This window comes from Acomys russatus, chromosome 17, assembly GCF_903995435.1.
Source record: "Acomys russatus chromosome 17, mAcoRus1.1, whole genome shotgun sequence".
NCBI classification, from domain to species: domain Eukaryota; kingdom Metazoa; phylum Chordata; class Mammalia; order Rodentia; family Muridae; genus Acomys; species Acomys russatus.
This window is the reverse complement of record NC_067153.1, coordinates 58272847-58561204: the sequence shown is the minus strand read 5'-3', so window position 1 is coordinate 58561204 and position 288358 is coordinate 58272847. Positions and strand designations below refer to the sequence as shown.

The window sequence follows — 288358 nt, the reverse complement described above, 5'->3', positions numbered from 1 at the left end:
CAACATCAACGTTGGGTCTACACACTTACTTAAAATCTGAAGCGCTGGAACTAAGGAAAGTAGAGGAAAAGCGCCTCAAGATGCAGACACAAGCAAGAAAGTTCTCAATAGGACTCCAATAGCCTGGGACACACCCACGAGATAACAATGAGATCGCATGAAACTAAGAGGCACGGCAAGAGAAGGGAGTGGACAGGGCAACCTAAGAGGGAGAGAACATCTTTGCCATCTGTACTTCAGACCGGGCTTAGTGACTAGAACTTAGGGCCAGTAGGCTTGCTCAGCAGGGAAAGGGGCTTGCTGCCAAGTCTGAGAGCCCTGCCCGCCTGAGTTCGATACCAGTGACCACCATGTTAGAAGGTGAGCACCAACTCCTGCAGCTTGTCTTCTCTTTCATTTATTTGAACTTGCTTTGTGGGGGGGGGGATGCGGAGAGGGGCTGGAGAGGTGGCTCAGGGGTTAAGAGCAAATATTGTTCTTGCAGAGGACCTCAGCTCAAGTCTCGGTGCCCACATGGCAGCTCACAACTACCTGCAACTCCAGCTCCAGGGGGGATCTGATGCCTCTGGGCTCCACAGGCAACTGCATTCACATGCCTGCACTCTGCTGTAGATATAACGAAATGCCATTAGCCAATTAGCCAATATTTGGAAGGAGCCAAGTATTGTGTGTGTGTGTGTGTTTTTTTTTTTTTTTTTTTTTTTTTTTTTTTTTTTTTTTTTTGGTACCAGGTTTTTAGTGTTTTGTATGTATCTTATAAGTGGAGGACACAGGGACAAGCCAGCCACATTTCAGAGGCTCAGTGGTCACATAGAGCTGATGTCTGTGGATCCTGGAGAAATCCTGACACCTATATCATAGGAGAGACACGTGCAAGGGATTTGCTGACAGGGTTTCTCTGTATAGCCCTGGCTGTCCTGGAACTCGCTTTGTAAACCAGACTGACCTCAAACTCACAAAGATTTGCCTGCCTCTGTCTCCCAAGTGCTGGGATTAAAGGCATCTGCCACTACCGCCTGTAGGCATAGTTTTTAAATCTATTTTTATTTTGATTTCTTGTATCTCTTTCTTCCTTCTCCACCTCAATCCCACCAGGTAGGAGAGAAAGATGGTTAGTGGGGAGAAGGGGCATAGTTTTTTGTTTGTTTTTGTGGGGTTTTGTTTGTTTGTTTGTTTGTTTGGGGGTTTTTTGTTGTTATTGTTGTTGTTGGGTTTTTTTTTTTTTTTTTTTTTTTTTTTTTTTTTTTTTTTTGAGACAGGGTTTCTCTGTGTTAGCCTTGGCTGTCCTGGACTTGCTTTGTAGACCAGGCTGGCCTTGAACTCACAGCTATCTGCCTGCCTCTGCCTCCCGAGTGCTGGGATTAAAGATGTGCACCACCATGCCCTGCTGGGGTGTAGTTTTATTTGGCTACTTCCTGATGTTTGGGGTCATAATTCCTTGGGGCAAATCCAATTCTCATCTCAGATCTCCGACGTCTTCTTCTCACACTGCATCAACAGCAACCAGAGCAGCAGGGAGGAGCACCAGCTGCCTTCTTTCTCAGAGCCTCCAGTCTCTCTCTCTGGGTCTAGCATTTATTCCCACTGGCAAAGACCACACCCCCGCATGAGGCAGCTCTCAGCTGACAAAGATGGCGTGCCCTCTCATGATGCAGTTATCAGCTGTGGACAAACTGGAGCAGCCCCCATATCCCACACCTGGCATTAAAACAAAAATCATGTTTACATATCATAACTGAGAAACCAAAACTTCTATAGCAACCGCCCAGCTACGAAACATTTTTCTAATAAAGAGAAAGTGCCCGATGTTAAAAGGAACAGAAAAGCAAACGATGTCTTATTTGTACAAAGTAATACTAACCAAACATCAAAATAGCCACAGGTACAGATAAGTATGTTCAGTGTGAGCTTCAAATTGTCATGTGTATGGATTTAAAACATACGAAGCGATAACCCGTGCCATCTAAAACATACGAAGTGATAACCCGTGCCATCTGTGGCTGGGTGATTTCGGCAGTAATCAATGGGATTGTGATGGCAGAAAGTTCAAGAAGATCTTTACACCGGAGAAGAGAAGCCAAGAGCAGGGAAGTGCGTTGGAGGGAGGAGCACCTCTCGTTCCAGGCTGCTTGTGGGCCACTCAGTGAGACCACATCCACAACAGAGCATAAAAGAAAAGGTCTTGTTGAGCTCAGGATAGAATCATCCCGTGCCTCTAACCCAGCCCTCGATAATTGACTGAGACTCCCCGCCCCCTGCACCTTTACCCATAACATTTTTGCCTGCACTTGTGGCAGATGAGAGAAGGAAAATGCTGGAGGAACCTTCTGTGTTTCAAGAGCTTGCTTCAAGCCAGTGTGCCAGGCAAAAAATAACAGGCGATGATGTTGGGCAGTGGTGGCCCACGGGCTTTAATCTCAGCACTCAGGAGGTAGAGGCAGGTGGATCTCTGTGAGTTCGAGGCCAGCCTGGACTACAAAGTGAGTTCCAGGACAGCCAGGGCTACACAGAGAAACCCTGTCTAAAAAAGAACAAGCACACTTTTCTGTGAGTGGCCAGGAGAACAGAGCTTATACTGAATTACAGATGATACAATTGAGCTGGGTTTTTTTTTTTTTCTTTTCTTTTCTTTTCCTTCCCTTTTTAATAGTTAGTCATTTGGTTACTTTTTTTGTTTGTTTGTTTTGTTTTGTTTTTCGAGACAGGGTTTCTCTGTGTAGCCTTGGCCATCCTGGACTCACTTTGTAGACCAGGCTGGTACTTGTGTGTAGAGTGCATGCTGGGATGCACATTTGGAAGGCAGAGGACAACTTACTTGCAGGAGTTTTCGCCTACTACTGTGGATTCAGATTTAACTCAGCCTGCCTTGCCAACAAGTGCCTTAACCACTGAGCCATTTTGCCCATCTAGATTTGTGCAGTATTCAAAAAAATTTCAAAGCCAGGTACTCTCTTTTTCTTAAAAAAATGTGTCAGGTGTGATGGTGCACACCTTTAATCCTAGCACGCGGGAGGCAGAGACAGGTGGATCACTATGAGTTCGAGGCCAGCCTGGTCTACAAAGCGAGTCCAGGACAACCAAGGCTACACAGAGAAACCCTGTCTCGAAAAACAACAACAACAGCAAAAAAATCTATCAAACAATTCCACTTGAAGGTAATTGCTTATTGGCCAATGCAAAGGACATCCATGCCCTTCTCCAAAGCCACAAACTGCTGCTTTTTAACAGGAGAAAAGGAGGAGAGCTTGGGAGCCGAGACAAGTGCCATTTTGTAGAAACTGTGAGTTGGGACAATAATTCTATCCCCAAATGCAAATTTCATGGAGAACAAAACAAGGCCCCTTGTGTTGCTGGTGCTTTAGACACACTGCCTCACCAGCTCACCCCCACTGTTCGCCTTCAGGGCTCCAAAGAGTGTCATCCCAGCCATCCCCTGCCCAGGAGAGAAAAAGTCAGTTTTCCAGTTGCTCAATTATTTATGAGTTCAGCTGCTGTTCCGGTATTTTATGGAATATTTTCTAAATAAATATTTTATGAGCAGCCAGAGGCTATTGGTATTTGACTTTCAGAAAAATTACAAAAATTAAATTTAAACTGCCGAGTATAAAGACAAAAAGAACATGGGTCCTTGTTGACGGGACAGGCATCGTACAGCCTGGATAATTTAGACATTGTTTAAGCAGGCTGCTTAGCGAGCCATGGGTTTTGAATTTAGATGCATTTCCTTTAGCAGAGAGGGTGGGGGGATGGTGGCATTTTCCACTCTGATACTCAGCTTTGAGTTAGACAGAGATGGTCCTGTGCTTTCATAGGCAGAAGTACATCCTGAGTATTAATATGCATCTCGTAGTTTTGTTAGTTTGCATTTTTAAAAGATTTTTAAAATTTTTCTTTCTTGTGTATAGGAGTTTTGCCCACGTATGTCTGTGCAGCACGTGCATCCAGTGCTGAGGAGGCCAGAGGAAGGTGTCAGACTCCCTGGAATGGCTTATATATAGAGATGGCTGGGAGCCCCGTGGGCCCTGGGAACTGAACTGTGATCCTATGCTAGAACGCGGTGCTCTGAACCACTGAGCCACCTCCCCAGCCCCTCGTTTGCATTGTTTCAAAAGCATCAGTGTAGTCATAATTTTTAGCAGTAATAATCTGGATATTGCTTTCCAAGTTCCCTCTACTGTAGTCCGAACTTCAAGTTTCAATTGTTTTCTGGATATGAATGTAATGCTTTCTCTCCAAAAAGTTGGAGGTTCCGAACTTCAGCGCCTTTTCTGAAAATGACCGAAGAGTGGAACACAGAGATTCAAAGCCTAGAGTTCCCTAGCTCTGTGCCTGGGAGAGTATTGATGTCCCAGCACAGGCAGAGGTGCCAGGACAGGAGTGAAAGAGAGAGCGGCAGCTGGAACTTGTGCTGTTCCGCGGTGCCTATTGTCACCCAGGATTTAAGGTCCCTTTGATGACCACTGAATGCCCTACTTGTATTAGTTTATTACCCTGACCTTTAGCCTACTGCCTGGGGTATGCACAGATACCAGTCTCCACGCTCTGGCCTGTTTCCTTTCTGTGGACCCCAAGATGACTCTGACCTACAAAGCTCACAGAAAGTGCCCTGTAAATGTGGAATGAAACCACTTTGTTTCTGAGATGAGTTCTGTGTGCCCGAGCTGAGGTCAAATGGTTGGCCTCTGGTGGTTCCCCAGATTCAGCCTTCAGGACAGCTGAGGACACCCGTGAGCACCACTGTGCGTGATTCGAAAGATTTTACTAGTCACAGCCCTGGTTCTCTAATACTAACTAGTTATAGCTGCGGTTCCCTAGCACTGACTAGTCACAGCTATGGTTCCCTAATGCTAACTAGTCACAGCCATGGTTCCCTAGCACCGACTAGTCACAGCCATGGTCCCCTAGCACCGACTAGTCACAGCCGCGGTCCCCTAGCACAGACTAGTCACAGCCACAGTTCTCTAGCACTGACTAGTCACAGCCGCGGTCCCCTAGCACCGACTAGGCACAGCCGCGGTCCCCTAGCACTGACTGGGCACAGCCGCGGTCCCCTAGCACCGACTAGGCACAGCCGCGGTCCCCTAGCACTGACTAGGCACAGCCGCGGTCCCCTAGCACTGACTAGGCACAGCCTCTGCCCTCCAGCACAATCAGCTCTCTCCTGATGTCTCTAGGAGTTCCTTCTATAAGTAGGATCTGCCTACGTTTTCCAACTCTAATACCTCACCTGAGTACATCGTGTCTAGAAAAGTAAGCTGCTGTGCACAATTCTGGCCAGTTATGGAGAACCTCTCACCAGCTGCTGGGAGATGCTAAGAAACAGCCTTGTAACCTCTCTGCTTAGGTGGCATCATGCACAAAGGATTTAAAATTTTTGAGTTACTTATAAAGCCAGGAGGTAAGTCTCCACCTGTCTCATTGTTACTGTGACGCTAAAGAAAATAATTTATATGATGCAGATACATGACACTGTCGCTAACAATCCAGCCAGGGGCTCATACTTCTGAAAGTGCCCGAAATGGAGATTAGATGGCGTGATCCAGGATAAAGTCATACACATAATCTGCAGAGAAGAAGATTGTCACATCTAGGTCAGAAACCTCTTCATTGAGGTTGTGTTGGGGCTGTGCATCACAAAAAGAAAAACAAGCAAACAAAAGCCAAGCGTATCATATGTGCCACAGGGTTGCTATGCACCTGTAAGGAAATGAGGTCAGAAGAGCTGAACTTTGACTGAAGTCTCTTAATTAACTCACTACAGGGAAGCAAATGGAATCTGCTCTCCCCAGGACCTCCCAGTGTGGCAGAAGTCTATCTATTTTTATTACGTGAATTGCTTTACCAGTGGACACAGTGTGAAGCCTTGGTGCTTTGTAAACCTGCACTAATGCAACAATTTATTTGGAAGCCAAGAAGAGGAAGAGTGAGGCTGGGGATGGTGAAATGGGCCCAGCTGGAACTTCTTTTAGCCAACATCATTGAACACCTGTTAGCAATCATAAAGAAGTCAGAGGCGCTGGAACGCAATGCGCTGTAGTCCACGCCCAGCTGCCATGATTTACCTAATGCTTTGCCTCCTATGGCTACACATCCTCAACAAGTTAGCCTAGGGAAAGTAGACCTTCCCCCACAGGACTCCTAACGACGACGTTCAGAGTGGGCCAAAAATTGAAAGCACCTAGGTTCAATAAGTCAGGGGAGAGATTGAGAGAAAAAAAAAAAATGGTTAAGTAGGAATAAAGAAATATTTTGTGGGCCAGCATGATGGCTGAGCAGGTGAAGGTGCTTGATGCCAAGTCGAAGGACCTGAGTTCAATCCTCAAGACCTACATGGAAGGAGCGTAGCAACTATCACAAGTTGTTCTCTGACCTCCACATTCATACTGTGGTACACGTGTGTCCAACCAACACCCCAGTCAATGCATGCATATACTAAAAACATTTTGCTTGGGAAGAGATGCACTGTGCAACGTGAGAATAAAATAAACAGGGAGAAAAACATTAGCATCATTTATCACATGAAAAAGTTGATACATAAAGAGCTTTGATACATAAAGAACTTCTAACAATAGGAAGCAAATGTTTTGCTAGCTGTCTAGAAAAAAAATGGGCTAGGACAATTAGGGAATGCAAATAAAATGCCATCCATAGGCCACATCTCACCCCTAGAAAGGCAACTGTGCGAACATCTGGCAAAGAGAATAAGAAGAAATGGCAGAATTTAGCAAAATGATGCAAAATAGATGAATTTTTCCTTTACTCTGTAACAGCCCTACCAGAGATGAACCCTGAGAGAAACACTGGAAAAGCAGACACACACACACACACACACACACACACACACACACACACACAAAATGGCTTCTTTATATGGCTGTTTGGGGTAAAGAATGGCTGAGCCCAGCCTGGTGTGTTCATCTGCGAAGTGTGGAGTAAGCCGTAGCCCAATGAGTCTCAAATGGTCAGTCCATTACCACCACCGAAAACCTTGTTAACACAGGTGGTGGCTGGGTCCCACTGCAGCCCAGGATGGCCGGCCTCGGTCTCCCGACTGATAGGATGGCAGGTGCACACCCAGCTGGCCCCTTATTTTATAGGTTTACTTTGGAAGAACACAAACATCTAACTTAACTGTAAGGAAGGACATATCCCTTAAAAAAAAAAAAAAAAAACCCCGGCGTGAAGGAAATTAACTAAAGTGGCGGAGCTACACAGAGCAATGGCGGCACTCCAAACGACCTTCAAGCCCATTTGACTGTGTAGTCCCAGCTGGAAAGAGGAACAGAATCCAATCAGCCTCAAGCTCTTTCTGTGCTCCTGTGGTTGGCAGTACTGTGGCTGTGATTCTGAAACAATCATGGGAGATGAAGCAATTAAGTGACTACCAGATAATGCTAATGATTTTCATTTGATCATTTTCACCATCATTGGAAAAGAAGGAACGGAAAAAAAAAAAAAAAAAAGGAAAAGAAAGAAAGAAAGAAAGAAAGAAATGTTTAAGTGCAGATACTGTAATCTTGAATTTGAAATATTAGGATGAAGTCAGTCATTTACTTTTCTCTTTTTCAGATTGTTCTGGAGCATGGACAGAGGTTAGCAGGGTGTCACCGCGGCCTCTGTGACAGACTGGAGTGAGCACCAGAGGGGAAGGTGGCCTGCCACATACTATGTGCCACCCTAGGCAATCTCCAAACCTTCAGTCTCAGTTGCTGTCTACAAAATGTAGGTCCCTTTTGTTTTCCCACTTTGAACTTTCCAAAAAAAAATTATTTACTTGTGTTTTATGTGCATTGGTGTTTTGCCTGCATGTATGTCTGTGTGAGAGTGTCAGGTCCCATAGAACAGGGATCGCAGACATTTGCGAGCTGTCATGCAGGGACTGGGAACTGAACCCGGGTCCCCTGAGAGAGCAGCCAGTGTTCTTAACCACTGAGCCATCTCTCTGGCCCTCTACTTAGAATCTTTAACCTGATAATGACTTTGAGAAGGGATGATGATCTGGCTCACAACTTTATTCTAGGCCACCAGATTTGTCAACTTGTCTAATGTTTATAGAACCAGGCACCTCAGAAGCCACCCGGGTCACCTGGCCCCTGTTTTTAATTACATTTCACTTTTCTGCTGCCAGTTCTTCTCCAAAACACGCTTCTTCAACCACACAGCTTTCATGTTTATTTTCATATTGCTATCACAATGGATATTTGGGGCTAGGGTGGGGTGCAGAGATGGTTCAGTGGGGGAAAGCACTTTCTGTACAAGCATTAGGACCTCAGCTGGAATCCCCAAAACCTTTGTAAAAGTGGCGTGTGGCCTCCTGCATGCTCACAAGACCAGCACTGCAGGGCAGAGAGAGAAGGACTGTTGAGGCTCACTGGCTGTCAGCCTAGCTCCAGGTTCAGTAACTCTGCCTCAAGGGAACAAGATGAGGGTGACAAGGTAGGACCATCTACTGGAACATGGGTACACCCTCAGGGTCCACATCACCAAAGGAAGCTGAATGGACCTCTTCCAGCAGTGACCACCTGCCAATCACTCCTCAGATGGGGTGGAACTTCACAAGGCCCGCCCCATTCACGCTGGGGGTTTTATCTGGCTTGACTTTGTGCAGATCTTACGCACTTAGGCACAGCTGCTGTGTGTTTGTGTATGTATGCAGTGTCCCCGCCATGTCCAGGAAACACCATTACTCTGCAGTCAACCACTACCTCTGGCTCTAACAATCTGTCTGCCCCTTCTTCCTGAACAATCCCATTGCCTCTGCAGGGAGGGTAGTGTTGACATGGGCATCACCTGATGGCTCAGCCCCATGGGGCCTCGCAATGCCATCCCTGTATGGGTCAGGCTTGGAAAAGCCAAGCCTTCCCCTGGTGCAAGTGTGAATGCAGGTGGTGTGTGCAAACTCACAACCACAGCTTGCTCCTTTATTATGTTTGAAGCTTGAGACTGCTTACCTAGAGACACCTCCTGCCAAGAGTAACTAACGCAGCCAGGTGGTGGTGGCGCACGCCTTTAATCCCAGCACTTGGGAGGCGGAGGCAGAGGCAGGCGGATCACTGTGAGTTTGAGGCCAGGCTGGTCTACAAAGCGAGTCCAGGACAGCCAAGGCTACACAGAGAAACCCTGTCTCGAAAAACAAAAAACAAAAACCAAACAAACAAAGAGCAGCTAACGTCTTCCCTCCATGCGGTACATGAGAAGAAGCTCACTGAGGTTCTGGGTCATTTCACAGTTGGCGAGGCTCCCTCAGGCTGTGCACAGGCCACCTGTAAATGTGTCTGTTTTTACCTTCATTTGTCTTCATCCCTTGCCACTTCCAGTCAGGTCAAGTCCCAACCATCCTGGAGGAAGCATATATTAATCGCCATCTATTGCAAACAGAAGCTTCTGGTGAGGGTCGAGACGTGCTCTGGTCTGTAGGTCTGGTGGGAAGTCAATAAGAGTTAGTTTAATACTATGTATATTTAGCTGAAAGGTGACCGTAGATTCTCCCTCCAGGGCACATGACATAGGCAGCCATGGATTTTTTGGCCTAGTTAATCAGGTGTGATTTCCATCTTGTAAATTCTATCAGAAAGTGGTTGGCTAGTGTCATAACACTCCTGCCACTAGTGTACCAATGGGAATATCTTGCCAGGACAGTCACTGTTGTTCTCATTGTTCTCCAGGCTTATAGCTGGATAAGACTGCTGATTTCTTTTATTCCCTGGTAACATGCATAGAAACTTTGAGCATCATGAAAGCTAGCCAGTAGGGATGAAACTCCTCTATCCATATCAGCTTGGCTTCTCCATGTCCCATGACTCATGTATATGTGCTCTTCAGCAATAGGGTCTTATTGTCCACCAATTTCTGAAAGATAATCAAGAACAAGATCTACCATATGATCCAGCTATACCACTCCCAGACAAATGTGGTAAATTTGCCGAGTGGAATATTATACTGCTTTGAAAAAGACAAAATTTATGAAATTCACAGGTAAATGTACAGAGTTGAAAATAATCATTCTGAGTGAGGTAACACAGATTCAGAAGGACAAATGTGACATATTTTCTCTCAAATGTGGATGTTAGCTTCAAATCCTTAGATATGTATGTATAAATTGGAGTTCCCATCTAATGCACTGGCTAGTTCTATGTCAAACTGGAGCTTTCAGAGATTAGAGAGCCTCCGTGAGAGCTGGCCTTCAGGCAAGCCTGTAGGTAATTTTCTTAATTAGTGATTGACAGGAGCGGGCCCAGCCCATATGGGTAGTGCCAACCCTGGGTTCTATAAGAACACAAACTGGCCAGGCATGGTGGTGTACACCTGTGATCTCAGCACTCTGGGTGTCAGAGGCAGAGGGATGGCTGTGAATTCAAGGCCAGCCTGGTCTACAAAGTGAGTCCAGGACAGCCAAGGCTACACAGAGAAACCATGTCTCAGAAAAGAAGAAGGAGGAGAAGAAGAAGGAGGAGGAGGAGGAGGAGGAGAAAGACGGAAAGAAAGAAAGAGAAAAGAAAGGAAAGAAAACAGATGGAGCAATTCATGAAGAGAAAGCCGTTAAGCAGCATCAGCTCCTGCCTCCGGGCTCCTGCCCTGCTTGAGTTCTTGCCCTGACTTCCTTTGGGGATAAGCTGTTATGTAGAAGTGTAAGCAGGATAAAGCCCTTCCCTCCCCGAGTTTCTTTAGCTGTGGTGTTTCATCACAGCCATGGTGACCCCAACTAAGGCAACATGGGAAACTGGTCGGTCTCTGTCTGATGTTTGAGGTAAGAACACAAGTGGATAAAGGCATAGAACAATGTGGGAAAGGAAGAAATAACGGAACCGGAAGGGTTAAGTAGGGTGGGGGGATGGGAAGGCAGAGTAGGGGAGTTAGTAAGGAGAGAGAGAACTAACAGTTGAGACAGACGTTTGAAAAGCTGAAAGGAGCCAAGTATAGTGGTTCACGCCTTTAGCCCCAGCACTCGGGAGGCAGAGGCAGGAGAATATCTGTGAGTTCGAGCTTAGCTTGGTCTACACAATGAGTTCCAGGACAGCCAGGGCTGCACAATGATACCCTGTCTCAGAAGAAGAAAAAGGAGAAGATTGAAAGAAAGAGCAAAATGGAAATCTTCTATTATAAAAGTTTGCGCGCGCGTGCACACACACACACACACACACACACACACACACACACACACACACACACGGAGTGTAAACAGAATCTCCCTACAACAAGGAGACAATGTGTCTCCTAGACACCACAGACTATCAAATAAAAAGCCCAAGGCCAGGTATGGGAGACCTGTTTTTGAGTTGTTGGTTGGAGGGGGTCCCATAGGCCCCCAAATTGTCATTTTGTCCTTTTATAGTCTACCTCACCATCAACTGTATTAGAATAATGAGGATTTTGAAGGTGGGGAGCAGCCTGGTCAAGCTGTCCACGGAGCTTGTGAACAGCGGGTCCTCTTTATCCCCAGACCCTCAGCCCGTTTTCACTGAATTGTTTTGTGCCGGCTGGCACTTACGTTCCATCTGAATTACTTAACGTTGCATGAAAAGTTGCCAACTAATTTGATCACGTTCAAATCTAACTGCCACCCCCCCCCATAAGGGAGTGATTTAATAATTCTATGAAAAAATGAAATTGGTTTTGCCGAAAGTGATTTCTTTTATAGACACATTGCTTCTTTCGGATTACAATTCCCTAGGCTCTTTGATCTTGGCGTCCTCCATGCTTCTGGCACTGTGATGGCACTGAAGCTGGATGACGGGTTGTGGCTGCCCATCACATCTTTGTACAACGGCCACCCTGCTGCTCCATGCATGAGAACAGCTGAGAGACTGAAGGTGCCTGTTCGGCACCCCACTGCATCTGCATGGCCCCTCCTAGCTGGTGCCCTCAGTACACGCTGGCATAGCTTTCCTTATTTCTGTTTGCTCTTGAGGTCTCGCTAACTGACAATTGACTTTTTTGTTTTGGTTTTTGAGACAGGGTTTCTCTGTGTAGCCTTGGCTGCCCTGGACTCACTTTGTAGACCAGGCTGGCCTCGAACTCACAGAGATCCACCTGCCTCTGCCTCCCAAGTGTTGGGATTACAGGCATGCCCCACCATGCCTGGCTGACAGTTGCCTTTTTAAAAACTTAACTCTAAGTATCTGTATTTTAATAAGGAGCATCTAACTTATCTATCCTGGCGGTGACTTATCCCTGACACTTTCTTTTCTGTTCTCCTTGCTTCCCACTATTTATTCCCTCTTCCTCTCTGTCTCCCTCCCCATCTTCCTTACACTCCCACACCACCATCCTCTCACCCCCACCTTTCTCCTCTTCTCTCTTGCCTTCGATGAATTATTTGAAGGTTTTTTTTTTTTTTTTTTTTTTTTTTTAATCTTTTTTTCCTGGACACAATCGAAAACTGTGCACTTTGTTTTTATTTGTAATCACTTATATTATTATTTTAATATTAATTTTTTAAAACTAGCATCTCAGTATGTAACCCTGGCTACTCTGGCACTCACTAAGTAGACCAAACTGGCCTCAGAATCACAGAGATGTACCTGCCTCTGTTTCCTGAGTCTAAGGCTAAGTCTGAGGCTAATGATTTGAGTTCACCAACCTCGTGCTCTGGTACCCTCTAGTGGCCACTGCCAGCATTGAGTTCTACGACCTGACCTTTGGGCTGGTCTCCTTGAAAAGCATCACGTTCTCCTGGTAACAAATCAGCTGCAGAAGCAAAAGTGGGAACCCTGCTGGGGACCTCTACCCACACACAGGCCGGCCAGATCACCTAAATGTTCAGAGGCAACTAAGGTTTAAGACTTGGGACTCCCCCAGGGCTTAGAGTAGGCAACATACATTGCCTTTAGTGAGGACTCGCCCTTCCTCCCTAAAGGATCTAGTCGGACGTTCAGACGTGCAGCGCTGCCACCCGGAGACCCTTCTGCATAGGTCATCGCAGACTCAGATATGGAATCCGGCAGGAGATGAGTCTGCACCTCATCGGAAACACTGACGAGTGTTGAGAATGGGTAGCAGAGGTTTAATCATCTCCAACACTGTCTGTCCCCTCTCTCCTTAAAGATATTTTCACACAGCTTAAAGACACTGTTAGCTTCCTTTCCGTTACTGTAACAAAGTACGGGAGACATCAACTTACAAAGAGCAAAGCTGGTTAGCTGACCCTTCGCTTTGGAGACACACATGCCATGGTAGGAAAACCACCTGGACCCAGTGAATGGCAGACAGAGAGACAGAGACAGAAACAGAGAGACAGACACACAGAGAGAAAAAGAGACAGAGACAGAAACAGAGAGAGACAGACAGACAGACAGACACAGACACACAGAGAGAAAAAGAGACAGAGACAGAAACAGAGAGAGAGAGAGAGACAGGCAGACAGACAGAGAGACAGACAGACACAGACAGACAGAGACAGACACACAGAGAGAAAAAGAGACAGAGAGAGAGAGACAGAGAGAGAGAGAGAGAGAGACCCTGCCCACATTTTGTACCATCCAACGGTTCAGCTGAGCTTTCTTGCAGAGGGTCATCGCAGCTGGGCTTGTTGACTGTTGACATTGCCCAACTGAGGAAGGGGCAAAGAGGGTCATGAGACTCTCATGGGATTATCCAGCCACTCTTCTCAACTGCATGCCCTAATTGCACTTGGCTTTGGGGTCTTGGGGAGAGACTAGAGCAAATATAGGCTGGGGAAGTCTGAGGGAATGGGGCTTCATCTTTGCGGGTGAGGGAAGCCATCAGTCCTGCAGGCCAAGAGCTTTCTACTGAGGCTGTTTTAGGGGGTCACCCACATTCCTGTCAATAACCCCTCATCTATACTCTGTGAGTAAACCCAATACATTCATTGGTTTTCTAGGAGGAACTTTGTTGGAATCAAACTTTTGTTGTCACTGTAACATTAAAAGAAGATGGTAACCACTGCCTGGTCCCCCAAAACCCAAGAGGAAATTCTCCCAATAGCATCACACCCTCCACCTGAGACCAACCAGCAGGAATTGGGGACTCTGCAATGCCCTTCCCCTAGACCAGCTATCTTAGTTTGGGTTTCTGTTGCTGTGAAGAGACGCTATGGCCGTGGCAACTCTTATAAAGGAACTATTTCATTGGGGCTGGCTTACAGTTCAGAGGTTTAGACCATTGTCACCATGGCAGGAAGCATGGCGGCATGCAGGCAGACATGGTGCTGGAAAGCTAGCTAAGCCTTCTACGTCTGTGCCTGCAGGGGCAGCAAGGAAGTGACTACCACACAGACATGGCTTGAGCATCTGAGACCTCAAAGCCCGCCCCCAGTGACCACTTCCTTCATAAAGGCCACACCCACTCCAACAAGACCACACCTTAATAATGCCACTCCCTATGGGCCTATGTGGACCACTTCTACCACACCCGGTGAGGCATCCCCCAGGGCCTGATCTTGTCATTCTGGTTCATCTGTTTTGCTGAGAGTATGTCTGGGTTCTTAGCATGCCTTCTTCCTCTGGCTTACACATCTTTAGGATTGAGAGGTGGCCATGGAGTAGCTGTTGGGCAGTGGGAGAAAAGAAGCCCAGAGAAGGGAGCTGGGGTGTTCCTAAGACTGTGTGTCACCCCTTGAGCCAAGGAGTCTCCATCTGAGGAATTGCAACTGGGAAGGTTCTAGGGAGAGGTTATTATTGTAGATCAGGGAAGTGAAAATTACGTAATATTTTAAGCTACCCAGAGAGCATTGTAGAGACCCAATTCAATGGCAGAGATGTGGGGTAGGAGAGTCTGTTATTTCTAACATGTAAGTCTGAGCCGCTGCACTTGCTAACTATCTGAGTGGACAAAGATGCAGGAAGCTACAGGAAGTGTGAAATGGGAGAGAGAAAAAGAATGGTGGGGAGAGGGGCAGGAAGAGGGGGAAACAGGCAGCAAAGACAAGGACTTTAAAAGCCACAGAAAGTGAGGCAGAGGGTGTGCTGGAGTGATGGCTCAGAGGTTAAAAGCACTGACTGCTCTTCCAAAGGTGACAACCATCTATGAGATCTGGTGCCCTCTTCTGGTATACATGCATGCCAGAACAATGTAAATTAAATCTAAAAAAAAAAAAAAATCCACAGAAAGGCAGGAGTGAGGGAGTGGGGCATCTTGTGAAGATCTAAGAGAAGTCCAGAGAGAAAACTATAGAGGGCTGAATGGCTTGTGAGCAAGCCATGCAAATGCCTTTGGGCACCGATGGTCGCAGCTGTTTCCTGTTTGTGTCTCTAAACCTAAAGCCCTGTGTGCACAAGCCTCTCACCCAGTGGCCAGCAGCTCACTTGAACCTTAGCCCAGGTTCACAGAGGCGGCAAAAGGCTCTATCTTCCTTACCTATGCTGCCACGAACGTGCCTATGAGGTAAGTAAGTTATATCTTCAAAAACAGCCTTATTTAGCACAGTTTTAGATTTTTAGAACGCTTGCAAATCAGTACGTTTCCACACTTTTTTTTGTCACCAGCTTCCCCTTTCACTAACATTCTATATTTGCATAGTGCATTTTGTAGTAACTAGTGGTCAAGTATTGATATAATTTTATAGTTAGTGCATATAATAGTTTATTATAATAATGTATTATATAAAACATAATATGTATTATATAAAACAATATATTAACTAACATAATTATTATATAATAGTTTATAACATACATATATATTAAATTCTGCATATGAGAGGAATCATTTGATACTTGTCTCAGTGTAGCATATTTCACTTAACATGATGATATTCTACTTTCCTGCAAATGATATAATTTCATTCTTCTTTGTGGCTGACTGAAACTTCATTGTGTGTACATGCCCCGTTTTCTTTATCCATTCATCAGGTGATAGACATGTCATACCTTGGCTATCCTGAACAATGTTGCATTAATATCGGTGTGCAAGTGTCTCTGTGGTGTGGACTTAGATTGCTTCGTGGATTTTTCATATGTCTTGCCTGTAAGACCACACTGTATCCACAGAAGGACCCATTGCTCGCTGTAGTTTCACTTCTGAAGCAGTGGGGCATCTGTGTAAATTATGATAGTGCTTTTGCACAAGAAATGTGTATATTCTCCCCTAGTTACCTAACTATCCGCCTTTTAATATTGGCATGAATTCATGGACATTTGTTCACCCTTTGGGTGATAATCCAATACTATGCTACTTATTTCACTCTGCCTGTATCTCCACCTCCACGGGATCTAAAAGCTTCTTCTGGCCTCCATGGCCCACCCTGACCATCACCACCACATTCAGACACATAAAAACAGTTCTTAAAGACGGCACAAAGAGTGAATGTTAGAGCCGGGCGGTGGTGGCACACACCTTTAATCCCAGCACTCGGGAGGCAGAGACAGGTGGATCTCTGTGAGTTCGAGGCCAGCCTGGTCTACAAAGCGAGTCCAGGATAGGCAAGGCTGCACAGAGAAACCCTGTCTCAAACAAACAAACAAACAAAAAAAAAAAAAAAAAAAAAGAAAGAAAAAGAAAAAAAGAGTGAATGTTAGTGTAGTAATTAAAAAATAATAATAATATATTCTTCCCCAGAGAAGAACACACCAATTAGTTATCCAATATGAAGTGCTCAGAAGTGAAAACATACATACAGTGACATAATACAGAGTAATCAGGTTATATTTAGGAACATACAGATATATGCACACATATGCATATGTAACAACAGTTAATGGAAAAAACAAAGGCCATGAATTTGAAAGAGCAAAGAGGGGTATATGGGAATTTGGATAGAGAAAAGGGAAGGGGAAATAATTATTATCTCAAAAACTAAAGGAAATAATTTTTAAGATCAGTTAAGGGCGTTGTAGGGAAGAAAGGCCTGTGTCAGAAGGCAGCCTGTAAGAAAAGAATGAAGTGGATTTGGGGAACCAGCGAGAAAGGAAGTGTTGACCTGACTTTGAAAGGAGTGAAGACCGAGACTATAGATAACCAAGTTGGTAACTTTGTCTCACGGTGGTATATCAGCAACCCCGATATTGATACAAATGTATACTGAAACTAAGCAAATGCGTTTTGGGCACTGGAAAGCAGGTTTCTGACTGCTGAAGATGACGGTTCAGGCAGCAAAGAAACAAGACTAGGCGGTCCACACCATCAACAATTAGAGTTAGGGGCACCTGTACCGGCTCACGCTTCAACTAATGCATACACAGTGGATGTCTATGGAAATATTCCTAAATGTGTTCACAGAAACAGGTTGGGACACACCCGTATCTTCCCTTACCCAGTCAACAGAGAAGGCCTAGAAGGGAAGAAAACTAGCAGCAGCAAGCTGACAGCGGATCTCAGTTCTAATATCTTCTCTGGTAAAAGGAGCCAGGATTCCCTGTAGAAATGGTTGATTCTAGAACTGAGGTCAGGGCCACATGCATTGTTCCTGCAGCATCTTGTGGTACCAGAAGGTAAGGTGGTCCTTCAATAACAGAAGGTAAGGTGGTCCTTCAATAATAGAAGGTAAGGTGGTCGTTCAATTAAAAAAAAAAAAACTCAATGGAATATGGCAAGGAATAGTGGATCCACGAGGAAGAGTTTCCAATAGTCCAAACTGGAACTCTGGTCTCTGAACGAGCAGCATGCATTTCGAGCCTCTCTGCTGTAGCTCCAGCCCCAAGGTCTGTTCATCTTACCAAGGACACAAAATCATATATTCAGCTATTGCTGCACATATAGTCATTACCACTTTTTCCCCTCTGAGACAGGGTTGCTCTGTGTAGCCTTGGCTGTCCTGGACTCACTTTGGAGACCAGGCTGGCCTCAAACTTACAGAGATCTGCCTGCCTCTGCCTCCTGAGTGCTGGTCTTAAAGACATGCGCCACCACCGCCTGACATCATTACCACTTTTAAAACCCCTTAGTTTCCACCTATTCAGCCCTAACTCCTCTAAAACCGGTGGCAACCACTGACATCTGTACAGATTTACTTTTTCAGAATGGCAGGCAGATGAATTACACATTATGTAGTAGTTTTAAAATTAGCTTCTTTTTCTTGGTAATAGACACTTAAATTTTGCCAGGTTTTGTTTTGTTTTGTTTTTGTGGTGGATAGCACATTCATTCTGTTGGCTAAAGACTTTTCCAGCACATGGATGTGCCATAAGTCTGCTTGTGCATCCATATGAAGGACATTTATTGATTACTGTGCTTGAAAGTTATGAATAAAAGTGCTATGAATTAGTTTTTAGGCCTTGTGTGGCTATAAGTTTTCAAATTAGGATGTTACGTACTTAGAAACACAGTTGCTGGATCACATGGTGAGGTTACACTCAGCGTTCTTTTTTATAACATTCTTTTCTTTTTAAGAAAGTATTAGCCGGGCGTGGTGGTGCACGCCTTTAATCCCAGCACTCAGGAGGCAGAGGCAGGTGGATCACTGTTAGTTAGAGGCCAACCTGGTCTACAAAGCAAGTCTAGAACAGCCAAGGCTAAACAGAGAAACCTTGTCTCGGGGGAAAAAAAGAAAAGAAAAGAAAATGTTAAACTTGGAACTTACAAGTAAAGTAGACTCCTGGAGGCTGCCATCTTGAAAGTCAGTGAAGAGAAGTCAGAGAAAGTAAAGTAAAAACAAACAACCAAACAAACAGAAAAACAAACGCTCTACTCCAAAGAGAGAAACAGAGGAAGTGATTCAAAACTCACAGGGGAAGTGAAAGGTCCCCTGAGAAGAGCAGAGCAAACACAGGGCAGTAGGAAAAAACACTTCTTCAACTTTGCTGTTAACCGGCAGCAAGGGAAGAGACAGCTGCTTGCCAACAGGAAGCCCTCGGGACAAGCCCACAAGCCTTGAGCCAATCTTGGTGTGGCGGTTTGAATAGGTGGCCCCATAGACTCACGTCTTTGAATGTTTGGCCCTAGGGAGTGGCACTATCATTAGGAGGTGTGGCCTTATTGGAGGAGGTGTGGAGGCCGCCCAGTGTGAAACACACAGTTCCCTTCTACTGCTTGTGGATCAAGACATAGGCTTCTCAGCTCCTCCTCCAGCACCATGTCTGCCTGCATAAGCCAGCCCCAATGAAATGTTGTCCTTTATAAGAGTTGCCATGGTCACGGTGCCTCTTCATGGCAGTGGAACCCAAACTAAGACACACGTTTTGTGGTGAGACAGTGATTCTTCTCACAGAGAGGTCAGCAGTAAAGATAAGCCCTTATGAGGCCCAGGCTTCATCCTGAGAGAGAAGCTACTGGTATATAGTCTTAGCTATCCTGGAGACCTGAAATTATGGAACCACCACAAGTCAGACTTCAGTTTAGCTCCCCACAGCTCCTGTGTGAGGAAAGGCGGAGGGCACCGGGGAGAGCCAAACACTGACAGGCCTAAGGTATGACCAGCAGAAGGCTCCAGTCACGCAAGGGTGTGAGGAGATACGGCGCTCTGCCAGCCGGAACATATCTGGCCAACTGACAATTACGTAGAGGCAGAGAGCCTCAACCCTAAGGCCAGTGGGTAAATCAACTCAGCATTGCTCACCGATAGAACCTAAGAATGCTGAAGCTCCATAAGTGTAGGTACGGGTTTATCATCCCTTCTCTAGGGAAACTTGGAAAAGAAAGGCATACCCCATCACAATAATGGCTATGTATGGGCCCTGGAGAGATGGCTCAGTGCTTAAGAGCTCTGGCTGCTCTTCCAGAGGTCCTGAGTTCAATTCCCAGCAACCACATGGTGGCTCACAGCCATCTGTAATGAGATCTGATGCCCTCTACTAGCATTCAGGTACAGTACTCATATAAATAGATAAATATTTAAAAGATAAAGGTTATGTATAAAGTATCTATAGCCAAAGGCCTTCTAGATGCTGAAATCCTGAGAGAATCGTCTTCCGAATCTAGAAGAAGGCAAGAGTGCCCAGTCTCTCCACTCCTATTCCATATTATACTCAAAGACTTAGCTAGAGCAACAAAACAAGAGAAAGAAAGAAAAAGAGTGGAAATATGAAGAGAAGTCACATTATCCCTGACTTACAGGCTGCGCCAAAAGACTAAACCAGAATGCTACTAGCCCTGATAAACACTCTCAGCATTAGAGTAGACTATTACATCAGAATTCATAAATATGCTGCAGCATTTCTGAATACCAATAATAAACTTGTCAAAACATCAGGGGTAGATAGAGATGCACCTGCCTCTGCCTCGAGTGCTGAGATTAAGCCTGTGCTCCACCAAAGTGTGTTGTACAGCCATCAGTTTTGGACAAGAGAATCATTGGAGAAAAGATGCCTCTTCAATAAAATGGTGGGAAAGTTGGATTTCCCCACACTTAGAAGACTGAAAGTAGATCTGTATCTTTCACCACAGACAAAATCAGTACCATGGGAGGCCTCCATGTTACGCCTTTTCACTTAGCGCAGTATTGTCAAGGTTCATCCTTGCCATAGCGTGTATCGCTACCTCATTCCTTCTTACTGAGAGTTTTTGCTTCATCTAAGCCGATCACAATGTCATCTCAATCCACTGTGATGGCTGGTCTTGGCTGTTAACCTGACTACATCTCAAATTAACTAAAACCCAAGTGGCTGGGCACACCTGTGCCTGATTTTTTTTTTTTTCTTAATTAAATCATTTTAAGTGGGAAGACCCACTTGTAATCTGAATCTTTGGTGTGTGAAGATGCACCTTTAATCTGGGCCACTGCTTCTGTTGGCAGCCTGTGTAAAGGGCACAGAATAAGGAAACTTGTCTATGCCTGCTCGCTCTCGCCCTCACTAGCTACTCCATTCCTTTACTGGCACTAAAGCCCACTTCTTCAGGACTCTGGCATGTCCTGAAGACCAGCTGAGACCTCCAGCCTTGTAGACTGAACAACTATTGGATTCTTATATATACTCTTAGAGACCTTCCATATATATAATATACATATTATACATATATATTTATATATTTCACTTATCACAGTAGTGTCAAGGTTCATCCATGCCATAACATGTATCACTACTTCATTCATTCTCACATCTGAGAGAGAGAGAGAGAGAGAGAGAGAGAGAGAGAGAGAGAGAGAGAGAGAGATTTCATTCTGTAAGTTTTGTTTCTAGAGAATCCTGTCATGTTAATGTCTGATTTTTTTTTTTAATTCTATTCTTTCTCCATTGAATTGACTTTGTATCTTTGTGAAAACTCAATTTGCTGCATTTGTGTTGGTCTCTCTCATTTCTCTGTCCTGTACCAATTTATCAGTGTGTCTATTCTTCCAAAAGTAACATCCTGCCTGGGGCCTGTAGCTTCAGAATTAGTCTACAAAAGGAGAATCGTCCTGTGAGGTTTGCTTTTTCAGTCTTGTGCAGGTTATTTCATGTCTTGCGCCCATATCTTCAACATCATCTTTTTCAGACACATCAGAATAGAGCAACTGCCAAGCATGGTAGATTCTAAACTATGAAAAATTAATTAAATGTGTTTCAGAAAGAAAACTAAAGATGCACAGGGTGACGGAACATGAAAAGCAACTGTTACAGGCTGATTTGTACAAATATTACCCAGACTTCTTACTATGCCCTCACGTGACAGGGTTCTAACATCCCTAAAATTAATACACAAAGACCTCCAGATGAGCACATTCCTTACAAATAGAATAACTTAAAATATGGGATTTCACCTTAACAACAGTCTGTGAAGGATTAATCACACACAGTCTACTGCATTCTGAATTAGCTTCACCAAGTGAAACACACAATAACATTTTACTTAATTGTAAAAAAAGAAAAGAAAAGAAACCATGCAGTTTTCAGGAAAATGAATTGATCTAGAAAGTGAATAAAAATTAAAAGGCACTTGTTTTTGTTTGTTTGTTTGATTGGTTTTGTTTTTGTGGTGTGTCTTTGCTACTTTGTAGGTTCTTTTTTCCACCCTTTATCCTCACCCTAACCCTAAACAGGAGAGAAACAAGGATAGAGGGGAAAGAGGAAATAGGAAAATCCCTGAATCTAATTTCTTTCCTTTTGTTTCTTCTGTGACCACGGCTACTAACAAACTGCAAACGACCTCCCTAAACCACCACCAACCACTGACCCCGCCTCTCGGGCCCTCACATTTATGTACCTTCTGAAAAGTTCCCAAAATTTCAAGTCACACAATTGCGGAAATTCTTTCCAGGGGGCAAAACCTTGCTTTTGCCAGAGCACAAGGCAAATCATAGTCAGCGGCTGTGGACAGTCTCAAGCAGCCCCACATCTCCATACCTGGGATTAAAATGAAAATATATTCTCAAAATATATGTCTGGTTTTTTTGTTTTTGTTTTTGTTTTTGTTTTTTTTTCCGAGACAGGGTTTCTCAAAAATGTCACTACAGTTTTTAAGAAGAGTAGATGTTAAAGTTACTGAGTGTCTTAATCATGGTTCCATTGCTGTGAAGAGACACCATGATCATGGCAACTCTTATAAAGGAAAACATTTCATTGGGGCTGGCTTACAGTTCAGAGCTTTAGTCCATTATCATGATGGCGGGAAGCATGGCAGCACGCGGGCAGCCATGGTGCTGGAGAAGGAGCTGAGAGTGCTGCATCTCTATCTCCAGGCAGCAGAAGGAGACTGTGTGTCACACTGGGTCTAGCAGGAACATATATGATCTCAAGCACACCCCCATAGTGACACACTTCCTCCAACAAGGCCACACGTCCTAATAGTGCCACTTCTGATGGGCTAACCGTTCAAGTACATTAGTCTATGGGGGCCATATCTATTCCAATCATCACACTGAGGGAATGTTACTTCATCCTGATCCCGCCCTGACTCCATTTGTGTCTTCTCAGGTGCTTTTCCACCTTGGCAACAAATTCAGGACTTTCCGTGACCCTGAGTGGACACAAAGACAAAACACCTGCTGACTGTATAGTTGGAGCAAATGTTACCAGGTTCCCCTCCCCTACACGTGGCACTGTGGTTTTGTGGTTCTTGCCTTTATATGCACTGTAACCATCAACTTGGTTGCCAACAGTTTTTGAAGTTTTTGAAGTGCTCTTAGTCACTGGCTTAAATAAGAGACCCTAGCTTGACCTTGTATGTGTGCTAGTCTGTAACTTTCTTACCTGGATACATTGAGGCCCCAGTGAGATTATCCTGTTGGGTTCAGGGTAGAAGCTGAGAAAACTCATTTCAGACACAGAAGCTTAAAAGGAAAGTTTTATTTTCTGAGCTCAGGGAGGTGGCCAGTCCAGGATCTAAACCATGTCCTTGAAGGGAAGTTGTATTGCACATTTAAAGCTAAGTACTTCAAATGGGTCATACAAGAGGGTGGAACAGGGTGGTCAGCTCTGACTCAAGTTATTTTGCTAACAAGAAGTCCTAGCTAACCTTGAAAGTGTGCCTGGCAGTGTTTAGGGTACATCCAAAGTGTAGCCAAGTATGTAGATAGCAAACTATGAATTATGACACCATTGCATCATAGAAAACAAGGGTGCAGACAGAGTATAGCTTAGTATAAGGTCAGTCACCAGAATTGGTGGTCTTTGGGATGGAGTTAGGCTGTTTCTAACAAAATGGAGTCTGACAGCTTTTAACATGATCTCTTCCATGCCACACATACATGGGGGGGGGGTTGCAAGGGAAATGCCCCCTGGAAATGTTCCAGGGCCCCATGCCTACCAGTGAGCCCAAAGAGGACTGGAATGACTGCCGTATCCTGAACACCAAAATGGATTGGATCCTTCTGACACTCCTAGGAGGTAAGTGTGTCTACTGAATTCATTTCTTGTTAAGAGGGACTGGCCTCTTGAGGAAGTACCTTCCTAAGGATTAAAGACAGGTGTAGAAGAATGTTCGTTCAGAACATGGCTGTTCTGGCAAGAGATCACATCCAAAGATCTGTGTGATCTGCCTGGAATGCAAACATGCCTTTAATCCGGAGACAGAGGCAAACAGATGTGAGTTCAAGGCCAGCCTGGTATAGAGCAAATTATCAGGTAAAGAAAAGCTTAGGTCCAGACATGATGGTACATGCCTTTAATCCCAAATGAAAGTAAAATTAGTTGGTAGAAGGAAGCACCCATGTTTGAAAGTGATATCTAAATGAGTGGCAGAAAAGATGATGAACCAGAGAAGATTTGGTTGAATAGGACACGCCCACTCTCCTGAGAAGAGAGAGGAAAAGGAAGCTACTTAAGAGGCAGTTTTACAGAGAGAAGAGGCAGTTTTATCAGGACAGTAATATAGAGATGGGTTCCAGAGAGAGAACTCAGGTGAAGAAGGAATGAGCCAGACAATGAGAAGGAGCCAGAAGATTAGAGCAGATTGCTGAGTTAGTTTGAGGCCAAGCAGAGCAATTCCAGGCTGAGAGAAAAGCCAGATTGAATAAACCAGCTGGGAGAAGAGTTTGAGCGAGAACAGCTGAGTTGAACCAGCCAAGCCCAGAGCTCAGAAAGAACAAGTAAGGGTGAGCTTATTCAGCAGTAAGTCTCAGAGGCTGAAAACATTCTAGACCTAGGTTAGATTGTACAGAGGCTAGAAGCTTCCAGGCCTAGGCCTAGGTTAGCAGAAGGAGGCAGTAAGCCTCCCAGACAACAATCAAGCCAGAAGAATAAAAGTTACTTTTACAGATAGGTGGCTTAAGAAGCCTGCTTAAGGTCTAGAATGGAAATGCTTGACAAGGAGGCTTCTCACAATACATTGGCATGTAACCAGCTGTGCCTCCTGTGCACGTGTAGGAGACCAAGGTTTTGAGTGGCTGGGCGGCCCAACTGTGTGAGTGATGAGTGCGTTCTGGACAGAGTCTGCCAGGAGAGTATTATGAATCTGTTTGTTTTGGGGGGGTTGTTGTTATTTAGTGTCTTGGTCTCATCTTGTTTCGAGGACAGAGATAGTCTGTTCTCCATGCTCTTTTTGACTTAGTATTCACCGGAAGCCAATTCAGAGTGTGTGCCTCACCGTTTAGGGAGAGACCCACTGACCTTGCTGCCTGTGTCCCATGAGTGGTGCTAATCCCTTTCTGGGATTATACTGACAATTCTAGTAAACCCCAACCACTGATTCTACCTGGCTTTCAGTTTGTCTTTCATCTACAGACTGACCAGCTGCCTCTTCCGTTTCCCTCCCAGGCTCCATGTCCCTCCTTCCCAGTTATTTCTTTGCTGATGCTTGTGATTAAACTCTATTTTATTTTGTGTATTGAAGCCTCCACCTTCCTTCCACTAATCCCTTAACCCTGGGGAAGAGAAAGGTGGTTAGTGGAGAGAGGGGGTGCAGATCCCTTTACTTCTCCTTGCTGTTTAGGGTCAATGGGGTCTTTTGGGGGGCAATACCCATCTCCATCAACAGCAAGCACAGCAAGCAGTCTCCTCTGAGCTTCTGAATTGAGATGTTTCTCTCCATCTATGTCCAAGCTGTCTCATGCTGCATGCCACACTTTCTCTCTCTCCAGGCTCTCCTATTTATCTCCCTCAGAGTCCTAGACCACGCCCCTCTCCATGTGGTTACCAGCTGGCAAAGACCATACCCCCACAAGAGACAGTTATCATCTGTAGACAAACTAAAGCCCAAACTAAAATCCCACACTTGCGATTAAAACAAAAACATATTTACATTAACATAACTAAGTTTACAAAGAAACTAAACTTCCATTACATTTCTTCCTCTGTTTCTCCTTAGCTCTCCACTCTTCAGAGTCTCATCTCAACCCCTTTCCTCCCTGCTGCTCAGCTCCTGCTACTGGTCTCTCACAGAGCCTGAACCTAGTCAATTCCTGACCCCCTTTTCCCAAAGGGCTCCTCCATCTGGTTGGGAGTGAGCCATAAAGGATTTTGTTGTTGTTGTTGTTTTGTTTAGAGACAGAGTTTTTCTGTGTACCCTCAGCTGTCCTGGAAAACACTCTATACACCAGGTTGGCTTTGAACTCAGAAATCCACCTGCTTCTGCCTCCCAAGTGCTGGGATTAAAGGAGTGTGCCACCACTACCCAGCTAATTCTCTGAAAGATACAGTTCCAGACAGGCAGGATAACCTGTGGTAAAGGGCACATGGTGGTTATGGGAGCCACCAGAGTAAGAGCTGCAATGTAGGCAGGAAGTGGAGCAGCTCCTCCCTCACCCCACCCCCCTTTTTTTTTAAATCTCCAGCAAGACCCCATGTAATCCAGCAGCCTTACCAACTGGTGAGTACAGAGACCCACCTCAGAGTGGCTGAAGGGTTTGTGTCCAATTTTTCTGTGCAGGAAAATCCCTTTGTTGCACAGCCTGGGCAGGAAACTGAAGATAAGAGGCATGCAGGGTCCTTTCTGTTGGTCTCCATGCCCACTTCCTCTGACTGAGATAGGGTACTCTTTCTATTCTTGGGACTACCTTGTGCTATGTCTGTGTCCTGCCTTTGTTTCTGCCAAACCAAGCCTTTGCTTCTACTTTTCAGTTATCGAGAAACAAATGCTGTTTGGGCACAAATAGTATTAAAAATATATTGTCATATACTGTTTTGGCTCAGTGAAAAGCTGTGTCTGGAGATGAGATTTGGCCTTCTCACTTTAGACCGAATCATGTTTACCTCAAAGTTTCCTTTGGATCCTCTATTCTGGTTAGAGTGTGGCCAGTTTTAGAGAAATTTCTATGGGCTGTTGCAAAAAGTGTTTATCCCATATTTGTTGACTAATCTGTATATATTTGTTAAGTCCATTTGACTTGAATGGTATAGTTTTAACATTGTAGTGTTGTTTTTTAGAAGGTACCAAAACTCAGTTGGATGACTTATGTACAGCATAGGTAGGTAAATCAGTTATCTTTCGGGCAAAAGCATTACCATTATCAAATCATGGCAAGAGAAATTTTAGGAAAACCAGGTTTATTTAGGAATATTGTTGAAAGAGGTTCAGTTCACAGTGGACAAATGGGGAGGCAGCTGGCACATTACATCAACAGATTGAGAGCAGAGACATGAAAACTGGCACTCTTCCTGTTTTCTCCTTTTTATTCAGTCTAGGACCGCAGCCCATGAAACGGTGCTTCATACCGTTAGGGAGACTCTTCCTGCCTCAGTTAGCCCACTTAGAAAATCCCTCATACACAATCCCAGGGTGTGTCTATACCTGTCAAGTTGAGAATCACAATGGGGCCTACCAAAACAAATCACCTACCATTATTACATCAGAATTTAGCTTTTATGTTCATTAGACTTTGTTTTATGAAATAGGGAGCTCCAATGTCTGGTCCATATATGTATTTAAGATCATCTTATTGATGAGTTATTACCTTTATTAATATGTGGCAGACATTCTTTTTCTGATTTTGGCTTGAGGTTTGCTTTAGCTGCTAACAGGATAACTTGGCCTGAAGTTTAAGATGGTGTGTTGGGGTGATGGAAGTGGTGGTAGTGGCTGTGATGGTTTGAACTTGTAGACTCTCACTTTCCCTTTGGTGTGTGGTGTGGCTAAGCTGTAGCAGATGTCTGCTAGGGCTGTTTGTTTGTTTACTTCTTTAGTAACCTCTGCCCTCCATATACAGAGGGCTCCTGCTGACCACATTAGCTTTGCAGTCTGTGGGCTGGGAAGGTTCTTGCTGTTCCTTGGTTTGTGTTCTGTTTTGAGTATTTTCTTGGTGTGCTGAGAATATGGGAAACAATTGTAGCACTGACATCTTCACGGCTGGAGGGCCCACCTTTGTGGCCCTCCACTGAGGCACTAATAATCCTACTGAAGGCATAGAACTATTGATGTCAAGTAGACCGCTCAAGATTTAGGGTCCCGGACTCTACAGCAGGCAACAACCTATTACCTTCAGCAGCTGAGAATTCTGCTACAGCATAGTCCGGTGCTTTGTATTTAATTGTTAATTATTTTGCTCCCTGAGGTCTGCTTGCTGTCTTTTACTCAAGTAATGCTGTGTAACCTTGTCTCCAAATTTATCCCTGATTGGCTAAATAAAAGGCCTATACCTGGGCAGGGCAAAGTGAGGCAGGTGTGGCCAAGGTTCATGGACTTAGAGGACAGAAGGATCATGGGAAGGGGAGAGCCAGGTCCAGAAGAGGAGAAGAAGGAAGCCGGACCAGCATGGATTAGTGTGGAGAGACGCACCTGGCTGGGAAGAGCATGCTCTGAGGATCAGTGAGCCTGGGGAGAAGCAGCCCAGAAGGAAAGCAAGTGCAAGTATTTCTATCATTTTGGACCGGAAGTAGCCCAGATAGAAACAATTAGAGCAAATGGCCTGGGATGTGGGACTGGACGATAATGAGGGAGCTTAGGGGGTTAATATCTGCTCATCCCAGTTGAAAGAAGGCTTGTTAAAAACAATGTATCCATTCTTAATTGGGTTATTTGGTTTGTTAGTGTTTAATTTCTTGAGGCTTCTCACCCCAGAGACAGGCCAAACTCAGGCTCTCTAACCTCTGATTGTTCCCTCTTCTAAGGCTCCCGGATTAGCTCAGTTTTAAGCAATATGTTCTCTTCCAAGATGGCGCCTGACTTCTTGCCTATCACTGATAGGAAGTGACAAAATGGGGTTCTTCCCCATTCTTAACCTGTTTACCAAAGAAGTCACAGTCTTACCAAAGCCTGCAACTAAGTTCGAGGCTGTGGGGACTGTGGCTTTTTCTGAGAGTGTGCATGAATGGTAGTCCTTTTCTCTAGCCTCCTGACTTACCTTTTAGATGGGGCTTCTTCTTCCTCAGTCCCAGTGCGGAGCCGTATGTCTGGAGCTGTGTTCAGGTTGGCTTCTTTTTCGTGTGTCAACCTGCTCTTGGCTCTGTATTTTTCGGTAGTTTATCACTACCCGTGTAAATGTCCAATGCATTTCCAGTCTACCTCTTTGGAGTACAGTTTTTGTTTGGCTTTGGTTTGAGGTTTTTCATCTTAATATTTCTGCATCACTGAATCTCATGCAGGCAACTTCTAGTCTGCTGTCTTACCCAGAAGTCCCTTAATATCTTTTATGACAATAGCTACCATGACCAAGGTAAAAAAGATGTTGAGGAAAATAAATAGTGCTTATGCACGGGTAATACCAGAATTTAGCAACTCTAACAAAAAAGGGATCCACACAGGAAGATCAGAAAAGTATGCTATTAACTCAACATAAAGACATGGAAAAGGCGAGGGAACATTGTAAAATTATTTGAAAAGAGTTCAACCACAGGAATTGTCTTGAAGATGCTGATTAAAACAGTGGTAATGGGGCTGGAGAGATGGCTCAGTTCTTAAGAACATGTGCTGCTCTTGCATGGCACCTGAGTTTGGTTCCCACACCCGTATCCCATGGTTCACAACCGTCTGGAACTCTCCTTCCAAGGGAAGCAATGCTCTCCTTTGGTCTCTGTGGGTACCTGCACTCATGTGCACATACTCACAGAGAGAACTCACTCATACACACACCTTTAAGAAAATCTCTAAAACAACCAGTAGATAACATGTAATGCCAATAAATCGACAAAAAATTGATATTTCTGCTTTAGTCTTGGCAACAGTGAGGGGAAACAGGCATGATTCCACATTCAGGTTAGGGTGCGCACAGCAGTAGTAATTCTAGAGGTGGTCTGGTGTGATACATTTAGTCACAAAAACCATAAGACGCAAACGAATGGCGAGAGCTACCTGTCGAGTCATCTAGCTGAATGACTAGGCACCATAGTGCTGTGCCTAGCTAAATGGTGTCATTAGTTATTTCCCTTCTGAGTGGAAACCATTCCCCATAAGGATGGCTCCTTGTGACGTCATCTTGTGTGAATGTCAGCAATGAGGTCTCTTCTGCTTGGCGTGAATGCGTCGTGAACGTCACTGAACTACAGAACATTCTAAGTAGTGGGACAAGAAGTGAACAAAGAAACATCGCAATCAAATGGCCTTGTACATGAAAGAGACCGACCTTCTATTTAGAGAACATTCCACCATGCGGGTTTTTTTTTTTTTTTCCTCTGAAGTCTACAGTGCTTACTCCAAAAGAAATCAAGCGCTGGAACACTCAACAAGCAGAGAAGGAATTTTATCTAACCACAATGGACTAACACTATATATCGGGCGGAGGCAGGCAGATCTCTCTGAGTTCAAGGCCAGCGTGGTCTACAAACCAGGTACTGGACAGCCAAGGCTACACAGAGAAACCCTATCTTGAAAAAAACAAAAACAAAACAAAACCAAAAACAAAATGAAACTATCATACAAACAAAAAGCAATGTCAGCAGCAAGAGAAACCACAGAAAATACACATAATCATGGAGATTAAACAATGCACTGTTGACTGATGAATGGACCTACTGAATAAGTAAAAAATATAAATAAAATTTTCTAGAATGAAATGAAAATGAAAACTTGACATACCAGACCCCAAGGGATGCAATAAAGACAAGTCGTTTTGTTTTTTGTTTTGTTGTTTTGTTTTTTGAGACAGCATTGCTCTGTAGTCCTGGACTCACTCTATAGACCAGGCTGGCCTTGAACTCACAGCGATCTGTCTGCCTCTGCCTCCCAAGTGCTGGGATTAAAGGCATGCGCCACCACACCCGGCTTATAAAGACATGTCTTAACCGGGAGATTTATAGCTGGAAGTGCCTACATTAAGAAATTACAGAGATCACCTTAAGGCATTAGAAAATGAGAATAACCCAAAGCCTATAGGGAGTGGCACTATTAGGAGGTGTGGCCTTGTGGGAGTGGGTGTGGCCTTGTGGGAGTGGGTGTGGCCTTGAAGGAAGTGTGTCACTGCAGGTGGGCTTTAGGACTTCAAATGCTCAAATCAAGCCCAGTGGTCATTCTCTCTTCCTGCCTCCTGCTCCTTCTCCAGCACCATGTCTGTCCGCATGCTGCCATGCTTCCCCTCATGATGATAATGGACTAAACCTCTGAACCTGAACACCAGCCTCAATTAAATTGCTTCCTTTATAAGAATTGCTGCGGTCATGGCGTCTCTTCACAGCAATAGAAACCCTAAGACAGCGGATTAATTCCAAATCACCAATAATGTATCAGTGTCATATTAAGGAAAGAAATAAAAGCACTTCCCTTTGGGGTCTGTGCTGGCTAATCTGAGGTCAACCAGAGTTGTCTGAAAGGAGAGAACCTCAACTGAGAAAATGTCTCTGTAAGATCCGGCTGTAGGGCATTTTCTTAATTAGTGATTGATGGGGGAGGGTCCAACCCTTTGTGGTTGGTTCCATCCTTGGGCTGCTGGTCCTGGGCTTTATAAGAAAACAGGCTGAGAAGCCAGGCATAGTGGGGCACACCTGTAATCCCAGCACTTGGGAGGCAGAGGCAGGTGGATCTCTCTGTGAGTTCAAGGCCAGCCTGGTCTACAAAGTGAGTCCAGGACAGCCAAGGCTACACAGAGAAACGCTGTCTCAAAACAAAACAAAAAAGAAAAAAGAAAGAAAGAAAGGAAGGAAGAAAGAAAGAAAAGCAAGCAGGCTGAGGAAGCCATGGAGAGCAAGCAAATAAGCAGCACCCATCCATGAGTTTCTGTCCTGATTTCCTTTAATAATGGACCACTATGTGGAAATGTAAGCCAAATAAACCTTTTCTTCCACAACTTGCTTTTGGTCATGGTGTTTCAGCACAGCAATACAAACCTGACTACAACAGTCATTCAACTAAGAGTGGGTCCAGATTTGAATTCTCTTTATATACCCTGTGCCTCCAGTCCTCCATGTGCCCGTTGCATGAAAATGTGCCTGCCTGAAGGCTATCTTGTGACTCTGTCCCTGTGTGTCTGTCTTTGCTCTGTCTTTATTGAATATTATTATTCAATATTGAATACCCAAAGTGAATATTCAGATAATGTTTCCAGGCAAGGCCTGTTGAATTATATACAGCTTGAACTTGGGTGAGCTTTGCTCATATGACCTTGCTTAATCCTCTAAATAAAGCCGGCTGTTGGACGAGACTTCAGTCCACTTCGTTTATAGGTCCCGCTCTCCTGGGTCCCGCCCCCTTTGGTGATGCATGGGTGGTCGTGGTGCTGAGATACCCATATCACCCCCTGAAAGGTTTAGTGAACACTGTGGGTGTGTGTGTGTGGGGGGGGTAGACAGAATGTAAGAGCCAGGTGCGAAGTGCTCACTTACGTACCCGGTATGATGGTGTCGTGCATGGATCCCCAACAGCTATGGGTGCTTGAATAAATCCTGCCCAAGACCGAGCCATGGAGCTTGTCCTCTCTCTCTGCCTCTCTGTAAACCTCTCCCAGTAAAGACTGCCTCTGAACTCCATGAACTGCACTGCCTCTCAGCTCACTGACTCAACTGAACTGCTTGAACAGAACTGACTAGAACTCAGAGATCTGTACGTCTCTGTCTCCAGAGTACTAGGATTAAAGCCGTGGACCACCAAGCCTGGACCTAAGCTTTTTTTTTTTTTTTTTTTTTTTTAACCTGAAACTTATTCTATACCAGGCTGGCCTTGAACTCAGTGATCTGCTTGCCTCTGTCTCCTGGAATTAAAGGCGTGTCTATATTCCAGCAGGATCACACAGACTTAGACGTTTGGATGTGATCACTTGTCAGAGCGGCCATGTTCTGAATTAAAATTCCTCTACAGTGTTTGTGTGTGTGCCACATGTGAAAAGTGGGTTGATAAGATCCAAGCCTTAGGAAGACTTATAAATGAAAATAAGAAAGATGCTCAGTGACAGACAGAGGAATTTAGATGAGAACCTACCACGCCACTGCATGATGAGACTGAAGAGGGGCGGCCCAAGGTGGTTAGAAAACCGACTTTAGTTTATCTAGTTACTATAACAAACTTAACAGCAGACGATAGGCACCCCCAAGGTTATGGAGAAACTAAATGGAACCCCGTAGAACTATTAAACTTGAGGAGAATTAAGGAAGTGATAGTTTCATATGATGTGCATTCACCCTATGCGAAGCTGATATTAAATCCATGGGCAACTCAGAACAGAATTTTTCCCCAAGACTGGAAAGATTTGGCAACAGCAATATTGGAAGCTGGTCCTCAGTTATAACGGAGACCATGGTGGAAAGAGGAAGCTAGGCACAAGGAACAACAAACTAGGGCTAGAGGTCTTTGTTGGCATATAAGCAGCCTGCCTCTAGGTTGCCTAGCAACCTCTGACACATCTGCCACCACTACCAGGTGTGTGAAGAGGCACCAGACATAAAGGGCCAACCTGCTACCCCCCCTTTCTATAAGAGATGCCCCTTCTCCCTTCTCTCCCTCTCTCTCTCTCTCTCTCTCTCTCTCTCTCTCTCTCTCTCTCTCTCTCTTCCTCTGCCTCTCTACCCTCACAGCCCACTCAGGCCCTAACTCCTCTCTTTTCTCTTCCTACGCCTCTATAATAAATCTCTCCATATCAGATCTGTCGAGTGTCACTCTATTTATTCCTAAATCCTAACAGTGTTACTATTTCTCAAGAACAGTTGCTGAGTGAAGGTCAGTATACTGAGTTACAAAGACAGTTTGAATTTGACGGCCACACCTTGGCACTATGTTGTTTAGCAACTTCAAATGCTTTTGACAAGGCTGAAGAGTCAGAAAAGCGGTCTGAGTCATTCATTATAATTATACAAGGCCCCAGAGAAGCCTTCACTATTTTTTTTTTCGTATTTTTTTTCTTCAAAAGATTGATTTCAGCCATAAATATAGATTAGTATTAGGTTCAGAAGTCAGATAAATATTAATCGAATCGTTGGCTTTTGAAAATGCTACTTCAGAATGCAAAAGGGTGATGAGGCCTCTACAGCAGAGGATGGGATGGACAGGGCAGACATACAAGTGATACGGGATCTCACGTTCATGAGGCTACTCAGAAGTAAGTTCTGAAAGTTTTCAGAAAAATTAAAATGTCAGATGTTTTAATTGTGGTAAGCCATTTGAAAAGGGATTGTAGGTAAGGTGTGCCTAGAAACAATGTTTCAAATGATGATTTACCAAAGGTACACTTGCCTTACTGGCATGAAATGAAAAGTGGGTTTTCTTAAACCATGGGTCTTAATTCCATGTTAGAATGTGAGGCTGTAGATTGCCACATGGCCCATGCCATCTTGGACATCAGCTTTTCAGTTTTCTTAAGTAAAAAAATGACATTTTTGTTGTTTGGTATTAAATACACAGTTAAGAGATTTAAGATATTTTAAGTAAATTCAAAGGGTTACTACAGTTCAAACCTCTAAATCTCTAAGAGTTGGAGTGATTTGAAGCTAACATAAAATATTTGAGCGGGGTGGTGGTAGACCAGGCCTTTAAATCCCACCTGAGACAGGCCAATCTCTATAAATGAGTTTTTTTTCTAAATTCTAGAGAACAAGGCGGTGGCACATGCTTTTAATCCCACCACCCAGGGACAAAACTCAGATACAGCTCCTAGTTGGTATGTTTGCACACTAGAGAAATCACACACCATATTTGCAGATTGCTATAAAACCCTCTACAGGGTTACTAGAGAGGCAGCTGATTTACAATGGGGACAGGAACAAAGAGCAGCTTTGGTGAATGCTGGTAAGCTCATCTCTGAGCGTGCTACCCTGACCAATGCTGAACCAGATGATGCTGGTAACTATGGATGTCATTTTTGTTGATGAACTGGCAACTGGGGACTCTTCATAAAAAAAAAAAAAAAAAAAAAAAAAAAAAAAGCCGGCGTGGTGGTGCACGCCTTTAATCCCAGCATTCGGGAGGCAGAGGCAGGCAGATCGCTGTGAGTTTGAGGTCAGCCTGGTTTACAAAGCAAGTCTAGGACAGCCAAGGCTACACAAAGAAACCCTGTCTCGAAAAGCCAAAAAAAAAAAAAAAAAAAAAAAAAAAAAAAAAAAAAAAAATGAAAAAAAGTCCACCAACATTTGCCTGTTGGCTTCTATTGGAAAAGCTTTCCATATATGGAGAATAAATATTCTTTCTTAGAGAAACATCTGGATATTTTGTGAGGCACAGAGGACTTTATGTTCAGTCACTGCCAACCACTGTATGGTCATAAGGGCCCCCCTTACAATGGTGGATTGGATCCATTCGAAGGCAGAGTCCTTCTCAGGCTTAGCCATGGGAGGAAAGGCTTTACACGGAGCTGCTACCTGTCTGAATTCCTTTGTGACCAGTACGCAGTAGCAAAGGGGTCTGTGCTTTCCAGCACTGAGGAAATAGGTCAGTTGCCTATAACCCGGCCCCTCACCCCCCACCACCAAAGAGGCACCTTTTGAACTGTGGGGACCAAGGGAATGGTCACATTTCACTAATGCACAGTTTACTGATGGGTCATCAACCACTGATGGAACCAAACTAATGAAAAATGGCAGCCTGTGGACTGGGGGATAGAACGGCCAATACTGAGGAAGGAACCACAAAATAAGAGCTCTCTCTCTCTCTCTCTCTCTCTCTCTTTTTCTGTTTTTTGAGACAGGGTTTCTCTGTGTAGCCTTGGCTGTCTTGGAACTCACTCTGTAGACCAGGCTGTCTTTGAACTCACAGAGATCTACCTGCCTCTGCCTCCCAAGTGCTGGGATTAAAGGCATGCGCCACCACCTCTGGTGAGCACGCTCTTGTTAGCATCTCTCCTCTCACTGAGGAACACTGGGATTACAGACACCTGCTGTGGTGCCCTGCTTTACATGGGTCCTGGGATGCGACCTCAGGTCCTCATTCTTGTGTGTAAGGACTTTTCTTACCTAGCCATCTCCCCAGTTCTTGCTTGTTTTTTATGATTATTATTATTAAGATTAAAACCTTAAGCAAGGCGTGATGGCACACGCCTTTAATCCCAGCACTCGGGAGGCAGAGGCAGGTGGATTGCTGTGAGTTTGAGGCCAGCCTGGTCTACAAAGCAAGTCTAGGACAGCCAGGGCTACACAGAGAGACCCTGTCTTCTCAAAAAACAAACAAACAAAAAGACTAAAACCTTAACAAGTATGCCTAGCACATCTACTTTATTTGTCTTTTTTATAGTTTATTTTTTAAAACGCTGACCCTCTCTTTTTTTTTTTTCTTTTTTTTTTTTTGGTTTTTCAAGATAGAATTTCTCTATGTAATCTTGGCCGTCGTGGACTCACTTTGTAGACCAGGCTGGCCTCGAACTGACAGTGATTTGTCTGCCTCTGCTTCCGAGTGCGTGCTCTGATTAAAGGCGTGGGCCACCACAGGGGCTCCTTACCCTTTTTTATAAATTTAAAAAATTGAAACAAAACATTTTTATCATTCAAACACAGTAAAGAGAATACTATGTATAGAAATAGACAGAATCTCTCTTCTGGGGAGCAAGAGAAAGTCTGTTACAATGTACCCTCTTTTCTATTAAGAGTGTTGTGTGGGTTGGAGGTGGATGGGAGAGGGGGGTGAATGGTCAAAGGACATTTTTAGTTAGGCAAGAGCTGTTGTTTCTGGTGCTCTGTTACACAACACGATGGTTACAAAGTAGATTTTAGATGTTCTCAACACATACGCACGTATAAATTTGAGGCAGGCTATCCGAAGTTTGAGATGGACTGGTCTATATAGTGAGATTCTGCCTAAAAAAAAAGCCATCGGCATGCTGGGCTATAATGTCTACTCGGTGTGAAAGGAGCTGGTGGCAGGAGTGACCAGCACTGATTAAAATATAGAAAACACATACAAAACAATATTTCATTGTACATCTTCACTAGGAGCTAATCTTAGTGAAAAGAGTCTCTATGGTGAATTCAAGAGCCTGACTACGCAGGAAAGCTAAAGTTCATCTCGGCTGGAGCCTTTGGTTTGGTTCTGTCACACAGCTGTTTCAACGGGTTTTTAGTCTCCTAATCAACCTCAATCGTCTTCATTACAAAGGAAAGATCCTTCAGGTGGTTTTGTTTCCTCACTGCAAAGTGTTTTTTTTTTTTTTTTTTTTAAATACCTCTAGATCATTGCAAAATACCAAAGCTGCCTGCCATTCATGCATTCCTAAAGCAGTTATTTACCCAGTTCCCTGTAGGAGCTCGGCTCTGACAAGAGCTTGGTGAGACATCATCCCCACCTTCAGCGTGACGCGACGGGCATTGAGCGGCCAAGCAGCACTGGGTGACGGTGTCTGGGAAGCGGCAAGATCGGAGAGCAGCAGGGGGACATGGTAGCCAGCATTCTGGGAGAACGCGGCGTGATCGGTGGCGCTCGAAGTGGGGAGGGAACAGCTCGGACTAGGGTAGATGGGCGACAGCAGCGCGCGTGGACAGCAAGAGGACCACGAGGAAAGGCGAGAGCGTGGGGCAGGGGGTGAAAGCCAGCAAGTGACCAAAAGCCTGCAAATTAACCTCCGAGGTGGCGGGAAAAAAAAAGATCCGAGAACGCTCCAGGACAGTATGTTGCGTTGTGACTGAAATCCACCACCATGAGTGGAAGCGCTTAAAGCCAGCCATGATGGTTTAGCTCCCGTGCCCTGCGCTTAGGACGCGGGAGGGTGCCCTGGGCTGGCGGGCCGCCGCGCACCTAGCATCCCGCCTCACGCTCCATCCGCGCCAACAGCGCGCGAGCTCTCCTCAGGATCTACTACCGCGATCTCTCAAACTCATCTTTATTGTCCCCCCCCCCCCCCCCACGCCACGGACCCAGCCTTGCAGGATGGCGCGGAGGAGAGCGCGGCCGAGGTGGCCCGCGGACGGCGCATGCGCACAGCGCAGCGACAGTGGCCAGGAGGGCGGGGCGGGAAGCAAGTTTCCCAGAAGCCTCGGCCTCTGGCAGCTGCCGGAGCTCCCGCTCTCCGGCGGCGGCGGCGCGGCGCGCCCCGCCCACCTGGTCCGTCGGTCCGTCCGTCCGTCGGTCCGTCGTCTCAGTAGTTTACCGGCGCCGCCTGGAGGCCCGGCTGGGCAGTGCGGCGCCCGCGTGCTGGCGGCGTGCGGAAGGTCCCGCCGCCCGTCCGCCCGCCCGCCCGCCGCGTCGTCACCACAGCGCGCCGACCTCTGGCGGCGCGGCTGAGCCCCGCGGTGGGAGGGAGAAAAGGAGGGAGGGAGGGACGGACGCCGCCAGACACGGCGGGGGAGGGGAGCGGCGGTGGCGCAAGCGGCGCGGAGCAGCGCTGCCTCGGCTCCTCTGCTGCGTTGGCTGCGTGCGCCCGACCCGGCCGTCCGAGCCCCGCCGCCCCGCGCGCGCGCGCTTCCGAGCGGCGGGAGGAGTCCATGGTGCGGACCTCAGCGGCGGCGGCGGCGGACTGACTGACGGGGCCCCCGGGGCCTCCTGCGCCGGCGCGGCCGCCCGAGCGACGCCTGGACCTCGGCCTCAGGTAAACACCGCCGGGCTGGCTGGCCCGCCGGCCGGCCGTGGGGAAGTGGACGGGTGGGGGCGCGGGCGGGGGCGCGGGCGCGGGCGCGGGCGGGCAAAGTTTGGGGGCTCGCGCGGCGTCCTGCGCTGCGAGCAAAGTTGGAGCCGCGGCCCCCCGGGCGGCGCGGGCTGGAGGTCCCGCTTCGGCGCAGGGGCCTAGGCGCGGGGCGGCGCGGGCTGCGGGGCCTCGGCCGAGGCAGGAAGGGGCTCCGGGCCAGGGCCGCGGCCGCTCTCCCCCCCCCCCCCCCCCCCCCCCCCCCCCCCCCCACCAGTGGAAACGTGTCGGCTGGGCTTCCGGGCGCTCCCAGGCTGGCCGCTTCACCCTGGAGTTCGCGTTTGTCGCTGAGCCTCCCAGCCCCGCTAGTGAAACCAAACTTCACTCCGCGCGGTGACCTCTCCGGTGCCTGAATGAGGAAGAGCCGGCGCCTAGACTCGGCCTTCCCCCTCGCCGCCTGCACCCTCCCCTCCCCTCCCCTCCCCCCCCCCCCCCCGCCTCATTTTTTAAACCGGCTCCCGGGGCTGACAACGGAGTAACCGGCCAGGAGGTCGAAACTAAGGCTACTCACTCACCCCGCCTTAGACCTAGGCGTTTTGTGCCGGTGAAAAGGTCGCGCACACACATAGGGCCGTCTTGCGGGTATCTCGAAAAATGGAAAGACACCTGGTTGTAATTGAGGGAAACATTCCCAGACTGAAATGGTGAATTACAGCGGTGAGTTCCGTGTCATGCCGTGTATTATTCCGTATAGTATATGATAACCATTTTCGTATGTTATAGTAAACAACACACGTTGTTAAGTTTTACATACTAACTGTATGACGTAAAACTACCGTCTTAGAGTGACTGGCCACAGCTTGTTTCATTCATTACAGTGAACTAAGATATTTAGGCATTAACTGATGAAAAAGTTTTTAGTATGCCTTCAGCAATAGATGCTACTATTAAATCCCACCCCCACCCCCCTCCCCATTTCCCTGAATTTTGGGGAAAGCATAATAAATGTCTTCTCACTTTGAAGGAAAGGATAGCTCATGTACGGCTAGTGTTTGCTGCAACAGCAGCACAGCGAAGGCAATAGATCCTTGCCCTTTGTATTTTACCAGTAATCTTAGTAAAATTTTAATCTAATCCTGCCTTCCCATGCCATACTTTCCCCGCCCCTTGCCTTGGCCCTTGGCTTTACCATTTTTCTAGTATTTAAAACTGGAAGGGGAACGTTGACAATCCTTTTGTTACTGTTTCACGTGATTAGACAGGAAAAGTGAAATTTTGAAAGTGCCTTTGGATTTGTTGTATACTAGCCTATCAAGAGATAACATGAGTTAATTTGCCTTTTGTTTATGCAGCCTTCCCCCCTACCCCATTTTTCGAGACAGGGTCTCTCTGTGTAGCCCTAGCTGTCCTGGAACTAGCTCTGTAGACCAGGCTGGCCTCTTAACTCAGCGATCCACCTGCCTCTCCTTCCCGCCTATGCCACCACTGCCCTGCTTGCAATCAACTTTTCAAAGATTAGCAGTTCTTACTGTAGCTTCACTTTAGCTGTGGGGCGTGCGCCACCCCCCCCCCCCGTAAATAACTAAACAATCATTCCTTTTCATTATAGTGGTCTTTCAAATTGAAGTACATATTAAGCTTTTGGTCGGGTAAAACTTGAATCTTGCCTTTCTGTAAATATGCTTATACTGAAAAGGCATTCTCCAGTACGACAAAGGAGAAAAAAAAATACAAAAGAAAATGTAAAATTACCATGTTACTAAAAAATGTAGTATGGAGAATATTTTTGGAGTTTTTCCCTCGATTCCTTCATGTAGTTATGGGCCTCCTATTCAGGTGTACTCAGGCTTTCCATCATCCTAGAGTGCTGATCAGCTTACAGGCAGTTTTCGAGAAAACCTGTTTTCTTAGCTAGGAAAATAAGACAAAGCACACCTAACATGCTGTTGCTGGCTGCTTACCAACAGTGCCTTTTGTAATGAAGTCTAATGGTAGCTACCCATCCGCCTAGCGTAGCGGGATTGTTAGAAAACCACCCAGCAGTACGCTAGTTATAAAATAATGTACGCGGTGCATCCCAGCATCTGCTCTTGTCTTTACGTGATATAAATTGTTTTGCCTTGCCTTGCCTGCTGACAATCAGGTAAGGTTTTATATGGCTCGTGTTGGCCTTGAACTGCTGATCCTCCTGCCTCTGCCTTCCAGAGTGCTGGGATTGCAGTTGTACCAGCTTTAAAACCCAGATCTTTTGCTTTTTTATTTTTTAATATGTTTACTTTATTTATGTATGTATATCCATGGAGGCCAGAGAAAGTGTGGGGTCTCCTGGAGCTAGAGTTACAGATGATGTGAACCACCAGATGTGAGTATTGGGAACTGAACTCTGATCCTCTGGAACTGCTGAGCCATCTTTCTGGTCCCCAAACCCAAATGATCAATATTCTCTTTCTCACTTTGCATTTTGTTTCACATCTGAGCAGTGGTGCCTGTTTGTAGTGAGATGTAGAGCTGGGAGTTAAAATAGCCAGAATGATGGCCTGGTGGTAGGGGCTTTCGTGGGCTCACTGGGTAGGCGCCACCTGAGTTCAATCCTTGGAATTCACATGAAGACGGAAGTTTTTCTCTGGCCTCAGCATGTGTGCTCCCCCTCAGCACAAATAGTAAATTGAAAAAACAAATCCAATATCACTTGAATTTTATTCCTAAGAATTACCTTTGAATTTTGTCTTTTTTTTTTTAATGTAACCGCACAGAAAAATTTCAGCAAAAGGATTTAAAAACACCATTATCTCTTGCTTGAGAAATAACTTAAAAAAAAAAAAAGGCACCACCACTACTTACCTTTGTTAGCTCACAGTCTTTAACAGTTAGCAGCCAGAATGAGCGGTTTGTATTGGGTTATGTTACTTACCTTCTCAAATGGCTTTCTTTCTTAGTCCCAGTAAATCCATTGTTCTCACTGTGGCCTTGACATAACTCTGAAGTTGCTTAGTTCTCTTCGCTAATTTCACCGTTTCACCTCTTCTCCAGTGCTGTTGAGGTATTCTCTTCCCTGACTGTTCCGTAGGAAGCAACTCCCCATGTTTCCCATCCCATTGTATGCCACTTCCCCATGGCATTTTATCTCTTTCTAATATACTGTTTTTAACTTACTAACAGATTTATTGTGTTTCTTCCGTCTACTGCAACTTCCATGAGAACAGGTTTTCCTTACTACATTTATTTATATTGCATGTGTATGTATATGTGCGCATACAGCCCATGAATGGGTATCAGAGGGCAGCTCGGGAGAGGGAGTTCTCTTAGGGACCTTCAGGATCAAACGAAATGACCAGACTTTGTATCCGGTGCCTTGACCTTCTGAGCCATCTCACTGGCCCATGTTTGTCATTTTGTCAGTTTTACTCCTAAAATGGGAACAGTGCTCAACATTGTAGTGGGAGAGTGATATTTAGTAGATTCATATGCTTTCTGCTTTAACTGTTAAACTTGTTTTATGGTTTTTAAACTTCTTTAAGTCTCAACTCTGGGATAATTTACCAAATTATTTATAGACCATGTTCAGAGTCAACTTTTTAAAAAATGTGTGTATATACATGTATGTGTCTCTGAGTGTTCACAAGTGTGTTTGTGTGCCTTCCGCGGCTCACACTGCAGTTACAGGTGTTTGCGAGCCTTTGACGTGGGCGCTGGGATCTGAACTCTGTTCCTCATTGAGCAGCCCGTGCTCTTTACTGCTGAGCTGTCTTTTACCCAGAAATGTTTCTAAAATGAAGAGTGGCAGTTTATGACCTTGAATCTGTCATTTGTCAAAACATAGAAACCTTTGAGTACTTAGCTAAAATCAAAGTGGTGTAACTGTCCTTTTGTTTTTAAAAAAATAAAAGTTTCTTTAGAAGCTGTGTTGGTCGTATTTTTGGTAGGTTGGTAAGATAGGCAGGACTGGTGTTAAGGTGATATGTCTTGAAAAGAAGGAGAGGCAGCAGTAGTGGATATGGGGAGATAAATCTGGAGGCTTTTTAGCAGTAGTGGGTAAGATAAAGAGCCTTGAATAGGTAATTGAAACAATAGATATGGGTGAAATTGCCCAGGGGAGGGACTATAACTAGGAAGAGAAGAGAGATACCCTAGAATGGAAACACCATGGCTTAAGAAGTTTACTGGAAGAATGTGACTCCCAGAGAACACTGTGAAGGTCGGAGAAGGGAGCTGACTGTGTTGTTTCGGAAGCCAGTGTCCAGGGGTGTGTAGTCAGTAAGCTCGATGCCATGAGCTTTGGATAACAGTTGCAATTTTGTTGGGTATAACAGTATGAAACTCACCGGCTTACTGAGCAAGTGGGACTTAAGTTTTTTTGTTTTTGTTTTTCCAAATTGGTGCTTATGTAGTTGCTCAACTAGTTCTAAAAATACTGAAGTCAATTTAAGAAATTATGTACAAGCGGGGAGGTGGCACACTCCTTTAATCCCAGCACTCAGAAGGCAGAAGCAGATAGATCTTTGTGAGTAGATCTTTGTGAGTTCCTTCCAGGCCAGCCTGGTCTGCAGAGCAAATAGAGAAACCCTGTCTTGGAAAAAAGAATTATTTACCCACACTATAGACGACAATCCGATGTAGATATTTTACCTTTTAGGTGTAAATTCCATTTGGCAGCTTTGTAAGTGTATTGGTCTGTCTTACAGAAATGACTTTGGAGTCTGTAGAGATGAAATGACTTGAGCACTAGAGTGTCTGCTTCATGTCCATGTGTAGGACCATCTAATGTAGGCATATAGGTAGTCATTGTATCAGCCATCCTTCCAGCCTGCGGGTCATTGCTCTCCAGAAGGCATTTCTGGGCTGTAAATACCGTGTGTCTCCATTGCCTGCTATAGTAGTTGATAGCAACAAGATTTCTGGCCAGTGTAATTGGGGAACTGGAGAGTGTGATTACCTGAGTGAATCTGGTGGTTATAGATTAGACATTGGGACTCTCCTAAATACGAAAACAGTCTTGTAAAAAATAGGATTTAGTGATTTAGTTCAGCGGTAGAACACCTGCTTAACAGGTACAAGGATTCTATCTCTAGGTCAAAACAAAACAAAACAAAAAAGTGAGAATGTTTACTCTAAAACAAACAATGGTTCTCAACCTTCCTAATGCTTTGACCCTTCAATTCCTCATGTTGTGATGACTCCCAACTATAAAATTATTTTTGTTGCCACCGTTACCTTTTTTGTTTTGAGATAGGGTTCACCAAAGGCGCACAACCTACAGGTTGAGAACCACTGCCCTAAACATACTGCTTGGATTACATATGACTTTGAGATGCTGTAAGTTTTGTAGGTTAAATAATCACAAACTTTCAGAAGAGTTGTTAAGTCTAGTTTAGGCTTTTTTTTTTTTAAACTCTGAACCACTTAAGATTCAGTTACAGATGAAGTCTTAATTATCTTAAGTCAATACAAGGACAAGGGGTTTCTGTTGAATTATTATTGTTATTGTTACTTTTTAAAAAAGACCATGTTCTCACTATGTAGCTCTGGCTATCCTGGAACCTAGAACTCACTGTGCAGACCAAGCTGCCTTCAAACTCACAGATACCCTACCTTACAAGCGTTAGGATTAAAGGCTTCCAGCTCTGTTACATAATTATAAACTAAATATCAAGGTCAAATAATCTTGGTAATTACCAGCATCTAACCTCAGACCTCATAGTTTTGCCAATTTCCTTACTAATTTTGTTATTTTTGCTTGTTTGTTTGGTTGGTTTTGTTTGTTTGTTTTATTGAGCCTGGGTTTCTCTGTGTAACAGCCCTGGCTATGCTAGACTCACTTTTTTAGACCAGGCTGGCCTCTGCCTCCCAAGTGCTGGAATTAAAGGGATGTGCCACTGAGCTTGGCTGTAATTAATTTTTGTAATGAAGACATTCTAGTTTACATTTCACTATAATGTCTTTTTAGACTCCTAACCCAGAAAAATCCTCAACTCTTTTTAGTAACTGATAGATACATTGTAGGAAAGTATTTTGAGACTAAAAGTCCATTTGTTATCAAACTTGATGTTTATTTATCTTCGATTGTTCAGATTTGGTCAGTGAAAGTCCTTTAGTGCAGTTTCTGATAGTCGTTCTTTTCAGTTGCTTTGAATATGTTGAAGGCTGTTGGCGGTGGGGTGGGGTGGGGTGGGTGGGGGAGTGTGAGAAAGAGAAGAAAAGAAAAAGCTGGGATCTTGCATACCAGGAACTAGCTCTACAACTACCCCCCCCACAGTGAGGTTATATACTTTTGTGTCATTTACTTAAAAAGGGCTTTGTTGTCTATGTTCTCAACATTCAGCTGTGAGCAAAGAAAACATAGGACTTAGAACATGGGGAAAGGTGTCGGGAGGAATCCTCAGAAACCCTCAAAACAGTTCTTGCTTAATGTAGTCACTCCCTCATCACACAGCTCTGAGATCGCACTCAGGTCCTGTGTTGTAAGGCAAACGCGGTGACAGGCCGTGTCCTGAGCCCTCCATGCAGCGCTTCTCAGCCTTGGGCAGTGACCCCTTTGGGGGGTCACAGGTACCCTGTATATCAGATGTTTACAGTACAATTCATAACAGTAGCAAAATTACGGAGTACAACAAAATAATTTTATGGGGGTTACCACATCATGAACTGTACCAAAGGGTCTCAGGAGTGTTTGAGAACCAACATAGTGAGAATTCTGGAACTTTGGTTTATATTTTAAAAATATAGATATACTAGAATATACTTTCATTTTAATCCCAGGTGTAGTGATGTGGGGCTGCTTTGGACTGTCCGCGGCAGCTGACTGTGGATTGCTTTGTGTTCTAGCAGAAGCATGGCTTTGCCAGAGGCAGATAGTTTCTTTGATTGTGTGACTTGGAATTCTGGGAATTTTTCAGAGCGTACATAAATGCTAGAGCCCAGATAGTCGTGGTTGGAGGTTGTTGGTTGTTTAGGGAGGCTGGTTGTGGTTTGTTAGTAGGGGTGATCAAAGAAGACACAAAAGGAATTAGATTCAGGGATTTTCCTATTTCCTCTTTCCCCTCTATCCTTGTTTCTCTCCTGTCTAGTGTTGGGGGGTGAAACCTGGGGGAGGGGTGGTGGTAAAGGGTGGGAAAAAGAACCCACAAAGTAGCAAAGGTCAGCTACAAACCACTGCATTAGTTTTTGTTGTTGTTTTGTTTGTTTGACAGGATTTGCCTGTCCTGGACTCGCTTTGTAGACCAGGCTAGCCTTGAAGTCACAGAGCTCTGCCTGCCTCTGCTTCCCTGAGTGCTGGGATTAAAGGCGTGCGCCACTTTGCCGGCCTTGCATTAGTCTTTTAATGATTACTGTTGATTATGTTTTTATTGACTGTTAGGTCTAGGATAAAGCATGATTCATACCGTTGAATACTTTTTCCTGTTTGCCGCTGCGTTAATCTCAAAGCCAGCACTTTCCCTTGTATCTCAATTGGTGGTGGTGGTGGTGGTGGGGAGCGCTGGACCTGCTGTTTTCTTAAGGACATTTGACTGAATTAGCCCTGAAAATGTTTAAATACTTTTTTTTCTTCACTATAATTAGTCAGTTTTTACTTCTGAATCTTAAAAACTCCTCACCTGTATCAAACATTTGGCACGTTGTATATGCAGTTTTGTTCATTTTCTATATCCTGTTTCTCTAATTCCATGTACAGGAAAAGGGTACAGTGCCTTAATCTACATTGTCCTTATATTCCAGTGTCAGGCTCAACAACCTGACTAACACAGTTGGTTGCTCAGTAGTACAAAGTAAATGAAAATATTAAAAAGTAATCGGGACAAACATGTTGTTTTGAAACTTCCCAGAGCAATAAATCTTACAAATTATATATGGCATTTTGTTGTGAATACAGTTGCAGCACTATTTTGTATGCCTGATAACCTTAAGAAAACATTTTTGTAGCACTAGTGTTCTAATGGAGAGTAAGTAACAATAATGTTAAGAAAATTTGTAAGCTATTATTTGAAAGCCTTATAGTGAAAGGACTTTTCAAGTAGGACTACTTCAATGCAATATACTGTTTCTGTAGAAAGTTATAGAAAACAAATAATTGTCCTTTTTGCTTTAAGACTGATACAGAGGGCAGGAGAGATGAGTGAGCTCTTAAGAGCACTGGCTGCTTTTTCAGAGGACCTGGGTTCAATTCCCAGCACCCACATGTTGGCTTACAACCAGCTGTAACTCCAATTTCAGAGGTGCTGCCTTTTGGCCTCTGGGCATCAGGCACATGAGGGGTACACAAACTTAAATGGGACAAAGCATCCATACATATAAAAAAAATCTTCCACAGAAGTAATAAAGTTAAAACTATTAGGGAAACCAATATAATTAACCAATATAAATTATGTTTAAAACACATTTCATATTAATTACATAGCTTTTCCAGCTTTCCTGATTTATTGTGTGGCATGTTTTTCTATATTATGGAGAAAGAGACCTGTACTTTTATGTCTTTGTACATAAAGTGAACTTCTTAGGAAGGTAGGTATACAGTTCAGCTCTTTTCTGCCTGTCCCTGTCCCTCTCTCTCCCTCTCTCCCTCTCTCCCTCTCTCTCTCTCTCTCTCTCTCTCTCTCTCTCTCTCTCTCTCTCTCCTCTGTCTCTCTCTCTGTCTCTCCCTCTCTCTTTGTCTCTCTGTCTCTCTGTTTCTCTCTCTCTGTCTCTCTCTCTGTCTCTGTTTCTCTCTCTCTCTCTGTCTCTCTGTCTCCCTCCCTCTCTCTGTCTCTCTCTCTCTCTCTGGCATTGGCATATATATTTCACAGTGTGCATATATAAGTTAGAGGACAATCTCAGGCTTTGTCCTCGTCTTTTTCTTGTTTGAGACAGATGGGGGAGTGGGGAGATGAGAGGAGCCTGATGCTGACATCTTCAGGGCCGTGGGCAGGAGAGAGCACTAGGGAGACTGCTAAGCTGATGTACTTCTTGAGGGGAGTAGTTTCTCTTTTAGGATGATAGAAATGCTTTTAAACTTGTGGAGACATCATCCTTTTTATTTTATGTAGTTATTACTGGGCGTGGAAACGATATTTAAAGCTTCTCGTGGCCCGTGTTTCTCTTATTCTTTGTTCTCACCAATCTCTCTTCCTAACTGCCCTCCCCATTTCCCCTTCTCCTTCATCTGCTTCCTTTGCTTCTCATGAGTTCTTTCTGTTTTCCTAGTGTATCTATTCCATTACCTTATTCCCTGCTTCCTTTGGATCTCTTCTTTTCATGTTTTGAGTACTTTTTAGTTTGATGACCTGTGACCACACATGCAGACAGACAGACACACACTTTCAGTCACTTAACTTTACGTTCCATGCTATTTGTCTAAGGCTAATTTATATTATTTAACATAATTTCCAGTTGCACCCATTTTCCTTCAGAAGTCATTTCATCTTTCTTAATGAATGGCCGCACACAATTCCACTCTATTTGTACTGTACTTTTTCAGTTGTGTTGAACAGTAATAGCTGTTCTGTTCTTCACTAATGTGAGAACTGTACCTGTGAACATGGACGAGTACGTCTCTATTTGGCATGTTGATTTAGGGGTCCTTGGGATGTACTTGAGAGTAGTGTTACTTGATTATATGGTGAGTCTATGTATGTGTATGGGTGGGTGGTTGGGTGGTTCTATTTTTGATGACCCTCCATACAGAGTTCCATAGTAGCTGTACATATTTACATTCCTAGCATTAACAAATAAGGATTCTGCTTTTTCTAAATTCTGGCCAGAGTTTGTTGTCATTTGTTTCCTGTTAGTTACTGTCTATTTAGTTCATTGTCCCATTAGGTACTTGGATGGCTTCAATGTTATGGTGTTAAACTTAGTGGTTCTTTATAGATCCTAGATATAATCCTCAATGTAGTTGGCAAAGATTTCCCCCCTATATTCTGGAGGCTTTCTTCTCATTCTATTGATTGTTTCCTGTGCTGTGCTTTTTACTTTCATGTGATCCTGCTTATCAACTTTTGGGATCGTTTCTAGTGCTGTTGGAGGCCTTTTCAGAGCAGTCCTTGCCCAACTAGCTCTTAACTGAAATAGCCTTGTTTGTACTACTCTGCATTCTGCCCTCTTTCCTTAGTCTCTCAGTCCTGGCACCTGTTTCTTCCTCCATGTCTGGCTGGCAACTCCTTGCACCTCTGATTCTTTCCCAGAGTTCCTGTCTCTGCCCGGGAAGTCCCACCTTCCTTTCTTGCTTTTGCTATATGTAAAAATAGTTTTTTCATTTTGTTAATTTATAAATCACTGAGCCAATGCTAGGGGAGAGGATTAAAGCATGGCAGACCTTATTAGACCTGCAGTACGCCTTCTAAATCAGAGCCTAAGACAACCTCCTTCACCACCCTTCCCTTCCCTTCCCCATCGCCTCTATTGGCCTTGCACTGGTCTCTCTCATTCTGTCTCCCAGTGCTGGCATTAGAGACACATTTCACCAAGTTTGGCTTTTTTTTTTTTTTTAATTAAAATTTTTTCTATGTCAAAGATTTCTATGCAAACTAAGCTTGTTTTGTTGTTTTGTCTTTCAAGACAGGGTTTCTCTGTGTAGCCTTTTCTGTCCTGGAACTTGATCCGTAGACTAAGCTGGCCTCTAACTCAGAGATTCACCTGCCTCTGCCTTCCAAGTGCTTGGATTAAAGGTGTGCACCACCACCGCCCAGCTGCAAACTAAGCTTTTTCTTTCTCACTTACCTCCCTCTGTGTTCTCTCTACATGCTAGGCAAATGCCTAGTAGAGTAGACCGCTTAACTGCATCCTAGCCGAGTAGCTGGTATCTTACCATTATTGGTTTAGTTTTTCTTGTTGTATTTTGAGGGACAAAAATAATTGAGGTATTCTAGAATTTGGCGGAAAAGGATTGTTTTGATTCAGTTACTGTGTTTTCAGATTATTTTTTAAAAGAGTTTAAGAGCCAACAATAACAAAAAGGGAATGGGTCAAGAGACTAGAGTTAGCTAATTATTATCATCATTGTATTAATTTTATTCAATGTACTTATGTAAAATGGTGGTTTAATATAGGTGCTTAAGGAGCTGTTATTCTGTGTTGTTGGATGTTTATTAGTCAATTTTTTGCTACATAATGAAATACCTGAGCTGGATACTTTTTTTTTTTCCTGAGCTGGATACTTAATGAAAGACATTTATTTAACTCACAACTTTGGTTGTTCAAAGACATGGTACCAGTGTCTGCTCTGTTAGTTACTTAATTTCATGTAAAATGGAGATGCCTTCTTGACAGGGTATTAAAGGGGGTCATTGAGATGATTTATGACTAGGTAGAAAGTGGCAGCTAAAAGTAATAGGAAAATCGTATCCAGAAATACAGATCAGAGACACTTGTATGTAACATTTTTAAAAAGAGTATACTGAGTTGAAAAATTTAGTATTTATATATGCCTAGTACTAATATATTAAGTTTTTTGTTTACATAGTATTCGATATATCTGGCTTAGAATAATTGTATTTCATAGCAGTACAATTGTCAAATACTTATTTAAGAAATGTGAGGTACTGATTTAAGGACACATTTATTTAATGAATATAATAAAATCTATTTTGAGATAACTAGGAAGAGGAATTTAAGGAATTAACATGGCCTACAAAGAAGAAGTCTTTTTTAAAAAAATATTTTTCTTTCCATTTGTGTCTGTTTTTCTTTTTCTCTTTTTTAGAGTTTATTTATTATGTATATAGTGTTCTGCCTGCATTTATGCTTGCATGCCAGAAGAAGGCAGCAGATCTCATTATAGATGGTTGTGAGCCACCATGTGGTTGCTGGGAATTGAACTCAGAACCTTTGGAAGAACAGCCAGTGCTCTTAACTTCTGAGCCATCTCTTCAGCCCAGGAAGTCTTATTTACAATGTAAAATGACTTTTTCTAAAGTTAATTCATTGTAGCAATGTGTACCACTATGTAAGGAATTGCTACAAAGAAGGTGATCATGTGTGAAGAAACCTTTTAAAAAGAACTATTTGCTTAAAATAAGAGACTAGTTCTGGAATTAAAACTCAAAAGATTTAAAAGTTTGGTTTAAAAAGAATAAAGTACAATTCAGAAACAACATTTTCTTTTTTCCCTTTATTGGAGATGAAGTCTATTCTCATCTTTTATAATAATCATTTGATTTGATCATTTGTTTTCATTAATTTTAATCTTGAACTCTTGGATTTACTTGTAGTTTAAGTACGTGTGTCCCCAACAGTTTTCATGTTGCATCTTTTGGTTCCTAGTGTAGTGGTGTAGAGTGGAGACTCGAGGGCGGTTAGGCCATGTGTGCCCTGGCCCCTTGGGTGGGATTAGTCACCTCTTCTTAAAGGCTGGGAGGGGCCTGGCTAGCTGGGCAACTTTTGTCCATCAGTCCATTATGCCATGCGAGGCCACTACAATAAAGCACCATTTTAGAAGCAGGAAATGGTCCTTTACCGAATACAACCCTGCCAGCACAGTACTGTGAGAAATAGATAGGGTTCAATTATTTATGGAGAACACAATGTCAAGTACTTTGGTGGAAAGTGAAATAAGACAGACGTGTATTATCCATTTTGTCTCTAATAGACATAATACTTAAACTGCTAAATGTAAATTCTTCACTATAATGTAGTATTTCTTTTTAGGTGACATAACAAACATTATGGAATTACTGATTTAAAAAGTAAAATTTACGGGCTTTAGGTTTGACTTTGTCATTTAAGTTAGTGGTGATAACAGAAAATGAAATTATGACATTTTCAGGAAAATGGATGAAACTGGAAATCATGTTAAGTGAGAAAAGCCAGGTTCAGGCAGGTGTCACATGTTTTCACTCATGTGGAGTTAGGAAAGGTGGGAGGAGGTTTAAACCAGAAGGGGACTGTTAAGAGGATGGGGATTAGTGAGACAATAAAGGACAGAATGGAGGGGGGTGAATATGATCATAATCACAGTGTGGAATAAGCATTTAGGAAAATACCGCATTGAAACTCACTATTTTATACAACTAATATATGCTGGGCAAGAAAGAACCTCAGTATTACTAAGAGAAACAGTTGAAGAAAGGATATAAGCTATGATTCTAGCCAGATAATATTCTAGCAAAAGCAGAACTATAGTTAAAAAGATGAATAGTTTCCAGGGGTTTAGAGTAGGAAGGAATGAATAGGCAGAACACAGATGAGCTGTAGGGCAGTGAACCTGCTTAGACACCACAGTTGTACACGTTGATAGCTGTCTTACGGTTGTCAACCCTTGGAGTGTGTGTATTCTATCGAAGCCATGGACTTTGAGTGATAATACAGTGCCAAGCAAGGTTTATTGATTTGAACAAATACACTACTCTGCTGTGGGATGATGATAGAGAGGTCGTCTGGTTATAGATGCTATATGGGGATTTTTTTGTGTAGATTTTCTGTGACCCTATTTTTAATCTCTTCATATTTTGGCTCTTGAATATCCTATGTTCCACATATAGCGTCAGTTTGCCAGATAATTCCATTTTAAGTTGGTCTCTTTTCCATAGGCTTAGGTTATACGTAGGTCTGTATTATGGGACTTATTTAACCCTTTGCTAATTAATTGTTATATAAAACTTCTTATGTTAGTTTTTTGTTTGTTTTTGTGAGAAGAAGGAATTGAAGGAAGGGCTTATTTTACCTTAGGATTTAAGAGGATAAATACCATCATGGTGGGGGAAGGTTAAGTGGCAGGAGGCCAGCTGGTCACATCGATGCCAAAGTCAGTGCATCATTTTTTATGCATCCAGAGGGTGCTGCTGCCCACATTTACTTAGGGTTATCGTCATCTAGATAATCCCTGTCAGGCATAGCTAGAGATTTGTCTGTAACCTGATCCCAGGTCCTGTCAGTTAACAACTCTTTGTTCTATAAAAGATTATTGAGCCAAGGCACTTGCAGCAGCACAGCCTGGCACCCTGAATTCCACCCCACCCACCTGACAGGTCAGAGGAGAAAACAGCTCTGTGCAGTTCTCCGCCAGCCGCACATGAACTGTGACATGTACCCCTCCACACATAATAATAGGCAAATCAGTAGTTTTAACAAGAGTACTGGGTTGTCCACAGATGATTGCTTTGGCTTGTTCTTTATGTGTAAAATGATTTCTTACAGTTAAACTTTTAAAATTGATAGGATTGGGAAATGGCAAACATAAACCATTTTCTTATGATTTATTTATCCTATAGGAAACTTCTTCACAAGAAGAGATGAAGAAGAAATCTGTATATAATCAGAGTGTGGGTGATCAGGAGTGTGAAGATGTGGAAGGTAACTTTGTTTTCCATAAAGCCTGTGTGTTGAAACTCAAATAGTGTCACTAGACTTTAAAATTAAGATCTGTTTTATATTCTGAAACAAACTACAGAAGAGTTACATACTTTTCCTTCTCATGTTTTCATTGAGTGAGCACTTTTAGTTGAATTGGAGTTTTTGTGTGTTTGTTCCTTTCCAGGCACATGTGTACATGTACATGTGTGTGCGGAGGCCTGAGGACAAGCTTGGGTGTTTGGGGTGTTTCTTGGGCACTGTTCACTTTTTTTGTTTTTGAGACAAGTCTCTCATTGGTCTGGGACTTTTCAAGTTGGCTGGCCAGCAAGCCCAGCAATTGGCTTGTCTCTGCCTCTCAGCACTGGGATTACAGGCATACTTTATTTACTTGGCCAGCAAAAGCTTTAAAAATGGGTTTTCTGGCCAAGTGTGGTGGCGCACGCCTTTAATCCTAACACTTGGAAGGCAGAGGCAGGTGGATGCTGTGAGTTCGAGACCAGCCTGGTCTACAAGGCAAGTCCAGGACAGCCACGGCTATACAGAGAAACTCTGTCTCAAAAACAAACAAACAAACAAACAAAAAAACAAAAAAAAATGTTTTCTGCGAATTGGCAAGCACATTATTGACTGAGCTATCTGATTAGTCTTCTTTTTTAAAGTTTTAATATTTAGCATCAATATTTTCTTTTCTTTCTGAAGTTAATCTATTTATTTGCTTATTTTATGTGTATAGGTATTTTTCCTCTATATCTGTGTACCATTTGTGTCCCTAATATTAGTTTGTATTTGTTAAGTTTAATCTGAAATCCTAAATGCCTAATTCAGGTATTCTTTATAGAATTTGTATTTCCTACATCTTGGAACCATGTGAGCTTCATTTGAGTGTCTTAGCTTAATACTAATCTTTCAGATTAGTGTGTTCTGCTGGCTGGGAAGGCTCTGGGTTGTATTGAATTGTACAGTTCCTATTGCCTGCTTTGACCCAGTGTACATGCCCTTTTTGTAAGTTGATTATTCTTAGGAACTTAAGTTCGTACAGATCCCACAGAGGCAGATTTGGCATATCTATAATGTACATGTTGACCCAGTAATTTCTTTTTTGTTGTTTTGGTTTGTTTTTCAAGATAGGGTTTCTCTGTCTAGTCCTGGCTGTCTTGCCTCTGCCTTCTCAGTGCTGGAATTAAAAAGGCATGTGCCATCATTGCCTGGCTAGTAATTCCATTTTATAAGAATTGATCTGTAGATAGAATTTTTGAAATGTGAAATGATTGTTGTGCTCATTGTAGAGTGCTTGCCTAACATGTGGCATTCTGGCGTCTATCCTCAGCATTGTGTATCATAACCAATGGCTGAAAACGAATGAATATCCATTAGTAAGTTGCTTTAAAAAGTAGATGAGTATGTATAGTGTTCTGGTGTTTGTGTGAAGAAAGAAGAGAAATAGAAAAAATGTATATTAAGGTGTTTATCCTGGCTTGTTGGCTCACCCCTGTGATGACAGTGCCTGGGAGGCTGAGATAGGAGCATCCTGAGTTTGAAGCCAGCCTACGTATTGAGGAACTTATTTATTTATTTATTTATTATTTTTAGGTTTTTGAAGACAAGGTTTCTCTGTGTAGCCTTGCCTGTCCAGGACTCGCTTTGTAGACCAGGCTGGCCTCGAACTCACAGCAATCCACCTGCCTCTGCCTCCCGAGTGCTGGGATTAAAGGTGTGTGCCACCACGCCTGGCTGAAACTTTTATTTTTTAATTTATTTATTATTATGTATACAGTGCTCTACCTGCATGTACACCTGCAGGCCAGAAGAGGGTATCAGATCACAGTATAGGTGGTTGCGAGACACCATGTGGTTGCTGGGAATTGAACTCAGGATCTCTGGAAGAGCAATCAATGTTCTTAACCTCTGAGCCATCTCTCCAGCCGAAACTTTGTGTAGCCCTGGCTGTTCTGGGTCGAACTCTATAGACTAGGCTGGTCTTGAACTGAGTGAATTCCATCTGCCTCTGTCTCCCAAATACTTTGCTGGTATTAAAGGCATGCACCATCATCACCTGGCTGAGAAACCCTGTTTAACTGAGAGAGGTTGAGGAAGGAAGTGCTTTTCTATGCATTAAAAATATTGGAGCTGGGCCCAGTGGCGCTTGTCTGTAATCTAGCACTTAAGGAAACAGAGGCAGGTGGATCTCTTGAGTTTGAGGCCAGCCTGGTCTATGAAGAGAGTCCAGGACAGCCAAGGCTACACAGAGAAACCATATCTTGAAACAAACAAACAAAAATGGAATAACAAAAGAAACTTAAGTTATTGTTGGATTTGGTGGAAGTTGATGGGTGTATGAGTAGGTTTGTCACTAGTAATTTGTAGGCTTTTTTTTAAAAAACTAAGCTGGGTGTGGTGGCGCACGCCTTTAATCCCAGCACTCCGGAGGCAGAGCCCAGTGGATCACTGTGAGTTCGAGGCCAGCCTGGTCTACAAAAATGAGTGGACAGCCAGGACTGTTACACAGAGAAACCCTGCCTCAAAAAACAAAAACAAAACATTTTATTTTATTTAGGTTCCTGTATCTCCAACTCCTTCCTCTACCCCAAATCCCTTCCAACACCCCAACATCTTGTAGGACAGAGAGAAGATTGGTGGGGAGAGGGGACACTGGAATTTTCTTAGACTACTTCCTACTATTAGGGGCGTTGAGTTCCTTGAGGCAAGTCCAGTCTTTGTCTTGCCAGGACATCTCCAATTTCTTCTTGTTGTCCCATTTCTCATGACCACTGACAAACCAGTGACAGCAGCAGCAGGAAACAGCAGGAGGAACAGTTGAGCGACCTCTCTCGGGGCTCTGGTCTTTTTATACCTTATCTTCACTGTCAGAGTTGCGCCCCTGTTGGAGCCTGCTGCCGTGGACAGTCTGAAGCAGCCCCATATCCCACACTTGGGACTAAAACCAAAACATATTTACATAGATAATTGTTTTATTTTTTAAGACACCAAAATTCTCACTACAGTCATTTTTACCTAAAAAATTTTTGAACCAAGGAAATAATACTTTAAAATTATGGTTCATTTATGTCCCCCTACCCTTACTGAAATACGTAAGAAGTTTATTGAGAATGTAATGAAGTGATGGGGCATGTGCTTAGTATATACAAGGTGAACATTAAATTTTCTAGAACCAACCTACCTACTACTACTACCACCACCACCACCCCTCCTCTTCTACACACACACACACACACACACACACACACACACACACACACACACACACTCACACCAAAAGAAAGTGAATGTTGTTTTTTAACTTAAAGAGTATATTTGTCATTTATCTAAAATTTTATTGCAAAGTAGCAGGGCTGGCCCTTTAATCATGCAAGCAACCATATTGCTTATAAGCATAAATTATTGGTCTTGGGGCTTTTGAAAACATGACTCCTTTTCTTTACAGGTGAAGAAAACAGAAATAATGCTGATACCTCTGGCTTACTGTACAGTGAAGTGGACAGGTGTCCAATATGTCTTAGTTGCCTATTAGGGAAGGAAGTTGGGTTTCCAGAAAATTGTAGTCATGTCTTCTGTATGGCCTGTATTCTTAAATGGGCAGAGGTAAGTCTGAGAATAAGCATTAACCATAGCTAATAAATTACTGCATTTAATTTATTATCATGATTTTATTTTACTTAAAACGTTGCTACTGCCTTTCATACATTATTTCATTCTGAGGTATTTCCCTACTACTTTAGACAAATTTCCCTATTTGTTTAAATTCTGTCTGTATATTTCCTTCTAATTGTTTCTTTACTCAGCCTTTTCATTCTTTTATAATTTAAGAATTTTAATGTAAACTTTGGAGAAAACTGAAGAGCAGGCTGAATAGCGTTCTGACTCTTAGCAGGTGTTACCTGCTTGCTACTAATCACAGCCCTGTCTGCTTCTTTTATGTTTTTCAGAGCATTTTCTCACATGTTATTTGATTTCTTTATGTCAGCCTTTGGAATAATCAGAACAGACAGTGTTTTTTCACCTTGGGATCTTGCATGTTATGCTCTACAGTTTGGCCCAGATCTCACAGCTTGAGTGGGCATTGGCTGTTAGCGTTACCTTTTACAGTTGTTTTTAATTTAGTGTAAAGTAATTTCAGAGTCTGTGCTAGAGATTTTACTTAAGATGCTCCCCCCTCCCCTCTCCTAGATTCTTTGTACATCAGGCTGCTTTGAACTCACAGCAATCCTCCCGTCTCTGCCTTCCTGAGTGCTGGGATTAAAGGCGTGCACAAACTTCCTTAAGATTCTGTATAAAAATAAGAAACAAGACATTTTGGGCTTTGATTATATTATAGTGAATCAATTTGGGCCAAATAAATTGAATTGTATATTAATATTAAGTGCTATTGTTATAATTTATAACATCAATATTCACTGCTTTTAATATCATGTTTTCTGATTTAGTGTTTTGTTAGTGTATAAAATTAGTAAAGATTTAGGTGTATCTCAAAATTGTTTTTTCTTGTACTATGTTCCTTTTTTCTTTTTCTTTTTTCTTAAACTGTGTTCCTTAATACTGTTGAAAGAACTGACTTTATAGTGAATGTTGTCTTTTCTGATTAACTTTTGCAAGAGATGTGTTATACTAGTTGAATTAATAAAGAAACTTTTAATTTAGATTTAATCTTTGACAAGAGACTAAGGATAGTTGAAAATGTGTTTTGAGAAAAATAGTAGGAATTTGGGCAGAATGTTTGTAAATCTTCATAATTAACTGCAGTACTTTTCTTTATGACTCAACAAAGATGTAAATTGTATTGAATTTAGTGCATCTGTGATATATATGTATTTGACTGGGTGGGAATTGAGAAACTTTGTTACTGCATGAATTTTTCCTGATTGTGTTCAGTGACTACATAATTATGAACTTCAAACAAAATGTTTGTTTTTCTTTAAGACAGTTAGAATGTATAGATGTAATTCTTCCTTTACCACCTCAAGGGGATCTTTCAATATAAGCTTTATCATGATGTACATGTTACAGTTTTCTCTGGGATATGTATTGAGAAGTTGTAATTGTTAGGTTGTAGACTGCCCATATTCAATACACTAAACAGTGATAAATCTAACTATATTTTAACTCCTATAGTTTGAATTTGAAAATACTTGGCAATACATACATAAATACACATACAAACACACACACAAATAGAAATCAACACCTTTTTTTTACATACGTATTCCTTGGTTTTTGCTACTTTGTAAAAAAATACTTATTTTTGTGTGTGTGTGTAGGGGGGAGGGGGGTAGAATATATGAGAATGAGAGAGAACGAGAATATGTGCCTACAAAGGTCAGAAGAGGATGCCTGAGCCCTTGTAGTTGGAGTAGCAGGTAGTCGTGAGCTGCCAACATGGGTGCTTGGAACCAAACGAGAGAGCAGAGACTTCTTCAAGAGAGCAGTACATGTTCCTAACTACGCAGCCATATCTCTAGCTCTTAGCGTTCTGAAAATACACAACTATTGAAGTGAAATTGCTTTTCAAAAGCAAGTTCTGTGTACTGCTGTCCTGTTGTCGTATGTTGTGACTACAGGGTATTGTGGACTTGTGCTGTTGTTTAACCTGAAAGGGGGAGAAGAGATAATGTTCTGAACTGTTTTATTTTTCCTAGTGGAGATTGCAGCTACCAGTAAGCCATTAAGCCAGTGGTTCTCAGCCCTATAGAGGGAGTGTCAACTCTATAGGTCACAATCCCTATAGGGGGGGGGGTCAAAGAACCTTTTCACAGGTGTTGCCTAAGACCATCAGAAAACAAAGATATTTACATTATGATTTAAAACAGGAGCAGAATTACAGTTATGAAGTAGCTTATGACCATGTATCGTATGGCCATGTGTCACTTCAACATGAAGAACTAATTGTATTAAAGGGTTAGGAAGGTTGAGAACCTCTGCATTAAGTTGGCCATTAACAATAGGACGATCATACTGTATATTGTTTATTATACATTATGAATAAGTAAATGCTTACTGAGTTACTTAGACATCCAAATTTTATTCAGTTTTGTGATAACAATTAGATATTTTTAAAGTATGTAAATGCTTTGGCAAATAGAATCAGATTTCAATTTTATCTTTTTCATTGTCATCATTAAAGGCCTTTCCTCTCATTTTTTCAACTTCCTGTTTAAATAGGTATGCAGATTGTTTCAGATTCAGTACTAGAAATAAATGCATATGTCTAGAGACCCTATGCAGGCCCATATACCATGATTCTGTGTTAAATAACAGAAAGGGGGAATAGAAGAAAGAGAATATTTAACAAAAATGTAATTGGCAAGAATGCCCTTGTTGACATTTTTATTAACCGTCACTATTGGAGCTAAGAATCTTGAAATTGAGAGAAGGCCTTTATACTGGTAAGTATGCCAGAGACAGTGTACTGAGGTTTACCACTCTACCTAAGGGACCTTTTAAAATCTCCGGTACTCTGCATCTCTGAGCTTGAGAGATGGCTCAGGGGTTGTGAACACTGGTTCTTGTTGCAGAGGACCTGTTTCAGGTGCCAGCATTCACATGGTGATTAGAATAGTCTGTAACTCCAGTTCCAGGGGATCTGACACCATTTTATGTCTTCTCTGGCCTCCTGCACTGACATGGTGCATAGATATACTCTCAGATACACACAAACACACACACACGTGAATGAATTTTTTTTTATGTAGATCTTTGAATACAGAATTTTAACCTTAGCTGAGATTGCACATTTAAAATACAAAGGTGAAGGCTAGAAAAGTCTGAGGCATCTGGTCTCAGCTTTGTGGTCATGTTTGTGATCCAATACAGAGAAGACTCTCCACCTGTGTACTGAGTAAGAAGATGGCTTTAGCACAGTCACCAGAAGGTAGTTAAGGTTTTGGTGTTTAGAGAGTTATGGCTTGACAGCGTAGACGCATTGCTTGTTTAAAAGATTAAATAGTTCCTACTGGCTGTGGCGCTGGTGTTTGAACCAAGACTTTGTATTGAGCACGCTAAATACGCTGTGCTCCAGCCAGACGTGCTACGTTACCAGGACATGAGATAGTTAGGGTGTGTAACTAGTATAGTCTCGACACTGCTCAGGCTCTTTTATGTCTTACATGCTCCTTTTAAGTAGTGTTTTTAAAAAATGTAATTAGTTTTTTTACGTAAGGGAATAGTTGAACTTACTGAACTCAGTCCTCTATTTCTGTGGAATACTGCCAGCTTCAGTCTGAGAGCGAAAGGTGAGTGAAGTCAGGCTGGATAGTTGGTAGGGCAGACACCTGAAGGGCAGTGTTGAGTACAAAGAGGTGTAAGTGTGTTTTTAGGCAGTTAAAACAGCAAAGGTCAAGATCTTAGAGCATCGACACTTGTTACCTAAATATAAGAATATTTGTGAGAATCTTTTTCTAATATTCTTTTCATCAGTTACATAAATTAATGTTTAGATTGTATTTCTACATAGGCTAGTTGTAAATGTCAGAATATTTAAAATTATTTATACAGGCAATTTTCTGAAAATTCTGTTCGTATGCTAGGAAAAGAGCCTTAATTATAAGATGTCAAAAGACACTAAGAGAAAGTATAATTCTACCCTAGTGTTACAGTGTATCTTGGAAAATGTGAAAAAAAAATTGCATTTGAGTGGGTATACTGAATGCATTTAGTGTTAATTTTATCACTGACAGCTGTTACTTTTGTGGATATGCTTCTGAAAGCTGCTGTAAAGAACCAAATGTGCACAGACAGAGGCTGTTTTGGATGAATGAATAGCTGTGACAGGGAACGTAGCTTGACTACAGGTGAGCCCGTTGGAGGTCCATAGCCAGCTGAGTGGGAGCTCTCACCGAGGCAGAAGCAATGGCCAGCTGCTAAAGTTATTTTTATAAAACTGTTTCTCAGTTTCTTTCTTAACCTGGCTATCACATCAGTCATTGAGTCTTTTATATTTAATAACAAGCTTCACAGCACAAGAACTGAGCAGTTATTACTTTATTCTTAACCCTCTAAGCTAATTTGGCTTCCTCCCAGTTTACAGCCCAGAGATACCTGCACTTTGTAGCTTTCCCTGTTTGAGCACTCTCTCTCTGTCTCCCCTGATGTTTCCTGATCCTCTCTCATGGCTGAATCCCCCACTCCTCCTCCCCTGGCTGGCAGGAAGTCCAGCTCTATTCTCTCCTCTGCTCAGTGATTGGCTGTAAGCTTCTTTATTGGCATATCAGGGATCAGTTGGGGGGCAGTGTTGATACAATATTGAGACAAGAGAGTCTCAGAAGAAAAATTGCAACCAGATGTGGGGGGAGAGGTACAGAAATCAACATTTGAATTACATAGTAACCTTATGTTACAGTCAACAGTTTAAAGTAAGCACCAACCTCCGATGGTATATATCCTGAAATCATCTTTGATTTTGAACTGTAATTTTGTATGTAATATGCTTTATTTCTTAGTGGCAGAGATAGGTGTTGTAGATACCCATGAACAGGAAAACCTACCTGTAAGCATAGGTGTTGAGACTTAGTCTTTAAGCACTTCCTTTAACACTTGCTTCTCTCTCTCTAGGAGGGGCTATCTATAGGCAGCCTATGTGATTGAGGATAGAGCAGCATCAGGAAGCAAGAAATATTAGAAACCAAGAATGCTGAATTCCCAAATAAGGAAAGTTTCCTGTGCTTACATTTAAATATGAGTTTGTCTGAGCTGAGAATTTACAACGCTTCAGAATACTAGGGTATGTTTTACTGAAATCATTAGGAAAGATTATTTTTTCCTATCAAAATTGCCTCTTTATATAATAGTACTACAGAGCATTTGCTGTAAGATATGTGCTCTGCTTTTAATATACATTACACTGTAAAACAGAAAGTTTCTGTTAACTTTGTAGTTGTATCATAAACTTGAATGGTATTTTTAGATACTTTGATTATGGAACTAATTCAGTATTTTAAAAATCATTTAAAGTCACATATTAAACAGGTAAATGATGACATTTCTCTTGTATGATAAGTAATCAGAATGGTGAACATTAAAAATTTTGGATATAAAATGTTTGATAGTCTTTAAAGTTAAACTCGTTTAAAATACTAATTTTTATCTACAATAGCCTTAAATAGGAGCTTTTAAAGCTTTGCAGCTTAAAAATTCAGTATTTCTAGCCAGGCAAATTTTACAATGAATACTATGCTTTGAAGACCAAAGTGTCTTCAGATTTTCTCACTATCTGCTAAATGTAGGAATGACAATCCCTTGAAAAATGCCTTAAAATAGCCAGTCTAAGCCATTTAAAAACAAAAATGTTTTGGACGTTTGAATTGAGGACTTGTACACATTAATGAGCTTTGATGAGTAAAGGGTACATTAAAGAAAATTACATTTCTTAATTCCTTTTTTTTTTTTTAAAGATTTATTTATTATGTACAGTGTTCTGCCTGCATGTATGCTTGCAGGCCAGAAGACGGCACCAGATCTCATTATAGATGAGTGAGCCATCATGTGGTCGCTGGGAATTGAACTCAGGACCTCTGGAAAAGCAGCTGATGCTCTTAACCTCTGAGCCACCTCTCCACCCCTACATTTCTTAATTTCAAAAACACGTTTTGAATTTTTTTCCATTGACTAATTGCTTTATTTATGTGTTCTGTGAAAACAGAGAATAAGTACTAGATTTCTGGTTCCTCTCTGAAATACTCTTCTATAACATACATATTTTTAAGATTACATATGGGCAGCATTGTTTCTTTTTCTTTTTTTTAAAGATTTATTTATTATGTATACAGTATGATCAGATCACGTTATAGATGGTTGTGAGCCACCATGTGGTTGCTGGGAATTGAACTCAGGACCTCTGGAAGAGCAGTCAGTGCTCTTAACCACTGAGCCATCTCTCCAGCCCCCGCAGCATTGTTTCTTAGCCCTGGCATTTTGTCTACCTTCCTAGGCTTACTTCCTGGAGAAAATAGTACAATTTTAAGGTATTTTTCTTCCCTATTTTCTAAGATTGGGGCAAAGTGAATTAGCTTATTTTCTAATGTTAATTAAATTATCTTTAGGAGAGTTAAATGTGTCCAGATTATAATACAAGGTGGAGTTTCTCATTACTGCTCCTTTTTTCCTGTGTTCCTTTGTTTGTGTGTTTTGTAGCAGTGGAGATCTTTATTCAGATGAATTTAGTCAGAATCAAAGCAGTTGGTCTTAGTGGAATAGAGAATGAAGAACTCACATATGTGGAACAGGTCAAAGTAGGATGGATCAGGGTAAAATCTTGATACTTTAAAAATTGCAAAGGAGGCTGGAGAGATGGCACAGCAGTTCAAAGAACTGGCTGCTCTTCTAAAGCACCCAGGTTCAATTCCGAGCACCCACATGGCAGCTGATAACTGTAATTCTAGTTCTAGGAGACCTGACACCCTACACAGACATATGTATAGGCAAAGCACCAGTGTACAGAAAATAAAAATAAATTAATTTTAAAAAAACTGCAAAGGAAAGGAGTAGTGGTTAGCTTATGTCAAGAGGAAATTTAATAAGGAAAACAATGAGGCTATAATTTTAGCTACTAGCTGACATGATATACAAATCTTTAGGCCATAAATTTAGTATAGATAGACCAATAAAATAAATAATTTAAGGACTCGTGTTTCTCATTTTTATATATATCACATTGCAAATTGTTGACGTAAGTTTTTGTTAGTGTGGTTAAACTAGATCTGATGTAGGAACCTAGTATATACCACATATAGTTGATGTTTGTTTTTAAAACTCTTATTTTATTTGGGGTATTGACACTTCTACCTCACTTCCACTAGCCCCTTAACCCTGGGATTAAGAAAGAATGTTAGGGACTGTAGAGATGGCTCAGAGGTTAAGAGCACTGACTCTTTATCCAGAGGTCTTTAGTTCAATTCCCAGCAATCACATGGTGGCTCACAACCATCTATAATGTGATCCGATGCTCTCTTCTGGCCTGTAGGTGTACATGCAGGCAGAGCACTGAATATGTAATAATACATAAATCTTTAAAAAAGAAAGAATGTTAGGGGGCACAGGCCCCTTAACTTCTCCTGGCTGTTTAGGGTCAGTTTTTTTGTTTTGTTTTGTTTTGTTTTGTTTGTTTTTGTTTTGTTTTGTCTTTGTTTTTGCCAATATAGTTCACCATCAACAGCAAATACAGCATGCAGTCTCCTCTGAGCTGCTCCGTTGAGACATTTCCCTCCATCTGCCATCCTGGCCTCTGATCTCTCCAAACTGCCACATGGCTTACGCCACCACCACATACCACTTTCTCAGAGTCCTAGACACCGTGCTGCATGAGGCAGGCCGATACCAGCTGGCAAAGGCGACACTCTGCAGGAGACAGATATCAGCTGTGGACAAACTAAAGCCCAAACTAAAACCCCACACTTGGAATTAAAATAGAAACATATTTACATAACATAACTGAGTTCACAAAGAAGCCAGAACTTCTATTACAATATACTTCTGTAAGAATTGTTAACAGTTAATTACCACTAAGAAAACTTAAAGTTCTTATTCTTGTTTTCACAAATTAGGTACTTGAAGCCCAAAGGACAGAAGATATGAAAGACAGTAAATATAGAGCTTCTATGCATCTTAGTTTCAGCAAACATTGAAAAACACATTTTTATTTACTGTTTAAAATTTTAAAAATTAATCTTGAAAAGGTTAATAAAAATATTAGAACACTTTGGAAAAATGGAAAGCACTGGACAGATTGTACTTTAGATATTTCAATATAAATGTAAGAATATAACCTCTGGGCTGGAGAGATCATCAGTGGTTAAGAGCACCACCAGCTCTTCGAGAGATCCTGAGTTCAGTTCCCAGCAACCACATGGTGGCTTACAACCATCCATAAATGTGATTGATGCCTTCTTCTGGCCTGCAGGTGTACATGCAGATAAAGCACTCATATATGTTAAATAAATACATAAATCTTTTAAAAAGCCTCTAACAAATTTTATAGTTCATGCTGTCTGACAAGCATTTGCATTGTTAGGCCATCCAATTCATTACATTAAAATTGCTATTTACAGTGCATTATTAGTAAGACACAGAGTAGGTTGTTGCTACCTTTAAGACACATTTTTGGTAACAAATTAATAGCATCCTAAATCCTGATAATTTGGAAGTACCAATGTGCTTAAGGTATCACCTTGTCAGGACTGATTCTAGCAAGGCCACGTTTTCTCTTTTCAGGGTGGTGAAAGTAGAATAGAGCTTACTTATTTACTAACAAAAAAAATTCATATTTTACTCGCAAGATAGGAAGTAACTCAGTTCATATCTTAATTGCTTTTTAGTAACTCCATGGCTTCTGTAGGAGTGTTGTTAGGACCCACACGTACTTCGTTCCACATGTACTCATGTAAGCCCATCTAAATGTGGACAGAAATTACATTTCCTTTAAGGAATAGTATGATATTAATTGCCTAAATTCCCAGACTCCTTTAATCTTTTAGACAATTGCTATTAAGTTGCTAGGACTCTTTTTTTTTTTAACTTGTGAAGCTATATGTATTAGTAATGTCATGGCCGGGCGTGGTGGCGCACGCCTTTAATCCTAACACTCGGGAGGCAGAGGCAGGTGGATCGCTGTGAGTTCGAGGCCAGCCTGGTCTACAAAGTGAATCTAGGACAGCCAAGGCTACACAGAGAAACCCTGTCTCAAAACGCAACAGTAAAAAAGTAATATCATCATTTGATTGTAGTTTTTACTCTTATACTAGTACAAAATAGTCCATCTTAAATTAATAATGTAATACAGCCTTCTACATATATTTAATAATAGAGAGAATTATAGTTGATGCATACAAACTTTTGAAAGCACAGGAATATATATATATATTCATCAAAATCAGGTTGATTTCTAATTATAAAATAATTGAAAGCCAAATTTCCCTAAAAACAAAGAATTCTTATAATTCATTTGAAAAAGAGAGAAACCTAATAAATTAGGTAAGGAGTATAGATAGATAAACTTTTGAATATGTTCTTAAGAGAATATGCTCACCTTCTTAAAGAAAATGAAACTAAAGCCAACGTGACAGACCAGCTGTTAAGTTACTGTAAACCAATGTGTGATCATTAATTTAGAAGAAAGAATGAGATGCAGTTCAGCAAATGAGCTGTAATATTAGGAAGCGCGTGTGTTGGGTCGTAGCTTTGAGCGTGTGTGAGGATGTCCCTCTGGAGGGCTTATTTAGGTACAAGGAGCCTGGGCGAATGCATCATGCTTCCATAGTTTGACATAGCATTGCTAGTACAAATATTTAGTTAAGGTAACTAATTTGACAATGCTAAATCATGTTAATGCTTTGCTCAAGGCACTCTATAGCTTAGAATTACACAAGCTTCGCATTACAGCCAGCTTTACATGACAGCATTAGGTTTGAAGTTCAGCCTTGATGTTACCAGTAGTTTTCACTGGAGCATCACATCTTAATGGGGTTGTAGTAGTGGATGTCACTGTATCCCAGCCAGTATTAGTTAACATTTGAATGAATGAAATTTAAGGTCTTTTGTGGTATGGCTCAGTCTGAGAGAATTTCCTCTTCTTCATTTTGAAATTAGAAAAATAATATTTCTGTGACAGTGGAAAATTATAATTGTATTTAGTATAATTTAGTTGTGACGTCTTGTAAAGACACAATTGTAAATAAATATCTTTTAATCATTTCTCAGATATTGGCTTCTTGTCCAATTGACCGGAAACCTTTTCAGGCGGTGTTTGAACTCAGTGCATTTGAAAGTTGTGCTGAGGTAAGGCTTAGATTTCATTTTCAGTGTATGAACTTCCTAATGTTAACTGGAGTTGCTTTGCTTTGATAGAGTGCTATTCAATACATTTTAAAAATTGTTCACCTTTAGTTTTAATGTGTTGTGTCATCATTTCTCTTTAGTATGGTAAGTTCACAGCGTTCAGTGCCATTAACTAATAAAATAGTAGATCTTTCTTTCTTTGCCTTCTAGAGTGGGCATACCACAGTGGTCACCTGATATTGTACAGATGTAGTCGATTAGAAGCTTTAAAAGAAGTCTTATATTTAATTATAGAATACTTACATTTCCAAAATATCGTCATTATGATTATTGTATTTCAAGACATCTTTTAGTTGGATAGCTTTTTGAGGTAAAAGTAATTTGTTTGCCTGAAGTAATTGTCACCTTGGAAACCTACTGCCTCCATCTGCTAACCTAGGCCTAGTCCTGGAAGCTTTTAGCTTCTGTACAGTCTAACCCAGGCCCAGAATGTTTTCAGCCTCTGAGACTTACTGTTGAATAAGCTCACCCTTGCTGCCTCTTTCTGAACCCTGGCTGGCTGGTCCAACTCAGCTGTTCTGGCTCAAACTCCTCTCCAAACCGATTCAATCTTGCTTCTCTCTCCACCTCTCACTGAATCACTCTGCCTGGCCTCAAGCTACCGTTAGCCATGTATTATATTATAGTCTTCTGGCTCCTTCTCATTCCCTGGCTCATCCTGTCTTCTCCTGTGTCTAGCTTGTTCTCTCCCTTCCTCTTTTCTCTTAAATCCTCTCCCAGTAAAGACTACCTCTGAATTCCATGAACTGCACTGCCTTTCAGCTCACTGACTGAACTGAACTGCCCGAACAGAACTGATTAGAACTCAGGATCTGCATGTCTCTGTCTCCTGAGTGCTGGGATTAAAGGCGTGGGCCGCTACTTGTCTGGACTTAAGCTTTTCTTTACTTGAAACTTGCTCTATACCAGGGTGGCCTTAGATTCAATGATCTGCTTGCCTCTGTCTCCTGGAATTAAAGGTTTGTCTACATTCCAGCCAGTGGTAGCCATGTTGCTGGATTAAAATTTCACTACATTTTGAATACATTTTTTTCATTAAAAATGTTTTAGAGTATTGGATTCAAAGATAAACTTCTATAACACATAAGTTCCAAATATCTAAAAGATGTTATTATAAAAAACATAATTTGGAATTAGCATAATTTATGTCTTTTGTCCTTAAATGGCATTAGTGTTGTTTAGTATGAATCATGCTTATAATTTTATTGTTTATTTATTTGTTTTTTTTTTCTTCAAGTTTTTCAAATTAAAATATAATTAGATAATTTTACTCTTTTTCTTCCTCCAGCTTCTCCCACATATTCGTCTTACTTTGCTAGCTTTCAAGTTTATAGCCCCTGGCCTATTATTTAAAAAAATGTTGTTACATAGCTACACACACACACACACACACACACACACACACACACACAGTCTACCTAGTCCATATGATGTTGGTTGTATGTATATTATTTCAGGGCTCACCCCTTAGGGTTCGATAACCAGTTGGGGTGCTGCTTCTTGGGGAACACAATTGCTTAGGTGGCTGTGGTTCTTTATTTCGGGTGAAGGCCTGTGAGATTTCCCATTTCCACATTAGCATGTTCATGGTGTCATCCTTGTTCAGGTCTTGTTTAGGCAGCCATGTTGATGGGTGTAGCTTCTCTGACATTTCTGCGAGACTTACTCTCAGAGCACATATCCTATTCCTCTGTCTCTTACAACCGATTAATATTTTTATTGTTGATTTTTGGCTTGCTCAAAAGAAGAAAATAGCTGGGCATGATGGCACACACCTTTAATCCCAGCACTCTTGGGAAACAGAGACAAACAGATCTCTGAGTTTGAGGCCAGCCTGGTCTACAGAGTAAGGCCCGGACAGCCAGGGCTCTGTTACACAGAGAAGCCCTGTCTTGGAAAAACCAAACCACACAACCAAACAAAAAAGAAAATAAATAGAAACATTCCTGAGTTTATGAGGAGAAGAGAAAGCTAGTATAGGACAGTGGTGAGTAAAGTATACGGAAACACAATAAATACATGAAAGTAAATGACAACTAGCTTAAGAAAAACCACAGACAACACATACAGGTGCATGTATGTGATACATTAAGGGAGGAACTCAGTGCAGTCTATGGTAGCTTGGTTACTAGAGGGGAGGGTCGAGGAAAAAACTATTTTAGCATTAGCTTTTAGTGTAGGCAGTTTTAACTTGTTTGATGTATTTTTACTTGTCAGTCTTGATTTAAAGTGTACATAATATTGCAATGCAAATAAAAAATGATAAAGGCTGGGAGCAGTCAGGAAAGTGTTTGCCATAGAAACACAAGTGCGTGCATTTTATCCCTAAATGTAAAACATAATTGGAGTGGCAGTGTGCACCTGTGACCCCTGCCCTGTCTCGTGCTGGCCAGCAGCGTAGCTTACGTAGTAACTAGCTGGAGGCCTATGAGCTTAAAGTTGACCTTGCGAACAAAATTGTGGTGGTGCCTGAGGAAAACACCTGAGGTTTTCTTCTGGTCTCCACAAGCATGGTCATACTTGGACAGAAACATACACACAAGGTGAAAGGGTCTGCTTGTTGTAATTGTTTATTTTCTTATCACCTATACAAATTACCATATATCAGAGAACAAATACTTAAGTGCTAATATAATCAAAGTCAAAAGCAATTCTCTGGAAGACACACTGTTTTTCAACCTTCTTTATAAAATTATGTTGCTGCTGCCCAGGCTGGTTATGAATTCTTGATTTTTGTCTACTTTAGTCTCTAGAGCTGGGATTAATGGTGTGCACCATAGTGTCAGGCTATGACTGCACTTTTCAGTGTGACAATTGTATTTCTTTAATTTTGTAATTACAAGGGAAAATTGAAAAGTTGTTTGCAATGTTGGTATACTTCTCTAACAGGTAGTTTTGCTTTTTTTTTTTTTTTTTTAATAGGTTCAAGTAAAAAGACAGTTGAGACAAATAAAAGACAAAGAAAATGAAAGGTCTTTTAAGAAACAACTCTTTTATCATGAAAGTTCCAAAAACGACAAAAGGTTAGTGATTAATTTTACAGGTGGGATTCAGTATGACCCTAAGTAAATGAGTAAAAAATAATTTGGGCAGCTTCAAATAGATGTGTAGATGGATAGTATATTGGGGTGAGATTTACCCTCATTCTGTTACCGGTCTCCACTCCTGCTAAGTAAAGGGCTGCAGCAGCGTTTTTTGCCTGTGTAAAGCTCCAGCTAACATCGTCAGATGGGAGAATGTTAGATGATTGCCAAGTGGCGGCTGTGCGTGCTATTTGCTAGATATTTCCAAAATTGGATTTTAAAAAGTAATAACCTCTTATTCTACATGGTTCAGTAACCAGTCATGAAAATCAGTAAGATTGTTTTACTAATAATATAACTCATTGTATTATTAAAATATAGCTTAGCTTATTAGTGTTTGATCTGAGTGTATGAGAATATTTAACTTTATAGTGACTTTCAGCATTATTAATACCATTTGTACATAGTACATTTCATTGTGATGTGCAGTGAATTAAAAGTGAGCAAAATTTTAGTCTTTTAATCCTTTTAAACTTTCATTTGGAGCCAGGCGTGGTGGTGCATGCCTTTAATCCCAGTACTCGGGAGGCAGGCGGATCACTGTGAGTTCAAGGCAGCCTGAGCCACACAGAGGAACCCTGTCTTAAAAAACCAAAAACCGAGCTGGAGAGATGGCTCAGATGTCTGTTCTTCCAAAGGTCCTGAGTTCAATTCCCAGCAACCATTTGGTGGCTCACACCCATCTGTAATGAGTTCTTAGTACCCTCTTCTGGCTTGCAAGCATACAAGCAGTCAAAGCACTGTATACGTAATAAATAAATCTTCAAAAAAAAAGAGTTGGGGATTTATTAAAAAAAAAAAACAAAACCCTTTCATTTGTACCCACAGAAAAAGAGATGCCACAAGAGAAGATCTGTTATGTGAAAGATTTCATGACTTGACAGTGTTGCATAGTAAGTAACTCTGCCTTTTGTTGTGTTTTGTTTGTGTTGTAACTTGGTATTTGTGTGTAACTTGGTGTTTGTGCCAAGTGTCTTAGTAATATTTTGAGTTTGAAAATAGTTGATAATGGAACTTCTTAGATTGTTCCAGAATATACCAGATATACAAAAGAATGTATGCTCTACATTATTTTGCTATCATGGAGGGTGCTTATACTGTTCCCTATTGGTTCCATTCTTTTTGTTTAGCTTGGAGGGAGCAGGGAAGAAAGGAAGCCCATGTTGAGGGAAAGAGCATTTCCTGATCATCTGGGGTTCAGTAGCCTGCATCGTGGTCTTAGGCACATATCTAGGGAGGTGGTAAATGGCTTGTGGGTCTCAGACACATGGAGTTTGGAGTATTTGCCTGGGTCAGCTGAGCATCACCTCAGGGATGTTCATCTGCATTTTGTCCCTTGAGGTGAACTTTGGTTTGTGTTCATTATTTTCACTCTACAAGAAAAGTCTCTCAGGTTTCTCCCTTTTCCTGTTTTTTTGTTTTTGTTTTTTGGGTTTTGTTTTGTTTTGTTGCTTTTTGTTTGTTATTGTTTTGTTTGCTTGCTTTTTGATATATGTATATGGCATTTACAGATGTGATTGTGTGTGTGCACGTACAGGTGTGTGTGTGTGTGTGTGTGTGTGTGTGTGTGTGTGCGCGCGCGGGGTGGGCAATCTGTGTCAGAGTACCTTTTTATTTTTTTTTTAGTTTTTTGAGACAGTGTTTCTCTGTGTAGCCTTGGCTGTCCAGCACTCCCTTTGTAGACCAGGCTGGCCTTGAACTCAGGTCTGCCTGCCTCTGCCTCCCAAGTGCTGGGATTACCTTTTTAAATAAAAGGGCAAAACAAAACAAAACCTCCCAAGCTGTTTTAAGTTAGTAATACAGTGAGAAATAAGAACTTGATACTTAAATGATAGTTGCTTGATTATTTTTGTTTCTGATGCTGAGAGGGTCATGCTAATAATGTTGGGGTTTTGTACTAATGTGTATATGTGTGCGCGCATGTGTATGTGTATGTGTGCATGTGCGTGTGCGCATGTGCATATGTATGTGTCCTTGCATTTGGAGGCTAAAGGTTGGTGTTGGGTGTCTTCTTCAATCACTGTCAAAACTGTAGTTTTTGAGACGGGGTCTCAGTAAACCTGCAGCTTGACCATCAATTCAGTTAGACTGGCCAGTCCTTAGTCCTTTGGGATCCTCTGCTGTGGTATTACAGGCATCCACGCCCATGGTCACTTTCTGTGTGGGCTCTAGAGATCCAGCTGCAGGTCCCCATGCTCGCAAGCACATACTTTACCGCCTGAGCCATTGCCCCAGCTCTATCAGGCATTTCTTAAGCACATGCTGTCTGTTAATTATGAATTTGTTGTTGGGACTCGGTCAGACTTTGAGTGCCTGCTTAGCATTGAGCTCAGAGTCTTTATTATCTTAGATTATATTGTACCAAAGGATGTTTTTCTGCAGTCTCCCCAAAGTCCTTGGGATTGAACCCAGAAAAATTCCATAGTCTAGGCAAGAACTTTACCATGGAGCCATATCCCTCGTCCACAGAAGGATGCTTCCGTAAAATGTCTTTGGGATTAGTGTTTGCTGAAGTGTGTTGGGAGGTATTGAATACAGAAAAACCATGCTCCCAGCCTACCATAGCAGGTTGAACACCTGTGTGTGCTACACTGATAACTAGAGAAAGGAGGGGGGAGCACGGAAGAGATGACCTTGAAATAGAAGCTTGAAGTGACTTCCTAAGAGGATGGATGGCAAACGGTCTTAGTAGAAACTTCAGCCTTTCATAGGGAGAGTCAGGTTACAGGTGTGGAGGCTGTTGTTACATTTAAAGACAGACATGAGGTATAGTAACAAGAAACAGGATTTTTGTTTGTTTTGTTTTTTGTTTTTTTCTGTGTAGCCCTAGCTATCCTAAAACTCTTTCTGTAGAGCAGGCTGGCCTTAAACTCAAAGATCTGCCTGCCTCTGCTTGGCATGCGCCATTCTCCCCCACCCCCCCCCCCCCACCTCAGGCATAAGAAACAGTTTTTATGTTTAAGACGGTCTCACTAGATAGTCCTAGCTGTCCTGAGCTCACTTTGTAGAGCTCTCTGGTTCGGAACTTACAGACCTAGTTGCCTCTGCTTCCCAGGTGTTGGTATCAGGTGTGTACAGCGATGCTTTGCTTGTCTAACAGTTTCTGAAGGCACAGCTCATCATGGAGATTGTTATCTGAACAGAGGAGAGGAAAGGGATTATCCACTTTAGACTGCATCATTTCTCTGGAATGGAGATTAAATTAGGGGAAATTCTAGCCAAAAGAGTACAGAGGAAACAGTGGCAAAGAGGAAAATTAAATCAAATGGTGAGGTATCTGGTCTTCTACCTGTGATCATTTTTGAAATTATTGATATTTTTGTTATATAACCTAAAATAGGAGATAGGAAGCACTGCTGACACACTGTTTAGTGTTGGTGATATTTAGGAATCTACCAGTGAATTCACCACCTCTCTTCTTCGTTGGGGGAAGCACATTAGACCCCAGTCCCCTGTGCCCCAACCACTATTTTCCATCTAAGTTTTAGTGTCCCACAGGATTTCCAGATGTTTGAGGGAAATAACAGTACACACAGATCAGAACAGATGTGATTGGAGAGACTCAATGTTGGGAGTTGGAACAACTTTAGAAATTAATATCCTGAGAGATGAAGCCACCAATCTTACAAGAAAAAAGGCAGAGACCAAAGCCAGGGCTTTGTACCTGCTAGGTACATAAGCTACTACTGACTTAAATCCCAAATCCTAGGGAAAGAGTTCTTTAACAGTCTTTTGTATGTTAGAAATTTAAAATGTTATAGAAATTTAAATTTCTAATAGAAGATATATTAAATATCTCACAAAGTAGAACCAACAGTCAGAGATGATATTTATGTAGGAGTTAAATGCTAGACAATAAAGCTCCAGAGAGTAACTCTAGAAAAGTAAAAGGCAGAAATTTATTTTTAAGTTTAGTCAAAAGGAAATTTTCTACACATGTGCGTGAACACACATACACACATGCCGTAGAATGAGGGCATCCACCAAGTGTCTTATAAAATCTGAGTGAGGAGAAAAAGGCAAAGTAGGTTATATATAAAACATTAGGAGTGGCTGGGTGTGGTGGTTCATACCTGTAATGCCAGCACTTAGGAGGCAGAGGCAGACAGATCTCTTGAGTTTGAGTTTAGCCTGGTCTATGAAGTGAGTTCTAAGACAGCCAGGACTACACAGAGAAGCCCTTGTCTTGAAAAAACAAAACAAAACAACAACAATAATAATCATAACAATAAAAATTTAACAAAGTTAGGGGTACGATTATCAATAATAGAGTGGTGGAGTAGTTAGTTATACCTGAAAAATTATGAGGAAAATAATTAGTAATCTAGGAAATTATATTATATTTAGTCAAGGGCAGGAATAAAAATAAAGACATATCAAATACATTAGGTCTTATATATTAATTTCTATACATCCTTTCTCAGTTTTTGTTTTGTTTTGTTTGCTTTTTGTTTTTTGAGAATGTGTGTTCTTCATGAGGAGAAAGCAGAGTATCATTCTTAAGAAGAGCAAAGAATTGATGTAACAAGTTCTAAGCCAGCTCCTGGTGTGGCTGTAATTGTTAGTTTGTCCTGCAGAGTCAAGTGTTGCTGTACCAGGTGGGATAAAGTAGCAAAAGAAAACGGTGGGAAGGAGCATGAGGAATAAAGATGTATGTGATTAAAAAATAGAAACAAGGGGCTGGAGAGATGGCTCAGCAGTTGAGAGCACTGACTATTCTTCCAAAGGACCTGGGTTTAATTCCCAGCACCCACATGGCAACTCACAACTGTCTGTAACTCCCAAGATCTGACACCCTCACACAGACATACATGCCGGCAAAACACCAGTGCACATAAAATAAAAATAAATATATATTTTTTAAGATCCAGGAAAAATAATAGAAACATCAGAAGTCACGATATAGATGTTTTTTAGAAATAGGAAGATAAACCTGAGGTGATTTATAGCTATAATCCAAGGATTTGGGAGACCAAAGCAGGACTCTTGCTATAAATTCTAGACTATTGTGGGCTATATTTTATGTTCAGGATCAGCCTGGGGTATAGAATGAGATTTTCTCAAAACAAAAGAAAATAGTGAAATAAACATTGCAGAAAACATGGGATTTGATGCTTTTGATAAGTAGGTGGTGCTGTCTTCTTAAAATTTTTATATTAGATTACTGGCTATGTGAAATTATTTTTAGGAAATTACAATTTAGGGCTTTTTAATAATTTTTAGTTTTACTTTATGTGTATTTATGTCTTCTTTGGTGCCATTGAAGTTCAGTCAGGCCTTGGTTCCCCTGGATCTTGAGTTTTGGGTGATTGTGAACTGCCATGTGAGTGCGGAGAACCAAACCTGGGTCCTCTGCAAGAGCAGCTAGTGCTCTTACCAACTGAGCCATCTCACAAGCCCCAATTGGGAGAAATTAACCAGTATTGATTGGGGGGAAGTGTCACTGGAACTCTCGGTACTCTCAGCATTGGTGGAAAAGGAACAGTTCTTTCCACAGAGCAGTTTGTCTGATGGCTTCCCGAGGGAGGCTTCCAAAGGAACAGTAGCAGTATGTAGGCTGTGTATGTTTATTTAGTGAATGAATCAAAATAATTTAGTGCCTTAAGAGCCTACAGTGTAAGTTGCAGATGAATACCTAATTAACATTTTTACTGTTGGCTTTTTGAGAAATTTAAAAATCATTGTTTTGGTGAGTCGGTGGTGACCCACACCTTTAATTCGGCACTCTGCAGGCAGAGGCAGGTGGATCTCTGAGCGGGAGGCCAGCCTGGTCTGCAGAGCAAGGTTCAGGACAAGACAGTAAAGGACATGCAGAAACCCCACCCCTACCCCACTTCATTGTTTTATCTTTTATCTGCGCATCAAGGTGCATAATAGTAAGTTGTTGAACCTTAGCCAGGTCCATTGACCCCTATACCCTTATTCCGTTTGCTATACCAGTAGTGTAACAATGTATATGGCACATTAATGGTGATGGAAAAGGGAAATTACTGTACTATTAAGTAGAAAATGTGTGTTAACCAGCAGCATCAATAGAAGAAAACCGAGGACATACAGTCTTGAGCAGCAGGAAGAGGCTCCTACTTTGTGTTCTTTTGTTTGTTGTTTGGTGACGATCAGTAGACCGTTAGTGAAGCAAACAAACCTCCGAGACTACAGGTGCCACTTGCAATGTGGAGGTTTTCTAGAACATTTACAGCAACAGTTTATGATGAACCATAAATATATTGATCTGTCTGTCGCATGGACTGGGAAAATAGCCGAGTGGGTCAGAGTACTTGCTGTGCAAGTGTAAAAACCTGAGTTTGAGTCCCAGCACCCATGCAAGATTCTGGCAGTGCAGCTTGCACTCCGGCCTTTGTGGAGTGGATATAGGCAGGTCCTGGGGAGTCACTGGCCCTGCAGCGTAGCTGAAATGGTGAGCTTCACTTTAGTGGGAGATCCTGATTGAAGGCGATAAGAGAGGGGTAGAGGAAGATACCTGACATCTTCCATAGTCTCTGCATCACTATGGACATGCACGCACGCACATACAAGATGTTAATAGAATGTTTCTTTCTAGGGCAATATATGTTTTATAAAGAGCTAGAGAGATGGCTTAGTGATTATGATCGTGTACTGTTCTTGCAGAGGACCCAGGTTTGGTTCCCAGCATTCAACTCACAGCTCCTTAACTCTAGCTATGGGAATTCCGATGCCCCTGGACTGTGGGCACCAGCCCTCACATATACACACCTATATGCAGGCACCCCACCCATGTATTTAAATATTTTACACATTTAAAAATGATAAAACAATTCTTTAAATAAAAAGAGTATAAGCTTTACATTACCTAATTTGAAATTACACAGAGTAACTTCCAGATGAGGCAAATACGACAGTAGCACTGCTGCGGCAGAAGCAGTGCCAGTCATGTTCACTAAAGTGAGGAAGAACAGGGCGCTTGCCTCTAGAGAGTTAGTGGCTGAAGGTGATGGGCTCTGCAGGCCAAAGGCCCCGCTTTCCCCTGGGCAGCTTGTAGCTAGCTAACTTAAGTAATAGCTGGTTAAAAAAACAAAAACAAAAACAAAAAACCCTAGATATGTTAATTGCACTTTACGTTTAAAGACTTGTAACATTTTTTTTTACAACTTAAACATTTGGTTAAGGTGATAGAAAGTGTTGATTAGAATCATGATACTCAAAGTGCTGTGAATGTAACAGTTACATTTATTGTAACCTTATGTTCTTTCCTTTTGTCTGTGGTCTAAAAAGATAAGATGCAGTTTATATTTGTGAATTTTTTTAATGCAAATAATATTAGAGGTGCAGCACTTCTTGACACTTTGTCATTCTTCATCAATGTCAAAGGTATACAGACTTCTGAAATGAAATTTGAGGCAAGTAACCAGGTTCTGTTTTGTTTGTTTTATAGGAAACTTTTCAAACAATAAAATGAGTGGAAAGGAAAATGCTACAGTAAAGACAAATAAGGTTTGTTGAAATAAAGAAATGCCCTCTTCTTATAATATTTATAGTTACTTAGTGATTTGGTGCTTAAGGTGAATACAAATACTTTTAAGAATTGTTGTTTCTGGTTTCATAACAACTTTTTATATTTCTAGGTTCAAAGATCAAGTCAGTGTACAGATCCTTGTATCAGAAATGACATGTCCAGTATGTTTTCATGTTGCAGCCACAGTGGGGGACCTCGAACCCATAGAGCTTCCTGGTTAGTGCTTTCTGTCCTCAGCTTACAGTCTTTACCTGTCATGTGTTGTGTTGTTTTTGCTTTTTGAGATAGGGTTTCTCTGTGCAGCCTTGGCTGTCCTGCAACTCGCTCTGTAGACCAGGGTGGCCTTGTACTCACAGAGATCCATCCACCTGCCTCTGCCTTCCGAGTGCTGGGATGAAAGGCGTGTGCCGGCACATTGTTTTACCTGTAATTAACTTTGGTAGACATTTAAACTGGGCTGAGTAAAAGTGATGGTCCTCATTTTGCTATTGTTCCTTTAGGAAAACAAACTAGTTCCATCAAAAAGGAACCTTTGTTACACTAAAAAACGTATCGGTTCAGCCTGAGGTGCTAAGTAAAGAAGCGGAGTCTGACGTGTACTTTAAAGCTGCTAGCACAGCGCTGGGCAGACGCTAGACTAATACAAACCTTACTGCTCTAAACTGATACATGACACATCCACCACAGGCATTGGCCACTGTGATGCTCCACAGGCCATCCTTCCCTTCCTCTTCCTCCGCAGTCAGCCATCTCTCCTCCCAGCTGACTCCTCTCCTTGCTCCCCTCCAGGAAGCCCCGCCTTCCACTTCCTCTCCTCCTGCCCAGCTGATTGGCTAAATAGCACTTTATTGATGGTTGATATATCCACTCAGCATTCCTCCACAAACCTTATTTTTTTGAGTTATTCTGTGTTCTACAATGCTTGCCTATGTTAGTAGTAAATTATTGAGTATAATTTTGACCATATACTGGGGGAAAAAGGTATCTGTGAAATGATGAGTAGTACCTATTAAAACAGACCTGTTTTGCCAGGTGGTTGTGGTGCACGCCTTTAATCCCAGCACTTGGGAGGCAGAGGCAGGTGGATCATTGTGAGTTCCAGGCCAGCCTGGTCTACAAAGCGAGTCCAGGACAGCCAAGGATACACAGAGAAACCCTGTCTCAAAAAACCAAACCAAACCAAAAACCAGACCTGTGTTAGAGCTGATTGTGTCATTTTTGGCTATATAGTGATTGACAGGTAGATGTTGGGTATCTATTTGTGTGATTTAAATATTGAGATTTAAAAATTACACGGATTTAATTGAACCAACAAAGTAGAACAGAATTTTGATATTTTAGGGCTTGGCAGAGTATTTAAGAAACAATTATATCTGAATCCCTTGGTGAAAAGCTGAGCTAAATCTACTTTTGGTTAAGATAACCACGCCCATTTTTAATGTCTGACATGATTGTCGGAGTGAGAATTTCTCTCATAGTTGGCCGTTAGTGTCTGAATAGACAGCTGTCTCAATAACTCTTCATTCACCTGACCTCTTTGCCCTGGCATCTTTGTCAGCCCTAGTCAGAATTCGCATATGATGGAGCACTGCTGTAACTAGCAGGGCAGCAGCTCAGTTTGGGCTACGCAGTTAAAGTGTGAGACCAACCTAGACTTTGCATCTAGTAAGACTCTTGCAAGGCAAACAGCACCTGCCAGTAAATGCAGAATTCCAAGTATTCTTTGTAGTATGCATTCAAATACAGTCTTGTAGTGTAAAAATTCTACTTATTGTAGGGATATGCTTATTTTGAAACTGTTATGATACTGGGTGTGGAAACTATTGCTATTCTTGTCATAACTCTGTTATTACTCTAATCTTGTTAATTTTTGAAATTTTAATGAAAGTTTATTATTCTTTTTTTTTTTTAGTACAGAATCTATAGAAGTCAGTGAAATCAGTGCATTGATTAGACAGAAACGACAGGAACTGGAATTGTCATGGTTTCCTAATACGTTACCTGGAATTGGAAGGTAAAATTGTTCACTAAAATTTATATGCTAATACAAGTATAAAACTATTAACTCTTAAGTATAGGTTTCACCTGTACTTAAAGAGATTCTGTATAAATTAAGCTTTGGTGTTGCAAAGCTGAAGGAAGATTACCTGTGGGCTGTCTGCGGAAGCACTGTTTCTGTATTCGTGCTTTCATGTACATTCTTCTAAGTAAAGATTTGGTCAAATGCCTGCTCTGCCCTGGCCTTCAGGACTTTAGATGATCTGGTCTCCCTGAGAGTTCCCAAAGCAGGTGCAGTGCCAAGTACAAACTACTGACCGGAGCTCCTGCCTAACCTGGTCAGGGCTTCATTCTCTGTAAGGAGCTTTTCTCTCTCACTGTGATGAGCTCTGTGTGCAGTGCCTCCATGCTCTACAAATGACGGAACATAAATAGAAGTAACATTTTTGACGTCCAGATACTTAGAGTTTGAACTTTTTTTTTTTTGACAGTTTCTTGTTTTTGTGCTTGTACAAGTTGTATGTTCTTTTCAAGTGTTTTCCTGTAGAATCTCACTTGATACTGACTGTCGTGGTCTTTGTTAGGAGATTTAAATTTATTTAGAAAATGCTTGAGAAACGGGATTCTGCTTGAATGCAGAAAATCTAGAGACTTTATCTGGGCCACACCGCTCCTGACCTCACTCTCAGTGTAAGGACTTTAAAGTGTAAATGTAGTATAAAGAAGATTCCTTCAGTAGTTGACGGAGGGAGGGAGAAGGGGTCAAGAGAGCGAGAGGAGGCTTATTGAAAAGATGGGGGAATGCGCTCTACACACACACACACACACTCACACTCTCACACTCATGTAATTTTCTCTACACACACATTCTCACACACACTCACACACTCTTACACACACACTCACACACACTCACACACACATGTAATGTTCTCTACACACATACATTCTCACACTCACACACACACTCACACACACACACACACACTCACACACACACGTAATGTTCTCTACACACACTCTCTCTCACACACACACATGTAATGTTCTCTACATACACACTCTCTCTCACACACTCACACACATACATGTAATGTTCTCTACACACACATACTCTCTCTCACACACACACTCACACACACACATGTAATGTTCTCTACACACACACTCTCTCACACACTCACACACATACATGTAATGTTCTCTACACACACACTCTCTCTCACACACTCATACACACACACTCACACACACATGTAATGTTCTCTACACACACTCTCTCTCACACACTCACACACACATGTAATGTTCTCTACATACACACTCTCTCACACACTCACACACACACTCACACTCACACACACACATGTAATGTTCTCTACACACACTCACACATTCACACACACACACTCACACACACACATGTAATGTTCTCTACATACACACTCTCTCACACACTCACACACATACATGTAATGTTCTCTACACACACATACTCTCTCTCACACACACACTCACACACACACATGTAATGTTCTCTACACACACACTCTCTCTCACACACTCACACACATACATGTAATGTTCTCTACACACACTCTCTCACACACTCACACACACACTCACACTCACACACACACACATGTAATGTTCTCTACACACACACTCTCACACACACACTCACACACATACATGTAATGTTCTCTACACACATACATTCTTACACACACTCTCACACACACTCACACGCACTCTCACATACACTCCCACACACTCTCTCACACACACACATGTAATGTTCGCTACACACACACACACACACACACACACACGTATTGGTTAAAAGTCATCACGTTGTATAACTAAAGGAACTTAGATTTTATATCAACTTTGCTTCAGAGTGGGTATTGTTTATAGTAGCAGAAGAGGGCAAAATGTTTAGTGCCCCCCCCCCCTTTTTTTTTATCCAGGGCTTCTCTGTGTAGCTCTGGCTGTAGACCAGGTTGGCTTTGAATTTGCAGAGATCCGCCTGCCTTTGCCTCCAAAGAGCTGGGATAAAAGGTGTGTGCCACCACTGCCTGGCCAACATCTTTTTTTAAAAGACTAAATCACGTTGTTTTTTGAAGATGTATTGTTGTGTCTAAGTACATATGTCCATGTGAGTATGTGCACATTTGTGTGGGTGTGTTTGGGGCCTGGGGAGGTGGAGTTGTAGGCAGCTATGAGCCACATAGCCCGGATGCCGGGAGCTGAGGTAGAGCCCTTGGGAACACCAGCTAGCACTCTTAGCCATAAGCCATCTCTCTGTACCCCCCTCCAACAAAACCTGTAATAAAATGATTCCGTTATTTAAAAGAGAAATGTTTGTACTCTGAATTACTTTCATCTTGTTTGCTGTTATATTAGCATAAAAATATGCCTTTAAAGTTTTTTTGTTTGCCATATTTGGGCAATAAATAACCTTGAGCTTAGATGTTTAGTTATTTGGCAAGAAAAGCGTAAGTCTGTATTTTAATATTGCTAATCTAATTTGGAGAATGTAGTAGTTTTTAATACCTAGCGCAGTTTTTTAGACTACATAACTAAAGTCTTTGCTTAAATTTTCAGAGTTGGCTTTGTACCTTGGAGTGTTGAAACAGCAGTCCTTCCTCTGATCTCCTCTGTGTTGCCAACAACTATTTTTCCAGCAAGTACTGTGTCATTAGAAATTTTTGGTAAAGTTTGTGATTTTTTTGTTGTTGTTATAAAAATAACTACTAGCTCCATTTGCCTTCATAAACTCATGAGTGTTGATTTAGAATAGCTGTGTAAGTTAGAGGGATTCCTGGATACTTCTGTACATACCTGGCTAGTGTCTGGCTTTAAAATCATTACAACTGTAGTACATGTGCACAACAGACTGTCATAGAGCCATTCAAAGGGGGAATCACATCTGTTGCAATGGATGAAGGTGGAGGGCATCGTGCAGAGTTTCACAGTCCTGGCACAAATGACAGTAATCATACTTAAACTCATGTGGAATTTCAGTGGCCGTGGTAGTAACCGTGACGTGGAGTTAGGTGGGCTGAGTAAGGACCAAAGGCCATGGATCTAGTTTATAAACGGCAACTACAGTTAATAGCATCATCTTGGAAAATGCAGAGTGAGTGTGCAGTGTCCACACTATACACACAAAGGTAGCGGTGTGGAGTGGTGTCTATGTTAATTGGGTAAATTTTATCATTTCACTGTACTTTAAAGCATGTTGTACATGGCAAATATATATAGCTTCACAAAGTTTTTTAATTTTCTAACTAGAAAATCTGTTCTACATTTTTCCATTAAAATTTTTTTCATATGCATTTATATTATTACACCTTTATACAATAGATTACTTATAGCAAGAAGAGCCATGACACAATCAGGAATCATATAAATGTTACATTCTTAGTGTTTTGACTATTTGTGTTTTACATTTTTAAGACTTAGAGAAATGATTAGAAGTTTTTTCAGTTCATAGCTCTTTAGAAATAACATCTGTGAGTTCATTATAGACAAGTAGTCTTCACACTTACGGGTAGCATTTCTTTTGTCCTTTGCCTAGAAAGTAAGAGTTCATAAACAGTTTGTACCTGAGAAAACACTTCTGGCTATACCCTTATTTCAGTAGCATTAAAAATACTGATGACCAGCTGGTTGTGGTATGGCACATGTCTGTAATCCAGCACTTGGGAAGGTGGAGGTAGGCAGACCCAGGAGTTCAAGGTCATCCTTGACTATATAGTGAGTTTAAGACTAACCTGGCATACAAAAGATTATCTCAATCTCTTGTCCCCCAGATATTAATGAAACCATCTATACTCATTTGTTAGAGATACACTTAACAGTTTGATTCACAAGTATATTGTTTCATTGTATTTCAGATACTTACTATTCTTAAACGAACTATAGTCAAATTATGTTTTTAAATATTTAAAAAAACCCTTTTATTTTTCAACATTGTCAGGTACTTCTCATAAGGGATATGCATTAGCACATACCCAAGGAGGCGGAGAAAAAAAGCAGACTTCTGGCACATCAAATACCAGAGGATCAAGACGAAAACCTGCAACAACTGCTCCTACGAGGAGGTCCACACGGAACACAAAAGCTGAGACAGCCAGCCAGCCCCCGAAATCCCCAGTGTCAAATAATTCTGAGTGTGATGCCCCAGGGAACAGTAATTCTTCTGTAAGTATTTCTCCTCCAGCTGAATCAGAAAAGCAAACAAGACAAGCTCCAAAACGGAAGTCTGTAAGGAGAGGAAGAAAACTACCTTTAATGAAAAAGAAACTTCGGAAATCTGTACCTCCCCCTGAAAAAACAACATCTAGTGATTCAGTAGAGGACGAAACAGTGGACTCTGACACACCACCCATGCTGGAGAAAGAGCAACAGTCAGGTGTAGAAAACAGTAACATTTGTTCTGCTCAGACAGATGGAGAAAATCATTTGGCTCATTGCTTGGAAAGTTGCAGTGAGCAAACAGAAGAAAGTGAACAAGCTAAGAATGATGAGAGAGAGGAACGAGTAGACCTTTTAAATTCTGAATCTTGCACCCAGGAGCTTCCTGTGCTTGTTGGAGAGGACACGGGCATAGAGACTGAGGAGTCCTGTGTAGACCATAATAGTCCTCCAGGTACTACTGTAAAAGGCAGCGGTGTGTTAGAACATCAGGAGCAGGTGTCTGGAAGTTCAGAGTCAGAGGTGCAGGCACTGGTGTGCACAGGGAGCCCTCCTGATGAGTTTCTTACCTCTTTACCTTCCGACACTGGAGCACACCAGCCAGTGTCCAGTCCCGTGGGTGAGACACCTGAAAGTACAGGGTCAGGGGTTAATGACGGAAACACAGAGGAGAGTCTCACAGTAGAAAGTAATGATTTGAAAGACGCTGCAGTAAACATAGAAACATTTGTAGAGAGCCCCAAAATGGAATCTTCTGAGGGTGAAATTACACATACACTGGACGGACAATGTGTTACAGGCAGCTCAGACACTGAGTTGCCTGAGCATGTTCAAACTGAAAATGAGGAAATAATTTCAACGTGTGACACTTCAGAAAATGAAAGTTCTGGTGCTGTTCAAGATTGTGAAGACAGTTTACTAAAACATAACCTTGACAGCCCCCAATTGGACAAATCCTTAGAAGAAAAGACAGGATCTTTGACTGAGCACCCCAAACCTACAGAGTTACCTAACACACAGGTTGAACAGAGTGAGAAACACTTTAATGAAGATAATAACGAGACAGTACCTATGGAGTGTGACTCCTTTTGTAGTGACCAGAATGAGTCTGAAATGGAGTCATCTGCAAATACTGACTCTAAACAACTGAGTGAAAATTCTGTGGTGCACAGTTGTGACAACAAGCCATCTTCCGAAGCTGCAGTTGAAAAGGTTGAAACTGTATCTCAACCAACCGAAAGCCTCGTAGGTAAAGCCCCAAAGCCTCGTGCTCGAAGATCCAGATTCCATTCCCCATCTACAACGTGGTGTCCCAACAAAGACACTGCGCAGGAAAAGAGACGGGCTCAGTCTCCATCACCAAAGAGAGAGACTGCAATAGAAAGCAAGAATTCTCAGTCATTATCACCCAAGAGAGAATCTGGCAGAGGACGAAGGAAATCTCGTTCTCTCTCACCAAAAAAAGACGTGGCAAGAGAAAGGAGGCAGTCTCGGTCTCCAAAGAGAGAGAATGCTAGGGAAGCCAAAAGGTCTGAGTCAGGGTCCCCAAGAAGAGACACTTCTAGAGAGAACCAGAGGTCTCAGTCCCGAGTGAAAGATTCTTCCTCAAGAGAAAAATCTAGGTCCCGGAGCAGAGAAAGAGAAAGTGATAGAGATGGGCAGAGAAGAGAGAGAGATAGAGAGAGGAGAGCCAGAAGATGGTCTCGGTCCAGATCTCGCTCCCGATCGCCATCAAGAATGAGAACAAAAAGTAAGAGTTCATCATTTGGTAGAAATGAAAGAGATAATTACTCTCCTCGGTGGAAGGACAGATGGACAAATGATGGTTGGAGGTGTCCTCGAGGAAATGACCGACACCGAAGGAATGACTCAGAGAAACAGAATGAAAACACAAGAAAAGAAAAAAATGATGTCATTGCTGATGGTCATGATCCAAATTCTACAGATAAGCATAGAAATGACTGTCCCAGTTGGGTAACAGAAAAAATAAACTCTGGGCCAGATCCAAGGACCAGAAATCCAGAAAAGTTAAAAGATTCTCATTGGGAAGACAATAGAAATGAAAATTCAGGGAATTCTTGGACTAAAAACTTTGGCCCAGGCTGGATGTCCAGCCGAGGTCGAGGTAGCCGAGGGAAAGGCGGTTACAGAGGTAATTTTGCCTACAGTGACCAGAGCGAAAACAGGTGGCAGAGCCGCACACCGCTCTCAGGGAGTGACTCCTTCAAGTCTGTGGAGCAGCAGCCCTCTAAGCGGAAAAGTGAACAAGAGCTGCCATTCGGCACACCAGCAGACAGGTCAGGGTGGACATCTGCATCCAGTTGGGCAGTAAGAAAGACTCTGCCAGCAGATGTGCAAAACTATTACTCGCGGCGTGGGAGGAATTCTTCAGGTCCACAGTCTGGGTGGATGAGACAAGAGGAGGAAACACCTGAACAGGGTAACATTCTTTGCTTGTTCTTGATGTTTAACTTGAAGGAAGAGTCTATGAACCTAACAGCTTTAATTAAAATGATCTTTAACTCAGTAGTTATATGTCACTTTTAATTATACAAATACATAGTAAATTAACATTTATTATTGTTATTGTTACTGTTGTTGTTGTTGTTATTATTATTAGACAGGGTTTCACTGTGTAACCTTGGCTGGCCTGGAACTGACTCTTAAGAGACCAGGCTGGTCTTTATGTACAGAGATCTACCTACCTCTGCTTCTTGAGTGCTAGAATTAAAGTCATGCACTACCATACCTTGCTAAAATAGTATTTCTTTAGCGCCAAATCTTACCAAAGATTTAAATATATTGTGTGTTGTTTGCTGCATTCGAGGCGTCTGGAATGTTATTATACATAATTTAACTTGTATTTCATTTATTTCCAAAACGGAAAAGAAAAAGCTGTTGAAAAATATTCAGCTGGTATTTTTTTTAAACGCATTTTTAGTGAAAAATAAAACAATTCATATTACATCTCATTTTCTATCCCATCCCATACATCCTCCCGTTCCTCCCTTCCTCCCACTTTCACCCCAATCCCCCTTCCCTATGAATGTGACCGAGGGGGACCTCCTCCCCCTGAATATGGTGCTAGGGTATCAAGTTTCTTCTTGGTAGTCCGCTATCCTTCCTCCCGAGTGCCATTGGGCCTCCCCATCAAGGGGACATGGCCAAATATGGGGCACCAGAGATCCTGTGAAAGTCAGTCCCCGGTCTCCACTTAACTGGAGAATGTTCTGTCCCTTGGTTAGATTTGGTTAGGGGTTTGATGATGGCTGCACGTTTTGTCCTTGGTTGGTGCCTTGGATCAAGCAGAACCCCTGGGCTCAGATCCACCCATCATAATGTTCCTTATGTAGGTTTCTAGGACCCTCTGGATCCACCTACTTCCCTATCGCCTATATTTTTCTCACCTAGAGTCTCAATAGGATGTTCTCACCTCTATCCCACTTTCCTGGTAGGTGCAGACTTTCATGGGACCTGCCCCTTGGGCTAGTGTCCAGTTATAAGTGAGTATATACTATTTGAGTCTCTCTGCTTCTGGGTTAGCTCACTCATTAAGATCATTTCTAATTCAATCCATTTGTCCACAAATGATGTTTTTGAGACAGGGTTTCTCTGTGTAACAGCTAAGCCTTTCCTAGATTCTAGACCAGGCTGGCCTTGAACTTAGAGATCCACCTGTCTCTGCTTCCCTGAGTGCTGTGATTAAAGGCATGTGCCACCATGCCTGGCTGATGTTATCTTTCTAAACTAGTCATTTGAATTATCAATTCTTAATTTTTTATTTTTATTTATTTTAAAGACAGTGTCTCCTTATGTAACCCTAGCTGGAATTTGAAAGTAGAACAGAGTAGTCCACCCGAGTGCTTGGATTAAAAAGTGTGAGGTACCATTCCTAGCTTTCTTTGCTAATTTTGATGTATGTTATTTGAATTTATATTAGTAATTTTGAGCATTTTTCTCTTGTTAGAAATTGATTGCATATTATTTAAAAATGACAAGATTAAATAAATAGCTTTGGTTTATTGTTTATTGCTATTTGTTTCTGTGTTTATGGTAAGTGTAACTTCGTGGGTTTTTTGGTTTTTTTTTGTTTTTTAAACAAATCTTTTTTCTTTTGACAGATTCTAACGTAAAAGACCAAACAAATCAAGTTGATGGTTCTCAGTTACCTGTAAATATGATGCAGCCACACATGAGTGTAATTCAGCCGCCACTGACGGCCCCGCACCAGCCTATGGGTATCTTCCCGTACCCAGTGGGTGTCCACGCCCCTTTGATGAATATGCAGCGGAACCCATTTCCCATGCACCCTCCGCTGCCCGTGCATCTCCACACAGGAGTGCCTCTCATGCAGGTAGCTGCCCCTGCCAGCATGCCTCAGGGACCACCACCGCCACCCCCTCCTCCGCCATCACAGCAGGTCAGCTACGTTGCCTCACAGCCAGATGGGAAGCAAGTGCAGGTATGTTCTTAGCTTGAGTTCAATCAACAGTCTTAATAAACATTTGCCATCCCCAGACAAGAAACTTGTCCAGGAACTTACATCATCAAGTGCAAGCTACATGCTCGCCATTACTCATATCTAAACACATTTCTTTTCGATGTTGCTGTTTGGCTTGGTCACGTTAGTGAATTCAAGTTAGAGTCAGGTTTGAGTTCACTTTTAAAGAATTCCCTAAAATTTTAAAGCCTCTTAGTAGCAAAGTGGTTGGGAACTAGTGAATGCTTTTATAACACTTGCTGTCTTGCTGGGGTAAACCATAGATAAAGATGTTATCCATTACCATCTGCTTTCGTCTCATTTTGAGTTTATTGCACTAAGAAGAGATGAATCCCTGTGGGAGACAGAAAATGCAGATACTTTGCAAACATTGTGGTGCTTATAGTTTTGCCTGTACTTAGTTTTTATTGGTGGGCGGGGGGCAGCGAGGAGAGGGAGAGAGCAAAGACAAACTACACAGTGGGCATGTAGATGTCGGAGGATAACTTTTTTTTTGGTTTTTCGAGACAGGGTTTCTCTGTGTAGCCTTGGCCATCCTGGACTCACTTTGTAGACCAGGCTGGCCTCGAACTCACAGCAATCCGCCTGCCTCTGCCTCCCGAGTGCTGGGATTAAAGGCGTGCGCTACCACGCCCGGCTCTGTCGGAGGATAACTTTGAGGAGCCAATTCTCACCCTATCATGTGGGTTCCAGTGATTGACCTCAGGTCCTCAGGCTTGTGCGGTAAGCACTTTGCCTTACTAGGTCATCTTGCCATCTCCACCTACATTATTGAAGAGACATTTGATGAGCCGGGTGTGGTGGTGCGCAGCACTCAGGAGGCAGAGGCGGCTGGATCTCTTTGAGGTTCAGTCCAGCCTGGTCTACGAAGTGAGTCCAAGACAGCCAGGGCTGCATAGAGAAAACCCTGTGCTGAAAAAACAAAGGAACATTTGATACACTTAAATAAGGAGTCTAATCACCTTTCTTCAACCAGCCCTTGATGTATATATTTCCTAAAATGAGTACTTCTTGGGGTTTTTAATGTCATTCCTGATACATAAGTGTTTCTTTTCAGTACAGTACTTCATTGACAAATGTTACCTCTTTAAAACAGGGCCTCCCCAGTGCTTCTCATGTAAGTAATAACATGGCTGCACAAGTCGTGCCTGCTCCATCAGCAGCCCCGGAGAACACGGGATCAGGTCAGGGGCCAAGTTCTGGTAATACTTCGTCATCAAGTCACGCCCAAGCCTCTAATGCTGCTGTAAAATTGGCAGAAAGCAAAGTAAGTGTTACAGTGGAAGCCAGCGCAGATAGCTCGAAGACAGACAAGGCAAGTTCAAGGTTGAGAGCAACCTAAATAATTCTGTATGTAATAAAGATGAACAAATTATAGCTTTGATTTTATGAGAGATGGAGGGGATTTATTATTGAGAGTTTGAAATTCAAACCTTATCTAAAGGATTTTGTGTAATGCTGTTGTTTCTTGGTGAGTTGCCACTAATATTGTGTAATCACTTTTAGAAATGTTTGATATATGTATTAATAACTATGCATTTTGTTTATGCCATTTGAAAAGTTCCTTACATTGTCAAAGCATACTGTTATCAATTTCATAATTCTAGAAAGTTTTGGAGGGTGTAAGGCTGACATAATAATCACACATTTTCTTCTCATCAGAAATTGCAAATTCAAGAGAAAGCTGCACAGGAGGTGAAACTGGCTATTAAGCCATTTTACCAAAATAAAGACATCACTAAGGAAGAGTACAAAGAGATTGTGCGGAAGGCCGTGGACAAAGTAAGTATAACTGCAGTGTGGAGTATTTTAACCACCTCTGCTGTAGTGGAGGATGCCTGTTAGGTCTTGTGTGCTCATAAAAACAAGCTGCTGTCTTTGGGGTTTTCATAGTGCTGTCTATTTGGCATTGAGCATGAAAAACATTTCCCCTTCTTCCCTCTTTTAGGTTTGTCATAGTAAGAGTGGAGAAGTAAATTCTACTAAAGTGGCAAATCTGGTTAAAGCCTATGTAGACAAATATAAATATTCACGGAAGGGGAGCCAGAAGAAAACTTTGGAAGAACCTGTGTCTACCGAAAAAAATATAGCCTGATATGGGAGTGCTGTAAAGGACATTGTCAAGATATCTGCAAAGTGCAATTCAACGTGTACCCTTACTGAAAAATACACAACTGTGATTGAAGTCTGGTTTTGATAAAATTATTTTTTTTATTGTAGGACATAATGCTTTGTTCTAAATATAGCTGTGCACTGCAACTTCTGTATCTAACCTTCACCCCAATAAAGCAGATTGAAGGGAAGAACCAAGGGTGTAATGGAATGTGTCCTCATGTGGATCCTGAAAGATGTATAGCTTTTAAAGAGAACAGTGGAGTGCGTAAGTCAGAAACTCCTTGACGGGCTGGTTTTGGAAAACATCTATATTTATGTATAATACATTTACTCTGTCAGTCTGAAACAGTGTGATCCGAATGACCTTCCCCTTCTAACTGTAGACATTCCAGCCAGGCATGGCCATTCAGTATGTCTGTATTAGTAGAACATGCCAGGCACCAGGCCAGGTGTCTGAATCAACTGCTCAGACAGAAAGCAGGTCACCATGAGTGAGAATCCGCTTCACCTGCGGTGCCACAGACAAAGGTCACACTGTGTGCTGGGTGTGTGCTCTTCTCTCCCAATCTAGAAAAAAAATAATACTAGCAGTGTGATTTGCTGCATCACAACTTTGCCAGTCTAAAGCTTTGTTAAGTTTAGAAGACCAATTTGGGTAAAAGCTAGCTTTTTAAAAACCATATTCTTTCATTATGCCTTCTGTTTACCAGTGATGGTAAATTATTTGTGCCAATTAGAGAATTGCTAGTAGGTCTTGATCTACCTTTTCTGGGGACTAAGATACAACACAGGACCTAATTCCCCAGCTTGAGGCGGTTGCTCGTCTGTCATCGTGTCAGAGCTTGATTCTTCTCACACTTCAGAAGTTCCCCAGTGGTTTACAGTGAATAAAGTGTTAATTTGGTGATTGATAGCCGGGCTGCAGAATTCTAGTTACTAAAGACGTGTCTAGCAGAAGGAGAGAAAAATTAAGTAATGGTATTTTTGCTTAGGTTATTAGGGGCTAGAGTTGTTTTTTATTTTTTTTTTAAGCACTGAGATATGTTAATGTTTATGAAAGGTAAATTCAGAGTGCTTATGGCACTTTTACTTACTTTTCTTTTTTATTTTTCTTTTAGATTTATTTAAGCAGCATTCTGCCTGCCAGAAGAGGGCATCAGATCTCATTATAGATGGTTGTGAGCCACCACGTGGTTGCTGGGAATTGAACCCACGACCTTTGGAAGAACACACAGTGCTCTTAACTTCTGAGCCATCTCTCCAGCCCCCTATGGCACTTATTTTCATAGGCATCTAGAAAGAACAATTCTTTCTATGATGAACTTTGATTCCAGTTAACCATTTTCAGCACCTATCAAGTGGTTAAAAAGATGTTCCAATAGTGTGGTGATGGGTCAAGATGAACACATACTTAGTGCGGCCGATCCGTTCACTAACGTAACAAGAGCCCAGTAGTCCCAAAATATTTCTAAACAGTTTTGATTTTCATTTCTACATTTCTGGGCATTTATGACTCAGTATTTTACAGACATTTTAAATTGAAGTTTGTGTTTAGGTTATGATGGCAGAAGTTCCTTTCAGGTCAGGATCCCATGAACAGTGTGTAAACAGTGGTCCTGCGTGGCTGTGTTGTGGCAGAGCGGTTTCTGTGCTCATTAGTAACGAGCATGTGCTCTCCAGGCATTGTTTTCAACAACACCTGGGAGTAAACGGCATTTAAAAACTTGTTTATACCCTTTAGCTCTTGCAAAACAAGTTTTAAAATTTAGGAGAAAAGTAGGTCATGTGTAAAGTGTTAAGATTCCATGTATTTGGAAAAACTCCACTGTTTTTGAAATTAAACAGGTGTGTGGTCCATATCTGATAGGGTACTGATCAGAGCGCTTCAGAAGAGTTAATGAATGTTAACTATTCTAATATTAGTATATATTCTAACTGGATTAGAATATAAGCTTTTAAAGAATGAGTTAGAAAATACATGCTTTCTGTTCAGAAATAGCATTGCTTTTACATTCTTGCTTTCTCTTTTTTCTCAGAAATTCACATTAGTTTTGCATGTGTAAGGACAGTTTATGGAGTTGCAGGTTCCTCTTGACCCTGACTTGACCTTTGGAACCATGGGCCCTCTACCTTTCTAGTCACGTTGATCCATGTTCCAGGCTGTAGAAATGCCCAGTAGCAGTTACTCATTACTTTAACATTCCAAAGGTTTTGTAATTGTTTGTTGCTGTTCTGGTAACCCGGCCCCACATCTTCTCCATTACCTGCCTTCAAATGCCGTGGTGTGTACTTCTGACTCAGCGCCGTGTGGCCTCAGAAGCGTAGTGGCTGCCCTGAGTTTGAGACACTGCAGTGCTGTCTGCTGAAACAACACTCTAAAACCAGATTGTGGTCTGTAATATAGCCTAATAAATTTTTTTTTGCTAAACAAAGTAGTGTCTTTAAAATTTTATTAAGTTTTCTGAAATGATGACTTTTATATCATTTAAAACCATTTCCAAATGTGTCGAATTATTTCTTGGATTTTTACCAAAGTAATGAGCATCATGATTACATTAATATCCAGGCAATAAAACAAGGTCAGAGATAGCTATAAGCATATATTTTAATAGTAGTTTTCATAGTTATATAATCACTATAGGAAATTTAAAACATTTAGTAATTTCTAAGATGGAAGAAACTGGGAAGCAAAAGAAAAAAATCATCTATAATTCTACCAAAGTTAACTTCTTTCAAGGCTGGCTCCAATGCACATTGTTATGTTATAACCTATTCTTTTCAATTAATGTATTGAGAATATTCCATTTTAATAAAAATTAATTTGACAGCATGACTTTTGGTGACTGTATAGTATTCTGTTACAAGGATGTACTTTGAAGAGTCCCTTACTATTGGATATTTGTTTGATGTTTCATGGTGGGCGTTTTGTTTTGTGACAAGGTCTCGTCATGTAGTCCTGGCTTGCCTCGGACTCACTTAGGTAGATGAGGCTGCCCTCAAACTCACAGAGATCCTGTCTTGCCTCCAAAGTTCTGGGATCAAACATGTGTGCCACCATGCTTAGGTTGTTTTTTACAAATGCAGATAAGTAAGATTAGTGGAGTACAAAGTTTAACTAGCTTAAAGAAGCTTATGTCAGGGTATAGGGCATGCAGCTTTGATCCAGGATTTGGGAGGCAGCGGGAGAATGGTCAGGGACATCAGCTGAGTTTGAGGTCAGCCTGGGTTAAAGATACTCTCAGAAACAAGACGAAAAACAGCTCGAAGCTGTTTATAGGAAAGCATTTTTGTAGGCACATCTTTACACCTACTGTACGTTGTTACTTATGAATACTTTTTTGAAGAACTGGCTATTGATTAGTTTTTGCTAAAGATTCAAAAACTGTAAATTCATAGATTTTCAGTTATTACTGGTATGTGCATCTTGTAGCTTTTCTGTCTGGAGAGAACTACCAGAGAAACTGTTTCTGTTGTCAAACTAGTTTTGTAAGGCCATGGCAAGGTGGGTTTCCCATCCCTTGCCCTGGTGTGAGCACTGTGTTGTTGCTCTGTGCCTGCTGCCTCACTGCAGTGTGTGTGTGTGTGTGTGTGTGTGTGTGTGTGTGTGTGTGTGTGTGTGTGTGTGTGTGTGTGTGTGTGTGTGTGTACACTCTGCTAGAGCAGGGCTAGGTCTTGTGCTGTTGGTTTCTCACTGTCCTAATCAGCACCTTTGTCACTGATCACTGTTCCTTCTATTTTTGTGTACTCAAGTGCATTTAATTTCAGCATATTCATATTCTAAACCTGGGTAATTGATTCTCTAAGAGTTAGTTTATTTGGACCTACCTTGTCCTTGTGTTTATAGTCTTTCTTTATGTACCATGTGCATGCCTGGGGCTCAGGGAGACCACAAAGAGGGCATCATATTCCCTAGAACTGGTGGTTATGAACTGCCTATTGGTTCTAGGAACTCAAACCCAGTCCTGGAAGCAGCAAGTGCTGTTAACTTCTGAGCCATCTCTCCAGTCTCTAGTTCTACTATAATGTTCGTACTGAACATAATTAAGTCTTCTTCATAAGGTCTTCATGGATACTTGCTCATTCATCATAGACACATCTCTGTCTGTGTCTCAGAATTTTCTTGATTCTTAATGTCATTACGTCTTATCTTGGACAGTATGCAGTATATTTATTGGCCTTTACTATATCAACTTGCAATGTTTGTATACCTTATTTAATTTATAAAGCCAACTGTAAAAGAAACTACTGCCTCCTCCTGCTAACCTAGGCCTAGTCCTGGAAGTGTCTAACCTCTGTACAATCTATCCTAGGCCTAGAGTGTTTTCAGCCTCTGAAACTTACTGCTTAAGAGTTCGCCCTTAATTGTTCTTTCTGAGCTCTGGGCTGGCTGTTCAACTCACCTGTTCTGACTCAAACTTCTCTCCCAGCTGATTTAGTCAATTTGGCTTCTTTCTCAGTCCGGAATTGCTCTGCTTGGCCTCAACCTAATTTAGCAGTCTGCTCTAATCTGGCTTCTCATTTTCTGGCCTGAGCCCTCTCTTGGAAACCTATCTCTCTACTACTGTCCTGATAAAACTGCTTCTTAAGTAGCTTCCCTTTTCCTCTCTTCTCAAGAGAGTTAGTTAACTGTATCTTATTCTGTCACCTTTTCTGCCATTCAATTAACTTTTTTTTTTCTCCTTTTCCTTTTTTTCTTCTAGACAGGGTTTCTGGAATTCTCTTTGTAGACCAGGCTGGCCTGGAACTCACAGAGATCCACCTGCTGCTGCCTCCTGAGTGCTGGGATTAACGGCCTGTGCCACCAAGCCCCGCTAAACATCATTTTCAAGCATGGTGTTTCCTTCTACAAACCTAACTTTTTATTGGTTTGGGATTATAGGCAAGCACTACTACGCCTGGACCTAAGCTTTTCTTAACTGATACTTGCTCTATACCAGGCTGGCGTTGAACTCAGACCTGCTTGTCTCTGTCTCCTGGATTAAAGGTGTGTTTGTATTCCAGCCGGTTCACACAGACCTAGAAGATCTTTGGATGTGATCTCTTGCCACTCTTGCCAGAACAGCCATGCTCTCAATTAACATTCTTCTACAACCAAGTCCAGTATTTGAGGGGTGTAATATTTAAGGGGGCATAAAAATGAACCATTATTTAATCTCATGCTTACTTAGTGATGGAGCCAAGATTCAGATTTGTAGACATCAAAGTGTAGGCTTCACTGGCATGTAAACACCAAGATGGAAGGAAAAGGAAGACCAGCTGAAATACGCGAACGCGGGAGAAGAGGGTGCGGCTCATTTTGCAGAGGCAAGTGAAGGTGAGTCCATCATGTCTAATTGCGCCCTTCACCTTTTCTTTGTTAGTGTTGGGCATCTCATCCAGAGCTTTGAACATGTGTGCTATGCAAGTTCTTTACTAACAAGCCACATCCTGGTCTTTTTCTTTTTCTTTTTTTTTTCCTTAAAGTTTATATGAGGTACTAGAGAGGTGGCTTAGCTGTTAAGATACCTGCTCTTAACTGCTCCAACATAGGATCTTAGTTCAGATCCCAGTGCTCCCATCATGAAGCTCACAACTGCCTGCAACTCTAGCTCCAGGGGACCCAGCACCTCCAGTCTTAATCATCTACCCTCATATGCTTACCCCCCCCCCCAGAAATACATACATAATTAAAAATGAAACTTTTAATACAAATATTGTGTTAAGACTCCCTGAAATCCGCAGAGCATTGCATGGATTCCCAGTATACCCTACCATGTTGGCTGTATTGTAATACTCTAGGAAATCTGTTAATGACCAAGTAGCAGGAACATCTACATTTCATGAATGGAAAGGGAAAGACAGTAACAACTACTCAAGCTTCTTTGTGGCCGAAGCATTTGTGTGCGTGCGTGCGCGTGCGTCTTTCTCCAGATTCTAAGTCACTGTTCCCTTGTGTTTGGCCCAATACAAGATAGTTTTATTTTCCTCTGCTTAACCAGTGTCCATAGCTGTGGTGGAAAACCCTCTACATTAAGGACCAGTTTCTTGGTCACAGACAGTACAGGTCTTAACAGTTTGTGTATAGGCCCCTTGGTTTAGGTGATTGAAACTGGCTTCAGTTCTCACAGTAGCTGTATCTGTCTGGATTTTGCAACAACACAGCTCCTTTAATTTCCAGATCATTCGACACAAGGCTTACATGTGCTGTCTTTTGATAGTGCAGTTCATCTTGAGCAGTGGAATAGAGATCTAGTACTACAGTTGTTACGTGTGTGCTTATTTTATTTTTTAAAAAGATTTATTATGTATACAGATCTAGTTATAGATGGTTGTGAGCCAACATTGTGGTTGTTGGGATTTGAACCCATGACCTTTGGGAGAGCAGTCAGTGCTCTTAACCTCTAAGCCATCTCTCCAGCCCAAGTGTGTGTTTATTAAACAGTGGAGTAGACTGAGCAAGAAACTAGATGGTGTGTTGGGAAGTAAATAGGTACATAGTAGTGTGTGTGTGTGTGTGTGTGTGTGTGTGTGTGTGCACGCACACACACACACTCCTCTCTCACTGGATCTGGTAGGTTAATAGAACTAAGAGTGGGCAAGACAGGGCAAGTCCCTGCAAGTAATACTTTAGTTATAGCCAGAAGAACGGCAGTGACAATCAACGAGTTGGAGTAGGGATGAGTTTCTCACCAAAAACACCTTAACAATCCAAGCTTAAGGTGGCTGCAGTAGAGATTTATAAGAAGCTTTAAGTGGGGATTTCCTCGTGAGGATTGCAAAGCTAGCTGATGGGTTGGCTCAGTGGTAGGCTTGCCCACAATCATGACGTCATTCTGGATTTGATTCCCAGCACTGAGGTTGGGGGTGAAACTACCACAAATAATCATCTCTCAGGAGCTTAATAGATGTGGGGAAGTCAATTCTTAAATTCTGGCAATAGCAGCACAACCGTGATGGGGAGGCACAAGCCTTAGGTTACCCATCCCTTTATAGTTGGTGGGGGAGTTGGGGTGAGGCTTAAGACAAACAGTGCATTTTTGGTATTCAGCTATTTGGAGACTAAAATGTTAGCAGAAAAGGCAGATTGGTGTGTTGGTAACACTAAATGGAGAAAGGGTACAAACAATACACAATATTCTTATTTGAGACAGGACTTCGTGGTCTCTCAATCTGGCCTCAACTAAGCAATCTTCCTGCGTTAGTCTCACACATTTCTGGATTACAGGTGTAAACAACACGAAAAGACTCCATTACAAACCATAAATACAAGTTACTGCTTGGTAGTATCAGATTGTACAGTCTTTATGCCTTCCTTGGCTTCCATGTTTACCTTAGTGGGAAAAAATATTATCAAAATACAGTTAATTCTCTTCCAAAGAACCAGCTGTATTGCTTGGACTGTCTGGAGTACAGACAGGAAGCAGTCTGTGGAGCTGGCCACTCCTACCATGGACTTAGCCTTTAGCTCCGTCCCTTTAGTGCCCGTGACTTGCTGGTGGACCTAGCAGCTGATGGCTGTCTCAGCAGGTTTGTGGCTGAGGAACTTGTGAGAAGTCAATAGTGGCTCCAAGTCCTAAGCAGTTGCAGCCCTGTGATCATTAAGACCATATTAAGTGAAGGCAAGTGGGGCATCTTGGCTTTAAGATTCTTTAAGAACCTAATGTCTAGTGCAGTGTGTAACCAACCCCCCAGCCAGTTGTCTCCGTGAGCTGCTTGCCTGTTCTACAATGGCATGTCTTGACATTTCCTTGAAATTCCATTCTGTTTAATCGCCACTGTTTTTCTTATCCCTTGCACAAACATGGAAATTTAACTTTGTAACCTAGATAGATATTTAGCGTCATTTAGGGGGAAAAAGTTTACGAATACAGTTCTTAAGCCCACCCCAGCCAGATCAATTTAAATCTGCCTTTGGACTGGGTATGTTGAAACTTACGCAGAGCAAGTCCAGTGTGCATCCAAGGGGCAAAGCCATGTGGCACTTGACTGGGTCCTCTGCAGATGCACCAGACAGCAGCCTGTCTGACGTACCCCAAAGCAGCAACACACCTGATAGTTGGGACACACACATTGAACCTTCAGATTCTGATCTAACTAATTATCTGAATTTAGATCCTACTAAGCACTAAAAAGAAGATGGTAAAAAAAATAATGGCAAACTTTTTGCAGGGTGTTTGGACAACTGGCTGAACAGAACTGCTGTGGAAACCAACCAGTTAGTAGGGTGTGTATATTAAAAATTTTATGTTTGTCTAAAGGACTTTTACCTTCTAAAATCATTGCAACGTTGCTTTTAAAATTATACCCAGAAATCATTTTTTCCCCTTAGACTCGTGTTCTATACGGACCTGGAACTTGATCTGTAGCTGATGTCTTCGCCTCTGGAGTGCTGCCCCCACCATCAAAGCCACTGAGATCCTTTAACAATGTCCTACTTGCCTGTCTGAGTGCTTACTGCCTCTGTGCTGAGAATTTCATTTTACTAGGAGCCTGAGAGGTAGGTTCCTTATCAGTCAAACACAGCCAGAGCTCACAGGGTGGCAGAACACAGCTGTCTATCACTTGGTTTACACTGTCTTAGGTTGTGAAGGGGGCTAAGGAACCTCCCTTAACTGTGGAGCAGACTGTCAACAGCCATCATGGCTTCTGCTCTCCCCCTAGAACTGGTCTTGAGTATTCTGGCTGCTACCTTCCCACTCTGCTAAAGGAGTCCCAGGACACTAATGCCTGGCTAGCTTTCCATTCCTTTTTGAGGCAGGTTCTTTGTAGTCTTGGCTGTCCTGGACTCACCTCAAACTGACAGATCTGCTTGCCTCTGTCTCCTGAGTGCTGGGATTAAAGGCTTATGCTGCCACACCTGGTTCCAGTGCCATGATAAGCTTCCCAAAGGAACTTAAACAAATTTCTAATTAAGTAATGGGTCTGTTCAGGAGGGTCAAGGCTGCTCTGCCATTAGCTATCATAACACCGAAGAAGCCAGCTTGGACTATGACTTCGAAGTTATCATAAACTGCTCCATGGAGGTAAGTTACTGGACCATGCCCAAGTGCAGCAGGAGCCCGTGCACACAGAAAGATGAGGGCTGGAACTATTTGGCTGGGTGGGTGCTGCATCATACAACGGTATTTAGAGATAAATCCCTCAGCTGCCAAGCGATTCAGGGTGTTTCTGATCAGCTGGTGCTGTGAGGTTGAGGCAGAGATGGTATATGAAGTTTTGGGAGACTGTGGCCAGAAGAGGGCACCAGATCTCATTGTAGATGGTTGTGAGCCACCATGTGGTTGCTGGGAATTGAACTCAGGACCTTTGGAAGAGCAGACAGTGCTCTTAACCTCTGAGCCATCTCTTCAGCCCCTAGCTTTGTTTTTCAAGACAGGGTTTCTCTGTGTAGCCCTGGCTGCTTTGGACTTTCTTTGTAGACCAGGCTGGCCTTGTACTCACAGAGATCCACCTGCCCCTGCCTCACTGAGTGCTGGGATTAAAGGTGTGCGCCACCACGCCTGGCTCATAAAATATATACCCTCTGAGAAGTTCCCAGAATTCCAAATATCACACAATCGCAAAATTCTGCAGCTGTCAAAACTATGCTTCTTCTAGAGCACAAGGCAAATGTGGATGGCTGTGCAGTCTGAAGCACCCTCACCTCCCTACACCTACGATTAAAATGACAACACATTTCTGTGTCTTTAAAGAAACCAAAATTCCAGAATTCTCACTACAGGACTGTCACCTGCTGTAAAGTAGTAACTGTATTTTATGGTTTTAGATGTGCCCTAGTTCGTTTAAAATATTGATTGTAGCTGTAAACCATAGCTAATTGTGTGTGCGTGTGTGTGACGAGTGCAGGTACACACATGACATTGGTTTGTGTATGGGGTGTTAGTCCCCATCTTCCATCTTGTTAACAGGTTCGGGGCATCTAACTCAGATGTTATGGTTTGTACTGCAAGCATTTTCAGAGCAAGCTATCCCTCCCTCCTTTTATCCCTCCCTCCCTCTTATTCCCTCCCTTCTTTTATCCCTCCCTCCTTCACTTACCTACACACTGGATACTGTGCCGTTACATTTTTTTTTTTTTTTAAACCAATGCAGGGAATAAGTTAAGGGAATCTTTGTTAGAGAAAGGTTACTGTTGTGATGGTACCAGCCAGTGATGCAGTCTCCTCTGTTCTGTGGCCGTGGAAGGACGCTAATTGCAAGGATGTGAGTGTCTGAGTTCAGGCAAGAGTTGTACAGTATGAATAAGTGATTCATGTGCATCAGCTGGCGATAAATGCTGCCTTCTCTTCCCTTTCTGTATTGTAAGATAACCAAGAACAAAGGGTGAGGTGCCCTATGTGGCTGATCTTGAAGCCCCACTCTTGCTTCTCAGCAGCTGCGCTGTAGGAGAACAGCCTCACATTCAGTCTTCGGTTCTTAAATTACGGTGTGAGATCAGGACAGAAGTCACTTATCCAAAACACTCATTTCAAAAAAATCAGGTTTATTGTCACTTTATGGTTTAAAAAACATACATGGCATGGCTATAGAGTAATGAGACAAGTTTTCATGTGTGGCTTGGTTTACTGAGTCTCATTAGTATATAGTCATACCCTGTCTCAAGTCGGAAGAAAAATATGCCTTCACTATATGATCATCAGTTTTGTTACTTAAAATTTATTGAGTGCCAACAGCACTAGGCACAAATATAACACAGAATTTGTACAGTCTCTATGTTGACTATTATTTACATACATTTCTCAAAGATAACATTAAAGCTTGTATTTACAGAACTTTAGACAAAAATAACAATACTGGAAGTCAGCAAGTTTCTGTCTAGCAAGGAGCACCTTTTCATGACTGCGAGGGTTATGCAGAACCTGAAGTGCGAGAGCACAGCAATTCCATCCCCCGCCAAGTCCGTGTTATTCCATTAGAGTCAGAGAAAGCTGTGTGAGGGAAGCCTAAGAGGGAAGCTAGAAACTGGTTTCATTAGGTCAAATACATTTAGAAAGTTGTGTTGAGACCATTGCGTAAGAGCACTAAGACACATTCATACATTTTAACACAAAGTCTGCAGCTACAGGATGCAATTCAGTGAGGTGACAGGATGGCCACTATGGAAGTCATTTTCGTAAGCCTGTCCTTTCTGCTCCTAAACGGTAACCACCATGGTAATTTCCTGCTTTGAATGGAAAAAGGTACCTTGAAGACAAGCAAACAGTGATGTTACAAAAAACTCAGAAAACCGCAAATGTTTAGATAAACACAGTGAAATAGAAATTTCCCTAACTGCCTGGCCTCAGGAACCTTGTAAATCTGGCAATATTTGAGAGGACCGCTACCACCACCCTGAGAAAGCTGTGGGCGCCATCACACATCTCTTACAGATATTGTTAAGTACACAGACAGGGATCCCCCTTTGGGAGAAATTACTTTTTGGTACTAATAAGTGAATCAAGATATTTAAAGTTTATGTCCAAACTGAAGCTCATCTCAAAGAATCTGGCCCTGAAGTCAAGTTAAACTGAACCAACAGTCAAAAAATGCTAAACAATAAAAGCTTTCACTCAGATGCATGATACTCAGTAAGGCAAACTGGACTGTCTATCAGTCACTTTCTGGGTTTACTGTTTGTTATGTTATAGATAGGAATTCTGTCTCTTACTGTGAGCAGACTGTCACGTGATGTACCTTTCTGTTCTCTATGGTATTATCACAAGTACTAAAAAGTAAGTAGGTGACCGTTGGACCTTGCCTTCAGCTAAACCTAGGATACTTTAATTTTAGAATGTCTTAAGCATACTCAGAAATAAAGGACTCAAGAAAATGTTCAGTCTTTTATTTAAAAACTATAAACAGTCACCAAAGTAAATAAAGCCATTCTATAACATAAACTGTCAGGTCTATATATATATATATTTTTTTTTAACTGCACATCCTAAGGACACAGCAGAAATGGTGGTTGGGAGGCCTTCCACATTTTTGGATGCTAATAGAACAGGCAATAGGCAGTTATAAGTGGATACATTTCACGCGTAGGGGAAAAGACAATTTAAGGAAGTGAGCAGTTTCTGAGCAGGAATGTGGTACAGTATTAAGAATGGAAGAATAATACAATAAAATTCCACACTATATTAAGATAGAAAAAGTAGTGAAGAAAATATCACACCTGCACATAATGCGTATATAACACAGGAGAAAACCTGTATAAAGTTCCATGTATTTAAACCAATGTACAAAAGATTCTGTGCAAGCTCTGAGCTTGTACATGACAAACGCTTACAGTGGATACATGTTAGGGAAAACCAAAAAACAAAAACAAAAACAAAATTCAAATAGTTTTTCTTCTACAAAAATGACATGAGATATATTATTCCATACTCTTTCAGCCAGCAGAATGAGCTCTATACGGTGTATAATACAAAAACCCGGGGTGGGGGGTGGGGAGCAAGAAAGCCAAAAACAAAAGGGAAAAAAAAAAAAAAAAAATCACAGTTCCACAAAACTGTTTTGACTTTACAGCATCAGTACCTTTGCAGAAGTATTTACACAAATTTAAAGAACATTCATCCACTGCGTAGAATATATCACAATTACTTACAGTTGACAGGAAAGTCTAGAAAACTTTAGAGCCTACTAATAATGCTTCTAGGGCACCACACAACGTCCTCCAGTGGCTGCAGTGGCATGAACGGTGTTCATTCTATTCACAAATATTTACAAGATCTATTCAGACTGGTAAATTTTTATGATAATAAATAAGTGAAAATATATTGGCTCAAGTAAGAAAACCAAGCTACTGATTCTAAACAAAACACACAATCCACAGCTAGATATTGGTGGCCCCTCTGAAGCTGGGGTAGGTGTGCTCAAACTCTGTCGTTATTCAAACCAGCTTAAATGGTTTCGTAAATATAAAAATGTGCTCCTTTTTGGATATAGATAAAAATATTTAATGCTTCTATTTCATCTGCTCACGTAGGTTTTACACTATTCCATGTATATTCCAATGTGGATGGTACTGAATTCTGATCACACCAGTTTCCATCAGGATTGGCCAGATCTGAGACATCCTGCAGATAAGCTGGTTGACAATCCCACAGCAGTTTTTCTTTCTTTCTTTCTTTTTCTTTTTTTTTTTTTTCAGATTTTTTTTTTAAACAGAAAAGAAAGGGATTCGTTCAGAGATCAGAATACGAAGCTTCCTCTCAGCATCTTGAGAGGACAAAATAATTCATTCTATGGTCTCTGTTCCATTAAGACTTCGTGCTTTCTTCAGTAACAGTGTGTGAAATGTATCTGACTTGCGTCCCCACTGTGTAAGTGGGGTCGGATTCACTACAGCATTTCCAAGTCTTTTTCTTGTTCTTTACTCTGAACTGTAAAATTAAGTTCATAAAGGCATTTGGCAAGGGTAGAGGAAGCTTCCATGTTACTAATGGCTAGCACTGATAAGTTGTTTTCATGTCTCTTTAACAATCTAGAAAACAAAACAAAACAGATTGTCAATCTTCAGGATTATAGTTAAGACTCCTTATCATAGACCGTAACAGCTAAAATAGAAATATCAAACAGTCCCATTCCCAGCCAATGTTAATACAGCTTTGTAGGAAGAGGAGGCGCATGCTAGCACTGAGCTAGCACAACTTACTGATGAGCAAACTAAGGCCAACTTATGGTACCCTGACTCAGTTGACTTTCTAGCTGGTCAGGGTTTGTATGCACAGACTGCTACACACCATATTTCTGTATCTTCATTCAAGATTTTACAAATTTCACAAATGAGAAAATTGCTGGTAAGCAGCAAACACATTTATGAACTTGAAATTTTCTACCACAAAGGTCACAGTATTGATGTGGCTGTCAATAAAGAGACAGTGAGTGTGAGCATCTCTAGTGAAGACAGCCCCGGCTGAGGGGCTAAGAGGCAGCTGGAAACGGAAGAATGAGCACAGATGGGCCGGAGGCTAAGGCAAGCACACCTAGCTGTCACTGGTATATAGCTTCACTTCACAGCTACAAGTTAGGCTTAAGTGCCATCACTTTCTTTTTAACATTTGGAAAACAAGTCACACAACAATGAGATTACCCGAGAGCTTCCCTATCTTCATTAAAGTAATCCTGGGTAAAAGAGACCAGAGAAACAGCTGGAGAGATGGCTCAGAGCCTGATCTTCCCAAGGACCCATGTCAGGCAGTTCACAGCATGAGGGGATCTGACACTTTCTGACCGTTGTGCACAGTGCATATACATAAATGTAGGTAAAATGCAGAGGCTAAAATAAATACACCTTAGAAAAAGAACAAAACAGGAGGGGACAAAAAGGAAGACATTCCTAAAATTGTAATAAAAACACTATAGAACAGTAAATCATGTAAGAGAAATGTAACTCAATGTTTACTATGGAAGGCTGGCGATGGATTGATGGGGACACCTGCGCACAGTATACAAAGCCATAGGTGCACTCCATGACTGGGAAGAAAATGTGGATACCAAAGGAACAACCCGTAAGCATGACTTTACAGAACTGCTACATGCAACCACAGAAATCAATCTCATAATTTCTGTTGAAAAAGCCCTGTTGTTTGATACATCTTCTATCAAGTTAACATCAGGCAAAATACCCTGTAGTATTACTGATTAGGGCAATGGTGGCAGCAGGGGTGGGGTGAGCAGGGCTCTGTGGGACCTATGGCATGTTGCCTCTGTGGGTCACCACCTTTCAATAACTCAGTGAATGCATGACATCTCAAAATTTTAACAAATTTCAAAATCAACTATGAGAATTACATAATTTTTTTTTACAAAGGAAAACAAACAAAAAACCAAACTCAGCTCAGCTGAGAGGCATGTGCCATTTGTTCCAGCACTTGGGAGGCAGAGACAGATGGACCTCTGTAAGTTCAAGGCTAGCCTGATCTATGCAGAGTTCTAGCTAGCCAGGGTTATATAGAAAGACTTGTCTCAAAACCAAAGAAAACTCTCATAACTTCTTCTGGGAGGGGCAGTGTAACAGGCCCTGCACAAGTTTAACCTCTGAACCTAGCTATATCCAGAGCCTTCTTGCTAGAACAAACATAACTTCTTTCTGTTTTATCTTCTAGGAAACTAAACAGTTGGAAAAAATCCTATCAAAAATCACCAAAATGAGATTTAAAAAAATTATTTTCTTTAGAAACAAAACATAATAAAGGCTTAGATTTTAGAAATGGGCAGTGAGCCAGGCGTGGTGCCGCACGCCTTTAATCCCAGCACTAGGGAGGCAGAGGCAGGTGGATCTCTGTGAATTTGAGGCCAGCCTGGTCCAGGGCAGTCAGGGCTCCACAGAGAAAATCTCTTGAACCCTCCCCCCCCCAAAAAAAACAAAAACAAAATTAAAAAAGAAAGAAAAGAAAAAAAGAAATGAGCAGTGCAGGAGAGGGGAGGAGAATCAGTCAGGGTGGAAAACAGGGTTAAGGGACATGAGGACCCCACCCGCCTCCATCCCATTTCCAGAATGCAAGCCCTCATGTTAACTGTCCTTGAAACTACAAAAATCCACAGAGAAAACAGAAACAAGCACTAACCTTCCCTAGAGAGCTGACTTGGGAGACTGGGTGTAAACACCCATCCTTCTGTTAGAGGTGTCTACCATCATGCCTTTTTACATCAGTCAGTCATCAATTTTTTGAGATAGGGTTTCTCTATGCAGCCCTGGCTGTCATGAACTCACTTTGTAGACCAGGCTGGCTTAGAACTCCCACCTGTCTACCTGTCTCTCTCTCCCTGCCTCATCAATGTTGAGATTAAAGGTGTGCACCACTACTGTCCTGCTATAGTTTTAAAAAATAGAGGAAACCCTAATGAAACTATTTTTTTTTTTCTTTTTGGTTTTTTGAGACAGGGTTTTTCTGTGTAGCCTGGCTGTCCTGAACTCGCTTTGTCGACCAGGCTGGCCTTGAACTCACAGAGATTCGCCTGCCTCTGCCTCCCCAGTACTGGGACTAAAGGTGTGTGCCACCATGCCAGGTAAAATATTCAAACATTTGATGAAAGAGCAACTATACAAAAGAGCAAGGAGAAAACTATTACAAAAAACAAAACAAAACAAAACAAAAAAAAAACAAGGATTATCATCCTCAGAGAGATGAGAAGATACCAAACTCAACAAATTGTCAGGATGTCATAAAAACAGCAGAAGCCCTCAAGGAGAGTAAAAGCCCACCAGGTCTCAAGATTAAGTAAAAGATTTCCTGCAGAGACTAGGAAAAATTTGAAGCCAAAGGAAAGGAAAAGAAACATGAAAACTTGCCATTATCAAAGCATATGAGCTGGGCATGGTGGTGTGTGCTTATGATCCCAGCACTCTAGGAGGCAGAGGCAGGTGGATCACTGTGAGTTCGACTGGTCTACAAAGTGAATCCAGGATGACCAAGGCTACACAGAGAAACCCTGTCTCAAAAAAACCAAAAATCACATACTAAATGCATTCACTCAACTGAAGTAAGCACAGACCTAAGGAGCCCGGATCAGCACAGCACAAACAGGGACAAAAGACAACTGAAGTGATGTGTGCATCTCTACAGCCAAACAAGATGTACAGACACAGGAGAAAACAAGCAATGGCCCACACGTAATCTATCAACAATCAAAACAAACTCGGAATGGATGCCACTCAGCTGTGAGATATGACCCTGTTTCCTGGGCCATGGGAATGGGCAATGCTTTTGGAGGCAAATTCACAAAAGCACCTGAAATCAGCCACCCAGCCAACAAGTTTCTGCACAGCCAAGTTAACAGTTATCAGGGTGGAGAAGCTATCTGTAGGCTGTGCAGCTGACAGAGGGCTAACAATATTCAGGGCATGTTGGATTTCAAAATCTCACCAGCAAAATCCAAACAACTTGGTTCAATAATGGGTGACTGACTTAAACAGACATTTCCTAAAAGAAGATAGAAACATGGCTGAGAGGCCTAGCATCGTTAGTCACCTGAGAAGTGCAAAAGGAAACTGCTTCACTGACCATAATGGCTCATTTTATTATCAAACACAACACCATGCAAACTGCTGGTGGGAATACAAATCAGCACACTCCAGAGAAACAGTACAGAGATACTTCAAAAAAGTAAAAGCAGAACCCCCATATATATATATGTACCCCAGCAGTTCTCCTTGGTAAACAGCAAAGGCAACCGCTGTGGTCTAGACCTGTTCTGTGGAGGGCCTGGGCTTTGGGAAAGCAGTGCTTACTTTATTGATGGAGTACCCACTAATGCACTAATACTCTCAATACATTGTTGGTGTGCGTGCATGCACACATCTCCGAGCTGGAGGAAGAGTAAGGCCATGAGATGACCAGACTCCTGCCACATGCTCCCACTGGTGTTTTACCTGCATGTATTGTCTGTGTGAGGGTGCTGGATCCACTAGAACTGGAGTTACAGACGGTTGTGAGCTGCCATGTGGGTGTTGGAAATTGAACCCAGGTCTTCCAAAAGAGCAGTGAGTACTCTTAAACTGCCCCAGCCCCACTCACTGCATTCTACAGGAAATCTTTTTCTTTTTCTCCCCTGCTTCCCCTTTCTCCAAGGTCTCTTTATCTAGCCCTGGTGCTGGCTTATAATTTGTTCTGTCTATCCACACTAATGAAAAGGTAACAAAATTAAATTGATCTGCCATGTTTACAGCAGCACCATTCACAACAGCAAGAACTGGAAACATCTGTAGTGTCCATCAACTAACGAACAAATAAGACATGATACACACATAGACGAAATGCTAATCAACCATTAAAACAAACAGATCTTGCCAGGTGTGTCTAGAGTTCACTTCCATTCTCTCTGCTACATGAAATTAGCTAGGCACACAAAGACAAGTACTCCATGACCTCTCTCATGCATGGGAAGGCCGAAGGTTGATCTTAATCAAGTGGCATCTAAGGAGGAGGTAGGCTGATGAGTGGCACTGAGCCAGAGGTTCCGGAGTTCTACTGCACAGGAAGTAAGGTGACGGCTACAGACTTCAGAGAAGCCGAAGAAAGGAATCGCAATTCTTTTACCATAGAGAAATAACAGGAGGACAAAAACAGGCTTTACACATAGAGGACGTGTGTGTGTGTGTGTGTGTGTGTGTGTGTGTGTGTGTGTGTGTGTGTGTGTGTGTGTGTGTGTGTGTGTACCAAAACATCACTGAATACCCTATTATGTACAATTTTTTTGGTAACAGTTAAAACAATATATAAGATATCAGAGTTATTAAACTTTCGAAAGCCAGGAATACATTAGAACTTCTGAGTCGAAAAACAGAACACATGCAAAGAACTGTGACCCAGAATGCCACTGGACCCTAACAGAACAGCTGGGTAAGATAGAGCAGCAAAAAACCTCTTTCCAATTCAGAATTTTATGTCTAGACAAAAGAACACAGGCATAGATAAGTATGTACATGTGTGTGTGTATATATAAACACACACACATATAGTTAAACATTTTTATGTGTATAAATCTTTTGATTGCATGTATGTTTGTGCGCTATGTGACTGCCTAATGACCTGGTGTCCAGGAGGCCAGAAGAGAGCAACAGATCCCCTAGGCCTAGAGTTACAGATGGGTGTGAGGCACCATGTGGGTACTGGGAACCTGGGTCCTCTGAAGGAGCAGCCAGTGCTCTTAACCATTGAACCATCTCTCCTGCCCACAAAAGTATATTTTTAAGAAACAATAGAAAAAAACCAGAAGAGCCTGCTTAAATTTATGAGTGCTACCAAGGTAGAGGCAGGAAGGAGGCATGGGTCTGCTCCTGGAAGCTTTACAGTATGACTGGATGGTTTCCTCAAATTTACTGAGGTGTGTTTACCATCATACAACGTACACACTTAAAACAACTCATTGGTAATTGTGCAATACGGCTACAACTACTTTTGAGTATTCCCTTCATCCCAAACAGCAACCCCGAGCCTGTTAGCTGCCACTCCCCACTCAAGAGACTCTTTTGTTTTTAACTTTTTCCATTTTTTATGAAAACACAACATGAACTTTACCAATTCAGTAGCCCCAAGTACACTGATTCTACAGTATAACCGTTGTCACTGTCTCTAGCTCTTTTATGCACAATAAACCATTCTATATGCAGGAAACAACAGTTTCTGATCCCCTCTCTCCCAGTAAGTCAGTGGTTCTCAACTTTCCTAATGCTGTGACCTCCTGTCAGTCCCTCATGTTGTGGTGACCACCACCCACAGAATTATTTTTGTTGCTATTTCATAATTATAATTTTGCTGCTGTTATGAATGGTAATTTTTTTGTTTTGGGGACACAAGTTTGCCAAAGGTTGAGAACCGCTGCCTGAATCGGTCTACCTGTTCCTGTAGGGAACTGGGCCGCTGACCCTCTGCACTGGCTTGCTTCAGAGGCTGTCCTCAGCGCTCACAGCTGGGCTCACATTAGCGATCTCTCCTTCTTAAAGGCCCAGCACCATCCCATTGTAAGTGTATACTAGTTTTTTCTCTCCTCATGGAGCTAGCTGATGCAGGTTTCCACAGCAGCTAGGACTTCTGTATTTAGCCTCAATATAAATCCCTTACCAAATCCGTGATTTTTTTCAATTATTTTTTCTCCTTCTCTGGGTAGCCATTTACTGTTGAATGTCTTTTTGTGTACAAGTTTTAGTTCTGATGAAGTTGTTTGTCTGCATTCTGTTGGCTCTGCTTCTGGGCCAGCAGACCAAGGAACCAACGACAAGAAGGAAGCCTTGCCTGTACCTTCTAACTGGTTAGAGGTTTTCACTCATTTGTACAAGTCATCGATCCATTTGGAGCTACGACATACATGGCAATAGCAGCTGTGAGTCTAGGTTTTCCCAGCATCACTTGCTGGAGAGACGGTCAAGACCGAAGACCCTCAGCTGGGTGGGGCAGCTCACTGTGGGCCTCTCTTCTGCTCTGTGGGGCTTCACACCAGCAGCTAGGCATGCACATTGAACACATATACATATATGAAGGCAAAACACCCGTACATACACAATTTAAAACGTTGGCCAGGTGTGGTGCTGCGCAACTTTAATCCTAGCACTCGGGAGGCAGAAGCAAGTTCCAATCAGCCTGGTCTACAAAGTGAATCTAGGACAGCCAAGGCTACACAGAGAAACCCTGTCTCCAAAACCAAACCAAACCAAAAAAAGTTTAAAAATCACTTGTTGATTTTCAAAACAGATCCAAGTATTAGACAACAAAAGGAGACATGGAGCTGGAAAGATGGCTCAGCGGTTAAGAGCACTGGCTGCTCTTCTAGAGGTCCTGAGTTCAATTCCCAGCAACCACATGGTGGCTCACAACAATCTGTAATGGAATATAATTCTCTTTTCTGGTATACATGAAAACAGAGCACTCATATATATATAAAGTAAATAATCTTTAAAAAATAAATAAATAAAGCAAAAAGAGACACACCTTGAGACTTCTCCAGAGCTGAAAGTCAACCAGAAGGGATAAAATGCATCACGTTAAAACAAAACGCCTCACAAAACCTGGGCATTTTCTGTGGTGCAGGAAGGGTACCGTATGTAAAGACGAGCTCTGAAGCTAATGTTCTTATTAAAAAGAGGATTCCTAGCCAAGCAGTGGTGGTGCACACCTTTAATCCCAGCATTTGGGAGGCAGAGGCAGGCGGATGTCTGTGAATTTGAGGCCAGCCTGGTCTAAAAAGTGAGTCCAGGACAGTCAAGGCTACACAAAGAAACCCTGTCTCGAAAAACCAACAAAACAACAAACAAACAAAAAAAAAACACAAAAAAACAAACAAACAAAACAAATCCCCTGCTTTAAAAAAAAAAGGGGGGGGGATTTTTACACCCTCCTTTCCATACTGGGTTCTCTCTGTCAGCTGCTCAATATTTTCAAACAAAATAGGAAATGTTCACAGAGGAACACACTGGTCTCCCCATGTGGACTAGGCTGACTGCAAATCTGCAATCTCCCTGACGTACCCTGTATATCTTACCTGATAGTGGTTGACATTTTGGGGTCCCACTGTTCCAGCACCCTAAGCACTGATAAGCCAGGACATCTGGAAGATGGGAGTCTGCACTCAAAACGAAGTCGGCAAGAGAACCAGTGTGGCAGAGACCAGTTCTTACTCAGTGACTCATAGCCAGGGAAACAGGCGTTGCCATTTGAGCCCAAACATGCAGTCAGGATGAGGAACAGCGCTAAGGAAAAATTATTTGGGGATCCTAATTCATTGCACAAGCTCCACTTAGATCTTGAACAGAAAAGTCACTTGCCAGTCCCCTTTCCTCCTGCCTGTCACACACACTTTCCCATGTATGCCTGGCACTGAAAAGCAACAGTTTATATAAACACGCAGTCTCTACCTTCAAAGAGCTCACATGCAGTACTGGGGGCAGTGTTATCTGGCTGGAGCAGGTTAGGGCCTGAAAAGACCACAGGAATGGAAGTGGTCACTCCTAGGCTGAGTTTGGGCAGTGTTCCAGGGTGCATGCTGGGAGAAGTAGTCCCAACATGGCTTAGTAGAGAAAAAGAGGCACTGAAGCTGCTTACAGAGCAGACAGCTTACAGACACAGAACACTACCAAACTCAGCAGGGAATGCAAAAGCATCACAAGGAAGGCTCCAGGCACTGCAGAGCAGGGCTCAGTGTGAAGAGCACCCACATGGCACCTCGCAACCTTTGTCTCCAGCTCCAGAAGATCCAACACCCTCTTCTGGCCTCTGTGTGTACTGTATGCACAGGATGAGGCAAAACTTCTATACATATAAAATAACAAACAAATTAAAAAAGAGGAGGAGGAGGAAGGAAGGCAGTGCTTATCTGCAGAATCAGAAACACAGAAATCTGGAAAGACATACAGACAGGAAGGAAAGCAGACGCGGGGAGCAAAAGTTCACAGGTGAAGATGAAGTGTAAGGTGAGCAGGAACTTTGAGTTCCTGTGGTTGCAAAGCAGACTACAACGCAAAAATGAGGCCGAGGACACAGAAGAACATGCTATTGTGTACAGAAGACACGTATGCCGAAGAGGGCGTTAGGCCTTTACATTGGGAAAAAAACCATACTTAAATATTAATGTTCTAGCCAGCAAACCCACATATGTGGGTGGGTGTTCAGTCTCTAGCACCCAAAACAAACCAAACTGTCAATACCCCCACAAAACCAACTTGGTATTTTTCAGATTGCACATTAACAAAAAAATTATCCTGTGATATTTGTCTTACTGAGACTGTGTTAGCTCATTTAGGATACTTTCTAGTTCCATCCAATTATCGGATGACTGCAGTTTTCTTTCCAGCTTAAAGGTATCCACAGTGAATACCACTGTGTTCAGTTGAAGGACATTAAGGCTGTTTTCCGATTCCTAGCTATCGTGAACAGAGCAGCGCAGTGCTTGTGGAGTGCAATGGGCCGTCCTTTGGGCGTATGCTCAAGAATGGTATAGCTGGGTGATATGGCCGGCTTATTTTTTTAGCTTTTTGAATTTTCCACACTGACTTCCAGAGGGCCCACCCACAGTGACTAAAGGTTTCCTTTCTCAACATCCTCTCCTGCATTTGTTGTCTGTTGTTTTGATTAATCTTTGCCATTCTGACTGTGCTAAGATGAAACTTCAAAATTATCTTGACTTTCTTTTCTCTAATTTCTAGGGGCAATGGACTTTTTCGTCATTGTTTTTGGGAGATTTATTTAGCCGTTTTTATTTATTTTTATCTTTTTGCCATTTTTATTTTTTCTTTTGATAAATCTGTTTAGATCTATAGTTCACTTTTTGAATGGGTCATTTTTAAAAATTTATTTATTTTTATGTACATTTGGTCTTTGGCATACATACATGTCTGAATGACAGAGTAGGATCCCCTGGAATTTGAGTTACAGACCAGACAGTTGTGAGCTGCCATGTATGTTCTGGGAATTGAACATAGGACCTCTGGAATAGCAGCTAATGCTCTTAATTGCTGAGCCATCTCTCCAGCCCCAGGGTCATCTGTTCTGTTTTGTCTTGTTTTTTAGTTCTTTGTATATCCTGGATCTATACTGGAAAAGATTCTCTCCCACTTCTGTGGCTTCCTCTTCACTGGCTTGCTTCTTGCTTTGGCTGGGAAGAAGCTTTCATGTTAGCGAGACCCACATGTCAACTGCTGGCCTAGATTCCTGAGCGTGTGGGGCTTAGAGAGGAAGTCCTTTTCAACCCGTATCTTGCAGATCACTGCAATGGTAGGTGGCTTAGGCTCAGGTCTTGTTCACCGGAGTTAGGATAGTGTAAGGTGATGGACACAGGTCTAATTCCATTCCTCTGCACGCCACATGCTGCCTCCCCACTAACAGTTGTTAAACATGTTTTCTTGTTAAACATGTTTTCTTGTCTCACATGCATGGTTTGGTGTTTTGGGCGCATATTTGTAACATGTTAGGTTGTCTGTGGTTCCGTGCACTCATGGCTTGGGTCTTCTGTTCTGCTCCCATGGTCAGCACCATACCCTGGTCCTGGTTGTATTACTATGGCTCTATGACATATCCTGAAACCTGCGGTTACAGTCCCTGTAGTACCGCTCTTTCTGCTCAGGCTTGCTTTGGCTATCCAGGGACTTTTGTGATATGAATTTTAGGATAGCGTTTTGTTGTTGTTGTTGTTTTCTCCTGTGAAGAACGGCATGGGGATTTAGATTGGACTTGAAGATCTGAACTTGATCTTCCCTGAAAGCCTCCTCCCGTGGGCCTGACTTCCACAGCGCTGGAAGGTGCTATGTAAGGTCCCAAGGGAGGGAGGCAATCAATAGTCCTACATGGCTGCGATGCCTATGAGCCAGCTTGGCAAGACATTTATTCCTAAGGGCACAACAGTGGCATATACCTTGGCGGTAACTGACAGCTATCTAGTTAGACTCAGGGCCTACAAGAGAAGGAAAACATATGCCTAGTGCTGGAGACATCACCACCATCTGCCTGAGGCCAGTGAGGCCACAGATCTTCAAAGAGAACCTACTACTGAAACTTGACGAAAGGACAAGAATTTCTCATTGCTAAATTTAGAATGCTAAACACGTATGCTCATACTCAAAGGTAAGTGTGGCTCTAGCCTCTCATGGAGGAGACTCATTTTCACAACAGATAGAGACTACTACAGAAAACCACAACTGATCCAAATGGAGAGGACAAGAGATGGTGTGGTACCCAGTCCCGACGGATACACATACAATACGCCCCTGCATCTAAGACTCAGGAAATACCGAAGGGAGAGCAGAAATATTTTAAGAGCCAAAGGAACATGACATTTGCTGTGAGATTGTGTCTCCAAGAAAAGACAGGGAAACTATATTCATGAAGTCTAACAAGATGGCCGCCTAACTTACTAAGAACAAGTACAACAGCAAGACATGCCATGTAGGGAGTTCTACCCCCAGGCAGAGAACCAACTGTAAGCCCCTATCAACTGCTTGCTGTTGTCTTCCCTGGGATGAAGCCCTGAAGTGGTCATTAGTATCAAGTCAACAGTGCTGAAATCATGTATGTATATGTAACACAATAGGTGTTTGTGTGTGTACAGCAACTGGTGGCGCACAGCTTTAATGGCAGCACTTGGGAGGCAGAGGCAGGCGGATCTCTTCAGTTTGAGGTTAGCCTGGTCTACAAAGTGAGTTCTGGGATAGCCAAGACTACACAGAGAAACCATGATTCAAAGAAGGAAGGAAGGAAGGAAGAAAGAAAGGAAGAAAGAAAGAAAATGAGGCCATGAATGTGACAAGGAGCAAAGACTAGGAAAGCCATGTGAGGAAATGGAAGGGAAAAAATGATATAGTTATATTTTAATTTCAAAATATCACCTATAAAAATATCACCTATAAAAAATTAAAAGCTGATATAGCACAATTATCTTCTTTTGTAACTAATTCCACACTTTTTTATGCTTTGAAAATCATGCTTTGAAAATCTACTTTAAATATTATAATAGCTAACACAATGGGATGTAGATTGAAGGCATAGGCATGAGATGGGCCTATTGAGTTACGACAGGCACCTGACAGCTTCTAGCTAGTCAGCTGAGGATGTGGGAGAAGGCAGGCGGGGAGGAGACCCTGTAGAGCACAGTAGGTTGTGAGACCTGTGGGTTGTGACCCCCTTGGCAAATCTCCATCTCCCAAACTATTTACATTTTGACTCATAACAGCAGCAAGGGTGGCAGAGGTCGTAAGGCTGAGAACTCTGCTGCAGAGGATACAGCAGGACACATTCTCTTAAGGAAAAAGTCATTACTACTTAAAAAAAAAAAAAATATCTATCTATCTATCTATCTATCTATCTATCTATCTATCTATCTATCTACAGGGGGCTAGAGATCTTGAGAGCTGAGTTAAGAGCTGCTCTTCCAAAGGTCCTGAGTTCAATTCCCAAAAACCACATGGAGGCTCACGACCATCTATAAGGCGATCTGGTGGGCAGTCACACATGCAGGCAGAGCATTGTATACATAATAAATGTTTAAAAATATATATTTTATATACACACACACCCCTTATGCTCCTTAAGTCCACTAGAAAGAAATTATAAAACATGAAAAGCTTTACAGTGACTGCTAATAGTCATGGTTTTGACAGGCTTATAACCACCACTGTCAAATGGAACTGAATTGATTTGACTGAAGCAAATGGTCAATTCCATCTTTTTCCCAAGAACATCTCAGGTTTCTCTCCCAGAACTTTTTTTTTTCTTCCCGTAAATGCTATGGCCAGGAATAAAATTGACAATAAAATGAATTAAAGGCTTGCTGTCTGTTGTTTCAACTTTATTTTTGGCTTTAAAGAGCTCATGATGGCCTAGCAAATTAGAGATAGTAATGATCCTCCCTCACACAGACAAATACAGTGAGCTTGCGCTGGTTATGGAGACAGACTACTCACCTGCGCCCGCACTCTGAGTATTTACCAATATTTTTTAATATTAAGGCAGCTGTTAGTCGGATGTGTTTAGTTATTGGTCCCTCTTTTTCATCCTTAAAAAGAATGGAGAATATAAAAAAAAAGAATAAAGATCTAAATCACACAGGGCTACGTCTTTACGGACAAGGGTTTCAAGGGGCACTTACTGTAAAGTCCCGGAAGACAAGGTTCCTCGAGCCTCTCCTCAGAGCCATGAGGGCAGCACTGGGGTGGCTCGCAATGGCCTTCTGTGCTCTAGGAGCTGAGCCTGGGCCCCCCACAGCTGGCTGCCTAAATTATGAGAGACAGACAACATTAACTGCACAGACAGACAACTGTGCCCCCTCACTGCCCTGCCAGGCCACACAAACAGCTCTCGGACTTAGGCTTGCGTTTTCCTGCCTATCCCTTTTCATTTCAACAGGGTCTTAGCTGTCCATCCTCCTGCCTGCAGGCATCACAGGATGTCGCACTGCACGGTCCACCTCTTAAGTTACTATGCGGGGTGTGGAGGCAGTAACAGTAGCAGTCACTCAGCACAACGTGTATAGCTCTCATCTTTGAACACGATGCCTAGCCAACAGCAGGCAAGTGTAGACCAGGAACCTGTGCTGTGGACAGCAATCACACTGCTTTCCTAAGGAGTCTGACTTTCATTCAGTTCTTGTACCAGAAAGGCGCCATAAGGAAAGTCCCACTGTTCTTATGAAAGATGGGATGGAAGGCTACACAGACACTATAGTAATAAATCCCATTTAAACTACTGCCAGTTTCTTTGGCCAAGCAGACAAGCTACCCCACTGCACTAGGAGGCAGCAGTGGGGAGGGAACAGGTGGACACACTCTTAACAAATGTAATCCAGTAAGCATGGGTATGCTTATGGGTGTGTTCATGTATGTGTGGATAAAGCCTCTTTACCACTGTCAATACAGGCTTACTCTGTTTTTAAAAAAGACCTTAGTAGTATTTGTAATACTATCTGTCTGCCTAATGACTTGTCTCCAAAGTGAGAGCTACCTAACTTTCATAGCAGCTGCTATGAAAACTGACACCTATGAAGAACATTTATGTTGTCTGAGCAGAACCTCACAGCTTGGCATGGGAGCTGGGTCTTGGGTTTCCCGGGCTAAGTTTCTTTTCATTGTTCTTGTGATTTGCCTAGTTTCTACTGTTTTTCAGTGACAGGAATGGGAGACAGGCCCTGACCATCTTAGGGACTATTTGTTCTTTATGCACAATAGTAAATAAACTAATTTTCTTTACTTGGTAGAAGATTTTTGATTTGCTGCTTGTACTGGTTCATCTTGTTTTAGTCCTGCAAGCAGAGCGTCCTTTGAACAGTGTTTATCCTTAAGGAGAAAAGGAAGTAAAAGTTACACATGATCTTTAATGTGACCAGATGAGTTACTAAGCAAAAGAGCATCAACAAAGTATACCTGTAAGTGGGTGATGAAGGAGAACCTCTGCCGCTGAAAAGGCTCACAGCCTTCCCAAAGACACTGCCCTGGGTACACATCTTTTCCTCCGTGTTCAGTAGCTGCATGGTAGAACACCTGCGAGGGTGTCTGAAACCACCTACAAAAAGAAAAGACAAAAATGTCTCTCTGATACTTCAATACATTCTGTAAATCATGTTGCTATAGTAGATTAAGAAAAAACAAGAAATCTTGGCTACAGTCTTTTTAATCTATCTATCTATCTATTTTGGTTTTTCGAGACAGGGTTTTTCTGTGTAGCCTTGGCTGTCTTGAACTCACTTTGTAGACCAGGCTGGCCTCGAACTCACAGAGATCTGCCTGCCTCTGCCTCCCAAGTGCTGGGATTAAAGGCGTGCGCCACCATGCCTGGCCTTGGCTACAGGTTTTTAAAAAAGATTTTATTTTTGATCTCATGCGTGCGTGAGTGCATGAGCGCACGCACCTGCAGACTCCAGCAGATGGTACTGGATTCTATTTTTATGGCTATTATGTAATTGTGTCTATATTTGAATCAATTAAAACATATTTTTAAAGACCAATTTATTTTTCTGTGTGTGAGTATTTTGCCTGTACATATGCATATGTGTCATCTGTGTGCTTGGCGTCCAGGGGAGGATGTTGGATGTCCTGGGACTGAAGTTACATGTGGTTGAGAGTTGCCATGTGGGTGCTGGAAGCAAACCCAGGTGTTCTGCAATTGCAGCAAATGTTCTCAAATGCGGAGCCATCCTCCTAGTCCCTCTTTTATGTGCATCACATAAGCAGCATCTTGAATCATCATTCTCCCTGTCCTACACTGTATCTGCCACTTCTCTCCAGGCCACTCCCTCTTTTCCCTCCTCACAAGTCTCTTCCCTTTTGTATTTGACTACTCTGTGCATACGAGCCACTCATGGGCTGTGGCAGCTCAGGATGAAGTTCTACAGTACCTGGGAATGCAGCTCCTTTCAGTCATTCTATGGATGTGAAAAATAGTGAAGGCTTCCAAACCAATATGATAAAAGAATCTGAATTCTACAAATACAATATTGGAGGGCAAGCTTGGCAAGGCGGCACATGCTTGTAACCCTAACGTTCAGAAGGCTGAGGTTCAGGGTAACCAAACTAGGCTACCTGGCAAGTTGCTGTCCCGACATGCCCTTCACCCCCTCCCCCAAATGAAGAGCTGAGTAAGTAAGCAAGCACACATGGGTATTACAGAGTATGCATTTCCTGGGGTAAGAAGGGACACCTGATGAGGCTGGTGCACTCTCCTCACTTTCTGTCTCCAAGGGTCACACAGAAGCACACTGACTTAATGAACCTGAAAACTAAAGAGCTATCAAAGAGAAACAGCAATTTCCTGTGGCCCAGCTCCCAGCAGCACTAACAGCGTGGTGGGCTTCCTCTCAGCCGCCCTTCTCTGTAGTTGTGTCTTTGAAATCAAGTAGAATTGCTGGGGCTGAATGTTGTGGACAGCTTGCCTACAATAGTTGAAGTGGCATCGTTTTTCAAATTGTAAAACTATTTCCTTAGCATACCTCACTGCTTTCTGCTGAAAATGGTTAAAACCAGAACATGGGTGGACATGCTCCCTCTGAGAGGCTTACAAGGTGACTGCTCTGAGCAAAAAATAACCTCTGAAATTTTCACTCACTAGAAACCTACCTAGTTTTAATGTCGTTTGTAAAACTACCTGATGATAAGTGGCCATAAATAAATGGGATCTATAACCATTTTAGCCATTATGTTTGGTGATATAGAATTCTCTTATATTCTTATCTGCCCACATTTTGTTTGTTTGTTCATTTTTGAGACAGGCTCTGGCTAGCCCTGAACTCTCCCAAGTGCTAGGATTAAACACATAAGATGCCATGCCCAGCCTGTTTTGCCAGCCCTTAATTCTGAGATAGTTTCAGGATTCCAAACTGCCATGCACTACACTGATACCTAGGTCAGTTACCAGTGATCCTCAAGAGATCTCATCAGAACTGCTCCAAAGTCAACCTTGGTTAATCTCACAAAATGCCAGCCTTTGTCTTCTCCTGTGTACTATGAATTTGAACACAGATACAACACCTTAGTTTTATCTTTCTCTACAAATAGGACACATTAGTGACAGAACTTGCTCTGTGCTTCCATATCCAGACTCTGTGGTCACCACCTGCCCTTTCCCTTAGGTCTGAGCCATTGCTCCCATGCCATCTCTATGAGTTATAATTACCTTCTTTGCGCCTTCTGTCGTTCCCTTCTTACTTAGCATAATGTTTAAGAACATAGATGCTAGAGCCAGCGAGTACAGAAAGCCCTTGCCATTAAGCCCGATGACCCATGTTTAAGTCCTAGGACCCACATGATGGAAGAAGAAAATAACACTCCCACAGATTGTTCTCCTGTGGCATGGCAGACAGTCAGAGTGGACTTCCCCCTTCCCCACCAAACCCTAAAGAACAGAAGCACACTTTCCTCTTCTTGCTGCCTCTCTCAATAGACACGAATTACAGTTTACCAATATTTGGCAAAGCAACATAAAATTTAACATTTCATAATTCTTAGTGTATCTGCTACTTTGATCAGTTACTGTCAAGTGTGCGCATTCTTTTCACTGACAACACAGGTTGAAACACCTCATCCTCTGCTCATCATCTAAGCAACTGAGAACAGCTTGGGCAGGCTCCTCTCCAGAGTAGTTTCCCTTTGGTTAAGATTTTTTTCATCCACAATAGGCTTTTTGGTTCTAGTGAATGTAATTAACATAACACTAGGCTTCCTAACTCCAGCTGCCCTAGTAGCCACTTAGAAAAGTACTCAAATTAGAAAAACAAAACAAGCAAATAAACAAAAACATATCCTCCAACAACAAAGTCAAATAACAAAACGAAAGCGTTTAAAAACTACCTAAACCAAAACAGCCAGGACTATCTCTGGTGTACAGATTCAGACCACTCATGAGAAGGCTGCCCAGAACACCATGGACACAAGCACACTTCCTGCTTTCTCAAGTTCATCTGCCTTTAAAAGCTTGCAGTATATTTAAGAGGACACACACACACACACACACACACACACACACACACACACACACACACACACAATTATATTTTAACAAAACCACCAAACTCAGAAGATCAATTTAAAAGGAAACACTGCAATGCTAAGGTATGTATCAAAAGGTTGAAAAACAAGTTTAACTTAGATTCATTTGAAGTTTTCTTAGTTCTTGGCAGTTTCTTTTCTCAATGGTATAAAAGCATCCCATGTCTTAATAGCACTCCTGCTGCAGAACAGAATCCTCCACTTTATTTGCATGAAACATACATGCAATCTTATGTGGTAAAATTCCAATATAAAACACATATGCATAAATGTGAAAATCCATTTAAGAGTATACATAAACACCTAAACTGAACTATTGCTGTAAAACAACTGAACTTTTACTTCAACCCTTGACATCTATTTGTTTTACATATTATCTTATGGCACAAGAAATATCAAAGATATGCATTATTTTTATAACCAGCTGCTAAAAACCAGGCAGTACCAACCACATTGGTAGAGGGTTAGCCAGTTTAATATATAAAAAAATATATAACATATATGTACACACACGTACCTCCAGATGTATGAGAGAGAGAGAGGAATAAGCCTAATTTCACTATTAAAATTACCAATTCAGGAGCTGGAGAGACTGTTTATTGGTTAAAAGGACACTACTGCAAACAAGGGTTTCCGTTCCCAGCACCCATGGCAGGCACTTGCACTTGGGTGCATATACCCAAATACAGTCTTATACATGGATGGATAATTAAGCATTCTGTAGAGGTGTTGTTCATCCCTGTAGTTTCCATTGCCTGTCCCAGGTGTTTATCCTCCTTACATGCATACAGGCAATCTAAGACATGTGTCAGGTGTTTAGTAAAGAGCTGACGGCCAGGATCTGGGGCAGGAAGTGGAAGGCAGAACTTCTAAGATAGGGATGCTGGGAGAAGAGAGCAAAGCAAGAGAGTCAGCAGCAGACACGGAAGGGAACGCAGAGGTGGCCACATGGCGGCAGAGGCTGAACAGTGGGGCTAAGCTTAAAAGGTAAGCTGGGAGGCTGGCCCAGCAAACGGGCTAAGCTTTCAACTATATAAAAAGTCTCTGTGTCGTTATTTAAACCCCTAGCAAGGCCAAGAAAGTCACACTATACCTAGCAACCCATGTGGGATGCCATTGTAGGCAGCGTTTGATTTCTTTTTCTCTCTCCCACCAATCTCCACCCTTACTAACTCTAGATAGTAGAGAAAAAAAGGACAGAAAGGAAAGAGGGCGAAGGTATGGCTAGATGACTTCTAGCTGGAGCCGGGCGTGGTGGCGCACACCTGTAATGCCAGCACTCGGGGAGGCAGAGGCAGGCGGATCTCTGTAAATTTGAGGCTAGCCTGGTCTACAAAGTGAGTCCAGGCCAGCTGAGGCTACACAGAGAAACCCTGTCTCAAAAAACAAACAAACAAAGGTGACATCCAGCTGGGTGTGGGAGCTGAGTTCCTTTGGGCGAGTTTGGTCTTCGCTGTCAGGGTCTGATTTCTCGAAGCCTCCTTGACAAACCACAGCCCAGCAACAACGGCCAACAACAGGAACCCGCCTCTGCGGAACCTAACATTTACATATCCTAAACTTTCTGCACCTGGCAAAAACACCCCCCTGCTAGAGCATCAGGCCAATTAAAAGTCACCTGCTGTAAAAGCAGCCCTTTACCCTCACACCTTGGATTAAAACATATTTCCATTAACACTTCTGTGTTTTAAAAAGAAACTCCCTAGAAGAAGGTGGTAGCACATGCCTGGAATCCCAGCACTTGGAAAGGCAGAGGCAGGTGGCTCTCTGTGAGTTTGAGGCCAGCCTGGTCTACAGAGTGAGTTTAGGACAGCCAGGACTACACAGAGAAACTCTGTCTCAAAAAAACGAACAAAAAAAAAGAAAACCAAGTTACAAAATCCTCCCTACAAAGGCAAATCTCTCTGCAAGTGCTCTAGTGAATTCTAGGTCAATCAGGGGTATGTAGTGAAACCTGTGTCAAACAAACATTTACAGACATTAGAACATGCTTTAAAAATGTATAGCTTCCACAAAATATTAACAGCGGATTAAAATAGTCCACACCTGAGAAAGTACCACTGGAAGAAGGTGTGTACAATGTAGGTGCTAATTTATTCTTATCATACAGTTCGCATAATTTATGGGTTAAATCTCTGTGCGTGCTTTAAAAAAAATGGTTTATTTTATTTTTTTGGGGATTGTAGTATTATGATGCAATTTTGCCTTTTCCTCTTCTCCCTCTAAATCTTCTCTTATCTCCTCCTTCAAAGTCAAATTCATGGTCTCTTTTTTCATTCATAATTTTTATTTGTCTACGGGTTTGTGGATATTTTCCTACTTAGGGTTTTCTAGTGCCGTGATAAAAGACCATGACCAAGGCAGCTTGGAGCAAAGGGTTTAATTTCAGCTTACACTTCCAGATGCTGGTCCATCACTGAGCAAGTCAGGAGCAGATGCAGAGGCCATGGAAGGGGCTGCTTAGCCTGTTTTCTTATAGAATCTAGGACCACCAGTCGAGGATGACACCACCCACATGGGCTGCCCCCGCCCCGACACCAATCAATCACTAATTTAAGAAAATGCTCTACAGGCTTGCCTACAGCACGATCTCATGAAGGCACTTAATCAGCTGAGGTTCCTTCCTCCCATAGTCTTCATAAATTCAAACACATTAAAAATTCAGTCCCATCAACATATCCAGTCTTTTTAAAAATCCAAAATGTTTTAAAAGTTCTAAATCTCTCAACTCTGGGTTTCTGTTTAAAAAAAAAAAAAAAATCAAAATTAAGTTAAATATATTCTTACTTCAAGCGAGAAGAACAAGGGCACAGTCACAATCAGATGAAAGCAAACCCAAACCCCAACAGTGTAAATAACTCAATGTCCAGTGTCTGGGATCCTCTCCTGATCTTCTGGGCTCCTCCAATGGGCTTGGGTCACTTCTCCAGCTCCGCCCTCTGCAGCACACACAGCTTGTCTTCCAGGCTGTGGCTGGCTCCACTCCACTGCTGCTGCTGTCCTTGGTGGTCATCCCAGGGTACTGGCATCTCCAAATGCTGGGGTCTTCTGCTGCACTGGGCTGCACTTTCACCAATAGATTCTTTCCCGGGTGCCAAGCCTCAGCTTCTCTGCATGACCCCTTCAGTCCTGGGCCTTCAGCTGCTACTGAGGCTGCACCTTCACCAAAGGACTCGCCTGGTCTCTCACAGTGCCAAGACTCAGCTGCTCTCCATGACCCCTTCATACCACCTAGGTGACACTTACCCTACCAAGTCCAGCTGGCCAGTGTGAGGTAAAACCCATGGGCACCTCTGGAACACAGCTTCTGTGTGCTCTCAGGAAACACTTCCCAGAAGATTTCACATCAACAATGTTGGTCTCTTCTCACCACCACTAATTTCTCAGGCACAGCTAACCAGCATCAATTGTCCCAGTAAAAAAAAGTGGTTCTGGTCTCTTGTTCATCACTGCGGGTTCTCCAGCTCCAGCTGACCAGAACCACAGTCTTTATACAGAAGGCCTGGTAGAGTCTGCTTCCCTCTGACAGGCACAAGCCGGGCCTCCACCATCTGCACAGTCGTATCTTCTAGGCGCCTATAGAGCATGCCACTGAGCTCTCAACCTCAATGACTTTTCTAGCCCGAAGTTCCAAAGTCCTTCCACAATCTTCACAAAATGATCACGTCTGCCACAGCAATACCTCATTACACTTGTTAGGGTTTCTGTTGCTTTAATAAAAAACACCATGACCCAGGCAACGTGGTGAGGAAAGGGTTTATTTCAGTTTACATTTCCAGGTGAGCATCCATCACTGAGGGAGGCCAAATCAAGAAACCACCCAGCACACACACACATATGCATTCCTAAACATAACCAACTCAGTCCATATAATGTTTCATGTATGTATGTTTTTGTTTTTGGTGCTGACTATTTGGCACTGGATAACCAACTGAGTGCTCTTCTCTGAGAAGTACTGCTGTATTTTTTGGGCCATAAGACACACTCCCCTGCCACTCAAAAGTGGGGGCGGGGGGCGCGGGGGTTAGGGTGTGCTTTCTGGCCTGATTGCTGATTTTACTGTTTTTCTTGTTTTACTGCTGCAAAAACTGGGTGCATCTTATGGCCAGGTGCGTCTTAAAAGTCCAAAAAATACGGCATGACTTCCAACCTCAGCAATCCTTAGTTGAATATAGTAGTTTGTGTGAGGAGGTGGCCCCACAGGTCTTTATCCTTGTCCACCTCGGCTTGTCTGTTGGTGTCATCAAGTTCAGGAGTCACACTGTTGAGATTTTATAGCTGTAGCTCCTGACATTATAAAGAGACATAGCTGGGCAGTGGTGGCACACGCCTTTAATCCCAGCACTCGGGAGGCAGAGGCAGGCGGATCGCTGTGAGTTCAAGGCCAGCCTGGTCTACAAAGTGAGTCCAGGACGGCCAAGGCTACACAGAGAAACCCTGTCTCGAAAAACAAAACAAAAACAAAACAAAACAAAACAAAAACAAAAACAAAAGACACATCTCACAACAATCCCCTGGATCTTTCTGCCCCCTCTTCTACAAATGTTCTCTGAGCCTTAGGTACAGAGAACTGTGCATATTCTTAACGGGAAAAATGAAACATTTAAATCAATCTGAGTAAAATTCTAGCATGAATACCAACTTTGTTTCCCAGAAAGATCTAGCACTGAGCGCATCACACTGTTCTTGGAAAGCTTCTCACAGCACGGAGTGCCTCTATCTGAGTGTTGCTCAGTACACACCAGCACATGCACAGTCACAGTCACACCCCACTTTATATTTAAAAACGGGCTTTCAAACATCATTTTCCAGAATCACAGAGCTAAGTACCAAAGCTGGGATTTCAAACTAGGCGTACACATCTCACACTAATGACTGATTTTCTCCCTTAACATACCTTAAATGCAGAAGCATAGTACTAAGGCATAGTTTTATATTCAGTATTTCTGATACTATACTTTTTTTATGTGGGCAGCAATTCTGAAGACAAACTAGGTTTAAGAGAGTATTAAACGGTTGACAATTCTCTGTATTCTATGCATAATTTCCCAAGGACTAAATATTAGTAAATTACAGGTAGATTACCAATCTAGGAAATGATATTTATAACATTTTAAATATTTGACACTGAAAACTATATTAACCTCAATCAACTTTATGCTATATGAACAGTTTGATATTTAGTAAATTTCTAAGTAATTGGGCTCAATGTTGTAAGAATGGCATCATGTTAAAAACCAGCCAGCCAGTGCACATTACCAGCTTCCCAAGCTGGTGCTGCCACAGCAGCTTCGTGTGAAGTCAGTTGTGCCCTAGTTCTAGTTATCAGTGAAGCATCGGCAAAACGGCCAGGGATTCTCACTTCCACAGAGGTTCTTGAAAAGGCTTACAAACAGCAACACCCGATGACTACTGTAACAAGCGATGCTAAGCCAGTGCAGCTCAGTCAGGAAGTGTACCTAAAGGCCATATGTGTGGAGGCATTGTGCTGGCTCAACAGAGCCTCAGAGAGCAAAACAGTATACCTATGATAACAGCAAGACAATTAAATGTTTCAAAATTAATTTTAATCTTATTCTCCAACTGACCTGCAATGTAAACTGTTGATCAATTTAGTTATTAGTTAAATCAATCTAAATGGCAACTTATCTAGAATAAAATATTCCTTGTTGCAGACATCAAGACTTCCACTCTGAATACTTTACTGTGTCAAATATTTTCAAATTATTAAGTTGGCAATTTTATATGTATGTCTCTACATAAACTTTCACCACTATTAAGCAAAAATTTTCTGCATTTTTAAGCTTGCTACATTTATTTCTGAAACATACATAAGTAGAGAAAACTAGGATTTTCTAGGAACTCTGAGTGTCAAAATCTTAATGAGAACAGAAATGCTACTTTCCTTCTAAGTTTCTGGTCTCTTGCAAACTAGTACTGAGGTTGTTATCTGCCAGAGTCGCTGTGTACATAGTTAACATCAGCTCAGTGATTCTTAGGTGGACAGAAAATAGCATTTTTCTATCATATAAAGTTCCTGGTTCATAAGCAAACAGGCTTTAAATTGAAATGTATATGGCTAGAATAAGTTTGGGAACCTTGGCATTTTTGGTCTGAGTCTAAAGGATAGGATTTTCATATTATAGATTATGTTTCTCCCAGAGGGAGCTACTGAAGGGCCCCTGGCCGGCTTGAATGTGGCCAGCATGGCTCGGGCAGGCCTCGCCCTTCCCCTCCATTTCTTCTGCCTTGCTAAAAGCCACATTCCTAGCCCCAGCCCCCAACTCCATTCCATATTTGTCCACTTCCTCCTCCTGAGGCTGACTACGAAGGACCAGCCACCCAAATACTTAAGTCCAGCAATCAAAAGCCCTCTTTGGTGTGCCTAATTACTATGCTCAATCAAAGCGTACCCTAGCCCGTTCTAACACAGACATGGGCCTTTTCTCTTCCTAAAACTTACACCTGCGAGGTTATTTGCTGCTGTTTTCTGACTCAGGCAGAAAACAGCCACTTTAACTTGTCCTCCCTGTTTAATAAAATATCTCTGTGAAAACAGGTGTTTGGGTGTGGTTGTATCTAATCCAGGGTCCAAAAGAGAACCCCCACTGTGTGGGGGGTCTCCTTCAAATACTTTCAAGCATTGGCAGTAAGTAGCAAGAGAGCTACAGGATTACCTACCCTAGAGAAGTGACCTTCAAATACCTTCTAGGGCGACAGAAACCTTCAAGCAAAGCATTAATGAAAACCACTATGCATAACAAGACATAACTCTTAATGGTCACACTTTCTTTAAAATCACATTATTTAAACATTTTGGTTATGCACTAACAGTCAACACTGCCTGATAGTAATACACAAACAGGAGCAAAGGACTAAGCCACGTGAAGGGAGCAAATGGTGGCATCATTGTTTTCTTTTGGGGGGGGGGCTTTCAAGACAGGGATTCTCTGTGTAGCCCATGTTGTCCTGGACTCAGTTTGTAGACCAGGCTGGCCTCAAAGTTAGATCGGCCTGCCTCTGCCTCCCAAGTGCTGGGAGATGCGCGCGCACGCGCACACACACACACACACACACACACACCTCTCTGAATGAAAAATATATATACCTAAGTTTGTCAGGCAAAAATGGATGAGAACTATTTAGAGAAGCAGACATATAAAATATCATACCTGGGCACTTTAACACCAATAAGCTACAGATCAAACAAGCAAAGATCAGCAAATGAAAACAAAGAAAAATAGAAAAAGCAAAACAAAAACTGAAGCAGCCAGCAGCACCAATCATTTGGACCTAATTAACATTTATAGACTATTTCATCCAATGGTGTTCTTACCTATCTCCCATGAGACATCCGCAAGTTATAATACATTCAGTATCCTAAAATACTCTCCAACGAATGAAAAAGAACAGAAGCACCAAGCATATACCGTCAGATTCTATGGCTCAGTAGGTAAAAGCTTCTTCTGCTAAGCCTGATGTCCTGGGTTCAGCACCCCAGACCCACATGGGGACAAGTGGCTCTTGTTGAAGACACCTTCTCACCTCCACACTCGCTTCACAGCACGTGTACATGTGTGCACACACAAATAAATAAATGCAATAAATTAAAGAGTATAACAGAGGTTATTATATTTCTATGCTCACAAACTGACAAATAATTATCGTTGAAAGACAACTGGTCACAACTCACAGGAGAAACAGGCCTAAAACTACTAGAGAAATGAGATCAATACTCTGCACAGCAAAAACAATCAAGACAAGATGGTTTCACTAGTGGATTCTACCTAGCATTAAGAAAAGCATGCCCCCATGAGCTACACTAACGTGTGCATGCAGGATATGCCCACTGCTGCAACACTGGCATGGCTGTCCCAGTAATAACCAATCATTTCTGCTTGAATTTATGTGCTGCTACACAAGATGGAACCTATCCTGGTACGGCTGTTGGCTGAGCCTGTGGCTAAGCAGGTCATAAGCTCTAGGGAGAAACTACTACCATCGACATAGCATTTAACTGACTTCGAAATGTCTTATTACACCCACCCATGTCTCAACCCTCATCAAAGAAGCTTCTATCTGCAGAAGATGTAGACTGACATCGAGACTCACAGCCGTGGAATGATCAGGTTTAGTTGGGACATCTGTATCACACCCGTTCCTCCTAAGGCTCGGCAAACACTGCAGAAGACGGGGCAGAGAGACTCTAAGAGCCAAAGGTGATGGAAGGCGGCAAGGAAACAGTGCCCTCCAGACACCACAGGGCAATTGCACACACGAGCTGACAGTGACTCGGACAGTGTACAGATGCCCCATGCAGTCTCAAGCAAGACCAAATTCTAGCATGGAAAGGGGAGGGAAACACCAAGTTCCACCTCTAGCTGAGGAGTGCAGGCAACCGCAGGCTGGGAGATGCAGAACCAGTCTTCTTTAAGAATGCTGATTCCAGGAGGGTGGGGAGATGGGTCAGTGGCTAAGAGCATTACTGGGTTTTGATTCCCAGCACCCACATAGTGGCTCACAGTCACCTTTACCCCATTTCCAGAGCATCTGATGCTCTCTCTGGCCACTAGGCATGCATGTGGTAGATGTCATGCATGCAGGCAAATCACTCATCTATTAAAAAAAAACTAAAAAAGAATGTTGTTCCTGATAAGCTGACCACGTTCTGGTGAAATGCCACATGTCCAAGAATATATGGGCAGCACAAACTGAACTTGATGGGGGCGCGGGGGTAGGGGATGAGGAGACAAAAGTTATGAGTAGGAAAGATGGGCTAAATCTGATAAAAACACACTGTATGGAATTCTTAGATAATTAAAAAACAAAAACAAAAAAATGGTACTTCTCTGTAGAGAGACTGAAAATAAAAGCAAATGAAAGAGAAAACAAATGGTTATAAATATTCTTACACCTTGTTGACATATGGTGAGATAATGGGTGACTTAGCTGTGCTACCGAGAGAGGTGCTGCCACACAAATCAATTGCACACTCAAAGTCACTTTTCATACCATAAAAGGATGTGAGTACATTTCAACTAAAAATACTAGGCATTTTACAATAACCAGTGAGCTAAATAATTTTGGTTATAAATATAGTAGAAAATAGTATTTTTAAAAAATTTTATTAATTTATTCTTATTACATCTCAATGGTTATCCCATCCCTTGTATCCTCCCATTCCTCCCTCCCTCCCATTTTCCCCTTACTCCCCTCCCCTATGACTGTGACTGCGGGGGACCTCCACCCCCTGTATATGCTCATAGGGTATCAAGTCTCTTCTTGGTAACCTGCTATCCTTCCTCTGAGTGCCACCAGGTTTCCCCACCCAGGGGACATGGTCAAATATGAGGCACCAGAGTACGTACTCTGGAAAATACTATTTTGATAAAATATTATTTAAATTTTCTCACTTAACCATTTAGTGGACAATGGCTATGACATATAATTTTTCGTTTGGAACAGAACTTGAATCTGAAGAAATAGCAGCTCTTCTTTTTCCCTGGTGCTCCGCTCCACCTACTGGGCCTTTTCTCACTCCTGAGGACTGCATGCCGTTCTGACAAAGGCCAACTCCACTCTTCAAGACCCGACTCAAACACTCAAACATGAGGTCTGAAGGGAAACTCTCCCAACACCCGCCATGCGCTAACAGCGCTGTGGGCGATCTCTTCATAGCACTTATTTGTTAAACTGTAATTTACTTGTTTTGAGCTGTTTCCTTCCAGGGATAGAAGTATCTTAGTGCCTGTAGTTTTTACCACATGAACTGTGCACTAAGAAGACACTTGATAAGTATTTGTAGACTCAGGTTAAACTTATTATTGATGGGAATTAAAAAAAAAAAAAAGCCAACCAGGCATGGTGGCACACTCCTTTAATCTCAGCACTGCAGAGGCAGGTGGATTGCTGCGTGTTCGAGGCCAGCTGGGTCTACAAAACGAGTCCAGGCAGCCAAGGTTACACAGAGAAACCCTGTCTTGAAAAAAAAAAAAAAAAAACCAAAATTCAACAAACAAACAAACTAACTAACTAGCCTGGAAAAAAATGACAAGCTTTAAGAAGTATTACTGCATATATCTTATTCAGAAATAACAGTAGCACATCATTAAATTATATAACATGGACCATATTATCGAGATGGAAAGTGGGGTTCCATATATAGGCTCATTAAATCTTGCAGAATTTTTTGTTGACACAGTCTAAGAACATCATCTAAAGCAGTTACTTTTAAACTTCATTTATCCCCCTGAAATTAAGGACTGAGCCCACGGCCCAAAATGCTTTACCACTGAGCTAAATCCGCAATCCTACTCTTAAACTTTTAAAAAGTCAACAAACAGCTTTAATAGACTACCTACTCTGTCAGCTGTTCTTAACCACTAGAAAACGGAAAAACAAACAAAATCTGACAACAAATATAGAGTAGACACTAGCGAACAAAGTATCAGATTAACTACAACACGAGCTAAAACAACAGCACACATGAGCAGGGCTGGGCGCTCAGCCATCAGCAGTGTCATGCTGAGCACGTGTGAAGCCCCGAGCCATCACTATCACAGCACAAAGACCAGTTTCCATGAGTAAGAGAAATAACTGAAGCGTTTCTCTGGGATCTTCATTATGATTAAGGACCTACCCATGTACCATGACTCGCAGAATTAGAAACAATACTTACCCTTACTAACATGAAGAATCTTTTTTTTTTTAATCAAAAAGAAACAAAAAACAAAACGGCTGGTCAAGACACACTAAGCTGATACCATGCAGCACTGATACTTTGAGATTTTAAGTTTGATAAGCATGGGCTTTGCATGCTATTAACACTCCTCAGGCTATAAAGAAAGTTCACGGTCATACCAAAACCCTGTATATTAAATTAACCAAATATATTTATCTCTAAAAAATAAAAAATGCTAATAATTTTGTAAGTTATGAAAATGGAATCTCTGTTCTCTAAGAAACAAGAACCACTTTGCTTATTCAAGTAAGTGCCCAAGGCTTAAAGTTCTCAAGTGACTCATGGCAAAGGGTCTTGGCTCAGCTCTGCTGATGGAAAGAAACTTTTAATTTTACCCAGCATCGTAAAGTTTTCCGTAAGTCTAGCAACGCTTTACTATAGAAGCTTAGTTCCAGCACCTGCTCAGTGTATGCAAAGCCTGGTGTTCTATCCAGACCCAGCATCACAAAAGGAAAAAACGGAGTTCAGTCCTGGGGCTACAAGATGGCTCAGTGTGCAAAGGAGATGACGCTGACCCACATAAAAGCCAGGTGTAGGCCTGCACCTGTGACGTCAGCACTCAGGAGACAGCGGGACCCCAGGAACCCTCTGGCCAGCCAGCTTAAGCCACATGGTCAGTCCCTAGTTCATACCACGCATCATGCGTATACCACAAGCACACACACTACTCACACACAGGAAGTTCAGGTCTATCTACTGTTCATATTAGTTACTAAACTGTGAAATGGACTTCAAAAATAATTTCCAAAGAAAGACAAAAATTCATTTTCTAAATGATATTACTTCTAAGTAATTTTAGTAATTACTAAATTAGTAAAAAAATTAATTGCTTTTCTAGCAATTTTATAGTTGTCTCCATGTTATCTTAAAAAAAAAAAAAAAAAACACACAATCAAATTGGGGTTTACTTTTCTTTGATAGATCTCACACTGTAGCATAGGATGACCTCAAACCCACCGCCATCCTGTTGCCCCAGGGCCCAAGTGCTAAGATTACAGGCACAACTGTTCACACATGTGTCACTCTATAGTGCCTCTTCCCCACCTTTCATGCAGCTATGGTTGGTCTGGGTCTTGGCTATGTATGTAGAGCAGGTTGGGACCAAATGCAGAGATCTGCCTGTTTCTGCTCCTGAGAGCTGAGACAGAAACTGTACCACTGTGCCTGGCTTACAATCAGATTCTTAACTGATTACAAACTAATGCTCAGACATACTCCTTAATACTACTCAACAGTGAAGTCCTTCCAAGCACTGACACGGACTCTTAGCTGAGGCATGCCTCTTGTTCCACGAAAGTGTAACTTCTCAACATAAAAGACTTTTCATTAAAAGTTATTGGCTTCAGAAAAGGAAATGTTATAAATGATATATGACATATTTAAATATGGAAGCACTAGAACAAATACTTTTGTATAACAAATAAAACAGCCATTTACTTTTTACAAGACTGCCATAGACACATGAAGTTCTGCCCAGGCTTCCTCACTGGATCCGCATGCTGACTGGATGCACTGAGCGGAGAAGGCTGACAACTGCTGGGCTGGCCCTGCACTGGTACAGCTGGTGAGGGTGGCATAGGAGTGTTCTGCAGAAAAGCACAAATACAGTTTGTGACAGGACACTGAAATGGCATTTTATAGTCTATAAACTCATTAATAATAGTTACACATTTCCAACATAAAATTTACGTTTTGTAATTTTAAGTTAATGATTATATTTAAAGAGATGATTTTTATTTTAAAAAATTAAGTAGTATGCTTCTTTTAAAATCTGGAATCACAGAAGCAGGAGTATACACTGTGCTACCTCTTGACATCTGTGAGGGCTTGGTTCCAGAATCCCCATGGATATCAAGTTTTGTATACATTTATATCAATGGCAAAGTGCTTGTATAAAAAAAGTGCATGTCTTCCTGTACACTTTACGTCCTTCCTACATTATATACAATAATTCAGACAATGTAAATGCACGAGCACAAATAGCTGCTGCACTGTATTGTCTAATTCATGTTCACGAAAGAACAATTTTTTTCTGATATTTTTAATTCAAGTTAATTAAATTCATGAATGTAGAACTGACAAACATGGACAACAGACTATATTACTCAAATTAAGAAATTTAGGAAGCAACTCAATTTTAGATTTAAATGAAAATGAAGCCATATGATTTACTTGTCTCTTGAAGAACAGATCAGCTGCAAAATACTGCTTTAAGTCATTCTTTCCTGTTAGGTTTCATCAGTGATATAACATGAACCAAAGCAAACCTCAGGTGAGACTTACTAATGATGAACATGACCATGCAAGGAGAGTATCAGAAAGAGTTATCTTCAGCTCGTTTGCCCTGGTGCAGTTCTGGGGATCCAAGCCAAGACTTTCCCCATGCTAGCCAAGGACACCAAGACTGACCTCCAAACATAATCCTTTAGTTTTTTGAGACAGGGCCCTGTTATGTTGCTCAAGCTGGCTGGCCTTGAACTACCATGCAGCCCCAGACAGCTTGGAACACAATCTTTTTGGTGCCACATTTCAGATGCCTCTATGCCTGGCACAGTTACAGCTTTGATAGTAACACAGCGTAAGGTAGACATACAGACTTCTTCTAAATATAACCTTTGTTATATTCTGTCTCTTTGAAATTCATTAATAAAGTATCCTTAAAATTTTTAGGTCATACATTTTCTTGAAATACCTAAAAAGAAAACATATTAAATTTCTTATAGAAACACTAGCATATCAAGAACTGTTTAAAAGTTTGGTCACATAGAGAATATATTTGCTCATTTATTGGTAGTATCAGCACAGGATAGCAAATACTAAAAGTGCTGGGTCCCTGTGATTAAAAAAAACCACAATTATTTTTCTAAGCCAAAACAAAAACATACAAGGCTTTAACAGTGCAAAGAAACAAATAAGAAAATAAAATGTTGGAAACATCTTAGCAGAAATGAGAAGTCCTGAGTGGAGGGCTGGGTCTGAGGCTGGGTTGGCAGAGCGCTTGCCTAGTGTGCACACTCCTGGAATGGATCTCATCCAGGAAGCCAGTCTGCCACTGTGCAATGCTGGAGAGCTAACCAGGTCTTCCCCATGCTAGCAGTACTCTGCCACTGGGATTACACGCCTGGAACCCTAGAACTTGGGAGGAGAGGCAGGTGATCAGAAGTTCCAGATCACCTTCAGCTATGAGTCGCAGTCCAGCATGGGACACAGGAGCACTTGTTCTTAAAGACAAGAAGGGAAACAAACGCTGAGCTCTAAGCTCAGTGGGAAGCCTACTCTGGGAACGCAACTCAAGTTGTTACTTTGATTGGTCATCATCTCTGAAATGTAAGAACGGGAGAATAAATGTATGAGCAACATAGTGACATAGATGTCAGAGAAAGACTTTCCAGCTCACAGATCAGGGCTCACTGTTCAGCCTGTTCTCACCTACTGCGTGACATGCATGTGCAGGGGACAACACTGGGGAGTAGGCTCCCTTGCTTTTACTACCATGTTTCGGAGATGGTTTTACGTGCTAAGCCATCTTGCCCGCCCTTAACCCTCAGTGTAGCCTTTTTCAACAGTTTCTGTGACCTGGGCACCACATTGCTTTCTTTGATCCTTGGTTTTCTCATTTTGTAAGTACAGGTAATACCATCTGCCTGATGAGATGAAATCATACACAAAGCGCCCAGATTCTCACTCCATGACAAATGTTACTGTTACTATTATAATAGAGGAATCCAGAAGAAAAGCAGGTTTTGAGCTCACTGGGTGACATGAACCTACTACAGATGTCTCTACAGAACAATACTGTACATGCAGATCAGCCATATAAGCAGGTCCCCATCTCTGACAGGGAGAAAGAACACCAATGGTGGGTGCTGTGAAGTGTCAAATCGTCTCCTCAAAATGAGGGTTGTGAATAGAAAACGGTGAATTCAGTAACCGAGAAGGGAAGCAAGTACAAAGCTCAAGCGTGAGAAACTACAGTGTATTACAGATTCAGCTAAATGCAGCAACTGTCGAGGCTAACAAACTTTCCTGATCTGGGTATTGCTATTTAAATTGTAAGCCTTACTGAACGTCCAGGGTGTGTATAAAGATTTAACTTTCACAAATGCTAAGACTTTTATCTTTTTGACGATTGTAAAAGTCTTACTGGGTCACAGAGAACTGAGCAATAGGCACCATGTGACATTTTAATCCCAAATGTTAACAAGGGACAAAGATGGCTGAAGCTAGTGTAAGCTGTGAATTAAGAAAGAATAAGAAACATAGTAAACAAATTCAAACATAAACACACACTTTACGACCAGGAACCTGGAATAAAGTGATATGAGGGAGTGTAAAGGAACCACTACTTCTGTTAAGTACAATTTGGTATGATAGTTTCATGTATCTACTTAAAAGAAAATTGAAATGTAGTGAAATGAAATGATGTTTGTATTTGCTTTGGAGGGGTGGGGCAGAGAGAAGGGAACAGAGGAACCCGATATAGCAAAACTAGGATATGAAGGTAACTGGCTCTGTCTTTGTAGAACAGACATATATAATAAGTAAATTAAAGTTTTAAAAATGAAGTCTTGGGGGATACAGAGACGCTCTTCCAGAAGACTGGGGTTCAATTCCTAGCACCCACAATGATGCTCACAACCATTCTAAATCCATTTCCAAGAGATCCAGTGCCCTCTGATGGCTTCCACAGGCATCAAGCATGGCCATGGTACAAAGACACACATGCAAGCAAAACACATACATTCATAAAATAGGTAACAGGAACACACAGCTGGTTTCCTCTTCCTCATCACCATTTCCAGTGAACGTGGAAGGCTAGCCATAGCCAGCACTCAGGCACAAGTATAAGAAGAGGAATTTTGTGTCATCATTCTTTTTTTTTTTTTTTTTTGAGACAGGGTCTTTCTATGTATCCCTTGGCTGCCCGGGACTCGCTTTGTAGACCAGGCTGGCATCAAACTCACGGAAGGTCCACCTGCCTCTGCCTGTGTGTTAGGATTAAAGGCGTGTGCCACCACGCCCAGCTGATATGACATTCTTAAATCCCTTTCTAATATGAGTGCTAAAAGCTATGATTTAATGTGCATTATAATGGAGATGAGCAGGATGGTCAGGAAGGGAGCACCTGACAGCGGAACTAGCACTGCTGGGCAGACTCTTCCAACCCGCCCAGGCATGGAAGCCATGACTGCACCACATCTGAGTGTGCAGCTCTTTCCAGAGCAGAGCTGAGAGGGTAAAATTAATCCCTGGAAAGGCATTTCTCTGTGTGAGTGAGGATGGAAACCACACACTAACTTCCTTTCAGCTCCACTATTCCCGTTTTCTTCAATTATAGGTTAAAAATACTGAATCAGACAATCCAAAACGTAAGCTCTAAAATTTGAAGCTTTCTGAGCACCCAGCATGACAAGTGGAAAATCACCTCCTGTGACTCCTTCCTACCACGCACAGAACAGTCAGGAAACGCATTGTACAAACATATATATACATACATATATGTAACATATGCTTACATATGATATACAAAAAGGAAACTTATTCTGTGTTTTTGTTTAGCTCTTAAAATATTTCAAAATTAAAAAAGAGAAAACATGAACTCTGGAAAATGTTTGGTTTAAAGCACCTTGCATACTAAACGTTTTACACTCTTATTAAGTATGAATATGTGTAGCGTCTAATATCTATCAGCTCTGTTTTTAAGGACCTGTAGAAATACAATAAAAAGATAATTAAGCTTCCTGGTAGAGCCTTTGTTAGTTATGGGCAATATGCAAATACACCACACATTTGAACGACTGTTTAAAACAAACACTGAAATGACACCCTTGTGGCTTGTTAAAATGATTTCCTATGATAACACTAAATGTACTCTCCTAACGGCTAAATATTCCCCTTTTAATGGGCTGAAGCAATTTCTCAAGCTCCTTTTCAAAGGGAGGAACAAATTGAGCTTCGTGGATCATATTTGTAAACTTGGAACTTGAGGCAAAAAGGTCGTGAGTTAGAGGCCAGGTGAGGCTACATAGTAAGATACTGCCTCAGAAACCGAGCCGAGCCGAGCCGAGCCGAGCCGAGCCGAGCCGAGCCGAGCCGAGCCGAGCCGAGCCGAGCCAGGAAGGGACCAAAAAGGAAAGAAGTAAAAAACACTGCACTACACAGTAAGAATGTGTCCCGTGAGGGCCACACACTTGAAACCTGTTAGGTACAACCTAAGTAAACTATTTTTACAAACAAATTACCAAAATCTGGGCATGGTGGCACATACGTTTAGTCCCAGCAGGAGGGAGAAGCAGGGAATTACCTAGGAGTTTAAGGCCAACCTGGTCTAGACAGTGAGTACTAGGCCAGCCAGGGCTACATTGTGAGGCCCTGTCTCAGAAAGAACACCAACCAAACAACCCAAAAAACCCAAACAAACAAAACACAAGTTATCAGATTGCAAGATTAACAGTTATAGAACATTCAATATGTGTTTTGCATGATGTGAAAAAAACCAACCTCCATTTATTTTTAAGTTTCTAATCTTTAGGTCATTTTTACTTGTAAATATGTTAATGTAGTTTTTTGTTAGTTTTGCTTCTAACAGGCATCAACTCTTGGAAAGTGCAGAGGGCGGGCCACCTAGAAATGGTACTCTATAAACTGCACTAGGAACTTGCAAACTATCAGATTTTAAATGAGCAGCTATAAAAGAAAGAAATCTGCCTTAAAGCAGATAGAATTTAAAAATTCTCTATATGTTTCCAATTCAATATCATGTATAAATAATCAAAGGGGAAAATGCTCTATCTTAGACCCTTGTAAGGTACAAATTCAAATAGTGAACAAAATGGCATTAAACCAAGGCCTAAAACTGCAACCTGGGGAACGTATATAGACTGAAGGATCTCGGCAGCAGAGGGCCCATGAGAGGAGGCTTCAGTGTCGAGTCCTCAGCGGAGTCCCAACCCCAGCAAGCATTGTTATTTATTCTTCCTGGTGCTGAAGCCATCCTGTTGAATACCATCCAAATGGAAGCTTAAGAACACTCAACAATGAGGGTAAATGGAAGAATTCACTAGACTTCTCTCCTAACTTAGCTTGGTTCAGGGTCATTATTTATATCTGTTTGTTTGTTTTGTTCTTCAAGACTGGGTCTCTCTGTGTAGCCCTGGCTGTCCTGGAACTCACTCTCTAGACCAGGCTGGCCTCGAACTCACAGAGATCCGCCTGCCTCTGGAATACAGGGATGAAAGGTGTGCGCCACCACATCCAGCTCTTTTATTTTATGTGTGTTGGTATTTTGCCTGTACACATGCTTGTGTGAGGTTGTCAGAGCCTGGAGGTACAGACAACTGTGAGCTGCCATGTGGATGGTAGGAATTGAACCTGGGCCCTCAGGTACTTAGTCCCCTTATTCAGATTTCTAACAGACTCCAAGAGGAAAATCAATCAAACATATGTAATCAAGATGAACTGAGAAGTTCACATACAGTAAACATGTAAAAAGTTAACTTATTGAATATCTACTTTGCACTCAACACTACATCATTTAAGTGAAAATATCAGCATGTGTAGCTGGGCATTGCATCCACACAGCTGAAAGAATCCTGACCTTCAGTGCCAGAGTGAAGAACTGAAAACTGTTTAATAGACATGGAGCAGGGACACCTGAGGAGACCTGACCTGACACCATAGCTGCTTAAGTTGAGACATAAGTAATTCATTTGGCTTCATGTTTGCAGATGCCATCTTAGTGAAGCAAACAGGACAGGAGGACTCACCTGTGGGACCACACTCTGTATGTAGGTTGGCGGATGCTGCTGTTTTTGCTGAACAGCACTTTCTATCGCTACTTTAGCTACGGTGCTTGGATCCGCTCCTGCTGGTACGGCAACCATTGTTGCACTGCAGCCAGCATTGTTGGGGTCACTGATTGTAACAATTCTGACTCCTACTTTATTTGGAATTCCCGGGGCTGCTTCCCTGTCACTGTCCTCTGCTGGCCTCTTTACAGTTTTGCACTCAGCTGTGCCATTTGTAGACCGAACATCAGTCGCTAGAGCAGAGGGGGACACTCTAGATCCTGAGTAGGGAACTGCTAGGATTTGATGGCCCTGTATGACAGGGGTTGTAGAATGCGGTGAGACAACTACACTTGGGCGTTGCTGAGGCACATCTGAATTCAAACTTGAAGGTAGAGGTCCATTAGGCAGATCAGTACCACTGAACTGCTGTGTTGCCGCACTGGAAGCTTCCTGCATGCTGCTTGTGGACGGCGACCCACCCAAAGTTAGCACAGGTCCATTAGATACTCTTTCTAACTGGTCACCTTTGGCAGCATCTTGCTGAGTGGCGTCTGAAGTCCCTTGTGGTTCTACTGGAGAGATCTCGCCATTTCCTACATGATTAGAAGTTTTGTGATTTGGAATGCTTTTGCTTAAATGAGAACCATCTCCTTTATCAAAATCACAGATTCCATTAACGAGGGTCTTTTTCAAATCACTTTTGATATCCTGCATATCCACTGGTTCTGAGGAGTTCTGTTTCCCAGACGCTCCATTCTCACCTAATTCCAGCGATGGTCCATTGCTGACTGGTGAGCACTGACTGCTCTCGTGTTGAGTTTTCCCTGAGTTTGAAGGAGGTAGACTTGAGTCACTGTACTTTCTCCCATTTAACAGACTCCCCACCTGCATTTCACTTTCACTTGTATCCCCGTTGCTGGTGTTTGTGGTTCCTCGCCGGCAGGACGGATTCTCCATGACTTCAATTTTCCGTTCATGAACATGTAAACCTGTTGCTTCCTTTGCTTCTTCCTCCTTTTGGCAGATTATCTTATCGCCTTTGAATGGGGGGGTAGCAGTGGTACACGGCGATTGTCCGGCTGGAAGCGTTTGCACCTGAAGTCCAGCTCCTGCCTGTGCTCCGCTCATGCTAATTCCTGCTGGAGCAATGAGCTGAGCTGCATTTCCCTGACTCACAGTCGCAGTTGCAAAACTGGTATTTGGCACAACTGTTATGGTTACCTGGTTGCCAGAAGTCCCTTGGAAAATGGTTGCCGGGCTATTTGAGATCAGTGGACCCGGCAGTATTTGTAAGTTCGAAATGGGCACAGTTTGCACTCCCCCTGCGGGTGGCATTGCACTTTGGACCAACTGAACATTTTGCTGCCCAACCAATAGCTGCTGAGCTGGAGTTTGCCCCTGCACTCCAAAACCAGCTGCTTGGTTATTGGCCACCTGATAGACCACCTGAGGGCTAGGAGCTCTTGCATTGTTAGGGGGAGGAATCTGTGGGGCCGGGAGGATGAGCTTCCCCCCTGGGGTTGAAGGACCCCGCTTTGGAAGCAGCAGCTGTTTGATCAGACTAGACTCGTTGGAAGCAGGCTGACCTACTCCTGCACTCGTCTGCTGAGGCTGCACTTGCATCTGCACTTGCTGTGGCTGCTGAGCTTGTACCTGTACCTGCTGGGCTGGAGGGGCTGGTGAATGCTGCTGCTGCTGCTGCCTCTTCACAGATAACATTTGACTGACAGTAGGAGGTGGTCCCTGGGATTGAAGGGTGGAAGAAGATGACATGGCAGTAGGGACTTGGTTATTGGTAGCTGGGACAGGGGACGGTGAAGAAGACGGAGTTATGTTTGGTTGCCCAGTTAGCTGAACTGTCTGGCCAGCTGGGAGAGCTGCCGGATTAGCAAGAACAATCTGGTGAATGGCTGGTGCATACGCCTGACCTTGTTGAGCTGGCTGGCTTACAATCACTACACTTTGCTGGGGTGGCTGCTGTGGCTGTTGCATAGGCTGCTGTACCACTGTTGATGAAACTTGCTGAGAAGGAAGCGGCTTCGGTGCAATGGTCTGGAACCCCACCCTGGAGGGCTGTGGGCTTGGCACACCAGCTATGGTAACTACCTGTCCCGTAGCTACCTGGAAATTCTGTACTGACGTTGCTGAGACGATATTAGATGCAGAAGTGGTTACATACTGTGGGGGAGCTATGATAACAGTGTCTTGGGGCTGGCTACCAACTGCTGTCTGTTGAGATGAAGTGTGCATAGGCTGTGGTGATGTGGTGAGTAACTGTTGACCCTGTGAAACTGTAGACGTACATGCTGGTATGTTCTGTACTCGTCCAAATATATGACTCTGTGGTACAGTTTGCTGAATTACTGTAACAGGAGTACCTGAAGGAATCTGTCCTGGCACGACTGTGTGTAATGACGCTGGCTGTGGCATCACGGATGGATGGTGAAGCAACGTCTGAGAATTCACAACTGTTACAGGCTGTGGCCCTGAACTATGATTCTGAACCACAGAGCTCTGTGCAGGTCCTCCTCCCACAGCAATGCTTACAGGAACTGCTGTTTGGGGCAGAGAATTCTGGATTACTGTTGCCTTAACAACTTCACAAGGAATCGGAGCTTTACTCTGAATGACAGTCACTGGGGAATTTTGTTGCTGGTGGGTATGAACTGAAGGATTTGGTGGAATTCTAGAAACAGTCTGTGCCACAGAATGAACACCTTGTACTGGAAAAGACATTTGTGTTGCAGTCACATTTGAAGTTTGATTGGTAACAGAAGTCCTCTGAAAATGATTTCCTACAGCTTGTGATCCATGAGGGAGTCCTGTATACATGGAGGGAAAGGAAAGTTTTAAGACAAGTGATTGCAAAATGACAAATGTCTTATTATCTTATTTAATACAGGGGGGAAGGGTGTAAAGAAATTAATGCCCAAGCCGGGTGGTGGTGGCGCACACCTTTAATCCCAGCACTCAGGAGGCAGAGGCAGGTGGATCGCTGTGAATTCGAGGCCAGCCTGGTCTACAAAGTGAGTCCAGGACAGCCAAGGCTAACACAGAGAGACCCTGTCTCGAAAAACAAAAACAAACAAACAAAAATTTAAATTTAAAATTAATACCTGCAGGTGAAGGAGTTGGAGATACATCAGCAACAGAATCAACGCGAACAACAGGAGTGGCCATTGGCTGTTGCTGGTAGTACATCTGGATGGGGAGTGGAATAGCCCTCCGCTTCACGCCTATTACATGGATATGTGCCTGCCCGCTGTTATTGGAATCCTCTACTCTCTTCACTGTATGATTTGGAAAAACTGTTCTGTAAAATAACACACACTCAATTATGAAAACCAACACAAGAACACAACATTGCCTCTCCTAATGCTCGGAGCATGGCCACTGCTACTTATGCACGACCAATATGCTCCACAACAACATATTCTGCAAAAGTGGAATGCAAAGAAAGATATGTATAAGATTAAAAGAACTTTATTTGTTAATAACATTGAGTTAAGAATGTCATATATAACCAGTTTAAAAACATTCATTTTATGAATTTACCAAGTATCAAGCACCAGTCTCATCTTTAGTCAGATGTGTATTAATTGCATATTAGTATTTAAGACTTAAACAGAACATCTTCAAGATGACAATGTAGGTAGGAAGAAAAGGAGACTTTGATATCTTGCTTTTATTTCTTCGATAAACCTCATCATGCCTCAACACAGAGATTTATCAATTACCTTTCTCTAAGCATCTACTGCACTAATGCCAGCATATGGGAACATTCAAGTAGTAGAGGCAAAAGTAGAAACGGTGTTTTCTCTCGTATGCAAGAGCAACCAACACAAGGGCTTTCACTCTGAAGAGCTTTGCACATTACCTAAGACACTTGTAAAACCCAGTCGATGTGAGGATGCCACCGCGAGCCAACTTGCTACAGGTTGAGAGATATTCGGAATACATTTCTGCCCGAGAGACTGAACAATCTGGATTTACTTCAAAATGAGCATTTAGCCTAAAAAAGAGAGAGAAATACAGACATTATATACCATGGGACACTGTTTAACCATATTAAAAGATAACATGTTACACTAATAATTACTTCAGCTAATCAAGTTTCACTACCTTGTATGTCAGTAGTAAAAATACACAGTAGGTTTTAGACAGGTTTAATGAAATAGAACAATTACTTATCAGAGTTATTACAGTATTATAAATAGAGGAAGGATGGTCTATTAGCAACAAACGTTCTTTAAGAAGCAGTGTCACCAGTGGTTACCTGCTGGCGGATCTGTCTTGCAATAACTCCTAATCATAGGAAACATAATAATCAACCAGCGTCAAGGAAATAGTGGAAAACTGAACTAAATCTTTCTTTGCTCTTTGATCAAATCCCTTCAGGCAAGAATTACCAACATTTTCACCTATGCCATCCAGCAATAACATGCTACACACCACCACTCTGACCTCAGAACACTTCCCTTTGCTACTTCCTACCAAACTAACACATACTTCTTTTTAGAGCAACTTAGCTTTGTGAAATCTCTTTTTACAACTCACTGTGCAAAACAGGCTACCTTGGCTATTTCTCATACATTTAACCCAGTATAATAATTTCCGTTCCTCCTTGTCACAAATGGCAGGAGTATATTGGGATGTGAAGAAGTCCGCACATGCACACACTCCACGTTTTAATGTGGTGGTGGTTTGTGCTCTTTTCAACTTTCCCAATCCTCTATGGTCTCAGAGCTCAAGAGTAGACAGAAAACACATCACTTAAGTTGCAGTGCGGAGGCTAACAGACCCAGCTAGCATTAGAAGGGAGCATCCTCAAGGATGAAGGGTTAAAGTATAAAAACTGAGAAGGTGAAGAAGCAAATCAAGACACTTAAAAGAAAACCCTGATCAGAGCACAGCACAGGAGTCTAGGAAGCTCCCACAAAAACAGACATAAAAACACCAAACTGAGAACACAGAGGCAGGAACCCAGGCTGGGAAATGGACAAGGAATTTTCAAGTGGTCTCATGAGCCGCACCTGAACAACTCCCCAGCAGGGAACCTCAGCAACTGTACATATGCTTTGCTCAGGTGGCTGAGATTAGATGGCAGAGTCTTCTCAAGGAAACAGTACTACTGTCAAGTTGTTTCTCTCAAGCTCTATACATGGGTTATTCTATCACCTGATTAATTTCCCCTCACCAATCATGGAAAGATGAATACCTTTGAAAAAAATGTTTTGCCTTAAGCCAGGTGTGCTGGTGCCAGCCTGTACTCTGTATTTGAGAGGCTATGTTCAAGGTCAGCCTGGGCTACACAATAAGGACTTGTCTCAAACACAAAAGCCAAACAAAGAAGACATTTTCCTTTAAATGGAAAAGACAATATTTTACAACAAATCCTGGTTTTACTTTATTACTAGTCCAATTCAGTTTTAGCAAAATCATTTAACAAGAACAGACTTTGAAAGCTGACAAATATGACTTTCTACAAAGCAAAAGATAACTTTTTAACACAAACGTTATTCCAGAGGCATTAAATGGCATAATTAAATGACATTCATTAGGATGTTTTAATGTAAACTGTTTCGATGAATCCTTTTCTTTGAAATCACAGGAAAGTACAGGTGAGATAAGTTGCTGTGCCCCTCTGGTCCTCCCTGCTAACCACTGCGGGTGGCTGCGGACCTGCTTCTTTTTCCGTAAACCCGGAGGAGAAACGAGCACTTACCACTGGCAAGCAAACTTCTCACTGTCTATCTCCACGATGCCCGGAGGTGGGATGCCATGCTGGGCTACAACTGCTCTGCAAGCTGAGGAAAAAGAAGCATTAGCTACCCTTCTTAGAGCACAGCAACTACATGCTGCAGCCATGGGCGCTGAGCCGGCTCTTATGTGTAAAGAATGCCTTCTACAAAGTATGGAGACACATGAAGATACACCAGAGAAACAGAGCAAAGTGGCCAGATGCTGTGATTTAGAGTCTTCCTTTTTTGCTTAGCATCATAATAATTTAAAAAACAATAAAGTGGATGATTTAGCTACTAACAATATAAACTATTTCCCCTATCTTTATAAATTGATTGACTACTTTACATATTTGTTATGTTTCTCAATTCTTTGCTGTGTAGGTACAGGTTATAAAAAAAAAAAATCAGCCACCAGCTGGGCACAGTGGTGCACACCTATAGTCCCAGCACTCTGGGAGGCAGAGGCAGGTGGATCACTGTGAGTTCGAGGCCAGCCTGGTCTACAAAGTGAATCCAGGACAGCCAAGGCTACACAGAGAAACCCTGTCTTAAAAAAACAAAAGAAAGAAAAGAAAGGAAGGAAAAAAAAAAAAAAAAAAAACAACCACCAAATGATTAAAATAGAGGCTCATCCGAGGCAAGGAGCAGAGCTTCGGGAGGGAGGCTCAGTGGCAGCATGCTTGCCTAATCTAGATGCAAGGCCTTACGTTAAACCCCAGCATTGTAACCAATAAATAAACAAATGAACACGCAAACAGGCTAAGGTCACCAACTCGATAACCGTATCAGCTTATTTACATATTGCATTGGAAGTAATAAATTCATTTTTAAGTTTGAAAGGTGAATATTAATGCTATAGCCATTTCTAGGATAAGAAGGAACAAAAAGCAGGAGGATTACTAATTTGAGGAAAAGAGCCTGTCCCAAAAACAAGCAAAGGAATTTTATTTTATATAATAATAACAATCAGCTTTACAAGGTTGACACCTCCAAGGCCTGTACTCCAGTCCTACCACCAAGAACAACCCCTCTATCCCAGCCTTATTAGTTCAGTTTTGTGGCAGACAGTCTCATGTATTAAATGAGGGAAGGCTGTACTGTTAGATTCTCACAATAATGAAATAAAAACACACGATACAAATCAGTTTATGAGTACCAGAAGCAGTGTACTAATGGAATGCAATATATGCTCAAACGTTAAATCCTACTTTAGATTTCTTAGCCCAGTGGTCGTGACCAACAGCATCAGCAACACACAGAGCTTGTTAGAATGAAAGTTCTCAAGTCCAACCTGAGTAAAAAGTCAGACTATAAAACTCAGGAACCTGTGCTGTGTGCGTGCCATCAGACGATGCTGGTGTACTCTCAAGTCTGTGAACCAGTGTGCTAAGTAACAAGCATCGTTTGTAGCAAAATATTTTTTCAGAAATAACCCTATCTTAAGAGGCAGTAGCTAGTCAAGTATTTCATAATTCTTTGATTTTAAGGAGAAGAAAAAGAAAGAACAAGAACAAGAAGAACAAAAAGAAAAGGAGGAGGAGAAGGAGGAAGAGAAGGAAAGAAAATCAAAACCAGCAGAGATTTCTAGTTGCCAGATGAGCAATCAAAATAAGCTTAATACTTTTTGGATGGCTGTTAAAAAATTCAGTTACAACTTCTGTTCTTGTCCACTTGTTGACATGACTTAGATGGTCACTAGGTATCTGCAGTGCCAACACAGGTGATGTTGATGAGAGGGGTGAAGAAGAGATGGAGGGAGAGAAATGAGGGGAAGGGGAAAAAATAAGAATACATTGTAGACATGTAGGAAATTGTCTTCAGTTTTAAAAATGAGATAAAACAGGACTGAGGCTGGTTATATTCTAGCAATAAATAGCATATATTCTCCCTCCCCTCCCTTCCTGCCTCCCTCCCTCCCTCCTCCCCCCACCCGCCTCATATGGCTTCTGGACACTGAAAATACTTCCAAGCACTTTACTTTACTTTGTACTTAATGATTATTTTTAAAAAACCTGTATTTACTCTTGTGTGATTTACTATTTATTACTAAAACTTCTAATTATAGAACAAACTTCTAAACAGAACTTCATAAAGGAACAAACTTTGGACATTTATTTTACGACAGACAAGGGATGGTAGGAGATGAGGAAAGGGCCTCAAGCATGAATGCACGACCTTAGGGTGACCTCCTACAAAGTAGAGGAGGACTTTATACAGCTTCGGACACTGGTAAAGAGTCTCCGTCTTTGCGGTAGTGGTGCTCGGGGCTGTGTGTGCTACAGATGTGCTTCAACACTGACCCACACTTAGTCCACACACATTTGAAAAAAATGGATTACGGCATCGAATTTCTAACAACCATAAAGAATGGTATTATTTTTAAGCCAGTTTAACAGCCACTAAATAATAATAATAATAATAACAACAATAACAACAACCACAACAATAATAATAACAACAACAACATCTGCAACCATGTAAATTATGATCAAATTTAAATGCTGACCTAAAAACATATAAAAGCTTCATAACCATGGAGGAAAAGGCAAAAAGTTTAAAGATGATTATTCCATAAGAGTAGTAGTAGTAAGTGGAAATAGGAAAAAAATGTCCAACTACAAAGAATAACTAATTGAATGCTCTGCAGGTCAAAACTTAAGTGTTTTGGATGTGTCTCAAGGTCATCTACCTCTGTTAATGAATTACAACCTAAATGAACAGACTACAGATTCTTTTTTATTTTAACGTTTTGCTTAAAAGAAAAAAAAAAAAGATTTATTTATTATATATACAGTGTTCTGCCTGCCTGTCAGAAGAGGGCATCAGATCTCATTACAGATGTTTGTGAGCCACCATGTGGTTGCTGGGAATTGAGCTCAGGACCTTTAAAAGAGCAGCCAGTGCTCTTAACCTCTGAGCCATCTCTCTAGCCCCTAGCGTACAGATTCTTAATGCTTAACTGTACTCATTAGACAAATGAGAACCAAAGCTAAGATCAGGGTGAGGTTTATCTGCTGAGGCCAAAAGAAATACTAAGATTAAAGGCTATTCAAAGGCAAAAATAGTGCCCAACATTAAAGTGACTGCTAAATATAACGGTACTGCTCTCTGTTAGAAACTCCTCTCCATGGCCTCATTTAATCTTCAGTTTCTCTTGGGGGAAAAAGACATTGTCTTCACCATGTAAGTGATGACACTATTTCTTTTGATAAATGGTTATACACTGATTAAAATTTTCTCCAATTTACATATAATGGACCTATGTATTTAGAGAGCAGTCTCGCTAAGTAGCCCAAGCCGGCCTCGGTTCAAGAGCTTCCTGCCCCTGCCTCCTTAGTGCTGGAATATGACAGGTAAGCCAGTACACCTGGATAGCTCCCGCTGTTTAATATTTGCTCCCCATGGAGACACCAACACTCCCTAGTTTTGCTTTTTATAGTATATTTGTTCAGTTCTGGCAGGTAGGTGCAATGCACAGACACTACCACATTGCCAGACCCTGAGGACAACACAGTAAAACATGAGACAGGAATTACATGCTTCACATAGATAGACAGAAAACAATGTTAATACTCGGGAGTTCAAATGAAGAGACAGAGACCATGACTGGATGTGACGAGCACCAAGCCACCGGCACGAGGAGGCAAAGAGATGGTTTAACGAACACGTGATAACATGAAGCATATTGAAGTGGAGTGTTTTGGGGGTGGGGGACAGGGTCCCACTATGTAGCTTTGGCTGGTCTGAAACTCACTTGGTAAAGCAGACCGTCCTTGAACTCAGACAGACATCTGCTTGCCACCATACCCGACCCTATGAGATTTTTGTTGTTTTGTTTTGTTGTTTGGGAATCATGAGGGAGGGTGAGAAAGACTTGAATTTACTTGTACAGGAAAGGAGAAAAAAAGAACAAGAAACTGAAGATAAAAGAACAAGAATGGAAAAGCTGCTATCTAGAACAGATTCGGAAGTTAGCAGCTCTTTCTAACAATGAACAGATGTGCTAATAAGTTTATAAACAAAGAAGACACAGAGGAAAGTCATGCTACACAGCCTGCAGACTAACTGTGAAGATGGCCACCTCCACTCAAAGAACGGAAGAAAGGAATAGTACCTTGGAGACAACATATGGCAGGGAAAGGGAAAGATGGAATGCTTTGTTAGGACAAATAAACAGAGAATTGACAAAAAAATAAAATAAAATAAAATAAAAATTTTAAAAATTAAAAAGAAGAAAAAGAAGAAAGAAAAAAAAGAAGAAAAAAAGCTGGATGTGCTAAAATAAAAAATGATGACTCAGAATAAGCCAGAAGTCTAAAAGAGAAGGCTAGTTATTAGGTCTGCCCTATAATCAAATATATTCAAATTAAACAGAACTGAACCCTGGAACGCAAAGAAGAATGCCACATACTGCACACACATCTATTCCTGAGCTCTGTCTGATCCCATGATCTTAGAGCTGAAATTTAAGAACAGCAGGGGAGGGGGACTAGAGAGGCTCACCATGAGCTGCTCTTCTGGAGGACTCGAGTTCAATTCCCAGCAACCACACAATGTCTTACAATCATCTGAACGCCAGTAAAAGAGGATCTAATTCTCTTCTGGCTTCTAACAATCATTTGGTACACAGACATCTCTGCATGCAAAAACACTCATACACATAGAAACCCCGCCACCCACAGAACATTAAAGGTACCAAATACATACACCTTGTTCCCTCAAGAGAACGAGAAGGTAACGCATGATTTACCTGCTCAGGTAGGTACAGATCCCGTGACTAAATCATACACAATAAGCACTAATTGTGTGTTCATTCTCATGTTTCCTTAATTGTTCTGAACCTGATTCCTGTCTTACCGAGTGTTCCCTCTGAGCTCACCTTGATCTTGCTGTATCTACAATGTAGGCTAGCTATGAAAACAGGAGTGATGTAAGTCTTCTTCGGCCATTTGCTTGGTAAAACATTACTTCTTTGTACTGCACATTTGGGTTTTTACCCTTAGCATTAAGTCCTATACACACCCACAAGCATACTGAAAAAGAACACGTGAAAGCACTAACCTGGGCCAGATGGTAGATGGGTCTGAGTTTGGACCTGCTCTATAGCTTGTGGCCTAATTTCAGATAAAACTGGATGACTGGAGCTCGGATGTTCGACAAGTTTCACAGCAGCTAATGCATCAGGGCCAAACATCTGAATGTCCATAGAAACCAGACACACTAGCATATCTAAAAGTAAAGAAGAGGGGTAGTTAGCAGCACTATAAAGCGGCGCCAGCCCGGCATCCCAGCACATCTGGCCAGTCCGTGAATCACAGTATATCAGAACTACCCCGGAACTACTAGAAGCAGAGAAGCAGCCAGATCTCTGAGGTAGAGACTAAATGTCTCTATGTTTAAATGCTTCCAAGATAATTCTGACATGTATTCAGATTTGGGGAACATCAATATGGAAAGTGGTCTTTTAATTTCCCAATAATAGAAACTTCAGGCTAAATCTTTGTTACTTTTGGCTGGAGTGTTTTTACCTAACAAAGGCATCATTCAGGGGCTGGAGAAATGGCTCAGAGATTAAGGGCACTGAGTACTCTTCCAGAGGTCCTGAGTTCAGTTCCCAGCAACCAATCACATGGTAGCTCACAGCCATCTATTATGTGATTTGATGGCTTCTTCTGACCTGCATGTGTACATGCAGGCAGCACACTGTATACATAATAATAAATAAATCTTTAAAAAAAAAAAAAGCATCTCTCTAGTTCCTGAAGAAAATGTAAACAAGGCATGCGTCAGTGAGAGTACCTAAACTGGTAAGACTCCATGGTGACATGATGGCTTCAGGCACCCTCACAGGAACAGTGTGCAGAGCCAAAGGAAGCACCTCAGCTTCAGTCACTTAAACCTTGACACTGACCATTTGAGAAGGAGAGCGTCAGGCCTAGTAGTGCTGCTCCTTAGATTTGAAATGTAACAAGAAATATGAGCAGAACGCGGACTGCTGACAGCTACAAACCACGTGCGTTACAGAGCAGAACACGGGCCGCTGACAGCTACAAACCACGTGCGTTACAGAGCAGAACACGGGCCGCTGACAGCTACAAACCACGTGCGTTACACAGCAGATCTCCTTATTGAGAAGGGTGGTGCACAGTTGCATGTCTCAGTGAGTAACAGCTCTCCAAAACTGCACAAGAAAGCCAAGTTCTCACACAGTACAGGATTAGTCTTCTCCATCAGGAAAACACTTGGGCCGAAGCTACAGCTCTGCTGGATTCCCAGGGCTATACCAAATGGGGTGGCTCGCATCTGTAATCCCTGCACTCAGGAGACGATGGGAGGGGAGACTATCATTGGCGATATAGCAAATTTGAGGCCAGCCTGGGCTACATAAGACCCTGTCTCAAAAAAATAAAATAGAAATTAAAAAAATTTTAAGTGTTGATTCTGTCTTACCTATGCTCTTTTCTACTTTTGCAATTTTTGTGCAGGCAATATCTCCCATCTCAGTGAGCATGTACAGCACCTCTAGTGTTGAGGTGACCAGCAGCACATCGGGCAGGGTGAGGTGACAAATTATCTCTCTATATGAATCTTGATCCACATATTCACAAATCAAAACACCATTATCCTCTGCTTTACAAAGATTTCCCAAAATTTCCATGCCTGCAAAAACATATACATTTTTTGTTTTTTGAAATAAATGACAAAGTTTGCTCATGTGAAATAATGAAAAATTTGTGTTCTCACCCCTCATCTTTAAAAATCTATCCCTTGACATTAGGCATTTTGTAACAGTATGAAACATCAGATGAGTAGTTTTGAAATCAACAGGGTCCAATAAAAGCTGGAAGAAAGAAAGAACACCATCACTGCGCTGTGGTTCTTCCCAAACTGTGCATTTCAAATTTAATAAAAGTGAGCCAGACAATGTTGTATATCTGGGGACAGTTACCACTAAATTTCAACTATTATTTCAAAGGTAGGTTGGTTTGGCTTTTTTCCCATAAAAATATGCTTCTACATCACCTTTAAGACACACACACACATACACACTTAAAATCTGGCAGATACAGGCAGATACAGGATGCAACACTTAAAACTTTTAAAGTAAATGTGGGTAAAAATGAAAGCCATGTTAAGAAAGTGCCACATGCTTACCTCAGCTGCAATATTTCCTAACGTGTCGAGGCCTAATTGCCTTAATGAAATGAAATGACTGTGTGCAGACAGTAAGAGGAAACGAAGACAGGTGCGGTTAGCTGCCAAGAGCTTCACGTTGCTCTCCTCAAAGGAAAGGTTCCGCAGAATCACGGCAATCTGCAGAACCCGCTGCCCTTCAATGTCGTTAATGCCCAGCTTTCGAGGGGGGTGAAATAAAGACTCCCAAATCCATTCTCCTGATGTATCTTCTGCAGCAGAGAAGAGAAACTGCCTTAAGTTGCTACTTCACTTACTCTAGAAGCAGGTAATAAGCTGACTCGTGCTGACTTACCATGAGCCTTGTTTCTGTCAGAAATGAGGTCACGCACTTCAGTGTCATCAACAATGTCTTTCCAAAACTGCAATGAGAAATAACTTAAATGCTGATGACTTAAAACAAATATTATATTACTTTGATAATTATACATTACATAAAGCTATAAATTTCTATACTGTTTTTCTCACTTCCTGTGGATACTGCTACAATCTACCAATTTAAAGCTCTGGCATAATTGCTTTCCTTTCACACAGCTTAACATAAACTTTTTATAGACCAGTGGTTCTTAATCTGGGTCCGCAGAACCTTGTATGGTACTGTGGGAATTTGGGTGGGGAAATGACATCTTTATATTCAGTAAATTAAGTGGGATGACGAGTTTCATTAGAGGTTTCTTCACTTGTAAGTATTACATAGCAAACCTTATGAGACTGGAAGCTCCTGTGATTTGTCACCCACAGGAAGCACACATGTTTTCAGATTATCTTACAACTATGGAACCTACGGCTTATGCAAATCAATACATGTAAACTATGGGAGGCACTGACTTCATCTATAAACTGTATATAATCACAGTCTCCCTCTTTACAGGCGTTCTGACACACAACAGTACATTGGTGGGGCAGATGTTTAAGTTGCTTTCCAGTATTTCCAAACTGTCTTTGAACCGTAAGTAGAAAGATATGAGTTAAAACCTACAAACTTTTAAGAAAAGTCTTTTTCAGGGTAAGATCTAACAATGCCTTTACAACACTGTAGCTTACAAAGCTCCAGTTCATCAACGCCCGTGACTGCAGCTTGAGTATAACAGTGGGCGAGGCCCATGGTTCGCGCTAATAAAATGAGAGGCACACATCAAGATAACTGAGTTCTAGGGACAAAGTTCCTGTGAGTTTGGGCTATTAGTAAAAACAAAGGTTCCCAGGCTGCACTGGGCCAAAGGGTCTACTGCACACAAAAAGGGTCTTATGGTAAGTTATTAAAGAAAGACAATGTTCAATAGCCAATGAAAACAGAGCCACAAGTACAGTAAATAATAAAGATACTGATGTGGAAGTCAAAATAATCATAGATAGTAGGTCCAAAGAGATAAAAGATTGAACATTTTGGCAAAGAAATGGAAACTAAAGGAAATTCTAGAACTAAAAAAAACAATCTCTGAGCTTAAAATTTCAAGGGATAGATTTAACAACTAACAACAACCAAAAACAAAAATAGTAAGTTTGAAGTATAAAGAAACAGAAAGGCACAGGAAACAAGACCCATTAAGAAACAGCACCTTGCCAGGCACAGTGGTACACGTCTTAATCCCAGCACTCAGGGAGGAAGAGGCAGGAGGATCTCTGTGCATTCTGTGAAGAATAAATTAAGATCCAACTACAAGTTATCAAAAAGAAACACTGAATTTGAGGAAGGAAAAACTGTGATATAATATCATCAACCATAAGAAAGCTGCCGTGGCTAACACAGAATCAGACAATGTCAAATTAAAGGCAAGAGAAATTAAAGGCAAGAGAAATTAGCAGAAGTGCTAGGAAATATTTTAGAATGAGACAAAGAACCCATCAGGAAAACACAGCGATTGCAAACATAGATGTGATTAATAAGAGAAGTTCAAATACATGAATCAAAACAGACAGAAATGAAAATAAATACAGACATTTATATCATAGTTGGCGATTTCATTCATTCATTTCTCATTGAATTTATTAATAGATGCCATGTTCAATATAGCAACATAAAAACTCTCAAGGCTCATAGGAACCACTAATGAACAAAGACCATATACTGGACCGTAAAGCAAATCTTTATGAATTTAAAAAGGCCTGAATCAGAAAAAACATACCCTCCAAAAACAATGGAACTTGACTAAAAATCAGTATTATTAATGATAACGAGAAAAGTTAGTAGGAAAATCTATTTTGTAGAAATTGCAAGTGTAATCTTCTATGTAACTTAGGAGTTAAAAAAGACCAGAAAACCAGAAAGTATCTTAAGCTAAATAATAATGAAAGTGATTTAAAAAAAAAAAAAAAAAAAAAAGAAGAGAGAGATGTGACTAAAGCAGCTTGTACGGTGAAGTGCAGAGTGTAGAAAGGTGTTGGATAATAGAAAGGCAAACTGACAACCTAAGAGAAAAAGTTAACATATATAGTGTGTGAATAACAATTGTACATAGAGACGGAATTGTTCTAGGATTCCTCATTTACCCGAGAAGTGGTAAAAACAACTTACTAAATGAGTTAATATGCAAATTGCTCTAGTATAAACAATGAGATAATAAAAAGGGCATACAACTTTAAATTATGAGTAAAAAATTTGGACAATTAACAGTATTTAAAAGCGGACATGGTGCTGTATGCCTGTAATCCTGTCACTAAGGAGGGGATTCCAACAGCACACTGGGGAGGCTGAGGCAGGAGTGTGGATTTGATGCTAGACTGGGTACAGTGTTTAAGAGCCTGCTACAACAGACACACACCATGATCCATACTCAGTCCTAGGGTGACCCAAACACAACCAAAACACACTATAAATTTTAAAAACCTATCAGGAATGTGGTTCACTTAGACGACAGCAACAACAACAACGTTATTTGGTTTCTAGAACCAAAAAAATCGTCTTCTAAATAAGCCAGAGCATCAAAATAGAAATGAGAAAGAATTGTAAGCTGAACTGTAATTAAAACAAGACATCACAAATATGTATCACAAAGGTAAAAATGTACACAGAGGGCATTTTGCTGCCATAAATGTATAATATATTCATTAGAAAACCAAACATTAAGCCTTAACTTGTTAAAAAGGTGCAACATACTAAAGTCTAGGAAAACAGCAGAAAGAAAAAGGTATGAACAGCGGATATTAATGAAAAGAAAAACAACAGTGCAGTTCATCAAATCTCCAATACATTTAATGTTGTCCTGTTTGCATGGGATTAGTAATTACATTGTACTCCCACTGTGACTATATGTATAAATGATTATTTTGTCTAACTTAAAATTTCAGCATCGACTTTCCTGAATTAAGAAAATTACCTAATTCTACAAGCAAAAGGTCTGACGTGTATGTGTGTGTGTGTGTGTGTGTGTGTGTGTGTGTGTGTGTGTGTGTGTTGGGGGGACACTATGAGATGGGATCTTTGTTTAGTTGTGAACAAGAATTAGGAGTGCAGCTCCATCACAGGGAGACATTTGTCCGGGTTTATAGCCCGTGCCCTGAGTTGTCCACTACCAGTTTCCTCTGCAGTGTCCCCGGGCTTGGTTTCTACGATCTGAGCCAATGGGCACTAAAACAGGAATACCAGAACAGCATTTGTTTTTAAATGTCTTGCCAATGTACTATGGTAGCACAAATACATGAAGTATAGAAACAAATAAAACAAGAGTGATAAAGCTGAGATAAAATATAAGGAACCAGCCCTGTGAGTCACTGAGTCAACATCAGGAGCTCAGGTTTTACTAGGGTTTCCAGGTGTGGGGGTTTGGGTAAGAAAGGTCCTGGTAGGCTCATATATCTAAATGCTTACATTACCAGGGAGTGGCACTATTTGAAAGGATTAGAAGGATTAGGAGGTGTGGTCCTATTGGAGGAAGTGTGCCACTGGGGTGAGTTTTGAAGTTATAAAGGCCCATGTCAAGCCCAGAGTTTCTCTCTTTGCCTACAGATGATTAGGATGTGTTTATATTTATAATACAGTTTTTGTTTCTCTTAGCTTATTTCTTAACCTGGCAATCACACAAATAATTGAGACTCCTATAACACAAGGCTTCACAACACAATCTTGAGCAGTTGAAGTCTGTTCTTAACCCTCTGTGCTATTTTGTCTTACTCCAGAAAACCTCCCAGCAATACTTGCACTCTGTAGCTTTCCTTGGCTGCAGCTCCTTCCTCTGATCTTCCTTGGACCTCCACCTGTGGCTCAATCCCCTGGCTGAATCCTCTACTTCTTCTCCTAACTTTTCTATCCATGGCTGGCAGGAAGTCCAGCCCTACTCTCTCCCTTGCTCATAGATTGGCTGTAAACTGCTTTATTGACATATCAGAGGGACATTTGGGGAGCAGGGTTTACACAACACTTAGACAGTAAATTCTCAGACATGGGAGAGGGGTGTACATAAATCAGCATTTAAACTATACAATAACTGTATGCCTACAAGGATGTCCTTCTCAGCTGCTGTTCCAGTGTCTGCCTGAATGCTGCCAAGCTCCTTGCCCATAAGCAAGCGCCCTATGCCTCTCCCGTTAAATGCTTTCTCTCATAATAGTTGCCTCAGTCATAGTGTTTCTTCACAGCAACAGAACAGTAACTAAGATGCCAGATGTATGTGTATTACATAAGCTACACCTAAAGTGTATAAATTTATGTAGAGATATTTTTCAAATATATGAAATAATAGCCGAGTGTGGTGGCGCACGCCTTTAATCCCAGCACTCAGGAGGTAGAGGCAGGTAGATCACTGTGATTTCAAGGCCAGCCTGGTCTACAAAGTGAGTCTAGGACAGCCAGGGCTACATAGAAAAAGCCTGTCTCGGAAAAAAAGAAAGAAAGAAAGAAAGAAAGAAAGAAAGAAAGAAAGAAAGAAAGAAAGATCTGCTCAAATTATTAAAAGCAGAAAATACAAAGAGAAACCTTAGTTGTACGAGAGAGACCTCAGAAATTAAAACATGGCTGCTAAAATAAAATTTTTAACAACTGAGCTAAGTGACATATTAGACACAATTAGAAAAAGATTTAAGCAGAAAATATAAAAAGGAACAAACAAAAACCAAAACAGAGATAGGATTCCTTAAAACCCGGAACCCAGGAGGCAGAGTCAGGTTGATTTCTATGAGTTTTGAGCCTGGTCTATAGAGGGAGCTCCAGGTCAGCCAGGGCTGTAGAACAGATCTAAAACCAACCAACAAAAAGACACCAAAACTTCAATTATGGGATTGCAGAAGTTTTCCTTTCACACGGCAGCAAAACAACATCATCACCTGTGTTATTACACAAGAAAGAAAGACAAACAAGAAAGAAAGCAAGAGAGCAACAATAAAGGACAGCTCTATACTGTAATATTGGTAAAATAAAGACAAAATGAATTCTTATTTGAATACAGTGTCTCCACCAACAGGCCAAGTTCAGGGTGGTTTGTTTGTTTGTTTGTTTGTTTGTTTGTTTGTTTTGAGGGGGCGGGTGTTCTGTATAGTCTTGGCTGTCCAGGTTGGCCTCAAAGTCACAGAGATCCGCCTGTCTCTGCCTCACAAGCGCTGGGATTAAAAGCATGGACCACCACCACCTTTGTCCAGGGTGTTCTTTATAACATGGAAAGTACATAGATTCAGAAGGAAAAGGAGAGATGCACATAAAAACAGGAGCCAACAAGCAGATGAAAAGCCTGCTTTCCAAGGCTTCAAATTACACTTAAAACATGAAATTAGAGCGCATATCTTTAGCAATAGGCCCTGGGTAATAAAAGACAAACGAGTGTTTTAGAAATATATTAGTAATATCTACTTTTTAAATTAATTCACATATATATCTTTTAGGTATATGAATGTTTTTATCTGCTTATATGTATGCGCAATATGTGTGTGCCTAGTGCACAAGGAATTAAAAAAGGGCTTCAGCTCTCCTGGAACTGGAGGTACAGGTGGTTGTGAGCCACCATGCGGGTGCTGGGACTCAAAACGAGATTTTCTGTAAGAGCAGTAAGCACTTTTAGCTTTGACACCAACTCTCCAGCTGAGAAATCCAGTGACACACCAACCTCTAACCAAACCAACCAACCAACTGGATATAAGTGTCCAGAAATAGGCCCTACATATACAATCATCAAACTCATGAAAAAGGTGAAATTGCAATTAAATAAGAAGTATAACAAATACAAGAAAATGAAAGGAGTCCTAATTTAGACACAAATGCTATACAAACTGTATATGTAAATGTGAAATAGTTTGACCTTTCACATTTACATATACAGTTTGCATAGCTATATATGCATATAGTATACATAGATATGTAAATATAATGTAATTGTGACCTAAAAGCAGGCAGAATTTTGTAAAAAGGACTCACACAAAGGCTAGCTTGGAGCAGGAAGTAGATGAGCTGGGCTACAGTCAGACCGAGCCACCATGTGCAGCTGATAGCAGTGGCTCACACACTGCCAGCCACTTGGGAGGCTGAGGTAGGAAGGCTGCTCCATGGCTGAGGCCAGCCTAGGACATACTACAGTAAGTTAAGAAAGCTTAGCTTAGAGTAGACCCCGCCTCAACCAACCTACCAACCAACCAGATAAAAGAACAGCAAACCTTTCCACCAAAGAACATCTTTAAAGAAAGAAAAGCAACAGAGAAGGTTATTTTTAAAACACATCTTAAAAAGAACTTTACCGGGAAACATATACAGACTTCTAAAAATCAGTAATGTTAATAATCTCAATGTAAAAACACACAAAATAAGGGCACTAACGCAAACAAGGTATCAAAATAGCCTAAGGTATTTTAATTTTCATCAGTCATTAGGGGGAAAATAGAAATGAAAACACAGAGTGACACCATATATTCAGAGAAATGGTTAAAATCAAAGAGACCAACAACTTGAAAGTGACAACAATGAGCGACTGAAACTCTAGTTTATTGCTGTTGAAAAATCATACAACCACCAGCCAGTGGCGGCGCAAGCCTTTACTCCCAGCACTCGGGAGGCAGAGGCAGGCAGATCGCTGAGTTCCAGGCCAGCCTGGACTACAGAGTGAGTTCTAGGACAGCCAGAGCTACACAGAGAAACCCTATCTCAAAAAACTGAGAGAGAGAGAGAGAGAGAGAGATTGGGGGGCGGGTGTGTGTGTGTGTGTGTTTGCGATGACATACAACCATGGTGATAATCTGTTTAACAGAATCTAATAACACTGAACACACGCACACACAGGGACAGAGAGCCCCCTTGTAATCTAGCGAATCTACTCACAGGCGTGTCAGCAATAAGCATGCATGCACACGTGCACCAGAACATAAGCAGAAAGTCCTTATGGATAGACTTTATTGCTTACAAACTTGTAATAACTCATTTATTACTATTTTTAAAACTTTGAAGTAGAAAAGACAAATTTCTATAGATTTGTGTAAGGATATAAAGCAGTGGAAATAAATTCTAATAAAGCAACAACATGAAGTTTTCTTCACAGGCATAATTTTGACAAAACAAGAAAGGACAGTTAAGAGACAAACGGAGCCGGGCGTGGTGGCGCACGCTTTTAATCCCAGCACTCAGGAGGCAGAGGCAGACGGACCACTGTGAGTTTGAGGCCAGCCTGGTCTACAAAGTGAATCCAAAGATAGCCAAGGCTGGATAGAGAAGCCCTGTCTCGAAGAAAGAGAGAGAGAGAAAGAAAGAAAGAAAGAAAGAAAGAAAGAAAGAAAAGAAAGAAAGAAAGAAAGAAAGACAAAAGAGACAAACAGAAAGGAGCACAGACAGCAGGCTTCAGAAGTTTGCCTATTTGGGTAACAACACGATGCCATTCCTGATTGAGCATTTGTTTTTGGTTTTAGTTTTGGTTTGGTTTGGTTTTTTGAGGCAGGGTTTCTCTGTGTAGCCTTGGCTGTCTTGGACTTACTTTGTAGACCAGGCTGGCCTCGAACTCACAGCGCCCCTTCCTCCCCAATGACTGAGCATTTATTAAGCTGTATCTTTATGCTCTTTTCTACATGTGAGGTAAAATTGAACTAAGAGCTTGGGAAAAGTTAGAACAGTAAAGAGAAGCCATTTATGTGAGTAGAATTTAACTTTAATGCACACAGCTACATGATGACTACATGTTTTAGAATGACCTTATTTAGAATGCAGTCAACTACACACGTTTAACACACGTATCTAAGCTGCTTCCCTGGCCGTGCCCGGGTGCTGCCCCATAGACACACCTTACACACCCAAGGCTAGACTGCCTCCTGCTTTAAAGCATTTGAATGTAGTATTATTTCTTCAGTCTGAAATCTTCCTATCCAAAATACTGTTTCCCTATTATCATTTAAAATTTCCCCAAATCACCAGCTATTGCCTCCTGAGAAGAGACTTTTATTGGGAACTGTCTAATGTGAGCACAAACTCAAATGCGTCTTAAAGCTGTACCGTATTAGCCTACTTACTTTCTTCACAACATTTGCCAAAACTGCAAATTACTTTAATTTTGTGTGTCTTCCTGCAATAGAATGGAAATTCAACAGGGTATTTCCCCAATATCTCAGCACACAGAATATGGTTAGTAAGTATATATCAAATAAAGTAATCAATGTGCAAAGTGACTAAAAAAAAACTAATGCTTTAAAATTGACAACTCTTCTTTGAAAGCAAAGGAAATTTAAAGCTAATACTTATATAGTTTTATTTAGGTATCGTATAAAGAAGGATGTGGGGTACCTGCCCTTACTTCTAGCACTCAGGAGGAAGAGGTGAGTGGATCTCTCTGAATTCAAGGCCAGCCTGGTCTCTAATTTTAGAGTCCCAGAATAGACAATGCAATATTGTGAGATCCTGCCTCAAAAAAATTATTTCATAATCCATTATACAAAACTTTATGTAGCATTAGGCCTAGCAATTTGAAGGCATGTATTTTATTTAATAATAATATTAACAAGATCCAATTGATGAGGTATATTTGTCTTCAAAATAACTGATATAGTCCCTGACTCAAAAAATATGTAACAATGGAAAATAGGAATAGTCTATTCTAGCGACAGTATGGATTACTTACATGAACATTATATATTTATGCATGCACATATATTTTACTGTGAACAATCAAGTGAGCTAACTCTTCAACTCTTCTGTTTTTGTTTTGTTTTTGTAAACAGAATCTCATGGCCCAGGTTGGCTTCCACCTCTTTATGTGGCCACGGGTGATCCTGAACTTCTGACCCTCCTGCCCAAACCTACTGAGTGCTAGAACCACAAGGGACGAGAGGGCTCCACTATGGCAGCTCTATGCAGGGCTAGGGATAGATCTTAGACCTTCCCATGCATGGTAGGCAAGCGCTCTCCCAACTGAGTTTTATTTCCAACCTTGTTGAGTAATTAAATACAAAACACAAATAAGTGGCCATTAAGTGTCTAAGGAGAAGAGATGCCTCTAAGTAAGCAGCAAGGTACACAGTGGGCGGCAAAGGCAGACTTTAAAAAAAGATCCTATTATCTATATTATGTACACTTATATGTATATATACACTTTTATGTATACTTATATGTCTGCTTGTATACCTGCAAGCCAGAAGAGGGCACCAGATACCAAAGACAGATGGTTATGAGACACCATGTGTCGCTGGGAATTGAACTCAGGACAGTGCTCTTAACCACTGAGCCATCTCTCTGGTCCCAAGACAGAACTTGTGTGTGTGTGTGTGTGTGTGTGTGTGTGTGTGTGTGTGTGTGTGTGTGTGTGTATTGAAATATAATGATAGTGTTTATTTATGGGTAGATATAATTAGTGATGGTTTTAATTTTGCCTTCTGCTATGTTTCTTAGCTTTTTCATAGTGTTCATTCACTACTTTAAAACTCAGAACTTCATTTCTGTTGAGTTACAAAAGCACCTTGCTCTCTTCCATTTTAACTCAACAATTATTAGCATATCAAGATATATCATGTACAGAACGCAGATGGATGGGTTGCATCAAATATCTTTCATAATAGAACTTTTTCATGAAATACTTTTGATTATGGGGACCTTATAAGTAGTTTAGTTACCTAAAACTGAAAACTGAATTTTGTCACAAGAGAAACCAGAGAAGCTTTTTGTTTATGATAAGATGTTATACTATCTATTTTAAAACTTTTAATGCTTAGTATATACTAAGCTACTTAGACACAAACCCGTTTCATGTCCCTTTAAGTAAAACAGCACTAGCCCCAACCACATTAGGTAACTACTTTAATCCTTAGATCAAGTCTATTTTAATCCAAATTTGCACAGGATTTCAGTATCAAAATCTAATTGGAACTAATATTTATTAATTAGTGATAATGAAACTATAAAGTATATATTGGTATGTTGACGGAATGCTCATTAAGATACAAAGTGCTTACACTCAAAAATTTTCATCTGAAGAAATAACAAAACCAAATTTAAAAGCTAGGTATGCATCAGAATTTTTAACGTGTATGTTTGCACATCTTTGCATGGGGAAAGGTGTACACACACTCATGTGGAGACCAGCACACAGCCTCAGGTGCCATCCTCAGGAAGCCGCTCACATGCCTCCTTCCAGTCCAAAGCTCCCCAATCAGGCTAGGTCAGCTAGCTTGTGAGCCTCGGGGTCCTCCATTCTTGTCCTCCTCAGCACATGGATTCCCACAGTGCACCACTACCCCTGGCACTCTGACACGGGTCTGGAGATTAAATTCAAGTGTTCTCAGAAACAGTTACTGACTGGACCAAACTCCTCCCCAACCCCATGCATTAGTTTAAAAATAAAATGTATAATCATTTAATGTCTAAGGTCCATATTCTATAACTTAATGAGATGACAGATTATATACTCTTATGATAAATAAAATGATATGCTATTATTTGTGGGTGTTTTCCTTCCCAAACTATGTCTCACCAGGGAGTACAGGCTAGCCCGGAACTTGCTCTCTGTAACCTTGGCTAATGAACAAGCTCACGTCAACCTCATGCTTGTTTCCAGAAAACTTGAATTACAGGTGTGTGCTGTTATACCTAGTGGTAGCGACAACGCCGCTGCTGCTGCTCCCTACCCCCACCGCCCTTACTGTGAGACAATCTCACTACCTATGGAGCCCTGGCTGGAACTTACTACATAGACCAGGCTGGCCTCAAATTCAACGAGCTCCTCTTGCCTCTGCCTATCTTCATGAGTGCTTGGGTTAAGCATGTAAACCACCATGCCTGGCCACACCTACCTTTTCAGTTTTTATTTGAAATCCAAAAAGCCTAAGATGAATATAAAAAACAATTTGTCCAGATCTTTTTGTGGTTCCTAATCTGAAATTCACAACTAGACCCTTTTCCAAAATCATTCACAGATGTTTCCCCATAAACTGCGCCTACTCATTGTTCAGAGTCACGGCTTGTTGAGGTTTAATTCTTTTTTTTTTTTTTTTTTAATTTTATTTATTTATTATGTATATAGTGCTCTGCCTGCATGTACACCTACACCTGCAGGCCAGAAGAGGAATCAGATCACATTACAGATGGTTGTGACCCACCATGTGGTTGCTGGGAATTGAACTCAGGACCTCTGGGAGAGAGCAGGCAGTGCTCTTAACCTCTGAGCCATTTTTCTAGCCCTCTTTTTGAATTCTATAGGTTGTTTTGTTTATTTGTTTTGGTTTTCCAAGACAGGGTTTCTCTGTGTATCCTTGACTGTCCTAGACGTACTTTGTAGACCAGGCTGACCTCAAACTCAGTGCTTATCAAAATAAAATTTCCTGAAACTCACCCTTGGAGTTTAAAGCTTTAAATATTTTTTTCCTATTATTACATATTCACTACCTTAACATAAACTAGAGAACACAGGAATTTCTGTTTATTAGAGACCTTAAGCGATTTTCCATTCAACCACAACCTCTAACTAGGCAGGGAATCAATTCTGCCAAAGATAAAGGTGGTAATGTGCAACATGCACACAGAGCCAGCAGCCACCTAACTCCAAATTAGCCTAGCTGCATGTACTCCATGGGTCAGCATTTTAGCTTGTGAGTTACCTTAACAAAGTCTCTATCAGTCTTCTCTCTCCATTCTTCTCCAAAGACAGTAGAGAATGATCCCAAAGCTAAAATAACAAACAGTATAAATGCAATTAATGAATCCTTAATTCTTAATATTACATAGCTTTGAACAATAATAAAACTAATTTCAATATATCATGTTTGCTAAAAGTGTTTCCTAATAAATCACAGTACCAGATGCTACTGAACTATAGTAAATAATATTAAAAGTAAAACTTTAATAATAGTAATAGTAGTAATAAATAATAATATATAAAATCATATATAAAATCATATATAATATATATAAACAATAATAAATAAATAAATAAATAAATAATAGTGAAACTTTACACATTCTGTGTCTCTATACTGAAAACACACAGCTCCAGCTAGACCTATTTTACGGCAGAGCACAGATGAGGCCCTAAATTTGGTCCCTCGCAACACAGAACAGAAACTGTGCGTATGCACATACCACATAGACACAGACACACAAATATACACACACACATAAAAATTAATCTTTTAAAAAGTTAAATAACTTTAAATTCTTTTTTAAATTGTACCTATACAATTTTTTAAAAATATACCTATACAAGCTTCGTTTTACAGGGGAAAAAAAAACCCACAGTAAAGAGCTAAACAGATGCCACTGCTGCCAACACTGAAAATCCCCATACTGGTTTCAGAAATCAGTATATGATTAATACTTTAAAATACAGAGCAATACATTTGTTGTAAATAATGCTGGTAAATAAACTCCCTAAGGAAAACTCTACGAGACAATTACTCCAAACAAACAAACAAACAAACAAGGAATCAGAAGGAATCACATTGCTTTGTGACTGTGAGAGTGTGTGCGCACTCCACACTGTGTGTATGGCAGTGAGCCTAACGTCCTGCTGTTCCTGCAGCACGTTGCCATAGGAGGACTGGTGGCAGAGGTATGCGGTTACACTCCAGCTGTAGGTGGGTTCTGGCAATCCCAACTCAACCCCATGTCTGTCAGCTCCTGCACTCACTGACCTACCTCCCAGCCCTAGAGCCACTGGGCTTGCTGGAGCTCATTGTCTTTTGGAGACACAGGTTCACTATGCAGCACAGGAGTGAACCGAGGAGGTGACAGTGTCTGCTAAGCTTAGTGTTCTAGACCAGAGCACTGCAAGGACAATATGCCTGCGAAATGTGAGCTGATACACTGGACATGAGACTGCCTTGTTTTCATCATCCAAGCTGACTGATCAAGTCACTCCGTGCTATGCGTGTCAGTCATCACTGACACACAATTCCACCTAATGGCAGCAAGACTTCACTCATACCACAAGACAAGTGCTCCTTACAGAGCTTTTGTTCTAAGGTTTCAAAAGAGGGATAAACACTTCAAATTTCATTCTATAAGTGCTCAGTTATATCTGAAGGGTCAAAATAAAATATCACAGAAAACAAACTCCATGAAAATGAGATGGAAATCTAACAAATTTAGATATTCAAAGTCACAACAAGAACAGAGATAATAGTCTTTGTCCCCTCCTCATATAATCAAAAGCAGTTTAAGCAGAAGAAGAAGCTAATTTTTATGTCTGTTTACACTATTTTTATCTCTTTTTTTTGCATAAATTAGTCTACGGCAAATTCACAACACTCCTAGCTAGATAAATCCAAATACAATAGTTTGTAAAGTTTGCACCTTGATATAAATCAAAATATACTAAAATGAACTCATTTGCAAATAATTGGCTTTTAAAAGTAAAAAGAAAAAACCCCACAAATCTCTAAAATTCTACAATAAATTCCCATATAAGCGACCAGCAAATGTGTTTTACTGAAAAAGATTTTTTTCTTCTTAGGACCCATGAAAAAAGAATTGCACTTCAAGTTCACGAAAACTTACTGTCATCAAACACCCCAGCATTAGCAAGTAATAACGTGATGATTTTGGGATCTTTTTCAAGCTGCATGACATGCTTGCTCTCATTTGATAGCAGAGTGCACACGTTAATAGCAAAGTCCACTTCGTTTGGGAGTCCAGACAACAGTGAAAGCACCAGTTTATTATAATCATTTGGCGAATTAAAATCCATAGATAACCCATAACTTTGACGTAGATAATCTAATAAAAGAAAGAACGAAACAAAACACTGTAAGTTAACCATCAGTGGATCCTCATGGCCTCTCTCTTTTGACTAATACGGCAGATCCCCTCTCCTTTTCTCTTTCTTCAGCATATAAGCTGAGGATATAACTGTCCAATTTTTCAACCTCTCAGGCTTACTAATTGTTAGAAAATTACATTTGTAAATATTAAAGTGTACTTACCTTCTTGGACATCACTGACAGAAGCCATAGCAAATCACTATTTCATTGGACTTACTGAGATAGTAGTAAAAGCCATAATTTTTAGCATTAGAATCCTAAAATTTTTGAAAAATACATGCAGTTTTCTAACCACAAGCATAAACACAGCAATTCTGTTCCTTTGCTGCAATCCCATCCCATCCCTATTGCACTTTGTTCCCGGGTTCTGTTTTACTTTGAAATATCACATATTGGAATTATACAATACATAGGCTTTTGTGTGTGATTCCTTTCACCCAACAGTACAGTTTGAGATCCATATGGACACGTGAATCAATACTGCATTCCTTTCTAGACATAGTTCACCGTGTCCCAGATGAAGGGAATTTCTACTGTTTCAAGTTTAGGACAGCTACATATAAATATGGCTCCTATAAACATTCTTGTCCAGGGCTTTTGGGCGGACACCCCCATTTTTCTTGGATAAATATCTAGAAGGAGCAGTGCTGGGTCACACATAAATTAAATGCTTAACTTTCTAAGAAACTGAAAAACCATTTTTCAAAGTGGCTGCAGCATTTTACATTCTCACCTGCAATATATCTGAATTCCTTTGATTGCATCCTTACGGTATTAGCATCAGTGTTAAATGCCTTGAATAAGAAACACTTATTCAATACTTTTTCTCAAAATTTCCCAGCCAGTGACTTGGTGTTCTTAATGTTTCAAGGAGACATTTTTATTTTGATGTAATTTAATTTGTAAATTTTTACTTTTATGTTCATGTTTTTGTGTCATTTGGTTTTTGTTTGTTTGTTTGTTTTTGTTTTGTTTTGAGACAGGGCTTCTCTGTGCAGCCCTGGATTTCCTGGAACTCACTATGAAGACCATGCCAACTCAAACTCAAGGTTCCACCTGTCTCTGCCTTTCAAGTGTTAGGATTAAAGGCATGCGCTGTTACAACTAGCTAGTTTTTTTGCGCCTTCAACATTATTTCCTGGGGCTGTCTGCTCTTTCAAAGGTCTTGAGTTCAATTCCTGGCAACCATATGGTAGCTCACAACCATCTACAATGAGATCTGGTGCCCTCATCTGGCATGCAGGCACACATTCAGGCAATATAAATAATAAAATAAATCTTTTAAAAAATAATTTCCAAAAGAAAAATGACATGATTTTATACATGAGAACTAATTTTAAAATATACATTTAACAAAACTTTGAAAGTTAGAACACAGGCACATAAGGCAAACAGATAGTACAGGACTGTAGTATGCCTGGACCTCAGTAGCCATGACATGAGACAAATACCCTAAAGACAATATTTTCAAATAAAGCTGTCACTAGTTTAAGAAACTAAGTTGGAAAACGTACAGATCAAACATTTCAGCATACTTCAGAAATATCTGGATTCATAAAAAGTGTAAAATACAAACAATTTCTAAAAACCTCTCTATAAAATATAAGTAAAAATCTACTGTTAAAACATAAATAACAGAAAATAAATTCTGAGGTGGGTTTGAGATGTGGCCTCCATATGCTGCCCTGCTTGGCTCTGCAGTCACATTGCTCCTGCAGAGACTTCCAAATGCTAGGATTACAGGTTTGCTACCCCATATGGATCAAAGTCAGCGTTTGCATAGACACCTCTTCAATTTCAAAATATTTTAGGAATACCACTTATAATCGTGGGATGCATAATAAGAGTTACAAATGACTAAGACACTGATTCTTTGTAACTTTTAACACCGAACGATAATACACAGCAGAGTTCAGGGGATGGCTCAGTGGGTAAGTGCTTGTGGCATAAACATGGCAACCTGATTCCAAGTGCCCAGCATACAAAGAAGATGGCCATGGTGTCACATGACTGAGATCCTAGCTCCAGGAACGCACAGGAAAGAGTGTCATGGACCCTGCTGGTCAGCTAGTCTTGCCCACTACGAGCTCAGATTCAGTCAGAAATCTTGTCTTAAAGATCAAGATGGAAAGTGACTAAGGAAAATACCTACTGCCAACCTCTGCTGCGCCTCCCCCCACAAGAATATGTAGCTTATTTTTTTTAACAATTTCGATGAACCAAAAATTTCAAATATCTTAAAAAGTAGACAAATATCTAGGCTTACAGGAACAGATGTTGATGTTTCTATGTTGCAATAGGAACTAATGAGGAGACGTCAAGCCTAAGCAATAGCTAACTGTTTAGGTGCCTTCACCCAAGCTCCTATATAGAGATTAACGTGGAACTTACACTTAAACATGTATCACATCCTCAAGTTAACACAATCTTAAAATGACTTAATCTGTTACTGAAGAATAAACATCTCTCTACATATTCTTACCAATTAACTTGGCTAACCATGCAACAAACAAATACAAAGCATCTTTTCGTCATACTAGGTTTGGTAAAGACACCTGAAGAGAGTGCATGAGGAAATAGAATACATGAAGACCCACTCGGGGTACCACGATGGCTCAGAGGTAATGACTTCCTGCGCTTTCCTTACTGCGTTGCATGTGATACAGAGTGTCATCTAACCCCCACACCTGCCAGGGAAAGTCCCTTTCAGAGACAGGCAGACAGACAAAATGAGTGGTGCACACCCCAAAGGCCACGTACTTGGAACCCCGGGGACAGGAGACCTATTTCATGCCATGTGTTTTAAACCAGGCTGGACAAGCACTAAAGGCAGTCAACAGTAACACGAGTGTACCCACAGGCCTTAAAGCACTCGCCCCCTTGCCCCAGGAGCTCTGTTATTTCAGGAGGAGACTGGTAATTTACTTTTAAGAATCTTTACTGAAGTGTATCACTGGTAACAAACTAAATCTGAGGAAACCATCTCTTTCTGTTTCCAATTTAGAGAAAAGAGAGGGTTCCTCCTAGAAAGTTGTTTGTGTCTCCTGCAGGGGTTCTATGGGACATTCTATTAGTGTTGGCAGTGACTGTAATTACAATCCAAATGTCTGTCAGATTATGGAACATTTAATCAACAATCAGTGTAACACTGACGAGCTCTACTACAGTAGAGTCCTATTAATTTTAATGAGTTGTCTTCTGTCCATTTCCACACATAGTTAAGGTTAGAAAAGAGCTGGGTGTACAGTTACTGAACAATTGTCTCATACATTCAAGGCCTTGCCTGCGTTTGCTCCTCAGCAACCTTCACCCACATAAACCTTTAAAATTTATGCACAATTCAAACACAAATACTGATATCAGTGGTGACTAATCCAAATGCTCAAAACAGAAACTTACCAACATTTTCTGCTATTTAAAGTCACTAGGAAAGAGTCAATAACCCCAGGAAAATTCAGATACCCATTCTCTCAATGTATACAATCATGTATATGTGTATGCAGGTGGCATGTTGAGGCCTGAGGCTGGTGTTAAGAATCATCAGGGGCTGGCTGGAGAGATGGCTCAGCTGTTAAGAGCACTGACTGCTCTTCCAAAGGTCATGAGTTCAATTCCCAGCAACCACATGGTGGCTCACAACCATCTATAATGTGATCTGATGTCCTCCTCTGGCCTGCAGGGGTACATGCAGGCAGAGCTCTGTATAGATAATGATAAATAGATAAAACCTTAAAAAAAAAAAAAAAAAAAAAAAAAAACCTTAAGAATCATCAGGGGGGAAAGAAAGAAAGAAAGAAAGAAAGAAAGAAAGAAAGAAAGAAAGGTCAGCCTGTCTACGAAGTTGGGGAGCTCGCCTCTGTCCTCGGAGACTGTGCCGCCGTGTGTTTATGTGGACTTCCGGGGATCCACTCTCTGTCCTTACGGTTGTATGGCAAGCACGCTAGCGGCTGACTTGTCTTCCTCGGCCCTGACTTAGCCTGTTGAGGCTCTGGTGCTCTGGTGCTCTGGTGTCCGCTGCCACATCTGGGATTGATTTTATGTGTCACCGGAAAAGGAACCAGGCCTTCTCCTGTGCTGAGCAAGTACTCTATCCTTGAGTCATTAAGGCCTCATCCCTAAATAAATTTTTTGGAAGTCTTAATCATTAGGTAATTCCACTTTTGGCACATTATTTTCCACACAGGCACACATGCACGCACACCCCAAAACAAAACACAATAGAGTTCACTCAACTTTTTGACTGACAACTTAAAAAGAATCATCAGGGAAAGCCCTTTCATACTGAAGATAATCATGACCACTGGTATAATATCATCAAGTTGCAATATTTCTTTCTATAAAAATAATAGCTACATCAGAATTCCTAAACGTTGCTGTGAAACACCAATTCTTCTCAGTGTGAACCATGTATTCTGCAATCCAAGGAGAAACTCTTAGTTGTTTCTTCTTTAAGAATCCCTTGTGCCCAGCTAAGACATTAAAATAAGGCAGCTACGTTAGATGGAAACTGGGAAGTTCTTAACAGGCTGGAGAGTAGCTCTCGGTTACTTTCGCTATAGACTCATGAGGATGTCTAACTCCACCAGAATTTCAGCACAGGCTTCTGAAAATGCCAAAGAACACTTCACTTCACTTCTTCTTAAAGCCAAAATGTTTTAGTAAAACAGTTAATCCATGTTAAATACACAGATCTAGGGATATAATCTAAACAAGTAAACAGCAGGGTGTGTTAACACACTGCTATAACCTAACAAGTGGGAAACTGAGGCAGGCAGATCATAACTTTGAGTCAAGCAGGGCTGCTGAGTAAAACCATCTCAAAATCAAAGCAACAAAGTTTGCTTTCTATCACTATGATAAAGCACCATGACCAAAAGCAATGTGGGGAGAAAGGGGTTTATTTCAGCTTCCAGCCTAGAGCTCATCATCAGGCAGAGTCAGGGCAGGAAGTGGAGGCAGCACTAACTGCCCATTTAAAGGCCTGCTCTACTTTCATTACTCCCTTCCCATCTCAGTCATTTAAACATGCATGTGACAAGGAAGCCTCTCCCACTGGAAATCATAGCTATTACGAATGAACTCTACTTCTTCAGTTACTAAATCACCAGGGAAGAAGTAGAGGCAAATCTAACATGAACTTTGGAAATAGACGTGAAATCAAACATAAGACCTGTAACGGTGCACAATGCGCCAGCTTAAATCAGATGGCTACCTGTTAAAGACTGGCATGGGTACCAGTGACTGCCTACAGGAAATGCATAAAACAACTGCATTTTTCGTAAATGCTTATAATCTTGATAAGTACCTCTTGCCTTGAGTAGGCCAAATGCTAAAGACACTGACACACGTGTCCCTAGCTCATCTTCCCAGAACTCCTGAAAACTAGAACCTCTATCAGCTCTTACCCAGCGTCTTCATCAGAGTGTCAAGTTAACTACTGCCTAATCCAATTCATCTCTTTGTAGATACAGAATTTTCTATAATGATACCACTTGAATTAAAAATAAAGTCTTTTAACATCATGTTAGGAAAATTATAGAATAATTCGGAACATTTCTGACATTCTAGTGTGTACGGCAGCAACTGTTGGGAATGTGGCAGAGTCCATGTAAAAGTTTGTTCCTGGCTTCCCTGACACCTGATACTGCCCTCCCTCCTTCTGCACCCAGTTTTTCTTAACCCAGTTATAGTTAAGGAGAGCCAAGCGGTGGAAGATGTCAGTCTAATGCTTTAAGCATGACTCCCCGGATGACCTCTATGTGCCGTGACGAAGCCCTGGGCCTATACCCAACTAATTTCAAATGATATTTACCTGACACACTGTGTTGCTGGTAATTGTAGGAAGATGGAATTGCACCAATAGGAAGCTGTGGCTTTGGGTTGCCTGGTGGTACCTCGTCATCATCTTCCCCAAAATGATGAACTTTCTCGTACTTTTCTAGATAACTGAAAGAGAAAACAGCAGAGCAAAAAATGTTTAAACATGTCTATGTGTTATTTTTAAACTTCTGGCACACATTTCCTTTCTGAATACCGAAGAATCTAAGTACTGTTCACAATCACAATACGGCAGAACACTGCTAGTAAACCAGTGCCTCAGCTCACTCAGAATACTGATCTAAAATTGTTTTTCTTTTAACAGAAAAGATCTTACAATTCCATAAATAAAATTCTTCACAGCAAAGCAAATGACAAGTACCTGTCAGTAAGTAAGAGTTCACCTCATGCACTATTTGTACCATATTATACAGGCCCTCCATCAGCTGCTCTCAGACTGTGATGTGACTATACACACAGCCACCATGAGCAAGGACAGTGGAACAGGATGGTGGAAGGCTCATGTGCTGGCTGGTTTTATGTCATCTGAGACGAGGAAACCTCCATTAAGAAAATGCCTCCAGCTGGTGGTGAAGGGTCCACGCCTTTAATCCCAGCACTTGGGAGGCAGAGGCAGAGGCAGGCAGATTGCTGTGAGTTCGAGGCCAGCCTGGTCTACAAAGTGAGTCCAGGACAGCCAAGGCTAACACAGAGAAACTCTGTCTCAATCTCCCCCCCACAAAAAACAAACAAACAAACAAACAAACAAACAAAAAAAACCCAACCACCAACCTCCCCACACCACCGCCCCCCTGCAAAAAAAGGAAAGAAAATGCTTCTGCAGATCAGGCTGTAACAAGCTTAGGGAGCATTTCTTTAATTAGTGATAGATGGGGAAGAACACAGCTCACTGTGGGCGGGGCTGTCCCTGGGTGGTCCTGGGCTTTGTGAGAAAGCAGCTGAGCAAGCCATGAAGAGCAGGCCAGTGAGCAGCGCCCTCCATGGCTCTGCATCAGCTCCTGCTGCAGGTCTCTGGCCTGCTTGAGCTCCTGCCCTGACTCTTCAAAGACAGACAGAGATAAGACAACAACAACAAAAAAATAAAAAATAAAAATGGGAAGCCAAATAAACCCTTCCTTCTCCCCAACATCTCTCCCCCAAAGAAAAGAAAATCAGAGTAACTGAAACTCAAGTTTTAGGGGCTAGAGGAATGGCTCAGCGGTTCAGAGCACTTGGTTGCTCTTCCAAAAGACCAGGTTCAATTCCCAGCATCCACATGGCAGCTCACAACTGTCTGTAACTCCTGCTCCAGGGGATCTGACATCCTCACAGAGACATACATGCAGGCAAAACAAAAGTGTACATAAAATACAAATAAATAAATTATATATTTTTTAAAAAGACAAGCTTTAGGAGGTACGGACATGTTAAGCCCCAGCTCCAAAACTTGTGACAAAAAAAGATAATTCAACTGACTGAGTTTCAGTTAATACTGGAACCTAACTGATTAAGCTGTGCTGAGGGCAGGCGGCCTAATGAGTTGATTGTGTTGTAAAGGCTGTTTGGTCACCACTGATAAGTAATGATAAAGGTAGATTCATACGGTAATAATGAAGTTTTTATTGCTGTAGGAATAGCTATACTCATACCAAGAAGGCATGTGACACTTCCAATGGCCAAATAAAAAAACTGGGCACTGTTGCTCTGTATGAAGATAACTGCTGGGTTCTATTTTCTGCAATGACATAATAGGCTCCTATAAATAAGGCTGATTTTGATTATTTTAAAAATTAACTTTGGTATCTGGGATTAAGTCAGAGTTTTCAACTAACTGTTCCTTTACCAACTTCTCAGGGATGGAAAGGTATTTTAGCAAGGAAATATAGTAACTCTGACCTAGACTATATTCTTGATTCTATTACTGTTAAAAAAAGAAAAAAGAAAAAAAAAAAAAGAAAAACTATAGTTACTATACACACAAATGAAAAGATTCCCTAGCCTTGGAGTCTACCAGAGACTCGCTGCATATTGATATATTTTTGTTATTATTTTTTATTTATCAACATAATAGCAATTCACTATTTTATCCAATTGATAGTAGTTCAGTTTTCCAATCACACATATAGGTTATTTTGTTTTGCAGTTGCTATCACAAATCATGCTCTATGTCCCTACCTACCTACCTCTTAATCACCCATCCACTATCCATCACTCTGTCATCTATGTATCATTTTATCTACCATCCGTTTTATTTATTTCCTCTATTTGTAGCGGCTCACAACCATCTGTAGGCACATATGTGGTGGGTAAGCATGTAGACAGGCAACACACACACATAAACCTTTAAAAAACCTTTTTAAAAATTTACCACATGGGAAACCCTCACTAGCTCACGCTCCCCTTCTAGGTCTTTCCGGGGATCCGCTGCATGTTAGGAAGACGCTGCACCACTGACACATACCCCACCACAATCAAATGACTTACACCTTACAAGTCTAATGTTTTGAAATTTTACAAGATATCAGTTAACATCTGCAAAAGAAAAGTTCCTTCCCATGTAATTGAGCCACATTTCTGACACTGTGCAAACAGGTCGGAGCAATACACAATAAAGTGTGAGCCCTTAATAAAACAGTGGCATTTTATTTCAAGAAACTTTTTCCTTGATATGTAGCCTGCATCTCAATGAAAAACTTCTCAAAATGACTGCAAAAACAACAATAATTTACTGAATAGAGACTGAAAGGAATTAAATTATGTTCTTCCTTTCCTTCCAAGTTCTGCATTTAAGCTCAATTGGGCCAGGAAACTTTCTTGCTTGCAGCCTGGTAACTAATGAGCCCAGCACATCTTTACTGCTGCAGCTGTCACCAAGGCTAAGGCGTGCACAGGTGGGACACTTCAGTGTACTCCGTGGGTGTTCCAACAAGTAGTATACAGTTTAAATAAGGAAAAATGACTGAAAATGGATACTCCCTTTGTAGTTTAAACCCACAGTGCGTTTAAAAGGTATACAAACCAAGCGTATTCTTGATTTCAGTGCAGCCTCCACAGAAGGAAGAATATGCATAAATTTACACATAAAACTAAGTGGTATGGTAACAAAAGAAATGTTCAGACTGCTATAGTGAGTGAGGATAGCAGAACAATCTCTGACTAGGTTTGTAATATTAATCTGGCTTCAAAGCCAGAAGTGCACCGAGGTAAAGCAGTGTAACCCCGTCTGCAGGCAGATCTATGTGCTGGTCAGTGTCAGGTGGCCCTCTGCTGCCTCTGCTCAGCTCCTCACTTAACTTTAACTACAACTGTCAGTGTGGTTATTATGACAGAACACAACCCAGCACGCCTTCCTCCACTTGTGTGCTGTGGTACCCTGTAAGGTTAGGATGGATCAAGAAACACATCATGAATGAGTAAACGTGACTTTAGTCCTACAAGGAGACAATAGGAATCCTCCATGTGTGGACACTTTAAAGGTGATGACCTTCAGACCATTAAGAAGAAACAGACCCAGTTAAACCAACAACAGTGACAACAGGCTCTCTCCTGGAATGCCTGAGACAGAGCGAACTAACAGAAGCATCATCAGTGCTATTAATTAGCATTTCTCCCTGTTACACTTCCCCTTGTATTGCCTGTGTGTTTATAATTACCCTGGGTTTAGTTCTATTTTCACTTCCTTTGATGCTAATTAGTTTTGTTGTATTACCCAGTGTGGTGATTTGAATAAGAATGACGCCCCCCCCCCAAGGCTCACACATTTGAATCCTTATTCACCAGGAAGTGGCACTACCTGAAATGATTGGAAGGACAGTGACCAATACAGTGGTGCAAGGTGCTCTTTTAAAACATTTAAAACTGCTCACTTAAAATATTATAATGAACGTAGGAAAATGAAATAGTTCTCTAGTCATATCCAATACATTAATTAAAAAAGCTGGATAGAGTTTAAGACTTGACTATCATTACCAATATGACTGTCTTCAAATTCCACAGAAAGAAATAAAAATAAATAAACCTAATCAAGTCACATAGAAAATAAAAAAAGATTAACATACATTGCATAGGGTTTATTTTAAAACCATAACGCAATTCAGATATTTTCTTTCTTAAGTCAAACACTAGGTAAAACAATTTTTATTATGCAAATTTCTATTCCATGCATAAAAGTATAGGGAGTAATCCAATTCATGATTAATCTTATTTCAGTCAGTACTGGGATTTGTAAGTCAAAATATATGATGGAAGTATTTTTCATATAAAGCCTTCTGGACCCCAGGAGTTGTGTCCTCCTGAGCCCAATTTAAATGAACCTTAAAGAACAAAAAGTAAGAAAAAAAAAAAAAAAAGTAAGGCGTATTCCAGAATCAATTCAAAATTAGAAGCCTTCAGAAATTTGGGTATTACTTATAGGACCCACAAATTTATCTTGGCACACACTTTTTTGAAAGAACGGGTTAGTGGAAAGTGCAAGAGATCCTAGGTTAAATAAACCACACGAATGGCAGTTTGTGCCTCCTCCAGCTAGTAAAGAAAGGTGTCTGAATGTTTCATCATAGGATCCAGGCCTCTCCAATGCACTCTTTACATCTCAAAAGAAAGAGATCAAGACACTAGAAATCCAATCAAAGTCCCCATCTCTCCCCCACTCCAAAGAATTAGGGGGAAGCTATTCTAAAATTCATAGGAAACAACAAAAGACCCTGGATAGTCAAAGCAAATCTGGGCAAAAGTAACAATGCTGAGAGGAACTGTTATCCCACACTTCAAAATATACTACAAAGCCACAGTAATAAAATCAGTATGGCACGTACGCATACAAACACACACACACACACACACACACACACACACACACACACACACCAGACTTAAAGACTAATGAAACAAAACAGAAAACTCAAACATGAGTGTATGTAACTACAACCATCTAATATTTGGAAAAGTTGCCAAAAACTTACACTGGAGAAAAGAAAGCATCTTCAGCAAACTAGATCCATATCTAATGTGCTGCACAAAAACTAATTCCACATGGATCAAAGACCTAAATATGCAACATTGAAAGTTCCAGTGAAATTTCACAGGTAATACTCTGTAAAATATAGGTAATAGAAACGGACTTTCTGAGCAGAACCCCATTTGCCAAACAATTAAGGACAATAACTGACATGTGGGACTTTATAAAACTAAAAAGACTTCTGCATAGCTAAAGGAACAATACTTGTGTAAAGAGGAGCTCACAGACTGGAAAAGAATCAGGAATATGTAAGAACTCAAAAAAGAAAGCCAAAACAAACAAACAAACCATCCACCGGATGCACTATCAAAGAAACTTTTTTTTAATAGCACATGTAAACTACTACAACGATTGGCCAAACCTACATAATGACTATACCAGTTGACATACAGATATGGATGGCAGAAGAAAAGGTTTATTTGATTTACATATTCTGAATTATAGTACATTGGAGCGAAGCAAAGCCAGTACCTCAAACAGGACCAGAACCTGGAGGCAGAAGCTGAAGCTGACTCATAAGCTTACTGCCCTGCTCCGCCAGCTTTCCTATACAACCCAGGACTGTTGACCTAAGATTATTGTGTAATTCAAATGCTGATTTCTGTATCCCTTATATCTGGTTACAATTCTTGTTCTAAGAATCTCCTGTTTTAACGTCTTATAAACTCAGCTCCCCAATTGTCCCCCTAATATGTCAATAAAGCAGCTTACAGCCAATCAATGAGCAGGGGAGAATAGGGCTGGACTTCCTGCCAGCCAGGGCGAGGAGGAGTTACAAGAGGAAGTAGGGGCTTGAGTCAGGGGGAATCAGTCACGTGCACCGGTGCTGGACAGATGTAGAAGATTCAGTTGGAGCGAAGAAAGGACTAAAGAGCAAGTAACTTGGGGATTTTGGCAAAAATGGAATCAGGATAGCACAGAGGGTTAAGAACTGACTTAAACTGCTCAAGATTGTGCTGTGAAGCCTTATAAACAAATATAAAGGAGTCTCAATTATTTGTGTGATAGCAAGGTTAAGAAATAAGCTAAGGGCTGGAGAGATGGCTCAGAGGTTAAGAGCGCTGCCTGTTCTTCCAAAGGTCCTGAGTTCAATTCCCAGCAACCACATGATGGCTCACAACCATCTACAATGAAATCTGCTGCCCTCTTCTGACCTGCAGGTGGTACATGCAGATAGAACACTGTATACTAAATAAATAAATCTTAAAAAAAAAAAAAAAAAAGCTAAGAGGAACACACAGAGTTTTATAAAAATAACATCAACGCAGGACCAGCAACACAGGTGAGCCCACACCCTCCGTCCTCCCCCATCACTCACTCACTAAGAAAATGCCCTACAGGCTTACCTGCCTACTGTCTAAGAAGGAACCAACATACTGAATTTTATGGAAGATAAGTTCATGGACCTCAGAAAAACAATGCTGTAAAGAATAATTAATAATATAAATGTTTTGGTAATAAAAGCGGGAAAATAGAATATTTTAACAAAATATTAATATCATAAGTAGATACATGCAAAGAAAATATTTTATGTGCCTATAGCAAATGCTGACTATTATTGCTGGGGTAGTTTGGAACTACAAATTTTTATAGTAAATGTATATTCAAATTTTACTTCATCAAGAAAAGAACAAATAAATGTAAAGATATTTCTTCTAATTCTGAAAGGAAGGAAGTTAGGATATGAATCCTTTTGAAATGATGAGAGAATCAATTTCTACCTTTTCACTATACTAGAAGGCTATCTAAAAGCAGTGCAGTGGGCAGGAGTGGGAACTGGGACCTAAGCTTAGTGATGACGTTTCAAGATGGCTTTTGTTGGTGGTGGTAGTTTTTTAAAAGGAAATGCTAGATTTTTTTTTTTTTTTTTTTTTTTTTGGAGATGGCACCTAAATAGTAATAGAGCTCCCTAGAGACAGACTTTAAGTTGAAAGTTGGAAGTGGGTAAGAACAGAAAAGGACCAGGAGGAAGATGGAGGGAAAGAGACAAGAAAGGGGAGGAACAAAAAGAATAAAGTGAAGAAGGCAGATGAAAGGAGCTGAGAGGGAGGAGGGAGGACGGAGGGAAGGCGCTTTACAAGGCAGCAAAGACGCCCCAGGATGAAGGCTCTGGATGGGGTTTTGACAGTAGTGTGACAGGTACATGATCCTGAACTCTATCATAAAATGTACCCTTCACAAAGGTATTTTTCAATTATTACAAAAGATAAAATTTGCTTACATTTCATTTGCTTTTAAAAAAGATTTAAAATATCTAATAATATACTTAAAACACAAGGGGAAAGGAGGCATGAGTAAGAAATCAGAAGATAGTCCATCCCTGACTGAGATGGGAAGAGGGCAGTTGTGCTGACAGGGCTCCGTAACACTTAAAGGAGATGAGGTAAATACGCTGAATTATTCAAGTCACAAATAGTGGCTAAGGAAGCAGGATGTTATGAGTTCTTTTCAAAGTCAGTTCCATCACATATGTAAATTAATTCATTACTTCACGCTTTGCTCTCTGACCGACAGGTAAAGTGAAGGGTGGGATCAAGTGAGGAAAAGCCGCCCAGGGAGCTGAGCTTGCTGAGCTACAGGGTGCAAGACACCACCTACCCAGATGCCCACATCAACTGTAACATACAAGACGCACTCTCAAGCAGGACCACACCAGCTTCTGCAACTTTCTAACTCATGTATTTACTCCTTTTAAATCTTCTCTAGATTATTAAATAAACGTATTTGTTTAATATTTTCTAAATAATTTTTAACAAATAAGTAAACTATAAAAGCTTAACATTGCTAAATACAAAAAGTATTCTCCCATGCATGTAAGAGGTGACAGACAAACCACAAAGTGTATGGTTAGCAAAATCTATCTAGAAAAAAAAAAAACAATAAAAAGCCCTTTGAACTTTTCCATCATGTAGCTACTTCTACAGAGCTCTCTATTGCTTCTCCTTTTCTGAGCTGTAAATTGCTGCAACTATTTCATTGCTTGAATTGTATTTTGTTACACTGACCTCTTTTTAAAAAGCCATCATATTAGACACTTTCCAGAATCTGCGTACCCAGCATGAAGTGAAGAATAACAAGATTTCTTTAAAGCACAATGTGGAAATCAGGAGGGCTAACTATTTTAAACTTAGGAAATAAATGGAAGTTATTTTGGAGAGAAAAAATAATTAGCTTTGGTTGCAATATTCAGAATGCACAATGCAGAGCGAGCCATAAAGCCTCAAGAAAGTGGGATTTGAGTTTGTCGACATGACACTGAGCATTCCAGCAGACACAGGTTTAATAAAGAGGTTTGTCGGGGAAAGAAATGCAATCAGACTGCTTTACAAACAATTGCGGGCTCATGGTGTTAATAGTGGGGACAAAGAATGTTCTTCAGAATTATTGTTTCAGCTTCATTATCTTGTCAAGAGACTGATTCTTCCCCCACCGCAGACCCCAGACCCACGAGATTGTTGGTTCTCTTTAAAAGCACGGACAGGGATGGTGACCCGTCGTTTCAGTTGTTGAAAACCTGTTTATTTAAATGTATTCACAGTGGTGCTCTATATAGTGCCTATCGATTAAAAAAAAAAAAAAAAAAAGTCGCCCAAAGGGATAATTCATTATCCAGTCTTCTTATTTTGTTAAGCATTTGTTCCTCTCAGGGCACAATAAAACTTAGGCCTACAGACTCCTTTGCTGGAGAGCACAGATTGCAAAGGAGCTATAGCGAATCCTGCTCATCCTCCCGTCCCACTGTGTCTCCTTTGATGTCCAGGGTACTTTTGTAGACTACTGTGAAGCTCAGCAGAGCAGTCTAAAATCCTTCTGACTTAAGAACCGACATTTTGGGGTGTGAGCGAGGACTCAGTGGACAGAGGACCTGAGCTGGGTTCTGAGCATCCACACCAAGTGGCTCACAAGCCTCTGTGGACTCCTGCACTAACGTGCCCATGCACACATGCAGATACGTACACAGCATTCAAAAGCATTCTCTACACTTTAAAAAAGAATGAGCCATTTAAAGCAGATTCTTGACAAAAACAAAGAACTTAGTAGATAAGAAACAGGACAGATCAGTGTAGAGGGTGACCGGAGTGGAGAGTTAAGGAAAGAGCTCGCCTCACTCACTGGCTTCAGCTGAAGGTGATGCCACTCCAGATGCAGGCTGAAGTGCAGGCTCCTTTATTTCTCATAGTGACCAAGGAAAGCACTAGCTCATGACTCACAGGCAGACGCCAGGGACTGTGTCACACTGCACGACAAACACCTGTAGCACCTCAAGGCCAATATTAACTAACTTCACTCAAATCAGAAGCAAAAGTAAACTAGGTATTTCCAGTGAGAAATACCCAATGAATATTTTATATATCAATTTTTTTTAAAAAAAGGAAATAGAAACTCAGGAGTACAGAGGCCCTGCCACCAATGGGAATAAATATTCTTGCAAAACCAAATCACACCACATAGCAACTGACCATGTATTCTTTTATGAAGAGATTAGCAAAACGCAGCTACCTAGAGATGTCTCTTTTCCTAATCCACTTACCAAACAAACAAAGCAACAAAACAAAAGAGAAAACAAAACAAACAAGCAAAAAACCCAAGGAATGGAAAGGAAAAGACATATTAGCTGGGAAAAGTTTAAAATACTACTAGCATTAGAATATTTTGGTGCTTATTTTTAAACTCTTGTGGTACTGAAGCTTCTACCTCCCTTCCACCAACCCCTTAACCCTGGGTGTGAGAAAGGGTGTTAGTGGGGAGAGGGCCGTGGACCCTTTACTTCTCCTAGCTCTTTTGGGGGCAATACCAATTTCCATCTACAGCAAACACAGCAAGCAGGTTCCTCCTATTATCTTCCTAGGAGTCCTAGACCACGCCCCTCTCTGTGCTGCAGGATACAGGCTGTAATCAGCTGGCAAAGACCACACCCCACATGAGACAATTATCAGCTGTGGACAAACTAAAGCCCAAACTAAAATCCTACACTTGGGATTAAAACAAAAACTTATTTACATAAATGAGTTTACAAAGTATCCAAAATGTCTGTCACAGAATATTATTGTCATCTTGGAATTTACTGTGAGATAAAAATGAACACTCGAGACCACCCTCCCTAGGTTGGAATGGTGTTTCCATCAGGAGCTTCATGTTCATTTCCAAGCAAGCTGTAAGTAATGTTACCCAACAAAACTGGCTTCTAAAGTGACTGCTATCCACCACAGCCGAAAGAAATGACTTTGATTTTACAATGATAATTAGATTTTTATGTACAATTCTTGAGACAGAAGAACAAACATTTACCACATGCTACTCTAGATGAGGTTGTCTTATTCAATTGAATGTGTACTTAAATATTTAAACAGACATTTTGAGTATATTAAAAAATATTAACTACTGATTACATGGCTACAAAGTAGTAAAAAATTAAGTGTACAGCTGGAGAGAGGGTTGAGCCATTAAGAATTCTTGCTACTCTTCCAGAGGATCAGAGTTTTGTTCCCAACAACCATAAAGGACAGTTCACAACCACTTATAACTCAAGTTCCAAGGGATCTAATTAGTATCCTCCTTCTGGCTTGCATGCTTCCCACACCCCAAATAAAAATAATCAGAATAAATCATGGGGCCAGACACTTGGCTCAGTGATTGAGGGCACCTTCAGAGGATCAGTGTTCAATCCTTAGCACCCAAATGGCGATTATAGTGGATTCAGGGCCCTCCTTTGGCCTCTGCAGGCACCAAGCACATATGCAGTGCACATACATGTATGCAGACAAAACACACGGTCATAACAGCTTTAAAAATTAAATTAAAAAATGGTTTCCTTATAAGAAGCTACGAACTATGAACAAAATGTAATACATACAAAGTCATCAGGAACGACTGTACTTTGTCAGAACTATAAATTTCCATACTGCGTCCCACACCATCAAATTTGTGAATGCATAATTGTCTTAAGAATTGAAAATCTGATAAAAATAAACCAAATATACAAATATATGTGTGTGCCTTTCCACTACTGTTCTATTCTTAAGGCTTTTAAAAAAAAATGTAAAGAAAGACAATATACATAGTAAGTAGAAGGTCTAGATCATGACCTAAAGAAAGTGTAATGCTTACTTAAAGCATGGATGAAAAAGGCTTGTAACATTTTTTTTTTAAATGAGCATATGGTCTAAATGGCTATTTTTATTTCAAGAGATGGTTGAACGGGTCATTTACTTCCATCTTCTTATTGGGCAAAGCTAGAAATATGTAATTATGCATTTAAAAAGAATTTCCTGGGTCAGTGAAGTGACTCAGTGGGTAAAAGTGCTTGCCACCAAGATAGCAATCTGAATTCAATTCCTTGAAACCATATGGTGGAGAAGACTGACTCCTTCAATGTTCTCTGACATGGGCACTGTGGGGGGTATATTCCTACAAGCCCCTCCCCTGGCAACACACACAACATAAATAGATGACCAAGCACAACTGAACAAACACCCCAAACCATGGAGAGCAGTGACCACCTATGGCACCATAATAAGGAGAGAAGACACATACATGGCATTCAAGACTGTGTTTATCATGAGGCACTGTAGAGAAGGTGGCTGCAGGCAGGGCGTAAGACAACAGCCTAGGATAAGCAAACAGAAAAACCTATGACTTGGATCAAGACCCTAAGGAATTTCACACCAGTGGCAAAAGTAAACAAAAGCCATGCAAGGCAGGATAGCGTAAGTGTGGAGAGGCGCTCCAGTCTGTTCCCTGTGCCTATGAAAAAAGGAGGAGGGGAGGCAAACACCTCAGACAATCAGCTGTGTTACCAAAGAGGCTGAGGAAACTTCAACCCTAAAGATTAATTAACATGATTCTAGATCCCTTAATACCCTTAAATTCCTCTTATAAGCAAACACTCCAAAACAATAGAAAAGGACAATTCAGACCAATGTCTAGGAGTTTTCAAATACAATCAGAGAAAAGACAAACCAAGAAATAGTAGAAACAAAAATCAGTGAAAATGTACTGAGGTACTTTTTGGCTTCTCAACTCAATTCTCGGGCAATGTCAGGAGAACGAAATCTATCCCAACTTGTCACACATGAGAGTATCAAAACACAACAACAAAAGCAATCAGAGAACAAACAAGGTTTTCTTTAAAGGAACAAGGATGCACTAGAAATCACAAAAACCAGAAGAAAAGAAATTACATTTTCACTGTTTTAAAAAATCAACTCAAAATTTAAAATTCAGCATGAAGGGGATTCCAAAGTAAAATGACTTGTAATAATTAGAAATTAATTTACAAAGTGCTGAGCCATAAAGTGATGGGCCCAGCATACCTGTAATCTGAGTGAGAAGTTAGAAGCAAGCTTGAGCCACATAGCAAGTCCCCGGTCACCAAGGGCTAACTAGCAAGATCCTGACTTATAAAACATAACTAGACAAAATGCAACCAGGAAAGATGAACTGAAAGGGATACTTAACATCTTAAGAGCATTAATCTAAAATGAAAACATTAAACATCAAACAAAAAAGGATCATCTACTCAATGGGCAAAACACAAGAACTGAAATGTTTCTTTTTAGTTTTTGTTGTTGTTTTTTGATAGACAGGGTCTCATGTAGCCGAGCTTCAACTTGAATTACCTTCTCTGCTAAAGATAACTCTGAACTCTGGATCCTCCTGCCTCTGCTTTCCAAGCATTGAGATTACACTCTAAACTTAAAATGATAGGTGTTAAAAGTGCTAACTTAAGGTGTGCCTTTGAAGAACAATGTGTCTTCTAGGATTTATGTACATACAATAAAAACAAGGCACTTGTGATTTTATGGTATATAAATCAGAGGCAGTGACTGTTAAAAGACTCTCAGTCTTTCAATTTATGAAACATTACCAAGTACCAGGTATCTGACTTTAATAAGGATGAATGCTATTATAATAAATATACAATATACACTCAAGCATGGTAGAGATAAATTTGTATTTAATTTAAATGAGACAAGGAGAAAAATAAAAGCTGAGAGATAAAAATTCAAAATAAAATATTAGATTTAAATCCAAATATATTGTTAGTTGTATTACGTATAGGCATGGAGTTAAAAGACACAAAGATTTTCCAACTACATATTACATATAAACTACATACTATCTAATTATATGCTACTTGTCTAGAGGATTAAATTGAATAACCAAATATGAGCTGAAACAATTATGTTAAAAGAAAACAAAACACATTAGCATAAAGCATGTCAGAGATAAAGCAAATTTACAACAGTATTGTTCAGTTTACCAACTGGACAGGCCAAGTGTCCTACAAGATAGAGCCACAGCTTTTACCCAATAAGAGCTTCAAAACATGTAATAAAACCTGACAGAACTAAGTGAAATATGATAAAAACATAATACAATACTTTACTGATGTCTACACAGCTAACAAAGTTGACTAAACACATGGTTTAAATGTGTGTTTGGTGTTTAATGCAGAATATATTTAAGCATATATACGACATTATTTTTCCCAGGCAATAGCTATATTCTTCAAACTTTTAAATCACATGTACTATGTTCTCTGACAATTAAGTTGGTTACAAAGCAGTAATAAAAAGACTAGAAATCTCTACTTGTTTGGAAAATACTTTTAAAAATATATAAAAAGGAATATACTTTTAAATAAGCCTAAGAACAAACAATAAATAATATAAACTAAAATAAAATGCTGTCAACTTAATAGGAGAAAAGAAGATTGAAAATTAGTTAGTACTAACCAGGCAGAACTTAACAAACATGTAGTCTGAAATCAAGGATGTGCTGAGGAGGTGAATTAGCTTGTAAAAGATCTGGCATGTAAACATGAGGACACAAGTTCTGATCCAAGCCTCCATGTCTAAGCGGGGTCTGTGGGCAGGTACACCAGTACCCACAGTGCTGGAGGGATGGGAAGTGATCAGAAACAAGCAGAGCCCGGAGCTCAGCAGGAGGCCGTGGAAGTGTCATGAGCTCTGCATTCACTAAGAGTAATCAAGGAGAATATCGGATGCCTTCCTCTGGCCCCCACGTGCCCACACAGGTGTACCCACACATACACTACAGGAATTTGTACACATACACCGAAAGACTAAATATACTCAAAAGAAAGGAAAAAGGCAGAAACAAATGAAATACAAAATTAAATAAAATATGAACATAGTCCAAAATTTTTCTCAGGAAACATTTAACAAAATAGGCTACCAATGGATAAAACAAAGCACTAATAATCAATATTAATATTGAAAAGGGTACATCAACCATACATCCTGTAGCTACTGTATCTCACCAGCATAATTAGTTTTTAACTTCCCACAAAGAAGATTGCATATATTACAAGACTTCTTTGCAGGTGGTAATATACCTAATATTTGAGAAACAAATTGTAACACTACCTAAAGACATTTTGGAGGGGAAAAAAGCCAAATTATCTGTAACATAAAAGTAAATAAGCCACAGAGAGAATGTGAGGACACTTGACACTCATACATTTAAGAAGCAGGACACAGTGTGTTTAGGTGTAAACCTAAGAAGCTGCCTTCACAAACCAAACAGTGCAATAGAACCTTAGGATGAACAGGTTCCGACTTTCATGGGTTAGAAAGCTTCATATGGGAGTTTTACTCAAATTTAATTCAAATTAGAAAGTCCAACAGGTTTGCAACTGGTGCAAGAACACAGGAAGCCGAACGCATTCCATATAAAATAGTCAAACACAGCGATGAGTCACAAAGCGTATGTTAGGAAAACACGGGAGCGATCTCTGCAGCAAGGCCTGGGGTGTACGGCTCCACAGCCGGGGTAGTGCTTGGCACAAAGTGGGTATCACTTACTTAACTAAATTGAGACGTCTCCAGTCAGTAGTTTCTCCAGTCTATATTTTTGCCATCAAGGCTCGCATTCTATTGATACTCTTGAGCACAGACAGGAAGGAACATTTTGAGCACTTCGTAGATACCAAATAAGTACTTGCTGAGAACATAAATCAAGTACTCAATTAATAGCATTTATTTTCTGTATTTAAAAGTCTCTCATTTGCTGAGGATGTAGCTCAGCTGTTGGAGAACTGGCCAAGCATGCACAGAGCCGAGGGTTCAATCCTCAGCATTACACATACTGGGTGTAGTGATGCACACCTATAATCCCAGCACTTGAGATGTAGAGGTAGAAAAGTCACAGGTTCAAGGACAGCCTCAGCTATATAGTGAGTTCAAGGCCAGCCTAAGACACAATCTTTGATTTGTCTAGTCTCTCCTGCTAAGTCATATTATCTGCATTTTGACTCTTATGGAGTAAATTTCAAATCTATAACATTTTAATTTGCCTCAAATTAGACAATGTAGGGAGATCTAAATTTAACTTATCCATAAACAACAAAGGACACATTCATTTCAACTTTTGGTATTTTATTCTTCATTGAAAATTAATACTATATAGAAATCCACAGCTATTTCTACAGACAAAATAGCTGGAAAAGTCCACTGCCTACAATAAAATATATTAGGAAAAAAATGTAATGTCAGTGATTTTAAGAATCATTATGAAAGTTCACATTTTAAAATATATTTTGAGCTTTGATTGTCTAACTATTGATAGCTTTATGCTCTCAAAATCAACAAGGGTCAAATTAAACAATAAAATATTTATGAGTATATTCACTTGTTTTGTTAGAGTGATTTCCTATTAAATAATGAAATTGAACATTTGGATTGAGGTATAGCTTAGTGACAGAGCACTAGCCTGGCATGTACAAATCCTGGATTCAATTCCCATCTGCCTATAGCCAGAGAGAGAAGGGCACTGTTTGCCCTAAGAGAGTGTCAGCTAGGGAGTAGACATTAAAGCCATTAAGAATGCTGATTTCCTAGGCCTTCACTGAGACGCCTTTTAATATTCCCTTGATGAATCACCAAAGCTGCTACAGTAGGCCTGTCCTATCTATGTGCCCCATGAATAAGGGCTCTCAGACTCTCTCTCTTGTGCCAGGCTGCCCTGTGCAGGGGATTCATAGCCGGGCAGCCTTCCACCATCACTTGAAGGAAACTCCAATCCAGCTGCAAAGTCAGTGCAACTTCCACAACCTAAGGAGGCATGCTCCAGTCAGCATCACAGCCAGCAGGCAACTTGGAAGAGTTTTGGGTGATTCTGCTCCAGGCAACACAAGCATCAGTGAACTCCGTGTGACCCTTTCCCCTTGAAACTATTCTTAGTTAGGACACTGTGTGAGGGGGTGAATCAGCAAGCAGCTTATGGTGCGATGTGAGACTCTTGATGGCAGGCTTGAATGGCGCACGTGGAAGGTTTTTAGGAGGGAGTGTAGGCCATGCATATGCAAGGCTGACTGGCAGAGCTACACGGCAGCACTGCGCTTTGGTCCCTCTAGCTATATAACAAGCTAGTTATTCCTCTGTATTGTTGAGTTTGTCTGAGATCCTCCTCCTCCCACCATGTTGCAGTGTTAGGCTCAGGAAAGTACCTGGACCGTCTCTTGCTGCCTTTTGTTTCAACAGAGTGGGTTGAGGTGGCGACCCTAGGAGAAAGCCCTGGGCTGACAGGCCCAGGGGGAAGCAGCAGCATCTAGGGAAAGTTGGAAAGTAACCACCAAGACTAAATGCCGAAGGACTTCTAAGGCTTACAGGCTCTCAGTCTGTTGAGGAGGGACGAGTTCCGCAGAGCTTCTATGGCCATAGAATCCAGTGTGGGAGGTGGCAGAAAGTTAAGCTAAGGAAGGCAGGTGGCTACCCCTGACAGCTAAGCAGAGACAAGGAAGGATCATGACATCCGAAGCGCACAGCTAACCAAACCTAGCTGCCATGTGTACAGCTGTGAGCTTTCAAGACCTAAAGCTTAGTCTGACTTGCACAGCTAGAGCTCTAACTTTCGAGCCTCAGCATATATAAAGCCCAGCCTCTGCACTTAGGGAGGCAGCGTGAGGATGCGGGGAGCAGTTTCTTGCCTATTTGTAACTTCAAGCAGAACAGAGCAAAAGAATTCTCAGCCAGACGCAAAAACAGCCCATAAGCTTTTGCACATGTAGCCATTTCCCAAAATGGAAGGAAGAGTAACACTTAGAGGTGGGAGAAGGCCAAGGCAGAAAGTTAACATTGACTCATACTGTAAAAAAAAACAAAACAAAAAAACTGTTCTACTTTCAATTCTCATTTAAACCAAAAAAAAAAGAAAAAAAGAAAAGAAGGAAAGAAAAATCCCAGTTTTATAACTGTTTTCTTCGTCCCCACTATCTAACTAACCCTCCTTTGGAAACAGGGCACACCATGTGGGTAGTGGGCACACCACGTGGGTAGTGGGCTCCTTGTCTCCTTTTCAGTACACTGCTCTGTAAAGGTTCTCTCTTTTTCTGGTGGGAATCATTTATTAGTATATTTTGTACATCTTAAATGCTACTTAAGAATTTGGAGCTCTACCATAAAGAACACAGAGAGAGCCAGAACACAGATGATTTGTAAAGCAACCTAATCCTCCTAGTAATAAGACCCTCAACTTTTCCTGGGCACAAGCCACCACAATGAAGACTAAATTTAAATCCCACAAGCTCTTGCGTCTTAAGTGTGGCCATATGACTAGCTTCTGTACATCCAAAATCTGAGCAGAATGGTCAGCAGCAGCTGTCAGGATTGCTGCTTGTCAGGCAGTTCAGACCTTCCTGGGCCTCATCTGCATTTTCTCTCCCTGCTGGTGTCCACACTAACCAGCCATGTGGGTTTGTTTGCAGCCCTGGCAATGAGGAGCACCCGCAGCAGAGGCTGAAGTGACAGCACATGGACCCCGATCGCTGTAATCTTGAGGGAGGGCTTAGGGGCTGCCACATCACACGGGCACCTCACTATAAAATATGGAATGTGACAAAAAGTCACAACGAGATGTGAATGACTGAATCTGGGAACCACTGAACTGAAGCACTCAAACTCCCAGGCCAGGTCACAGTCAGTTTCTCAAGTAGTCCACAAGGTGCTGGCAGTTTCAGAAGGAAAATATGAGATTTCTAAATTTTGGAATGTAAAATTCGTACGTTCACCAAAATGTATTATGTTATGGATTCAAAAGCTGAGTGATATGGCACAAGACATTTAAATCATATTCAGTTTTTTAAACATTCATGTCTGTTCAATTAAATTTGAACCTTTCTATTATTCTCATTATGTTCCATCATATCCCCAATTCACAAAATTGCTCTCTAAAAAATTAATTTAACAGAACAGAAGAACATTCCTGAAAACAGTACCAAAACTGGCCGCTCAGATTAAGACAGCTAGCACTGAGTAAGAGTACAGTAACAAGAGCATGGGCGCTGTTGCGACAGACACATCTGTGTGGTGATGGAATGTGCATCAGAAATGGGAAATGTAAAACAGAAATCAAGTGTAACTATTTTCATACATGAGGTCATCAGAACTGCCATCTACCCTGAGTCCCACGGTGTAGTGCTGTAGTTAAGTACCAACACCCACAGAGCCTAGTGCCCACTGTGAAGTACTCAGTAGGGACAATCACTTAAACAGATAGGGACACAAGGATGCCCAAGTCTTAGGCTTTTCCAAAGTAGGACATCTTTGAAAAGTCATACAAATTTTAATATCATCCCATCTCTTAATCCTTTATATATGGAAATCAGCACATGTTATTCCTAAGCCGAGAAGCAACAAAGATAAAAGATTTCAAGTTAAACCTCTCACCAAAAAGGAAGTACAATTTATTCAATTGCCAAAATGCTTATGAGCTATTCATAGCCTCTAAGCAAATAACAATGGGTGGAGAGAAAGCAGAAGCTGCTATTGGCAACAACTCAGCTGTCAATGACATAGGGCCAGTGACAACTGAACTGGAGGTCCAACTACTGCAAATACTTCACTTACAACTAACCGTAGATGAACAAAACACAAGTCAATTCAGCAAGCACTGGCAGCTATATAAGAGAGAGAGAGTCAACAAATATCTATGCCATGTATCGCTAAGCCTCCCCGTACTGAAGTGATTGCCATGAGTTTGGTCATAGCATTAGTGTAAGTACACCAAAAGGTCACAGACAAATCCAGTCCACAATATTCTTTCATAGGATCAAGTGGAAGAAACCAATACATCTCCTTTTATTTCATCAACATAAAATTCACACATCAGAGTTATTTGTCTTTAAGTATATACTCAACAGCATGTGGAGCACCAATGTCTCTGCTCTCCTGCTAGTTCCTCATGCAAAGATGAAACTTCATCTTTCTTAAACAATGGCTCCAACCACTGATCTGTTATACCCTACAGAGACTTTCTTTTTGTTGGTATTTGATATAAATTGGATCCAAGCCCTTTGGGGCATGGGGGTGGAAAATGCTTAGCTTCTTTTACCTAGAATATGAGGTCTGTACATTCCTATTGTGAGTATAACACACATTTTGCTTATTCATTCTTCAGTTGATGAGCATGTGAGTTATCCTTACCTTTGGCTGCTACTGAACAGTCTGCTTAGTATCAATTTTCAATTCTTTTGAGTACTATCTAAAAATAGGATTAGTGGGTCACATGGCAATTCTTTTTTGGAAAGCAGCTGAAGAGTATTTTTTAAAATCATCTATCACCATTGGTGAAAATAGAAAGTCTGACTAAATAGTATTAGTAAAAATCTCAGTATTGTTTTGATAAGATGTATAGAATTTTTGAAAAGACTCGTGGGATTCTGCATCCTTGTCATTTCATGTATCAGAATATACATTTTAAAACTTGGTTAAAGACTATGCTCAAGAATTTATCTGTACTCCTCTCTATGCACCTTTCTCAGGGTCTCCTAAGAACAGGCAAGATTTGTTCTTTTACCAAAACCACTAAATTGTACTTATTATCTTCTGTTTTCACTAGTGATGAACTAGGAGTAGAAAAGCTATATCTAGTACAGAAAAAATAAGGACATTTATAAGCACGAGTTATGATAAAATATACTTAAAATTTTAACTTTAAGAATTTTATAATATTCTTCCACAGAGCTATGCAGTATTTGGCATTTAAAACGTAGGCCTTTAAAAAACTTATTTTTTACATTCTTGTATTATTTTATTGGATCTTTAGATTGAGGGTATTTAAAAATAATAAAATACAATGCCTGGGGAACAGCAGACTATGTGAGTCCTCATATCCACTATGCCAAGGGCCTTGTGTTTGGACTATGTAAGGCACAGTCAAATGCTCTTTCAAGTCACATAAATTAGAAGATTAATAAACACTCCAGTTAAAATTAATTTATTCATAAAACAAAAACAAAAACTCCAGTGACCCTTCTCACTTAGTATGAAAGAGGAGGAGGTGACAGTGGTGATGGTGGTGTTAATGTTTAAACATTCACTATGAAGTCAGTTACTAAAACCTTTGAATAAGCACAAAACTGAAGAGTAAAGAACTTAAATTCTTCTCCTTCTTTCACAGCTAAGCAAGTGACAGACCAGGATTCAAACTTTGACTTTTCAGCCCCGTCACTCTTCTCCACTTTCCCATAGTTTACTGCCTTCGTTTATTGTCCACCATCTCTATCTCAGATGAAAGCTTTCATAACAAACTTCCCCATTTACCTGCATTAATATTTTACCAATAGGTTATACATATTCATATTGATTGCTCACTATAGCATATGTCAGTGCCTGGTCACTAGATAGAAATTTTTCTCACTGATCCTTTCTGTGTGCTGAGGAAACAGGCGTGGGTGAGTCACTGTCTGGCTCCACTGGGAAGTGAGCACTGCTGTCTGCCGAGTGGAGCCTCCCTAACCACACAGCGAGGTTGCTATGCACGGCTGCAGTGACTTTTCTCTGTCTTCCGTTATGGCAATATTCACCTCCACACTCACACACACGCACAGTTATTTAGTGTGGTGGGACTGTGCAGATGTGACATTAAGAGGCCCGTTTTCCTTCACTGTATGAGAACTCGCCTTCACACACGCGCCCATTGGTTTAGTTTGCTAACGTTGCACAGCAGGTAACACTGACATAGTTCCTTAGTTTTACTTGTGCCAGGGTAGTCTAAGTCACTTAAGACATATCAGCTATTTAAGATTTTTAAAAATTATATAAATAAAACTGTCATAAAGATCTATGTAGTTATATCTTTAGCCATCTTCTACAATGTCTTCGAAATAAATTTCCATTCTTTCATTTAAAAAGCAGCTTAGTAACACTTATGTGGAAAGTGCTCTTCCAATTGTTTCAAAATAGTGAAGTAGCTCAGAAAATGCTAAGAAATGTTGATGGGAATTATTTTAAATGTATGAATTAAGCAAAACAGTCATTATTAAAAATACTACATGGCTAGACACGGTGGGAAACGCCTGTAATCCCAGCACTTGGGAGACAGAGGCAGGGGAGCTCTGTGAGCTCAAGGCCAGCCTGGTCTACAAAGGGAATCCAGGACAGCTAGGACTATAAGAAAAACCCTGCCTCACGAAAAAACAAACAAAACAAAAACTACACAATTACAAGTATCAAATCTAGCTTGAACTACGTAAGGAGATCTTGTTCCAAAACATCAAGGAGGTGGCCAGGCAGTCTCTGAGTTTGAGGCTAGCCTGATCTACATTTCACGCTTCAGGCTGGTCAGGGTCTCGGCAAGCAGGTATAGGACTTCGAGTTTGATCCTCCCCCTACAAACAGTGGGAAAACGAGTGACGCTGAAAATATTCTATAAAGTAAACAGAAATAAGACAACTTTATAGAATCTCAAACTCAATGATCTTCCAATTGTTTCTAGGTTTTCTTTCTTAAATGTTTTGTTTTTATTAGCACATCCTAGTTTTGCACAGTGAGCTCCAGTTTTTGTAAGTAGACCTAGTGTGCTCTGGCTAGACCCACACCCCACTCCACGTCGTCCTCTTTAGTTCTCTACTTAAGCTAAAATTAGCAAATTGTTTTCTTTTGCCCACAAAGGATTTCATGGTCAATTAATGTCGATATATACTGGTTTTAAAAGGTCCTTTTAGGCCAGATGTGGTGGCGCACATCTTTAATCCCAGCACTCGGGAGGCAGAGACAGGTGGATTGCTGTGAGTTCAAGGCCAGCTTGGTCTACAAAGCGAGTCCAGGACAGCCAGGCTACACAGAGAAAGCCAGTCTTAAAAACCATAAATAAACAAGTAAATAAATAAATCACTTTAGCCAAGAACTTAAATTACTTAATGTACAGAGTGAGTCTCTGACTACAATAGCAGTTTTTCCTCACATTCATAGATTCATCCTAAAATTTCTACTCTCCCCTGACTATGAAATTCTGTGTTCAGAAATAGGAGATCTGAGCAGATCAATTATATTCAATAAGCAGAGATAGCCTACATTATTAAACTCCACCCCCACCCTAAACACAGCTGTGGCAAGTGAGGCCTTTTAAATCAATCCAAGGTATAAAAAGCACTTCGCAGAAAAACTGGCTTGGAGCAGCTACAGTCAACATTCTTACTTTGTTTAAAAACAAAACAAGTTCTAGTTGTGCTACTGGTGACAGTTTTATATTAATTTTAAAATGTGACAGTTTATAACTTAAAGCCTTACCTTTATTGAGAAAAATACTGACATCTTATGTACTTTCCCTATAAATTTACAAATATATTTTTACACAATGAATATGCCAGGCAGGTGCCTTTCCTGTGTAGCAGGTCCTTCTACAGAAGCAGCACAAGTTCAGCTTTAATGTGTTAGATAAATAAAAGGTAAACTGAAAACTTATGAAATTTATAATTACAGTAAAAAATATAAAAAGATGGGACAGAGGCATCTTTACCATTGAAATTCTGCCAATCAGATTTTTGTCATCCTACACAGACCACTTCCTCTTCTAAAATTAACCCACTGTAGGAAGTCTAGCATTACTTCAGTTAGTAGGTACTTGGGATTGTATATATGTGTGCACACGTGCATGCGTGTGTGTGGATGTGCAAGTATCTCTATCTATCTATCTATCTATTTATCTATCTAGCTATCTATCTATGCAGTGCATAAAGGCCCATTGCTAAAGGCTTGCACTGCACTGTCAGGCTGCGTGGAAAGTCTTATACTGCACTCACCTTTCTGTTTGTGATAACACAATGCCGAGGTACTGAGAGAAATGAGGTGGGTGATGCGACCCAACACTCTGACATTACATTAGGTACTGGGTAAGGGCTACTTGAACACAAGCACAGTAAGATCACAACACAGTCTGATAACCAGGATGGCTACCAAGTGACTAACAAGAGTGCACCACACTATGAATTGTGCTAGACAAATAATTCCTGTGTCAAGTGGGACAGGTACAGAACAGCACCAGACTCATCGTGCTACTGAGAATGACCTACAATTTCAAACATAGAAATGACATTTTATGGAATTTGCCGTTTTATCTTTTGAGATCATGGCTGACAGCAGGTAACTCAAGCTGCAGAACGCGAACCATGAACAAGGAGGAAGTCCTGCACTTTAACTCTGAAAGGCTTCCTAGGCCGGAAACTGTCATCTGAGAAAGACTTTCACCTGCATTTCAGCTGTCATATATCTGATCATCACACTGGTCATTAATTACTGTGCAACTCTTTAGTTTTGCTATCGTCTTTTACTTTTACCAAATCATCAAAATTTAACGTGCTGTTTCAACTATGGAATTAATATCGAAATAATGACCTAAAATAAGGGGAAATATATACCGAGACGATACTTTTTTACTATAGAAAAATAGAGGCTTCATATTTTATCAGGTTTTAGGAGTAGCCATTCCAGCATCAAAATTTAAGAGTGCTACTTTGAAATTACACTCTTTAGGCTCCAAGATTATGCTTTTTGCTCCCAGTGTTTACAATAGACAAACTTCTAATTTAGCTGTCAGATTCCTTATCTATTAAATGAATGTTTAAAAGGCTTTATTAGGAGTTGTCGGATGGCTGGCAGGATGCCTCAGTGGATAAAGGTACTTGCCAACAACGCCATGGCCTGAATTCAGTCCTCAGGGACCATGGGTGAGGAGGGAGTGGAGATCCAACTCTCACATGGGGTTCTTTGACCACCATGAGCGGCTCGGCTCCCCTCCCCAAATAAATAGTATTTCAAATTTTATAATATTAAAAAACTTAAAACCAAACACTTCAAAGGTGACTTTTTTTTTTCTTTTCTTTTCCTCTCCCCTCCTCTTAATTCTCTTTCCTCCTCCTCTTCTTGCCCTCACCTCCAAGTGCTGGCATTACAGGCAGGTGCTACCAGGCTTGGATTGCGAGACAATGGGCACACAACCCAGGACTTTGTGAATGATAGGCAAGTACTGTAGGCTTAAGGTTATTGTGTAATTTAAATGCTAATTTCTATCTCAATTCTGTATAATAAATACTGTTCCCCAATTGTTTCCTGGTATGACAATAAAGCAGTTTACAGCCAATCGCTGAGCAGTGGAGAGAATAGGGCTGGACTTCCTGCGAGCCAGGGGAGGAGGGGTTAGAAGAGGAAGTAGGGGGTGGAGCCAGAGCATTCAGCGGGGACAGAGGTCCAAGGAAGACCAGGAGGGCGGAGCTGGAGTGGAGGAGAGCTAGAAAAGTCAAGTATTGCTGGGATGTTTGCTGGGAGTAAGACAGACTAGCATAGAGGGTTAAGAATAGACTTAAACAGCTCAAGACTGTGTTCTACAGATTATTTTTAAACAAATATAAAGGAGTCTGAAGTATTTGTGTGATAGCTGGGTTAAGAATGCTAAGAGAAGCAAACACGGTTTTATGAAAACAACGTCAACAAAGTACCAAATGAGCCACATCCCCAGGGTCAAATTGTAATCTTATAAAGTACACGCTAATGTAAATTGATATGGTCTAAAGATGGTTTACAGTATAATCTATTTTAAGCTGTAAATAAAATTTTCAGTATTGACAATATTGATAGTATAAAGTAGTGGGTGGTTTTTTTCTTCACTGAATTGCAAAGACAGTTTTAAAACTTCATGTGCTAAAATACTGATCTAGAGCACTAACAAAAATAACATATAATAGGCATCTTATAGACTGCTAGAGGAAGTTAAATTGGATCAGTGTTTTGGAGCATATTTGGTGATATACATTAACAATCATAAAGAGAATTATGCTCTCTGAATCAATAATATCCCCAAGTAGGAATTTAGAAGGAAAAAAATATCATAAGATAAAAACATGAATTTATAAAAAATTGTAATATTGAAGCACATGGTAATTTAAATGATGGGTAACAGAAAAAAGAAATGGCCTAATTTACTAAATTAGTTTAAAAGGTAGTTAAAACTTCTAGAGTGTACATTTAAAAACCAGTTAATTCTTATATTAAAACATGTACTTTTGAAAATGTCTGGGAGGTAGAGAATACACAACACTAAGTATGAATTTTTTCTGAATTGGCGAGTCACATTTAATTTACATTTCCTTCAGATTTTTGCAGGTTCTCTATAACTAACAAATATCAACTCTATTATGAAAAAAAAACAATCATTACTCTCAAAGGGTTAAATCCATGTAATGAGATAAAATATTACTTGAGATTCAGTGCTGAAATATGAATTATAAAAACAGTCATTTATCAAACTTTAATTGCAATAAAAATGTATTACCTAGAACCCTCAAAAGACTGGTTTTTCAGCCGGGCGTGGTGGCGCACGCCTTTAATCCCAGCACTCGGGAGGCAGAGGCAGGCGGATTGCTGTGAGTTCGAGGCCAGCCTGGTGTACAAAGTGAGTCCAGGACGGCCAAGGCTACACAGAGAAATCCTGTCTCAAAAAAAACAAAAAAAAAAAAAAAAAAAAGGCTGATTTTTGTCACTGAGATAAGCAACTACACTGAGCAATAAATTATATACATTATATAAAACTTCAGAGTCACTACTGATCAGTCAGGTCCTTTAAGGCATTTTTATTACTACTGTTTCCCTTTCTACTCACAAATACACACTACTAGATAGACACTCAATGTATGGCACATCCATTTTCTAAAAGTTTCTACAAAGAATGGGTTCTTTACTCAGAATTGTAACTGGGAGTAAAATGAGAACGGGGGATTAACAACACAGTTAACATCACCTGGCCAACTGCCAACGCTTTCTATAAGTCATCCTCTTTGAAAGTGTGTGAGTTGCTTGGCGTGAGAGCACACACCTTTAATCCCAGCACTCAGGACAGAGGCAGGTGCATCTCTATGAGTTCAAGGCCAGACTGGTCTACAGAGTGAATTCCAGGACAGCGAAGGCTACACAGAGAAACCCTGTCTCAGGAAAAAAGGAGGAGGAGGAGGAGGAGGAGGAGGAGGAGGAAGAAGAAGAAGAAAGCAAGTAAACAAAAACGTGTAAAGTGTGAGGCTTTATTTAATCAGTGCTATTAACAAAATTACTAAATAAACTAATTCTTTCAAATCCTTACTTAAAAACTACAAAAGCACACTATAACATTCTGTATATATGTATATACACCTATATAAACACATATACATATACATGTATAACCAAAGAGCTACACACACACACACACACACACACACACACACACACACACATGCTCAGCTGCCATTGTTTTCTATTTTGTATTACATTACATCTGGCTTACATCTTTAGGAAGAGATTGTGGACTAGCTATAGCCCACAAAGTCACACCCCAGTGACCTAGTCATTTCAGGGAGGACCATCAACTAAAGTGTTTACTGCCTCTCAAATAGTGTTGACAGCCAAGCATTTAACACAGAAGGCAATGGTGGGCTCTCATACTCAAACCAAAAGAAACAAGTTTTAATATAAGAAAAGTGTGTATTAATCTCAGACGACACTGGACTAAAAGAACTATGATTCCATTCGCCTAAAAGTATATAAAGGGGAGACAAAAAACAAACAAAAAATCCCACCTAGCTAGAGGGCCACAAAGATGGCTCAGCAGGTAAGAGCATTTGCTGCCAACCCTAATGACCTCAGTTTGAACCTCAGGATCCACACTGTTGAAGGAAAGAACCAACTCTTTCAAGTTGCCCTCTGACTTCCACAAAATAATGTAAGGAATTCCTTTAATGTCAGTTTTTAGTAAAACATTGAGAAATGGCAATAGCAAACTGCGTTAGAAAGCTGAGGTTAAAGCTGGGCATGGTAGTGCACGCCTTTAATCTCAGAACTCCCGAGGCAGAGGCAGTCAGATTGCTGTGAGTTCAAGGCCAGCCTGGTCTACGTCCAGGACAGCCAGGGCTACACAGAGAGACCCTGTCTCGAAAAACCACCCCCCCCCCCGCCGCAAATAAAGCTGGGGTTAATTTCTTGGTTATTTTCTGTTCATGAGTATAAAGCACACACTGAAAAGGTTTGGGGGTCATTTCCACTTGCAATTTTGTATAGATACAATCTAAAATGAAATGATTCTATACAATCACCTTTTTACAACTATGAGTGATATAAAAAGCACAAATACGTAAGTATTACTTAATAGTAGCACTGCTTTCCTCCTTCAATCATTCTTCTTCTCTATAGGCAAGCATCTTAGGATTTTAGTGATATTTAGCATTATAAAACATTTTGGATAGAATTTTCATCGGAAAGAACCAACAGTAACCTACATAGGCTAATTAAGTGAAACTGTCTCACTAGGGAAATCATCTTGGTCTTTCCTCAGCACGGTACTGAGGCACTACAGACAGTAAATGGTAGTTCTTACAGATCCCAATACCTTAAAAGTCAATTACATTCCTATCATAAAAGGGTTTCAAAATATACTGTAACCTGAAGAGTCAGGTTCTACATAAGATGAAAGGAAATGAATTGCTGAAACAAACTGGTTTCTTTCTGCTAATGTAGCCCCAGCTGGCCTCACGCTGCTATATAGCTTTACACTTTGGTGCTGGGTATAGAGGCACACGCCACGTGACTGGCTTGCAGGACATACAATCATCGTTACAGGGACCAACTGTAGAACTAAGAGGATTTTTGGATCTGAAAAGGTAAAAGACCAGCACCATCTGCTGGTTAACTGAAGCCTCCTGTAAAATCTACTACAGACAGGTCATTTCTGTCACTGCTGGTCCTCAGAATCCAGCTCAGGAACCCTGAAGAACAGGTAACAGGAGGATATACGGGGAGCCATGCAGCACATGAATGCTAGAGTACATCTACAGGGAGAATGGATGTAGGGATTCTAGCAGTGTTCCTGGTTAGTGGGCTGGATTCTCAGAGGCAGATAACTGTCTTGCAGAGCAGCAACAACAGCCTGATACCAGCACCAAGGCAGAGGGGCGGAGACAGACCTGCCAAAGTAAACACTGTCCTCAGAAACAGCCACAGGCAGGACCTACCCACTAGAGGTAGGCTCAAGTGCAGTACACTCTATGTATGAATATTTCTTACTCTATAAATGTATCACCACCCAGGATTAAAAGATGAGGAAAGCAAAGACACATATGCACACATGAATACACAAAAATAAACAATTAAAGAAGCAATATAGGGAACATAATTTTTATAAATCCTAAAAGCTGTATAGAAACACAAGAAAAATTAGAAACATGAAGCAAGAATAAGTAGTTAAGACTGGAAGAGAAACAAAAGAAAGAAAAAGAGTGGAAGAAAGTGGCTGTAAATGCATATATGCCACATATATGTGTATATATTTATAAAGTCATAAAAACAACTTATGATTTGAATCACAGAATGGACAGCAATGAAGAACAATCTGGTAGGATTTAAGACTGAATCTACAAAACGTTCCAAAGACCATTGGTGAGGGATTAAAGATTAAAAAAAAACAAGTAAATTCAAGGCCAGCCTGGAATGCAAGAGATCCTTCTCCAAAACCAACTAAGCAGTGACTGAGGAAACAGCTGCACGGATAAAGCGCTTACTGCATAGGTGTAAGGACCCGAACCCACAGGAAAAACCTAGAGAGGTCATAGGTACCTACAACCCCAGCCGTTACAGGTGGTGACAGGAGGATCTTGGCTCAATCCCAAGGCCTCTGTGGCCAAACTGTCAGCTCCAGATTCAGAGAGAGGCCCAGCCTCAAAGAGCACTGTGAAGAGCAACAGAGGAAGGCTGAGGTGACATCAATCTCTGCCCGCCACACGCCAGTGTGCTGGCAGGAAAGCACACACACACACACACACACACACACACACGTAAGTGTAACACACATGCACACACATGTACTTATAAGTGTAACACACACACATACACATGTACTTATAAGTGTAACACAAAAAGGAGACAGGCAGGAAGACAGAGAGCAGGTTAAGGTAATATGGAGACGTTATATATGTTATTATCTCAAAAATTGTATAAGCAAAGAAAGATGGATTATGGAGGAGAGGTAACATATGAAATCAGAAGTTGAAACAGTTTAAAGTACCAGGAAAATAAAGTCTATACCTAACCAGAGTAAAGTTTTTTTGTTTATTTTGTTTTGTTTGTTTCAAGACAGGGTTTCTCTGTGTAGCCTTGGCTGTCCTGGACTCACTTTGTAGACCAGGCTGGCCTCTGCCTTCTTGAGTGCTGGAATCACAGGCATGCATCACTATGCCCAGCTCAGAGTACAGTTTAGTGATGATAAAATTTTAAAGATCCAAGCAAGAAAAGGAGAAAGATTATGCCCCCTCCCCCCATGTCCAAAGAATCTGTTGCTGTCAGATCTATCAAGAGCAATACCAGAGCAGGAGAACTATTAAATGCGAGTTGTACATATTAAGAATACGATATCTCAAAAGCTCATCACATAAAGATCCTCTTCCAAAGGTTTTAGAGTATATGTGATATTAGAAAAAAATAAAGAATATGCTCTCTTAGGGGTTGGTTGGTCTGGGGCGTTGTGTGTATTCAGATGCTGAATTCTGTACCAGAGACAGGATGTGGGCATTGTCAAGTCCAGTGATGGATGTTAAGTAAACTTTGGCTCCCTAAATGTCTCTGATTGGTTAATAAAGAAGCTAAACAGCCAATGGCTGAGCAGAGGTGACAGGGAGGCTGGACTTCCAGTCCAATGAGGGGATCAGACTGACCTGATGGAGCACAACCAGCAAAGACAGGATCATTATTGCAAGTAATCCAGGGTTTATGTCTGAGAAATAGGACTAGCTTTGACAGCTTAGAATAGATCATTATTTGCCCAGTTATAAAGGCTAAAGCTTATTAATAACTCTAATAGGCCTCTGTATCATTTATCTGGGAGCTAGAACAGGTGATTAGAAAAGGCCTGCCAAATTATAACCTATCATTTTGATGCTTTCTTTGTATTTAGCTGAAGTTTTATAAACACTGGCCATATAATAGCCCACACAAGAGATAGCTCGAAGTCAGATATGGTGACATACACTAGTAATCCCAGATTTTGGGAGGATGAAGCAGGAGGCTGGCTCAGGTTCAAGGTCACTCTGGGCTAGCTGCTACCCCTCAACAGAAAACAAAGGGGGGGGGGGCGATATTTCAATAATCCTAAAGACACAGTTAAGAGAGTACTTGTCCAATCTGCGCAAAGGTTCGGCGTTCTTACCCTAGCACTACCAACAACAGCAATTTATAAATAGAGTCATCAATATACACCTCACAAAAATAATCAAACACAGATGGTGTTCCCAAAGTAAATAAAATCAGTAATTGGGGCTGGGAGAAAGGCTCAGTAGTTAAGGTCACTGGGGCCTCTTCAAAAGGATCTAGGTTCAGTTACCAGAACCCACATGGCAGCTCACAATGTCGTCTTCTAGCTGCCATGGAGACTGGGAAAACACACACACATTTTTTTTTAAATTTTTTAAAAATCTGTAATCAACACAGCAGTGAGCACATTAACACCCTGCTCCTTAGGAAGCTGAGGGCATGGCTTGACCACTGGAGTTTTAAAAGCCAGCCTAAACAACTGTGATACAACATCTCTTATTTAAAAAAAAACAATGGGATGGGAGAGATGTTGCTACAGTTACAAAGTATTTGCTCTTGCAGTGGATCAGAGTTCAGTTCCCACTCCCACACTGCAGTTCACAACCACCCATAACTCCAGGTCCAGGCGATCTGAGGCCATCTTCTGGCGTCTATGAGCACCGGGCATACACACATGCTACACTTACATTGCGCAGTAAAATACTTATAAACATAAAATTAGTAAGTAAATCTTTATAAAATAATAATAAAATAAATAAATATAAAGTTTAAATCTTGTACTTGAAAATTAACCTATGGACTATAAAGCAAAATTTAAATACAATATCTAGACCTAAAAGACAAAGAAAATTAATTTCTATATATAAAAAATCTAGCTAAGGCCTAAAGAGAAATTTCTTTTAAAACATGTATCATAAAATAAATAGCATTGTAAATCAACTTAGAATCTATCAAAAAATAATTATATGAAGAGTATGTGTTAAACTATACATAAAACCTCTCAAATATAAATGCTATTTTTAAGTGTTGTTGAAGCTGGGTATGGTGACTTAGGCCTTTACTAAAAGCATTCAGAGAGAGAAGCACAAGTATTGTGACTTAAGGCCGGCTTGAGGTACACAGAAATCCTCAACTTTGGAATAGGACCATACTTGTCCAGGAATTCAGAGCAACAGTCGGCAAACGGGGCCTCATAAAACTGAAAAGCTTCTTCACAGCTAAGAACAGAATCATCCAGGAGAACAGGAAGTCCACAGAATAGGAGAGAGGAAAAAACACACACACACACACACATATATATATATATATGACAGAGAATTAATATCCAGTCTACATAAAGAACTCAAAAAGAAAAAAGTTAAAAAGAAAACAAACCAATTCAGTTAAAAAACTGGGCTTGGGATCTGAACAGAATTCTCAAAAGAGAAATTACAAAATTACAAAGAAATATCTTTTTAAAATGTTCATTTTCTCTAGCAATTAGAAAAATGCAAATAGAAACAACTTTGAGATTTGACCTTACCCCAGTTACATGGCCAAGATCAGCAAAACAACTGGCCACACTTGCTGGGGAGGATGCAGGGAAAGGAAGCCCTCATCACTGCTGCTGGGACTGCAAACCCGTGCAGCTACTCTGGAAATCAGTGTGAAAAACCCTCAAATAGCTAGAAACAAATCCACCATGAGCTCCAGTACACCTACCGCTCCTTGGCACATGTCAATGGACTTATCCACAGACACTCGCTCACCCCTGCGCACGGCCACGTTATCCACAGACACTCGCTCACCCCTGCGCACGGCCACGCTAACATCAACGGCCAGGAAATGGAAACAGTCTAAGTGTCATTCAGCAGATGAATGGATAATGGAAATGTGGTGCAGCTACACTGTGGACTACTGTTCAGCTGTGAAGAAAAGTGAAATAATGAAATTTGCAGGTAAATAAATAGAACTAGAAAGGCTCATATTGAGTGAGGTAATCCAGTCCCCAAAAGACAAATGTCGCAGTTCTCTATCATCTGCTATTACTCGTTAGATATCTTCAGATAATCACAAAAACCAGTAAAGTAAAAAGGCACCATAGGAGGAAGTAACAGAGGAGGTAAATGGCAAAAACTTGGGTGGGGTGGCACTAATTAGGAAGTGGGAGGAACGTAGCAATGGAGGCGGTAAACTAACAGGAGGCTGAAGAAGCCGTGGGGAGTCACAGTCTCTCTTTACACACATGCACACACGCTCGCGCACTTGAAATGACTCTTTCCTTCATTAGCTAAACTATGTTCCCCAAGATTCACAGACTATATCACAAAAAAACTGACATTAGAAGTTCCCTTTCCTGCTGTTGATCAAGGTTGTCCAAGAGACTCACAAAACATTACAGGCTCTTGCTGTTGCCCTTTGCAGCTTCCCAGAGGCTGAGGTGAGTCCCTGCAGCTGAAGGCATTAATGTCCTTTGGACACAGGGTCCTGGAGAATCCAAGCTGGATCTGGACTGAAAGCCTCCTTCCAGCAGTCTAGCTTTCGCGGTACCAGAAGATGCCGTGCAAACTTCCAAGGCAGGAAAGCAACCAACCAACAGTCCTACCTAGCTACGATGTCTATAAACTACAACAGTGCCAAACATTACACAACATCCCTATCTGTGCAAACAATGGTGTAGGCACAGAGGCTATTGTGTAATTTAAATGTTGATTTCTGAAATTTGTATCATTGTTATATAAACACTGCTCCACAATTTTTCCCTAAGATGCCAATAAAGCCTTACAGCCAATCGCTGAGCAGGGAAGAGAATAGAGCTGGACTTCCTGCGAGCCAGGGGAGGAGGAGCAGGGGATTCAGCCATGAGAGAGGATCAGGAAACATCAGGGGAGACAGAGAGAGAGTGCTCAAACAGGGAAAGCTACAAAGTGCAGGTATCTCTGGGCTGTAAACCGGGAGGAAGCCAAATTAGCTTAGAGGGTTAAGAATAAAGTAATAACTGCTCAGCTCTTGTGCTGTGAAATTTGTTTGAATAATATAACAGAGTCTCAATTATTTGTGTGATAACTGGGTTAAGAGAGAAACTGAAAAACACACAGTTCTGTAAAGATAACATTAACACAATGGCACGCACACCTTAGTGGTTACCAGCTCCTTGAATAGAGCAAGGCCCACTCAACAAGAGGGAACTCATTCCTGCCTGGTACTGGAACTAGCCAACTAGCCAGGGTCAGTGAGATCATGGATCTTGGAGGAGAACCTACACCACTTTCCTAAACTAGCATAATTCCTAGGGCATTCTAAATATTTATAAACTTGTACCAACTGATGAGTGTAGCACTCACCCCTCCCCTCCTCCCCCCGGAATCAAAGAAACACCTCTTTGCAGCAAACAGAGACCATTACAGAGAAGTGCAACTGATCACAATGCAGATACAATGGATCATGGGGTGCCCTGCTCCAATGGCTCCTTGTCCAGCAAAGCTCCTGTCCCTCAGGCACAGAAGCACAGAGGAAGAAGGCATAGAAAGAAGATAAAGAAAGTACAGGAAGACTGATAAGAGACTGTGTCTCTTAGAAATGTCAGAGAAGCTTATTCCCACTAAGTCTCAACAACATGGCTGCCTAAACACAACCTGAACAAGGGTGACACCGAGAGACATGCACACGTGGAAGAGGGAAATCTCACAGGGCATAACTCCGGACCAGGAACCCAGGCAACAAGGGATTCTGAGATCAGGAGAAATCATCTTCCTCAAGGAATAACCACCCAATTGGTTATCTAATACCAAGTGGTCAGACTTGAAATCATAACATACAAAGTAACATTATATAGACGGTGTAGCTTATATTTACATATTTAGGAATATATACGTATGTACCAACAATTCTTTTAAAAGGTCATGATTTGAGAGCAAGACAGGGTGAGGGGGATATAGAGGGTTAGAGAGAGGAAAGGGAAGGGGGGATGACATGATTATATTTTAATCTCAAAAAATAAAAATCATTTTAGGATAGATATTTAAATTGTTTTATAAATTTAAGTGCGTTAAGTGCAATTAAATATAAAAATTATGGCATGGATACATTTTTACAAGACAACCCCTGAACCCAAGGCTCAGTATTGTAAAAGGAATGGAAATACTTTAAGAGGGAGGAACAGAGAGTTTGTTGTGAGACAGAAACGGCAGGAGCTACCCCCCGCCCCCAAAGTCTCGCCAACATGAGTGCCTAACCATGATCTGGACACAAGGACAACAGACATGCTAACATGCATGGATTGGGAGCCCAGGAGGTCTCAACCCCACACAAAGAACTGCAGGCAACTAAGGAATGCTGGGAGTGAGAGAAATAAGTCTTCCCCAGGGAAGAGCACACCAATAGGTTATTTAGTAAGAAACAGTCGGCCCCGATAACATACATACAACTAACATTCTACAGACTAAGCGAGTTGTACGTACGTGTTTAGGAATACTAGGCCATGAATTTGAAAGACAGCAATAAGGGGTAATATGTCAGGGTTTGGAGGGAAGGAGGAAATTATATAATCAGATTTAATTTAAAATTTTTTTTAATTATGACACTAAATTTTGTTTGCCTATATAAACATGGGATCTATAAAATTAATGTATATATCTGAATATATATTATGAATACAAAAACATATAAAAATACACATATACTATGACTTTAAAACTAGAGACAAGCTCTGAAACCCCTACACTACTGCAACTGGAGTGAGTCAATGCATCAATTCACCTTCCCCTCCACGGCATCAAAAGTACTCATCTAAAACCAAAATTCTTACTCTTTTAAAACCCACTAGTTTACTTTGTTCTCTTTGATATTTGTACAACCACTACCTGCCTACCAGTTGTTTTGTTTCACTATATTCTCTGTCTCTGTCTCTGTCTCTCTCTCTCTCTCTCTCTCTCTCTCTCTCTCACACATCACTAAGATATACACTCACATATCTTAAGGAAAATAAGTATTTCATACACTAAAACCTTAAGTTGTTTACTTATAGAGAATTAGCAAATACTATAATTATACATATGCATACATGAAACGTAACTTGGTTTTCCTTTTTGTAGATAATATACATACTGTCAAAATTTTTCTGATTGATTGACTGATTTATACAAAGTTCTGCCTGCATGCCTACCAGAAGAGGGCACCAGATCTCATTATAGATGGTTGAGGCACCATGTGATCGCTGGGAATTGAACTCAGGACCTATGAAAGAGCAGCCAGTGCTCTTAACCTCTGAGCCATCTCTTCAGCCCCTTGTCAACTTTTATTAAAAGAAAATTTTAAAAAGGAAAATACTACACTTAACAGAAATTCTACCACACACAATTAATTTCTCTTATGATGACTCAAAATGCACTTCAGTACTTGGAAAGGGGCAGAAGGATGATGGACGACAAAAACTGACAACTACTTTCCCATAAACGCATGGCCTAGATATACTTTACAATGCACATATGTATGTATATATGTGTATATATATATCTCATCTACCATGATAGTGGTCATATCTATATGTGACTTCCAGGGAATCCTTTGTGGCTTATTACATGTTCTTCATGAGAAATCGCTCAGTGGCAACTTGGCTTTTATAATCCTTGCATAGTCGTTAAAAGGAGATATTGGGAAAACATTGGAGAGCAAGCATAGTGTTATAAGAACAGTTATGGACAACAGATGTCACCACCCATTTCATGGTTTAGAATAATTAATCTACCTGTCATGTTTGCAATTTACATTCTTGTGATAAAAGCAGGAGGAATTTGCATTCAAGCATTGAAACCCAATCCTGGCACTAAAGATCAAGGTTTCTAAATGTTACAAGATGCTTCTCAAGTCGCCCTGCTCTGACTAGCACAGTAACAAGATGTGGCCAGCTTTGCTTGCCTGCTTTCATAAATCAACCACTCACAATCTGGCTTTTCCTGACAGTAAAGCATTCTGTGATCAGCCATGCTTTCCATGCATTAGAGCTAGACAAGCCACGGTCTTTCCGTGCATCTCAGTCAGCTGGGAGTTTCTGAAGACTATCCCATTGCCTTCCTGGTACCTACCACGTTTGCCTGCTGACAAAGCACTTCCTGTTCACAGTATTCCTGAGTGGATTCATTCTGAGGGCTAGTGAGAAGCAATCACATAATGTCTACTCAAAAGTAGATGATCTCAAGACACGCTGCAGGAACACTGTTCTCAACAGACGGTACCCAAAAGAAAACACAACACTCTCTCAAACTCCAACTCGGCAAAAACCATTTTTTCTACAGTCCACCCATTTAACAGTAGGAGGATTCTGACCTGAAGGCCTCTGTGGAGACAACCAAGCCTATCACAAATGGCGCAAGGAAAGAGGACTTGATAGTTCAGGAGGTCATTTCTTGAAATGATTTTCCTTTAAATGATCCAATGAAAACATTTTTTCCTTGAAATGAGTCAATGAAAACAATGGGTTGAGTTTTTCTATATTCAGAATGCAGCGGAGAATACAATTCCCTCTCTCCACCCCGTATCCATACATGTTTGTTTCCATGACAGCCCACAGGCTTAAAAACCAAAGATGCTCAAGTCCCTTAAGTAAAATTGCACATTATTTTCATACAACCTAAGCACAGCCTTGCATATACTTTAACTCACCTCTAGACTACTATAATATTTAACAGACGAATCCTCTGTAAACTTTTTATTATACTCCACTGTGGTATGTCTAAGAATACCCAATGTTAAAAAAACAAACATTTTAAAAAACTTTACAACTACCCAATGAGCATCTCTATCCAGCGCGGCCCATTTTTCAATGAATATATACAATTATTCACCCTGAGTATCTCATGTAGTTTTAGAACACAGACGGAAGGATTACGAGACCACTACAGTCAAGTGTTGAATTCTAGAGCTTTTTTTTTTTAAAGTGAATTTAGTGAAGGTAAAAAGTTCGTTCAAGTACAGAGAGCAAAGACAATTTACCTATAACCCACAGCTTATGAGACTGTAAACTCATGACGGTGAACCTACACACAAATAAATAAAAGGCACAAAAAAGATGGTTTTATTAAACTTTCTGGAAGGCAGAAGACTTTTTAACTGGCTCTTTTGTAAACATTCCAGTGACAACTGGTATTTGTGACAACCATAGGGACACTACTAGACCCTGACGTACTTCCTGAATGTGACGACTCGTCTACTAATTTTTAGTAAGTGGTAATATACATTTGCCTTAATAGTCAGTGAAATTACACCTCATTCTCTTACTAAAGCAAGCAGGTTTATATGCTATTACTGTTTTTCCCTACCTTAAATCTATCCTACAAAATATAGATTAATGTTTCAAAAACGTAATTTTCCTTCAGATACTGTGCTGCTAAAGAACAAACATGGTCAGCATAATGCCAGGCCACACACACACACACACACACACACACACACACACACACACACACACACTGTGACATGCATGTATGAATGTGTGTACATAAATACTTTGGTTTTCAAAAGAAAGAAAATCTTTCGTCTGCCGCCAATCTTTAGACCTAGTCTTACAGTCCTCAAAGCATATGTTCAAGCCTATAGCCAGGTTCGTTTTAAAATTAAAACACAATGTGCATTCCCTCACTTTCTCTTTTTCTTACAACTTAAAAAAACAAAAACAAACAAACCAACAACTCCCATGCGCCCTTTTCTTTTCCCTATCTGCATCCAAGTAGGCTTTCAACACCTAGCCGAGTGGAAGGCCTCATCCCTATGCTGCCTTTTACTCTGAAGCTAAAGTGATTTCCTTTCTAATTTTTCTTTTTTAATTCGAATGACTTTTCCAGCATTCATGTTGTCTCCATTAGACACATGTCAAGTGCCTCCTGTAATAGTCAGCACCATATGAATAGTACACAGCTACAAACATACATAAAGCATAGGTCCCAACCCTGCTGAGTGCACAAGGGAAGAAGAATGATGGTAATTAACAGCAGTGCCTGCAGTGAGGAAAAGAAGATCGCCTGGAGCTGCTGAGACAAGGCTTTATACCAAAGAGGACCCGAAGCCTTAAAGATGGCTTAGGAGCACCTTAGGCACAGAAGGGAAAGGACGCCGAGCAGAAAACAGCACACACAAAGGCAATGGAAGGGGACAGACAGCATGTCACTAGTAAACACATCAGTGTGGCTATAGCACAGCACCAAGTCTTGAGACAGAGAGATGGCCCTATCCTCCAACAACTACCAAGGGCAAGTGAAAGAAAGCACTGTTAATTTTTCCCCTTTGTGATTTCACACCCGTCAGGTTTCCTGGCTTCTAATCTTGACCCCACACTACTTTCATTTATACTTCACAAGGCACCCAGAAAATGTCAGCTAGTTAAAAAAACAAAAAAAAAACAACAACAAAAAAAAAACTTCAAAATTCCCCAGCAGCTAGAGTAAAAGCCACCGAAGTTTACAAACCATACAAGAACCAACTCTAGCCATTATTGGCCTCTGTCTCCATCTGCCTTTTATTGCTATGATGAGACACTGACCAAAACCAATTCAGGGAGGCACAGGTTTACTGTGTCATACAGGTTAGAGTCCATCCCCAAGGGAAGCCAGGGCAGGGCTCAAGCAGGAACCTGGAGGCAGGAACTGAAGCAGAGGACAGCTGCTACTGGCTTGCTCCCCAAAGCTTGCTTTAGCCTGCTTTCTTAAGCCGCTACCTGCCTAGAGATAGCACTGTACACAGGGGGCTTGGCCCTCCCAAATTAATCACCAATCAAGGACCAGGTACTACAGACACGCTCTCAGAGCAGTCTGGTGGAGGTAATTCTTCTATCAAGGCTCCGCCTTCCCAGGTGAGCCTAGTTTGTGTCAGGTGCCAAAACCTACCCAGCCCAGCCTCCATAATTCGGCATGCTTCTGGCTGTCTATTCACTCCCAACACAGGCATCTACCCAGACTGTTCCTTCATCATTTCTGGCTTTATCCAGATGTGACCGCCACCCCTGGGTAAGGCTTTACCTATTTAAAGATGCAAACAGTACTTACTTCCCTTCCTTTCATCAATCTCCTTGTCCTTATGCCACTTTGCTTTGTTTTGTTTTTACTTTGGTCATTTCACTAATTCCAAAGACTATTCTCCATTTCTGTCATTGCACCATGGTCAGTGGGTAGAACAGTGCTGTGTGTAACAGAATGCACAGCCTAGCCTTGTCTCCCCAACCTTTGTTCCTGTACAGTAACACCCGTGCTTCTCCTCCTCCTCGGGTCACTCATCCTGCGACTGAAGAGCACTACTCTGCAAGGCAGGCAAGTCTGGTTCCTGGAAGCAGACCAGCTCGCCACTCTGTATAAACTTCTGTCCCTCTTCTAAATTAGTTTCCTATTATTAAGACAATAGGTGTCGATCTTGCAGGATGGTGTTAAGAATTAAAATAATGCAGCGAATCACATTACCACTGTCCAGGCAAATAGCAAATGTTAGCTATTAGAGTGATGACAAGAAACACTCTAACTCACAAACAGCTTCCACCAACACACATATCACCTCATTTCTAGTATCCATTTCTTCTGAAAGTAGTTATTTTCAGAAAAATCCTGGATCTTCATATGCCAGCTTAATACAGTCAGCATCACTGTATGCCAAATCTTATGTGCATAAAATTGTATTTTCATGCTGTTAACTGATAAATGGAGACAGGGAGACATTAATGTATGTCATTTTATTTAAATTATTTTTGAAGGGTAGGACTGTAGCTGAGTCGAATCAGTACTTGCCCTGCATGTACTATGCCCCACTTCAAGCCCCGTTCCCACCTAAGCTGTGCATGGCAACACTTGCACTTTCAGAGGTACTCCTGGAGGAAACAAGAAGATCAGGGGTGCACGTAGTTTTTGGCTACAAAGAGCTCAAGGCCAGCCTGACCACAAGAGACCTTGTCCCACCCTCTTCAAGAAGAGAAAAGAAAAATAGTGATAAAATTATACAAAAGCCATATTTAATCACACATGTTAATTTATATTCTTTGCTAAAGCTGAGTCCTGGTGTCTATTTCATAAAGCCTTATGAAAGAGGTTTAATCTTAGAGCCAGATCACTACATAAAATGTTATACTTCTAATTCTGAATTATATAGTTTTGAATTCTTTCAGGCTACACCAAATTAGACTTCCCATTTGTTGAAAGAGTCACCATAAGGACTTGCCCGAGTCCCTAGGAAAATGGTCGGTGACAGGATACCCTAACATAGTTGAGCTGCATGTATCAAGAAGGTGGGTACTTTAAATACATACTTTTGTTTATCAAAGTCCTTGACCTAAGACTTATGTAGAAATACAAACAGGGCTAGTATATCATAACACAGCAGGCTAGCCATCAACTCTACCTTGACAATGGTGTTTGAAGGCACTGTGGCACTCATCTGTAACGCCAGTGCTGGAGAGGCAAGAGGGCCTGGAGTTCCAGTCAATTTGTAAAGAGCTTTCTTGGGTGAGCTAAAACATAGGACAGGTCCTATCTTGTAGAGAAACTGGGGAACTCTATTAATATAAAAACAGAGGTCAACCGCTCTGCAGCACACCAATATAACTGAAAAAGATACAGCGAAACTTTTGAAGACCACCAAGTCGTAATCCCATGAGCCCAGCCTCTTCATGCTCTGCTCCCTGCTTCTGGACCAACTGTTACAAAGTTATAATCACATGTGCTTGGTAACAAATGCTGTGTGCGCGCGCGGGCGTGAGTGTGTGTGTGCACATGCTGCGGCATGTGCAGAAGTCGGAAGACAACCTGAGGTGTGGGTTTTCCACCTTGAGGTGGTCGGCTGGCTTCCCACTGCTCACGCTGGGCTGGTCGGCCCATATGCTCATGGACAGTCTCCAGTTCTTGTTTCCCATCTGCCTGGGTGGGCACCAGGATTATAAACAATCATGCAACACTGGCCTTTCCATTGGTGCTGGGGTCTCAACTGAGGTCCTCATGCTTGTACGGCAAGTACTTTTACACACTAAGCTATCTCCCCAACTCTACAACAACTTTATAAAAGCCCAACTTCTGTGTGACCCTGAACAGTGCTTTTAAACTCCTTTGTCCTGTTTCTGAATTTACGGCATCATAATAGGTTTATGTCAAAGTGGGATATGAAGGAGAACGAGTTCACGTAGGCCACTCAGGACAGAGCTTTATATGATGCCAATTCAATGTGTTAGATAATAAAATACACAGCCAACTGCGGTGTATGAAGCCAGAAGCATACTGCTAAAGTGTTGGAGAAACTTATTTTAAAGGAACTTCCTTACATTGGCTTTTAAAATTAACCCTTCCCGCCAGTCCTTTCATTTGCTGTACTATTATTCCTTGTTATTCCTCATTATTAAAAAGGACGACTAAAAAAGAATTGATGGCCAGGTTTATAAATACGTAAGTTAAACATTTTTCTAAACAAAAGATTTTAAGTAACCAATTATAGTAACACCTTCCCCAGCGGTTGTCCTGTAGGCTCTAATATCCCCATCTGGGTTATAAATACAATCCTTTAGATACAAAAAAACTAAAGGACAAAACTAAAGTGACCTACCCTCCCAGTGGCTACCAAACAATACCTATGAGCCCTGAGATCATCTTAATATCAACATGAAGGCCATGCTTCTATAACAATGGGTCTCTAACAATCTCCTTCCAGGATTTCTTTAAGAGAATGGAGTGACTAGTGGAAAAACCATCATTCAGCAGGAAGAATATAAGCTGTTAATTCCATGCAGGCACATCAGGAAAAACCACCAACTTCTATCACACGGCCTGGGCCAGGCTGTCTGCTTACAGTCCAGTCCACTGCCCAGACTGGCGGTGCTGTGAATTAGTAGATTTGGCAGCGACATGCAACTGCAGCTATCAACACACCTCCTGCTTCCGTCTTCAGGACACTGAACTTTCAGGCGCTGTAACCTATTCTACTAAGTGCATACGGCATCTGATATCCATCCTAACAGCAATTTAAACTTTTACAGTCTTGGCAAATTCCTACAACTCTGGTTATAATGAACTGATCAAAAGATTACCAGGTGACTCGCTGTAAGAGATAAACAGAACATCCTGCACACACGCACACACACATGTAGGGTAGGCTACAGGGCTTGTAAAAATAAAGGAGTGTCCAAGCAACTCTCAGGACAGCAACACTTTTGGATAACTAATTAAATGGTGAGGGTCATGTGTGTACACACACACACACACACACACACACACATTTAACTTAGTAATGATGGATCAAAAAGATGCACTCAAATGCATAACCAATCTAGAAATATGAGATAAATTTGCTGTTTTCGTCTATGAGGTAGATCTCTATGATGAAACTTTTAAAATAAAAATTACCTTGACCTTTAGAACACAAATGTCATACAATGGTTTTGATTGCCTTATTTTGAATATCAATTACGGAAATGGCCAACAAAGACAAGAGCAGTGACGTTTCTTTTTCGTTTTTCCACACTAGAGATTAAACACCCAGGCCCTCGTGCACCCCAGTTACATCCCCAGCCCTGAGCTTTTTGTTTAAATTCCTTATTTTATTTTGTATGTACTTGTTTCTCATCTGCCAGAAGAGGGCATCAGATTGCCTGAACCTGGAGTCACAGGTGGTTCTGAGTCCCTATGTGGGTCCCAGGAACTGAACCCAGAACTTCTGGAAGAGTAGTCAGTGCTCTTAGTCACTAAGTCGTTTCCCCGAAAAACTTTAATTGGATAGACAGAGTAAAAAAAAAAAATTCTCCAAAGTTACAGTTTAACATGGTAGCTGATTTTTATTTACATAACTAAGTTCCTAGAACATGAACAATTCGAATATAAGCTATAACCTGGGATTTAGTAAATGTAATCTGTATCAACTCCTCACTGTAAAGATAATAATGGCAGGATGGTGGTGGCACACGCCTTTAATCCCAGCACTCAGGAGGCAGAGGCAGACAGATCTCTGAGTTCGAGGCCAGCCTGGTGTGAGTTCCAGGACAGCCAGGGCTACACAGAGAAACCCTGTCTCTGGGGACAGAAGGGGATTATAATGAAATAACTACAGATTCACACATATGTGCATGTAAGAATGTGTGTCTGTGTCTGTACTGTCAGGTAGCTACCTGTTGCTCTTTATTTTTTGAGACAAGGTCTCTCACTAAGTCTGGAGCTCAGCACTTCTGTGAGACAGATTAGCTAACAACCTAAGATCTGCCAGCCTCCCTGCCTTGACCCCAAAGTGACGGGTCTACAGTCCACACTAACACACCTGACTTTTCCACGAACACTGGAGCCTCGGTGTAGGTCCTCATGCTTGCCTAGCAAGTGCTTTCCCCAGCAAGCCATCTCCCCAACCCCAGACAAAACATACACATTGCTAAATCTTGAGTTATAAACCTAGTACTACTGCTCAGTCAATAAATGCCTTTGTGAATATCTTCATATGTCACAAGATTATTACATTAGGATTGCATCAAGAATCCACAGCAGGAAGTAGCTCAGTGATGAAATGCTCAGCACAGCAAGGAAGTCAGAACTGGGGCAAGAAGACTCTGCTATCTCCCTCCTACTTATGCCATATTGGTCAAGTCAATCAGAGAAAAAGAAAGTAATTAGGGACATGAAAAGTAGAAAAGTAAAATATGTATTTTCAAAAGACATGCTAATCGAAATCAGAAAGAACACTGTCAGTGGTGAAACTAAAACTGATGCTCAGTAGTCTGTGGGCCGGGACACACAAACAACAACAAGAAAGGCGCTGCATGAAAGAGCTACAACTGTTTAACAAGTCACACAGAGACCCTATCACCAAAAGGAGCTCCCTAAGAACGGGCTTTTCAGGACCTCGAATGAATGGTCCTAAAAGTAACATGGAAGAACAAACACAAAAAAACACACAGGAAAAACCTTCAACACAAAAGTCACTGAGTGACAGGAACACCACCACTGAGCATTAGTGCAGACTCTGGACTGCAACAATTGAAGTACAGTGAGATGCCATTTCTTCTTAATCTTGCAGACTGGTGAAACATATGGCAGAGGTGCGGGAAGAAGACACTTCTATCAACTCTGAGAAAGAGCTTTTAAAAGTTCGCTACTCCAAAGAGAATCTGGCCATGTATCAACTTCTTCCTCTTCTGCTTCAATCCTCACTTCCATCGTTAACTTTGGAGACACCTCTGCAACAGCCGGGTGGGTAGCAGGTTTGGCAGCTGAGTACTCATCTGGCATCACTGTCAGTAGAATGTACTGCAGTGAATAACCCATGTGTTTAATAAGCCAGGACAGAGAACACAATGGAACACGATGCAGGTTAAAGAAAAGGAGATGGCTCTGTGAACTTATAAGTAATTTTCAAGATAAGTGAAAGAAAAAAAAAGCAAAACACAAAAATTAGTGCTTTCTACATGTAAAAAAGAACTAAAACCTAACATAAGTATGTCTTTATGTTCAAAAAAAGAACAAAGATAACCTGAAACTAAGGAAACAAGTTCCAAGTACAGCGTTAGAATGAGCTGGAAGCTGTATGAAGCCCTCAGGCGTGCGCGTCTCTCGAGCCTTCGTTTCAGCATTCTACTAAAACTGAGCAGCAGCAAAGAGGAGAGACAAGCACAGAAGTGAAGAAAATACAGGAAACAGGAGTTGTGTTACATTTCAAGTGGTAAACAACCACAAAAATTCCAATCTCTCATTTTTTTTTTTTTTTTAACAAAATCGGGTTCTCATTTTGTTGCCCAGAATAGTCCATATTAAAAGGCTCAAATGATCCAAACTGCCTCAACCTCCTGAGTAGCTGGAACTACAGGCATGGGCCACCACACCCAGTTTCATTGTGACTGTTTTAACCCAATACATCAATAACATATCTTCAGTTAAAAGAAAAAAGGAAAAAAAGAGTCCCTAGTTCTACTTCATGTTTTCTGTTTTGGTTTTTCGTGGTATAATGGGTACAGTGGGAGATAATTATTTGTAGTAAATCCGAGTCCCCACTGCAGGTAGACAGGGATATACAGAAGGAAGGAAGACAAGAAGAAACGTATGTGAACCGTAACTGACAATGTCAGGACGACCTCATAACCTCATGATTTACAGATACATATATGTCATCATACAGTTAAGAGACTCGCTTCTATGTAATCATAGCTACACCCATGTGCGCACACACACACACACACACACACACACAGGAATAAATATGTATGTGTGTGTATATATCCCCTGAAAGGGCCTAGGAAGAAAAAAATCTACTAGTAGCGTGCACTTCACCCAGATCTTGCTTCCTACCCCACACTACTCAGTACCAGGGATCCCTAACGCAGAGACTGATGGTTCTAGAGCTGAATAAACACAGCTAAGTTGAATCTACTTGATGTTTTGTCAGAAAGAAAGGTTAAAAACTAATGTGGACACATGAAAAAGCCAGGGAACTAGCTTGAAAGGGCTCCCAATGGCTAAAGCCAAGCAGCAAAATGCATTAGGACAGATTACGGCCTCGTATGAAATCTTAAAAGTCTTAAAAATAAATAAAATGAAAGTACTTCCCTTAACCCAGTGACTTATTAGCCACCAGCTTATAAACGCAGCCGGAAGGACTGAATCAGAAAGTGTGTGTGCAAATGTATCAGAGCAGCCGTTCAAGCCAGAACCACCAATAGTCATTAAACTTGCGAGGTAAAAGTGAGACGGTGAGCAAGATGCTTCCACGGTCTCAAAATATGTCTCATGGGCTCCTCATTACCAAAGACAAAATACACTGCAGAAACCAGGGCACCTTAACCAAAATTAACTCCAGCAATAAAGGTTCAAAGTGACATCTAGTGTCTCCTGCCCAAAATGCCTAACCTAAATCGGATCCTGAAACACTAAGATAAACCAACCAATCCGGCCCACACTTCCATTTATTTGAAGCAAGACTTCCCAATATTTCCCAGGCTGACCTCAGATGTGCTATGTCTGTGTAGCCCGAGCTGGTCTTGAAACGGTATGGCAGTATTAGACTTACAGGCATGCACCAATATACCCAGTTTTGACAGCACTATTTAAAATGGTAGTATTCTTAAAATTTTTTTTAAAAGGGGCTGCTACAACTGGAAAAAAGGGAGGTCAATAAACAACACATGACCACGGATAGCACAGGACAACTATGGCATTTGAGTTAAGATCTGTATAATACGAATGAAACTATGTTAAATTTTCTGTTAAATCTCTATTAAGAGGGGTTGCTTTTATATGGGTGTACAAACATACATGTGACAGACTGAGGTGTGACCCTCAATACCTCCTGCAAGACACTGCCTGCTGCTCATCAACTAGGATGGCGGCCACCCTCCCACCCTGGCCTCTCCAGCACTAGTATTCCAAGCATGCAGCTATCACACCTCGCATTTCTCCTTGGGTTCTGGGGATCGAACTCAAGTCCTTGTGCTTGAAAGGACAATGCTTTTCTAGCTGAACCATCTGTTCTTTGAGACACACTCTCAGTACATTAAACTGATTGAGAGCTCACTGTGGAGTCCTCACTGGCTCAGAGTCCTGGAAATGCTGTTGCCTTAGCTTCCCTCACGCTGTGGTTCCAGGCATGGACTCCCAGCCCTGGCAAGAAGACGTCTATTCTTAGGAAACATATGCTTATGTACCATAAAGTCTAAACATAGGCACTATTCCTGTAAGGAAATCAAATGATTACACAGCAGCATAGTACAGTGTACCATATACACATGCACCATAGATATAAAAAAGAAGTCATAAAGCAAATATGACTAATAATCAATCTAGGTAAAATATAAATATGAATTTACATATTAATAGCAAAGTGTTTTAATTTTCAAAAGAGAAAACACTGTAAAAAAGAAAATGAACCAGATTATCCTAAAATCATAGACTATTTTGGCTTAACTACTGTGTAGCAATGTGGGAAAGGGGCGTCAGAAGTGTGATTCTGTAATGATGTAAACTCAAAAGCATATACCAAACTTCTTCTTCAGGACCACCTGCAGCTCCAGCTTCAGGGGACCCAGCTCCTTTCACCTGGGGACACCTGTGTACTCATTTGCATGTACAACATAGACACAATTAAAAATGATAAATTCTTTTTTTGTTTTTATTTCGAGACAGGGTTTCTCTGTGTAACAGCCCTGCCTATCCTGGACTCGCTTTGTTGACCAAGCTGATCTCGAATCCACAGAAATCCATCTGCCTCTGCCTCCCGAATGCTGGGATTAAAGGTGTGTGCCACCAGGCCGGGCCTGATAAATCCTTTTTAAAAGTTTTTTTTTTTGTTGTTGTTGTTGTTGTTTAAAACATAACCTCAAGCACAAGAAAGCACCACCAGCCCCAGGGTGACTACGAATACACTAAGTTCAGCCCTTCCTCTAGAGTACCAGGAGTCAGGCAATGTTTACCCAAGGACCCCATATTTATGTGCTCTGACATTTACATATTTGTTTACCTACTTATTTTGTGGTGCTAGAGATGGAACCCGGGGCCTCATGTGCGCATTTCAACAGAATTTCCTACTGACCTTACGCATGATTGTATTAATATTTTACTTAATTACTAGTCTAGGAGAGGAAAAAAATAAGAATTTGACCCAAAATGACTTCACCATAAAAGATATGTTACAATATATGATAAGCAGTATCTTTGTAAAGCAACTGATCCCTAGATACACTTAGCAAACATTACATGTAATGGTAAGAAAGAACTCAAAAGAACCTTTGGCATCCTTTACAATAAGGTGATCATCCCAACAGCAGATTATGACACAATGCCGTACAAATTCTCCTTCAAAAGAAAACTTTCCAGTTTAACCCCTACTACATGGTAATAAAATTTACTGAGAAACAAAATTTAAACACACCTGGAACATAGGATATACCTGAAATATTTAGCAACATTACAGAAGGGAGAGCTATGGATGGTGTTCTGTAAAATGCAAAGCAGGAAATAGGACAACTGGCAAAAGGGACACAGTGTGCTCAGAACATACACATCACAAATTTCCTACCTGGCAACCATGGCTGGCATGGGATGCTGGGAGCTGAGGCTGGAGACCTCACTAGGTGATGGACGACTTGCCTAGCAGGTGTAGAAGCCAGGCTCAATCCCCAGAGCGAACAAAAGGGAGGAGGGGCTATTCAGAGCTATGGCCCCTCGTGATTTAAAAGTAGCCCATAAGCCTCTAAAAAAGAAGTCTCAGGAGTATAAAGAATTTTCTGACTGTTGTTTTTTTCAGGGATTAAATAGCAATAATTGTTTCTAAAATTGAAACAAAATAAATGTTGCATGTGAACAAAGCTTTGAAAAATTAAAATACTGGGGCTAGGGAGATGATGACTCAATAAAGTACTTGCTGTGGAAATATGAAGACATGAACTGAGATCCCCAGCATTCCTATAAAAATCAGGATGTGGGAGCTGGAGAGATGGCCCAGTGGCTAAGAACACTGAACGTCCTGCCAGAGGACCAGGGTTCAATTCCCAGCATGACGTCACAACCACGTACAAGTCTAGTTCTAGAGGCTCCAACATCCTCTCCTGGCCTTTGTGGGCACCAGGCATGCATGTAAGCGGTGCACAGACAAGCATGCAGGCAGCAACACTCAGACGCAGTGAAAAATAAACAAAGCAGGATGTGGTATGCACCTGTAGTCAGAGCACTGAGGAGGGAAAGCTCACTGGCCCACCAGCCGACCTAAACACGTGAGCTCCAAGTTCAATGACAGAATGCAGCTAGCTATACAGATGGCATCCAAAGTCAACCTGTCTCTGACACTTGGGCATGTTCACCAAACACATGCAACCATACACAGACAAGGACATGTGCACACACACATACACGCACGCACGCATGCACACACGCAAAGTGGAAATACTGCATTTAACAAAGTTTCCTATTAGCTCAGCTTCTGTTGAAATAAGGTCTTTCCTAAGAGCCCCCTGCCCACTCCCACCCCTGATGGTGGCACTGTTAGCCTCACAGTAAGTCACCCGTGAGCTCCACTGAGTGGAACAGGGATAGAAAAGAGTCCTCACTAAATGACACACACTGAATAAACTCAATGAAACTAATGATTTCCCATTTGGAAAGAATAATGTCGAGTTCATATGGACACAACAACAACAAATACATATTAAAAAAAATCTCCAGCTAGAAAAAAAAGCTGAAGGGAGTGGGGTGGGGGAGCTCCACACTTTTAAGTCCAGCACTTGGGAGGCAGAAGCTGGCAGATCTGTGAGTACGAGCCTGGCCTCGTAAAGAGAGAGAGTTCCAGGACAGCCAAGGCTACACAGAGAAATCCTGTCTTGAAAAACCAAAACAAACAAACAACAAAAAACAAAAAAAAAAAAGAAAAAAAAAAAAAAAGAAAAAAAAAAGAAAACCTTGGTTTTGGTCCTTAAAACCCAAGTTAAGTATGTGCAGTTAGGATGTGATGTGATTCAGAGGCTCAGTCGCCCTCCCCCTCCTCCCCCTGCGTCAAACAGATCTTGGTACCTCCTCTGAAACTCAAAGACAAAGTGCAGGGTGTGTCCAGGCTCTGCCTGGTGACAGGTGCAGCTTTAGCAGGTGCCCCAGACCAGATGTCACTTAGAGGCTTTGTTCTGGATGTAACCCTGGCTAGCATGTTGGTGCCAAGTTAAGCCAGATATCTCAGCAACTAAATTGGTTTCATTGGTACTTAGGTCAACTGTCCTCAGAGTTTGGCCTACTGACTACCACACCCCGGTTTCAGCCTTCTAACTACGAAATCCACAGGTCAGTCTTACCATAACGTGAACACGTTAGTACCACACAGTGGCTCAGCCAGCAAAGCACCACTTACGAAGCACACCTACGTATTAAAGCTGCGTGTTATCAACCTTTAGGTCCAGCTATGTTCAGGATAACAGGGTGGGAGAGCCTGTTAACTGGCTTCAGAAGGAGGTATTCTAGAAGTTAGGGTGTTCTAAGGGACAGATTAGATAACCTCATTACTTTAATAAAAGTATGGCATATGGGAAAAGGAAGGTAAGACACAGCAGCTAACACATAGGAAAAAAAATCATCTTTTTCAGGTCCCATCACAACATACTCTGGAGATGAGTCCTGTATACACTGATCCAGTGACTCCTGTATACACTGATCCAGTGAGTCCTGTACACTGATCCAGTGAGTCCTGTATACTGATCCAGTGGTTCACAGAACTACAGTTCTGTCACTGGGCACCAACACTGAATGCTCTAATTATTCCTAGTCATCACCAAGAGTTTTCAGTCCCAACAACAGCTTATCACAATATGCTCGGTCAAAAGAGCATGCATTTTGTAAAAACAAATACCTCAATTTACAACATAATTTGCAAAATCTAAATAAGCCCAGTAATATGACTGTTTCTTAGACAAAACATATACAGTTGCCCTTGTTTCTTAAAAAGCATAATGATCACATTAACAGATAATCTAAAGGCTGGCAAATGAAAACATACGCGCGTGGGACATGAGCTATATCTGAGGATATTTAGTAACTGTGAAAAATGGAGAATTACATATGATAATCATTTGTAAGACATAAAGGGGTTGAGGTGTGTTTTGAAAAACATAAAATTTCTTTCTAAGTTAGCAATTTTAGCAGGCACTTAAAATGGGAATGACAGTTTACACCTAGCTCTTTACGACAGGGCGCCACAAAGTTATTCCCTAGATGATTGCATTAATAGACAGATCTTACAGAGGCTCCCAAACTCATTGCCCTTTTTTTTTAATTTGGACCAAATGAAATTGCCAACTTTTTTTGCTCCACTAAGGATAAATGAAAATGTTACATGTATTTATTTTAATTTCAAAGGCCAGTAATTAATTTTTTTATCAAAAGTGCACACACCATACTAAAAGCCGGATGAGCTGCGCTTGATCCCTGGAGCCCACACTGAGGAGGACAGAACTCTCCAAAGTTGTTCTCTGACCTCTACACACCTGCTGTGACACACACATATACAGTGAGCAAATGCATGCACGCATACATACATACATACAATTTTAAACGCTCTTATCATTTCAAGTTATAAACTAGAGATAGCTTTAGTCCACACATCTTCCTTCTGTACTCAATAACGTCATCTTCTTCAACCACTGCCTACTGCTAACAGTGTTTCTCTAATTCCAAAATCCAGGATATGACTGTCTCAGTTTTCAGTCATAGACGGGTGAACAAAACCCACAAATTTCTAGCAGAACTAGCATCAAATTCAACACAATTACTAGTAATAAAAGCAATAACTACCACAATTCTTCAGAGAAACTTTACATAATTTTTTAAAACCCAAAATTGCAATACAAATAAAACATTTTTTTCTTAAAAGGCGGTCTCTATTAGGACTTGACTTGTGGGAACAGCTAGTTCAAATAAGAACCTAAATATAAAGACCCAACAAAATCAAAGTTATTATAAACTCTTTTTAGAAGGATGATCACAAAAACAAATGTTTCTGCGACACAACTTTTTTGCATTACTTATTTATTTTGTGTGGACATGAGGAGGCAAGAGGACAGCTTGTAGAAGTTGGCTCTCTCCTTCTGACGTGTGGGTCCTAGGGATGGAACCCAGGGCTGGTAGCAAACACCTCTAACCACTGAGCCATCTCACTGGGCCTGACTTAATCTTTTGTCACACACTCTGAGACACAGTCAGGCAGGGCACTTGGCCTTGAAGGAGGCCCTGAGTTCCACTACCAAACCAAAGATAGAACATTGTCTTCTTTTTGCTTGCTTTCCTTTCTTGCCTCCCTCTCTCCTCCTCTCCCCCTCTTTTCTTTCTGTTTTTTCTTTCTTTCTTTTCTTTCTGTATTTGGCTTCTACCACGTTACCACATTTGACCTACATTCATTTGCTCCTACACTGGTATCTTCCCCCCACACCCCCATTCTTACACTAAGGCTACTGCTTATCTTTCAGGCTCAAATTTTCTTCTAACATTTGAATTACAGTGTGTTTTTAATCTTCTTTTCCTGTCAGTGAACATGATACCCTTAATATCTCCCTACAAGAACTACTATTTAACCAGAAGATATGCAAATAGCAGATCGATACGCATGCGCGCGCCCACCCACACACTATACACATCCACACACTATACACACATGCACCACTATACACAGACACGTGCGTGCGTGCCAGGAGAAGCTAATACACACCTGTAGCTCTAGCATTCGGGAAACAGAGGCAGGATAATCATGAGCTTAGGGCCAGTCTGAGCTACACAGTGAAATTCTCTCCATTTTTTAAAGTTAAATATGTAGAAATTATGTGTATAAATAGTCCACATTTACCTACTCATTTTTTTCTTCCTAATCTCATTTCTTTTAGGTCAGAATTCCCAAACTGTGCTTCAGCACCTCAGCAGTGCCTGAGTTGGGAGAGCAGGAAGAGTGGGTTTTCTAAACCTCTGAAGAGTCGGGCACTCCCACAGTGAGCTCCAAATCCCATGCAGTAAACTAGCCGACCCTCCATTTAACCCTCAGATTCATCTAACCTTTTCTATAAGGCACACAGTACACTTCAGGAACATGGTACTTTACAGAGCACAAATACATGTGACTCCCAAAGAACATCAGGATGGAAGTGGAGGCAGAGAGAGGGAAGCCAGCTGCCGTCGCCCTGTTGGGCCATGGGTCCCTTCTTCACTCTGACAAGCCCATTTTATCATTACTCTCTAGTAGGCCTGTGGAAGGTACAATAAATAGTGTTTACCTAAATGTATACATTAGGTGTCTGCGTGTTGATGGATTAGAGTGTCCTTCCTTGTCTTCCTTCCAATTTCATTTAGTTTGAGACTACGGGAGAGGCTTTCCTATGACATCACAGTGGGTCTCACACGAAGCTCCCCGTGAACCTGCCTGTCAGTCCCTCAAGAGCAGAGCAGCTATTACTCAGTGGCACTTCTCATCACAAACAAGCTATTTTTAGTTCACAGATGAGGCGTAAGATTTAGATGAAAAGGCATATATGCATTTTAGGTGGGCTGAGGATGCAGCTCAGTGGTAGAGTCCTTGGCATGCTGGAGGCAGGGTGGGGGAGGGGTGTTACAAACTCTAGTGTGTAACCTGGCTCAACTGGCTAGCTAGGCAAGTGCATTGATTTCTAGTTTGATCAAATGTACGCTGCTTATCGACATGGATTTTGAGAGCTGACACTAAACTGAGTCCTGATCTGGCTTTAAGCTTCCCTCTTCCACTTTCTACTTCTACTTTAACAAGTCTACAAACTTCCCAGAGATGTAACACGCTGTCATAAAATGTCAAAGCTCAGATCTGCTCAAAACAAAGAGATACCACTTTTAAAATTAAAGTTACAAGCCTCACATGAGTAACTTACTAAGGCAGTAGTGCCATTCTCCTGCCCAGTTATTATTTTATTTTCCTGTCCTGACTAGAAGTAATCTGTTTAGCAACTGACAAACTCAGTGAGTTACTTTACTTACTTACTGAACAATACTGAAGGGTTCTTTGGCTTCACCTCAAGGCATTCATAAATCTTCTCACAGACCTGCGTGGTAGGCAGCCAACTGGCGACCTGCATGGCAGCCCCTGGCTGACAGGCCCTAAATGCATTCATGTCATTTAACTGACAAAAGTTAAATGCTTTTAACAAAACTCATGTAATTAAAGGGCTCTACCCAGTCAGAAAACAAAACAAAACAAAACAAAAAACAAACAGAATTCACATTGTGACTACAAATGTGAATATAATTTTACCCAAGTCCCCAACTATCTCAAAAGTGCATGCATACCAAAAAAGAAACAACAACAACAACAAAAAAAAAAAAAACAGTGCTACAAGTTTCAAATACAAAAAAACAAAAACCACAAAAGACAAAACAACAACAATTAACATGAGAGTTTTCTACAGTAAAATTTCAAAGTCTAAGATACTTCGCCTCAGCTGGGTGTGCTGGCATACACACTCAGGAGGCAGAGGCAGGTGGATCCCGGTGAATTCCACACCAGCCTGCCTGGTCTACAAAGTGAGTCTAGGACAGCCAAAGCTACACAGAGAAACCTTGTCTCAGAAAAATCAAAGGGGGCGGGGGGTGGGGGGTGGATTTTACTTCCTTTCTAAAATTTCCAAGTTTTATAAACAACACATCAAGTTATAGCTGCATTCCAGGTGTTATAACTGAGAAATAGTCTCAGATTAAATATTTACATAAACCTTATAACAAAACAAACTTTTTTTTTTTTTTTTTTTTTTGAGAAAGGATTTCTCTGTGTAGCCCCAGCTGTCCTGGAAGTCACTCTGTACAGCAAGCTGGCCTTGAACTCAAGATAGCTACCTGTCTCTGCCTCCCAAGCGTTGGGATTAAAGGCATGTGCCATACACTGGGCTAAAACTTTAAGTTCTTTCTTTCTTTCTTTCTTTCTTTTTTAAATTAAAAAAAAAAAAAATTGTATATGCATTGGTGTGTGGGTGTCAGATCACCTAGAACTATAGTTACAGACAGTTGTGAGCTGTCATGTGGGTGCTGAGAACTGAATTTGGGTCCTTTGGAAGAGCAGACAGGATTCTTAACCACTGAGCCATCTCTCCACCCGTAAAACTTTAAATTCCTTAATAAGTAAAACCCAAGTAAGAATAGCAAATTGTCCCTAAATCTTAGTACCAAAGTAGGGCAAAATTAAAATAAGGTTCACCAAGTAAATAGCAAAGCGGTCACAGATACACCTGGACTCAGCAGTAACCACATGCAACTTCCAATTATACTTTATAAGAATCACTTGTCAATAACATGCAGCATAATATTGTAAATTTTACCAAGCACATACAACAAATTTTTGGCATTTAAGTTTCTCCATAAAAAAAAAAAAAAAAAAAAAAAAAAAAAGAATTGGGGAAATTATATCTTATCCTTTCTTAAACATTTGAACAACAAGCATTGGACACCAAGATGAATCTGGCAAGAAAGGTGCTAATTGGAAAACATGTTATAATCATTTAAGAGCTGATTAGAAAAAAAATAATAAATTAAAAAAAAAATTTTTTTTTGAGACAGGGTTTCTCTGTGTACCCCTGGCTGCCCTGGACTCACTTTGTAGACCAGTCTGGCCTTGAACTCCCATCAATCCACCTGCCTCTGCCTCCAGAGTGCTGGGATTAAAGGTGTGCACCACCATGCCTGGCCTTTGCCCCTGCCTCCTGAGTGCTGGGATTAAAGGTACATGCCACCACCACTCATCTTAAAATATTTTTTTCCTTTTTTGGGGGATGGAGTGTTCAAGACAGGGTTTGTCTGTGTAGCCTTGGCTGCCCTGGACTTGCTTTGTAGACCAGGCTAGCCTTGAACTCACGGTGATCCAACTGTCTGTGCCTCCCAAGTGCTAGGATTAAAGGAGTGCACCACCACCACCAGGCCAAAATATAATTTTTAAATATAATAAATGTAATAATTTTAGAAACTGACAGCAGGCACTTGAATTTTTAAAAATTAAACACCAGGGGGCTGGAGAGATGGCTTGGCAGTTAAGAGCACTTGCTGCTCTTCCTAAAGATCCAGGCTCAATTCCCAGCACCCACATGGCAGCTTACAACTGTCTGTAACTCCTGCTCTAAGGGATTTGACACCCTCACACAGACAGACATGCATGCTGACAAAACATCAATGCACAAAAAATACAAATAAATGGATCATTTAAAAATAAAAATGTCAGGGGGCTGGGGAGATGGCTCAGAGGTTAAGCGCACTCGCTGCTTTTCCAAAGGTCCTGAGTTCAATTCCCAGCGGCCACATGGTGGCTCACAACCATCTATAATGAGATCTGGTGCCCTCTGTACATGCAGACAGAACACTGTATACATAAATAAATAAATCTTTTTTAAAAATAAAAATATTAAATGCCAGTATTAAATTATCAACAGTATATTAAGCTTTAAGCTGAAATTTTTTTGTAGATAATCTACAGTTGAATGGATGTATATTTGATATATTTAACCTAACTTTTGGCAGATTACAGTGTCTCTATACTTAATAACTATATTTGCACCAAAAAGAACATAGAAGAACTGTTAGAACGGTCTGCTCTTACCGTCTGTACTGGGACGTAGCTATGGCAAATGATTCTGTCCATTCAATTAAGTGTGTAACTACAGGGGAATATAGGCGAGTATGGAACCTGTAAAGAGAGCTAACAGCAGCAAGGACAGCCTTACGATACGTCCAGTGAAAAAGCAGCTCGCATTCAATATGTATGCATGTATATGGATGGTCAACTTGTAACTTAGAAAGGATATTGAAAAAGGCAGGCATGCTTCTAATCCCAGAACTGGAATGCTGAGGCAGGAGGATTGCCCTGAGCCACATAGACACAGATGCCACCTCAAGAAACAAAACAAAAAACAAAACCCACCCAAACAAAATAAACCCACCGGAATACAATGCCTCTTCTGCTTTATCAGAAACCGTGGAGTTAAATCTGATGTAGGAAAGTGGTAGCTCACCAAGTCCCTTCATTTCCATATCTGACTGAGAAGGCACTCTTATGGCTAACCAATAGAATTATTGTTAAGAGCTTGGCATCTGGTTTGCCCATTAAATTCTTTTAGAGGTGCATGTATAAGCCCAGGATAACCCTATCCTCTAACTGCAATAGGCCACTAGGGAGAACTCTGTCAAGGTTGGTAGTACCCAATGTGTAAGCAGCCTATTTCCTTGCAAGCCATGCAAATCTTCACATGGTTTTATTTTCCAAAACAAATGCTTCCACTCTTTCTCAGTAACCTAGCTACAGCCTTACGAAAGCCAAGCTGGAGAGTGACATATGGAGGAAAAACAACTTTAGCTAAGGACATAGTTCCGAACAGCTTCTAATAAGAACTCAGGGCCCAAGCTGACCCAAGAACAATGTAAACCCTGAAAACAATCTTGAAGGCAATGGTTAAAGAGTAGCTACACGTACAAGTCATGTAGGATATAAAAGTAATGTATGTAGCTATACGTACAAGTCATGCATGACATAATCCCAAGAGAGAAATGACAACACGAAACAAAATACTTACAATTAAACTTTGTAAAAGAATCCAGGCATTTCATTAATTATGCTGATTAAGATGAATGCAGAGTTTACAGAAACACACACACACACACACACACACACACACACACACACACCCCTCACCAGTCAGATATACCATTCAGCATGGAACACAGATTTTTAATCTATACATTTAATAAATACTAAACCTATCTCTAAAGGATACAAATTAAAACATACAAAATACCAAGTGTTTTGAGTTGGTTAACACAAAGCCCTAATGTGTATTAACACGACCTCTCAGTATCTGAAAGAGAAATAATCAAGCGACTATCATCTAAGCATTAAATTCTTATTCCCACTCCATTACTAAGCCAAGAGTTTGAGAAGTTTGTTGTTGTTGTTACTGTTTGTTTTTAAATCCCTTTCTTTAAAAAGGCACATGCGCGCGCGCGCGCGCGCGCACACACACACACACACACACACACCTGGTATTTTCTAGAGTTCCTATGGAACTCAGTAACTGCCAGGCCCTGTGAGCTTCAGCGTCAAGTCTGAAGTCAATCTAAGGCAGCCAATAGGAAGTACACCTGTGCAACTCCCCTGTTTCCTATTGCAGAATACTGAGAGCTACACAGACTAACTAGTGCACTTGAAGCAACACAAAACTCAAATTATCAATAAGCCACATTACAAAAAAAAAAAAAAAAAAAAAAAAAGGCTATCTTGTAATATCACCACTACCAACATTAGAAATATTAAGATCATTATTTTAATTTTAAATAACCAACAACACTATAGATAACCAAACAAAAATAAAGATTGAATTAAAAATAAAGTACAATATGAAAGTACCTGTAGAAGAAAATCTTGGAGAGAAAAACCCAAAAGTCACTGAATATATTATCTAGACTAAATCATATACCAACAAAGTAAGAAATTTACTTTCTTGAGTAAGCAGTCAAAATAAAAGAGAAGAAAAAAAGAAAACTCCAACCATAGTACCTTGTTTCACATAATCCCCATTTGTCTAAAGATACTGAATATTTTTAAGTTTCTCAGAAATTCAACAACAATAAGAGTCCAAAAAGTAAGCCTGGTCAGCCAAGGCATCTGCATTATATTATTTATGTAAACATATTCCATTGACAATTCACTGAGTAACAGTTCCAAGCAGTAAGTTTCCTTTTTAAGAAAAAGCGAACTAAAATAAAAATCACTAAGCCCAGAATTTGTAGAGGGTTAAGGAGTTTCCTAAGAAAGAAGAAGAAAAAAAAAAAAAAAAAATCCTCCCACAGGTTACAAAGTTTCATTAAGTATCTTGAGTCTTACTAAGCACCATCTTTCTGGCCCTCAGCTGCTATCGCACAAGCAGTCAGTAACAATGTCACAAAAGAATGTTTACACGCTAGGATATGGGTGTCACCTGTAATGACTTTGTATGAACAATGCAAATGACCGCATTTAAATATGAGGAAAACTTCAGCCTCTTAGCATCTCACTTTACTGGCAGTAAGTGTTTCTCAGACTGAAATTAACAAGGGGCTGGAAACTGTTTAGAGCACATATTTTGTTGTTGTTTAAGTCCCTCGTTGCAAAAACTGTGGAAAAGTCACCACTACTCACCGCAAGTAATACTGTTTTAAAGCAAAGGCAGCGTTAGAACAACTTCTGGGAAAGTTGAACTCTTCAACAATTTCTCCCCACTGATTCTTCTCAGAAACCTGTTAAAAACACAGGCACACTTGTCTGAAAGTGCCCAATCCAAGGAAAACCTACCCTAACTTGGGAGCTAAACGCCCATCTGCAGAGCTCTCCAGACGCCTAAGGATCAGTGGGGTGTCTGGGGTCGACCCGCAAGAGTTACTAAGCCAGGGCTGCTCCAAACACTGTGTTTCCACCGGAGAGCCCTGAATTTAGCCGCACTTGTTTTTTGGGGGGGGGTTGTTGGTGGGTCTGTTTTGTTTTTGAAGCCCGGACAATAACCAATCGCAAGTCCCTCTGTCGCCCCCTTTTAAATCTCTACGCGGTCGGTTTACACTAAAGAGAGAAAAAAAAAGTTCAAAAGGATCAATACTGCTCCGGACAGCGACGTCCGCGGGCTCTGGGGGGGCGCCGGGGCCGGAGCCGACTCGGATCCCTCTCCCAGATCTATCCATCTCCATAGGCCCTTCTTTGAGGCCTACAGCTTCTGCCTAGCCTTGAAGCCTAAGATGGCTATTTGCAGACAGGTCCTGCTTTCTTTTGTTAGCTGTAGAAAGCCAGGGCGAGCGGGCCGAGGCTGCGCCCCCGGCCGCCGGGATCATTTCGCAGCCGATTATCGATGTTAAACCTGCCCGCGCTAATTTTGAGTTGCACGAAAACTGCTCAGAGTCTGTGTGTGTCTCTGTGTCTCCGCCTGTGCTAGAGCGGCAGCCGCGGCGGCGGCGGCGGCGGCGCTGACTCGCGGGCGGGCGGGCAGGCGGCGCGGGGCGGGCGCGGGGCTCGGCGGGCGGGCACCCCACTCGCCCGCGCTCCCCGCCGCGCCGCTCAGACCCCGCGGGGACGGCCGGACACCGGGCGGGGCGCTCCCCGCCGCCGGGCCGCACCGCCCGCCCAGCCCCGCGCCCGCCGCGCGCACGCGAGCCACCAGGCCGAAAACAGCCCCGCCGCGGGCCGCCTCCGAGCCACCGGCTGCGAGCGCCGAGAACGCCGTGTGCCCCGCCGACCGTGCCCCCCCCCCCCCCCCCCCGCCACCTCGGCCCCGGGCGCCCGCTCCCGGGCCGGAGCACACTTTTCGAAGCAGGCCAGCGAGAGGGAAATACAAATTAAAAACTTCCACTCACCTTCGCGAATCCGCCTAAAGTAGTGACTCTGGTGTAGAGCCCGTGAAGATCCAGCTCCTTCCCACCCACCGCAGGGATCTTCTTAAACGGCGACCTGCGGGCGACAGAAAGCCCCGCACTTGTCACCGGGACCCCCGCGCCCGCCGCGGGCCCCGTTCGCCCCGGCTCGCCGCCCCCTCCCGGTCCTGCTCTCACCCTCTGCTGTGGTGGAACTGCCGCAGCTCGTCCAGGAAAGCCAGTCCCTTCCTCCGCTCGTCCGGAGGCGCCTTCCCCGTCGAGTTTGCCATTATTTTGCCAAAGGAGGTCTCCCGAAAACCCGGATCGCGCTTCAGACGCGGCCCCCGCTCCCCGCGCTCCCTACCAGCGCCCGGAGCCCATTCCTCGGCCGGCGGTGGCGGGGCTCAGTCATGGGCCGGCGGTGGTGGTGGCGGCGGCGGCGGCGGCGGCGGCGGCAGCGGCGGCGGCGGCGCAGGGAGGGAGGAGGGAGGGGGAGGAGGCGAGGAGGAGGGGAAGGAGGGAGCGGGAGGCCAGGGGGAGCGCAGGGCCGGAGGGAGGGGAATTTCTAAAAAAGTTTAAAGGAACGGGAGCGAAACTAGAGGGGCTGGCGACGGGCGGGCGGCCGGCCGGGCGGGCGCGGAGCCGCGGGGCGAACGCGGCCCCCACCCTGCCTCGCCGCCTCCCGCGGCCCGGCCTCTGCCCGCCTCTCAGCGCCGCCGGCCCTGGCGGCTCGGCCCGGGGACGCGATTCAACATGGTGCTGCGGCCGGGGACGCGCGAGCCGGCCGGGGGCCGGGCGAGCGGAGGCGAGGGGCCGGGGCGGCCGCAGGCCTGGGAGTTTCGGCGGCGGCGGCGGCGGCGCGGCGGGGCCGGGGCAGGCGGGGCCGCGTGGGGAGGGGGAGGTCTGTGTGGTGGCTTGTGGAGGAGATCGGGGTGACAGCGTGGATCCGGGCCGCGGCTCCGCGGGGCCCTCGCACACATTCACGCGCGGCAGCGGTGGTGGCGGCAGCAGCAGCGGCGGCGGCCCGGGCGTCCCCGGGCACGGGCTCCGGCGGCAGCCGAGCCGCTGCGCGCCGCCCGCCGGCCTGCCTGCCCGCCCGCCAGCCTTCCCTCTCAGCCGCCGCCGCCGCCGCCGCCGCCGCTGCCGCCACGGCCCGGGGCTCCGCCAGCGCCGCACAGCGCCCCCCGAGGGCCGGCCGCGGCACTGCGCCTGGCTCCACACGGTCGCGGCGGCTCCTCGCGGGGAACAATAGACTCGGCTCGCCCGGCTTAGGGTTCATCTGCAATGTGCAGCACATTTCGCACGCACACAAAAGCGGGCGGAAAAAAAGGGGGGGGGGTGCGGCGGCGCGGGGAAACGGCCACTACCGGTTGTTCCGGGGTTAGGGGCGGAGGCGATGTTCGAGTCCCCGCCGTGGCTCCCGCCACCCCGAGGCTCGCGCGGCGCAGCCCTCCCTGGCCGCCCCGGGAGGAGTCGGCTGGCAGCCTGCGGAGAGGGTTAGGGCTTGGAGGAGCCGGCCTCCCGGCTGTGTGCTACAATGCCGGGGCCCTGCGAGCACGTTTTCCATGCCGGGGCCGTGAACTCACTTTGACAAACTGTACGTGGAATACGGGGTGAACTGCTTGCCCTACTTTTTGTGGCGATAGAGTCGGGCTCTTCGCCCGTCTTGCCTTTTTGGTCGGTTTAGTGCACCGGGCCGGGAGTTATGCAAACAGTAATTGCGCCGGTTAGGAAACAGCCTCTGGAACTTTGAGGATAACGTTTGTGGTTTTGCACTAATATCTTTAAAAATAAATAAAGGGCAAAACGTTACCCTTTCAGTTTTCTGTAGTGATATTTTCTTAATGTGTGAATAGGGAATTCAAATTTTCATCTTTTTTTTTTTTAAAAAAATCACCTAAATTTGCATTTACCAGGGTGTTGGAGCCTTCCGTCGTCTGCAAACGTTAAGCATCACGTCCCCCACCCAACTCCCCCACCCCCGGTGTATCAATATTCCCATTTTAGAGACAGCCACTACGGGCAAAGTCACTAGCCCAAGGTCACAAGGATAGGAAGAGTCTGGATAGGTTATTTCAGGTAGTCTTTCCAATGGGAGCTCCTATAGGGTGGCGAGAGGCGGGGGGGGGGGGGGGGGGGAGAGAAAAGGGAATTATGTAATACAGCGAAGCACGCTTCCGGTACTCGCTCTAGGAAACGGATTTATTTCCCCAAGTAAAGTTTATGTCTTAAAACGGGGTCGGAATAAGGTGTGGCTAGGAAATTCCTGACACCCGAGGACCAGTGAGTGTCTCGCTAGCCTGTTGAGGGGCGGAGACCCTGCCCGGCCGGAGGCGAGGCGCACGGGTGGGGTGGGGTGGGGTGGGGTGGGGTGACCGTGGCGGGCCGGGTCGGGGCTGCGGCCGGCCGGGGCTGTGCGGGTTCCCTGCGCGCGGCACTTGCGCACGGCCCCTTGCGTAGCCGTCAGCGCCGGGGATTCCCTAGAGGGGGGTCACTCTCTTCAACCATTACACGCGCGCGCACGCACACACACACACACACACTCACACACACACACACGGCCGTGCTCCGCGGCGCCTCACAAAATGGCGGCGCCCATGGAGCCGGCGGCGGCCGCTCCCCGGCCCCATTTTGTGCGAGGAGGCGAGAGACCTGTCAACATGGGAGACCTCCGCCCGCCGAGGATGCAGCTAAATGGAGAGCCCGCGTTAAGGGGATGGAACCCTCGGGGACCGCGTTGCACGACGACGATGTCGCCGCCGACTCTCCCGGCACCCTGCCCTCTTCATCTTCCACCGAGGCCGCGGGGGGTAATGGTGGCGGGAAGGCAGAGGCCGGGGTACCCGCGGCGGGGGATCCGGAGGGACGAGGGCCCGGTGGCCGCCCCGCTGCTGTCGGGAAGCCGTGCGCGGCGGAGGCTCCGGGGCTCTGCGGTGTCGCCACGCCGGCAGCGGAGGCCCAGGCGACCCGGTCAGAGGCGTTTTTGCAGCCGCCGCGGCGCCCCGGTGCTTGCACGAGCACCTGACATTTTAAGTCGTCGGAGCAGGACCCCTTCCGGGACTGTATGTTGTTTAATGTCTCTAGACGGATATGGGGAACGTCCTTGTATCCCACTGTCTTCTGCCGTGGGCTGGCCCGGTTGGCTTTAATTCTCAAGTCCGGGAGCAGAATGGAGGGATGACATGTTTTGCACTTTCCAAAGGGGGAGGTTGCTACTTCGAAGCCACCGAATGCTATGAGTGTGTATGTGGCCACACACATACCGAGCAGCAGTTTGGCTTTCCAGAACAGGTATCAAAGGCTAAGGGCTTGGAGGGAGTCTAACCTTTTAAAGCTTTTTCAGGAATTTTAGGTTCACTTTCTGTAGAAGAGGTGTAATCCTCAAAATGGAGTCCTAAGTGTACTTACTGATGGGTAGAATTTAAATTCTTAACACTTCGCCTATACTCTGAGCAGAGTGAAAGCCAACATAAAAGTTGATGCTATCGGATCACTCGACAGTTCAATTATCCTGCTATTAGGAAAAGCAAAATGTGAGACAAAAATTAACCATCAGTGGTTATTTGCTTGAAAGGGAAAGACCTAAGAGGCGAATTATCTGATGGAGCAGACAGACCGTCCACGAAGAATGAGTCTGTATGTCACCTTCCAGTTGCATCACAGTCATTGTGGGTTTCTGTTGATGTGTAATGATGGTACCTTCGTATTTCCTTGTGAGTACAGAACAGTAGCCTCGTGCAGTGATTCTCACTGAAACTCCACACTCCGTCCCCTGCCCTGCCCTGCTGCTGCTGCTGCTGTCCCATAGAACACCAAGGTAGTTCCTGGTCCCCTCTGCTCCTACCGATGCCCTTCATATTTAATACGTTTGGTTACTCCTAATCGGCCTTTCTTTCTTAGAAAGATGTTGTGTCTTAGCACTCACCCAAGCAGCCTGAGAGCATGTCTGTGCTTTTGTACTGAAGTAACCCCGGTGAATAGCATCACAGTTCCCATAATACATTTCCAATAGTGGGCAGCACAGAGCAGGTGGAGCCTAGAGAAGACATGTTAGAGATGTGCTGACAGGTTTACAATAGCTGTTCTCTACCTAATTTGATGTAAAGTACAATATAGCTCAGAGCTTTCAAGCATTAATGAAAATCATTCCCTTGAACATTACAGCAAGAGCGAATGTTGTCCAAACCTCAGGATAGTTGACTGTTCCGGTGAAAAATGTGACAAAGACTTTATGCTGGGAGAAATGCGAAGCGTTGCTCCTAATAGTGACTGCAAAGACTAGTCAGAGAGTCCTGCTATGTGGATCTTTGACTCGTACCATCCCTTTGCTTCATCAAGAATTATGGTAAAAATTCCTTTTCAATGACACTATCAAAAACAATAAAACCCAATTTCAAATTAAGCATATCAGGTATTTGATGTCAAGGGGTAAAATAAGTGACAAATTGGGCATGTCAACTCAATTTTGGATTTTTTATTTCTCTCAGGTCTACAGAAATGGTTTGGTTGGTTGAACAAGGCTTTTGCAGTTAAATTGATATTTCTTTGAAGATGACATTAAGAAAGTATTATTAGTGGGATGTGAGAATGCTTTTGTGGCTTCTGCTTTTGTTGGAACCTCCTGCAGTTGCGCACGTGTGCCAACTTACAACTTCAAATAATATCTGCGTCCTTTCCCTTCTGGTGGTGAGTCTTGACAGAATTAATAACAGCTTTTTAAAGGTGAGGAGAGGATTTGCTCTACGGAGTAGGACAGCCTTAATATAGACAGACACTTGAATCTTCAGCTGACAGGTTTCCAGATGATTTGACACAAAAGGATCCGGTAAGCTCTGGGAGATTTTTACTCCTTTTCATTAGATATTAGAAATTAGGCTTTATACAAAACCACTGTGCTTTTATTTAAAAGTAAACGCTCATTTTCAATTTGAAAAAAATAATGGTTTAATTAAAATATGAAATTGTAGGCATTTATAGTAAGCAGTATATCCTGAAGGTAACATTCCCAGGGGCTTTGGCAGAGAGCGTTGGCCTCAGATGTTTAGGTCTTCTCTAATCCTGATTTTTTTTCAAATAGTTAGGGTTTGCTGTGGTACATTTATGCATTCTTAATGATTTTTGGATTGCTGAAACTATCATACGGTTTAGTATTTCAATACTCTGTTCTTTTTAAATCTACATTTGGGAGGGTATAAATACTAAGTAAGCCAAGCAGCTTTGTCAGTGTAGATTACAAACCCACTAAGTAAACAGCTATTGAATACCTGACCTGGCCAAGAGGTGGAGAGGGAAGAACAGCCTGACCCTCCAGAAGACTCTGTTCCGGCATGTTCCGGCATGGGGCGGTCCATAGCTGCCAGCTGTAAAGGGCTGTGATGAAATATTTACACCACAGGGTCTTAATTTTTAATACTTCAGTAGAGTCTTTTAACAGGGTTACATTCAAAATTGGGTTTCAGGCAGGGTTGTGGCTCTCATCTGCAATCTCAGCCTCAGACACCGAGACAGTATTGTGAGTTCCATGAGAGCCGGAGCTACACTCTGAGACGCTGTCACACACAGGTAAATGATTAAATATAGTTCTGTATAAAATAAGCTTGTGGTGTTATATCAGCGTTGAGATCACACTTGGGTTAGTGTTTACTCAAAATGTGATGTTAATAATAAGCACTTAAATCATGTGCTTTGAAGACACAGATCCATATGAGTCTAATAATTAACTGTATTTAAGGGAACGACAAAGGGACAGTCAGTAACTGTTTTACTTTCACACAGGCACACATGCACACATTGCTGAGCAGTTTTTCAGTGAATTTTTATTTTCTGTTTCAATGTTTGGGTACATTGACTCCTCTCTACATTGCGCTTTGCTATTGATTTAAAAAATTAAATCCAAAGACAAATTAATTTTGTATTTAATGCGGACTTAATTCTTGGCCAGCTGTAAAGCATAAAGAGTTGGAAGTCATGTTGGCAAAACAATAAAACGGGAATTAAGCTGAAATGTACAGTTGGGCAGTAGGTTTCATAGAGCTCTGGAGTTTTCCTCGCACTGCGTGGGTTAGAGTAGTATTGACTTTCAATTGACTCTCTTAACCCCTGTGCTGCTCTGAAACCGTGAAGACCTGTTCATCTGTAGTATCCAAATGGAAAGTCGGTGAAGTCCACTGTAGACAAAAATGCAGATTTCAGAGCCTTGTAAGATATTTTTAAGTCAGGTTCTCTCGTTATCAATACTGATAACCATGAGAGGCGCATCGGTGATTACTAATGTTCTGTTTTACCATCTGTTACCTTGAACCCATTTAAGGACATTTCTCACTTGGGGTGCTGTTGCCAGTGAGAGGTTGAAGAATATGCCCCCTTTTCTCTGGAAAGAAAAAGAAGCTTCCCTTTCTTTGGAGTTTTTGGGACTTCACCGTCTTCCCATTGAACTGAGTCTGCCCTTAGCACTGCAGTTTGCTAATCTTGGTTGTTTTTCTGCTCCATTAAGTTGGGGCCACCAAAGCTAGGAATAAGGCCATGACTACAGCGCCCACCGGTGGATCGACTGCAACCGGCTCCTTCCTTCCCTAGCTCTGTTTTCTTGTGGATTTCTAAACTTGAAATAGCACTATCTTCCCAGCTAGCTAAGAGATTGAACATCGCCCCAGGCACCCACTGGACAGATTACAAACTCAGGGCTGCCTGCCATACTGCTTGATAATTCACCAAAGCAGCTCCCAGGAAAGGGAAGCTCTCCTTACCGCTTAGGTTTCAGTACAAAGGGTGTGAGGAGTGAGCAGCAGCAGCAGCAGCAGCTGATGCTTCCCGGGCAGCTCTGAAGAGGCGGGGCTCAGCACTCCCCTGGTGCCAGCGCCCAACCCTTGTGGTGCATCGGTATGTTTACAAGCCCGAAAGCTGCCAAAGCTCAAGGTCAGACGTGGTAGCTGAGTTTGTTATGTAGGCGTGATTGATGATGTCATGTGTATCAGTTGGGAAGTGTGTGTGAGAATTGTGGAACAAGATATGGTCATTTGCATTTTCCTAGGGAGAAGGGCTCTGTGGGCATGGGTATTTCACAGGGTGCTACAGTATACACTAAGATCAAGCTATTTGCCAAAGACATAGGGAGCCTAGGAGATCACTACAGGCTCTCCTTTCTGCTTTTGTTTATTTGTTTGTTTGTTTGTTTTTAAGATTTATTTTATTATTATGTATACAGTGTTGTCTGCTTGTTTACCTGCAGGCCAGAAGAGGGCACCAGGTTACATTATAGATGGTTGTGAGCCACCATGTAGTTGCTGGGAATTGAACTCAGGACCTTTGGAAGAGCAGGTGGTGCTCTTAACCACTGAGCCATCTCTCCAGCTCCTCCTTTCTGTTTTAAGTGGTGTTGGCCTCCTGCAAGAAGTCATTTTAAAGCTTTCGCTGAGGAAAACCACTTAGTTTACAAAGTTTTGTAATCCTTACAGCTAGCAGACATATATTTGTAAAGAGTTACATGCGATAGAGTCCTAAAAGTTCATTTATAGGCACCTAGCCAATATTTGGTTACCCCTCTGGAAAATGTCTGTATAAAGGATTGCATTAATTAAAAGTCATCATTCTTTGACTAACTGGGGATACCGTAGATACATAAGAAGGTAGTTAACGTGAGTATTATATACTGTGTTTATGGATGTTGTGTGGGTGACATTCAACCACAAAGTGCTTGCAGTGCTGTGGCCAGGACACGTCGCTTTTGCAGTCTGTGCTGTTGCTGTTTGCTGCAGTGTCTGAAGGTTGTAGTGGGGCATTAGCCCAGGTGTGCTTTTATAGAGTTTCTTCACAGAATAGTTTTATCCCTCATCAAGTTTTTTTTTTTCCCTTGTCTGTGGCCCAATGTATAGTCAAAGCCTTTGGGGGTAGGGCATGGTATCTTGCTATATAGTTCAGGCTGGCCTTGAACTCTTAGCATCTCAACAGCCCAATTGCTGGATTGTGGGGTGTGTCAGCACAGCTAGCCTTAATTGGCTCTGTGGCTATAGTAATAGTAAGTCTTAAAGGTTTTTTTTTTTTTAAGGAGTGTGAGAAGTGTGTGTATGGGGTGTGTGTGTGTGTGTGGTGTGTCACGTGTTTACATGGCTTTTTGATGTATTACTTTGGTGTTTTCGTTTTCTCTGGTGATGGGGCTTGAACTCAGAGCTTCGTCCCTAGAAGCTAAGCATGTTGGCACTACTCTCTGCCCAGCAGTTTTTGTTGTTGAGACAGTCTTGCTCTGTAGCCCAAGGCGCCACCACGCCTTTAAAGTGTGCTCAGGTTCACGTGTGTAAATTTGATGTGGCCTTTGGGAGTATTTAGATCCTGACATGAATAACTCTCGATGTTTGAAATCAACAGCTCCATGCATTTATGGATAGAGGAATAGCAAGCGTCTACCATAGCTTATATATAACATGGAGGTTTCTCTCCCTTGATGCCGGGCGGTGGCGCACACCTTTAATCCCAGCACTCGGGAGGCAGAGGCAGGTGGATCTCTGAGTTCGAGGCCAGCCTAGTGTACAGATTGAGTTCCAGGACAGTCAGGGCTACACACAGAAACCTTGTCTTGAAAAACAAAAAGATCAAACAAACAGGTCCAGTTCCTGTTGAAGAAGGAAAAGGAGCATATTTGAAAGTAAACGTGTACTTTTTTCCACCTCTAATACTTAGACTCACACATTTGGCTTAACTTACACTTTGAGTTCATTCATACAACGTAAACATTTTACTGTGTGCTTCATGTTTCCCGAACCAATGCTGTTTCTACTAAATGTTCCTTCAGTTTTGCTAATAAAATCCAGTTCCTAGAATCTGACTAGCTGATATGTGAATGTGCATAAATTATATATTTATCTAAAACATTTATAATTTAAGGAAAAGTATATAAAAGTTTTAAGCAGAACCATTGATCCATGAAAGTGGCAGAAAATAACCAGATAAAAATGGAATTATGAAAAAAAAAATGGAATTGTGGCAGAGTAGACTAAAAGCTCTTTAAGGATTATTGAATAATTTTTAAATTGTTAGCTATACAGTGAAAGGCTTCTTAGCTAATACTTTATCTAAAAATCTGTGTAGACATTGCTAAGGCTTTCTTTTCTAAAGTGCCAGGAGAAAACATTTTGAGTTGAGAGTACAACTAGCATTTAACATTTTGCGCAATTACTGTCACATCTGTATAGGTTAACATTTTTTAGCCTCACTGTAGTACCGTGTACAGTTTAATAACTGCTTAATATCGAAAAGACACCAAACTACAGACCTTAAGGTCTTAGCTTTAGTGCAAGTTGGCAAACAAAAAACAAACCAACAACAAAAACAGTGGTTTTTATTTTGCTTTGTTGTTTGGTTTGGTGTGTGTTTTGTTCTGTTTTTGTTTGTTTGTTTTTGTTTTGTTGTGGTTGTTGTTTTTGTGGTAATTGTGAGCATGTCTCTTTCCTTGGCTGGATGCACTGCAGTTGTAGGATGCAGGGCAATTGGCTGTCCTCTCAGGAGTTGGCAGATCCAGAGGAAAGAAACCTTGTTAGCCATTTTGCTGCCTTGCTTAGGTTTTTCTAACCTCACCGTGGTAGTGGATACCCTCATGTGATGAGGTTATTTTCCCCAATCCATGATGATTCCCAGTCCCTGCTCCCCAAGAGGGCACAAAGGCCAAATGCTTGTGGCTATAGTGAGCCGAGGATCAGCAAATGAGACAGATAGCTTTGTAAGGTACACTGCTCTGTTTCTCAGAAGACAGGAGATGGAGCTGGAGTTCTCCAGCTGCCAGGCTAGCGAAGGCTGCTCGGCTCGCAAGCACTGGACAGGAATTCAGAAACATGACATGCTGAGTGTAAGGCGGGTCCTTTCTGCATTTTCCTCTAAACATGCCTTGAGGAGCCAGTGCCATATTCTGAGTATAAAAGGTTTTACTTGCAGCTTCCCCGGCATGACACCTATTCAGGAAAGGCGCTAGTGGTAATTGTTAGCCAGTCCAGAATTTACAGTTATTTTTTTAACTTGAGATTCTGTAGCCAGTAATAGAAGCTACATCTTAGGTATATAGGTCCTTTTTCTTTTCTTTTCTTTCTTTCTTTTTTTTTTTTTTTTTTTTTTTTTTTTAATAAAGTCAATTTACATAGACTTACGGATGCTTAATAACAAGCCCAGATTGTTCAGGAAGGCAAGGGTGACGCTGTGGTCCAAATGTTTGTCTGTCTGTCCCCCAACTCATAGCTGGTAACCTAGAGGAGGTGGTATTAGGAGGCATGTCTTCAGAAAGTAGGTTGCAGTCGCAAGCCCTCGTGCATTAGTGCCTTCCTACAGACCGTTCTCGTTGCCAGTCTCCTCCTATGAAAGAGATCTCTGGTCCCGCTTTCTCTAGTGCAGTGACAGATCTTAAGAAAAAGATTTATTTTTCAAGAAGAAAGTGACTACGTTCCTTGTAGAAAGGTTTTCAGAGTCATGGATCCACTCGAGGAGTGGAAAGCAGAGGTTGGCTACACTTGACTAAGAACTGTCAAGTATGGCAGAGGCAAGACTAGCCTGTGGGTGAGCAGGTTAACGTTCATTTCATTCTTGATGGGCTGAAATCGGTCTCGAAACTTCCTTGGCCATGTATAAACCATGGGGTGGGCTCCTCTGGCCCTCTGGCCAGCCTTCAGCACTGACGGGCCCGCACGCACACTGGACTACATCTGGCAGCTTCCATGGGGAATGTCAGGTAGAAGTCTAGATTACAGACAAATTGTTTAAAGACGAGATGGCACCTTAAAGCACACAGCCAAGGCAGAAAGTCTTCAAGCCTGCGGAGTGGTCCTGAAAACTTGGAAGGCCTCGGTTATGTGGAATTCAAGATATATTTTTCAGTACTGAACCTTTAAAAAAAAGAAGTCCAGTCTAATTGTTGGAGATTTTTGTTAGTGTGTTCACGTGTGTGCAGTCAACTATTTTTTTTTTTTATTTAAAAATACCCTTCTTCCACCAACTATGGAGAAAAATAACAAGAAAACACATAATTATGATTGATTTCAATTTCAGTAGAATCCCAACTAGATGTTAAAATATATAGTCTTTTTAGACAGGCATGGCAAAGACTTCAAATAAATTGAGAGGACTTTATAATCTCTTTTCATAATCTCCTTAAACTATAGTCCCTGATGATTCTCAAGAACAAAACGCTGTTCCAAACCTATAATAAAAACTTTGCCAATAACCTCGGGTCAGCTCTTACACACAAGGTTGTTTCTGCCATCCTATGAAAGTACACATGGCTACCAAAATGTCCTATTAACTGCACTTGCCGAGGTGGCCTGACCCCTCACCAAGGGCCACCAACCGAGATGATTTTACATATTCACTGCCCTCTTGTCTTTAGCTCGGAGCCTAATTTGGAAGAAGCATTCTATCTGAAGGAGTTAGCAGAGGAAGCCAGTTGGTTAGTAAAGATAAGGGCAGCGACCCAGGGGTTGAACTAAAATTGCCACAGCCTTAGTAAGAGTAACCGTATTATGTAATACCCATAACAGAACAAATGTTAAGGACTATTAGACATTTTAGCCCCGCCCCCCCCCAAAGCGAGCATTCTTACAGTTGTTTGGGATCAAGAACTAACAGCCTCAAGAGTCTCATGTAGCTAATGATTTTGAGAAGGAGACTGGATTGTCATAAGTTAACGCGGCAGTTTCTATCGCTGCAGAAGAATCTAGAGAAAGCACGGGTCCCTCTAACTCAGCCGCTCCCAACCTTCCTAATGCTGCTAACCTGTAATAAAGTTCCTCACGTTGTGGTGACCCACAACCATGAAATTATTAATCTTGTTACTGTTGTGAGTCGTAATATAAGTATTTGATATGCAGGATGTGTGATTCCTTTGAAAGGGTCTTTCAGTCCCCCAAAGGGATCACAACCCTCGGGTTGAGAACCACATATTTGTCCTTTATCGTAGCAGTTGTTACTATCTTAAGTAAGATGATCTAGTGCACAAATAAAATGGAATATTACTCAACTATAAAGAAAAATGAACTCGCAAAATTGCCAAGAAATGAATGGACTTAGAATGTACACATTATGCAAGGATACCCAGTCTCAGGAAAAAGGAAAGAAAGAAAAAGAAGGAAAGAAAGAAAGAAAAAAAAGAAAGAGCATACTTTCTGCCTCATATATGGATCCTAGCTTATAATGTATGCATGTTGACAACTGGACAGGTGAGTGTGTACAGTAAGGAAAACAAGGACAGGTGTATTAGGTGATAAGATCGGAACGCAGTTAAGTGACACATGAGTTGGGAAAGAAACAGCTGATTCTTTTTTCTAGTTTTAACCATGTCATGAATTGGGGGGGGGGTGTCCTTGTGATGGATAAGTACATAAAAAATGTAACTGACACTGTTCCAACTGTATAAAAGTTTACTGAGATGCTTAGACTTTAGGTCTGGACAAGTGCTTGTTTGGCTGTGTTAATGTAGCTAAATGATGTCTTTTATTTGCAAGTTCTTTACAATAAAGTGATATTTTTAAAAATGAAATAGTCTAAAATATTTAAATAAGAAAACATAAGCCAAATGTGGTGGTGCACACCTTTAATCCCAGCACTCAGGAGGCAAAGGCAGGTGGATCTCTGTGAATTTGAGTCCAGCCTGGTCTACAAAGTGAGTCCCGGACAACCAAGGCTACACAGAGAAACTATATACCAGAAACCAACCAACCAAACAAAAATAATCAAAAATTTGTGTATGAATGATCATGTATTTGTAAGAAAAGTTGTATGGTGATTTTTTTCCTTCTATATTAAATAAGTTTGTCAAAGACACTTTGAGAAATAAGTTGATGGTATTGAATATCAAAATGTTACTAAGTCAGAAACTAGCCAAATGTACAGACCTTTAATCGTGTCATTTCTTTTTCTTTTTTCTTTTTCTCTTCTATTTTCTTTTTTTTTCTAATTTTTTTTATTGAAAAATAAAATCATTCATATTACATCTCAGTTGCTATCCCATCCCGTGCACCCTCTCATTTTCACCCCATTCCCCTTCCCTATGACTGTGACTTATGGGGACCTCCTCCCCCTGAATATGATGCTAGGGTATCAAGTTTCTTCTTGATAGTCTGCTATCCTTCCTCGGGCCTGCCATCAGGCCTCCCCATCAAGGGGACATGGCCAAAAAAGGGGCACCAGAGTTCATGTGAAAGTCAGTCCCCAGTCTCCACTTAACTGTGGAGAATATTCTGTCCCTTGGCTAGGTCTGGGTAGGGGTTTGATGATGACTGCACATATTATCCTTGGTGCCATAGATCGAGCAGAAACCCTGGGCCCAGATCTGCCCACATAGTGTTCTTGTAGGTTTCTAGGACCCTCTGGATCCATCTATTTCCCTATCTGCTGTATTTCTCCCACCTTAGGATGTCTTCACCACTATCCCATTCTCCTGGTAAGTGAAGACTTTCATGAGATGTACCCCTTGGGCTAGTGTCCAGATATAAGTGAGTATATACTGTTTGAGTCTCTCTGCTTCTGGGTTAGCTCACTCATGATCATTTCTAGTTCAATCGTCTCATTTTCATAGCATGTAACAGTACCAAAATTCAGACATTTGACTTTTTGGTTTGAAATACTATAGAAAGGCCTTCCCGCCTGTGTGCTCTGTCCCTCCCCACTTGTTATCAGCTTGAGTGCATAAAGAGGGTGCTAACACATGGGAAGGGCTTACAGTGGCTGCTTTATGAGTCAGAACTCAGTAAGCAAAGTGTATCTCAGATGGTGATGCCTCGCACTATTCAGAGAACGTATATTTTAATGAAACATGTTTTAAAACATCTGTTTAAATTTTAGGGCAAGTTCTTTTTTTCTAAGACAGGGTTTCTCTGTGTAGCCTTAGCTGTCCAGGACTTGCTTTATAGACCAGGCTGGCCTCGAACTCAGTGATCTGCCTGCCTTTGCCTCCTGAATGCTGGGATTCCAGGCGTGCGCCACCCTGCCCAGCTTAGGGCAATTTCTGATCACCATAAGACCTAACTTACAGCTGCATGTCGTGACGCTGGGATGTTCTTCTATCTACTCCCCAGCCCTAAACCCCACACCCTAAACTATTAAGAGTTTACAAATTCAGCCTCTTGTATGTTTTCTAAAAATGTAAAAGGGTTAGTTAGAAGTTGCGTCCTCAGTGCCTTGGGACTTATGTGAGAACGTGCTTCTTAAATTATCAAGTCATTGTTTCTCATCTGTTCCTAAGTGTTAACTTAAAAGAAGGTTGCATAGTTACATAATTTTGGAAAATACTAAGTAAAGCTCCACTTATTTTCTCCTTAACATTTAATATCCTCTTATTGTACTTTTTAAATATGCCCATCCTGATAGGACTGGCATTCCTAGGGAAAGCTGGCCTGAGAATTACTAAATACTAAACACATATCAAAAACAAAAGAGCACCCCCTCCTTCACTGGAGTGGCCTCTGCTCATCCTTCACAGTGACTGCATATAGCCAATATGATGCTAAACATATATTCATAATCCTTAAATAGGTTAATATAAACCGAATAACCCTTGGAAGCCCATTTCCCATATCTAATAAGCTTCTGTTTGCTGAAATCAGCCATTATGGAGTATGCGTTTTATACATACTAGTAGAGTTTTATTTTTAATTATATGTGTATAGTGTTTTGCCTCCATATAGGTCTGCACTTTTCTGTGCCTAGCCAGGAGATGGCTGTAAGCCACTATGGGTCCTGGAAATTGAACCCAAGTGTTCTTAACCACTGAGCCATCACTCCAGCCCTCCAGGTGCAGGATCTTTTTCAGTGAACACCATTTCATAGTTAGGATGATGATCATCTGTTCATGCCTGTTGTGCTGTACGCTAACGCTGAGTAGATCTGTCAACCCCTGATACGTCGCAGAGTCGCAAGATGCAGAAATAAATGCCTGATTTGTTGCAAATCACTCTTAACACTTACTCCCCCTGGAATTGTAAATGCCTCTTTGTAATATTCTTGTTCACCCTCACCTGTTTGTTAAACTCTCTCATGCCCTCAGTGATCTCAGTCAGGCAGTCTCCCAGAATTCAGAGAATACCTTTCCACACCCATCCCCACTTTCTGAGACTGTGAGCCACTCTGTGCATCCTACAGATAGATGGTCCTGCGTGTCCCAGTTGTTGAGGATCCGCTTGTGTTGGTAAGGAACACCAAGGACACCTCATGGAGAAGGGACTGAACCGCTGCAGGCCTCTGAAGAGCACCAGCTCAGTGCCAAGTGCGCTGTGCATGCCGAGGGCCCAGAGAGCTTTGCCAGCTTTCTTACGGAGGTTAAAGGGAAACTTGGGTATTTGCTGAGACTTAAAGGTGCTTAAGATGATCACATGGTTTTATATATCCCAGTTGGGCAATCTGACCAATACTAAAGACCTTAAACTATTTTTTAAAATGCCAGAAAACAAACAAAACAAAACAGAGAAAGAGAAATACATGTGTGAATTCTTGACTTACAGAAATCATATAAGCAGGAACGAATACTATTATTAAGTCAGCTAAAAGATGGGTACATAGATTAAGTGAACTATACAACTTTTTAGATGACCCTTAAAGGAAAGTATGAAATTGTTATTAAAATAACCTAGTTGTCTTAGTTTTTTTTGTTTTGTTTTGTTTTTCTTTTGGGGGGTATTTATTTATTGGTGTTTTGTTTGTTTTGCAAAATTTTAAGAAAATTCCCCCATGTAAAAGAAAAGTTTAAGCTGGAAGTGGTGGAGCACGCCTTTAATCCCAGCGCTTGGGAGGCAGAGGCAGGAGAATCACTGTGACTTCAAGGCCAGCCTGGTTCACAAAGTGAGTCTAGGACACCCACAGCTACACTGAGAAACCCTGGAGAGTGAGAGAGAGAGAGGGGGAGGGAGACAGGGAGAGAAAGAGAGGGAAGAGTTTGAACGAAGTCTGATAGACTTAAAGTGTTCCTAGTAGAAATTACAAAATAGTCCTGCTTGAAGGCATTTTAAGATAGAAGATATTCTAGGACTGGAGAGATGGCTCAGTGTATAAGAGCCAGAAGTCCTGAGTTCAATTCCGAGCAACCACATGGTGGCTCACAAACTATGGTACGATCTGATGCCTTCTTCTGTCATGTAGGCATATATGCGAATAGAGTACTCATTCATAAATAAATAGTTTAGAAAAGATAGAAGGTATTCACAGTTAATTTAAGTGAATCAGTGTAGGCTCAACTTTCTTAATATATTTTATTATGAACTTATTAAAGGAGCCTACCTCCCTTACAACCCGACTAACCCAAACCATAGGAAAAGGAGATTAAAGAACACAATAATGAAACCTTAAGGATATTAGTTCCGAGGAACCATGCTCCTGGCATAGTCAGCAGGACCTCAGCAGACCAGCAATCCCACCAAAGTTGCTGCTGGAACCTGGAGCAACCGGAACCTGAAGCCTCAGCTGGAGTCCAAAGTCTTGAAGCCTTCCCTGGAGCAGTTCTCTCTAGGAGTGGCTCTCAAAGTGCAGGGATGAACATCCAAAACAGTACCAAGTCCTCTCTCTCTCTCTCTCTCTCTCTCTCTCTCTCTCTCTCTCTCTCTCTCTCTCTCTCTCTCTCTCTGGCCTTTTGTTTGGGGCTCATATATGTATCTCCTCTCAATATCTCTACTAGAATGTTTTCAGCTGGCAGCATCCAAGTTCCCCCACAAAGTGGTTCGACTTCTAAGAGGATAAACATCCTGCTGTCTCACTAGTCTGTTCCCCATCCCACACCTGGGATCAACACAAAAACATGTTCATCTCTCCTACATCTCCCCCTTTCTATTAAATATAATAAATTATATACAATAAAAGTAATTAAGAGAATTATTTACTAAAAGTCACATCTACAAGGACCAGTCTATTTGTATTTGACAATCTGGGAAAAAATTTACTATCTATCCTATCCTACTGAGTCTTTCCCTAGTGTTTAGAGATTTGTAAAAATAGTACCACTCTGCCTATCTAGTCTTTAACCCCATCAGAGACGCCAGAAGGAAATACTATCTAATATGAAGAAAGTGCAGCCAAGTAAAATTTAAAAGTACTGACAGAACAGACAGAGCTGACTGCCTGGACAGTCACAGGTTCCTCTCCATCGTCCAGGCACCCAGTCTTTAGCCAGCTGGCCCAAAACCATCTGACAGACTGTTCTGAAGCAGGAATCCTGAAGGACTGGCCCACCTGGTCTCTACAAGGCTGGGCAGCCAATTTCTCAGTATTAGGCTTGATCATTGTGGACAGTCAGTCTGTCATCAGCAGTAGAGATAAGCACAGTTCCTCAGTCCAGTGGCTATCTGCCATGACGTTTCTTGATGCCCTCATAATTAGACTGGAAGTGCTGCCAGGAGTGGATGTGCCTCTCTGTCATAAAAGCCCTTTATTATTAAATGTCATTTTCTGTGTTTGAAGATCATCTATCTTATTCATCATCAATCTATTTCTTTTAAAAACATATACAAGATACTAAATACAGCTTATTCTATAATTAAGTGATTTAGTATCTAATAAGATTTGTAAGTGACCAACTACCAATTTCTATCTCCTACCATCCTGAACAAGCTATAACAGTTAGCTTTCATAAGACTAGAACTGTACATCACCTTTTCAAATGAGTTGTACATGTATAACACATTAAGTAAATGTCAAACAAAGTGATCTTAAGTTTCAACCAGTTAAAGAACCAGTTAAAAGGGTTTGACATGTTGGTAGGGTAACCACTACACACAAACCCATTTTGGTAAGGATAAAAAGAGAGCTAACTAGAAGCCAGAAAACTCAGTTGACCCTGGTCTGAGACATGGCCCTCTTTCCCTTATGGGTGAGCCTCGGTGTTTCCCTGTTGCTGTGCAAAAGATGACTGCACAGACGTGCCATCCCTAAACCTTTTCTGCAGTCAGCTCTGCCCATGTCTCACACACTGGAATGCATGAAAAAGAATGGCATTGTTACAGCTTGTTTCGGATGGATACAATCGACTCTTTAAGCATACACTTGCCTTTTGAAATTATTACTTAAATGCCTAGCGGTGGTGGTGGCGCACGCCTTTACTCCCAGCACTCGGGAGGCAGAGGCAAGCGGATCGCCGTGAGTTTGAGGCCAGCCTGGTCTACAAAGTGAGTCCAGGACAGTCAAGGCTACACAGAGAAACCCTGTCTTGAAAAACCAAAAAAATAAAAATAAATAAAAATAAAAACCACATTTATTTTTAAAAAAATTATTACTTGGGCACAACTGGTGAGTGTTGGTGCCCTGCCACAGGTTGAGAGTAGGAGGTGTTTTGTCATACAGAATATGTCCAGAAGCCACTAGCATAACAGGCAACTGGAAATGGGGCTCCTCATTTAGGAGAAAGGATGGATGATGGGGGAAGTGGGGGGGGGGGTAGACCCAGAAAGGTTAATACAGTTGTCTTGACAACAGTAGGTTAGACCTGGAAAGTGAGGTGGCTCTGTGCCAGCGTCCTATGTTCCCTTGTCTCGTGTTACATCAGAGCCATATTAATTTAGGGTACACACTTCTCTAACAAAGTTCAATGTAAGCAGTTCAAGGTCTCCTCTGGTGCCCTCCCATCAGTGGCAGTATCCACTGGTTATTCCCTTAGGCACTTTCTCTTTTGCTCGAATAATTTACATGTGTGTATACATATTACCCTTACTGTTACTCTGGCATACAAAGAGCAAGTGTAGATTTTTTTGTTTCAATGTGATCAAACCCTGGCACTTCAGTGCTTTCTTTTATAATTATTGTAATTTATAATTTTAGCAATAATTAATATCTAAATATGCAAGAATTGTCTAAAAATGAAATAAAAATTCCCAACCCTTTTAACCCTAATACTTGCTAACTTTGGAATGTTGAATGAGCAATTTTATATTTCTAACCTTTTTTTCACCAAAGCTGGGGTAAGATTTTTTCCATATATAATGTTAAACTATTTGAAAACCCTGGGTATAGGGTGCTGTATTGTTTTAAGTGGTAACTATTCAAAGTATACTCTAGAAGGAAATAGTTTAGATTGAAAAGGATAGTTTAGATTTTTAAAAATATTTTTTAGCTATAAATGATATTACTGTAAGAACTATTTTTCAAAACCAAATGCACGTCTTTATGTTTCTTGGAGAGAAACTAAAACTCCACATAGATATTTGTTACTCCTGTATTTCTGAGTCCACAGAGGCTAACAGACCTCAATATTTGGAGCTGAGACAACCAAAACATTAAATGTTAGTGTCAGGGACACAGCTCAGTAGGTAAAGTGCTTGAAATGTAAGGTGGGTTATGACAGTGTACCTGTAGCCCCAGCCTTCTCAAGGTGGAGATGGAACAAGCTGGTACCTAGGCTAGCCAAATGGGGTGAGGCCTGGTCAGTAAATAAAGTGCAGAGTGATCAAGGAAGGCACCTGACCTCAGCCTCTGGTCTCCATCCACATCTGCATCCATACATACACAGGCTTGAGCCTACAGAGGTTTCAGTGAGGATGGCCCCTGTAAGCTCGTATGTTGATTACCTGGTCCCCACTTGATGGAACTGTTCAGGAAGAATTGGGAAGCGTGGCCTTACTGGAGGAGGATGTGTCACTGGGGACAGGTTTCGAGGTTTCAAAAGCCTTATGCCTTCTCTGCTTCCTTCCTTCGGCCTGAGATGTGAACTCTGAGCTGCTGCTTCCCCACCCACCATGCTGCCTGTCTGCTGCCATGGTCCCTGCCATGATGGTAACAGACATCTCTCCCTCTGGAACTCTGAGTCCCAAGGAAACTCTCCTTCTGCAAGCTGCCTTGGTCATGGTGGGTTTTTTCACATAATAAAAAAGGTACTAATACAGACCTTTCCTGGAAATGAAGGCAGCCCCAGATAGTCTAGGTCTCAGGCTCCCACTCAAACCAAAAACAAAGTAAGTCATGTGAAATAATTTGAATATAAAGTGTGTACAATCTACTTGTAATCATTGCTACATAGACTGCTGACTTATAACAAACCCCAAACTCCAGTTGTAAGTGTGCAGTTCCTAGTATGTGATAGTAACCATTACTTCTGAGAGAAAAACCTTTTCCTGGAATAAGAGGTAAGTCAGGACGCTGTTTTAAATTAAATGAAAGCAGGTAAATATGGAAACTACTATAAAGTATTGAAGAAACTGAAACTGGGAAGGGTTGAGTTTGTTCAGGAAAAAAAAAAAAACAGGAAAGAAAATAAAGTGAACAAGTTGGCAGCTCTGTGGCTCAGTGGTAGCGTGTTTGAGGCTGTTGGTTCTATCCCCAACACTGACTGGACGGGGGTGGCGGGGGTGGGGTAGGGATGGGTGTCTTGAGAGGTCAAGACAGGAAAGAAAATTAGATGGTTCATAGCAAGTTGTCATGTTTCTTCACAGGCTTGTTGAAGACTTAAAAGTTTTACTGCTCCAGTCACTGTAAAAGCCAGTGAAGAAATACAAGCAGTTAGAAGCAATTTATACAGAGAATTTAGTTTATGGGTATTCAGAGAGGAATAGAGTTTTGGTCTTGCTTGAAACAGAATGTCACTGCAGTCCAGCTTACTGTGTGGTCCAGACTCATCTCAAAGCCTTGTCATGCACTTGTTGGCTCAGCATTCCAATTGCTGGGTGACAGGTGTGGGCCAGCACACCCAGTGAGGAATAAACCTTTAAAGTTTTAAGCAGAGTCAAACGTTGCTCAAGGGACTGGATGTGACACCCACTTCTGCCTCTGCAGGTGCCATGCATGCATGTGGAGAAATACATCCATGCAAGCACTCACATAGGAACAAAAGATAAAAATAAATGATTTGTTTTTTTTTTTTTTTATTGATTGATGCCCTCAAGGAGGATCAATACCTGAAAAGCCCAGTACCTCAATGTGACCACTGTAAGTGCCCTTTCAGTCTTCCTCTGTTCTGTCTTTGCCTCGGCCTCTCTGGACATCTGTGTGTGACATGTATCTCATCCTTTTCCCCACTGGAATGGAAACTCCTTCAAGTTAAAGAGAAAAAACAAAGGGTCTCTTCTATAGCTGGATCATCCATGCTGAAACAGTGTTTAGTAAAGCAATCTTGGACATGACGGTTCTGTTTCAGCCTGTTACGCCGGGTATGGTGGCCCATTGCTCTAACAGTCTGAGCCTGGAGTATTGGAGCAAGTTCAAGGCTAGCCTTGGACTACACAGTGAGTTTGAGGTCAGCCTAGGCTATCTCAAAACCACAAAATCTATGCAGCCCTTTAATGTAGTCCTTGGACTCAGCTGACAAGGACCAATTTGAAGGGCCTCAGAGGTCATGCTGCCCCCTCCTGCTTTATGACCTATCTATGGGTATTTCGAGAAGGTTTTTTTACTACTTTACTTTTTCGTGGCCTTGAGAATGGCAACTGAGATTTGGTGTTTTTCCTTTCTTTCCTTTTATTTTTGGAACCCAAAGTACATAATCTCACTTGTTTTTCTATAAAACAGCACAGATTTGGTCCAGTCTCCAGGGAATGTAGTAGTTCTTTCTAGGATGTATTCCTGTGGCTCGCCTAGGCATGGAAAGCACTGGCCTACGCCTGTGTGTGTTATCTAGTGAGTGACTACTCTGTGCAAGGCTAAGGACTCCAGAGTTGAAACAAGGTACTTCCTGCTTCACAGAGCTTACATTACAGCCTGGTAAAATTTCATTTGTAACCAATGCAGTCTCTAAACTCTCCGGGGTCCTGTTTTCTCAAAGCACTTTGGAAAGAAAAGGCAGAATAACTGAAAGGAAGAAAGAACAGAGAGAGTTAAGCTGCCACTTTTTTTTTTTTTTTTTTTTTAATCAAGATTTTACTTTGTAGGTTTTAAAATTCAATCTGAGCCTGGCGTGGTGGCGCACGCCTTTAATCCCAGCACTCGGGAGGCAGAGGCGGGCGGATCGCTGTGAGTTCGAGGCCAGCCTGGTCTACAAAGTGAGTCCAGGATGGCCAAGGCTACACAGAGAAACCCTGTCTCGAAAAACCAAAAAAAAAAAAAAAAAAATCAATCTGATTCAGTTCAAGAAACACGTGCTGAGTGTCTGCACGCCCAGGCAGGATTCTGAGGACGAAGGGTAAGAAACGGAGGAAACACGAACTGTGTAAATACTTCTGTGCGGTAAGTGCCATGTGGCCCCACGGCTCCCCGTGGACACCAAAAGGTGCACAGAACCGCCACACGGTCCTCTCCTAAATTATACGCCTCACACTGACCGCTACGTAACCGCTTACACCGTGTTGCAAAGGGTGTAGACTAGAAAACAAAGCCATTCCAGTACGGATGCATCTTTTCAAATAATTTTTATTCACAAATTGTTACTTTTGGATGTGGAACTGGAAGATTCCGAGAGCCAGCGGGGCCCTGTGGGGATGCTGCTGTTTAACTCGCTGGCTTTCTCTTATCCTTAAATAAACCGGACACCTGTCCATAGACCTTGAATCTCTGCCATCTCCCTTTCATTCTTGACAGCTTCCTTCCGGGGAGGGAGTCTTCAGGCGTAACTTCCTCAATGGCCTCACAGCCACTCCACAGCCTCTCACAGCCTAGATGCCGGTACTATTACTACCCCAACAGCTCTTACTCAATGATTACCTACTTGCTAAAGCTAAAGAACCATTTCCCTTTATTCTCCTCAAACGTCTGTGATGGTTAACTGCTAACATAACGGCACATTCTCTCTCAGCTCGCCTTACGAGTTATCCAATTATCCCATAATGCTGTTCTCCCTCCTCAATTTGCGCGGTGGTTCAAACTAGCGCCTCTCAGCGAATCCGAATCCGAAGCACTACACCGGTTTTACCTTGTTCATTCTTTCTCAGCCCGTGGGCAAGTGGACTCACCTGCATCTTCCGTCTCTCTCCATGAACTAATGTCAGCCTCCTTCATTCGCGACCTCAAGGCAGTCACTTAGGAATTATCCGAGATACTTCCTTTCCTCCTGCGGCTCCACCTGAATAGACCATCTTAGCTCTTCCTCTGTTCAGCACCCTGCGTTGCTGCCTCACTGCCCTGGGAGAGCACTGCCCTAGGGTCGCCTCTGAGAGCGACACGGAAAGTCGCGATGGAATTGATGTCTCCCTTATACGGTTTATTCTCAGGTTGAAAGTTCATGGTTTTCGCCGGGCGGTGGTGGCTCCTGCCTTTAATCCCAGCACTCGGGAGGCAGAGCCAGGCGGATCTCGTGTGAGTTCCAGGCCAGCCTGGTCTACAGAGTGATTCCAGGACAGCCAGGGGTACACACAGAGAAACCCTGTCTCAAAAAAAACTAAAAAAAAAAAAAAGAAAAAAAAAAAAAAAAAAAAAGAAAGAAAGAAAGAAAGAAAGAAAAGAAAAAGAAAGAAAGTTCATGGTTTTATCAGTGTAGACTGTAGTTTGATTTGAACATGGTCTTTTTAAGAGCCAAGAAAAGGCACTTGTTCTAGAAGCCAGGGTTGGAGGAAAATTGGTGCTTGCGATGGCTACTGCTCAGAAGAATGAGACACTTAAACTGTCAAGAATTTAAAAAGTGTTAGAATTTCATTGGAAAGTTTCCTAAGTAAGTTTAATGCGGTGACGGAGGAAGCACTTAGTTGAAAAGTGAAGGCCTGCTTTCAAGGGTTTAATAAGTGTCCGCCGGGAGCAGATGGCACAGACATCAACTGGACAGCCGTTACCCCAGCTGCAGCTGGGAGCGAAATTCACCAGTAGGCTTTGTTCTGCAAAGCTGTTGAGATTTTTCTCATGCCTGCTACCAAATTTCTGGGCAGGGGCCCCTTATGTGCGCCCCCTAGCTCCTTAAGGCTATTTGGATTTGTCACCTTTTGTTCTCCCTGGCCAAATCTACCATTTGACAGGATCAGCCAAAGTGACAACCATTCACAGTCATCTCATAAGAACTGCACTTTAAAAAAAAAAATGAAACAAACAAACAAACAAAAAACAAAAACAAAACTTTGCTGTTTTGGTGTGCAATTATTGGCTTGCCTTGAGAGGTCCATCTTTAAAGCACCTTCATAAAAACATGTGACAGAGGTTACTTACATGCAGGCCGAGTGCATATTTGGAGTGGGGAGGACATTTCCAGTTGGTAACCTCTGGTGTTTTATCAGTGGTTCACCTTTTAGTCACATTTCTTCTATGCCCAGGAGGTCCTCTTCACACAGGAGGTCCTCTTCACACAGCGCCTCTTTATGAGAAACTTTTTGTCCTGTCCGTGAGAGCTCTTTTTCGAGTAGCTGGGCTGTTTTCATCACACACATACACGTGGTGACTCCCGGGTTTCCCTTTCCAAGCTGTGGCTAGAAGGCTTGGTTCCAAAAGTGCCATCTGCCTTAAAGCAATTACTCAAACCCAACATTTACGTTTTTTTGGTTTTGTTTTGGTTTTTTGAGACAGGGTTTCTCTGTGTAGCCTTGGCTGTCCTGGACTCACTTTGTAGATCAGGCTGGTCTCGAACTCACAGCGATCTGCCTGCCTCTGCCTCCTGAGTGCTGGGCTTAAAGGCGTACGCCGCCGCCACCACCACCACCACCGCCGGGCCAACATTTACATTTTAATCTCATCCTTTTGTTGGTCCTTTCCTCCCTACCCAGTTCTAATTGATTTTTTTTTTTTTTTTTTTAATTTTCATGCATCCTTGTCAGGCATCTTAAATTCTTGGACCACTAAGGAGCGAGTAAGGAAGTGCACAGTAAATATTCTGCTTTGGGCACCTATCTGTTAATCCTGCATGGAGGAAGAGGAGCAGCCCTTCTTCAGGTTAACTATTTCACGGTCACAGTTTTGTCTCTCTAACGCATGATAACGAGGTACCAGATGTGGGCCAAATGAGATGCATCACAGAGGACACGAAGGTGACTGAACCCCTCACCAGTCAGCCAGTTTTAAATACAGCTCACATCAAGGGGCTGGCGAGTTGGCTCAGTGGTTAAGAGCACTTGTTCTTCCTGAGAAGGCCGTGGGTTCAATTCCCAGCACCCACATGGAAGCGCTCACGACTTCCTCAAGCATCAGGCATGCGTAGACATAGGTACAGGCAAAGCACTCATTAATAAAATGTAGAAACAAAATATAGCTAACATCACATTTTAGAGCTTGGCTTAGTGAAAAGAATAAGGAAGAATTTGTAAACAGACATACCCATCTCTGCCTCTGTATGGCCCAGGGAAGATGGTTCACTTTCTCGGGTGATTGTTGGAATATATATACATATATATATATATATATGTGTGTGTGTGTGTGTGTGTGTGTGTGTGTGTGTGTGTGTATATTTTTTAACTATACCTGTCTTAGCTCCCAAATAATTGACACTGAGACCTATTAGATTTATTCAATAGGCTTCAAGCACAATACTGGGCAGATATCGATCTATTCTAACCCATCTGTACTAGTCTGGCTACTTCCCAAACATGTCACATGGCCTCTTAGTGTGCCCTGGCTGTTTCGGCTCCATTTTTGTTCCATAGCAACTCATGGCGATCCCCCCCCCCCCTCTCCACCGTCTCCCTCTCTTCCTTTCTCATGCCCTCACTGGGACCATAAGTCCAGCCTTCCTATCTTTCCTGCCCAGTCATTGGCTGTTCATCTTTTTAATTGACCAATCAGAGATCATTGGGGAAGCACTCTTTATACAGGAGATTCTTCATAGAGATGACAATGCCTACATCAGGACTTCTACCAAATCTCTAGGTACAGAAATCAGCATCTGAATACACGGTGCAGAAGGCCATCCCCCAACAGGTGATTGCTCTGTAGCTTAGAACCCTTAGAACCACTCTTCGATATTACAGCCACTAAGATGATACACAGAATGTGCTTGGCCTTCTGTTAGAAGTCTGGGACCTTTTCATGATTAGTAACTTGACAATGAACCAACCACCACTAAGGAATGTGCACTTGGTAAAGACTCCATATTATCCTTTTTGAAATGAAGTGAAAAGGGGCTTCTGCCCTGCCAAGGTAAACAACTGCACAGTTTGACTCTCGCACAGCAGAGCTCCTAAAATCTGGATACACTACAATAAATAGACATGCTTTTCAATGTATAGTGGAGCTTTCAAGACAAATTTACACACACACACACACACACACACACACACACACACACCCCTTCATCACCTTCCCCCCAAAATGGAAGCTGAAATCAGTTTGATGGGACCTTTGAGGACTTGTGCTGAGATCAGGAACTTCAAGTTTCCGAAAAGATATCGATTTCAGAGGTTTGGGAAATCACCTTCCAAAGCCTCCGAATACGGACAGGACTGATTTTGAGACACTCAGCAAGTGAATAACTGAAGAGTCAGCCTGCCATACACAGAGTACATAGGGAAACCTGTTTATCCTTGTCATAGCTTTAAGAGGAAAGCAACGACTTTATAAAATGTTCCAAGGAGATGTGATCTAAATATATTAATAAAATAAAATTTAAAAAGATAATATGCTCTAGGGTTGAAGTATATTCCCTGTGGCCAAGGCAAGACATTAAATGATGCCCAGCAGAAATAATCAGAGATCTTTTTCTGTATGAAAGCACTCTTTAAGCCCCTTGGGATTTTATCAAACTCAGCCAAATATGAATGCAGAAAAAAGAGTAGATGTTGGGCCAACAAGATGGCTCCATGGGTAAAGGGTGTTTACCATTATGACTGTTGGCCTTCCTGGTATCCACATGGTGGAAGGAGAGAAACAGCGCTTAGAATTTGTCGTTTGACCTTAAGCTCACTGGAGCACAAGCATGTGTACATGCATGCATATAAGTAAATGTACAATAAAACATGCATAAATACTAAGAAAAATAGTTAGACCTCTAAGGACTTTGAGCTTCAAATGTTAACACTATATTGTGATTTATAGAATATAGAAAAAGTAAGTTTGAAATATTTAAAGAGGCCCGGTGGTGGTGGTGGTGGCAGATGCCTTTAATCCCAGCACCAGGAAGCAGAGGCAGGCAGGTCTCTGTGAGTTCAAGATCAGCCTGGTCTACAAATCGAGTTCCAGGATAGGCAGGGTTACATAGAGAAACCCTGTCTCAAAAAAACAAAAAGACTACATCATATGACTAGCAGACTATAAAAAGAACAAACCTCAGTATTTAAAAAGACACATCACAATTTAAAAAGCAAAATATTGAATGAGCAGCAAACTAGGTATAATTGAAGAGAAAATTCATAAATTAGAAAAAAATATTAAGATGTAAATTAATCACAAGCATTAAACAAGAGAGGAATTTTTTTTTTTAAAGAGTGAATAGAAAAAATGAGGCAGGAGAGCCCTTAAAAATTAAATAATCCAGGCAGGTTGGTACATACCTATAATCCTAATAAGAGCCTGAGGCAGGAGGATCACAAGTTCAAGGCTAGCTTCTCTGTGTGTATGATTTTTGACATAAATCTCTCAGGACTGAGGAAAACTTTTCTCAGCTTCTAGAGACCCAGTGAATTAAGAAAGGACAAAGAATAAGAAATTCATGGTTAGACATGGTGTAAAGAAACTGCACTATCTCAAAAACAGAACACATTGGTAGAAACAAAAAAAAAAAAAAAAAAAAAAAAAAGACAGGCTTACTATATAGCTCTGGCTGTCCTGGAACTGGGTATGCAAACTAAGCTGGCTTCCAACACATGGAGACCCTCTGGCCTCTACCTCTGTGTGCTAGGATAGCAATTAGACCAGCAGCCTTCTTAACGATAGCAGAAGAATCCAGAGGCAGTCAAGTAACACTTGAAAAATGATAAGAGAAAGTAACTGTTAAACTGAGAAGCTGTATTCTTAAAATGACAGTGAAATGTGGATGCTCTCAGATAGAAACGTGGTAGTCACTGTGTGCTGCTCGAGGAGTACACCAAAGTAAGGAATAGATGGTCCAGAGACGTAACATCTCAGCGTTACCCCATCTTTTTGAGTAAATAGGGGTCTACCACTCAAAGTCTTTGTTTTAAAGAAGCAGTGACATTTTACAGTGGTTGAAAGATTATTAGTATTTAATATTGAATTTGTATTTTTAGTAAAGAAGCAGATATTCCCAAACCAGCTTTCTACCTAAATAACCAAACAGAGGGACTAGGATCCATTTAACTAGCCTAGTTCACAATGCTGAGCAACAGTTACTCCATCCTTAACTGCCAAGCTAGTACAGTTTCCTCCCATTCACATTTTCCACATGGTACTTGTTTTTTTGTTCATATCCTAGGTCTGGCTCATTCCTCCCGGTGCTACCCGGTCCTCTCCGTGCGCATCCCTCCTGTCCTACCTGTTCTTTCTCCTCCCCTCACTGGACCAGGATGTTCCTCCCTATTCTCTGTATTGCTTGGCATTGGCTAGTTGGCTTTTATTGGCAATGCTGAGGGGGAAAAAAAAAATGGTGGCATGTTTACACAAACTTGAAACAGGAGATACTTAGAATAAACATCACAATGCAAAGTCTGGATTGAAACCAGATAGTGGGGTAGGGAAATCAGTGTTTGAATAAACAAGGGTAAATAGTACTAGAGAAAAATGGGAAAGAGGAGAAAATCTTGTTCTTTAGACTGTTTTCTATCACAGTTTCTCTCGAATATGCCTTGGGTAAGCAGCAGTACCCCATTTTAAACATCTCTGCATGAATGCTAGACAATTACATCTTTGCAACACGAAGAAAAAAATGTATTTGAGCAATAATGACCATCAGGAATGACACATTGCTATATGTTGCAGTTATATTTATAAAATCCATGTTTGTTTCTCAGTTTCTCCTTAATCTGGCTATCACACAAATAACTGATACTCTTTTCTATTTGTTTAACAATAAACTTCACAACACAGTAACTGAGCAGCTATTCTTAACCCTCTGAGCTAATCTGGCTTCCTCCCAGCACACATCCCAGAGATGGTTGCACTTTGTAGCTTTCCTTGTTCCTGCTCCTCCTCCTGATCTCTCTTGGACCCCTCCAGTGGCCCAATTCCCTTACTTCCTCCTCTAACTCCTCCTCCTCTGTCTGGCAGCCCTATTCCCTCCCCTGCTCAGCGATTGGCTGTAAGGTTTTATTGGCATACCAGGGCTCAATTGGGAAGCAGTGTTTATACAGCATTGAGACAGGAAATAATCAGAACAAGGATGGCAACTAGATTTTTTTGGGGGAGGGAAACAGATATGAGCATTTGAATTACACAATAACCTTATTCCTATAGCTTTATCTCTGGAAAACTATTTCAAATCTGTTGTGATAGAATTATAAAGTAGTTACATATGACATTTCATGTGGTAAATGTGACAGATGCTTCATTTGAGATAAATCATTTTAATATTTTTTAAAAACATTTACCCAGGGGCTGGAGTTATGGCTCAGAGGTTAAAAGTACTGGCTGTTCTTCCAAAGATCCTGAGTTCAAGTCCCAGCAACCACATGGTGGCTCATAACCATCTGTAGTAAGATCTGGAACCCTCTTCTGGCCTGCTGGCTCACACGCAGGCAGTATACTGTATGAATAAATTTCTTTAAAAATCTAGCCATTTATCTCTTCTTTTTATAGCTATATAACTCTTTGTAATAGCTGAAACTATATGGTCTACTCAGAAACTCAATTAGGCACTCTCAGGGCTGGAAAGATGGCTCAGAATATAAGAGCAGTGGTTGCTCTTCCAGAGGTCCTGAGTTCAATTCCCAGCAACCACATGATGGCTCACAACCATCTGTAATGAGATCTGGAGCCCTCTTCTAGCCTGCAGGTATTACATGCAGACAGAACACTGTGCACATAATGAATAAATAAATCTTTGGAAAAAAAAAATTAGGCACTCTCAAATATCTATCGCGCGGCGGATAGAGGTGTTTTGTGATGACAAGTACATACACAGTGTACGTGTATCAACGTTGGCAATAAAGACCAGGCTTTGCTTTGCAAATGTCCTTGTATTGTGGATAAGAAACTATGGACATCGACAAGGAAGAAATTGCCAGTGGGTGGGGGGAGGGGGCGGGGGCAGGGCGGGAGAGAAGGGAGAGGGAGAGGGAGAGGGAGAGAGAAGGAGAGGGAGCTTCTCAGTGTTCAGCACATGCAGTGGATGGTCTTTCAAATTCCAGATCCCGACTTCGGCTACAGCTCTCAGTTGTGCTCTTCAATGGGTGACAACAAAGAAAGTACATCCGGGGCAGGCACTCAGGAAACATAATTTAGGATTCCCTTGCTCTATGCAACAGTCCAGCTCTGAAAAACAGCCTCGTTTCTGACCAAGCAGAAAGCAAGGCTCAGTATAGCACCAAAACAGTGCTCACGGCGGAGGGGAAACAGTCAGTAGTGCCAGCTTCTGCACCCTGTCTTTTTCCACTTAAAATGACGACTTCACAATTTGCTAATTAGCCCGAGTTCCTGTGACAGCTTTTGAAAGGACTCTCGTCAGTGCCTCCTCCTCCTGCAAAACACAACTACCTGTGTGAGAAAAGATCTAAACTAGTCCAATTTAGATTGCACCTGAACAAAATACCCTTAAGAGCCAATTAAGGTTTTGAAACAAAACAGAAAAGAACACCTGGTAACGGTCACATGCCCAGAAATGATAAAACTCGGTGACAAGAGGAGATGCCACTTCCCACCCACTCCGGAGCTGCTGTTATTTCCGCTATTTGGAACGTGCTCTAGGGGAACTTTGGGCAATCTCAATTTCCTTCAGCGTGTCATTGAATGAATTCATGAGTGTGGCTGTCCCTAGGTCCCTACCTATTACGTTCATAACACACTCACTCTAAGAACTTATTTTAAGAAACTCCTTTGGTGGAGGCTGGAGAGATGGCTCAGAGATTAAGTGCACTGGCTGCCCTTCCAAAGGTCCTGAGTTCAATTCCTGGAAACTACATGGTGGTTTATAGCCATCTATAATGTGACCTGATGCCCTCTTCTGGCCTGCAGGCACATATATGGGCAGAACACTGTATATACAATAAATAAATACATAAATCTAAGGAAGAAAGAAAGAAACTCTTTTGGAAAATTTTTACCAGCTATCATTGTCTTTAAACTCTCTCTGTCTCTCTGTCTCTCTGTCATTCTCTCTCTGTCTCTCTCTCTCTCTCTGTCTCTGTCTCTGTCTCTGTCTCTCTCTGTCTCTCTCTGTCTCTCTCTCTCTCTCTAACCTTTATCTATTCTTCTCAGACATTTCCAGTCACCCACCACACCCCACATGATAATCTTTATGCAGTAAAGTGGGACACAGAGGGCGGTTTAGGGGAGAAACCGCGTCCATCTGCTCCTGCAAAGGCTAGTCTGTTCTCCGCTAGGTTAACTGTCATATTCAGCAGAGAAAGAAACCCCACATATCTGAGTCCTATTTTGGGCCTCCATCATCACAGTCTCAGTCAACAGGACACTCTTCACTGTACAGAAATTGGTGACTTCTCCCAAAAGACTTTTAGCCAGACATTCTATTTTTGTGGCTGTGCTTCAAAAGAATGTTATTTTTTTACAAAACAGTGTTTGTTTCTCAGTTTTTCTCTTAACCTGGCTATCACACAAGTAACTGAGGCTCTATTATATTATTTTAGCAAGCATCACAGCACAAGAACTGAGCAGTTTACACTCTATTCTTAACCCTCTAAGCTAATTTGGCTTCCACTCAGCAGACATCTCCGAGGTACTTGCACTTTGTAGCTTTCCTTGCTGAGCTTTCTCTCCCTGTCCCTCCTGGACATCTGCCTGTGGTTTACTCTCTTATTTTCTCCTCTAACTCCTCCTTCTCCAGCCCCAACCTCCACTCCCCCCTGCCAAATTTTTTTGGGCTGGCCATGGCCCATGCCTTTAATCCCAGCACTTGGGGAGGCAGAAGCAGGTGGATCTTTGTGAGTTCGAGGCTAGCCTGGTCTACAAAGTGAGTCCAGAACAGCCAAGGATACACAGGGAAACCTTGTCTCGAAAAAAAAAAAAAAAAAAAAAAAAGAAAGAAAGGTATGAAGTGAGATTTGAGAAGAGTGGACAGATCATTGGAGATGGAGGAAAAGCTCCTCCTACTAGCATGATGAAGTTCAACCACTCAATCTGACTTAATAAAGGAAGATTTACCTGATTTTCTGTAGATAGACATCAGAAAAGTTAATTAAAGATGCTACAGGTAATGCATACCTCATCACCATAGTGAAGACCATCTTCCAAGGTCAGATCCTTATTGCTAAAATTTTCTTTTAAGCAAAAACAAAGGCAGCTTTCTGTTTTCTTTGTCCGATTAGTTGTTTTGACATTTTTTTAGAAGTTGCTAATTATTTGTATTTTTTTAAAAAATCTATAAATCTTAGTTATGAGAGAGAGTGTGTGTGTGTGTGTGTGTGTGTGTGCGCGCACATATATTTGAGGGTGTGTGTGTATGTGTACATATATGTACAGGTCCACCTGAAGGCCAGAGGACAATTGTGGGTGTCCTTACACAGGTGTCATTTAGCATGTTTCTTGAGCCGTTCACTCATAAGCCTAGAACCTGCTGGGTAGACTGGGCTGACTGGCCTGCAAGCCCCAAGGGTCCATTTGCCTCCCCAGTACCAACGCTTACAAGTACATAATACCTTACCTGGACTCAAATAAAATAAAACATGGGGTCTAGAGAGTGAACAAAGTGCCTCATGCTTGTAAGGCAAGGGCTTTACCAGATGAGTCATTTCTCTGGCCCTTAGTAAAAAAGTTTTGTTTATTTAAAATTTCAGCTTAAAAAATTTTAAGTGTGTGTGTATGTGTGTGTGTGTGTGTGTGTGTGTGTGTGTGTGTGTATACTAATGTTCACATGAATACAAGTGCCCTGGGAGGCCAAAAGTAGTCTTTGGGTCCTCTGGAGTTGGAGTTACAGGTGTTTATGAGTCACCAGATGTGGCTTCTGGAAACCAAACTTGGGTGCTCTGTAATAGCAGTTTGGGATTTTAGCTGTTGAGCCATATCTATAGCCTTCCTTAGTAAATAACTTTTAAAATGTTATATGAGAAAATTTGATTTTCATAGCAGAAACAATCTTTAAAAATTATATGGAAGCACAAAAGGCTCTGGATAGCCAAAGAAATCATGAGGGAAAAAACTATGCTGGAGCAGGTGTTATCACACTGGACTTCAAACTATACCACAGAGCCATAGTGACAACATGGTATTGGCACAAACATGGACACATAAGTAGACACGAGAAGAGAGGACTCAGATACAAAGCCAAACAGCTAAAACTACCTGACTAAAAAAAAAAAATGCCAAAAATATACACTGGAGAAAATATAATCCCTTCAGCAAGTGGTCCTTGAAAATTATATCTATTGTCTATGTGTAAAAGGATGAAACTATCCTCTCTCTGTGTAAAATCTAACTCCAGTGGATCAAAGAGCTCAATGTAAAACTTGAACTCGGAAACTGTTACCAAAAAAGTATGGAAAACACTTCAAGATATAAACATAGGCAAGGAGTTGCTGAGCAGAAAGACGGCCTCTTAGGGAACAGCGCCAACGATCCACAAAGGGGGCCTCACGCGGTTACAGAGCTTCCGTACAGCAGAAGAAACAGTGAAGCGAAGCAACGGCTGATAGTCGAAGCATCTACATGTGACAGGCCACACCCATCTAGACCTCACAACAATGCAGAAACTCGGCAAGAAAACAAACAGCTGAATCAGCACGTGAGACAAAGGGCTTTCAAAAGATGAAACACAAATGGCCACTAAACACGTGAAGAAGAAGAAGAAGGGAAAAAAAGTTCAGCCTCATTAACCACCAGAGAAATGCAAGTTAAAGCTGGGATGAGATCCCGCCTCATCCCAGTCAGAAGGACAGCATGGCAGTCGTTGGGAAAACAACTAGCATAGGCTGGTGAGGATGTGGCCCAAAGGGCCTTCTCGTACACTGATGGTGGAGGTATGGATTGGTATAGTCCACTGTGGAGATCAACATGGAGATTCCTCAAAACACTAACACTCGGTCTACCACATGACCCCGCTGTACCACATGAGGATGTTTACCCAGAAGGCTCCAAGTCAGCAGATCACAGATGTTTCACATCAGTGTTTACAGAAGCACGGTTCCAACAGCCAAGTTATGGAACCAACCTAGGTGTGGAAGAACAGAGGGATGGATTCACAAAGATCACACATGTGCACGCAAGCAGACACACTTATGACACACAGGCACACAGGCACACAGACACATGTATACACACACACACTCAGGAATGGAAGTTTTTCAGCTGTGAAGAAGAAAGTGTGCCGTTTATAGGAAAACATATGCAGCTGGAGCTAGTCACACAAGTGAAATTGTGAATGACAACTTTTTTCTCTCATAATTGGTTACTAGATGTTATATAAACATAAAATTATGTGTATGTATTGAAGGAGAGATAAATGTGTTTTTGTTATGATCCCCAGTGTGCGATCAGAACGATCTTGTGAGAACAGTGAGGTTAACAAACCACCTCGTGCGGGAGCTTGATGGTTGCCAGCTGAAAAGATCCGTGAACAGACTCTGGGAGGAGATATATAAATGAGCCCAAAACTGGAGGCGGGGCCTTTGGAGACTTGGGATAGTTTTGGCTGTTCATCGCTCCACTCCGAGAGGCTCCTAGAGAGAGGCTCCTAGAGAGATCGCTTGAGGGAAGGCTTTGGGGCTCTGGCTCCTGCTAAAGTTCTGGGTTCTGGTTACTCCAGGTTCCAGCAGAAGAAATCCTGCTGGCTACGCCAGGAGAATCGTTCCTCGGAACTGATATCCTTACGGTTTTGTTATTCTTTAATCCTCTTTTGCTATTGCTTCGGTTAGTAGGGTTATAAGGGACGTATGCTTTGTTAATGAATTCATAATAAAATATATTGGTTAAGAAACTGAGCCTATAATGTACATAAGACATGGAGATAGAAACAAACCTATCTAAAGAAGTAAAGGAGTAGCCAGATGTGGTGGTGCACAGCTGTAATCCCAGCACTCAGGGAGGCAGAGGTCGGTGGATCTCTGTGAGTTCAAGGCCTGCTTGGTCTACAAAGGGAGCCCAGGACAGCTAAGGCTGCTCAGAGAAACCCTATCTCTAAAAAAAACGAAAAGAAAGAAAAGAAGGAGGAGGAGGAAGGGGAGGAAGAGGAGAAAGAAACAAGAAGGGCAAAGGGAATGTGGGAGGACTGTGCCTCCGTGTATAACATATGCCTGTATAGAAGTCTTATGCGGGGTGTGGAGAGACCGTGGTTAAGAACATTTGCTGTTTTTTCAGAAGGTCTGGATTTGGTTCTCAGCACCAACTCTGAGTGGCTCATAGGGGTCTGGTAACTCCAACTACCAGGGGTCTGATCCTGCCCTTCTGGCTTCCTGGGCACCCCCACACGTGGAATATACCTACATAGATACACATACACATGCATAAATAACCATTTTTAAATCCTTTAAACTAGTTTTCAAAGGTCCTTATGTGAAACAGCACCATGCACAATGAATATATGGGATGAAAGTTGCTTAAAGTAAATATGAATAGTTGTGAATCATATAGAAACCTATTTTCAATGCAGTGAAATGAATTGTATGTAAACACATTGGTGCATACTGTATGTACAGTCTTTTAGACAGAGGTTTTATAGCATTTGTTTGATTCACAAATGAGTTCCCGCTGTGCCTGTACCTATGCCTCCACCCTACCGCTCATGTGTTATTCATGTAGAGTGTAGAATACCATCCAGCCATAGCACCTTCCTCTGAACACTCAGGAGCCCACTTGTTAGCAGCACACGTTGAGTATTGGGTGTCCTTTCTGGGTTCTTTTCTTCTCTCCGGATTATGCATCTGAAGTGTGGGGAGATGCCTAGTCTCCTAATTCAACTGGTTGCACACCATACATTTTTATATTTTTAAACTTTTACAGAGTTTTTTTCTTTAAGATTTATTATTTATTATTATGTATACAGAGCTCTGCCTGCATGTACATCTGCAGGCCAGAGGAGGGTATCAGATCACATTATAAATGGTTGTGAGCCATCCTTTTGGTTGCTGGGAATTGAACTCATGACCTCTGGAAGAACAGTCAGTGCTCTTAGCCACTGAGCCATCTCTTCAGCCCCTTACAGAGGTTTTTTTTAATGAATTAATTTGTGTGTGTGTGTGTGTGTATGTGTGCATGTGTGTGTGTGTGCATGCGTGTGCATGTGTATGTGTGTGTATGTGTGCACCCATGCATGCATGTGCACACGCACCATTGGACCCATGTGACCCCTTTTGTCAGAAGGCAAAGGAACTCATTACTCTTTGTTGAGAAACACTCTTTTCTTGCTTCTGCTGCCCCGCGGTGTACTTCAGGCTATCTGTCCCTCAAGCTTCCGGTCACTTTGTCTGTCTCCATATAAAAGTGCTGAGATTACAGATGTGTACGACTGCATGTGGCTTTGTATGTGGGTTCTGGGTCTGAAACTCAGGTCACAAGATTTGCCACCCCAAATGCTTTTACCTGCTGAGCCATGCCCCCACCCTAATTTCATTGCTACCTTAATTTTTAAAGATTCTGTTTTAGCATCAAATAGCATTCTGATATATTAATATAATAACCCATGTAGCATAAAGGTCAATATAGCATTTTAAGTTTTCATTTTTGAGAATGTAAAATACCGCAAATACAGATTGGATCCTCTGCACACCAAAGTTATTTTTTCTGCACACTCCATATGTAATTGCTTAGTCACACACTTTTACTGCAGTTTTACAGTATATACTGTATGCAGTGGTACAGTGCAGTCTATGCATGAAAAAGAACATTCTCTGAGATTTTTGCTCAAATTCTCCCTGGCATCTAAGATGTCTCTTGTCACCAGTAAGTTAATAAGTACGTATTGAATATGCTGTGTAAACTTTTCCTGTGCAGACACTGATAAACATCTGTTCATCCCAGACAGGGCAGCAATGACCAAAGTTAACAGTCCCACCCAAATCTAACTTACTTACAAGAGCACAGTGGCCCCCACTGGGCAGCACGGAGGACCACTTCCCTACAGAATCTATGGCATAGATGTGCCGCTGGGTCCTCCCCTTCTGTTGAGCTCTCAACCGCTCGGACCTGGGGAAGAATTACACACAGCTGCGAGGTGAACAAGAGGGCGTGGCTGAGACCTTAAATGAGGAACTAATGATGCTCCTCACCACCTCCTTTTAAGAAGGACCATCAGCTGGCCAGATGTGCAAGAGCATTGGGAAAACACAAATGGAGGGATGAATATTAAACAAACAAACACGTAGTTGGCTGGGCAGAGAGGTTCGAGTGGATCAAGGAGGAGTTAGGAGAAGGTGAGCATGAATATGATTAAAATACACTTTGAGGCGCCAGAGTACGTGTGAAAGTCATACCCCACTCTCATATTTGACCACGTCCCCTGGATGGGGAGGCCTGGTGGCACTCAGAGGAAGGACAGCAGTCTACCAAGAAGAGACTTGATACCCTATGAGCATATAAAGGGGAAGGAGGTCCCCCTCAGTCACAGTCATAGGGGAGGGGCATAAGGGGAAAATGGGAGGGAGGGAGGAATGGGAGGATACAAGGGATGGGATAACCATTGAGATGTAATATGAACAAATTAATGAAATAAAATTAAAAAATAATAAAAATACACTATGAAGTTCTCAGAGAATTAATATACGTGTCTTAAAAATAACCCTATGGTAGAGATACTATAATTTGTCTTATACATGGAATGTGAGGCTTAGATACGGCTTAATAGTCTACAGAATGTCACACTGTTAATAGTAATGGAACTGGAACTGTGTTCTGGGTACAGAGCCAACACTAACGGCCACTTCCAGTGCTTTCATGGAAACCCTGAAACATGACAGGAACAAGGGGCCATCTTTCTATAGCAGTGTCAGAAAGTTCAACAAAAATTCAGGAGCCAGCAGTTTTATAATTTGCTTTCCTTCAGTTGTGTGTGTGTGTGTGTCTGTCTGTCTGTCTGTCTATGTCTGTCTGTCTGGGTACACAATGTGACTTTCCTAGTCTTTTGTTGCTGTTGTTTTTGTGTCTTGGAGACTGGGCCTTGTTAGTTTTCAAGCTGGGGAGATAAACTGCTGAGGTGTCCATTAACATACCAAAGCCTACCTGGCCTTCAGGTTCTTCCAGCCCCTCTCAGTCCCTACCTATAACAGGATATGGCTGGCATACCAGGCCCCCCTACTCTAAACTTCTCCAGGCCAGGGCCTGGGCTGCCCTTCCCCCCAGCTGCCCTTCCCTAAATAATGTAGCTGTAGCTTCAGGAATGTAATCTAATGGGTTTTTAGCAAGGCAGAGGGAATGGAGGAGAAGGCCAAGGTCGGCCAGAGCCACGTGTGCCATGCTCAGGCTGGCTAGAGTCCCTTCACAATGTATTGTAATTTTCTGTCATTGATATAATTTCTCCTTTATATTGCTTTGTGCTCTGTGTGGAGGCTCACAGTCTTCAGAGAGCAAGGTCAGTTTCTTCAAACATTGCACCACGGTATTATACACTCAGCATGTGAAGAGCCACCCCTCCTAAGATTTGATGTTTACTTTACTCAAAGGCCTCAGTTACTCTTTTTTACTCACTCTGTAAAACCTTCCATAGTCTCTTTGTCCTCAACTATTTAGTTGTAAAACATCGTGTCTATCATGTAAAACCAAAATGAGTGGGAAATTGTTCCCTGCATCCCTGTGACTGGGGACTTGATCCTGTCGGGGGTGACTTCTACAGTCAGGTTATGAGAATTAATAGACACTGCTGAAGTTACGTTTATATAACCGTGTTTGCTCTCTTTATTTCTTAACCCGGCTATCACACAGTTAATTCAGACTCTTTTATATTTGTTTATAAAGCTACACAGCACAATCCTGAGCAGTTTTAGTTTGTTCTTAACTTTCTATGCTATTTTGTCTCACTCTCAACAAACATCCTAGTGATACATACACTTCGTAGCTTTCCTCGGCTCCAGCTCCTTCCTCCTGATCTTTCCTAGACCTCTCCCATGCCTGAATCCCCTACTTCCTCTTCTAACTCCTCCTCCCCTGGCTGGCAGGAAGTCCAGCCCTATTCTCTACCCTGCTCATTGATTGGCTGTAACTGCTTTATTGACATATCAGGGGGACAATTGGGGAGCAGAGTTTATACAACGTTTAGACCGGAAATTCTGAGAACAAGGTTTGCAACCAGATATGCTCAGGGGGGCACAGAAATCAGCATTTGAATTACACAATGACCTATACCAATAAGACATACTTCAGGTATCTTTAGAACAGATTATTATTATGCCTCTCGTTTTTGCACAAGTTAGAGTACATAATGCCTGCAGCTTTTTTATTTATACCCACAATTGCCTAACATTTTAGGCCTCTATTAACAAGTTATTTTGTAGTCTTACAACAATTATTATTATTTGTGAGGCAATTGAAATGATACACAAATGAACTGATATTGGGATTTTTATGTTACTATTTTCTCCTATTAGGTTTTTAAAAAATATTCAGAATTTAACATATGCTTGGAATCTCTTCATTTTTACTACAATTGTGCATAAGCCTCTGTCTCTAAGGCTATGAATCCTTGAATCTGAGGTTGTTACTACAGTGGTTTTCCCCAGGGGAGATGTAAACATTTACCCTTTCACCAAAGGTTCCTCCAACAAACCAAGGCACAACTCCCTCAAAGTTCACTCTGGAGAACCAGTGAGTGTATTGGGCTTCCTTACAGAGCATATGTGTGGCGTTATTTACAGGATGTGGGTGCGCCTATCAAGGTGCAATTAGGACAGAATTGCACACAGCTGCTTGGGAGGAGTGGCTTGTGACCCTGCCTCCTCCTTCTATGAGGAAACATGCTTAGCTGTGCTGATCTTTTGGGAGAGGCCCAGCAGAGGTGAGGCTGGCAGGAGGCTGCCTCCGGAACAGCAAAGGTACGACCTCCACTTTTCTTTACAAGGATTAGATTCAAAAGGAACAGTGAGTGGCTGGACAAGGTTCCCTACGGTGTAAGAATCTGTGTGTTCTTTTTTTATCTTTTCCCCCTCTTATTGGGTTTTCGCAAAAGGGTTTCTCTGTGTAGCATTGGCTGTCCGGGACTCACTTTGTAGACCAGGCTGGCCTCGAACTCACAGCAATCCTCCTGCCTCCCGAGTGCTGGGATTAAAGGTGTGCACCACTAAGCCTGCCTCTCTATGCATTCTTTGTAGCTTCTTTAGAGCTGGGCAATGTACACTTTAAGACGCCCACGGATGGAATTTCTGCTCCAGCCTTGTGTCTGCATTCCAGCCGGCAGAAGGCAAGGAAGAAAGAACAGGCAGCAGGAGCCTATACCAACATACTCATGAGCACTTTCCCATGTGTAAGCATGGCAAACGTACACAAACACACTTTAGAGTTCTCTGGCCTTAAACATGTTCACCTCGCTGAGCAACCATCACACCAGCATCATATCTAGACCGCCTTTTAATCTTCCCAAACAGAAACTCCACTAAATAATTCCTCTCTCTTCAGCCCCTGGCAGCTACCCTACCTTTTGTCCTTGTGATCTGACTAATCTAAACCCGTGAACCGAGTCTTACCAGCATTTGTCTATGAATGGCCTCGTTCATGATGGTTCATGAGTATCATGACGTCAGTGCGATCCAGGATTCCCTTTGCCTGGCTGAGTACTATTCCATTGAGTACATAAGCTACGTGTCCTTCTCCATGTATCTGCTGGTGGACAGTTGGATTGCTTCGTTGCTTTTTGGTTACTGTGAACATGAATATAGAGATGCTCTTTGTTTCCCCAGAAGATGTGCCATTTTTTATCCTCACATGTGATGCACAAGGGAGGGCCCATCTCCACTTCTTCCCCACACTTGGTTTCTGGGTTGTTTGAGCAGGAGAAGGTACCTCAGTGCGGCTTTCATTGTCCTTCCGTAACGATTTGTGATGTGAGCATTTGTCCTGTACCTATTTGCTCTTTATTCATTTATCTCCCTGGGAAAAATATCTGTCCGTTCAATTCATTTGTTCGCATTTTAATTGGGTTATTTTGTGTGGTGTAGTATGGATTTTTAACTCATATCAGATGTATAACTTCTGCTATAATACCTTTTTCATTTCCCTGGTTGTCTTTTCATTCTACTGTAATATTGTTTGATACACAAAAATTTTTCTTGATACAAGCCTATATATATAGGTCTCACTTTGTAGACCAGGCTGGCCTTGAACTCACAGCGACCCACCTACCTCTGCCTCCCAAGTGCTGGGATTAAAGGTGTGCGCCACCACGCCCGGCTGCCCATTCTATTCATATAAGGTTCTATCCAGTGCACTTCTCCGTCAGGAAAATGGGAAAAATGATTGCGGGAGCAGCTTAGCACATGCGCCTTTGTCAAAGAAATGTCTTGAAGGAGGCCAGAGCTAGACACAATGTGTGGCCTCCTGAGATGGGGTCACAAGCACAAACTCATAACCTCTGGCGAGGGAGGAATTATTGTTGCCAGACAGCAAACTGTGACCGAAGCTGCGTACAGCTGCAACATTCGCCCTCAGAGCTTTCCCCTGGACTGGGATGTCACAGGTTTTTCTCATGTTCACGGTTAACTCCCACACACGTCCTCAGAGCCCGCATATGCAGGCAGATCTTTCAAGATGTCCCATCTTCCTGTAAGATGGCTCCCTTCTTCAGCAGTATTTCCCCCTGTCCTCCAGCTTTCTCACCAGGCTTTTTGGTCAGTAGACTCCTGCAACCACCATAGTCTTCAACCATGGGGGTGGGGGGGGAGCCACAGATTGCCTAATTAACAAATTTGATGTGTGCTTCAATCTGATTGCCCTTCATATGTTTATTTGTTTATATATTTATTTTTTTTTAATTTTTATTGATTTATTCTTGTTACATCTCAGTGGTTATCCCATCCCTTGTATCCTCCCATTCTTCCCTCCCTCCCATTTTCCCCTTATTCCCCTCCCCTATGACTGTTCCTGAGGGGGATTTCCTCCCCCTGTATATGCTCATAGGGTATCAAGTCTCTTCTTGGTAACCTGCTATCCTTCCTCTGAGTGCCACCAGGTCTCCCCCTCCAGGGGACATGGTCAATATGAGGCACCAGAGTACGTGAGAAAGTCATATCCCACTCTCCACTCCACTGTGGAGAATGTTCTGACCATTGGCTAGATCTGGATAGGGGTTTAAAGTTTACCGCCTGTATTGTCCTTGGCTGGTACCTTAGTTTGAGCGGGACCCCTGGGCCCAGATCTGCCTATCATAATGTTCTACTTGTAGGTTTCTAGGACCCTCTGGATCCTTCTACTTTGCTATTCTCCCATGCGTCTCTCATTTAGAGTCCCAATAGGATGCCTTCCCCTCTGTCCCAGTTTCCTGGTAAGTGAAGGCTTTCATGGGACATGCCCCTTGGGCTAGTATGCAGATATAAGTGAGTATATACCATTTGAGTCTTTCTGCTTCTGGGTTAACTCACTCATTATGATAATTTCTAGCTCAATCCATTTGTCCACAAATTTCAGGAATTCCTAGTATTCCATAGTGTATATGTACCACAGTTTCTTTATCCATTCTTCTATTGAGGGACACTTAGGCTGTTTCCATGCTCTTATATATTTATTATTATTTGTGTGTGTGTGTGTGTGTGTGTGTGTGTGTGTGTGTGTGTGTGTGTGTGTACGTGCACATATGTGCTATAGTGTACAGGTGGAGGTCAGAGGACAACTTTCTGGAGTTTGTTATAAATATCTTTTAAAAAACAGTTTTAATGTATTGTGATTTCTTATACCCCTTTCTCCCCTTCCCACCCCAATCCCTTCCAACACCCCAACATCAGGTAAGAGAGAAAGAAGGTTAGTGGGGAGAGGGGGCATAGTTCTCCTTAGCCTCTTCTTGCTGGTTAGGGCTGTCGGGTTCCTTGGGGCAAGTCCAGTCTTCATTGTTTCAGGACATCTCCAACTTCTCCTCAAACTGTGTCAACCGCAACCAGGAGCACCCATGAGGAGCCTGCCGTCTCGCTCCTGGTTCTGGCTTTTATTCCCTCTCAGGAGTGCTTAGAATTAAACTATCTACAGCTGGCAAAGGCCACGTCCCCTCTCAGAGCAAGCACAAGGCAAATAGCTTGCCGCTGTGGACAATCTGAATCAGCCCCGTATCCCACACCTGGGATTAAAACAAAAGCCTGTTCATAGAACATAACTGGACTTTAAAAGACACCAGAACTTTCCACTACAGTTGCCTCTGGAGATGAAACGCAGGTTTTTCAGGCTTCAGTGGCAAGCGTCTCTACCCACTGGGACCTCTCATTGGCCCTGGTTGCTTTTTTAAAAATAACTGTAAAGCAGACACAGTTTTACATGCTTTGTAAATATCTACTCCTTTAAGCCCAATATTACCCTTTATTGTAGCTGCTGTTATTGTCTCCATGTTGTAGGCTAATAAACAGGTGCAGATGGAGAAGGGGGTGAGCTACGTCACCACCATCTGCTTTTGCATAAAGTTGTGGTGACCCCAACCATAAAATTATTTTTGTTGCTATTTCATCATTGTAATTTTGCTACTGTTATGAATCATAATGTAACTAACTATCTGCTGTCTGGTGGTCTTAGGTGGCCCCCATGAAAGAGTCAGTTGGTCCCCAAGGGGTCATGACCCACAGGTTGAGAACCTCTGGCTTAGACCCTCTCAGGGTTATTGTTTGCTCTTCCTGGAAGGTTGAGTCACTGGGGACAAACCACCTTGACTTTCTGAAGAGAAGCAAGAGGTAAACACATCAGATTTAAACTAGCACCTGGGGTTGGCATAGTCCTGTCAGTAAAGAGCCATTCCAGCCTGAGGACCCGAGTCTGTAGCTTCAGTGCTCATGTAAGAAGCTGGGTGCTGCATCCTGCGCCCCCAAACCTTGGTGGCAGAAACAGCACGAGCCCTAGAATTGCTTGCCAGCTGGTCTAGCTGCTCACTGAGCTCCAGGGTTAGCAGGAGATGATCCCAAAAATAAGGTTGAGCATGGTTGAGGAAGACACCCAACACCAAAAAATGGCTCCATGTGCAGCCTGAATACACTCATATACACCTGCACAGACATGCACACACACACACACACACACACACACACACACAGTCTAGCTACATTCATGCACACCTGTACACATACACACACAAAGTCTAGGCACATTTACGTACACCTGTACACACACATACACACACACATGCAGTCTAGGTACATTCATGTATATCTGTACACACATATACACCCACATACACACACAGTCTAGGCACATTCATGTACACCTGTACACACATTACACACACACACACACACACACACACACACATAGTCTGGGCACCTTCATGTACACCTGTACACACACACACACACACACACATGCAGTCTAGGCACATGCATGTACACCTGTACACACATACACACACAAGCACACATGCAATCTAAATATATTCATATAAACCTGCACACACATAACAAACAAATTTTATGTGCATCTGCATATATACACATAAATATCATGTATCTCTGCACACATATACACAAAAATAAATAAATAACATCCAATTCACTTGAATATCTTGTTTTCTGGGTAACTTTTTAAAATAGAGAACTTAAGACAATTCTTATTAGCACTTTAGACTTTTAGAAATTAGCTGGGCAGTGGTGACAAACGCCTTTATTCCCAGCTGTCTGTAGGTGAGGCAATTGGGTCTCTGTGAGTTCTAGGCCAGCCTTTTCTACACAGCGAGTTCCAGGGCTACACAGAGAAATTTGAAAACAGCAACAACAACAAATGAATATGAAGGTATGTTCTTTCTACACGTTTTAATGTGTAAGAAAATTGTGCTTTTAGGCTAGGGAGGGGGTCAGAGGTCATTGGTAAGGCTCATGTCCAGCGTATGCAAACCTAGCTTTGATCGCTGTCATCTTTCTATGTGCGCACAATTGCTTTTTAATTTTTAGTTAGGAGAAAATTTTTCTTGTTACCTCCCCCCACCGCCCCCAGAACTGGTAGTGGAGTCCAACCAGACTTACGTTGGGAACCAACTGTCTATAATTACCCGGAGAGAGCCAGCCCATGAGTAAGCCTGAAGGCATCTTAAAGGAGCCGTGGTTGAAATAGACTCAATTTCTACTTCATTTTCTCTCGGTGATACAGGAAAGTGGGCAATCGTCCTTCTCTGACCCTTGAGGTAGTGGTGACAGTCTCTCTTAATATTGCTCCTGCCAAGTGGAGTTCATGGTGAGGATTAAATAAATTCATATATGTAGAGTGTTTTGACTGTTGTCTGAAACACAGTAGACCTTCGACAAACATTGCATATTCTATTATTTATACAATGCTGTCATTATGGGAGTAGGAAGCTTCAGGCTTGGTTCCTATTGATCGTCACTGTTCTATATTATGTCCTTTTATAATCTCCAGCAAGTTGAGTGTGAGCTGGGCAAAGTGGCTTTTTTTTTTTTTTTTTTTTTTTCTGATAATAGCATATGGTGAGAATGGTGGCGCGCCCCTACGTGATGGCACCACAGTCAGTGGTGACTCCCACTTTGCTGGACTCTGTTTCCTTCCTGGCTTCTCCACATCCAGGATAGAGAGACCACATGACACAGAAGTAAGGGTACTTCCTGCCCACAGCCTGCAAGGAACTGCACCCTATTATGAACTGTAACATTAAATTAATAAGGCAACATTTTTTCTTTTCTTTTTCTTTTTGGTTTTTCGAGACAGGGTCTCTCTGTGTAGCCACGGCTGTCTTGGACTCACTTTGTAGACCAGGCTGGCCTTGAACTCACAGAGGTCCTCCTGCCTCTGCCTCCCGAGTGCTGGGATTAAAGGCATGTGCCATCACGCCCGGCTGGCAACATTTTTTTCTTTAACCTGGTTAGTCCCCAAAAGAATTGACACAAAGAATATAGTGGAGATGGAACATGCTGGAACATCCTTGTCTGCTTCCTGATTAAGGATGTGATGTAACCAGCTACTTCCTTGCCGTAAGGGATCGTACCCTTGAACAGTGAGCCAAAATAAACCTTCTCTCTTGGGAAAAGAAAAAAGAAAAAAGAATTGACACGGAGAGGTGATAATTTATTTTATAAACCTGAAGTGTTAGAGCTGGCCAGATATCAATCCTCTAAGCTATTTTCCTACCTTCCAGGGACACACCCCAAATTGCTTGTCAATAAGTCTTCCTGTCTGGGCTCAATCTCTCTCTCTCCATTTTCTTCCTTCCTCCTTCTTCCTCCCACCTCGTGGTCCCTCTCAGACCCCCAAGCCTGAGAACTTAAACTCCACCTCCTCCTCTTCTGCCCAGCCCAGGCTGTCAGCAACTTTATTAACCAATCAGGGATGCCTGGGGAGAGCATAGCATCATTGGATGTGGTGATGATGTGCTCATCTGGGGTGTAACCAGATCTTGGGGAAGGGAGCAACTAATTAGCAATTAAATACATTAGCAGCACCAGACCAACCCCCAACAATGAACCGTATGAAGAAGCTTGGAGGTAGGTTCCTCCCAGTCAAAACCTGAGATGCCTACAGCCTTAAGAGAGACCCCCTTGAGGGCTGGAGAGATGGCTCAGAAGTTAAGAGCACTGACTGTTCTGCTGTTCTTCCAAAGGTCCTGAGTTCAATTCCTAACAACCACATGGTGGCTCACAACTATCTATAATGAAATCCTCTTCTGGCCTGCAGGCATGCATGCAGGCAGAGCACTGTATACATAATACATAAATAAAATCTTTAAAAAAAAGAAAAAAGGGGGACCCCCTTGACTGTTGCTTATCAAAACCACCTGGGTCAGAAGGCCCAGCCAAGATGTGCTCAAATTCCTGACCACAGAAACTGGCTGCGTGTTAAGCCACTGAGTTTGGGGATAATTTGTTTTGCAGCTGCAGATGACGACGACGAGGCGTAGGAGCGGTGGGTTTGAATTTGTGTCATTTACCAGCTATTTGACCTCATGTGAATGACAAGCAGCACTTTTAATCCCAGAACTCTGAAGGCAGAGGCAGAGGCAGAGGCAGAGGCAGAGGCAGAGGCAGAGGCAGAGGCAGAGGCAGAGGCAGAGGCAGAGGCAGGCAGATCTTTTTGAGTTCCAGGCCTGCCAGGGCTACATTACAAGAACCTGTGTAAAGGAATTTAAATTACAGACCCTCCTTGGTTTGTGACGGGCCAAGTCCCAATCAATCCATTGCAAGTTAAAAATATCCTGAGGAAAAAAAAAAAAAGCACATAATATACTGATTCATTGCGCCTGATAGTGGAACAGCGTGCCACAGCGTGCCACAGCGTATCTATTGCTTGCCTTTGTCACTGCACGGTTGACTGACAGCTCGCATCCACCACCCTGCATAATAATTGAGTACCGTATGGAACCTCACCTGTGCGGGAGAAGATCAAAATTCAAAGTATGGCTTCTACTGAATTCCTATGGCTTTCAAGCCATCCTGTCAAGCTACTCTAAGCCAAGGACGATCTGTACTCCCCTTATCTGGGTAACGAGGATAAAACAGGTATGAAGAGCCGGTGATTTAATACACAGAAGAGTCCCGCATGTGGTAAGCAGAGGTCTCTTGGTTGCTGTTGCTATTTTATTCTGAGGGAACCAATGTAGAGTCCTTGCTCCATTCGTCATCGGCTCTGGACTCCTGTTGGCTTTGTGCCAAACAAGAGCTCTCTCCAACTGACGTTATAGGCACTCTCTTATAGACACGCTCTCCCTATGCTGAAACGAGACACACAACGCTGGCTTCTACACGGTGACTTCTGAGTCAGTCCCGAGGCATGGTTTAGTTCTCTAAAACACAAGTGAACTCCCTGCCTCCTTGCTGTCAGCATTCACTCTCACAGCTCCGCTGTGACAAGGTCAGTGTGGCCCACAATTAGATGCCGAGGAGTCAAACAGAAGCCGGAGTGCCCAAGAAGCTGGCCAGAGATAAAGTCTGAAGAAGTAACTTCGCTGAGGAAGGCACTCAGTCCTGAGTTAATTTAAGACCAAGAAAGGTTTAATAACAAAGAGGGAGTGGGGAGTAAGGAGATGGTGTGCCAGAGACCTCAAGACAACAAAGCTTCCTTTGTGTGGCACCTCAGAGTTTACCAAGTGTTTCCGCGCACAGTGTTTTCCTAGATAGTCACAGAGGGTAAGACGAGATAGGTCAGTGCAAGCTCGGAGGGTTAAGTTACTCACAATGTGAGCCAGTCACCATGTAGGATGGGCGTGACAGTTTTTCCTGAGCTATGTTCTGTGGGACATTTGATCTGCCATAGCTGCTGGGATGTGTTTATCTATTTCTGTGCTACAGCTCTTGATGACCTCACATTTCCCAAAAGTGGTGTGCCCCGTGTGAGCCGGGCATCGCATTGCACACACCCTGTAAGTGAGCGTAGATTTCAAATTCTAGGTCCCTAGTGAGTTTACTTTTTTCTAGATAAAGCTTTATTTCTCTATTTCCTGCTCTGCAGCTATTTTGTGAAAACTCCCTAATTTCTCTGCAATCTCTTGATAAAAATTGACTATGTAAGGTTACTTGAACATTCAAAATGATGATTCCCTGTTAAAAATCAGTCGCCACTACCCACTAATGATATTTACAGTATATTACAGTACCTCTGGAGGTGACTTTAGCATAGAAACACCACTTAGAATAATAAGAAAAATGGCTTTGGGTTAGACTTTTCAAAACAAAAAAGCCCTCATATGATGTTGTAAAGTGAGTGTTTTCATCTAACTTTAAACATCTTTTAGAAGGAAATAGAATATATGTCAGTTGTTTCTTCCTTTGCCAAATATTATGTGTCAGCAAACTTTATATATTATATATGTGTATATTATATATCTGTCCTATTACATATTTATAGAAATATAATGTTATATAATGAATATATAGTAAATATATATTAATGTTTTATATAGTATTTTAAATATATTATACATAAGTGTACATAAGACCCAAAGCCTTCATTCTGAACCACAGTCTCAGAAAGGACATAAGCTTCCATGTTCATGGAAATTTTACCAGCCACCATTTTCACAATGGACACCCCTCACTGGGGCTCTCAGATGTGCTATTTTCTGGAATGGGCTCAGGATTCCTGGCCTTTCTGTCACTCACGCCATCCTCCTGTGTCAGGGTTATTCTCTCTGAGGATACAGTTCTAAGAAGGGTGGCAGTCTGCATTCATCTCACAACTCTGTGCTGGCCTCTATAGGAGACAGCCAACAAATGGGAGGGCAGCGACAAACTTCCCCAGTGGTGTGGCCGTTGTTCTTCTCCTCACTATAACCAAACACCTAACAAAATGTACTCTAGAGGAAGATTTAAGCTTGGTTTCAGTTCACAGCTTAATGGCAGGGAAGGCGTGGCCATGGGGCTCAGGCCTTGGTATGGAAGCTGGTGGAAGAATCGGCAGAATTAGAAGCTGAGAGCTGCTTGAGCCAGGACCCAAGCACACACCTGTCGACCTGCGATTTCCAGAACTTCCCCAAACAGTGTTTATTAGCAGCCAGGGACCAAGTGTTCAAGCACACATGGCTATGGGGGACATTTCTCTTTCACAGTGTGATGAAGCAATGTATTCAGTCTATGTCAGAAGTCCCTATGTCTCAGGTCTATGTGGCCCAGACCCCTGCACCACAACTACCGTGCCTTATGTGGCCTTTGTGGCCTAATGTGGGAAGACATTTTTGTGGGTGGAGGTCTCCACCAGGAACCCCCGAGGCATCATTCTAGGTGCAGGCTTTCCTTTTAAATGAATTTTATGCTTTTCCATGCTGAGGCTTTCTTAGGTGAAATCTTGTCTCTCAGTGTAAAGTAGCTGTTTTTTTTTATTGCTACATCTCTTTAAGGATGTCTCTTTATTGATAAAATCTCTTCGATGGTGACAGTCAAAACCACCCTATCCACTTGCAGTCGTGTGCACATTCACACTTTGTTCCTTCCAAACTGCACATCTTCCTGTGTTGAATTTTTATTATAATGCTCACTAAGCACAGTGAGTAATAAGCCACGCCCCAAAAGTCAGGCTCTCTTTAAATTACCCCACTAAACCACTCAGTCCGCTATGATTTGTCGTAATCCACTTTGTCAGGACATGAGCAGAACGCCTACAGGCTTTCCGCTAGAACACACACGATGGCTCTGATCCAGTTCCTCGTCAGAGTGATTGCTCATCTCTGAGATCCTGTGAGTACCGACTTTATTGTTCGCCTTTCTTCTGGCACTCTTGTCTTCCAAACTTCCACCAGAACAGCTATTCTTGCTTGTGTATGTATGCATGTATATATGTGTGTATGTGTGTATATATATATGTATATATGTGTGTGTGTGTATATATACACGGTTGCTCTTCTGTGTGATGTATCTTAGCTGAAGATCAGGTCCAGTTTCTTTCTTTCTTTCTTTCTTTCTTTCTTTTTTTTTTTTTTCTTTTTTTGTTTTGTTGAGGCAGGGTCTCTCTGTGTATCCTTGGCTGTCCTGGACTCGCTTCTTAGACCAGGCTGGCCTCGAACTTACAGCAATCCACCTGCCTCTGCCTCCCAGGTGCTGGGATTAAAGGCGTGCGCCACCACGCCCAGCTCCAGATTCAGTCTCTTAACAGTAGTCTCTGATTTGAGGGTCAGGATCCTGGGAGGAGACTCTGCAACTGCAGGGCAGATTAAGGCGCCATCTCTCCAGATGTGCAGAGCAGAGCACATCTGTTCTCGGTCTCTGCTTATATACTGTCTAGCAGATGTCATGGGCTTCTGGGACTGTGTTTGGTTATCTTGAGTGATGTCATTGAGTTCTGGTTATCAGGTGCAGCCTTGATTAAGCTGTTTTTACATGTCTAAAAAAAGGTGTTGTTTTTTTTTTTAACCATGTTCCTTACAACGGGCCTATTAAGCTTTCTTTATAACATTCTAGGGGTCTCTAGCCCACAGCCCATAGCTCCTCACTTGTAAATTCTTCCCATGAACTAGTTCTCAAAGGTCTGTGAACCACACATTAGGGTCCTTTCAGCCACAAACCCAGTTTTTGGCACAGATTTCCTATATTACTTCCTTTTCTCATCACTGTTACCAAATCCCTGACGAGAAGTGGTTTACGGAAAGAAGGTTCATTGACTCAGGATTTGAGAGGCTCATGGTAGGGCAAATATGGTGGTAGGTAGCTGTGGGGTGATGGAAACATAAGGCTGGGGCATCTTACTCTCTTCGTGTGTCAGTGGAACAGGAGGCACGAAGTGAATCCAGCTGGAGCAGCAGCCAAAATGTCACACAGAAGCCTGGCACCCAGGGACCTACTTCTTGCAGACAAAGGTCTACTACCTCCCCCAAATATCACCAGCTGGGGCCAGTGTTCAAACACTGTGGGAAGCATGTCACATACGCTAACACTAACGTCGTGTGTGTGTGTGTGTGTGTGTGTGTGTGTGCCCGCATGCATGTGGGCATGTATGTGCATACATGCCGGTGTGTTCATGTGTGAGGAGGGTACATCTGTGTCCAGGGGCATATGAATACACTAATGGTGAGGATAGAGAACACTCGCTGTGTTTTACATCCTAGCTAGGAGATGAAGTACGGTACATAGATAAGTTCTGTTGATCTGGAGGTGGGGAATATGGAGAAGCGACCCCAAGTTGCCCTAAGCTGTAGCATTGATGCTGGGGATGTGAAGCTCCTGGGTGAGATGGCGGTAAGAGAAACAGACGACAGGACGCACACACGCGACGTCTGTGGACAGAAATCTGTTCGCTGTGACTGCGGGAGGTGTCTTGGAGACAACCCCATCATAACTGTACCTTGATAATTTTTGTAGGGGCAAGTTTTCTCTTATGGATACTATAGGATAGAAAGTAGAGAAAGAGTTTGTGTTTAAGAAAGCAAAAGGGGCCTGGGGCCAGGCTGCCAGGGGCAGATAAACTTCATTCACACAGTTTCTACCCACTTTTCTGAGGTGCTCACAGGCCTGAGAAGCAAAACAATTTATAACAAAGCTCCATCTCATTTTCCCATGCCTTCTAATCAAACAGGGATGCCTGACGCATTTAACCACTTGCCTCTTGGCTTATACACCAGGCCGGCTCTGGAGGTGCCACTTCTGTGTTACTTTTCTTGCTCTTGTGATCAGTTGCCTGTCAAGAAGACACCAAGGGCAGAAGCGGTTTATTTTGACTCAGGGTTTGAGGTTGCAGTCTACCACGGCGGGGAAGGTACGGAGGTGGGGACATGAGGCAACTGGTGACATTGCTTAGGTTGTCATGAAGCAGAGAAAGGATGCTAATGTTCACCTGCCTTACTCCTTCATCTCTCTCTCTCTCTCTTGCACAAGATTTATTTATTACATACACAGTGTTCTACCTCCATATACACCTGCACATCAGAAGAGGACACTAGATTTCATTATAGATGGCTGTGAGCCACCATGTGGTTGCTGGGAATTGAACTCAGGACTCCTGGAAGAGCAGACTGTACTCTTATCCCCCTGAGCCATCTCTCCAGCCCCTCCTTCATTTCTTTTTATTCAGCCTGTAACTCCAGCCCATGAGAGGGTACCACTTGCATTCAGGCCTGGCATTTCCCCACCAGTGAGGCAAACCTCTCCAGAAAAGCCCTCACCGACACACTCCCAAAATGGGTCTCATTAATAACCTACGTACTTTTATTTTAATTATTAACCCAATTGGTTATGTGACAACTTGCTCTGGATTTTTTTTTAATCCAAACAAATTGACAATTGAAATTAACATTCACCTCTGATTCCTGGGACTTTTGCTCCTGTCTGTCATGTTGGTTTTCAATGTCCACGAGAGCTTTAAAAAACAAACAAACAAATAGGTTGTGAAGTTTCTAATGCCGTTTCCCTCCAAACTGACACTACAGTGTTTAGCGCAGCTTGATGAGCAGAGTGCTAGGGGAGTCCCCTCTGTTGGCACGCTTCTTTGAAAGCTCCCAGCACAAAAGACAGACAATGATAACTTGAATATCTTAATGCCGTTACATTAGCGGGCAAACTGTGCTTCAGCGTGCCGCTGTCCCAGGTTTCATTACAAACCTCAGTGAATGGGGAGAAACTTAACTCGTGAGACTCTGAGGCCATTGAAGGACAGCAGCTTGTTCTGGGCTGTCTGTCTGCAGAAATGTGTCTTAATTTAGCAAGGATGTTCAGGCGCAAACATTTCTCCTTCCAGGTGTTGTTGTTGTTTTTCTTCTTCTTTAAATTGTTCAAGGTTCCGAGAATTTATTCAGATCACACTATTGGCTGTGGAACAAAAAGCATGACCGATGATGACATAAGTAGGTAGCTTTTCGGAATGAAAATAAAACATTTGACCTTATGTTTCAGTTTATGAATATGCTAATAACTGCTAATTTGCTCTGTTTCATGGGGTTTTTGTTCCAGTTGCTCTTTAAGAACTTTGAAATGGTAATTTGCCAGGTGACTTCTTCTCTCTCAAAGGCAGGCCACAGGTCTAATAATATTTGAATGGTTAAAAAAAAACCAAACAAACCAACAGTTGTGCGAGCTGGGCCGAGGAAGCAGGCAGGGAGGGAGGGAACTGCTTGAAGATCTGTCTTTGTCGTCATGGTTTCTAAAAATGATAACCGAAGATATAAAAAGTGGCCATATTTTGTACAGCATGTGGCTTAAGTTTCAATTATAAAAATAATTAAAGCATTTAAAAAGAGTACAGTATTAGCCTTGGGTTCTTGTAAGTAGCCATAGTGCCAACACTGCATACACTTAGCAAAATTAACTTATGAAATTCTCCAACTACAGTGTGTAAATTATCAAGTCGGAAGGGAAAAATCTTCATCACAGATCATAATTAATATCTGAGCGAGCAGGATAGAGCCCACAGGGCTCCACAGTCGCTTCCCTTCTCTTCGCTCCTCTGTCTGCTCCTGGACACCAGCGGTCCCCGTTAGTTCCGCATTGCATACTCGCCCTGGCTCCTGAAAGGAGGTGAAGACTTGTCTTGGCAATAGCCGTAGCCTTCTAGGTCAGGGAATCAGAAATGCTGCAACCCCTAGGCATTTTCCTCTTTTCCCTTTCAGTTTTTTTGTTCCTGGCACCAAATGGTTCCTCTTGGGGCTCAGATTAGGAAACCTGGACATTATCCTGGAATCCTTTCCCCCACGACTCTGCATCTCATGGGGGAAATGGTCTCCTTTTATCTACTCGCTTTAGAAGAAGAGTCCCTGACTTTACGTCTGCTCCATTTTCCCCTGCCATGCTCACTCTTTCTCGTATGGATTCCAGCTGGTGTCCACATCCCTTCGTCCTTCCAACCGACTAGCAGAGCTTTGGTTGCAGTGACCTTTCTGAGCTCAGTCATTCCCATCCTTGTCACTCGTTACAGGCAAAGCTGAGGCTCTTGGTGCCGTGGCCTCTGCTCTTAGCGCTGTTTTACAGCCATGCTGGATGACTCATGCTCCTTCAGATAATTGCCTCCTTATCTTTACACATCATCTTCTGGAAAGCCTTTCTTTTGCCCTTCATTCAGAAAATTTCTGGGCATACCTTGAGACTTAATTACAGTATAGCCTGTTTCCGAGGCCTCTCTACCTCTGCAGGCAGTAGCGCCTTTCCCCTCTGGATCCATAGTGGAGTCGGCATTTGTGGCACAGCACACGTACCACACATTGCTATTTAGTCTGTAAATTTCCCTTCCTAGAATCAGAGTTCTGCAGGGCCAGAACGGTGCGCTACTCGTTTTTGTAGCTTCAGTGCCTAAGACATATAGCCAGTAAATTTGTATGGGAAGTGGCAGGTTGCAGAGGCGAATGACCCAAATAGTGTAAGGCATGGTGTGTTCACACATCCACAGATGTGTTTACATACCTGTCTGTCCATCCACCCATCCACCCACCCATCAACCCACCCATCCACCTATCCACCCACCCACCCACCCATCCACCCACCCACCCATCCATCCACCCATCCACCCATCCACCCATCCACCCACCCATCAACCCACCCATCCACCTATCCACCCACCCATCCACCCATCCATCCACCTATCCACCCACTCATCCACCCATCCACCCATCTATCCACCTATCCACCCACCCACCCATTCACCCATCCATCCATCCATCCACCCATCCATCTACCCATCTACCTATCCACCCATCCATCCACCTATCCACCCACTCATCCACCCATCTACCTATCCACCCACCCACCCATCATCCATCCATCCACCCATCCACCTATCCACCCACCCATATGCCCATCCATCCACACATCTACCTATCCTCCATCCATCCACCTATCTACCCATCAACCCACCCACCCATCTACCTATCCACCCACCCACTCACCCACCCACCCATCCACCCACCCACCCATCCAATAAATACTTGCTGAGCTTAATAAATGACAACCCTGTATCTTCTAATGATGAGCAAATAACACAATGTTTGCTCTTCTGAAGCTTATAGTCTACCAAGACAGTGGTTCTCAAGATGTGGGTCATAACCCTTTTGGGGGGTGTCAAAAGACCCTTTCACAGAGCTCATGTAAGACCATCATAAAACATAGATGCTTAATTTTACTATTCATAACAGTAGCAATTACAGTTATAAAGTAGTAATGAAATCGTTTTATGTTTGGGGGTCACCACAATGTAAGAAACTGTATTTAAAGGTCACTGCATTAGGAAAGTTGAGAACTGCTGCCCTAAGAGAAGTAGACATTAAGAGAGGGAACATATAAATTAATATTACAAACTATGAAGCATCTATGAAGGGAAAGAATCAAATATTACAAGAGAAAATGACGTAAGAAACGCTTTCAGGTTGAGTGTTTGGTGGGCACTCTTAGAGGTAGCAAGTCACTGAGCAGTGGTCCTTAAATGTTTGGTGAAGAGACAGGATGAAATAAAGTCAAGAATGGTTTTTCTCAAAGAAGTGTGTTCCTGTCTCTAGTGCCAAAGAAGCTGGTGGATTCCCGGAGCTAAATGTCCCAGATATGGGTCCTTTCTCTGAGGTTTGGCTTTTATAGTTTTTGGGTCTGGGTTGTGTTCCTGGGGATTGAACCCAAAGCCTTGTGCTTGCTTCACAGTCTCATACTGAGCTTTGTATTCAGCCCTTCCTTGAGGTCTGAGCCAAGCAAGCACAACGGGCTCAGAGAGGATTTTCCCATAAAGACATCTTCAAACGCACAGCTGAAAGAAACTAGAACACTGCTGGCTTTCTTTATCACTCTCCGCTTCCACTCTTATCCTTGTTTTATTTTATTTTATTTTTTTAAGTATAGCTCCCACTTTATTTGTCCGAAGCATTTTTCCTTCTGTCCTTCTGTCTTTCCATGGGCTTTGGTGGAGGGCGTCATACAGCACAGCCAGGTCGAAATCGCGGTGGGGGTGTTCAGTCTTTCTGGGCTTCACGAGATCGATTCCTGACCACCTTGCTGGGACTGGCATAGCTCACGCACTAACGCAGCTTGGCGTAGAGCTTGGGACGCACATAAGCGTCAAAGACCCTGGCTTTGGATATGCCCCTGCCAGCAGCGGCCTCTACAATGTTCCGAATGAAGAGCTTCTTAAAGCCTTGTCCTCGGGCACACACTGGGCGCAGTTCCCATTCGAGCAGCGAATTGGCTGCACGTGGCCGCGGCCCTTTTTTTTTTTTAGCACGACCGTTGTTTCTCCTTTTTTTTTTTTTTCGTCATCTTGGAGCCAAGAACCCCCTTTCTTGTTTTGTCAAAGACATGCTCTGCAGGCTGGCTCAGCATCTTGGCTTAATGGAGTCATTTCGTCTCTAATACTTTTTTTTTCTTTTTCTCCATTATTCCTGCCTATCTATCAGATCTTTTCTTTTCCTGTTTTCACCTTGCCTCACTTCACCACAAGCCCTCATTTCTAGCAGTATTTAAAAAAAAACAAAAAAAAACCAATCACGTGTTCTCTAAGTGTGTGGGAGTGTGAAGA

At 41.9% G+C, this 288358-nt stretch overlaps 2 protein-coding genes and 1 pseudogene across 2 annotated transcripts; 1 reads left to right on the top strand and 2 right to left on the bottom strand.

Annotated features, from left to right (window-relative positions):
- The first annotated feature begins 37970 nt into the window (after window positions 1–37970).
- Scaf11 (SR-related CTD associated factor 11) lies at window positions 37971–89643 on the top strand. The gene is made up of 15 exons (XM_051160262.1): window positions 37971–38047; window positions 52258–52339; window positions 55782–55939; window positions 66041–66118; window positions 69101–69201; window positions 70090–70154; window positions 76676–76734; window positions 76866–76972; window positions 78669–78770; window positions 81362–81468; window positions 82740–85397; window positions 87079–87419; window positions 88555–88773; window positions 89121–89240; window positions 89407–89643. Exons 2-15 carry the CDS (start codon window positions 52279–52281, stop codon window positions 89551–89553), a joined length of 4323 nt encoding a protein of 1440 aa, XP_051016219.1. The 5' UTR covers window positions 37971–38047; window positions 52258–52278; the 3' UTR covers window positions 89554–89643.
- An 11452-nt stretch (window positions 89644–101095) lies between these two features.
- On the bottom strand, window positions 101096–232011 carry Arid2 (AT-rich interaction domain 2). The gene is made up of 21 exons (XM_051160260.1): window positions 231773–232011; window positions 231578–231671; window positions 230379–230476; window positions 171415–171548; window positions 165340–165558; window positions 163443–163510; window positions 151756–151822; window positions 151422–151672; window positions 151011–151107; window positions 150717–150926; window positions 149328–149495; window positions 144248–144329; window positions 142400–142534; window positions 141639–141835; window positions 138499–141344; window positions 132170–132318; window positions 116875–117013; window positions 116702–116787; window positions 115605–115728; window positions 115420–115511; window positions 101096–103014 (listed from the first exon to the last, which is right to left on the bottom strand). Exons 1-21 carry the CDS (start codon window positions 231862–231864, stop codon window positions 102873–102875), a joined length of 5490 nt encoding a protein of 1829 aa, XP_051016217.1. The 5' UTR covers window positions 231865–232011; the 3' UTR covers window positions 101096–102872.
- Window positions 232012–287693: 55682 nt separating this feature from the next.
- LOC127201023 (40S ribosomal protein S26-like) lies at window positions 287694–288080 on the bottom strand (annotated as a pseudogene).
- Between the last annotated feature and the right edge of the window lie 278 nt (window positions 288081–288358).

Excerpts from the sequence above, each read along its gene's own strand:
- Scaf11 (XM_051160262.1), top strand. The coding sequence starts at position 52,279 with ATGAAGAAGAAATCTGTATATAATCAGAGTGTGGGTGATCAGGAGTGT. Across the intron at positions 87,420-88,554 it reads CAGATGGGAAGCAAGTGCAG|GGCCTCCCCAGTGCTTCTCA; the intron begins GTATGTTCTTAG and ends TCTTTAAAACAG. Across the intron at positions 88,774-89,120 it reads ATAGCTCGAAGACAGACAAG|AAATTGCAAATTCAAGAGAA; the intron begins GCAAGTTCAAGG and ends TCTTCTCATCAG.
- Arid2 (XM_051160260.1), bottom strand. The coding sequence starts at position 231,864 with ATGGCAAACTCGACGGGGAAGGCGCCTCCGGACGAGCGGAGGAAGGGA. Across the intron at positions 151,108-151,421 it reads TAGGAAATATTGCAGCTGAG|CTTTTATTGGACCCTGTTGA; the intron begins GTAAGCATGTGG and ends TCTTTCTTCCAG. Across the intron at positions 115,512-115,604 it reads TTGTCTTCCGGGACTTTACA|GATGAAAAAGAGGGACCAAT; the intron begins GTAAGTGCCCCT and ends ATTCTTTTTAAG.